Raw genomic sequence first — 288358 nt, 5'->3', positions numbered from 1 at the left:
AAAATAGAATAAAGATACAAAGTTTTTAAAAAACCTCCCCGACATAAAACAGAAGCAATGAGAAATTTCTGGCCATAACCATAAGGGGGATACAGCCAATGCATGTACAGCCAATGCATATAAGGTTTTCCTTTGTGTCCTTTGGCTTCTCCATAACTGATGAAGTCTCTGAGCCCTGAAAAAGTTGCCTGCCCCTACTTCATAGATAATTTATGCCTCTGATGCACAACTGAATGTACCTCAATTATATGTGAAACTGGAAAAGTTTATTCCATATTCCTAGAAGACATGTTCCATAGTTGTCAGGTATTTGCTCAAGGTGAATTTATTTCTTCATTATGCAAGCTAATATTCATAATGCATGACTGATACTCCTTGTTCAACAAAGGGGGAAAAAAACTTCTGAAAGTGATAAAAAAACCTGAAGTTTGCTTATAAACAATTTTCAGTTTCTGTATCATGGGCAACTCTAGTTAAAATGGTGTTCCTCCGACACTATTTGTGTCAGGATTATAATTCGGTGAATTCGGGAAGGTTTTGCTGAGATATATGTGGAAGGCTTCTGGTTGGAGAGGGTTGACAAAAGGAAAGATGGATAGTTTACCTAAAGAAACCTCTTCCAGAGATCTGGAAGAACTGGTTCCAGGAAGAAGAGACAATTTTGGGGCAGGACAGATCCATAAAACAGTTCTTAAAGGTCTAGCCTTTGATGTATGCATTCAAGGTCTGGAAAATGCCAGGAGACTTCCCTTGGATAGACACCTTGGTAGCATCACAGTGTTTACTGACTTTGTCGTGTCATCAAAGACAAATAATGAATGAAAGCTAAGGAAAAAAAATCTCTACACGTTGGAGATCCAGGCAGAGATCTTTTTTTCCTATTTGTCTTTGATGAGCACAATAAACTGAGTAAATACATATGTGGCAATATGTTACTAAACTGAACATGACATACTTGTGGTTAGTTGGTAAACACTTTGCTCTTTCAACAATCTCATTGTTGGAATGGAAGCGGCTTACTCTATAGCCACTGTTGTAAAAGCAAGACATTATCAAGGGTGAAAGATGCCATGCTTTCAACTGTAAGGAAAAAGCTAAGCCAAGTTTCCAGCATGCTTTACTCAGAGGGGGTTGGACTGAATTGGGCGTAATCTTTACTCTTGCCTGTAAATTAAATTCTACTTCATCTGATACTCCTGCGAACTTAGCCTCTGTAATCACACAGTGGTTTAGAACCATTAATTTCTATTGGAACTGCCCAAGAGTTCTTAGGCTTGGCCTGTTCTCCCATTGCATACCTGTTGAATATTGCCTGCTCTAATCAGCTTCATCTTTCCAGGGTCCAGAAAGTAAATATAAATATATCTTCCTGTCTTGCTCCATGGACAGCTCATGCAGGAACAATTCATTATCAGGGTTTCTGTTAACAGCATAATTAGGAGATGGCAGAAGAAAAGAGTCTTTCAGTAGCTAGTTGGCAAACCGCCTCCTGGTACATATGCTATTTATAACAAGCAAAAAAAGAGAGATATTAACAGAAGCATTTTTACTGGTATCCCAATAATAGGAGATCATTTGAGATTCCAGGTAGATTTGCTTTTTGTTTCCTAGCAAAGTTTCAGTGCCTTGAAGGAGAAATTAAGAAGGAGAAATTCCAAAAGCAGCATTTTTACAGAAAGGGAAAGCTGAACCTTCTTTGTGTTTATGTCCACTGTGTGGTTTTTGAAAAACACACAATCCTACTCAAACTATAGAGGAAGGATGGTGCCCTTATTTCTGATCAGAAACACACTGTTTCAAATTTTGTTCCAGTCATGAAGTAATTCTGGTTAATCTTAGACAGACCACCATATTCCATCATTTTCTCTTTGTTAATTCAAAGACCATCATTTCTCCCCCCAAAAGGATTTCTTGCATAAGATAAAACTGCTTTGTTCACACTGTCATCCATCCACTAAACAGTTATCTAGGAACCCACTATGCAATTTAGATCCAATTTTGGATAGAGGACAAATAAGATCCTAAAATAATGCTGTTCCTACTCAAACCCATTATTAATGGGCTATTTAAGATGTGTACACTAGCAGTTTAAGGGGGGAAGTAGAATTTGGATTCATCACCTTTTAATCTGTAAATACCTTATTCTATTTATCTTGTAATCAATTTTCATAATAACATAATATTAAAGGAGAATAGTTGTAGATCAGGGTTGAAATGAGGGTCCTTGATGCTCTAGGAGCTTGGTTGTTTTCCTGAAGATGTTTTATTACCCAAACTAGGTAATATCATTAGTATTCATTAAACATGAGCAAAAAAGAAACATTTCTGAATAAGAAAATTTTCTTTTATTTTCTATTTATGCTCTCAGTTCAAAATATTATTTGCATCCATCTTGTCCAAACATCTAAAAACAGGTCAGTAATGTAGTCAGAATTACCTCAAACTGGTGAAGTTCTCATTCCATATCTAAGTAAAGCAAAAAATAATTTTGAATGTGTTGTTTAGTTGATTTAGAATATCAGTATAGCTACTGATATTGATAACAGTATGGAATCTATGTATACACAACTAGCAGTGTTTTCTTGAATGATGGTGATTTTTCCTTTCAGAACACTGTGAAATCTATGATAATAACACTTCAGAAGATACCTCAGTACCCTACTGGGCTTATAAATGTCTCTTTTTTCTTCTCTATGCCATAAAATTGTTTTTATCTTGTTCTCGGCCCAAAAAGCTTTAAATTATCCTTAACTGTACGGATATTAAACCAGTGCTTTCCCTTCAGTCAATGGTTATTGCACCCTTGACTGCCCATTGAGGCAGAAGCTAAGGCAGGTGGCCATTGCGAGTGGGATCAGAATGATGTTTATTGGTAATTTCAGGCTCATACTCTTTATACGTGCATGCCCTCTATCTAGCCATCCTCATCTGCTGCTATTCTGCTGCCCCAAAGACCTGGAGATGGTGGTCTACCAAAGGCTGTACTGTTGGCCTATATCAGTGATGGCTAACCTTTTGGCTGTTGCGTGCCAAAAGCGAGGGGCGTGCAGGGGTTGCATGCGCGTGTGCCCACATCCATAATTCAATATGTCCCCCCCCCATTCATGCGTGCGTGACCCTCCCTGCTGTCCCCCGCTTTTGGCATGTGATGGCACAGTAGGCCCGGTAGGCCCATTTTTCACCCTTCCCAGGCTCCAGAGGCTTTTTTGGAGCCTGAGGAGGGCAAAAATGGGCTTCCCCACTTCCCCGGAGGCTCTCCGGAGGCCAGAAACAGCCAATTTCTCAACTTCCAGTGGGCCCGGAAGGTCTGAAAATCAGCTGGCCGGCACGTGCATGTGCGCTGGAGCTGGGCTACGGCAATGCTCACATGCCCACAAATATCGCTCTGCGTGCCACCTGTGGCACACTTGCCATAGGTTCGCCATCACGGGCCTATACAAATGTGTAATCATCCTAGACTGCTGAATGGGCTATCCTAAATGCTTCAACTTTATAACTGTTTGTGGTTGACTGAAATAGTAAAACAGAGGAGATCTTTCTATCTCTCTATCTCTCTATCATCTCTCTACCATCTCTCTATCTCTCTTTCACTCTCTCTCTCTCTGTCATCTATCTATCTACAGTATCTATCTCTATCACTTATATCTATCTATCTATGTATCTATCATCTATCATCTATCATCTCTCTCTCTTTCATTCTCTCTCTCTCTATCATTTATCTACAGTATCTATCTATCTATCTATCTATCTATCTATCTATCTATCATCTATCTATCCATCCATCCATTCATCCATCCATCTCTAGCTGTCTCTGAAATCCTAAATAAATATGCTTCTTGTAACTTTTCTCATTCATGACTGATTTATTTTAAAAAAACGTTTTATTTGGTTCAGTTTATAAAAGAAAGAAATGGAAAGAGAAAGTATAGAAAGAAACCTAGCTTTATGGGAGAGGCTATTGGGCAGCCTCAGTTAGTTGCTGCACCTTTCTAAACCCCACTTCTTCCCACTCACTTAACACAGGCCAACCAGTGCACATATACACACATAAATGCATATAAGCAAAACACATGTTCTTCATGCATGCCAATATATAATAATCTACATGTTAGATTCCCTTAAAGCCAAAAAGACCCACCCTCTGAACTATATGCAGAATTACTATGTGGGCGTTTACCTTTTTAAATTTAATAGTATACGGATACTGTAGTGTGTCAGTATTGTGGAATGTGCTGGGAATTGTATTTGAGCAGAACAAAGTATAAAACAGCTGTGTCTGGAATAAAACTCAATTTTTCTTCAAGATCTTCTATTAGTTTATCTCAACCTACTTTCTCCCAATCTTTCCTAATCTAAAGCTACTTAATTTTAATTTCTTACCAAATAAGGGCAGCTGGGAAGGGACTGGGAGCCATGCCAATGTCAGCATGCAAGTTATGTACCAGTTTTTATTAGAAATGTCTTTATTAACATATATACTGTTATATATATAATTAACATATATACTGTTGTATATGTATATAACTATCACTAAATAAACTTTGAACTGTTAATTAACACAGTTGCTAAGCAGCACACTAAGATTAGCTGAACAACTGTATGACAGCAATACATACATAATGCACAGTTAAAAGGCTAAGGAAAATAAAAGAGATTTGACTGATACTAAAAAAAAAGTGGGCATCAATGAGATGGCTAACTCTAAACTAAGCACCAACTACTGTAGATCTTGGCATCTTCTTCCAGTTCCACTTCCTTCAATATATATTCATCATATAGAGATGAACAGGTTAACAGAGTTGGAGGAGACCGTGTAGGTCTTCTAGTTCCACCCTCTGCCCAAGTAGGAGACCCTACACTATTTCTGACAAATGGCAGTCCAGTCTCTTCTTGAAAACTTCCAGTGATGAAGCTCCCACAATTTCTGAAGGCAAGCTGTTCCATCGGTTGATTGTTCTCACTATCAGAAAATTTCTCTTTAGTTCTAGGTTGAATCTCTCCTTGATTAGTTCCCATCCATTATTCCTTGTCTGGCCTTTGGGTGCTTTGGAAAATATCTTGACCCCCTCCTCTCTGTGGCAACCCCTCAAATATTGGAACACTGCTATCATGTCTCTCCTGGTCCTTCTCTTCACTAGACTAACCATTCACTAGACTAACTTCACTAGTTCACTAGACTAACCATTCGTCATATGCCTCCAGTACAATAAATTGAATAAATGAATGAAGAATATACAGCCTTGCAGGCTCCTTAATGGACCTGGAGCCAGTCTGTTTCACCATGTTCTGTGTGTACTGTAGATTCCTGACCTGTAAAATCATATTGCAGAAACTGGTTGGCTTTCTTCTGATGCTTTAGCTTGATTCAAAATTAGCTCATAAGCAGTTTGTGATCTCTTCCCATAGTTAGACCCTGGTCATATTTTTGCTGTTATTTATTTTATTTTTATTTTATTTTATTTATTTTGTCACAACAATATATGTAGGTATCATACAAAAAGATTATATAGTATATAAACACATATATGAGTAAATATAAAGAGGTATAAGCATATATATAGGAAGAAGAAAAGAAAAAAACAATAGGACAGGAACGGTAGGCACATTTGTGCGCTTATGCACTCCCCTATGGTCCTCTTAGGAATGGGGTGAGGTCAATAGTAGAAAGTTTTTGGATAAAATTTTTAGGATTATGGGAAGAGACCACAGAGTCAGGTAAAGTATTCCAAGCACTGATGATTCTGTTACAGAAGTCATATTTTCTGCAAACTAGATTAAAGCGGTTGACATTAAGTTTAAATCTATTAGTTGCTCTAGTATTATTGCAATTAAAGCTGAAGTAGTCTTTAACAGGAAGGACATTACAATAGATGATTCTGTGAGTTAAGCTTAGGTCTTGTCGAAGCTTTGCAGAAGTCTATGTAGATTGCATCTATTGATTTGCCTTGATCGAGATTTGAAGTCCATATGTTTTTGCAGTGGAGAAGTTGTAAGTTACATGATAATTTTTTCCTGAAACCAAATTTTTTGTTGGAGAGTAGGTTGTTAGTTTCTAAGTGTGAGGTAATGGATTGGTTGATGATAGATTCCGTGACTTTGCAGGTGACGCAGCAAAGGGAGATCGGTCTGTAGTTTTCGACTAAGCTGGGGTCTCCTTTTTTGAAGATGGGGATGACTGTGGCTAGTGACCAAAGTTTGGGAAGAGAACTGGTAGTGAAAGCTTTATCAAAGATAATACTTAGGGGTTCTGCTATATTAATGGAAAGTTTTTTTTAAGAAGTATGCACATAGTCTATCGGGTCCAATAGAAAGCGATTGTTTTAAGTTGTGAAGAGGTTTTCCAACGTTGTCTTCTGTGAAATCTATATGAGTTAAATCATCATAATCATTGCTGGTTCATTTGTGGAATGTCGGATATGTGTTATCGGAGTTAACAAAAACTGAGCCAAAGAAAATGTTGAAGAGGTTTGCTTTGACTGTTTCGTCATTGCATTCTTTGTTGTTAGAATCTTTTAGTGGTGGGATGGATCTTGAGTCTTTAAGTTTATTGTTGACAAAATTATAAAAGGCACGATTGGAATTTGTGCGCAGAAGGTTCTCTTCTTGCTTGGTGTGGTAATTTGTGCATTCAGTTTTTATTTGGTTGCATATGTTTCTGTAGCGGTTTTTGAAATTTGTAACATAGCCTTTTTTGTTTCTTTTCCAGAGGGATTTTTTTTTGATTGAAGCTTTTTTATTGATATGGGTAGTTTGTTTTTCTTGATCATGGTAGTCATTTGTGGTACATATAGTTTAATGACTCTATTGATTTCAAGTAGGAAGACTCTATAGTGGTCTTCAGTGGTTATGCAGGTTGCAAACAGATTTTGCCAGTCCAGAAATGAAAGATCATTGTTTGTAAGGTCGTAATTGGTTTTTTTGAAGTTGTAGTTGGGAGTACTGTTGTTATGACGATTTAAGTATGGACGTATATTGAGACAAAAGTCAATCACTGCTGGAAAAAGGTTCTTTAATTTGTAGTCCATAAATTGAGTTTGAATTGTTGCAGAAGATGAGGTCAAGGCAGTTGTTGAATCTTGTATTGTTAGTTACAAGTTGTTCAAGACCTAGGTTTGTAACAGCGTTGTATAGTGTAGTATGGATTGGGTCAGTTGAACATTCATTGTCCAGTTAATGAGAGGTAGATTTAGGTCACCCAGGAAGATGAGAGGATATGGGCAAGAGGTAGCCCATGTTAGCATTGAGGTTAGCATATTTGCATGGGTAATGTCATAGTCGGGGGCTCTGTAGCATAGTAAGAATCGAAGAGTAGTGTCAAGGGATAGGTCGCATACAATAGTTTCAGGAAGAGAGAGTTTATGTGCTACTTGGATATTTTTTAGATTCAGTGACTTTTTGTAAAAGATAGCCACTCCATCACCTCTTCAGTTTTCACGATCTGATCGATAGACTTGATATTCTTTGTTTGAGATAATGGAGTCAGGAAGGGATGAGTTCAGCCATGTTTCACAAACAAAAATGATATCAAATGTGCCACTGTTTAATAAGAGGATAAATTCAGTTAATTTGTTGACTATGCTTCTTGTATTTATCAATTTGCATTTGAGATCTGAAGTGATTGGTGTTGAAGAGGTAAGGGGCGTGCATACCTAGTTTTGGATGTTAGTAGGTTGGGGGTTGTGTACAACAGATGGTTGTATAGATGGTTGGATGGTAGTTTGGTTGTTTGGATGGATGGCTGTTTGGATGGATGGTTGGGTGGATTGTTGGGTGGCTGTTTGGATGTTGGTTGGATGGCTGTTTGGATGGCTGCTTGGATGGCTGCTTGGATGGCTGCTTGGATGGCTGCTTGGATTGTTGGTTGAATGGCTGTTGCTTGAATGGCTGGTAAAATGGTTGGTTGAATGCGTGGTAGGGTGATGGGTACTTGATTGAATACTAGGATGGCTGGTTGATTGTTATGGGTGATGGGGGGTTTGGAGGTGATTTTTTGATTGTAGGTTTTATTTTTTATGCAATCAGCACGGTAGTCGATGTATAGGTTGGATTCACCATTGTCTTGTCTTCTTTTAAGTTCTGTGCGAAGTTCACGAGCACGTATCCGTTGTAGAAAGGATGGATCAGGACGTGATCTAAGTTTACTGTAGGTAGGGTTGGATTTAGCAATTGAGTTTATAGTATAAATGAATTTACGTTTACTGTCCTCATTTATGCATGTGACTCTACAAAATCTTGGTGCTGTTGACCCATCGCTGTTTTATATTCTGGTCCATCTCTGGAGACAGCAATTATTTCATTTGGGAAGATGGTTGATGAGTTATAATTTCCAATGATGTTATGAATCTTATTGATATCTGGTTCGTTAGTGTTTTCAAGTCCAAATAATATTGCATTATTTATTTATAACTAGACTTCCTTCTACCGTTATGGGGCCAACAGTGCAATCAATTCTATTTCTGTGCACTTCATCTAATGATATATCTGGCATTATTTGGATTGAATGAAAATGGTGGTAACAATGCAGAAATCATTGGGGGCTTGGTAATTAATAAGTCATTCCTCTGCTTCATTTTCATTTACTAGCTCATATAATCCAATTTCATGGCATAGGAATCATTTTCCTTCTTAATATCTTAATTTCAGCACTCTATTTTCCAAACACAAGCAACATGTTCTTTCAATTTAATATAACATTTGACCATACAATTTCTTTTTCTACACCCATGTTGGAGCATAAATTTGAACAAACATCATATTGCCAGATGTCTATGGAGATTCTCAGTCATCCAGGTCATAGTTGTCCCAAAGGTGCTTTCTCAAGAGGCAACTAGACTTCCTTGTTTTTCTTTGAAAACGTTTCACTTCTCTTGGATGAGAAGTAAAATGTCTTCAAAGAAAAACAAGGAAGTCCAGTTGCCTCTTGAAAAAGCACCTTTGGGACAGTCATATTGCCAAGGTCTCTGTAAAGTCTAATTGATAGAGTCATTCATTGCACTACACCCAAGAACTCCCCTTGCAATTAACACGATTAAGGGCCTGGAGAGTAAAACATGTGAAGAGCGATTGGAGGAATTAGATATCGCTAGTCTAGAGCAAAGAAGGACTAGGGATGGCATAATAGCAGTATTCCAATATTTGAGGGCTGCCGTCAGAAGAGAGGGTCAACCTATTTCCCAAAGCACTAGAAGGCAAGACAAGAATCAATGGATGGAAACTAATCAAGGAGAGAAGCAACTTAGAACTAAGGAGAAATTTCCTGACAGTGAGAAGAATTAACCAGTGAGATGGCTTGCCTTCAGAAGTTGTGTATGCTCCAAAACTGGAGGCTTTTAAGAAGAGCCTGGTGGACATCCACTTGTCTGAAATGGTATAGGGTCTTAAGCAGACAGTTGGATGACAAGATCTCCAAGGTCCCTTCAAATGATATTATTCTGTATTCTATTCTGCTATATCCTTTCTTGCTATGGAAGCAACACCGTTCTTTCTTTGTGTGTGTGTGTGTGTGTGTGTGTGTGTGTGTGTGTGTGTGTGTGTGTGTGTGTGTGTCTTGCATAATAAACAGTATGATTTTCTGACTGAAAGTGTTTAATTCCAGTATCTGAGTTCTCTGATGATGCCTAAGATTGTATTCAGTTTGTTTCATCTTCAACTGTGTTGAGCATTCGCCATATTCATGCTTTTTATGTTCCCCATTCCCAGCATAAGTCTGGCTTTGCAGTTTGGGATTTTCTTTTTCTGCATAGCAACATCAGCAACTACATGCCCCAAAGGGTTTAATGTAGCCACATCATAACATCATTAGTAGTCTGAAAGATTCTCAGCTCTTCTTCTACTATATGTTGTACGTTACCCAACTTGAGAGGCTGATTGTATGGCACTGTACCATCATCAATCACTTTATACTGTCTATCCATGTAGTTTTCTTTGTAACGTGCAGGAAAGGTTTACCACTGCTTTCTCCCTTGTAGTATGGGATGATGCTTTTGCTATAGTTACTATAGTGATCATCTGCCTCCAGAATTTTTCTACATATATATATATATATATATATATATATATATATATATATATATATATATATATATATATGTATATATATATATATATATATATATTTGTTTTCTGAGGTTTTGGCGGGTGTTTGTATGTAGGTCGTTGGTTATTCGGTTTTCTCCCACAGAAATTGGAAGTGTCTTGGCGACGCTTTTGACGAAGTCTCATTCGTCATCTTCAGGCTTCAGCCAGGCTTCTGGGAGCAATGTGTGATTGCAGCTGTTTCTTCCTTTTAACTGCTAGTGGGGTTTGAACTGATTGGGTGGGAGCTTGGCTGTGCTCTGATTGGATGGGGGTTTTTTGTGCTCTGACTGGCTGGGGGGGTGTCCTGTTTGGGTGGGGGCTTGGTTGTGCTCAGATTAGTCTGAGTTGCAGGGGGATTTGAGCTGGTGAGCTGCACTGCTGCTGTTTGGCTTCGTGTTCGTGGTTGTGCTACATCTTCGTAGTGGGTGTCAGTCTGCTGCATGTATGGATTGGAGGGGTTTGAAATGGCTAATGTTGCAGCTGCGGTCTGGCTTCTGATCCTTGGTCGTGCTTCCTGATCAGTGTGGGTTTGGGTCTGCTTTCTGGGTGGATGTGTGGTGGTGACATCCCGTGTGGACCTCGTGAGTGTGGGTCTGGTGTCATTCCTCGTGTTAAGGACTCGTTTGTCAATAAGGGCGGGTTTCCAAATGGCTGGTAGGCGGGAGGTATCATCTCGTTTGTTCATGCTGTGTGGGCGTTTTTCTATCTCGATGGCTTCTCTGATTATTCTATTGTTAAAGTGTTCAGTTTTGGCGATAGTTCTGGTCTTTTTAAAGTCAATATCGTGTCCTGTGGCTTTAAGGTGTTGGACCAGGGAAGAAGTTGGTTCCTCTTTTTTGACTGAGTTCTTGTGTTCTTCAATGCGTGCACTTATTCTTCTGTTGGTTTGTCCGATGTATGTGGATTTCATATACTCCTTGATTTTCTAACTCAATTTTGCCTTTGGGGTTTCTTAGGATGGTGGATATTTTTTGGTTTGTGCAGAATGCTGTCTTGATGTTGTGTTTGTGGAAGATCTTGCTGATTCTGTCTGTGGTGCCTTTTATATATGGGAGGAGGGCCGTGCCGTTTTCTTGTTGTCTGTCTTGGGTTTTAGTGGCATCAAACCCCCACCACATACATCGGACAAACCAACAGAAGAATAAGTGCACGCATTGAAGAACACAAGAACTCAGTCAAAAAAGAGGAACCAACTTCTTCCCTGGTCCAACACCTTAAAGCCACAGGACACGATATTGACTTTAAAAAGACCAGAACTATCGCCAAAACTGAACACTTTAACAATAGAATAATCAGAGAAGCCATCGAGATAGAAAAACGCCCACACAGCATGAACAAACGAGATGATACCTCCCGCCTACCAGCCATTTGGAAACCCGCCCTTATTGACAAACGAGTCCTTAACACGAGGAATGACACCAGACCCACACTCACGAGGTCCACACGGGATGTCACCACCACACATCCACCCAGAAAGCAGACCCAAACCCACACTGATCAGGAAGCACGACCAAGGATCAGAAGCCAGACCGCAGCTGCAACATTAGCCATTTCAAACCCTTCCAATCCATACATGCAGCAGACTGACACCCACTACGAAGATGTAGCACGACCACGAACACGAAGCCAAACAGCAGCAGTGCAGCTCACCAGCTCAAATCCCCCTGCAACTCAGACTAATCTGAGCACAACCAAGCCCCCACCCAAACACCCAATGAGAGCACAAAAAACCCCATCCAATCAGAGCACAGCCAAGCTCCCACCCAATCAGTTCAAACCCCCACTAGCAGTTAAAAAGGAAGAAACAGCTGCAATCACACATTGCTCCCAGAAGCACGAAGCACGAAGCTGAAGCCTGAAGATGACGAATGAGACTTCGTCATATATATATACATATATATATATATATATATATGGATGATCCTTTGTGCCTCGCATGATACTGCTGGGATTATAGATTTTTGGTTTATACTTCCAGAGTCCTTCATTCATTCTTCCTAGGAACACTCTCACCTCTACCACAATGAGATACCTTAGCAAGATTTAGGTGAGATTGCTTTTCTATTTAAACTGCGTTTACACTTACATTTAGTATTAGTATTTTAGTATTAGTATTTATTAAATTTCTATACCGCCCTTCTCCCGAAGGACTCAGGGCGGTTTACAGCCAGCATAAAAAACAATATTTATAAACAGAATTAAAAGACAATATAAAAATCTAATTCAATTTGGCTAGTACCTATTAAAAATTATTCAAGGAACAATGATAAAACCCCACTTAAAACAATAGTATCTTAGGCCAACCCTGCTCGGTGAAATAAAGAAGTCTTGAGCTCGCATCGGAAGGTCCGGAGGTCGGGGAGTAATCGTAACCCTAGAGGAAGCTCATTCCAGAGGGTGGGTGCCCCCACAGAGAAGGCTCTCCCCCTGGGGGTCGCCAGCTGGCATTGTTTGGCTGACGGCACCATGAGGAGACCCTCTCTGTGGGAGTGCACAGGTTGATGGGAGGCTATCGGTGGCAGCAGGCGATCCCGTAAATAGCCTGGTCCCGTAATTTAGCCAACTGTTGCAAATTCAGTAATTCTGTTTGGAACAGCACTTAATGGTGCTCAACAAAGAAGATAGTCACTAGTCAGATTTTGTTTGTCCTTCCAGAAAAAACCCATTCCTTTCTCAACAATTTCTTTATTTTAGTGGGGAGGGGGGTTTATGCACAGGTGACTTGGAAGAAGCTGCAGCTTTTGTGGAAAAATAAAAAGTTAACAAACATGGATGATTTGTGTTTGGTACATTATATGATCTGATAAGTTTTTTGTATCTTGCTTTGCTACATTATAATTATGGACGAACAACCAATGTGTCTGCAAAACACAGCAGTTAAATAAGAGCTTGGCTAATGGCCATGAAATCAGGAATCACACATATTGAGTGTAGTATCTAATCCAAAGCTATTTTGAATTGAACATTAAATTACTTCTGTAGCTCCATACAGGTGTCTCTGAGACCAAGCAGTTTGCACTGGCTGACTCTACCTCTCTTCTGTGCCTATCCCATTTGGTCCTATAAGCCTTCAAATATTGGAAATCAAGACTTCAGCAGGAAGCTAGTTTTCCTACAGAATGCAACTCCCAATTGCATGACGTCTTCAGTCTCATATGCCTAGAGCAGACAACCTGCTTCAGATCTTTCAAGGCAAGTGTTGGGGTTCTTTTCTCTTACATTCATTATGTGAGGACAAGACTATCTTACCTTTAAAAGCAATGTGATCTATGCCATGAGAAACATCCATAGATGAACATTTCCAGTTAAAACTCTAGACTGTAGCCAATTTTTTAAAAAGCTGGAAAGAAGGAAAGAGAAGGGTAGGGAATGGCCTGTATTCTACCATGCATGTATTTATTATATGCTCACCAATTTGACAACAGCCTTCCAGGAGTTTATTCTAATACTGCACAGGTTCATATTAGACCTATCTTGAGCTACTTTGTCTCCAAGTCATGTAGAACATCCTTCTAAAGCCCCACAGATTTCCAAATTTCAAATCCTGGAATTTCCTATCCCAGCATAGCTATTGTTGAATATTCGTAGAGTTTCCCTGTTCATAGTATTTATGGATTATCCTAATTGCAAGACTTCAAGTATCTAACAAAGCTAAAACAAAACGAAACAAAAACCCAGAAAACAATGAGAGCTAATACAAAGCATAGATGCCAAAATGGGTTGTCCACAGTCATTTCTTAGAGCTGAAGACACAGTATAATGAGAATATTTTAACGGTCTTGCTAATTGCAAGGGTACAGAATGCTATATACCCATGATGGTGAACCAATGGCACGTGTGCCGCAGGTGGCATGCAGCGCCCTCTCTGTGGGCATGTGAGCTGTTTCCCCAATTCAGCTCCGCCATGCCTGTGTGTGCGCGTGTGTGTCCCACCTCCGCTGACGGCCGGGTCAGGGAAATCCGAATCAGGCTTGCCTCTGCAGCTCTGCCCAAAGTCCTAGCAAAGTCCTCAGAGCAGGCAGGAGACCAGAAAGTGACTTCAGCAAGATAAGTTCGACTTTGCCTGACTCAGAGAATGCCAGAAAGCAGATCCTTTATATAGGCCATGAGGTGTGGCTCCATGACTCAGCACTCATTAAGGCCTGCCCCTCCCTTCCTTCTGTTGCCTCCGCCTATCCAGTCTTCTGATGCGAGGGTCACACCAATCAGCAGCTGTTGGGAATAAACCCCCCTCAGGCTCACATGCTGTGGAAGAGGATAAATTCAGGTAATTTGTTGACTATGCTTCTTGCATTTATCAATTTGCATTTGAGATCTGAAGTGATTGGTGTTGAAGAGGTAAGGGCGGCATACCTAGTTTTGGATGTTAGTAGGTTGGGGTTGTGTACAACAGATGGTTGTATAGATGGTTGGATGGTAGTTTGGTTGTTTGGATGCATGGCTGTTTGGATGGATGTTGGGTGGATTGTTGGGTGGCTGTTTGGATGGCTGGTTGGATGGCTGTTTGGATGGCTGCTTGGATGGCTGCTTGGATGGCTGCTTGGATGGCTGCTTGGATTGTTGGTTGAATGGCTGTTGCTTGAATGGCTGGTAAAATGGTTGGTTGAATGGTAGGGTGATGGGTACTTGATTGAATACTGGGATGGCGGGTTGATTGTTATGGGTGATGGGGGTTTGGAGGTGATTTTTTGATTGTAGGTTTTATTTTTTATGCAATCAGCACGGTAGTCGATGTATAGGTTGGATTCACCATTGTCTTGTCTTCTTTTAAGTTCTGTGCGAAGTTCACGAGCACGTATCCGTTGTAGAAAGGATGGATCAGGACGTGATCTAAGTTTACTGTAGGTAGGGTTGGATTTAGCAATTGAGTTTATAGTATAAATGAATTTACGTTTACTGTCCTCATTTATGCATGTGACTCTACAAAATCTTGGTGCTGTTGACCCATCGCTGTTTTATATTCTGGTCCATCTCTGGAGACAGCAATTATTTCATTTGGGAAGATGGTTGATGAGTTATAATTTCCAATGATGTTATGAATCTTATTGATATCTGGTTCGTTAGTGTTTTCAAGTCCAAATAATATTGCATTATTTATTTATAACTAGACTTCCTTCTACCGTTATGGGGCCAACAGTGCAATCAATTCTATTTCTGTGCACTTCATCTAATGATATATCTGGCATTATTTGGATTGAATGAAAATGGTGGTAACAATGCAGAAATCATTGGGGGCTTGGTAATTAATAAGTCATTCCTCTGCTTCATTTTCATTTACTAGCTCATATAATCCAATTTCATGGCATAGGAATCATTTTCCTTCTTAATATCTTAATTTCAGCACTCTATTTTCCAAACACAAGCAACATGTTCTTTCAATTTAATATAACATTTGACCATACAATTTCTTTTTCTACACCCATGTTGGAGCATAAATTTGAACAAACATCATATTGCCAGATGTCTATGGAGATTCTCAGTCATCCAGGTCATAGTTGTCCCAAAGGTGCTTTCTCAAGAGGCAACTAGACTTCCTTGTTTTTCTTTGAAAACGTTTCACTTCTCTTGGATGAGAAGTGAAATGTCTTCAAAGAAAAACAAGGAAGTCCAGTTGCCTCTTGAAAAAGCACCTTTGGGACAGTCATATTGCCAAGGTCTCTGTAAAGTCTAATTGATAGAGTCCTTCATTGCACTACACCCAAGAACTCCCCTTGCAATTAACACGATTAAGGGCCTGGAGAGTAAAACATGTGAAGAGCGATTGGAGGAATTAGATATCGCTAGTCTAGAGCAAAGAAGGACTAGGGATGGCATAATAGCAGTATTCCAATATTTGAGGGGCTGCCGCATAGAAGAGAGGGTCAACCTATTTCCCAAAGCACTAGAAGGCAAGACAAGAATCAATGGATGGAAACTAATCAAGGAGAGAAGCAACTTAGAACTAAGGAGAAATTTCCTGACAGTGAGAAGAATTAACCAGTGACATGGCTTGCCTTCAGAAGTTGTGTATGCTCCAAAACTGGAGGCTTTTAAGAAGAGCCTGGTGGACATCCACTTGTCTGAAATGGTATAGGGTCTTAAGCAGACAGTTGGATGACAAGATCTCCAAGGTCCCTTCAAATGATATTATTCTGTATTCTATTCTGCTATATCCTTTCTTGCTATGGAAGCAACACCGTTCTTTCTTTGTGTGTGTGTGTGTGTGTGTGTGTGTGTGTGTGTGTGTGTGTCTTGCATAATAAACAGTATGATTTTCTGACTGAAAGTGTTTAATTCCAGTATCTGAGTTCTCTGATGATGCCTAAGATTGTATTCAGTTTGTTTCATCTTCAACTGTGTTGAGCATTCGCCATATTCATGCTTTTTACGTTCCCCATTCCCAGCATAAGTCTGGCTTTGCAGTTTGGGATTTTCTTTTTCTGCATAGCAACATCAGCAACTACATGCCCCAAAGGGTTTAATGTAGCCACATCATAACATCATTAGTAGTCTGAAAGATTCTCAGCTCTTCTTCTACTATATGTTGTACGTTACCCAACTTGAGAGGCTGATTGTATGGCACTATACCATCATCAATCACTTTATACTGTCTATCCATGTAGTTTTCTTTGTAAAGTGCAGGAAAGGTTTACCACTGCTTTCTCCCTTGTAGTATGGAATGATGCTTTTGCTATAGTTACTATAGTGATCATCTGCCTCCAGAATGTTTCTACATCGCTGCATATATATATATATATGTATATATATATATATATATATATATATATATATATATATATATATATGTGTGTGTGTGTGTGTGTGTGTGTGTGTGTGTGTGTGTGTGTGTGTGTGTGTGTGTTTTCTGAGGTTTTCTTCTGGTAGATGGTGTGTCCTAGGGAGCCATTGGGTTTTCTGTAGACTAAGACATCCAGGAAGGGAAGTTGGTTGTTAACTTCTGTTTCCATGGTGAACTGTATTTTGGGGTGTAGGCTATTGAGGTGTGTGAGGAAGTTGTCAAGTTTTTCTTTCCCGTGTGGCCAGATTATGAAGGTGTCTACATATCTGAGCCAGAGTTTGGGTTATGGATGATCCTTTGTGCCTCGCATGATACTGCTGGGATTATAGATTTTTGGTTTATATTTCCAGAGTCCTTCATTCATTCTTCCTAGGAACACTCTCACCTCTACCACAATGAGATACCTTAGAAAGATTTAGGTGAGATTGCTTTTCTACTTAAACTGCGTTTACACTTACATTTAGTATTAGTATTTTAGTATTAGTATTTATTAAATTTCTATACCGCCCTTCTCCCAAAGGACTCAGGGCGGTTTAACAGCCAACATAAAAAACAATATTTATAAACAGAATTAAAAGACAATATAAAAATCTAATTTAATTTGGCTAGTACCTATTAAAAATTATTCAAGGAACAATGATAAAACCCCACTTAAAACAATAGTATCTTAGGCCAACCCTGCTCGGTGAAATAAAGAAGTCTTGAGCTCGCGTTGGAAGGTCCGGAGGTCGGGGAGTAATCGTAACCCTAGAGGAAGCTCACTCCAGAGGGTGGGTGCCCCCACAGAGAAGGCTCTCCCCCTGAGGGTCGCCAGCTGGCATTGTTTGGCTGACGGCACCCTGAGGAGACCCTCTCTGTGGGAGTGCACAGGTTGATGGGAGGCTATCGGTGGCAGCAGGCGGTCCCGTAAATAGCCTGGTCCCGTAATTTAGCCAACTGTTTAGCCAAATTCAGTAATTCTGTTTGGAACAGCACTTACTGTAGCTCAACAAAAGAAGATAGTCACTAGTCAGATTTTGTTTGTCCTTCCAGAAAAAACCCATTCCTTTCTCAACAATTTCTTTATTTTAGTGGGGAGGGGGGTTTATGCACAGGTGACTTGGAAGAAGCTGCAGCTTTTGTGGGAAAATAAAAAGTTAACAAACACGGATGATTTGTGTTTGGTACATTATATGACCTGATAAGTTTTTTGTATCTTGCTTTGCTACATTATAATTATGGACGAACAACCAATGTGTCTGCAAAACACAGCAGTTAAATAAGAGCTTGGCTAATGGCCATGAAATCAGGAATCACACATATTGAGTGTAGTATCTAATCCAAAGCTATTTTGAATTGAACATTAAATTACTTCTGTAGCTCCATACAGGTGTCTCTGAGACCAAGCAGTTTGCACTGGCTGACTCTACCTCTCTTCTGTGCCTATCCCATTTGGTCCTATAAGCCTTCAAATATTGGAAATCAAGACTTCAGCAGGAAGCTAGTTTTCCTACAGAATGCAACTCCCAATTGCATGACGTCTTCAGTCTCATATGCCTAGAGCAGACAACCTGCTTCAGATCTTTCAAGGCAAGTGTTGGGGTTCTTTTCTCTTACATTCATTATGTGAGGACAAGACTATCTTACCTTTAAAAGCAATGTGATCTATGCCATGAGAAACATCCATAGATGAACATTTCCAGTTAAAACTCTAGACTGTAGCTAATTTTTTAAAAAGCTGGAAAGAAGGAAAGAGAAGGGTAGGGAATGGCCTGTATTCTACCATGCATGCATTTATTATATGCTCATCAATTTGACAACAGCCTTCCAGGAGTTTATTCTAATACTGCACAGGTTCATATTAGATCTATCTTGAGCTACTTTGTCTCCAAGTCATGTAGAACATCCTTCTAAAGCCCCACAGATTTCCAAATTTCAAATCCTGGAATTTCCTATCCCAGCATAGCTATTGTTGAATATTCGTAGAGTTTCCCTGTTCATAGTATTTATGGATTATCCTAATTGCAAGACTTCAAGTATCTAACAAAGCTAAAACAAAACGAAACAAAAACCCAGAAAACAATGAGAGCTAATACAAAGCATAGATGCCAAAATGGGTTGTCCACAGTCATTTCTTAGAGCTGAAGACACAGTATAATGAGAATATTTTAACGGTCTTGCTAATTGCAAGGGTACAGAATGCTATATACCCATGATGGTGAACCTATGGCACGCGTGCCACAGGTGGCATGCAGCGCCCTCTCTGTGGGCATGTGAGCTGTTTCCCCAATTCAGCTCCGCCATGCCTGTGTGTGTGCGCGTGTCGTGTCCCACTCCTCCGCTGACGGCCGGGTCAGGGAAATCCGAATCAGGCTTGCCTCTGCAACTCTGCCCAAAGTCCTAGCAAAGTCCTCAGAGCAGGCAGGAGACCAGAAAGTGACTTCAGCAAGATAAGTTCGACTTTGCCTGACTCAGAGACTGCCAGAAAGCAGATCCTTTATATAGGCCATGAGGTGTGGCTCCATGACTCAGCACTCATTAAGGCCTGCCCCTCCCTTCCTTCTGTTGCCTCCGCCTATCCAGTCTTCTGATGCGAGGGTCACACCAATCAGCAGCTGTTGGAAATAAACTTTCCTCAGGCTCACATGCTGTGGAGGAGGGGGAGGGGTCTAGCTGCTCCGTTTGCCTGGGCATGGAGCCAGGGCTGGGGCCGGGGGGTGCTCCCTCCTCTGCAGCCTGCTTAGGCATGGAGCCAGGGCTGGGGCTGGGAGATGCCCCCTCCTCAGCCTGTCTGGGCATGGAGCCAGGGCTGGGGCCGGGAGGACATTCTTCAGCGTTCGGAAGCAGATAAGCAGACCCCGGCTGCGGTGAGAGCGGGCAAGACACAACAGCGCGCTTCTCGCCGGGCAGCTGGTCATCGGATCTTTGCCGTGAATGTGTGGGGGTGGGGCACATGTGGGGGGCTGTGCGCATGTATGAGAGTGGGGCGCATGTGGGGGCGTTTGAGCACTCGGCCCAGAAAAGGTTAACATCACTGCTATATACTGTAGGTAGTCCTCAATTTACAATATTCATTTAGTGATGGTTCAAAGTTACAATGTCACTGAAAAAAAGTGATTTATGACTTTTTTTACACATGATTTTTGCAGCATCCCCATGGTCACATGATCAGAATTCAGGTATCTGGCAACTGGCCTGTATTCATGACAGTTGCACTGTCCTGGGGTCATGTGATCATCATTTGTAACCTTCCCAGCTGGCTTTCAACAAGCAAAGATTTGCTTAGCAGCTGCAGTGATTCACTTAACAATTGTGGCAAAAAAGGTCGAAAAATGAGGGAAAGCTCACTTAACAACTGATTTGCTTAGCAACATAACTTTTGGGCTGAATTGTGGCCGTAAGTTGAGGACCAACTGCAAAGTGTGGCTTAAGCATTTGTGAACTCTTTTGAACTTTCAATGTTCTGCAAAAATATAGGTAGACTGTATTTATGACCACAACTAGCCCAAAACTTCTGTTGCTAAATGAAACATCTGTTTTGCCCCATTTTACCATGTTTCTTCCCACAGTTGTTATGTGAATCACTGCGGTTATTATGTTAGTAACACAGTTGTTAAGTGAAACTAGCTTCCCCATTGACTTTGCTTGCCAGAAGGTCACAAAAGGGAATCACATGACCCTGGAACAGAGCAACTGTCATAATTATGAATCAGTTGCCAAGCACCTGAATTCTGATCATGTAACCATGGTGATGCTGCAGTGGTTGTGTGAAAAAAAGTCATTAGTCTCCTTTTCCATACCCTTGTGACATTGAATGGTCAGCAAATGAACTGTTGTAAGTCGAGGACTACCTGTATGACCTTAAATGTCATCTGTTTTCCACCCAAGTCTGAAAACTAGATAAAGGGACTCCAATTAAACAAATGAATCAAAAGCATTAGACTTGTTCATTAATATATTGAAGGAAAAGATCCATATTTGTGCATGGCAATTATATGACAACCTTTGCTTTCAGGAATTCATGTGCCCCTCCTTAGGTAGCAATAACCGAAACTAAGCATTTCTAATAACGGTTGATCAATCCTGGACATGGGCTTGTGGGCAGTGGTGGGATTCAAGAAGGGGTGAAATGTAAGATTTGTTACTACCAGTTCTGTGGGTGTGGCTTGGTGGTGGTGGGGTAATGTGACTGGGTGGGCGTGGCCAACTTTTTTTTTTTACTTTTAAAAGCATTTTTTCTACAATCTCTTCAGCCAAAAAGGTTGTAAAAATGCTTTTAAAGGGTTCTGACGATCCCAGCTGAGTTGCCATAAGTTTTTTATCACTGGAGACTAATTGATCAACATGCAAATCCTTAAAAAGTGAGCCTTCCTCTAGAGCAAACTGATTACTTTCTCAGCTTCTCCTGGTCTAATTGAGGCACTTATCAAGAAGAATGTTTATCATTAAGGCAGTGGTGGGATTCAATTTTTTTTACTACCGGTTCTGTAGGTGTGGCTTGGTGGGTGTGGCAGGAAAAGAATACTGTAAAATCTCCATTCCCACCCACTCCAGGGAAAGGTTACTGCAAAATCCCCATTTCCTCCTTAGTGGGACTCGGGAGGCAAAGACTAGATGGGAGCGGGTCTAGTCAGAGGTGGTATTTACCAGTTCTCCAAACTACTCAAAATTTCTGCTACCGGTTCTCCAGAACAGGTCAGAAACTGGATTAAGGCCCCCTTTGGATTAAGACCACAGGCAGAAATTAGAAAGGGGACCTGATGGAAATATCTGATGCTATAGAATCATTGTGGCCAAGAAATAAGTCATTCTGATCTTGGACCCAAGACAACGTGATAACTTGTGCCACTCAATGCACAAAACCCCAAACATGAGTTGTTCAAAATGTTTCTATGAGGGTTTATTAAATAATCAATTATGTAACATAACCATTTTGAAAATGAGCACTCAGCTGCTTTGGATAATCACCCCAGGGCCTCTGACCTCATTAACCAGACTTTAGTTATCTTGGAAATCAAAAATCAGCTTGATTTCTCTTCCAGCTGTTGGGTGGAATTACCAGTTTTGTATCCGTACAAGTAAAATCTACAAAGGTTAATGAGGCAATGCCATGATTTCGACACCCTGGGCAGGTCCAACAACAACAACAATGCTTCCTCCTGTCACATTATTATACTCTTTGTTGGAAATGGTCATGCCCTGTATGTAATGAAGGGCATAAAAGGAAGGTATCAAAAAGCTGGGTGGAACCCCAATGTTTGCCATTGAACCAAACAATATAAGGGAGAAGGCTGCTATAAATCAGAGGAAGAAGTATGCAGAGTTGTTATGGAGGGCAACAAGATTATAAATGGGAAGGGGAAATGCGTAGAAAGGAATGGAATGGATTATTTGAATTCCTAAGTGAGGAACCCTGAAACATAAGCAACTGAACTCAGTTAGCCATTATAATCATGTACAATTCTAAATGGCATGTGGTTCCAGATCCGTATTCCAACACCATTGGCTGAATGTAATACTGTTTGAAAGCTTCACTAATGTTAGAATATAGCATTAAGAATACAAAAGAGGAGTTATCCTGGGATTACGTCTTTGGCAAGTAACTAAGCAATGAGCGCATGGATGCCTATTTGCTGCAGAAAGTGTCAAATTCTGAGTGCTTCTACAGATGCCTTCGACTATTTTAGTAGGGCTCTGCTGAGAAGCTGGGATGCTGCTGTCCAACCGGGAACAATTTTCTGCCTCTGTATCTCCAATTTCTTTTTCCTCAATGGTGGCATGCATGTGCTGCCTTGTGTGAGAGGGTAGGTCCCAAGCCACTGAGAAGCTGCGCGCTGATAGCTGCCTTTTATTCCTCTGTTTTGAAATGTGGCCGTCACTTTCCAAAATGAAACAGATCACATTACCTGTATTATGATGGTTAATGTACCTCTGATGCCCATTATCATGCCTTGCCCATGCTGCATCCTGCCAACAACAAGGAGCCGAAAGTTTACAACTGAGTCTTCCATCTTCGCAGTGTGGCTGTAAAGGGGACAGGTGGGCTTTAGAATGGATGCAGCATCGTTTCTCTGCGGTCCTGTTGAAGCTGTCGAGAGGCACCTGCATAATAACTAGCCAATGTAGCCGCTGATGTAATTTGCTAATAGAATGCTTTTCACGCAGAGACGGTCTGGAGCTGAAGATGGTTGGCTCATTAATGCTTTTCTTGCCATTCTGCAGGTGTTTAGCTGAAAGCATACAGCAACATCTCCTGGCCAGGAATGGCTATGGCAATGCATTCCAAAGAGGGTTTTTAAAGGATTTTTTTTTTTATTGTATTCAAAGAACAGAGAAGTAAACAAGAAATGTGAATGAAAAGCCTGCAAAAGCATCATCTCCTCTGTGCAAAGCCAAACAATCCCTAGGTACATATTTACACCGTGCAATTAACCTATTAACATTGGAATCAGTTTCCTTCCGCTAGGAAAAACAGGAAATGGAATCCCCATTTTGGAATACACGGTGGTCCTCGACTTATGACCACCATTGAGCCCCAAATTTCTGTTGCTAAGCAAAACGTGTGTTAAGTGAGGTTTATGATCTTTCGTTGCCACAATTGTTAAGTGAATCATTGCAGTTGTTAAGTTAGTAACATGATGGTTAAGTGGCTTTGCTTGTCGGAAGGTCACGTGACCCCGGGACATTGCAACTGTCATAAATATGAATCAGTTGCCAAGTGTCTCAATTTTTATCACATGATGATAGGGATGGTGCAATGGTAATAAATGTGAACATTGGTCATAAGTCACTTTTTCCAGTGTAACTTGTAACTTCGAAGAGTCACTAAATGAACTATTGTAAATCGAAGATTATACGTAGTACCTTATCGAAATTTCACAGAAATAGAACACTTGTTCGAATATAGAAAGGCTGTTGTGTAATGGATAAAGAAGGAGTATTCTTCCAATCTCTGTAGCATCATTCTCTGTACAATAGGGCTTTTTAAAAAACTTCAAGGGCTCCAGGGACAAAAAAGTTCACTTGAAGTTCCTTTTTACTCATTGCATCTGGGTCGAAGTAATTCTTTTTTACTCAGGTTGAAAAAAATGTTTCAAGCACCTATCGTTCCCTTAAAAAAAATACCAGAAATCATGCTGATCACAGAATTAACAGAATAGTATAATCACACTTTGCACTTTACTATTAAAATAAACATATATGCCAACTGCTTTCGCGTACAAAGTATAGATCTATTGCCAATTGTCAACTTTTTCAATTTTCATAAATGACTAGAAGCAAACAAAACTTGTTTGATATTAAGCCTCAATTTTGTCCTATTAAGTATTGCACAAATTGGAAATTAACAGAATTCTAGAAGATCTGCATATTTTTCTGAGGTATACCATACCCTAGAAAAGTATTGGTTAAGGTTTGTTTTATTGGGGTTACTAAATTTTAAAATTTGTCTTATTTTTCTAAGTCTTCATGTCAGCAAATTCAAATATATCATCAAGATCATCATCATCAAATTCTACAAAGATCAAACAATGACGGTCTGGATTTCAGTTTTTCAGTTTTTCAGATGTTGATTTGTTTTTAATTAGAGGTTACCTACTGCATAATATTACCTGCTGCATAATAACAGCATAAAACTCCAATAATCATCCCTACAGTAAGATAATTATAGAAGGCCAATGGATCCAAAAGAGTCTAATCTTTCTGAGTACTGATATTGCATGTTGTTCTTTGGAGGAATGCTGGCTTGTTCTGGTGGAAAAATCAATAAGGAAGAAACAATTGTTAGTCAGCTAGATGACAATCATGATCTTTCAAAGGGGTAGTCATGTTGCATTCAAGTACAGCAGAGAATTGACAGCTATTTGGTAGAAGGAACTACAAGAACTAAAACCCATTTTATCTAGAACTGAATTAATGAGCAATAACTAATAGCTTCCATGAGTCAGAAAAGAATTCAGAATTATAATCCTTCAGACACTCCAGCCAGGCTATTTTACATCTCAGAGTACAGGTAGTCCTCAAGCTATGACCACAATTGAGCCCAAAGTTTGTGTGCTAAGTGAAACAGTTGTTAAGTGAATTTTGCCCCATTTTACGACCTTTCTTGCCACCGTTGTTAAGTTGTTAAGCAGCTGTTAAGTTAGTAACATGATGGTTAAGTGAATTTGGCATCCTCATTGACTTTGCTTGTCACAAAGTTGCAAAAGAGGATCACATGACCTTGGTACACTTGCAGCTGTCATAAATGTGAACCCATTGCCAAGCATCTGAATTTTGATCATGTGACCATGGGGATGCTGCAACAGTCATAAGTGTGAAAAAATGATCATGTCATTTTTTTTCAGTGATGTAACCTCGACTGGTCACTCAGTGAACTGTTGTAAATTGAGGACTACCTGTAAAAGCAGCTATTTTTGTTGATAAGTAATTGGAGTAACTGATTTCACTTCCTTAGGATTGGTGTAGAGCAGTGGTTCCCAACCTTTTCTTGTTTGAGGCACAACCTTTTCTTGTTTGAGGCACCCTTGGAAAGCCTTTCAAAAGTTCCCGGCACCCTTATAAGGAAATAGATATTTAAAATCTCCGTAGCTCAAAAGTTCCGGCACCTCAAAGATCTCACACTGCCCCTTATTGGGAACCACTGGTGTAGAGAAAAGTACTTGTTGTGGCTCAAATGCTGATTCCAAGTCCAGAACATGAAGTCTGATTGTGATTAGCTCCCTGCCAGCCCTTGCAGTCTCAATTCCTAAGATGTGCTTAGTGGCATTATTTCTCCACGGAGAAAAGAGGTTTGGGATTTCTTTCGTCTTTGTTCAAAAGCTTTAGAAATTCAAGTTAATGAGATTTTAAAAGGTGAGGAAAGGAGGGGAACTTACCACATTAGCAATGCTGACTGTCCAGAACTTTAACTAACTTTGATTTAATTAGGCCAAGCTAGGAAAAGCTTGGGTTGCAAGTTGAGTAAATTGCAAGTTGAACAATGTAACCAGTGGCTCAATAAATGAAGCATGTGCAGAAATAATTCTAGATCTGAGGTGGTATTTGATTTGGTTGGTTACTTGAAAAGAAAAAATAAAACTGAACATTTCAAATGCTGAATTATATTTTCAGTGCCAGTAAATAAGGCCATTCCCCATGAAAAGGCTAAGACCGTAAAAGTATTCAATATCAGTTTAAACTGTTCTATCTTGATCTTCAAACCATATAGTTCAACAGACCATAACAAACAACAGTGAATCTTTCAGGACTAAAGGTTGATTAATAGGATTGTTTTATGTATAATATATATCCAAAATCTGGTAGCTCTTATTATGGACATAATGATGCTGACAGTCCTCAAATATGTTTTGGATGATTAAGAATAGATTATTATACTGCTCTTAAGTGAGCAAAAGACAAAAGTGAAAGTAAGATCATACATCTTTCTGTATGAGGTTCTAGTTGTTAATATTCAGAAGTGTATGTAATTATCATAGAACTATGGAGAACTAAGGATTATGAGGATTTTCTAGACTGTTTTTCTGCATTGTGCAAAAAACAATACTTAAACCATTCTTGGGAACTGATTGTCTGACCTCCAGATTTGGCCAAACTCAGTTCATAGACTATTTCACAGATTGTATCATCAGGAAGTTTTTCCTGATATTTAAATGCAGTCTAGGCAGCTGCAACAGTTATTATGATAATACAAAGTAGCTAAACACCCCGTGTGTAATTTACATGCCAGAGTGGTTCATATATCCCTATCAATCAGGCATAAGAAGTAATGAGGGGAAAAACATAGAGAAAAATAAGTTAATAAAATAATAGGTAAAACTGCTTACATGAAAAGTTTAGAACCATTGAAAAACTGTACAATAATGCAGTTGTGCTCTTCACAACTTAAAACAATCGCTTTCTATTGGACCCGATGGACTATGTGCATACTTCTTAAAAAAACTTTCCATTAATATAGCAGAACCCCTAAGTATTATCTTTGATAAAGCTTTCACTACCAGTTCTCTTCCCAAACTTTGGTCACTAGCCACAGTCATCCCTATCTTCAAAAAAGGAGACCCCAGCTTAGTCGAAAACTACAGACCGATCTCCCTTTGCTGCGTCACCTGCAAAGTCACGGAATCTATCATCAACCAATCCATTACCTCACACTTAGAAACTAACAACCTACTCTCCAACAAACAATTTGGTTTCAGGAAAAAATTATCATGTAACTTACAACTTCTCCACTGCAAAAACATATGGACTTCAAATCTCGATCAAGGCAAATCAATAGATGCAATCTACATAGACTTCTGCAAAGCTTTCGACTCAGTAGTACACGATAAACTTCTCCTAAAACTAACATCCTATGGCATCTCAGGACCCCTCCACAAATGGATATCTGCTTTTCTGTCTAACAGACAACAAGTGGTCAAAATTGGCAATGCTTTATCAAATCCTGTTCCTGTCAAGTGGCGTTCCTCAAGGCAGCGTCCTTGGACCAACACTCTTTATACTATACATTAATGATCTTTGTGACCATATCACAAGTAATTGTGTTCTCTTTGCTGATGATGTCAAACTATTTAACACCACAGACAATACTTCTATCATTCAAAACGACCTTGATCATCTAACCGCTTGGTCTAAAATTGGCAGCTCCAAATTTCAACCAGCAAATGCTCAGTCTTACATATAGGAAAAAGAACCCAAAACTAAGTACATACTAGATGGACATTACCTTACAGATGACCCCATCCCGTTAAAGACCTTGGAGTTTTCATGTCAAATGATCTAAGTGCCAAAGCCCACTGCAACTACATAGCAAAAAAAGCTCTAAGAGTTGTAAACCTAATTTTGCGTAGCTTCTTTTCCAAAAACATCACTCTACTAACCAGAGCATATAAAACATTTGCTAGACCAATTCTAGAATACAGCTCGCCTGTTTGGAACCCTCACCACATATCTGACATCAATACAATTGAACGTGTCCAGAAATATTTTACAAGAAGAGTTCTCCATTCCTCTGAAAACAATAGAATACCCTATCCCACCAGACTTGAAATCCTAGGCTTAGAAAACTTGGAACTCCGTCGCTTTCAACAAGACCTAAGCTTAACTCACAGAATCATCTATTGTAATGTCCTTCCTGTTAAGGACTACTTCAGCTTTAATTGCAATAATACTAGAGCAACTAATAGATTTAAACTTAATGTCAACCGCTTTAATCTAGATTGCAGAAAATATGACTTCTGTAACAGAATCATCAGTGCTTGGAATACTTTACCTGACTCTGTGGTCTCTTCCCATAATCCTAAAAGTTTTATCCAAAAACTTTCTACTATTGACCTCACCCCATTCCTAAGAGGACCATAAGGGGCGTGCATAAGCGCACAAACGTGCCTACCGTTCCTGTCCTATTGTTTTTTTTTCTTTTCTTCTTCCTATATATATGCTTATACCTCCTTATATTTACTCATATATGTGTTTATATACTATATAATCTTTTTGTATGATATCTACATATATTGTTGTGACTAAATAAATAAATAAATAAATAAATAAATAAATAAATAAAGTAATGCAAACATTACGGTCATGTGCATGTAAAAATGTTTAAAACTGTGTATGCTGGCTTTTTATTTAAAGTCTGAAACCCGATGTGAATATGGGATAAGATGCATTTAATACTGGAAATGTGAATAAAACTCTTATGCAGAAAAAAAATCCTTGTTGCATTTGGCAAACGCATATTCCCTGAGCTTCCCACCTTATCCCCTATCCCAGGAATTGGTTACCTTACTGTATGTGTGTGTGTGTGTGTGTGTGTGTGTGTGTGTGTGTGTGTGAGAGAGAGAGAGAGAGAGAGAGAGAGAGAGAGAGAGAGAGAGAGAGAGATGGAAGTGGTAGCATTGTACATAGAAGTTTTATTAAATTTATTTTTTATGCATGTAGATTCTGAGTGTGGTAATATATATGTTTAAATGGTGGCAAATATACTTCACAAAAATTATCTCTCTAATCTCTAACATGCCAAAGTTAGATCATCATTTGAGGTGTGGAGGTGTAGTTTTCCCTATGACATAAATTGATAAGTGGTGATTACATTTATTAAGGTGAATATTTCTGTTTTGTTTAATATTACGTATAATGTAATCATTGTTTTCAGATAGGACAACAATCATCTGTATAGGATAATAGGCAAAATGATGAAATGTGCATTACATCAGAGTCCGCAATAATACAACAATATCCATTTGTGATCAGAGAGAGATAACATTATTTGATTTGAAACTGCAAACTGGAATTTCCCCAGTCTATTTAGCTGAACTGAAAACACAAGTAAATCCAGACAAAGTCAACAAAATGCAGTGCTATATAGTCCTTTAAATTCTATCTATTTCAAGGTCCATTAACTCTATAAAATACTGTTGCTCAAATTTGCTGAGTGTAGTTACAAAAATACATTTCCCTTTGATAAATTGTAACTCAAATTCAGCCTCCCAAACAGCTTTTATTTATTTTTTTGTATTCTATATTTTTACAGCCCAAATTAGTTTGCCTACAGATTATGATTCCAAGTTTTAAGTGAATAAATATTGCTATTGTGTTAAAACAGAAGAGTTTGAACCAACCCAAAGAGCATTATAAAACTTTATTTCAGCATCTAGATCAGCATCTGTACCTACCCTTTTAAGCCTAGTGAACATCCTAGGAATTTTGAGAACATATTTTGGGAACTCTTCCCAAAACGGCCACCATGAGAGATATCAGTAGTACCAACCTACTAGAATGTTCCCTGCCATTTCTGTCTCTTGATTTACCTCCTTCAGTATACTTCGTGTCATCCTTATTTCCTTGTCTTTTTCTTGGCAAGTAGTTATCTTATTGAATGAACTATGGAGTTCAAATCACCCCTCACATGTTTGTTTCTCATGAAAGCTTATTGAATCTGTTTTTGGCCCAACAGCATTTAAAGATGATTCTGCAAGGAGGCACTTTTCAGCTTACTATGCTTTTTCAAAAATATAACCACGTAAGGCATGTTATTGGCTGCAGCAAGTTGTCCTAGACCATGGGTGTCAAATTCGCAGGCCGTGGGCTGGATATGTAACACACTGGCCACCCCCATCCCCAGTTTAGCAAAGGGGGGGGGGAAGTCACAATACATCACGTGACAACAACATGAAGCTGCAACTTTGAAAATCCTGTCCTAGACCTTGAAAATATTACAAAACAAATATTTTATACAAAATATTTGAGTTCTCCTTCTCCTTCTTTTTGAACAAGCTAATGGTAGCCATAAAGAAGTAAATGCTAATTATCAGGTGTGTGGCAAGCTCTCCAATAGGTCACCAATCCTTACAATCATCCTCGTTTAGGGGTTTAAAGAATAGTTCTATTATGGCATATATGGGATTATGGCAGATTCCTCTAAATTTCCCTTCTTCTGTTTCTTAGGGCTGAAAATGTTTAGGTCCAAGATTGAAGACAAATAGGAGCTTCTCTACTAGCTATTGAACTGTCAAGACATTTCCATTTGTATCATAAGTAGGAAGTGTATTTAGTTTTGTTCACAGCTGCTATATATGTCATCTTTCTTCAACATGTCATATAACTTATTTAAGGACATTAATCCTCATCATATTGATTATATTATTCTGAACTATGGCTAACGTTAATAAGGACTATTTGACACATGGTTCTATAAATATAATTTCATTTGAAAATATTTGCCTTTTTAGGCATGGGAATAATAGCAGCAATTACATTAATAAGCTTGGAATATGGCCAGTGGCATGCAATCTGTTTTAAACCTGTTTTAAAAGAACAAAAGAACTATTTTTCCATATTGACAAAAAGGAGAAAGCCTTTGAAAGCAGTGAGGCAATTGGGAACTAATGAGCAAGAAAGCAAATAGGAACACAGAGTTTTGCAAGGGAATGGGTGTATTTGTGGAGTTTGTTACATTTTTAATAAATTGTTGGATGAAGTTGTGGTGAGGCTTTTTTGGGGGGGAGGGGCTGAATGAGCTATTTGTTTGCTCTTTTGCCCAGCACATAGTATAAGCAGCAGGAGCCCTATAGCTTGTGTTGACTCACTGTTGAAGTGAATGGCTGGTAGGTTGTTGTGCATTCTCTGTCAACATATCAGTCCCTGTCAGCACTCAGAAGAAGAAGAAGAAGAAGAAGAAGAAGAAGAAGAAGAAGAAGAAGAAGAAGAAGAAGAAGAAGAAGAAGAAGAAGAAGAAGAAGAAGAAGAGGAGGAGGAGGAGGAGGAGGAGGAGGAGGAGGAGGAGGAGGAGGAGGAGGAGGAGGAGGAGGAGGAGGAGGAGGAGGAGGAGGAGGAGAAGAAGAAGAAGAAGAAGAAGAAGAAGAAGAAGAAGAAGAAGAAGAAGAAGAAGAAGAAGAAGAAGAAGAAGAAGAAGAAGAAGAAGAAGAAGAAGAGGAGGAGGAGGAGGAGGAGGAGGAGGAGGAGGAGGAGGAGGAGGAGGAGGAGCGGGGGAGAGGAGACGGAGACATTTGAGATCTCGCAAACAAAGCAAGCAATTAGAAAGGCAAACAGGAAAGCTTTGTGAGATAGTGGGAGAAAGGACACTGACTTCCCACCTCCAGAGAGTAAGCATTAAAGTGACTTTAGATACTTGTGAGGGGAACTCAATGCCCCCAGTGCTGTAAAAATGTAATACATGGCTTTATAATATATAACAATCGTTTAAAAAGAATAAGAAAACCATATTCCAAATAATACCTACACAGCATGAAGGTAGAAAGCCAGCAAGAGGTAAGGTGCTTTTTAGTTTATTATAAAGAGTATCAATATATATTGGGTCAAGAGTCAAGATTCACACTCAGTGAGCTCCTGGCTTTGAGAAAACAAGTTGGTGGAATGAGAGATGCTTTAAAGCAGGGGTCTCCAACCTTGGCAACTTTACAACTTGTGGGCTTCAACTCCCAGAATTCCTCAGCCAGAGTTGAAGTCCACAAGTCATAAAGTTGCCAAGGTTGGAGACCCCTGCTTTAAAGTACTAGAGAGATATGTAGACATGATGTTCTTGCATTTAATAGATTCATTCCTTTCATGCAATGATAGCTCCCTGGCTGTCTGAAGAACAGACGTCTTGGGATGGAGAACATTATTTTGAGGATTAGATTCCTATAGAAGAGGGAAAAAGTCTCAATACATCACGTGATGATGCCGTGATGATGTGAGTTCAACACCCCTGCCATACACTGTTTTGCTTACTTGGTTGTAGACATCATACACTTCTTTGGATAAATTACTAGATGGTGTTGGGTAGGAGGCAGTGGCTACGATTCAGAAAATATAGATAAAAAAACCCTGGGAATTCACTCTGGCTGCTATGAAACAGGCTGAAGTTCATGACTGCCAAGGTGAAATTCTTAGAAATGCTATAAATTCAAAGCATGAAAGCAACTAGTAGGAAAGCTCAAAAGGTAGAGGTCACTATCAGAGTATTTTTTTAAAAAGTCAACCTTAATGGCTATGGCATTCTGGGAGTTGAAGTCCACAAAGCTTAAAGTTGCCAAGGTTGGAGAGCCCTGACTTATGCCATCATTTGAAAAAAAGACATGCTAATTCCATTCCAATGTTAGAAATCACTTAGAAAATATGGAGGATTAAGAATGCCTTGTTGCAGATTAAGACCGTAAGTATAGTGCGTAGAATAAAACATAATGGGATGAAGAGAATGAAAGGAATATGGTCATTCTTGGATTCAAACTTCAAACAAAAGGCAGGAAGGGAACATCAGTGATCTTTGTATCAAACAGGGTAGCCAATGTACTTGAAAGTCTAGGAGGGTTCCTCCACGGAATAACAGAATGGTAGTATTAGAAGGGACCTTGAAGATTCCCTGCTCAACCAGGAAACCCTATAGCAATGATGGCTAACCATTTTGCCGTCGCGTGCCAAAAGCGGGGGTCATGCCCAGACCCATAATTCAATGCGCCCTGCTTGTCCACTCCCCTCCGTGCATGCCTGCACGACCCCCCTATGGTCCCTTCGCTTTTGGCACGTGATGGTGCAGTGGGCCCGGTAGGCCCATTTTTCACCCTCTCCAGGCTCCAGAGGCTTTCTAGGAGCCTGGGGAAGGCAAAAACGGCTTACCGGGCCCACTGGGCCATCACGTGCCAAAAGCGAGGGGACCATTTCCAAATTATAATCAGTAGAGCTGAGTGTGATCACTGGAAAACTCAGATAGAAGTGGAAGTAATGATAATTGCTGCTTCTTTAATTGCTGGCAATAATTGCTGGCAATCCTTATGATTTATATTGATATATTGACCATCAATTGTGTTGTAAATGTTGTACCTTGATGAACGTATCTTTTCTTTTATGTACACTGAGAGCATATGCACCAAGACAAATTCCTTGTGTGTCCAATCACACTTGGCCAATAAAAATTCTATTCTATTCTATGCTTCTTCTTCTTCTTCTTTTTTTTTTTTTTTGTTCTTTAGCTGAGATTAGCAGCTGGGCTTGCAAGACTGACGTTGCTGTAAGCCGGGATACGGCAGACAGGGGAAAAAAACTCAGTTCTAGACCTCCTAGACCATTGGAATGCATGTCATTCAGACACACCATGCTTTGTAAGTCAAGTGTTTTTCTCTAGGTTCTTATAATGCCTTGAATGTCTGTTCACAGTCTAAAAATAGTCAGCTGACCTCCAAAACACACAAAGACAAACTAGGTCTCATCGAACCATTCCCTTCCAAGCCAGCTTCTCAGTCTGTCATCCTGCCACTTCTGTAGCAACAGCAGACTCCTAACGGTTGTTCTTCCCTGTCCCATCATTATTTTTCATTATATTCTTGCCTTTAGTCTGTTGATTTTTGGCCCAGTTAGTTCCTAACCATCAATCCATCTTCCTTTGCAGCTGCTTGGCTTTGGAGAACTGGATTTCAAGCATAAAATTAAACTTCTTGTGTGATAGGGAAGCCTTATTTGTCTCACTATGACTCATTATTGACTTTTTCTTCCTCTGCTCAACATGGCCAGTGGGTGGGGTTCTACAGGGAAACACTGCCAATTACTCACAAAGCAGCATGTGAATTGATGAGCTGGGTCTGAGCTCAGCTATCTGGCTGGGTAGTGGATTTATAATGTGCAGTGCTTGAAAATAAATATTGTTGCTAGCTTCCATCCTTCTTCTCATCCAAATAAGCCATGTATCTGGAGCAGAGGATAAGAAAACACTGAAATAGTTGCTTTCTGGGTCAGGTGGCATTCCTAATGGGAATGTTACAATCAAGGAATAATGAAAAGAAGAGCTGTCAATCATTTGCTAGAAATAAATCTATTCCATAAACATTGATCTATAAGCAGAGAACTTACTGAATCCCTCTAATCCATATAATAAACAGATAAAGTTTTGGCTCAGATTCAACTTATTTCTCTTGCTCTCCGTTCCTTGTGCTATTTGTTATTTCTTATTCAAAACAATTAGCATTTGAATACTTGGTTTTTTCCCTTATACTAGCAATCTTTGTGGACTTCGTGTCATTAAAAATAAATTTCCTGTCCAAATTTACAACATTTCAGATCCATAGACACGATTTTAAGCAAAAGCAGCAAAATATAAATCACACACACGTCAAATACGTTTAAATAAATTGCACAAGTGATTTCCCCAGTCTGAACTTTTGTGATGTGTTCAGAATAAGTTGCAAGACTGGTCTGACTTCTACATAATAAGATCCATTTATAATCAAATGCGGAACTTGAAACAAAGTACCATTGTGTCAGTAGAACTAATAGAATATAAATTAAAACAAAGACAGACCTCTTCTGCCATACTATAGCTTGCCAATAAAAACAAATACAGCAGTGTAAAACAACAGTTCATAATTATCTTGAGAAATCAGATCATAATAATAAATACATTGTTAATAAAATTTGTCCATTTTAACTAAGGGGAGGAAGTATAACACAATTGGACTTGCAAGGCTGATGGCACCTTCACCAGGTACACCAAAATCAACTCCATAAAAAGGCTAACTCTTCTTTCATTGTGAATGGCTAATGTATGATAACAGACTTTTGCAAGTCTGATTGTATTTCACCTGCTTCCTCCTTTTTATACTCATGTGAATTAGAGAGATGCCTGTCTCAGTCTCTTCTGCACATTCTGTATTGTTGTGGATATGTTTTTTCCCCTTCATTGCTTTGGTAACTTGCATATCTCCATCAATGTCACCTTCCTTACTCTCTACATTCATGCAATTGTTATTTTTTTATTAGATTATTATAATTTGCTCCCAGGAATTTCAGCTGGTCCAGAATACAGCAGCACATGCACTTAGTGGTCAGTCACAGTATTGTCACATTATAGCTCTGCTGCACTGCTGCACTGCTTACCTGTAAAACCCTATATAGCTTGGAATCTGTATATCTTAGTTATTCCACAGTAGTGCCTGCTTATTGTGTCCAAACCATTAGGGAATGCTTGCTATGGGTCTCCACATAGAAGGAGGTGTGGTGTAAGATGCCATTTATATAGTGGCTCTGTTTCTATGAATTAGCTTATCCTCTGAAGTGTAGATGGCTCCCCTACTCATGGCCTTCCAGGAGCTGATGAAAATGTGGCTTTTCCATAGGATCTTTGGAGATGAATTATATATTAGTCATGCCATTTTTATATATAATTTTAGTGTCTTATTCTTGGTTCCTATTTTAATCAATTTCATTCTGTCTTTGCATCCTGTTTATATTTTATAAATTGTATAAGCTGCTGTTAGTTTCAGGTAGTTAGGATGAGTTTCACAAATATAAATAAATATTGCATATTTTTAAATTGGGAACATCAACGTTTGTTGATTCCAGATCATGTTCTGGTTTCATTGGACTGAGTGACAAAGAAATGAAGATTAGGTCTCCTGTCTTGCTCTGCTGACATGTAGTGGCTGTCCAGATTTTTGTAGTTCAGATATGTCATATCTAAGTAGACAGGAAAACAATTAGAATGCAAAGTTTCCTGTTATCCTAGATAAGAAGCTTTTTCCCATTTATAATGCATTGAAAAGATAATTGGTGAGGTAGTAAGGGGATCTCTTCAATGTTCTCTTCAAAAGAAACAATTGGATCAAGTCAAAGACAATGATTGAATTAAAGGAACATAGGAAAGTATGTTTTTCTGGGGGTGATTGGAGGAGAGGAATAGAGTTTATTTAATTTAAAAGAGTATAATATAGATCAGGGGTAGGTTCCACCTACCTTTGCTACTGGTTCGCAATGGGAGCGCGCACGTACGTGCTCGCTTCACTCATGCATGGCACTTCTGCACATGTGCAGAAGCTTCTGCACATGCACAGATTGTCTGTGATGACGTCTGGGCGGGTGGGCGGAGCCTCCCGCCTCTGTTACTACCGGTTCGCAAGATCCAGACCGAACTGGTAGCAACCCACAACTGATACAGATATCCAGGAAAAATATGAACATGATATAAAACAAATGGCATGAAAAATCTAAACAATGAAATATCTTGGCATATGGACAAATCTAATTTTCTTATACAGATAGGTAGAGGATTTAGTATTTAGAACAAACAAGAATTTTCTGTCAGAAGTGACAATATTGAATCATTGTTTGTATCCTGTCAAGAATTACGCAACAAGTGAGTAGAATAGCTGATTGGAAATACTGGAATATTTATGGAAAACAACATCCAGTAAAGGATTAAGCCAGGCAAGAAATGTTAGAAAAGTATCCAAAGGGAGGGTAAAATTACTAAAATTACTAAATCAATAACAGTTGAAAGGCAGGCAAAGAATTTCGAGCTATTTGGAGGAAAGGATAAAATTAATCAAATTCTATAGACCCATTCTTAATTAGGTATTACAGTTGATTTCTCTTTTATACAGTATCCAAAAATAATAATTATGCTCTTCAATTATATATTTTTTTCAAAAAAGATTGTTGCCTTCAGTGTGCAAATTTAATAAACCACGCATTTAAATGCTTTTAAAGCAATCGTCACTCAGAATGCTGAGTCAGCTTGTCGCAAGGATGCATCAGGGGAATAATTCCATTATGTTTATTGTTTATTTATGATGTGCATAAAAGTATTGGGTCTGCACAAAGATCAAAAAGAAAACAGACAGGTCCTGACCTTGTAAGCTTATAATCTAATTAAATACGTGTCATATTAGCAAGGAAGGGGGGGGGGGAGGAATCAACCAAGAACAGCCTGACTGAAGAGATGTGTGTAGATATTAAATTAAAAGTGACAGCAGCAGACACATTTTTTATTCACAAGTCTACACAGTTTATCTATAAAGCAGGCAGCAAAGTGACAAAAGAACATGCTATTGTCAAGCTTCGGCCAATTTCAGAAAATTTGTAAAATAAACTTCATAACAGGGAAACAAACTATAAAGGCTAAGCAAATAATCTGGCCAGAAACTGGGAATAGAATAGAATGTTTTATTAGCCAGGTGTGATTGGACACACAAGGAATTTGTCTTGGTGCATATGCTCTCAGTGTACATAAAAGAAAAGATACCTTCATCAAGAATTCTAAGGTACAACACTTAATAATAGAATAGAATAGAATAGAATAGAATAGAATAGAATAGAATTTTATTGGCCAAGTGTGATTGGACACACAAGGAATTTGTCTTGGTGCATATGCTCTCAGTGTACATAAAAGAAAAGATACGTTCATCAAGGTACAACATTTACAACACAATTGATGATCAATATAGCAATATAAATCATAAGGATTGCCAGCAACAAGTTATAGTCATACAGTCATAAGTGGAAAGAGATTGGTGATGGGAACTATGAAACGATTAATAGTAGTGCAGATTCAGTAAATAGTCTGACAGTGTTGAGGGAATTATTTGTTTAGCAGAGTGATGGCCTTCGGGAAAAAACTGTTCTTGTGTCTAGTTGTTCTGGTGTGCAGTGCTCTATAGCGTCGTTTTGAGGGTAGGAGTTGAAACAGTTTATGTCCAGGATGCGAGGGATCTGCAAATATTTTCACGGCCCTCTTCTTGATTTGTGCAGTATACAGGTCCTCAATGGAAGGCAGGTTGGTAGCAATTATTTTTTCTGCAGTTCTAATTATCCTCTGAAGTCTGTGTTTTTCTTGTTGGGTTGCAGAACTGAACCAGACAGTTATAGAGGTGCAAATGACAGACTCAATAATTCCTCTGTAGAATTGGATCAGCAGCTCCTTGGGCAGTTTGAGCTTACTGAGTTGGCAGAAAGAACATTCTTTGTTGTCCTTTTTTAATGATGTTTTTGATGTTAGCTGTCCATTTGAGATCTTGCGATATGATAGAACCCAGAAATTTGAAGGTTTCTACTGTTGATACTGTGTTGTCAAGTATTGTGAGAGGTGGAAGTATGGAAGGGTTTTTCCTAAAGTCTACCACCATTTCTACGGTTTTGAGTGTGTTCAGTTCCAGATTGTTTTGGTTGCACCACAAGGCTAGTCGTTCGACCTCTCGTCTATATACGGATTCGTCATTGTCTCGAATGAGACCAATCACTGTTGTGTCATCTGCGAACTTCAGTAGCTTAACAAATGGATCATTGGAGATGCAGTCATTGGTATACAGAGAGAAGAGAAGTGGGGAGAGCACACAGCCTTGGGTACATAGGGTACAAGTAAGCAATCAGAAAACAATCAATATCAATATAAATTGTAAGGATACAAGCAACAAAGTTAGTCATACACACAATGGAGTAGGTTATTCTGTCTAGGAAATTATGCATCAAAATGTTGTGGAATATTGCATTGAACATATTTCCTTTGTAGAGGTTTAGGCATATATTTGGCCCTTAATTCCCCTCTTCCCAAAATAGAAAAAAATCTCCCCAATTTTGGGGCAGATTTGGGATAAAAGTCATCTATTTTGTTACTTTAAAAACAAAAACTCTAGATATTTTGGTTCCACCAATTCTAGAATACCGTGTGAGCTACAAAAGAGGCATTGGGACCAAGCCATGGTTCAGAGCAATCCATGGTTTAGAGCAATATTTCTCAATCTCAGGTTTGTTGGGGTTGGGGGAGTTGAAAACCACCCATCTTAAAATTGCTGAAATTGAGAAACACTCATCTAGACGGTTCTGACTGGTGATGGTGATGGTTGTTTATGATGATTATGGAATTATTATTATTAGCTCTAAGAGTTGTTAACTTAATTCTACATAGCTTCTTTTCAAAAAACACCACGCTACTGACCAGAGCATATAAAACATTTGCTAGGCCAATTCTTGATTACTGCTCTCCTGTCTGGAACCCATACCATATATCTGACATCAACACAGTTGAGCGTGTCCAAAGATATTTTACGAGAAGAGTTCTCCACTCCTCCGAAACCAATAAAATACCTTATTCCACCAGACTTGATATCCTGGGTCTAGATAACTTGGAACTTCATCGCCTTCGACAGGACCTGGGTTTAGCATATAAAATCATCCGTTGTAATGTCCTTCCTGTCAATGACTTCTTTAATTTCAATAACAATATCACAAGAGCTAACAACAGATTTAAACTCAATGTCAACCGCTCCAGTTTAGATTGCAGAAAACATGATTTCTGTAACAGAATTGTATATGCTTGGAATGCATTACCTGACTCTGTGGTTTCTTCTCATAACCCCAAAGGCTTTACTCAAAAACTGTCCACGGTTGACCTCACCACTTTCCTAAGAGGACTCTAAGGGGCGTGCATAAGAGCACAAACGTGCCTACTGTTCCTGTCCTATTGTTTCTTCCCCTATGTATATATATTATTTATTTATTAATTATTTATTTTATTTATTTATTTGATTTCTATATCGCCCTTCTCCCGAAGGACTCAGGGCGGTGTACAGGTGTATATATGTTTTTAGTACCTCGTTTCTCCTCTTATATATGTTCATATATTATATAACCCTTTTTGCAATACTTGTATATATTGTTACGACAAATAAAATAAATAATAAATAAATAAATAATAAATTTTAAATTTGTTATGGCAGCCCACTTCAGCAGACCCTGAGTGGGGACAAGACAGAGAAGCTAGGTCAACTTGGATACTAAAAAGTACCTTGATACAGAGAAACAAATATTGGGCCTTGTTGGTTCTGACCAGGGGTGAAATGCTTCCGTTTCGGACCAGATCCCTCCGCCCCCACCCCAGCTGAGCCGCGCGATCATCAGAATTTTTTTTTTTACTTCTAAAAGCATTTTTTCTTCTGCCGAAAAAAATGCTTTTAAAAGTAAAAAAAAGCCTCTGATGATCGTGCGGCTCAGGTGGGATCGTCAGAACCCTTTAAAAGCATTTTTTCTACAAGCTCTTCGGCCAAAGAGGTTGTAGAAAAAATGTTTTTAAAAGGTTCTGGGGATCAGGCAACTCAGCTGGGATCGTCAGAACCCTTTAAAAGCTTTTTTTCCTCTGGCAATCCCAGCTGAATTGCCTGATCATCATACGCTTTTAAAAGCATTTTTTTACAACCTCAGAAGAGATTGTAGAAAAAATGCTTTTAAAAGTAAAAAAAAAAGTTGGCCACACCCATGCAGTCACATTTCCCCCACCACCAAGCCACACCCACAGAACCTGTAGTAACAAATTTTACATTTCACCCCTGGGTCCTGACATTTAAACTCTAAAATATTGAGAGCCCAATGAGACACAATAGGAAGGGAAGAGAAAGAGTTTAATTCTTGTAAACAAATCAGACTTTCCATTTCTACAAGAGCTGAATACTTCGGTGAATAAACAAGCACCATTACCCACTTAGCCAACTTAAGGAGGGTCTGGAATATGCCAAAGGAAGAAACTGGATGTTGGCTGAATGTGTTTTCTGCTGCAAAGAAGCTTGAAGATGAAAAATAGAATCTTAAATGTAACTAAAAGATAGATATCCACTGAGGGGGATTTTGAGGAGCATGTTGAAAAGAAGAAAAACGTTTTTTGTGGTGCTCACTCATCTCCAAATGCAGTTTGGCCGTAGTGATTAACGGTACACAAAGGCAGCATTTCAGATCAACTCCAAATCTTTTAACAGAAAAACAAAGCAAGAACGGCAGCCACAAGGCCTCAAGAATGAGTATGTTTTGACAGAAAAGGGCACTTTGCCCTTTCGATTCAACCCCTACTCCTTTTTTGGCAATCCAATTCACTTTGCCTCACTATAAACAGCCTTTGCTGTCTTTGAAATTCCATCATTTACACTACTTGCTTCAATGGGTTTTCGCTTACTGAGTAATTCCATAGGTTTATTGTTCTCTCAGGGAAATATTTCAGCTCAGATTAAACAGGCGTAGTCTTGGACATGCAATAGGTTTTAGATGCATCTTGTTTCATCTTGAAATGAGATACCAGTATCACCTTTTATATTTACATTTGTATATACTTTCCTGGCTGCAATTTTTCCTGCTTCCTCAAACTTCCCCAGTTTGTATCCGCCCCCAGGCAGGCTCAGCTGATGATGAAAAGTCTGTTGCTTTGCTGAGGGTGACAGTTGTGTCAGTGATTTATACTAGCGCTACAGCTCAGTATGTATGACCTTTTACATCATGATTACTCTAACCACCCCATGCTTAGCATTTCAAGATGCGTTGGGGCTGCAAATCCCAGAATTACCAGCCAGCGTGCCCATTTCCAAGATTAGATTAATTATAATCCCTATGCAGATGTTTAGCGGGCTCATCAGAGAGCTAAGAGTGGGATTGGGATAATAGTTGAACAGATTTTGATTTCTCTTTATCTAACCCTGCGCAAAGTTGGCTTTTACACTGAAACCTCTTAGGAAGTCAGATATAAGCCTATCGTTCAGATCTGTTCTCCACAGAATCCTCATTGATCAATTACATTTCATGGCTCCATTCATGTTGCTCATGCGAATACAGACATTAGTTTAAAAAAGCACTGAGGCTTCATGTTCAGTCCCACTCCAAAATCACACCACTATTTACATCTCCAAATTTCACCATTTCCCTCATCTCCATCCATATTGCTTCTGGAGCAGTTGGTGAAATTAATTTTTTTTACTACCAGTTCTGTGGGCGTGGCTTGGTAGGCGTGGCAGGGGAAAAATACTGCAAAATCCCCATTCCCTCCCCTCTCCTGGGGAAGGATATTGCAAATATCTCCATTCCAACCCCACTCTGGGGCCAGCTAGAGGTGGTATTTGCCGAACTACTCAAAATTTCTGCTACCGGTTCTCTAGAACCTGTCAGAACCTGCTGGATTTCACCCCTGCTCTGGAGCCCACTTCATAGTTTACCATTCTGAAAGTCATTCAGATTCAGGCATTAAGTTAAAAACACACACAGCAAAAATAACAGAGGTAGAAGGAATGACATGACTAAGGAAATTAGTCCTTTACCCTTTCCTGGCATTTGTTCTATTTGTAAAAAATAATGTGTGAAAAGCCATATGGTGCACTGAGGATATCTAGTGCCAAACAACTCCTGCCAGTAGTAGGATTTTCTAAGCCTTATCAGATTACCCACTTTTCTTTTCCCAAAGTTATGTTCAAAATCAAATCAGAATTCCTCACAGTTCTTTTGTTTTTCCAGATGTGTGTACTGCTATTCCGCATAATAATCAGGCATATCTATATCTTCTTTTAGAATGTCTCTTTGACTTCTTAGCTAATCTCTAGCTGTAGGATTTCCTAGTAGTGTCTTTTCTCAAGTCTTAACTGGAACTGGTTCTACTTAACTTTTGAAGACAAGCCAAGTCAATCTTGAATCTTATTTTAATGTTCTTAAAGTATATTTAATGCAAAAGAAGAAGAATATAAAAGTCCAGCTGAATTCAATGAGATTTATTCCCAGATGCATAGGCTAGAGTTGTGTAATGAATTCAGTGGTCATAAGTATTTGTCTATTTCTATTCATATCTTTGATATGCCGCATAGCGCTTACACAGAATAGCATAAAAAGCTTTCACACTTAGGAATAGGATTTTAGAAATAGGGAGGAGGCAGCAACACACCCATTGATATAATCATGCTTTTCCCCAGAAGTATTACAAAGAGTTAACATGTTTTTCATGCCAATAAGGGTTTCTCGCTTGGTCATAGATGACATCATCGTCTTAAAAATAATTAAAAATACAAAAAGCAATACTGTAATCAGACTGTTCTTAACCCCCACATTTTTGGGCTGAGGTCTAAGGAAGCTACAGAAAGTTGCAGGCTGAATTCTATTACGTGTATTTTTTTTTTCCAAACCAACTTTGCTTCTTATATAGCTTTAGAAGAAAGTTAGATCGGGTTGAAAGCAGCCCTAATTGTATCAATTTATGCATTTTAAGGGGGGGAAAAATCCCTTTTCCTTTTCACTACATATACACTCTGTTGTCATGGCTACTGCTCTGAAAGAAGAAAGGCCTGTCAGATGCAAAATAGGCTTTGGGGCACAGTGAGAACATTCTCTGAGGGTACACAGAAACCTACTGTTGCATTCCAGGACAGGTTTTGCAAATTACACTATTGATTTAACACATGAACAAAAATTCTTTTACTGTATTCAAGTTTCCTATTCCTAAAATGAACTCAGGGTGTTTTAAAGGAATCTGGGCATTCATTAAGGTTTTCATCTTGTTTTGTAGAGGATCCTAAGGAATAATATTTTTCATCGTTTATAATGGCATTGTAATTGTAGAATATCTGGCCTTCAAGTCCTATTAAGTAGCAAATGAAAGTATTCATCGTCAACACCTCAGTTTTTCATGTTCTATTGTTTCTTATCTTCTTAGCTAAGAATCTAGCTTGCTTTCATGTTATATTTTGGCCCAAGAATAGCTAGCACAGTGACTTTTTGTGGACCAAGTGTCCAAAGCGTGCTTGTGCATAAATGTGCATGTGCGTGAGCACCTGAACCCCCAAAATGCAATGCATGTGCGGGCCCTATGCATCCGCCCCGCCCCTGCACATGTGTGTGTGCCCCCCCATGCACCCTGCCCCCCCCCTGCATGCATGTGCAGCCCTACCCGCACATGCGCGGCAGAGACCCGAAGACCAGCTGGCTGGCTGGAGGCGTATGCATGTGCAGCAGAGCTGAACTGGGGCAATGGCTCATGTGCCCACAGAGAGGGTGCTGCTTGCCACCTATGGCTCCATCATGGAGCTAGCGCCTCCATTATAACCATTATTATAGTTTCCAGGAAATAGTGATGGGACTGGCAGTCTATTCTATTCAACAAAAGCAACAAATACTGGGATTGTCATTGGACATATTGGCAATTTGTTCTTTGGCAAAGTGGCTCCACCACAAGCTTGGAGCTGCCAATGTGTCTTTTGGATTCTTAACATCCTTCTTGTCCTCCCGTCATTAAAGACTTCTCAATATTAGAAAGTGTGGGAGGACAGGCACTGGGGACAAAATTGGAGAAGGAAAAAAGAAGTTCAGCAATAGTTCTCTGTTGTGACTCGTCCTCCCTCCTCTCCTCAGCCGGGCCCCTCCCGTCTCCAACCGGGCCTTTTATCAGACTCTGATAATGAAGATGAAAGGCCTGTCATGCCTCCAGCCCCCGACCCTGGCCCCATGCTCGGAGAGGATTCCAGGAGTGAAAGGAGTAGCCCGATAAACCTCACTCATACAGCGTGTGTTCCTTTGGCTCAGCCTTCAGAGCAGGAAACCAGCCAAGTGCTGGAATTACTCGCCCCTACTCCCTCTGACCCCTCCATTTCCCAGACACTGACAGTAGATCCAGCTGAATCAGGGTGGGAGGACCCTCGCTTCTGGAGATCTGAGAGGTGACGCCAGCAGAAGGAAGGGTGGGGCAGGCCTGGATAAATGCTGAGTCATGGAGCCACACCCCACAGCCTATATAAAGGACCTGCTTTTGGCATTCCAACCTTGAGTCAAGCAAAGTTTTATCTAGTTTGCTGATACCGGACCCTATCGCTGAAGTCACAACTTGGACTCCTGCTTGCCCTGATAAACCTCAAAGGAACTTGGCAAGCTGCAGAGGCTTCGTTGCCAAGTTTGTTATGGACTTCCTTGATTCGTTCGTCGGAGTAGGGGTGGTACACGACAGTTCTCCTTTCCCTTGTAGTCAGAGCCTTTTCATAGATTAATGCTCTTAGATGGGATCCAAACAGTTCGGTTTCATTACTGAAGCTGATATCCAGCTTGAAATGAAAGAACAAAACAAAGAAAACACAACCACTTTTATGAATACAAAAATGGAATGAACTATTGAGGTGATCAATATTCTGATGAGGTGTTCACATGGGAGACTTAAAACTTTTTCATTATCCTATAGATGAAACTCCTGATAAAAATTTAAAATATATGTGGAAATAGTAATAAAGAAGGTATTTATGGAATATTACAGCATGGGTCCTAAAAGATGGAACATGAATAATACAATCTCCTTCTCCTTCTCCTTCACTTGATAATGGCAAGAAAATGAGTATCACACAATAGTAATAAGGAATATAACACTATATTCAAAATCTCACAGAATCACAATGATCAGAGAGGGAAGGAGGAAGTTTAGTCCACTCAAGATAAGAAATGTGCCTACATTATTTTTTAAGTGTCTAGGTAATGATATTTTGTAGGCATGAAGGTGATTTCTTCCACTTTTTGCTACAACTGAAAATGCAATTTAAAATACTATTCACTTGATAAATGGTAAATTTAATGCTCTTTTACATATGATGGTACATTGATTATTCTAACACAAGTAGGCAACTTTTTGGCACCAAAGAATGTGCTTTATTTTTTATTAATTGGGGGGAAATGTTGTAATAGGCAAAGCAGTAATGCAATGTGATACAATACGACATATGATACATGAAGAGAAGAAGAGAAGAGTACTCCACTCCTCTACTCACAATAGAATCCCTTATGCCACCAGGCTTGAAATTTTGGGCTTGGACCATCTGGAACTACACTGTTTGCAGTCCAATCTAAGTATAATACACAAAATTGACTGCTATAATGTCTTACCTGTCGACAACTTCTTCAGCTTCAATCTCAACAGGCAAACAATCGATACAAACTCAAGGTAAACTGCTCCAAACTCAATTGCAGAAAATATGACTTTAGCAACAGAGTGATCAATGCCTGGAATGCTCTACTTGACTCTGTTGTTACGTCCTCAAACCCTCACAGCTTCAACCTTAAACTCTTTACCGTGGACCTCACCCAATTTCTAAGAGGTCTGTAAAGGGGGTGTGCATAAGCGCACCAGCCTACCGTCCCTGTCCTACTGTCCCCATTTATTTGTATTCATTTCCTTCGTTCATATCCATGTTCATATTCATACCTGCTATCTTGTACATGTTTGACAAACTAATAAATAAATATATTAAATTTGTTTTATGTTCTGGGCTGCATAAACAGAGGGATAGAATCAAGATCACGTGAAGTGTTAGTACCACTTTATAATGCCTTGGAATACACCACACTTGGAATATTGCATCCAGTTTTGGTCGCCACAATGTAAAAAAGATGTTGAGACTCTAGAAAGAGTGCAGAGAAGAGCAACAAAGATGATTAGGGGACTGGAGGATAAAACATATGAAGAACGGTTGCAGGAACTGGGTATGTCTAGTTTAACAAAAAGAAGGACTAGGGGAGACATGATAGCTGTGTTCCAATATCTCAGGGGCTGCCACAAAGAAGAGGGAGTCAGGCTGTTCTCCAAAGCACCTGAGGGTAGAACAAGAAGCAATGGGTGGAAACTGATCAAAGAAAGAAGCAACTTAGAACTAAGGAGAAATTTCCTGACAGTTAGAACAATTAATAAGTGGAACGACTTGCCTTCAGAAGTTGTGAATGCTCCAACACTGGAAATTTTTAAGAAAATGTTGGATAACCATCTGACTGAGATGGTGTAGGGTTTCCTGCCTGGGCAGGGGGTTGGACTAGAAGGCCTCCAAGGTCCCTTCCAACTCTGATGTTATGTTATGTTATGTAAATTGCCTACAATGTGCAGTTTCTACAGGCAAAAACCACAATATTTATGGACTGCATTCATCTCAACAATTGTAGCTTACCTAATATTATAATATAAAACAAGGTTGAAGAATCTTAGGGGAACTACATTTGTCTGAGACATACATCCCTGAATTTTTACTCACTGCATCTCAAATCAGTAATTCTTTTGCCTTGATTTCTGTCCATTGAAGACAAAGGACAAATACTTTACAATGTACAAATAGTCCTCATTTAACAACACCTCATTTAGCAACTGTTCACAGCTACCACTGATGAAAAAGTAACTTTATGACCAATTTCACACTTATGACTGTAAGTCTGTAAAGCAAAAGAAAGCTGAAGATAATAAGCACAGTTGCAGCTTCACTTAGAGTCTGATTTGTTTCACTGTTGAATTGCCAGTCTTAGTTTAGGTTGCTAAACAAGGACTGCCTGTATAGGAAACTCAAACTATTCAATTATATAACTTATAATTATTGTTTAATTCACTTGCATGAAAATCAGATATTGGTACTTTGATGGATCCAATCATTTGAAATACAGAAGCATATTCTGTCTGGTACACTTTCCAAGAATTGGGGTTTGTGTGTATGTGAGTGAGTGTTAGGGAACTTTCCCTTGTTGTACCACAGAAAAAAGACTTAATCATAAAAACAAGAGAAGTTGCCACATTATGTATCAGTCCTGAAACACAAGGGTTATATTGTTAATGAAGAACAGAACAGACTATTGATGGGAGCAAGAAGGTGAAACAGAAAGTTAGGCAAGTCTTAAGACTAGAGAATTAAATCAGTGGTGCATGAAAAATATGACTCGGATTATGACTATAGGAAAATACTGGTATATGCTGATTGGAAGCATTTTATTTAATGAATTGTAAATGAAAGAGGTAACTTTCAGGACATTTTGTAAATTAAATAAATGGATTTTTCAGATCATTTTCTGGTCCTCTCATATTCTACACATTTTGTCAATCAACTGGCTAGGTTAAGTATCATGAAAATTCTGTCTAGATTAATTATGGGTTAGTGCAGATGAAGCAGGACCCCAATGCTTTATAATACAAGTGCTTTATGTTTATTTGTTAGGATTATAACAAGATGTATTAGAGATAGAAGTCAACGTGTCACATAAAAGCGGAAGTATATTGCTTGGCAGAGGTGTGGTGTTGCAAGCTTTCTGTAAAGCACAGGAATATTTCTACATGCTGTTCTTTGTAACCTGTTCCAGTAACTATATCTGGTAAAGGAGGGGGCATTGAGAGTAACGTATGTATCAACATATGTATCCAGAAGGTGTATGATAAGAGTAGTCCATATATGGGCTTTTGTCTGTGATGACCATTTAGGATAACTTCTTCTTTTTGCTTATGACAATATCTGTAATCAAAGGTTATGCTTGAGCCTTGCTCGAGGCTCAGACCTTTGTTTTCCACGTGAGTGGGGGTCTGTGTCCTATTTGCGCAAATAATAAATTAATTCTTGTTTCTCAAATTCTTCGTGGTCTTGTCTCCTCACTTTAAGACGAAAGTTTTCTATTACACAGAGATGGGTTTCAGCAGGTTCTGACCAGTTCTGGAGAACCGGTAGCGGAAATTTTGAGTAGTTTGGAGAACCGGTAGTAAAAATTCTGACTGGCCCCGCCCCCATCTATTCTCTGTCTCCCAAGTCCCAGCTGATTGGGAGGAAATGGGGATTTTGCAGTAAACTTTCCCTGGAGTGGGGAGGGGATGGAGATTTTACAGTATCCTTCCCCTGCCACGCCCACCTAGCCACAAACACCAAGCCATGCCATGCCCACCAAGCCACACCCACAGAACTGGTAGTAAAAGTTTTTGAAACCCACCACTGGGTTAGTGGTTAAATCACATACGCCTGGATTGGCTCAACTCCCTGAGTTGTAAGCATAATCTTAACAGCAAGAGCAGGATTCACATAATGTGAGAATCCCTTTTTTTGGTCCCCAACTCTACCTCAAAATCATGCTACTGAAATTGGGCACCGACACTTCCAATTTTCAGTGGTAATTTTTTTTTAGTATTTTAATGCAATAAAAGGTGAAAAACAAATGTCAGTCTCAACAAGGCTTCCAGCATATAGCAGAAAATAGCTATCTCTATGCTAAGCAACATTTCGTAAGAAACTGTTTTTTGGGCTTAGTCCAAAGTGTGAACCTAGCCATACTTGTCTTGCATTCTTTTCCCCTCTACTCTCTGATGTTATTAACTGTTATAGCCTAATTGTTCATTTATTTGGACTTAGACGCTGCCCAACTCCAACTGACTCAGTTTAGCTGACAGCATAAAATTAGAACATCAGATATACGGTCTAGATTAAAAACATAATAATAATCAGATGGCAGATCTCATTCACACGCATTATTAAAGTGGCTAAACAGAAATACGAACAAAAAGTAAAGAAGCATCTGGCAGATAATAACTCAGTGTGGTGAGGGGCTGCAACATCTAACCAATTATAAGGGAAATACGATGAAAATAGACAATGCTGATGCCCTGCTGATGAAGGAGCTTCTTCGCCCGCTTTGAGGTTAAAAGACCTGTCTCAGTGGCTCAAGCTCAAAGGCCCTCTAATCTTCAGCCACTCACCCTGCATGAACATCAAGTGCTGAAGGCTGTAAATCCCAATAAGGCTGCAGGTCCAGACAGGGTGCTGGGGAAAGTGGTAAAAACCTGTGTTGACCAATTAACAGGGGTCCTGACAAGGATTTTAAAGATCTCCCTGGCATGCGATGAAGAAGAACCTCTGGGGATTTGTAAATAGGTTTTTTAAAAAGGGTTTTTTAAAGGGGGGGGGAGGGAAGAGACGGGTGGGGGGAAAAACCCGTTGGGGAGGGAATGTCCAGTCCCTGGGCTTGTTCACGGCGTTTTTCCATCTGGTCCGAGGGCGGGGGGGAGGGGTGTGTTCCAGGTGTTGAGGGCCGTGTCGTGTCCCACTCCTCCGCTGACGGCCGGGTCAGGGAAATCCGAATCAGGTGTGCCTCTGCAGCTCTGCCAAAGTCCTAGCAAAGTCCTCAGGGCAGGCAGGAGACCAGAAAGTGACTTCAGCAAGATATGTTTAGACTTTGCCTGACTCAGAGAATGCCAGAAAGCAGATCCTTTATATAGGCCATGGGGTGTGGCTCCATGACTCAGCACTTATCCAGGCCTGCCCCTCCCTTCCTTCTGTTGCCTCCGCCTATCAAGTCTTCTGACGTGAGGGTCACTCCAGTCGGCAGCTGTTGGTAATAGACCTTCCTCAGGCTCACATGCTGTGGAGGAGGGGGAGGCGTCTAGTTGCTCCGTTTGCCTGGGCATGGAGCCAGAGCTGGGGGCTGGAGGTATTTCTTCCTCTTCAGCCTGTCTGGGCATGGAGCCAGGGCTGGGGCCGGGAGGCATACTAGGACATTCTTCAGCATTCGGAAGCACATAAGAAGACCCCGGCTGCGGTGAGAGCGGGCAAAACACAACAGGCCGTTCCATCTGTATGGTAAGTGGGAGGGGCAGATATGGCGGAAGCAAAAAGCAAAAGCGATCACGTGCTCCGGCCCCTTAGTCCTTCCCCATTCCCCGGAAGGCCAAGACCCTCAGAGCTTGGGCCTCTGGTTGATGTTGTGCAATGCCCGGTCCGTGGTCAATAAGGCCCCCCTGATCTGCGATCTTATTCAGGGGGAGTCCGTGGACTTTATGGGCATTACGGAGACCTGGTTGGGCACAGAAGGGGTTGTACCCCTGGTTGAACTGTGCCCTCCGGGTTTCCGAGCATTCCATCAACCAAGGGCCCAAGGTAGGGGTGGAGGGGTGGCGGTTGTGATTCGAGAAGGTCTGGAGCTGAGAGAGTCCACTGTGCCTCAGATAGCCAGTTGTGAATCCCTCCTTGTGAAGTGGGGCCATAGGAATCAGATGGGTCTGTTGATCACGTACCTGGCTCCTTGCTGCGTGACTACAGCCCTGCCTGAGCTACTGGAGGTGCTTGCCGGAGTGGCGGTTGAGATTCCCAGACTTTTGTCGTGGGGGATTTCAACTTGCCATCGGCCGGCTTGTCATCAATGGTTGTCCAGGAGTTCCAGGCTTCCATGACGGCCTTGGACCTGATTCAAGCAACTGATGGCCCTACGCACATCGGGGGGTCCACATTGGATTTGATTTATATCTCTGGACAGTGGTTTAATGATCTGGTATTAGGAGATTTAGTGACGGAACCTGTGTCATGGTCAGATCATTTTCTCCTCCGCCTAGACTTTCAGACCATCGCTCACCACCGCAGGGAGACGGAACCAATGCGTTGGCTCTGTCCCAGGCGCCTGATGGACCCCGAGAGGTTCCTGACAGAGCTTGGGCCGTTCCCTGAGGATCTTGCCCACGGCACGATCGAAGAACTAGTTGTGGCCTGGGAACAGGCCACGGCTGGGGCTTTGGACCGTGTCGTGCCTTTGCGGCCTCTGACCGGGCGCAGATCTCAATTGGCCCCTTGGTTCTCTGAGGAGCTGAGAGAGATGAAACGCCAGAGAAGACACCTAGAGAGTACCTGGAGGTCCAGCCATTCCAAGGCTGATTTTTCGAAGACCTACCTAGTGGCACTGAGGGAGGCGAAACATTCTTACGTTTCCACCCTCATTGCGTCGGCAGATAACTGCCCGGCCGCCCTGTTTCGGGTGACCCGCTCTCTCCTACATCAGGAGGGGCGGGATGACCCCTTGCAGGGACGTGCCGAGGAGTTTAGTGGTTATCTATACGATAAAATCGTTCAGCTTCAGGATAGTTTGGACCAAAATTGCGATGATCCAAGTGAGATGACGGAGACGCGTCTTGTCGATGTTCTTTGGGATGAGTTTGATTCTGTGGCTCTCGAGGACATGGACAGGCTACTGGGGAGGTTACATGCCACTACATGTTTACTGGACCCGTGTCCCTCCTGGCTTGTGCTGGCCACTCAGGAGGTGACACGAGGCTGGTTCCGGGGAAATAAATGCTTCATTGTTGGAAGGGGTTTTCCCCGCTGCCTTGAAAGAGGCAGTGGTGAGACCCCTCCTCAAGAAGCCTTCCCTGGACCCAGCTATTTTGGGAAATTATCGTCCAGTCTCCAACCTTCGCTTCGTGGCAAAGGTTGTAGAGAGTGTGGTGGCATGGCAGCTTCCCCGGTACCTGGATGAAGCTGTCTATCTAGACCCATTCCGGTCCGGATATAGTACGGAGACAGCTTTGGTCGCGTTGGTGGATGACCTCTGGAGGGCCAGGGATAGAGGTTGTTCCTCTGCCCTGGTCCGGTTAGATCTCTCAGCGGCTTTTGATACCATCGACCATGGTATCCTGCTGCACTGGTTGGAGAGTTTGGGAGTGGGAGGCACCATTTATCGATGGTTCACCTCCTATCTCTCTGACCGGTTGCAGACGGTGTTGACAGGAGGGCAGAGATCGACCGCAAGGCGCCTTACTTGTGGGGTGCCTCAGGGGTTGATTCTCTCACCCCTCCTGTTCAACATCTATATGAAGCCGTTGGGCGAGGTCATCAGTGGCTTTGGGGTGAGTTACCAGCTGTACGCTGACGATACTCAGCTGTACTTTTCCACCCCGGGCCACCCCAACGAAGCTGTCGAAGTGCTGTCCCGGTGCCTGGAAGCTGTACGGGTCTGGATGGGGAGAAACAGACTCAAGCTCAATCCCTCCAAGACCGAGTGGCTGTGGATGCCAGCATCCCAGTACAGTCAGCTGCAACCACAGCTGACTGTTGGGGGTGAGTCATTGGCCCCAACAGAAAGGGTGCGCAACTTGGGCGTTCTCCTGGATGGACGGCTGTCGTTTGAAGACCATTTGGCGGTCATCTCCAGGAGAGCTTTTTACCAGGTCCGCTTGGTTCGCCAGTTGCGCCCCTTTCTTGACCGGGATGCCTTATGCACGGTCACTCACGCCCTTGTCACTTCTCGTTTGGATTATTGCAATGCTCTCTACATGGGGCTATCCTTGAAGTGCACTCGGAGGCTTCAGTTAGTTCAGAATGCAGCTGCGCGGGTGATCGAGGGAGCCACACGTTGCTCCCGTGTAACACCGCTCCTGCGCAGTCTGCACTGGCTACCTGTGGTCTTTTGGGTGCGCTTCAAGGTGTTGGTTACCACCTTTAAAGCGCTCCATGGCTTAGGGCCCGGGTACTTACGGGACCGCCTGCTGTTACCTTATGCCTCCCACCGACCTGTACGCTCACACAGAGCGGGTCTTCTCAGGGTGCCGTCCACCAAGCAATGTCGGCTGGCGGCCCCCAAGGGAAGGGCCTTCTCTGTTGGAGCACCTACCCTCTGGAACGAACTTCCCCCTGGTTTGCGTCAACTACCTGACCTTCGGACCTTTCGCCGTGAATTGAAAACGCACTTGTTTATCCAAGCGGGACTGGCCTAAATTTTTTAAACTTTTTGAATTTTAAATAATTTTAATTGGGGTATTTTATGAATTTTATGGGTTAAATTTGATGGTTTTAAATTTTCGGCCATTTATAGAATATGTTATTTTAACTTTCTGTTTTAATCTGTATATTGTATTGTTTTTTATAATCTGGCTGTACACCGCCCTGAGTCCTTCGGGAGAAGGGTGGTATAAAAATCGAAATAATAAATAATAAATAAATAAAATAAATTGTCTAGACTCCCATCATGCTTAAAAACAGCCACAATCATACCAGTTCCAAAGAAAGCAGCCATAAACAGCCTGAATGACTACAGACCCATTGCACTGATGTCTATAGTAATGAAGTGCTTTGAGAGACTGGTCCTACAGCACCTCAGGTCCTGTCTTCCACCAAATTTCAATCAACATCAGTTTGCTTATAGAGGCAACAGGTCGACAGAAGATGCCATTACTACTGCTCTACATACTGCACTGAGACACCTTGAGAAATCTCAAGGTGTCTCAGAATGCTTTTTATAGACTATAGCTTGGCCTTCAATACCATCTTACCATGCATTCTCATTGAAAAGCTGACTGACTTGAATTTCCCTCCGCTCATTTATGACTGGGTCAAAGACTTCCTGATGGACCATCCATAAACAGGAAGGGTTGGGTCCTCAACATCTTCCACAGCACAGGCTCCCTTCAGGGCTGCATGCTCAGTCTCTACCTGTACTTGCTGTATACACATGATTGCATATTCTCGAATCCATCCAACATCATAATAAAGTTTGCAGACAACACAACAGTGCTGGGGCTTATAACTGAGGGGACAAATCAGCATACAGGGAAGAAGTCCAGAAGGTATCCACATAGTGTTCAAAAAACAACCTAAATCTAAATATTAGCAAGACAAAGGAGATGGTGCTGGATTTCCAGAAGCACAGAGAGGAACCTGCTCCACTGTATATCAAGGGGGGCAGTGGTAAAATCTAAATTTCTTTCCTACTGGTTTTTTCCTCCCGGTGGGTGTGGCTTGGTGGGGGGGATCATGTGACCGGGTTGGGCGTGGCTATGTAACCATATGACTGGGGGATCAAAAGATAGCAACTTAGGGATGATTCATACCCTGGCCAGTGTCTCTTTTCACTTTTACCATTGGGCAGAAGACAATAGCTTCTCCCCATGGGCTGACAGACTCCTAAATACAATCACAATCACTCCACATCCATATGGAAATGTATAACTAGTTTTTTACCCCCAATTACTTATATAAATTGGGAATTGTATTGTCTTTATTTTCTGATATGGATTGAACCAGTAGAGGGTAAACCAATTTCGTTGTATACATGATGTACAATGATAATAAAGGCTATTGTTATTGTTGTTATTGTTGTTGTTGTTGTTATAATTATTTACCCAATTGTCTTCTTCAGCCCAATTTCAACCAGAGTGCCCTATATCTGGTTACCTGTGGAGCAGAGCTTCTGAAAACATGTAATGATTCATGGATGTTGTCAAGCACTCTTTCTCCCTTTCCTGGGCTCTCAGGCAGTGAAGAAATGCTACCGGTTCGGGCCGATTCGCCCGAACCAGAAATAAAAAATGCTACTGGTTCGCTGAACTGGTAGTAAAAAAGTGTAAAAAAAAAGTTCTGATGATCGCGTGTCGCTCAGCTGATTGTCAGAACTTTTTAAAAAAATCTTTTAAGCATTTTTTTACTACCTATTTGCTGAACCGGTAGTAAAAAAATGCTTTAAAAAGTTTTTTAAAAGGTTCCCAAGATCGCACGCCATAGCTGATTCTCCCCGCCCCCGCTGTTCTACTTACCTTCCCAAGCCTCCTTTTGGTGTGAACTGCGCATGTGTGCAGTGTCATACGCGGCCAGCAAACCGGTAGCAAACCGGTTCAGATTTCACCACCAGTCTCAGGTGGTGCAAACCCTAAAATCTGGGTGGGCACAATTCTGAATGGGACATATTCCCCTCTGATCACAGCCAGAACTTCATAAAACATGTCATGTTGGTGTCCTCATCCATAATGAGACATGAGGGCAATCCATATTAATTAACAGAAAGAAGAGATCTTCTGTGTGGATCTTTTCATATATTCTTTGGCTCCTGATATATGTTCTCCTAATTTGATCATAGATGGGGAAATACTAAAAGGATGTGAGCATTCACACACCTCATTATTATGTGAAGGTGTGATAGGACTCTTTATTCCAAATACATTCAAATACCACTGCAGTAGGGGTGAAATCTACTTACCTTCCTTACAGGTTCGGAAGTGCAAGCGCTGCACACATGCACCACATGTGCGTGCAGACCTTCTGTGCATGCGCAAAACCTTCTGCACATGCACAGAAGGTAAAAAACAGAAGGAATTAATGACACCCGGGTGGGTGGGCAGAGCTTCGCTCCGCCATTGCTACCGGATCACTGAACCATTGGCCACGATCACAACTGGATCGCACGATCCGGTCTGAACCGGGAGCATTTCACCCCTGCACTGCAGGCTGAATGGATACTTTCAGAGGCTTCTCAGCTCTCCATATAATTCTGCATTACATTACTTCAAATACAGTATAATGTTTTCTTCATGACTGGAACTACCATTGCTCTCATTACCACTTCAAATTCTTGATTCACTCCTAGATTTTGAGTTCTGATTATTCTACTTTATTGCTACTTTTCTCCTGGATTTCAGTAGTATTGGGCTGATTCTGTTTTTTAACTAAATTTATATGCCCACAAGTCTTTTCATACCAAAATTGAACTTCCTTCTCCTCCTCTCAATTCTCCTTTCTCATCTGTTTCCCATTCTGGCTACACAGAACCATTACCATAGCTAGCTACTGGTATGCTATCTGACATGGAAGTTCATCTCTTCTTAGATTTATTAACCCATTATTTAAATCTTTTTCAGACCTCCTTCCCTTGCTGTGAGACAGAACCTTTTCAAACCTTCAGGCAAAGAGTGGTGGCTTCCTTACACTGTTAGATCCTTTGCCCTTCCAAGTTTTTGTCTGCTCTAAGGCAGAAATATGATTTTTTTTCTGCCTTTATACATCATTCCAAACATTCTCAGTAATTCATTTGTGTGAACAACATCAGTATTTGAAGTTTGGCAGACATGTGGTGTGGTGCATATTATATTGTTAAAAACTGAATTTAGTACTCTCTCATTAGCATGAAATGCCAATTTAAAAACAGACAGAAGTATTGTTTTCAGCAAATCAAGTTAAATATAACAATAGAGACAGATTGCTCCTGTAACACTGTAATACATATTTGGGGATGGGGAGGGAGGGAGAAGGGGATATAAAGATGTCTGGTTGCCTTTTTGGTCGGAGCAAATTTTTTTACAGTTTGGTTTGCGTGAGAAGCAAAAACTTCCTTCTCTTGTCAGATCTAAGGAACAAGGTGCCATCTCTTGAATCAATTCAGTATCAATAGTTGACAAGTAATAAGAAAGACAAGAGTATCAAATCTTTAATTTTCTTTTTCATTTAGTATTATAAACTCCCTCCTTTTCCTCAAAACATGCCTTTCACAATAAGTTTATTACAAATGCAGATGGGGGCTGTCAGTCCAATTATATACATTTGTTAGACAGCCCATGACCCCTTGACTCATCCTTTCAGAGATACCCCCTTATCAGATCCCTCAATGTCTTCCTCAGCGACCAAGCTTCTAATGCATTGCCTTCACTGGAAAAGCTGGGATCCATTCAGAGTTCTATCTGCCTCGAAGCTGAACTGTATTCTCCTTCTTGTGCCATATCTGTCATCGGACATTGGCGATCATGTTGGCAATCTATTTTTGCCAACAGCCGCATGAAAAAGTGCTGCTGAGTTTTGTCCAAACCAGTCCCATAGATTTTGAAGCCATAATGTTCTTCTGCTGAACTGTATAGTACAAACATCAGCACAGGAAATATTTTATGACATTGTATTATTTCATAAACTGTATTATGGTTATGTTTATGTCATAAAATGTTTTATAAAATTTGCCAAATTTCAATTCCATGGGAGTCATGGATTCTCACTGAGCCTCAATGGTGCACTGGTTAGAGTGAAGTACTGCAGGCTATTTCTGCTAACTGCCGGCTGCCTGCAATTTGCCAGTTCAAATCTCACCAGGCTCAAGGTTGACTCAGCCTTCCATCTTTCTGAGGTGGGCAAAATGAGGACCCAAATTGTTGGGGGCAATATGCTGACTCTGTAAACTGATTAGAGAGGGCTGTAAAGCACTGTGAATCTGTTTTCCCTATTGACTTTGCTTGTGAGAAGGTTGCAAAGGGGATCACATGACCTTGGGACACAGCAGCAGTCATAAATATGAACCAGTTTCCAAGCATCTGAATTTTGATCAGGTGACCATGGGGATGCTGCAAAGATGTAAATGTGAAAAACAGTCATAACTCACATTTTTCAGTGCCGTTGTAATTTTGAACAGTCACTAAATGAACTTTTGTAAGTTGAGGACTACTTGTATATTAGTCCTTGGGTCATCATTTCAGAATTATTTTTTTACCAGATTCTTTAATGCCTTCAACAATGGCAGAGCTTTATTATATTTGAAAAGTTGTTGTTGTTATTTTTTAATTCAGAGAGATGTTGAGAGAAGTGTCTTCCTGGAACGTAGCCCACATTGAATTGTACGGTACAGTCAAACATTAGGAGTTGATTCCAGGAAATGTTTTACGACATAATGTCATAAAATGCTCTATGGCTATGCTTATGTCTTAAAATACTTCATAAAATTTGCCAGATTTCAATTCCATGGGAGTCATGGATTCCAGATTTTGGACACATTCTGTAAATTAGCTCATTTGAGGTACCTTGGTTGAAAAACTTTGCCCTATGATGCATCCCAGTGGTGGAATTCAAAATTTTTTACTACCGGTTCTGTGGCGTGGCTTGGAGGGTGTGGCATGGTTTGGTGGGCATGGCTTGGTGGGCGTGGCAGGAGAAGGATACTATAAAATTTCCATTCCCTCCTCAGTCCAGGGGAAGGTTACTACAAAATCTCCATTTCCTCCTGGGACTCAGGAGGCAGAGAATAGATGAGGACGGGGCCAGTCAGAGGTGGTATTTTCTGGTTCTCCGAACTACTCAAAATTTCTGCTACTGGTTCTCCAGAATGGGTCAGAGCCTGCTGAATACCACCTCTGATGGACCCTTTGCCCACTTAGGAGTTACAGGAACAAGAGTTTAATAGTCTATTGATCGCTGCATTGCTCAGACTTTCCCCAATTTTGATCTTCATGGAACCCAATCCTGACAGCCACAGTAGTGATTGTAGCTGACATAAAAACATCTTGTCCTGATTCTTTTACCAATGTTTTGGTAGTGTGAAAAATAGAGGGCTGAGGCCTGTATAAACCTTGCCTGGAGACAAAACAAGTCCGTTTCATGGAGACAGATAAAAGTGAAGCTGTCAGATCGCCCTGCTGATGCTGTAAATCAGTAGTTTAAACAAGGAAACCCTCTTTTTTTTGGTGTGTGTGTGTGTGTCTATGTATAAAGGCAGGATTCTGTGGAAAGAGCTTATTTTATTTTCTTATTTTTATTTATTTTATTTATTTTATTTACATTTATATCCCGCCCTTCTCCGAAGACTCAGGGCGGCTTACAGTGTGTAAGGCAATAGTCTCATTCTATTTGTATATTTACAAAGTCAATTTATTGCCCCCCCAACAATCTGGGTCCTCATTTTACCTACCTTATAAAGGATGGAAGGCTGAGTCAACCTTGGGCCTGGTGGGACTAGAACCTGCAGTAATTGCAGGCAGCTGTGTTTTAATAACAGGCTTCTTACAGCCTGAGCCACACCGCAGCCCTTATTCACTACATTTTGTCCTGCCTTAACAAAAAGTTCATAGGATAAAAGTTAAAACTGTAAAATATGCCATGTCAAAACCAAATGAAAACAACCTTGGCACACAACCATACTAATTCCAAGGATTAATAAATAATATTTGTATTAATAAAATACAAAAAATGTTCACTGATATCCAAACAGCTAACTAAATAGATCCAGACAAACCTGTTAGGAGACAATATACTACACTAAGCCACCATGATTGCAAATACTGCTCCTGAATTCAAGGGGTGTCTTTCTGAGAAAGAGCAGTTTAACATCATCACAATTGTTGGTAGAACAACCAATGACAGGAGCTTTGAGCCTTTTGGAGCTGATAACACTAAACAAGCAAAAACCTCAGCGATATCAGGAAGGTCTGGGTAGAATCTTGACCATCACAACCTCCTTTAAAAAATTTTCCAATGTTTTTCTTTATCTCCAAAGTTAAAATACAGCATAAAGGAAAAAGAAGAAAAGAAGAAAAAAAATCAAGTATCAATTACAAACAGCAACCAAACAATAGCAATACAAAACGTGTGTACAAAAGATGACACAAGACAAATATATCATTAACATGTCTAATTCATTGTCTCTAATCAATGTGGTTATTTTTGCCATCTCTGCCAGTTCAGTCAATTTTAAAGTCCATTCTTCAACAGTCGGCGTCCCTTTTTGTTTCCAATACTTAGCATAAACCTTGCAGCACTCACCATGTAAAGGAATAACATCCTAAACTGTTTTCTATTGATTTATCCATAATATAATCTCCTTTAAAATGAGTTAATTAAGGAGTTTCTTTCAGTACTTTAAAATGCTTTCCCCTGATTTTTCCCCATCTCGGCTGAATTCAAAAAAATCACTTATCTTTCTTTTTCCAGCTTCCCCACAATCTCCCATAAGGACTTCATGAAAATTACACTTCTAATAAGCCTTTAAACATTTAATATATTGCGTTTGCTAATTACTGGCCATCCCACCCCCTCACACTTGATCATTTCTCCAGCTAAAATCTACTTATCCAGAGCGGTATACTGTGTGGGGACTTTCTGTCAGGGAGTGTCATCTGCCAGGATCCAGGAAGAAACACTTACTCTCTGAAATATCATTTACCCAGATCCTTATCTTATTCTGCTGGCCTTTGGTATGATCTTGAAGATCTGGTTTTGTTGTTGAACCTGGGGCCCTGGATATGCTAATTATTGTCAGCTGTAGCTCACATTTTTTACTTTGTTTACTATTGTTTACTTTGTTTACCACTTTGTTATAAAGTTTTTGTCTTGTTTTTATTCATTGTTAGCTGCCCAGAGTCATGTGTTTGAGATGGGTGACTATCAGGGGTGAAATGCTGCCAGTTCAGACCGGATCACTCGATCCGGTAGTGCTGGAGGCAGGTGGTTCGGAGAACCGGTAGCAAAAATCCCTGCCCCCACCCACCCAGCTGCGCAATCATCAGAAGGTTTTTTTTTACTTTTAAAAGCATTTTTTCTTCGGCCGAAAAAATGCTTTTAAAAGTAAAAAAAAGCCTCTGATGATCGCAAGGCTCAGCTGGGATCATCAGAGCCTTTTAAAAGTATTTTTTCTACAACCTCTTCTGCCAAAGAGGCTGTAGAAAAAATGTTTTTAAAAGTAAAGAAAAAAAAGTTGGCCACGCCCACCCAGTCACATTACACACACCCCCACCAAGCCACGCCCACAGAACTGATAGTAACAAATTTTACATTTCACCACTGGTGACTATACAGAGTGATTGAATCATGAATGAATGAATAAATGAATGAATGAATGAATATTGCATACATATGTGTAATTTTGGCTTTTTATTTGATCCAATTTGCTTGTAGGCGATTTATATTCTAACCAAAGGAATGAATGACATCTGTTTAGTTGCCAGACATTTTGCCCCATTTGGAAGGGTGGAGTCACGTGACAGAAAGCTTAAGAAAATCACCACTAAGTCCAGTTAGGTTTGAAGCTTAGGAGATTTTAAATTATCTGAATAATAATTTTAATGAAACTGTTAAACAAGTACATTGCACCAAATTAGAATTCGGGCTAGGCTTTGTTGTTATGTTTATTTTTCTCTTTTAACAAAATGAGATTGCTTTAAAAGTCAAGGACCATCTAATCAGGCTACAAGCAATCCTTTGTTAACAACCATTTGTTTTGTGACCAAAGTTACAGTGGCATTGGAAAAAGTCCTTGCACTTATAACCATTGCAGTGTCCACATGATTGTGATTTGGATGCTTGGCAATCAGCTCACATTTATGACAGTTGGTGCAGTCATGTGACCACCATTTGCAAATTTCCCAGCTGGCTTATATTAGCAGTCAATGGAGAAGATGGGAACTGCAAGCCATCTTGTGGTTACATCGGGACTTATTTAATAACTGCAGGTGATTTGCTTAATGACCATGGCAAAAAAGTTTGTAAAAACCGGGTGTGGTCATATGGTGTCTCACTTAATGATCTCACTGCTTAATAACAAATTTTCTGGTCTCTGTTGCAGTTGTAAATTGAGGATTACCTGTAATGGTACAGCATTGCCAATGGAAACCTCTTGAAAGCAATGTTGGCATATTTTATTGTTTTAATGACCTGGAGGAATAGGTTAAGAAAGATGCTTAATTTTGACTAAGTACATCCCTTACATAATGAGTGCTTCAGTATGAGGAGGCTGCTTAAAAGTGAAAAGAAAGACTAGACATTCTTAAGTGGTACACTTACGAATTTAAAAAAAAGGAAGAAGGGGGATAATTTGAGGAAAGAAATGAATTTTAGAGAGCTTTTTTTTTTTTTAACTGGAAAGCAGATTTTCTAAAAAGTGCTAAATGTTGAATGATGCAAACTCTGCCAACTGTTTTTGTGGCTCATTTAACTTTTGTCACATAATATTCCCTGTAGTGACTGCAGTACTTCTCTCCAAATTCACCCCTGGAAGATGACACATTAATATACAACATTATTCTGCCATGATGACAAAGTGTTTCCCACCATGAAAAACGAAGCCACTCTCAAAGATGTCAAAACAAGCATGAGTTTCTAAAATGGATTGAGTATTTTGACTGTGAAATTCTTGCGGTAAAGATAAAAGTAAATTTTAAGAAATGCAAGGGAGTTAATCGTGTGAAGGGAAACAGATGAACACCACTTACAGTATCAGTTAAAAACTGATTGCTATCAATGTATGCTACATCCAGATAATGGTAGATGTTATTGTATTGAAAAGATAGATTGTGCTTTCTTTATATCATTCAAGGAAAATTACAAAAATTGTAGTGTTTGAAGACTCCAATATATAGTCTAGAAAAACAAATACTAAGAGGATAGCAGTCTATAAATATCTGTGGAATGTCTAAGGAGAACATCGGACAAAATTGTTCTCTGTAACGTAATAGATAGAAATTGCAGATAAATCCGAATTATTAGGACAAAAATCAGATTGCTAAATTTTTCATGGTGGAAATATTTTTTTTTTTTAAATTATGGGAGGATATAAGCTGGATATGTTCTATGCTCTGCCTGTATTAAGGGAAACTGACACAATCTCATTTCATTAGAACTGTGGCAGGTTAGTGTTGCTAATTTTACTTTCTGGCAGGTTTGCTCTTCACAAGGGAATCTCAGTCCTTAGAAAACTTCACCTGCTACTTTCTTAATCGCTGTGCAGGCAGCAAACAGATTTAAGAACCACAGCTGGGCTTGTTGTGCTTTTTAGATCTCCAGGGGATGATTAATTCAAGTCAGTGTTGTCAACTTTGTTTTCTGGCAGGTCTTCAGTATAAGAGATGATATGCTGTCCTAGAAAAAGTCATGCAACTTTTAGAAATAGAATGAGAGTTTGGTTGAGGTGAGGGCTTCAAATCAGTCTTGACTCCTGGCAACTGCCTGGACAAGCCCCTGCAGTTTTCTTGGCAAACTTTTGGGAAATTGTTTACCACTGCTGCTTTCTATAGCTAAGAGAGTGACTTGTCCAAAGTTCCCAACTGCCTTTGTGCCATAAGGCATTACTCATGGTCTCCCACTTTCTAGCCTGGGGCCTTGATCCCTATGCCAAGCTGGCTTTGGGAGCACAATTGATTCAGGGTTTTTGTTAGATTTCAGATGACTTTGAAATGAAGAAATGGGCAAAACTCATGATTTTTTTTTTCCTTGGTAAGAAATATCACGAAAGCGCCCGTGATCTGCTGACTGGGAACCTGAATCCCCAATTTTGATCACCTTGGCAATAGTTGAAACAGACTGTACAATTGTCTACTATAAATTGACGGATGATTTCGTAATGCCAGATCCTCCAGACAATCCTGACAATGCAGACAGCAAAAGGGAGGAGGGAGAGAAAGAAGCTGTTGAGATGAAAAGGAAGCGGATAAGGATTCTCTGGACTCTTCTAATGTAAATCAGTTTGGCATTAACTGGGGCAGCTGGGAGTTCGACCATTTGTTTATTTTTTTTTTTAATTTTATTTTTTGTTTGATATAGGTCAATTTATTAATCATAATTTTTCCCTTAAAATGGAAAGCACAGAATGAAAACAATGCTTACAATAAATGTAACATATATTTGCTAGAATTTCTTTGCATGAGGAGGTTTTCTGTGACCTCTAAAAGCAGCTGTCATGGGTCTCCTATTCAAGAACTTCCATTTGATCTGACTATTTTGGATAACTTTAGATCTGCTGCCAACTGTTCCTTGCTAGGAAATGTTGCATTGAGAAGGGTGGCCAGGCAACTCCAGCAATTAAAGGAAACAGCTTATTTGAAACCATTGCAATCAAAGCCAAAATACAGCAGAAAAATTCAACTGTTCAGTTTTGGATAACTTATGGAAAAACTGTGTTCAAAATATGCAATCCTATTCATTTTTTTTTTTTAAATTTTTTTTAAATTTTTTTTTTGCAACAAACAAACAAAAAGAAAATACATTATTACACCCTTGTGCTATACATAAAAGGAAGATTTGGGTCTTCGGATATATCCTCATGATTGCCAAAATCCACGTTCTCGAGGTACAGGTACTGAAGCATCCAATGTTCCAAGCGCAAAGTCCACAAATGGTTTCCAAGTCTTCCAGAAAATATCTTCTTTATACACACCACTTCTAATTTTAATATCACATGTCATTTTATCATTTAAAGCTAATTTCCACATTTCAGAATTCCACTCTTCTATTCTAAAAATCACATCTAGTTTCCAATATCTAGCTATTATAATTCTACCTATTATAATCATAATTCTAATCAATTCTTTTTCATATTTTGTTAATTCTATTTCCTTAATTACCAACAATAATATAGTTTCCACTCTCAATGTTATTACTTTCCCCATCATTTCAAATATCACTTTCTCCAATTGTTGCCAAAACTTTTAACCTTATCACAATTATACCACATATGTTCATAAGTCCCCAATTCCATCTCACATCTCCAACATTTTTACTAATTTTTTATCCATTTGTGACAATCTTACTGGAGTCAAATACCATTTCCAAACAACTTTATAATTGTGCTCTTTAATCCTTATAGATAAAGTTCTCATAATTCTACTCTTCCAATTCACATTCCAATCTGATTCTGGTATTTCAATATTAAGATCTTTTTCCCAATTTGTCCTCATCACTCTTTGTAATTTTTCATCAGAATTTATAATCTTATAAACCCTACTAACGAGTCCCTTTAGCCCAATTTCATCTTTCATAATCCGAGATACTAAATATTCAAATTCAGTTTCACATCTATTTATCGAATAATTTTCCTTTAGTTTTTTGTCCATTTTCTATCTGTATTTTTCAAACCAACTTAACCCTAATTTTTCAATAATTTCTTTATTCCTCCTTTCATTTCCATAACTTTTATCCAATCTTTAATAATTTCTATATTTTCCTCTTTAATCACTTCATTACGTTTTATATTATTTTTAATCGGCCAAATTCCAGTTGTCTCCCCCAAAAAGATTATATCCGGAATTAAAATTTTAACAAATTTGTTCCACATTTTACTTAATCCCTTTAACCAATAACTTCTACTTACACATTTTAAATTTGCTTTATCTAAAAACCACCTTGATCCAAATTTCTCTATATCCCTTAACTCTAAATCTCTCCAATAATTATCTTCACCTTTAAGTATTTTTACCACTATCCGGATACCATACGCACAGTAATAATTAAATAATTTGGGGATTCCTAATCCACCTTCCTTTTGATTTTGATACCACATTTTCTTCACTAATCTGGGTCTTTTGCCACCATTGCAAAATTTATCCAGTTTTTTCTGATATCCTTCAATATCTTTCTCTGTCAAATTTAGTGGTAGCATCTCGAATAAAAAGTTGAACTTGGGCAGCAACATCATCTTACACATTGCAATTCTACCAAACCAAGACAACTTTAAAATTTTATATTTATCTATCTTCTTCTCAATTTCGTTAATCACCACATCATAATTAAGTTTTTTCAATTCTTTAACCTTAAGTGAAAGCACTATACCCAAATATTTCAATGTGTTTTAATCCTTATCCCAAATTGCTCTTGCATATTCTCAGACTCATTACCATTACTATCCATCAATAATTCTGACTTTGACCAATTTACTTTCAATCCTGTCATTTCTTCAAATTCTATCAAATGCTTATATATCTTTTCAAATCTTTCTCTACATTTTCAAAATAATTAAAGTATCATCCATACAAATTTATCTTATACCCTTATATCCTTCTAATTCTTCATCTTTTCTATCATTTTGTCAATATTTCCATAGCCAATAAAAATAATGTTGGGGACAGGGACATCCTTGTCTCGTACCAGCTTCTAATTTTATCTCTTCAGTTAATATTCCATTCACCTTCACTCTTGCACTGCTCTTTTGGTACAATTTTGAAATAACATGTATAAACTTATTACCAAAGCCTAAAGCCTCCACAATTACTTTAATTGTTTCCCATTGTACAGAATCAAAAGCTTTAAAAATATCCAATGATACTATACCAATTTTATCACCATTATATTCAGCTACATCTATAATATTTAATACTCTTCTAACAATATCACTCATGTATCTACCCTTCACAAAGCCTACTTGATTATAACTTATATATCTATCTATAAATCTATTTAATCTATTACTTATAATAGCAGTAAATATCTTTGCATCCTGATTAATTAAAGAAATGGGCCGATAGGACTCAATCCTTTCTAAATCTTTATCTGGTTTAGGAATTAGGGATATCACCGTTCTATTCCATGACGAAGGTACTTCCCACCATGTAATATTCCATTGAATAATTTTTGCAGTCTTGGTATTATTAATTCTTTAAATTCTTTATAAAACTCAACAGGTAATCCATCCTCACCTGGAGCTTTCCCTAATTTTAATTTTTGTATTATTCCATTAATCTCATCTTGTGTTATATCTTCTTCCATCAATTCCTTATATGTTTGATCAATTTTCACCACATACTTTTCTAAATAGCTCTGCAATTTTCCCCGATTAATTGATTTCTTTGAATATAGATTCTGAAAAAAGTTTCTAACCACTTCACATTTCTCTAATTTTTTATAACATCTTATACCTCTATCATCTATCAAAACTCCAATTTCTCTCTTCTCTCTTTTATCTTTCGCCATCTTTGCCAATAATTTAGAATTTCTATTACTAAATTCAAAAATTCCTATTTAAAAATCTCAAATTTCTTTTACTAACTCTGTATCTTCTTCTATCATTTTATTTCTTAACATATTAAGCTCCTGAAGAATTTTTTTTCTTTAGTAAGCAAAATTGATTTTCCAATTCTTTAATCTTATTTTTATCTCTTTCCATTTTAATTTTATAATTTTTATATTTCCTACTTGATAATTTAATACTCTCCCCTCTAAACACCGCTTTCATCGCATCCCAAACAATTTCAAATTTAACCTCCCCGTTATCATTTAATCTCCAACTTTCCTCCAATTTTTTAAGTATCCATTTTTTATCCTTTTCATTTTTATACAATTTCTCGTCATATCTCCAATAACTTCCTTTTTTCTCCAAATTAAAATCTAAGTTCACCATAACTTCTGCATGATCAGAGTCTTTAAAAATTCCCACATCTACCTTATCCACATTATTCAACAAATCTTTAGAAAGAAAAATATAATCAATTCTAGAATATGTATTATATATCTTAGAAAAAAAAGTGTATACTCTCTCAATTCCTTTAACCTCTCTCCACACATCAACCACGCCGTTTCGAAGCATCCACATATTTAAAATCCCCATTTTATTTGCTCCTCCACAGCGGGTGGGATTAGTACTGTCTATTTTATCTCTGATTAAATTAAAATCCCCAGCCACAATTACTTTCCCTACACTTTCATTCTCCAAAATTTTTGTTATTTTTTCAAGAAATTCTCTTTGTTTTTCATTCGGTAAATATAAATTAACAAGTGTCACTTTTTCCTCATTAAGATTTCCAACAATTATTACATATCTTCCATCTTCATCCAAAATTACCTTATGTTTTTCAAAGTACACCCTATCTGATATCAGTGTTGCAACTCCTCTAGCTTTTGAAGTTCCAAATGCTTTTTCATATATTTGCATACCTTTTATATACATTCTATTTGAATCTTCAGATTTCTGATGAGTTTCTTGTAAAAATAAAATGTCTGGTAAATCCCTTTTAATCTTAAGCTCCAATCTTCTTCTTTTAATCTGATTCCCTGTACCCTTCACATTCCATGACATTATTTTTATAACTCCCATTTAAAATATAAATTTTTTAATCCTATCCCCGCATCTTCCTTTCTGTGCCCCCCACCACCCGACATTAAACTACCATATAAACAACAATAAGAAAACAGAAAAAAAACAAAAAACAAAACAAACAATAAAGTACAAACAATCTTCTTCCCCCACATCCTCATCGGGGGGCGTGGCCATGACCGTGGTGGGGTAAGGACCTTTCCTTCACTTCACAGGGCTTAATAATGAAGATTTATGAGGATTAATGCTGTTTGGAATGCACCGTTATGGATGAAAGTTAATAAATCATGAAGTGGAAGTGTTAATAGCCCAGCAGACTGAATTTAAAACTGGTAGGTCATCTGAAACTGCTTGAATTAAGGAGTTTTTACTGCGTGGGATGACCGAACTGGCAGACACAAGGAGTTTGGAATAAACTGCTGTCTTTTGCTTTCCTTATTATAATTATCGTGTTCTGTGTTAAATGCTGAGGCTAAGGAATATCAAAGACTGAATTTGCTAATGAGAAGAATTTTAATTGAAGAGATCGATCTTTTGTGCTGGACTGACTGGCTGATTGGCTGAAGAAGATTTTATTAGGTGGAGAATTTTTTTATTATTTTTCTTTTGAGAGGAAATTAATAGCTTGTTTATATTACAGAAAACAAAAAAAGGACTTTGTTTTGAAGTTCAAGTTGGTTTGTTTTTTTTTTTCTCTCTGCCGACGTGGAGAAAAAATGGCGCTGATTAAGCTGTGAGGTAATTGTGTTTCTTTGTGGAGTGAATATGACTCATAAGTTACTGATAAGCTACTAACGAGTGCAAATAAGCCGTTTCGCTTCAATTAAAGATTGTCGTCCTTGATCTTCATCAAGACCCTCTGTAAAATTGGTTTGACTGCTGTCCTTTGATCTTCACTAAGACTCTTTGAAAAATTGGAATCCCAGTTTGAGAAATTTTTGGTTTTGTTTTTCAAAATGACTCAACAACTTTCAGAAACGCAGCAAATTGCTGCAGCTTTAAATAAAATTGGGGAAAAAATAGCAGCACTATCAGAGCGTATAGATAATTTGACATTTAAACTGACATCCGAAGTGCAAAATTTAAAGCAAGATATGATGATAACTTTGCTAAACAAAAGAGGAAATGACAATGATTAAAGATGAAATGGAGCAGCTGCATGTGCATGAGGCAAAAGTAGATCGGCAAATTGGCAAAATATTTTATAAAATGAGCAGCAAGATAAGAGAATTTGTCTTTTGGAAGAAGAGATGAGGAAAATATAATTTTGTTATCAGAGGAATCTCGAAGAAAGGAAGATAAATTGAAACAGCGGGTTTTGAAATGGATTAATGATTTGGATACGCAACTTACGTTTACAATAGCAGACCTGGCAAGCGTTTTAGAATTGGATATAGAAGGCAAAATGGTTCTAACAGGAATGTGCTTGTCAGGTTTGCAAATCTTGGTGATAAGTTGGAAGTTATGGCCAAGTTAAGAGAGTTGGGAGATGCTTTGAAGTTTGAAGGGAAGACTATTCAAGTCTTCCCGGATATATCAAGAGAAGAAAGGGCATGGAGATTTTTTTTAAAACCAATTACAAAAGTTTTGAGAGATAATGGAATTAAATACAATTGGAGGCCACCACAACAATTGAAATTTTTTTATAAAGGAAGGATGCGTACAATCACCCCAGATATAGATGCATTATTATATTTACGGGAGCTTGGACTGATTGAGATGGAGGATTTAATGGAGATAAAAGATCAAATGCTTCAGATGGGTGGAACATACGTGGAAACATCAATCTCAGAAGAAGAAAAAGGGGCTATTGGAGGGCAAGACTCCAAAGGGTTAAAGAGGAAAGAAATATCACCTGTGTTGGTTGAACAGAAGAAGAGTCGTGAGGATACAGTAGGAGAAGAAGCAGATAAGAGTCTTGGAAAATATGAAGCTGAATGCGGGTCATCGCTATCTTTTTTTTTGAGTGATGAATTTAAATAGACAGCCCGAAAGAAGTGCCCCGGGCATTGGCACGTCCCCTCTCCCCCATTCTCTTTATAGAGTCGACCATTTGTTTAAAAATCCCCACTAAAGCTTGAGAATTGGCAAAATATTCAAGTCTGCTTCTTGTACTTCTATACTGTCATAGACAAATTCTACACTTTGTCCTCTATTCATAAGTAACATCAAAATTGTAGCTGTATTTCAAAAAACCAGCCTTTGTAATAAAAGATAATTCTACCTTTTATTTCTGATAAAACAATTGCCTTAGGAAGATGTTTAATTTGATAAAATACCTGCTTTTTCCAATGAATTTCTTTACATGAATTACAATAAATTATTCACAGCCCCTGCTGTATTAAATTGCTTAATTGTGGGCCCCTTGCAGAAAAAAGAATTGTGCAACCAAGTTTATTCACCAGGAAAATATAACTTCACTTAATGGCACCTCCTGTTTCCAGTATTCCCAATACCACGATCTTGTTTCTAGATGAACCTCCAGTAACAACCATAAGAAATATTATACACTTTCCAATGTTTCACATTACAAGTAGTTCTCAACTTATTACAGCCCCCAAAAAAGCTACTTACAATCCATATTCTAATGGTCATCCACCCTGGGTTATGTGACTGCATTTTGGATGCTCAGCAATCCGCCCACATTTATGGTTGTTTGCAGCATCCCAAAGTCATGTGAACATGATTTACGATGTTTTCTGTTGGAAACTGGCAATTCGCTTAATGACTGCTGGGGGAAAAAAGCTCATACATTAGGTGCAGTCACATGATGACCTGCTTAACAAACAACAGGACTTGGGACTGCAATTGCAGACTCAATTATGGTTATAAACCTGTATTGTTCTTATGTTACACAAGGCAGAATGGAATGGAAGTTGTCACCTTGTTATTTATGACTAAAGTTTTCAGAGAGTTCTCCATTTAATTGCAGAATGATGATATTCAACATATTTTAGGGATCTCTTGGGAATTCTAGCTGTTCTCTTACAAGTTCTGCTTAAGAAGTTCTCTCTGCGTTCAAAATTTGTTAAATATGTTAACGTGGTTAAGGACCACACAAGCACATTTCCAAACACAAAGATTACTTTTGAGTTCAGAAGCAGGATGTGAAGAACTACACAGAGCTAAGGGACTGGAATTCATTTTCTCAGCTGTATGTATTCTTAGTCTACCAGTGCTGAACTGCCAAAAAAAAAAAACACACCAGAGGACCATTAGATACACCAAAGAATGAAGCATTGTCTGTATTCCATTGTTCCCACCTAGCACTCATTCTGAATTTCTGCATCTCAGAACTAGCAGCCTTAATCTGTATAATTAAAGTCTTTTTTTCCCCAGCAGAACCATAGCTGGTTTATTTAGAAGCAAGATTGATTTTAATAAGGTCTACACTTTAGGATTGTAAGCTTTTTTGATTTAATTGATAGATTAACAAAAAGGTATGAAATTATTCATTAGGCCTGCAATTTTTATCAATGACATTTTAAAAAAACTATAAGCAAGTCTATTTATCCTTTTGCATCTATTTTTCTAAAGTTCCTTTATCTCAGCTAATTATTTCAGAAAGTGTTTTTCTAATCTAAAACATACGAAGAACATACGCAGGATTTGGTTTTGGCTAGTCTAACAAAAAGAAGAATTAGTGGTGACATGATAGCAGTATTCCAGGTTTTGAGGGGGCTGCCACAAAGAAGACGGGGTCAAATTATTCTTCAAAGCACCTGAGGGTAGGACAAGAAACAATGGTTGGAAACTAATCAAAGAGAGAAGCAACCTGGAATTAGGGAGAAACTTTCTAACAGCAAAGTGGAACAGCATGCCTGCAGAAATTGTGGGCACTCCATCACTGGATGTTTTAAAGAAAAGACTAGACAGCAACCTATCTGAAATGATATAGGTCAGTGATGGAGGACCCTTTTGATACTGAGTGCCAAAAAGGGAACGTGCGCACACGCTCGTCAGGGCCGCAATCCGGAAGAGGAGCTGCCCAGGGTACATGCGTGCCAGCCAGCTAGTCTTCTGGGTTTCTGGTACACATGCACACGCAATGATCACCTGGCCGGTGCGCATGCTCACGCAGGAAAACGGAAGACCAGCTCTTCCAGTTTCCGGCACTGCTGCATGCAAAAAGGCCAGCTGATTGTCACGCACGCATGCGAGCCAGAAACCCAGAAGAGGAACAGGCGACGCCGCATATACCAGGCGAAATGGCTCTGTGTGCCACTTTGGGCATGCATGCCATAGGTTTGCCATCATGGGTATCGGTTCTCCTGCTTGAGCAGGGGCCTGGACCAGAAGACCTCCAATGTCCCTTCCAGCTCATTCTATTGTAAATCTAGCCACCAGATCAGGACAGAAAAATACTTATTTGGCTAATTAATTTGATCTTTACTGATAACTCTTAGCCAGAAACTGATAACTCTTAGCCGGGGATGGGGGAACCCTCTGAGGAGATTCCTTTAGAGTTGAATAGTGCAATTTTAAACAATATCTGTTTGGAAGTAAGTAAATCCCATTGTAGTTTGTGGGATGCCAGCTAAGTGTCTGCTCAACTTTAGCCTCAAATTGTCTAATTCTGCCTGGCAATTTTATGCAATTAACTTATCCCTTAGATCTCTGTCTGCTGTTGTTTACTAGAATGTCTTACAATAGGCATGTTAAACAGACAATAATGAACAAAAAAGTAAAGACTCTGTTATAATATAGAAATGTAATCGGTAACTCTATAAAAAGCAATAACCACAGCTAAGCATTTGGAATGCTGCTTGTCTATAGGTGAGATTTCCGAGTGGCTCCACATTTTGTCCCATTGACTCTAGTGGATGACTTGATGAATGTTATCTAGACATCAGTGGCTCAGGAAGATAACAGATACCTAATGCTCTTATATAAATGAATGAGACTGAGAGCACATAATGTAGACTGGGTTGAAGAGATTTTACACCGTATGGATCTATTTTGCTTTTTAGCAGAATCCTGCTAAATTCTAGCACAGACAGATAAAAACATTTTTAGAGATTCAGTGTTCTGAGCTCAGGGACTGAGAATGGAAACCTTCTCTTGGTTCCTCCATGACAACTTCTTCAGTTCAACATGAGATCTGGCAGGTGGGGGAGGGAGGAATATTTTGTTGCTACTATTATTAACACATTGATGATTGGGTGAAAATCATTCTCCTTACGTTCTGCACCTCTCTGACTTACAATATACATAGTGTGGTATCTTCACTTGTTTTGCATCCTATATGAATATATATATATGCTAACCTCAGCAATGAAGATGTTCTAGGTGATTACTTTAAAAAGGCTCACAATCCATATAACACCTTTTAAAATTCCATCGTTGCACTATTATAAATGTCATTTTCTTTGATGTAGACTCTGATCTTTCTGTGCCTCCTACGTCAGCCGGTTGGTTCTTTTCTAAATGTCTCCAGATGGTGCTTTAAGCCTTTAGGGATTGTGTTGTGAGTTATTTTTAGAAGATTCCCGCCCTCCGTCTGCCCAAACCAGCAAGCTGAAGCATCTTCCCATTTTTAAAAAATCATCATGATTTACCTTTTATCCGTTCTTCATCCCATCCTTCTTTTCCTCACTCCCTTTAATTCCTGTCTCACATGTTTGTGCACGCATGCACACAGACACACACACACAGACACACTATAGCTAGACTAAAATTTAAAAATAAATCCAAGGATGGCCACTTAAACATGTGAAAGTTACATATGCTATAAACTGAGCTACTAGAAATAATGAATGCTGTATTTCTTTAGAGGTGGAACTCAACATACAAATGGTCATTTGACTACCGTTCAAAGTTATGACTGACTTTTAAAAAGCTAGTTATGTCTCATCCTTGAAAGTATAACAGAATAACAGAGTTGGAAGGGACCCTGGAGGCCTTCTAGTCCAACCTCCTTGCTCATGCAGGAATATACCATTTCAGACAAATTGTTGTCCAATCTCTTCTTAAAAACTTCCAGTATTGGGGAGCATTCAGAGCTTCTGGAGACAAGTTGTTCCACTGATTAATTGTTCTATGACTGGTGCCCCCCCTCCCACATCATATGATCACACTTTGGGCTCATACTTACAACTGGTTGCAGCATCCCATTGTTCATGTGACTGCAATTTGCAACACTTTTTGCTGGTTTCTGGAGTGGGGGGGGTTGAACATTTGGAAGAATGGATTAAAGATCATTTAATTTGCTTTATGATTATTGTAAAAACAGTTGTACAATCAAGACCAGTCAAGTGATACCTTGACTTATGGCCATAACTTATGAAATTTCATAAGTTATCATAAATCCTTGTAAATTGAGGATTACCTTTATCCATCTGTTGGTGTTTGCCCCATTAGTATCAAGATGCAGAGGACTGTGCCCCACATATGACATAATCTCTTCTTCAACCAACCCTAGAATTGGGAAAGTCATTGAACATTAATAATCAATCTATCTCTCTCTGTCTCTGTCTTTCTGTCTCTGTCCCTCTCTCTGTCTCTCTCTCTCTCTCTCCCACCCCCAGCTTCTCTAAAAACAATTTTTTAAAAAAAGAATACTATCTAGCAACATATCAGTCATTGTTTTACTAGGCTAGCCAATAAATGCAACTTTTCTTTGTAAATCTTGGAGATTCTCAGTCATCCAGGTCATGGTTGTCCAAAAGGTGGTTTTTCAAGAGGCAACTGGACTTTCGGGTTTTTATTTGAAGACATTTCACTTCTCATCCAAGAAGCTTTTTAGCTTTACTTTGTAAGGTATAGAGAATCTCAGTTTGTGTATTATGTGAAATTATAATGCTATTTGTTGTGGCTGTTTGTAGCCATGCTAAATATATATATGAAATCACTTTGCCCTCTGGTGTAGTTCAGTCCACCCTTCTCCAACCTGAAGCTTATAGGCCAACAACTCTCAAAATTTTATGTTGACTGGGGAAGGGTGGGTTAGAGCAAATATCAGCACTTACCTGGCATTATCCAAATGACTAAAAAAATACATTGTGTAATTATGTTTTAATCTTTGCTTCATTGTTCTTGCTTTATAATCCATAAATGCCAACTCAACAGATTGGGGAAAGAATTGACTCAAAGTCAGTGGCAGTAAATATTGGGTTAGGGTTGAGCACAATTTTCATATGATTAATCTGTTAGACTTATTTCCCACTATAATCTAATCATACTTGGTGACTCCGATAGTATAGCATTAAGAAAAAGTAAAAATATCCATAGTATGACTAAAAGATAACATCATAAAATGCAGAAAGGAAAATAATAGTAACAGTCAATGAGAAAGATGTAAAAGAAATAAGAAATTTCAAAGTCTTGCAGTTCTTAAACTAGGAGAATGGCCTCTAAAATGACCCCATTGTCAACATCTTTCTGAAAGTCAACAAGAAGTGAACCAGCATGTTCTTCATCAGGAAGTTGTTTCAAATCATCAGTTTAGTCCCCCCACCTCTTATAAGTGGAGAGATCCAGAAGTAGTGTCATCTCTCCGACTAGTGAACCCAAAACAAGGAAACACTCTCAGGAGCTTTGAATTCCCAAAAGTAAAACTTTATTGGATACACCATATTGCTACTGAAGAAACATGTTTCCTGTGCAAATGCTTGCCTAGTTAAACAATAGCTTCCCCTTCTCCCCAACTGTGGGTGATCACATTGTCCAATTATGAGATGTCCATTTGTTATGGGATCAGTCCATCTCTTTCTCCAACACCTGCAGTGGTGACCTTGATGGTTTCCATGCTCTCATGATCTCCGCATACATTCTCGGCATTCCATTTTCCCCTTCCTTCCACCCAGTTCATTGGCAAATTGAAAAGCATTATGGTTTGAAAGAAGCAAAGGGGTTCAATCTTGACAAGTAGCTTCTCCCTAAAGGATCCAGTGGGTTGGGTGGGTCAATTCTAGTTATAAGAGACAGTCATGCAAGTATCCAGATGCCAAACCCTGGAAGGCTTAACAGGTTAACATTATCACCTTAAATTGTACCTGAAATTATCTTTGTATCATGAGAACAATGCTTTGATCAGAGAACTTAGCTGGAAACAGGGCTGCTTCAATCCCTTGATAGGCCCTAGATATATTTATCTTTATGGTAATTTTTAGGTTTTTAAGATATTCCCTGGATCTATATTCTTCAATTGATTGCAAAGAATAAATTATGATAACCCTGTGCATAATAAAGGAGTCTATTTTATATAATATCTTAATATGTGCTTAGTTTCAAGATACATTAATTTTGATTTTAATGTTGCTTTTCAGGATTTCATGGGGTTTTCTTTTTAACATTTTCTCAGACCCAAAACTTCTGTAGGACCTATACACTGGGCTTATTGTGTGTCTGGAGAATATGGGCATGGTTCCCAGTAGAAAAGAATTGTATGAGTTCACCAGCAGCATACAAAGGAACTATCCATCAGTTGTGAAAGCATTTCCCCCAGACATTGAAGCCTGTTGCTGCATCACTAGGAATTCATATTATGGCATCCAGCTTTTTCATGTATTTGGGGGAGAGTCTATGTGGAGAGGGTAGAAAACCAAGATTAAAGTACGAGATCATCTGGATGCTGTTAAACTGGTTGAGGTGAAGATGAAGATAGGGTGACTAAGCTTGATTGAATTGCAGATTAAATATGCTGCTAAGAATGCCTTTTTAGAAAGTAACATATTGGTAGAGCTTTAGTCTGTTGGAAAATCATACATCAAATTGTGCAATTTGTAGCAAGTGTGTGTGTGTGTGTGTTTGTGTGTGTGTGTGTGTGTATGTTGCATGGGATCATCCTTCCCTGTGTTTCCTCAAACACACTCCAAGTATTATTTTGGAAGTTTACATTGTCCTTCAGTTCTGATATTTGTCTTTACAGTGGCAGCCTTAAGTGTTATGTGGGATTGAAGTCCAACAGAACTGGAAGACAGAAGATTGGAGGAAACTTGTGCACAATTTGAAACAGCAAATATAACTGTGTGCAACAATTGATATATCATCTGATTATATAATCGTATCACAGATTATATAATCATATACACAGATTAAACTACATTTCTTCAGATGAGTATAAGGATGCTAGAAAGTATGTTTCAATTAAATATAAACATGTGTTCGGGACAGAGAGTTAAGCAAATTAATTCTCTATATGGAGAGGATCTATAGAGATTTTAAAATATCTTTTCGTTACTAAGAATGGAGGGGCATCTAAACTGAGATAAAATAAAGAGACTTCCTCTCAAAAGTTTTTCTCCCATCAAGCCTGGAATGTTGCTTTTCTCTGTAATATCTCTGTTTCAAACTTACTCAGAGAGAATGTGGAAAAAAATGGAGAATGTGACATAATCTTAGTAAGACCACACCTGGAATACTACATCCAGGTTTGGTCATCACATTACAAAAAAGATATTGAAACTGGAAAAAGCGCAGAGAAAAGCAACTAAGATTAAAGGCCTACAGACTAAAAGATATGAAGAACCGTTACAGGATTTGGGCATGGCTAGTCTAGAGAAAAGAAGAATTAGGTGTGACATGATAGCAGTATTCCAGTATTTGAGGATAAAGAAGAGGGGATGAACTTATTTTCCAAAGCACCAAAAGGCTAGACAAAAAACAATGGAAACTGTCAAGGAGAGAAACAACCTGGAAGTAAGGAGAAACTTTATAACAGTGAGGACAATTAACCAGTGGAACAGCTTGCCTGCAGAAGTTGTAAGTGCTTCATCACTGGATATTTTTAAGAAAAGACTGGACAGCCATCTATCTGAAATGGTATAGGGCAGGGGTATCAAATTCGATTTCATTGTGGGCCATATCAGGGTGTGTTTGACCTGGGGGGGGAGGTGGGTGTGGCTAGCTCGACATCACTCATGTCGGAGGCATTTGTGGTGGCCCATGCACTCTCCCAGTAAAAAACAAGCTCTGTTTTCGCTGGCGGTATTGCAGGAGGTTGTTGCAGCCAAAAACAGAGCTCAGGAGGGCCGCACATGGCCTTCCCTAGCTCCATTTTTGCTGGCAAAGGCACTGTGGACTGGTCTTTTACAGTTTCCAGGGGGGCCCCACAGGCCGGATCCAGGCCCCAGGCCTTGAGCTTGACAGCCCTTGGTATAAGGTCTCCTGCTTGAGTAGGGGTTTGAACTAGAAGACCTCCAACGTCCCTTCCAGCTCTATTCTTTAAAAAAAGGTGTCTATGTTAGTTGAATTACTGGCAATGCACAAAAAGATCAGATTGGGTTTTCCCTTTTCAACAGAGGCCAACTATATGCTTCTAGAAACAACAGTTTTCATTCATACATCCAAAACCGGCACTTGTTGATAGAGATACATCCCTTGTGCTGGTTTTGGAAAATAAGCGCTGCCATCTTTGGGCTGCAGAATCAGGATGATTGCTGAATGGCAGGAAATGAATTTTTTTTTAAAAAAAAAACACCTTTCTAGGTATCTACTAATTTTTTAATTCTATTTTTTATTTTACTTAAAAAAAGTTAAAATACAAAACTCCAACGTGTTTTAACAGAAACAGAAAAAATAAAACAAACAAGACATTTTAAAAAGGTGCATTAAGAAACCCTAGCGCATATACACATATCTAGTTGAATGGTGATAAATATATTACAGTGATATTTGTTTACCACACCTTGCGAAACAGCCCCCCCCCCATTTTAGACTACTAATTTTATTTGCAGATTATTAACCTGTCATCTATCTACTATATTAATGACAAAATAGTTCACAGGTAGAACAATAATTTAAAAAGAAGCAACTGCCATCGATTAACACCGATTTGTCCTGGGTCAAATATCCATATTTGCTTCTTAATACCATCTCTTATCAATTGTTGTCTGGTTAAATATAATAAGTCCATTCTTCAAAGTCAATTTGTCTTCCCAAAAGAGTCCAGATGAAATTGTTTTCCAGATAAGTATGATAAATCCCTTCTAATGTTTTTTTTTTTGCATTTTTGCAGTCCAGATAGGATAGCCCTAAATATTACTAAAACACTCATGTCTTTTTGTCTACTTATAATCTTCAATTGGGCAAAACGGTGCATCCATTTTTGAAAAATAAAATTAAAGCAACAATTTTTGAACCAAGGTACCTCAAATGGGCTAGCTTCTAGAAAGCCAGAAGCCATTATTCCTGTGGAAATGAAATTTGGGGAAGTTGTGGCTGCTTTAGTGCACCATTCCACCATTCCACTGTCCGTCACAATCACTATTTTCAATGCTCCTTGACAAGTTACTTTGGAAGCCAATAAGAAGTGTAAACTCACTGGAAGCTGGCATTCTCTGCCAGCTTCCAACAAGCCAAGACTTCCCCACCTGCACAATCTCTCCTGTCCCTCTGCACTTGACCTACAAGGTCCCTTCCAACTCAGTTTCAACAGAACTGTTACTCTGTTTCCTTGATTAAGGTCCAACAAGATTGGGCCGGATAGCTCAGGCTGGTAAGGCCTGTTATTAAGAACACAAAGCCTGCAATTACTGCAGGTTCAAGCCCGGCCCAAGGTTGACTCAGCCTTCCATCCTTTATAAGGTAGGTAAAATGAGGACCCAGATTGTTGGGGGGGCAATAAGTTGACTTTGTAAAAATATACAAATAGAATGAGACTATTGCCTTATACACTGTAAGCCGCCCTGAGTCTTCGGAGAAGGGCGGGGTATAAATGTAAACAAAAAAAAAAAAAGATTGTGCCCCTCTATGAAATTAATTTACACAATCAAGCAATTTCACTCTCAGCACCGGAAGCTAGTGAGTGTGGGCATAAGCACTTAGGAACATGAACTTCAGGTCCAATACTTTAAAGGAAAGCAAACTTTAGAGAAATTTGTTTCCTTTAACATCTCCTATGAGCGAGATAGAAAACGTCACCACCAGACACCAAGGTATATAAAAATTCCCGCACTGCATGATAGCAGAGTAAGAAGATAGCCAAGGGAATTACAGGGTGGGTATTTCAGAAAGAGACCACCATGACTCTGCTTTGAAAGCAGCAATTCAGGAACTTGGTAGGAAATTAAGAACACAGAAAAAAACTCAAATTGTTCGCTCCAATTCATAACAAAATATTTAGATAGTGTTTAGAGCATCTGTGAATGCTCTAAAGTGAATACTTACCTTTTCTACTGGTTCGCAAATGTGAGTGTGTGCAGGGCCATCTGCGCATGTGCAGATCGTCAAAAACGGGATGTGATTAAGTCTGGGTGGGTGAGTGGAGCCTCCCGCGGCTGCCATTACCACTTCACCCAAACTTGCTGGATACCACCACTGATCTGAAGCCCATTGAAATAGATGCTTGTTCTTATGAGGCCAATAGAAAGAGAGACTCTAGACCAAAAGGAAGAAAAGGGGAGAAATGTACTACAGGTAGTCCTCGATGTATGACCACAATTGAGCCCCAAATTTCTGTTGCTAAGTGTGACATTTGGTAAGTGAGTTTTGCCCTATTGCAACCTTTCTTGCCACAGTTGTTAAGTGAATCACTGCGCTTGTTAAGTTAATAGCACAGCTGTGAAGTGAATCTGGCTTTCCCATTGACTTTGCTTGTCAGAAGGTCGCAAAGGTGATCAAGTGACCCCGGGACGCTGCAACCCTCATGAATATGAATCGGTTGCCAAGAGTCCAAATTTTCATCACATGGCCATGGGGATGCTGCAAAGTTGCTGCAAACATTGTCATAAGTCACTTTTTTCTGTGCAGTTGTAACTTTGAATGGACACTAAATGAACTGTTGTAAGTTGAGGACTACTTCATTCCATAAGTCTCCACTCCAACATGACTGAGGAAAAATCCTCAAAACATGCAAGGATCTTTGGAATGCACATATTCCTCTTTTTGTTTTTTCTTCTTCGTCTTTTTTTAATATTATGGGTAGTGGTGGGCGTGGCTTGGTGGGCGTGGCAGGGGAAGGATACTGCAAAATCTCCATTCCCACCCCACTCCAGGGAAAGGATATTGCAAAATCTCCATTCCCACCCCACTCTGGGGTCAGCCAGAGGTGGTATTTACCGGTTTTCTGAACTGTTCAAAATTTCTGCTACTGGTTCTCCAGTACCTGCTGGATTTCACCCCTGATTATGGGGCTATAAATCCCCTCCCTAAATCACAACCAGAAGGGCATGAAAACAGAAGGGCCAAGAGCAGGTTGTTAAAAGACAGGTTGTTTGATTAGGATGTTACTTGTTGGAATCACACGAACGATAATATAGAAGGCAACAGCAAAAAGACAGAAATGAAGACAATAAGAAATTCAGGAGGAAAAGGGGAATTTTCCAGAAAGTTCTCAGCCTTCTGGGGGCTGGTGGCCCTTTGAAAATATGTTGCAGGTATTTTTGCAAAATGGTGGGAAGGATAGAGGAGTTTTCCCATCCACCGAACGGTAGCCAGGTACAAAGATCCCATTCACCAGAATGTTCCTTGCCATCCTTCTGGCCCTCAGTCTCACAGGAAATTATCTCCCGGCCCTGCATACCTTTGTTCTTTTTTCACATGAAGCAAGTATCCTTTTCTTCTGGGAAAAAAAGGTGGGGGGGAACCCCACTCTGCTGCAGCTGTTCGTGTTTTGCTTTTCTAAGGAGGCTTCTAAGCCCAGTCTGGTAGATTGCTGTCTTTGGTTGCCAGGTTGTGGAGCCAAGATATGGAGGGCATAGAGAATGGCCTTAAAGGACAGAGGGAAGATTTGTTACCAAGGCAACAATCAGACTTGAGCTCATTCCAAGAGACAAACTTAAGAAAATTCTTCAGACAGACGCTCCCTAATTCACACAAAGATTAAAATAAGGGGGCTGGGTGGGGTGGACAATGGAAGCACATTCAGAGTTGGAAGATTCGGTTCCTCTAGCTCTTCCAATAAAAGGAGTTTTAAACCAATATGGCTTTTGTTTCTTGGTCTGGTCTACATTTTGGAGCTGACATAAATGTAATGGAGACTTGAGAAAGTATCTGAACTATCCCCAGCCAGACCACACGTTACCACTGAGGTTGTTAAGAAAGTCTGGAGCTAAAATTCAGTCTTTGGTTTTCCCAACCGTGCACAAGGAATGTTCTTGCTTCTGGTGTGTGTCATTCAGTTTTGCATTCTTTTGCAAAAAAATGTCTTCGATTTTCCTTTTTGACGGTGTTTTAATAACAGTAGCAACTGATATGGCCCAATACTGTATAATACAAGAAACAAACATATTACAAACCATGGTGCAGTTGTCGTTCTATCCTCAATTCCCTCAAGAAACTTTTCTGCTAAAAGATTCTTACATTTTTCATCGATCACATATGTATTTCCCCACCCCCCTCTCTTTCTGTGTGTGTAAGAAAGAGAAAAGGAACCCATCTCCCAAATTTTATTCCCTTTTTCAGATTCTTTTATTTTTATCATGATTTTGGATTGTTTTAATTTTGTTAGTGTTTGTCTTAATTTGGAAAAAAAACCTCTTACATTTTAATAAAGTCAGAGAATATTTTTTGAATTAAAAAGAGAATTTAGTTCTCTTTCCCAGACCTGTATGGCAGTTTTCTAAGGGAAGCAGATCTGGTGTAAAAAATCTGAATGACCATTAGACAGTAGCAAAGGGTTTTTATTTGGAACTCTCTAATTTCTGCAGCTCAGATCTGATTGTTTTAGATTTACTGATATTACAGCAGAAGACATTCTGCAAAACAGTTGGTACAGGAAATATTTATTATATGAACCGAAACACTTCAAGTATTCACAATCCATTGTTCCTATGGTTTACTTTCATGTGTTTTGATATTTTGTTATTGCTTGTTTATGAACTGAAAACGTCCAATTTATTTACATTGGATGCTTTCTCTATGATTACTATTAAAAGTATAGTATTATGATTTGAAATACTTGTGTAAAAGCGCCCTCTGGTGTATACAGAGAACCATATGTTTAATTTTTCTGAAAGAAAAAAAGGATGTGAACTTGACTTCATTCAGATATAACTCTTTGTGTTAAAAAGTTATTCTCCCTACTTATGGTGGGAGAAGACAAATGGTAAACCAAGTATATTCTAAAAGACGTGCTCTGGAGCACTTTGAATTTTATTATTCTATATGTTTCAAGTTGAAAAGAGTTGCTGATGCAGTGCAAGCTAAAATTGGATAAAATCTCCCATTGCAAAACGAGAGGTTGCAGTAGTGTATCAAGAAAATATTTCAAATATACTTTTTTAGTTTAATGTTGCTATAGTCATAAATTGCTTAAAAGTAACCACCAGTGCTTCTGATCTTCTTGTTACACGGACTCTCCCTTCCTTCTATTTATATATCATCTCCCTACTTTTGGTCATGCCATTATTACTACAAGGCAGGAGAGGACAATTTTGAGTATTTCAGAAATTGAGACCCAAATGAAGCAACATTCTAGATTAAACATATCAGTAAAACATTTCAAGCAATTTACATGAAATCAAACATTCATCAATAAAGAACCTGTTTTGCTTGGCCATTTATCCTTTCAATAAAGGATAAAGCTGGATAGACATTAGTACTGTACTAGCAATAGCACTTAGACTTATATACCACTTCAGTCTCTAAGTAGTTTATAGAGTCAGCATATTGCCTCCAACAATCTGAGTCCTCATTTTACCATCCCCAGAAGAGTGGAGAGCTAAATCAAACTTGAGCCAGTGAGAATCAAATTGCTGGCAGTTGGCAGTGTGCAATACTACATTTTAACCAATGTGCCATATTAAGCACCAATGCTATTCAGCTCGAAGTATGGACAGATTTGGTGGAACAATATGTGGAGAAAAGTGAACGAATGAAAGCAAAACTACTTTGAAACCTACCAAGGAAAGCTTATAGCAAAGAAATTTAAGTTTTGTGTCTTTCCCACCAACATTCACTCCATTTTACTTTAATGTCAGCATTAGCTAGGTGAAAGATGATTTTTTTTTCTTGCCAGTTGTATTTAGATAACACATATTTGGACAAAAGATTTTGATGAGCCATAGCTGAAGAGTGTTATAATTACAGCACCATAACCTGTACCTAAGTCAGTGAATCTTTTCTTCCCTGGACTAGTGGCTCTAGATATTGTGGGAATACAGCTTGAGAATTCACAGCCAGTGTAGCCTGGGAATTTATTAACAATTTTCGACTGCACTGGGGGAAAAACCAGCAGGCAAAAATGATGCAAAAACCTTACTGTGGCAAAATGAAATTCAGGTATCAAGTGTGACTAATTGGTAAGTAAAACCTAGTACATCACTGTAGCAGTTTGGAGCAGCTGCTCCAATGGGTTTTAAGAAACAGCCATGTTTAATGAACAACACCTTCCTATTCTCAAAGTAGAGGAGTATGGACATGGAATTATGAATTATGCAAGTTTTGACATTAAGAGCAGAATGTTTGACAGATTAGCAGAGTTGGAAGGGACCTTGTAGATCATCTAGTCGAACCCCCTACCCAAGCAGGAGACCCTACAGCATTTCTGACAGATGGCAGTCCAGTCACTTCTCGAAAGCTTCTAGTGATGAAGCTCCAACAACTTCCGAAGGCAAACATTCATTACTGAAATTGATAATTGAATCATTGGTTGATTGTTCTCACTGACAGAAAATTTATCCTTATTTCTAGGCTGAATTTCTCCTTGATCAGTTTCTATTTATTATTTCTTGTCTGGCCTTTGGGTGCCTTGGAAAATAGCTTGACCCCCTTGTCTCTGTGGCAGCCCCTCAAATATTGGAACATTGCTATCATGTCTCCCCTGGTCCTTCTCTTCACGAGATTAGCCATGCCCAGAATGCAAGTGTTCCTCAAAACAAAGGAGCCTCTTGCCACTGGGATATGATAAAATTTAGAACTTCACATTATTTAACACTGTGCATTAATCTTCCATTAAAACAAACTGAGGCCACAGTCCAACGTATAGAGTAGATGCCTGGATTCTATTGGAGTCAATAGGTTTTAGTTTTAAGTAGCCTAGCACAGGCTGATATTGTTAAAGTCTTCTTTTTTTCCCCTCTCCCCCTTCCTGCCTCATATTTTCTCAGAGATTGCTTAGCTACTGTTCTGCCAAGTGGAAGGCAAAATTTATTTTACATATTTAATATGTTAATATCCAGAATAAATACAAATTGTTGTCAAATTGAGCATAGCTGGGGTTTTTTAAATTATATAACAGCTTCAGTACTTTGTCGAAATGGGGGGAGGTCACTGGACACACAGAGAGATTGTTATTTTAGAGCTAAATTTGCTGCTTTACAGAAAGGAAGGAAAAAGTCAGAAAAGTTAGCTTGGAAAATTTATTAGAACATGTGCATGATTCATCAGAACCGCATTCGCACAGTGTTAAGTTTCTCCCACTTAAGTCAAATGAGTCTTGCAGTAATATACATCTTACAAGCATTCTTCAAAATAACTATTTTATTGCTACAATTAACTCTGATTTCAAATATCAGATTAGAATACAGATAAACAGCAGCACTTGCATGAGCTCTCTAGACTCAGATTTTAATCATATAGTCTAAGACTACTGGATCTGGGCTGCAAATATCCGATAAGTGCTAAATGACAACAGCAAAATAAAGAAAAACCTTAACTCTCTGTTGCATCTAGCAGTTCCTTGAATTTTTGCAGGGGCAGAATACATAAAGTTAATAAAATGAATCAAATCCCCTAGCCCTTTGCCTTTCTTTGGCTCTCCTGCTGCTTTTGAAATGATAAGTAATCTTTGTGCTTGAAAATTAATTTGTGTGGGTCTTTAAACACCTGAACATATTTAATAGGTTTTGAGAACATGCACACATCTGCTTTCTAAAGCAAAGCTTGAAAAGAAAAACATCCAAAAGAGCCTTAAAAAACATAGACATCTTGGAATACATTAACATTCTAATTATTTAGATTTTTTAATTATTTATTTCCTGCCATTATTATTGTATAAGTAACTCAAGGCAATGAACATACCTAATAGCCCTTCCTCCTCCTATTTCCCCCCACATCCACCCTGTGAAGTAGGCTGGGCTGAGACAGTGACTACCCCAAAATCACACAGCTGGCTTTCATATCTAAGGTGGCACTAGAACTCACAATCTCCTGGTTTCTAATCTGGTATTTTAACCACTAGACCAAACTGGCTCTATAACTTACACAATAACTACAGATAATCCTTGAATTATGATCAAAATTGAGCCCAAAATTTGTTGCTAATCAAGACAGTTATAAAGTGATTATATGACCTTTCTTGCCACAATTGTTAAGTGAATCACTGTAATTGTTAAGTTAGTATTAGTAACCGAGTTGTTAAGTGAATCTGGCTTCCCCATTGATTTTGCTTATCAGAGGATGGCAAAAGGAGATCATACGACCAAGAAATACTGCAACTATCATAAATACCTGCCAGTTGCCAAGTGTCCGAATTTTGATCATGTGACCATGGGCAGCTGCAATGCTCGTAAGTGTAAAAAACTGTCTAAGTCACTTTTTCAGGGCTGTTTTAACTTTGAATGGTCACTAAACAAATGGTTGTAAGTTGAGGACTACCTATATACTGATTATAACCATTTTCAATTTTAACAAATGAAAATCTTCGAGTAAGGCACACGGGAGTAAGCCAAACTGCTGAAAGTACAGCATTCTCAGAAGCTGCAATCAACAGATATACAAGTAAATCCTATGTAGGGTACCAACAGAAAAGATCTATCTAGGGACCTAGAAAGGAGACTCTGCAGGTTTTACTCGGCTGGTCCTTGCGACTATAGAGGGCAGTGCTCACTCGGGTCTCGAATCTGGACTGCCAGCTTTCCAGTTGACAAGCCCAACATCTTAACCATTGACCCACCATGCTGCCCATCTAGAGGCCTATGAAAAGATATAAACAAATGCCCAACACTAGTGTATTACCTCTTGCGGTTGTGGTTGTCCTCTTCTTACCTTTTGTGGTTGTCCTCTTCTTACATTTCCTTCCACCTTTCCCAACCTGAAAGCCTCCTCCAGAGAGCTAGATTTTCACGTATTGTGTCCAAAGTAAGATAATTTGACAGATGATTAATCTGTCCCAAAGTGGGTGAGGAGCTTTTGAGAGATTTGACCTCACCCCATTCCTAAGAGGTCTGTAAGGGGCGTGCATAAGAGCACAAACGTGCCTACCGTTCCTGCCCTATTGTTTCCTTTCATTATATCCAATTAATATAGTTATTACATACTCATACTCATATATATGCTTATATATTGTATAATTATTTCATGCTTATGCATATATATACTGTGTGACAAAATAAAATAAATAAATAAAATAAATAAGGATCATGGGAGTTAGTGCCCTCTACTGGGAAGGAAGGGGCATTAAAAGCAATTTTGACTTACACTGATTATTTCAGACAAACGTTGTGCATCTCTTTTGGGAATTTTGTATTTACCCAAACACTTAAGAAGTATTGGCGTAAAGGTTAGTAAAGCAATAGCAAAAAAGGTATAGAGACTCCAGAAAGAGTGCAGAGAAGAGTAACGAAGATGCTTAGGTGTCGGGAGACTAAAACATATGATGAACTGTTGCAGGAATTGGATATGTCTAGTTTAATGACAAGGACTAGAGGTGACATGATAGCAATATTCCAATATCTATGTGGCTGGCCCAAAGAAGAGGGGGCCCAGCTACTCTCCAAAGCACCTCAAGACAGGACAAGAATTAATGGATGGAAATTAATCAAGGAGAGATCCAGCCTACAATAAGGAAAAATTTCTGACAGTGAGAACAATTAATTAGTGGAACGACTTGTAAGTGCTCCGAACGACTTGTAAGTGCTCCAACACTGGAGGCTTTTAAGAAGAGATTGGACAACCATCTGTCTGAATTGGTGTAGGGTTTCCTGTTTGAGCAGCAATTGGACTAGAAGACCTCCAAGGTTCCTTCTAACTTTATTCTGTACTTTGCATAGCAGGGGAGATTTTACGAGACCTCAAGTCACAGCAACATTATCCCTTTCACACAGCACTCAACCATCACCTAGATCAGTGGTCTCCAACCTTGGCAACTTTAAGCCTGGAGGACGATTTCTGGGAGTTGAAGTCCACCAGGCTTAAAGTTGCCAAGGTTGGAGACCTCTGACCTAGATAAACAAGACATTTCATATCCCTACCTAAGAATATCACACCAGCAACTTAAGGACAAAAAAAAAAGAAGAATATTCTCCCCTACTTTTGTAGTAGTATCACACTACTATACTTCAAAACTAATCCATTGATGATGTTACCTAGTTGGGATAGCAAATGTCTACAATCCAAACTTGGAGAATTGCCATTATGCAACATATCCAACCCAAGTTACATGTATCCATTACCATCACAACCTGATCTTAATTTGTTTATCAGAAGATGATAATTCCACTCCTCTTATGCAGGATTCTTGCAATAAATCTTAAAAAGATAGAAGATACGGTACACATATTGGATTGTGCTATATAATATTTCTTAAGGTTCCTGGAGCGTCATCTCCAAATAAGGTCATGGTATTGGGAATATTGGCAACTATCAGTACCATTAAGTCATCTTTTCCAGCTAAGCTACATCTGAACTAGAAAAAAAGGGAGAAAACATGTTTCCCCCCCCCCCCACTTATATGAGTGTAAAGGATTACAAACTTGGTCACACAATTCTTTATTCTGCAAGGAGACTGAAATTATGCGAGTACTTTATTGTAATACACAAAAAGGAATTCATTGGAATGGGCAGATGTTTTATAAAATTAGTACCTTTATTAGGGCAACTATTGCCTCAGGAATAAAAGATAGAATTCCTGTTCATTCCAAAAAAGATGGTTTACTGAAATACAGCTAGACTGTTGATGACAGATTCTAGAACTGGTCTGGACATCTTTGATGTCTGACTTTGTTACAAGAAGCAGACTTGAACATCTTGCCAATTCTCAAGCTTTAGTGTGGATTTTCAAACAAATGTTCCAACTCCCAGCTGCTCCTTTTAATAGCAGGCTCATTTACATTAGAAGAATCCAGAGAATCCTTATCCGCTTCCTCTTCATCTCAACAGCCTCTTTCTCTTCTTCCTTCCTTGTTTGCTGTCTGCATCTGCAGGACTGTCCGGAGGATCTGGCATTACGAAACCATCCGTCAATTTATAGTAGACAATTGTAGAGTCTGTTTCAACTATTGCCAGTGTGATAGAAAGTGGGGAATCAGGTTTCGCCTGCATTGTGCCTGTGCTCTTCATGATCTGTCTTAACCTGGAAAGAATGGAGGGAAGGTACAAAAGTCATCACTGAAGCCCATCTCATTTAAATTTCACCTGAAAACAATCCAGTTTGTGTCCTGAATTAATAATGCCCACCCTTTGTTTCTAAAAGCTTTGTGATTTTTTTTCCAAGGACTGCATCTATTATAATGAAGACCTGCCAGAAAGCAAAGTTGACAGTACTTACGTATCCCAATTCTAGAGATATTAAGGCAGAGGTGTCACACTGGCGGCCTGCACAGGCCACACCCACCCCAGTTCCACGAAGTGAAAAAACTTTGCGATACATCACATGACTGCAATGTGACGCCATGAGTTTGACACCCGTGTATTAAGAAGTTCTACACTACCCAATTGTATCTACAACAAATCACCATTGTGTCAAAATGGCATAATAATGCAAATGCTGCCACTACATACTGGCATCTAGACGCCTGATGCAAGTGTATCGGTTGTGCAGTTTGCCTGATGACATTGTCAGGTACTGTAGGTCATCATTTGGCTCCCTCCTGTGAGAACCTGTGTCAATACTTCTTGATACAGTTGCACTGTCAATGGCCATTGGCTAATGACAGCTCTAAAGGTAAAAAAAACCCAGCTATTCACCAGGACCATGAAATGGTCCCTCTAAATGCTAAATAGCAGATAATGAACAATATGGAAGGTGTATCTTTACAATACTTGTTTGGTTTTCTGAAAACTGTTGTTTTTTTTGGGTGTTTTTTTTTTGTTTACATTTATATCCCACCCTTCTCCGAAGACTCAGGGCGGCTTACAGTGTGTAAGGCAATAGTCTCATTCTATTTGTATATTTACAAAGTCAACTTATTGCCCCCCCAACAATCTGGGTCCTCATTTTACCTACCTTATAAAGGATGGAAAGCTGAGTCAACCTTGGACCTGGTGGGACTCGAACCTGCAGTAATTGCAGGCAGCTGGGTTTTAATAACAGGCTTCTTACAGCCTGAGCCACACCGCGGCCCACACTTTTGGCTGTTGTCAGCCAAAAGAAGCTGGAGAACAGAGTTTCTTTATCTGAGATAACAGTGATGTTCATATATTATTTTGCTTCAGTCTACTAAGCCAGTAAGAGGTAGCCAATGGAACATCAGCATACTTCCAGAACCATTAGAAGGCTAAATGAGACTACCACGAAGCAGCAAAATTTGGTAGGCCCAATGAAAACTTGGGAGAGGTCTGACCCATGCTCTCCCCAGCAACCTCAAACCCCACAACTGAGCACAAAGAGCTCTTTCCTGCTCCCATTAACAGTGGGTGTTCAACTAAGCTTTAGATCCCTAACACCATCTCTTTGTGTTTTGAACATGAGCGTGTATGTTCTGATTCAAATCAGAAGCCTAGCATGTAGGAAATGAAAGTTTAAATCTTTCCTCTTCCTGTCCCTGTTGTTCATTATCTAAATCTCTTATGTTTATAGTAATTAAAAAGTCATGAAAAAGCCTACATGATGGAAACTTCCTCAGGAAAGAAATTAATTTGGAGTCTCAAAACTTCTCATCCAAGCTTCTTGGAGAAGTGAAACGCCTTCAAAGAAAAACCAGAAAGTCCAGTTGCCTCTTGAAAAAGCACCTTTGGGACAACCATGACTGGATGATTGAGAATCTCCATGGACATTTAATTAATTGGGAAGGTATTTTTTTGGTACACAATGTTTCTAACCCAGAGTGACAAAAACTTTTTTCAAACATTTAAGAAATGAAAAAACAAGTTCTGGTCTTAGTATAAGGTGCTATTTTAACCCATACATTCACACATAACAGTGTTATATTAACTTCTTTCACTTCATATTGATTATTTGTTCCTCTTAGTTATTCCAGTAAACTTGTACGTTTCAGATCTCAAATGCTGAGATAGGTATTTAGAAAGGGATGAAAAGGCAGCAATGACCAACCACTAATGTGCTATCCAAAGAAATTGCATGGATGTGACCATGAGGTCACCAAGTCAATTCACCCTTAGACGTTCCCATCAAATTCTGCAAAGCTTTTAGTTTAGGGGTGGGAAATCTGCAAACCTCTGCATTTTTGCTAAACTCTACTACCCAAATGTCCTTCACTGTTGGCCACACCCCTTAGTGTCCAGTGTCAGTATCAGAAATCAAATCTATCATTCAATCTCCAAAATGGCAAGAATCAGCTCATTTCCTTTACAAATACTCTTCAACTTATAACCATTCATTTAGTAACCGTTCAAAGTTATAATGGCAGTGAAAAAGTGACTTAGAACTGTTTTTCACTCTTACAAACATTGTAGCATCCCTGTGATCAAAACGGTCATAGGTCACGCGGTAGATCACATTGTGTTCTGACCTAGGCTTCCCGAGCAGCACTAAGCCGAGTCCTCATCCTGATAAACCCCTTTTATTTAATTTACAGTGAATTCCTCTCCAGCAAACTCTTTCCTCTCACACAATATTTCAAGATAGTTCACAATTACCGACCTTTATCAGGCTTGGAGAGTGGCCAGACCGATATCTTTCAGACACCGCAATACTTGGCAAGAATGCAGGAATGAACTAATTGTCTCCTGCAAACACCCTCCACTTTTGTTCCTCTTTTATTCCCTATGGGAGGGGCCATTCATCATCCACCTGTGGCCTTACTCCCAGTCGACCCTTATTCCTTAGCTGTTCCCTTCGTTTGGCAACTCTGTGCATGTGCACACTGGGAACAGGCTCCCGCTGTTCGTCTGCCTCACTGATGTCTGACTCCGAAGGCAGCTGATACCTGTCATACGGCCCTGGCCCCATCTCTGCCTCTGATGCAGAGCACTTGTCAGAGCCTTCCCCAGACTCCAGGACTGGCCCATGTTCCTCCCCAACCTCCTCACTCTCCGAATCTGCTGCCAGCTTCGCTAGCTACTGACGGGCCACAACAATAGGTCACGTGGTCAAAATTCAGACACTTTGTCAACTGGCTCATATTTATGATGGTTGCACTGTCCCAGAGTCATGTGATCCCCTTTTGATAAGCAAAGTCAATGAGGAACCTGATTCACTTTACAATTGTGCTACTAACAACTGCAGTGATTCATTTAACAACTGTGGCAAGATAGGTCATAAAATGGGGCAAAACTCACTTAACAAATGTCTCCCTTAGCAACAGAAATTTTGGACTCAATTGTGATGTATTTTCCATCCTTTCTCATTACCACCAAGTCTTATCCACATAAGCCAGCTGTGTTCATATAGTCATGAGTGATTTTTTGAATTCCTAACCTCAATGCCCCATTCTATGCCCCACCGCAGTTATTTAAATGCAGGGATATTCTTTTTTTAACTGGGACCAAGTTAAAAAAAAATCCAAAAACCAAAACAGGCAGCCAGTAGCAAAGATGTCATTGTTATTTCACCTGAAACAGGAATGTGCGAGGTGACTGTCTACATACTACTCTCTGCTGGTTATGATTTATGTGAATATCCTATAAGGGAAGTTATCTCTGGCACTAAGGAAGTCAGCATTTCTGACGCCCTCAGGCATCACTGCTGGGGCGGAATTCATTCTACAAAGGTTATTTGTGAAAGGAACAGAGAAAGGAATCAGACTGTGAAGCTCTTTATCTGTAAATACACTGAAAGCATTGTATGGCGCATCTGCCATGAATGGGGATTTTGACAAGCTCTGCGGTGAACCAGCAGAACAATGCAGATGGGCAAGCTGATTTTCTACTTGAAAAGCCCTGTAGGGCCAAAAATGAATATCCCAGTGGGAAAGAGGGAAATGGAATACGTATTTCCACATTACCTGCACCTTCATTATTTATGAGTTTATTATTGAATGAACATCATTAGTAGATTTATGAGAAAGTGTTAACATTATTGACATTAAGAGATGTTCCTATCAAATTACTTATATATATATTTGAATAACGTTACGTTGAATTATGTTCTAAAACTCAGAAACTTTGATTGCTTTTAGGGAACGTTGGTTGCATTAAATATGGGAAATTACTAAGAGAATAATTTTATGAAATGGGAAAACCACTATTATTCCAGGTATTAAGAAGTGGATGTATACTCTTCCGATTTTTGAAAAGGCATTTTTAAAAATAATAAATGATTGTTTCTCTTTGGCAAAGGTTTTATGATATTTTACAATGTGTTTATTTCTTTTTACTCTGAACTATCCGTATCTTCTTTAACACTAGTTGTATGTGACATGTTTAGATTATTCATTTTTTTCTGTTTTCCTTGTTTTCTGTTTATAATTAGAGTAATTATGTTCTTTATTTTTATTTACAGTTTGGTTGCAAATATGTTTTAGTTAGTTGGGGATATATTTTGTATTTTTAAAAAACTTGTAATAAACTATTAAAAAAAAACCTGCACCTTCTCACACTCATTTTAAGATTAGCCCCAATTGCTTTGGATGTAGCAATTTTACTAACAGGAAAGGAGAGAGCAGGAATGAAAAAGCCTATTAAAAGGCAACATTTATCACTTAATTTTAAAAATAAAGTCAACTAGAACCTTTCTATTCATCCTCTCACATATCACCTCTCAATTACTAGAAGGATCAAGTACCACATTAAAGATTACAAATCTCTGTTTTGCAGGGATAACTTTTTCACCTGCACATGTTGTAAAGGTTTTCTGTATGCTGGGTACTCATTGACTATATTCAGAAAACCTGATAGATTTGTTGCTTTTTCCTTCTTCTCTCCCACCCAGAGAAAGAAAAGGTAGTACTGGTATGAGTAAACTCCCCTCCTTTGTTATCCACACTTGGTGAGGGGAGAGGATAGGACAGAAGGAAGCCAAAATATTGAGAAAAGCTGCTTAAAAGCTAGAAGTAGCTAACAAATGAGGAAGGAAAATATTTGGCAAGACAGAAAGCCAGGCTGACTGGCTTTTCTGGAAACTGCACCCCACCACAACCAGCAGAGACCAGTTTGGGAAAGGTTGCTCTAAGGTCTTGAAGCAACACAAAGCAAAATTGTAATATATAAACAATCTTGAGTAGGGCTAAACTATATTTTGCTTAGAAACCAGTTAATGCAGTGTAGTAGTGAAAGTGCTGTGTCCGAACCAAGAAGATCCAGACTAAACTTCCTTTTCAGCTATGGACTTACCAAGTGATACTATTCCTACTCCAAAATGAAATATGAAAATATCTCCTGAGACACGATCATACCACTAGGAGTTCTCAGAGAACTCCCATTTAGATCAAGTGTGATATAACTGCGAAAATCAACAAATAATACAATACCAGCCCTCCTCAGACACTCACCTCTCATGGCTGAATGATACCTGGGCAGGAGTTGGCACCACTACCTGCAAAGGCTCGGTTTCTTTCTCACGTCCATGGAGACACACCAGCTGGAACTCTGCTAGCCCAGTGAAGGATACCTCGTGCCAGTTTCTAACTGAAAGGTATAGCAGAGAATAACAAAAACCAGAATGAACTATGAAACAGTGCTGATAACTTTTCCATTGAAGGACCTCAGTGTTCTAGCCAGCATTTATACAATTAGGTACCAAGGTCTTACGTGCGTTGGTAATATGGATTAATTACATCTGCCTCACTCTTTTCCCTCAACTGTATTCCGTCTCTTTTTCTTTAATTTCACAACAACTTTTGGAAAAAGGTAATCCGATTCAGTAAGCTAAATCAATCCAAATACAGAAGTCTGGCAGGAGTTTTTGCTGACTATATCCAGCAAAAACTGTGGCCCTCCAAATATTGGTAATTGACCTCTCCTAGCACCCTTCCCTATTTGCTATGTGGGCTACAGATACTAGAAATAGTTTAGCAACATCTGGAAGCCACAGAATCTCTTCATCATGAGCAGATGTCAGAGAATTTGCAGGGGTACTCTCTGCCCCTAAAAGTGCTAATTATATGTGATTGCATGCTATGGCCTACTCAAGTAATCCGAACTATGCATGTGCACACTATATTGTGATTGAAGGAGTGGTAATCCCAACACATCAAGAGGACATCAGTCAGTGGCCACAGAGCATATTGTGTTCCACCCATTGGGTGCATAGTGAATTGGTGGGCACTATGTATGTATGCTTGACATCATATTGTTCATGGCATTAACATATAATGATGGTAGGCAATTCTTCAGAGGCAGTCTTAGAGCCTAATAGACTCCTTTAGGAGCAATACAAGCAGGGTAAGGTAAAAGAGTCCCTGCAAATTTTACTCACTTCCATAGTCATGTGGCCAGCATGACATCACAAAGCACTGTTACCATCCCACCGAAATGGTACCTATTTATCTACTCGCCTTTGCATGCTTTCGAACTGCTAGGTTGGCAGAAGCTGATGCAAGGACAGGTGTTCACTCGTCACATGGCACTCAGGTTTCAAACCTGGGCTGCCAGCTTTCCAGCCACCAAGCACAGCGTCTCAACTGCTGAGCCACCGCACCATCTCATATAAGCAGGGAAGCACATACTAATACTTTTTCTCCAACTCACAAGCAAAGGCACTTAAAACAAGTGGACACTCCAACTACTCCAATTTCCAGTATCTCCCCTACTTTTAACACAGGGAAGCAACCTTCACAGGAATGTAGTTTGGGTGTATGCATGTAGGTTCACTTGTATATGCAGTGTTAAAATTTGCCCAGGGAATCTAAAGTTGGGAGGACCTGTAGTTATTTCAGATAACTGGAATCCCAGTCACAGCTTTAAGCGGTAGCTGTAGAAATCTAGGGGTTTCTTGAATCACATAAAAACTGTTCTTGATGTTTGTAAATATTGTGCATACCACAGCACTTACACACACACACACACACACACACACACACACACACACACCAATATTACAGGTTACCCTTTAAGGTATCTCCACTAACTTACCTTCTAGAAGGTCCAAATAAACTAAGAAAGCGGCATATACCCCTCCGCTGTCAGCCACTTCCAATGACATCATTTTTGTGAACTGAAATAGACAATGGAGAGCAATAGATGTAAAAGCTATTAACAAGAGTTCTGAAAAATGATACTCTATGCAACAAAACCCAAACAGAATTGTATCTACAATCCCTGAAAGTATTTTCCCATCAACTGCAGAGGGTTTTATTTTGGCAGAACTCCAAGAAAAAACACAACACTCGTTCTTTCAAAAAAAAAAAAAAATGGGGGCGGGGGGAAAGGCCAGTGAAAATATTTAACGCTAGATGAAGTCTGTTAAAAGACTTACAGATTGTGTTTTAAATGCCAATAAAACTATCCTCCGAAAACTATAGCCGCAGGGAATAATTTACTGATGGTTCATAAAACAGGTCCAGTTCTGTCTTAAGCTTCTGGGCTGGAACTGATTTATTTCTGTGTTTTGCTTAGCACCTGGCACAAGAAGAGTTTATGGATGATTGTGCCAGAATCCAGACACGGAAGGATTGGGCCCAAGGTGAATGTGTGTCTCTTGTTAACTGGGGATGTGGGCCATTACTAGAACCTAAGCAACCTCTGGAGCTCAAAATCTGGAGCAGAAAACCAGACAAAAGTATAAAGGCAGCATATTATTGTTGGAAGGAAGGAGTATTTATATAGACAGGTAGTCCTCAATTTATGACCACAACATGAGCCCAACAATTATGTTGCTAAGTGATAAATTTGTTAAGCGGGTTTTGCTCCATTTTACAACTTTTCTTGGCCACGGCTGTTTAGCGAATCACTGCAGTTGTTAAATTAGTAACATAGTTGTTAAGTGAATCTGGTTTCCCCATTCACTTTGCTTTAGAACAGGGGTGTCCAAACTTGGTCCCTTTAAGACTTGTGGACTTCAACTCCCAGAGTTCCTCAGCCAGCTTTGCTGGCTGAGGGACTCTGGGAGTTGAAGTCCACAAGTCTTAAAGGGACCAAGTTTGGACACCCCTGCTTTAGAAGGTCACAAAAGGGGGGGGGGGTCACATGACCCCAGGACACTGCAACCATCATAAATGTGAGTCAGTTGTCAAGCAGCCGAATGTAAATCATGTGACCATGGGGATGCTGCAATGGTCGTAAGTGTGAAAAATGACCATGTCCTTTTTTTCAGTGCTGCTGTAACTTTGAATAGTCACTAAGTGAACCGTTGTTAGTCAAAAACTACCTGCATTTTCCTCTGTGAGTAACAAAGGTGGAATAAGAATCTAATAAATGTTAAATGTCAAAGTACTTAAATTAGTAATACATCATACTTTTCTTGTTGCTCATGCCAATAAGGAATCTCTATTCCTTATTGAGCATTTTATTACTGCTGTTGATTTCATGATGATGACATCCAGAGATTTCCCACCAGCTGCCCATCAAAGGGGCCAAGATTGTCAAACCTTATTTTCTTTTGACATGCATGCATAATTCAAAATAAATTGCCAGATTCAGACACAACCTATCCTGACTGTATATTAATATCTAACAACAGCCTTGCTAAGGTTGTTAGATATTAATAGCCATTAATAACCAACCAAAATTTGCCATAAAAACTATGGCAAATTTTACCCACATCTGGCACAGTTTAAAACTTCAGCCAATTTTTAAAGAAAAAAAATCTTCCATGTCTTAGAGTCTAAACGCAATTCAATTATAAAGCTTTTATTTTATAAGCTTGAACAGACTAATGCACTCCTACCCCTCAGATTATTTGTGTTATGAGAACAGCAAAATAAGTGCCCTTTCAACAGAGCAAAGACCTAAGAAGGGGTTATTATGGTAATACAATAGATCATGGGAGTTCTGCATTCTGTCAAAAATCTGCTTGTTAATCTAAATTCATAAACGGAAGTATTCTCAAGGGCTCTGAACTTACATATACTTAACCTAAAAAATATCTGCTTATTAATCTAAATTCATAAAAAGAACTATTGTCAAGAGTTCTAAACTTACAATGCATAACCTTAAAAACATTTGTTATATTTTTTTTTCGATTTATAATTTCACTGAAGAATTTTTAACAGTAAAAACCACAAAAGAAAATAAAGAAAAATAGTAGAAAAAAGAAATTATAAGAAAGCAGCTTCTGATCATCTTGACAGCTATAAATGCATTTATATTTTGCCCCTTCTCTCTCAAATTACATCATAATTTCCTTCTTTCCATAAACTACCCTTTCTAAGGCTGAAGGTAATCAACAACTGGCAGATGACCTGAATGAGTTTTACTGCAGGTTTGAAAGGAAACTACAGCCACCTATCTCCACAACCCCCATCTCAGACACAGCAACAACAGCCAAGCCTCCTACAACTGACCCCATTTCATTGGGTTCACAACCCCTAGTGATCACAGAAAAGGAAGTGCAGGACCTATTTCACAGACAAAAGCCAGGAAAAGCGCCAGGCCCAGACAAGATAACTCCTTCTTGCTTAAAAGTCTGTGCTGACCAATTGGCCCCCATCTTCACCCATATTTTCAATAAATCACTAGAGATGTGCTATGTTCCTTCTTGCTTCAAACGCTCTACCATCATCCCAGTGCCGAAGAAGCCCACCATCAAGGAACTGAATGACTACAGACCAGTTGCTCTAACATCTGTAGTCATGAAAACCTTTGAAAGGCTAGTGCTTTCCTACCTGAAAACCATCACGAATCCGCTTTTAGACCCCTTGCAATTTGCATACCGAGCAAATAGATCAACAGATGATGCTGTTAATATGGCTCTGCACTACATCCTACAACATCTTGAGTCTCCAAAGACCTATGCAAGGGTCCTTGTTGTAGACTTTAGTTCAGCATTCAATACCATCATTCCAGACATTCTTCTAACTAAGCTAAACCAGCTACAGGTACCGGAACAGACTTGTAAGTGGATCACAAGCTTCCTAACAAACAGGAAGCAGCAGGTGAAGCTAAGCAAGATCACATCAAATACCTGTACAATTAGCACAGGGGCCCCAAGGCTGTGTGCTCTCCCCACTTCTCTTCTCTCTGTATACCAATGACTGCATCTCCAATGATCCATTTGTTAAGCTACTGAAGTTCGCAGATGACACAACAGTGATTGGTCTCATTCGAGACAATGACGAATCCGCATATAGACGAGAGGTCGAACAACTAGCCTTGTGGTGCAACCAAAACAATCTGGAACTGAACACACTCAAAACTGTAGAAATGGTGGTACGCTTCAGGAAAACCCTTCCATACTTCCACCTCTCACAATACTTGACAACACAGTATCAACAGTAGAAACCTTCAAATTTCTGGGTTCTATCATATCGCAAGATCTCAAATGGACAGCTAACATCAAAACATCATTAAAAAGGACAACAAAGAATGTTCTTTCTGCGCCAACTCAGTAAGCTCAAACTGCCCAAGGAGCTGCTGATCCAAGTTCTACAGAGGAATTATTGAGTCTGTCATTTGCACCTCTATAACTGTCTGGTTCGGTTCTGCAACCCAACAAGAAAAACACAGACTTCAGAGGATAATTAGAACTGCAGAAAAAATAATTGCTACCAACTTGCCTTCCATTGAGGACCTGTATACTGCACGAATCAAGAAGAGAGCCGTGAAAATATTTGCAGATCCCTCGCATCCTGGACATAAACTGTTTCAACTCCTACCCTCAAAACGACGCTATAGAGCACTGCACACCAGAACAACTAGACACAAGAACAGTTTTTTCCCGAAGGCCATCACTCTGCCAAACAAATAATTCCCTCAACACTGTCAGACTATTTACTGAATCTGCACTACTATTAATCGTTTCATAGTTCCCATCACCAATCTCTTTCCACTTATGACTGTATGACTATAACTTGTTGCTGGCAATCCTTATGATATATATTGATATATTGATCATCAATTGTGTTGTAAATGTTGTACCTTGATGAACGTATCTTTTCTTTTATGTACACTGAGAGCATATGCACCAAGACAAATTCCTTGTGTGTCCAATCACACTTGGCCAATAAAATTCTATTCTATTCTATTCTAATCTTCAAACCATAAATCTCAAATTCATTTTTCTTTTTTCAGCAAAAAGTCCATAAAGCATTTCCAGTCACTAATAAATGCAATTGTTGATCGCTCTCAAATCAAACAAGTTAATTTTGCCATCTCTGCTAGTTATGTCATCTTCACCAACCATTCTCCATTCTGGGTATTTCAGAGTGTTTCCAATTTTGCATATTGACATCAGTATCATATACTATCTAAACATAATCTTTTGTGGCTCTTTTTTAATTTACTGTCCATTACTGTACCTTGGAATTCTTGATGAACATATCTTTTCTTTTATATACACTGAGAACATATGCACCAAGACAAATTCCTTGTGTGTCCAATCACACTTGGCCAATAAAAAATTCTATTCTATTCCATTCCATTCCATTCTATTCATCCCACCACAAAAAACTCAGGTTTCAAATGAATGTTTTGCCTTTAAAATTCTTTGTATCAGTATATATATATTTATCTGAACCCAGAAATTTCTGGCTTTTTAGTAGAGCAGGCATGACAAAATGGCTTTTCATGTTGTCCACATTTCGAACACAAATTTGAAGTATCTTTGTACATTCTAGACAATTTTTCTGGAGTCATATACCAACAGTACAGTCAGGAACAATAAATTGGCAGTCAGGGTTAAATCCAAAATGAGTACAAGTTTAATTCATTCTTCCCTAAACAAGTATTGAAACTACTAACGGTCAAGGTAAAGTGATGGTAGTTAAGTCACTGGACTTCAAGGCGGGCTGAATTTTAGATCTCTTGTGGGCTCAAAGGGATTCCAAATTGATGATGCGCTTGATCCTTCCCTCAACCTGGTCAACTTCTGCAAGTTCATTGTTTTATAAAAGTTCTATTTTAGATGATGATATTATTTATTCAATTGTGTCCAATTGTTGGTGATTCTATGGACCAGTTCTCTTCACATTTTCTGATCCTGTATGGCTTGTTTCAATTTATGCTCTGGCTTGTCTCCACTACAGATACTAAATACAGTATCTAGCCACTGTATTTTTTGATCATTCTGAAGATAACTGCCTTTTCCAGTGAGTTTGAGCGCATGTCATGACCAAAATAAGTGAGGCAGAATTTTGAGATTTTGCCTTCTAATGATACAATATGTCTGGTCTTATATGCTTTAGTACTTGCTTGCTTATCACCTTTGCTATGCAAGATATGTTCTCCACATACTTTGAACAACTCAAATTTTCCTGCTATCTTTATTTTTTCATGGTAATTTTCAATCTTTTTAACTATATATTTTTCCACTGTTCCATCAGTGTCCCTTTTTGTATCTCACCAGGTTTGTTAATTTCCTATTACAATTATCTGTGTCTTTTGTGAAGTGTAAATTGATTTTACCCATTTAATAAAATTATCATCCAAGTCCATATCCTTCAAAATTTTAAGCAAGAAAGTCCTGTTCAACTTGTCAACAAAAAATTGTGGTTTTTTTTTTGTAATTTATGAACTTATCTAAACTAAACTTGAAGCTCTCTAATAACTCTGGCAGCTTACAACTAAAAAAAATCCTATTATATAAAAGAATATAACTGACCAGAAATAAAATACCAGAAGAAAACCAAAACAAACCAGACCAAAGCAACACAAAATGTAGGGAAACGCATCCATAGTCACTATGTCACCAAGTTCTAGGGAAACAACCTGGACTTCATTAATTTCCTGAAGATCATAAGGATGGGAGTTAGCCAAATGGGGAGGAGACCATTCTAGAAGGCAGAGACTGCAACAAAGAGACGAACTTATCTCCTAAAGATGCTCTTGAGAAGTAATAATAATGACCTGTACTGAATGGGCTACTCGAAAAAGAGGGCCTTCTGGAAGAGATCCATATCATATCATTATAGTGAGGGGATGAGAAGACTTTCACCTTTTTTGTCCTACTAAGCCCTTTGCTTGAGATCAGCATTTCTTCTCCTTCATTCTTACATCCACATGAAATGCAAGCCCTCTGTCAAACAATTCCATTGATTTTGTCTTATGGAACAACCAATTTTCCCAACAAAAAAGCACTCTGTTTTTTCAGACTGACAATTGGTAAATAGCTCCTTTTTAAACGAAAATGCTCCAGAATCCTTTTCTCCCCTTTTAATAAATTCTTCCTTAATTCTTATACATCATCTTCATGGCAATAAATTACAGATAAGTTTATTGGCATATGGCCATGATACAGCACATCAGTTCCTTTCCCTCTCCCTCCAGAGTTGGTCACATTTAACATACGGTCAAGTACCAATTCTGGGGACCTGTTTTCCTCTTTCCTTTAGGTATGTGCTATCACTTCAGGAGGTATAACATTGCTGGACAAAGGTTACAGTCAGTGATGGGATTCAAGTAATTTAACAACCGGTTCTCTGCCCTAATGATTTCTTCCAACAACCAATTTGCCAAACGGCTCAGAAAGTTAACAACCTGTTCTCCTGAAGTGGTGCGAACTGGCTGAATCCCACCACTGGTTACAGTCTTTAAAATATAACATTTGTCCTCAGGCATAATGTGTGGTTGGTCAAGATCCTCCAGCTCCAAAATCCATCTCTGCACATTTATTCTTTTATTTTCCTTTTTTGCTGGAGACTTGAGAAACATCGAGTGACCATTTCAAGTTTGCATTGATCAAGAGTCCAACGTAAAACAGGTTATTTTGCATTTAGGTTAAGTTTTAAACTTTCATGCACACATACTTATGGTACATACATACACACCATTCCTCCGTCCTAAGAAAATATATTATTGTTACACCTTGTACTTCTTTAACTTCTTTAAGGTGGCTTAAGAAAATTATTACTCATAAAAGACAAAAACAGCTCACCCTTTTCAACACTACATTTCTACATTTTATTTTAACATCCATGCAGCTCTGGGCTTTACGATAAAAGAATGATGCATTTCCTAGGAATTTTCTACTTTGCTACATATATCGGTAGATGAGCAAGCCAGGTATCAGAAGGGAGATTTTCTGTTCCCCCGGTTCTTTTTCCACTAACCGTAGGATGAGTAGACAGCCAATCCTCTCGAAGGGCCCATTTCCCGGGCTTTGATTCTTCCTCCCCCTGACCACAAACCCCGGAGCATACAGCGACCGAACCTCCCTCCTCATTTGCTCCGTCTCCGCAGTCGCTCTCCGATTTTTCCATTCCCAATTCGCGTGTCATTCAGCTTCGTTCCGGTTGGTGTTTCAACAAAATAGTTCCTCCGCCAAACTTTTAAACGAGCTCTAGGGTTCCACTTTTCAGCAAGCAAACGCGTCATTCCTAAGAATATTTGCTTTTTTTATCTCTTTCATTTTTAAATTTCTTCTTGCAGGTTCCGATATTTATTTATTTTTAAAAACACTCCTCCTTTAGCAGCTCTTGATTTGCAAGACGCTCATATTTTTGAAACAACAGAGAATGAGATAAATCTATGTACCTCAAATGCATTAGAATTAGGAGTCTAGCACTAAATTCTCTTACAATCCATTAAATTACTCTGCTGGTTATATATTAAGCAGCATGATGTGGCTTCTCAAGCAACTAAATTTAAGTGTCCTTATTGATAGATGTAAATATTTCTGACTATTTACTTGAGACTACTACTAATATAAAAAGATAATTTAAAATCCCATAAATTTACAGGTGAAAATGTTGATATTATTTCAAGATTGATAGAGGGATTGCTGTGTTAATACCTTTAAGGTATTTCAAATGATAGTTCAACTGCTTGGAAGGATTTTATGGAAAGGAAAATTTCACAGATTTTCTTCATCTAAATAATGGTTATCATATGATGAGAAAGATTTTAACTTTATGACTTTCAGTTTTATATTATGCATAAATTTTAACTTGTCAAGTGACTCTCTGACAGTGGCAGTAGAATGTGAAACAAAATAACAGAAAAAGAATATCTCTGAAAGCAGCACAAGAGAAACAGTTTTAAAAAATGACTTTGATAATATGGAGAAAAAAGAGATTTTTCGGTAAAGATTCTACAATTTTAAGGATTCTAGAGTTTTACATGTAATGTAAGCAACAGGTGTTCTGAATGTTCCTTCCCCACTGGAATGACCTTTGAAATATGGATTATCAGTTTTGAATGTTTGCAGATTAAACAAATGAAAAGATTTAAAAATAGGTAAGCACCAATAAGTTTATGTTTTAATATTTATTTATTTTTATTTATTTTATTTTGTCATAACAATATATGTAGGTATCATACAAAAAGATTATATAATATATAAACACGTATATGAGTAAATATAAGGAGGTATATGCATATATGTATATAGGAAGAAGAAAAGAAAAAAACAATAGGACAGGAACGGTAGGCACATTTGTGCGCTTATGCACGCCCCTTATGGTCCTCTTAGGAATGGGGTGAGGTCAATAATAGAAAGTTTTTGGTTAAAGCTTTTAGGATTATGGGAAGAGACCACAGAGTCAGGTAAAGTATTCCAAGCACTGATGATTCTGTTACAGAAGTCATATTTTCTGCAATCTAGATTAAAGTGGTTGACATTAAGTTTAAATCTATTGGTTGCTCTAGTATTATTGCAATTGAAGCTGAAGTAGTCTTTAACAGGAAGGACATTACAATAGATGATTCTGTGAGTTAAACTTAGGTCTTGTCGAAGGCGACGGAGTTCCAAGTTTTCTAAGCCTAGGATTTCAAGTCTGGTGGGATAAGGTATTTTGTTGTTTTCAGAGGAATGGAGAACTCTTGTAAAATATTTCTGGACACGTTCAATTGTATTGATGTCAGAGATGTGGTGAGGGTTCCAAACAGGCGAGCTGTATTCTAGAATTGGTCTAGCAAATGTTTTATATGCTCTGGTTAGTAGTGTGGTGTTTTTGGAAAAGAAGCTACGCAAGATTAGGACAACTCTTAGAGCTTTTTTTGCTATGTAGTTGCAGTGGGCTTTGCCACTTCATTTGACATGAAAACTCCAAGGTCTTTAACGGGATGGGAGTCATCTGTAAGGTAATGTCCATCTAGTATGTACTTAGTGTTTGGGTTCTTTTTTCCTATATGTAAGACTGAGCATTTACTGGTTGAGATTTGGAGTTGCCAATAATAGGTGAGATATTGCCATACAATTGGATTTTAGCAAGTCAGGAGATTTCACATAGCTATTTTATTTTCCTCCATAGACAGTAAGTCACAAAACATGGGTGAGTTACAAATGGAAACTCATATAATGAAGACTCTCTTCCCCCAGTAATAAACAGTGGATAGTGGTAGTAGTCATGATATTTCAGAGTTTTTCTTACACTTCTGATTTTTTAAAATTATGTTTTCTGTTCTGTGCACACATTTCTTCTTTACAGCTTTTTCCATTTTCCATTGATCTGTCTGGGAATATATTTATTAATGCTGTTAAAACTAAATCAAATCAAATGCATTACAATTGTAATATAAGACTGAATGTAAGGCTTATATGTTTAATTCAAACTGAATTTATACATCATCAATTTATTTACATCAACTAAAGAACATCAATGCAAAAATCTAACAAAATATTTTTTTAAAAAACTCTTGGAGTTACAAATCTTTTGCTATTATTATAACATATAACATGTAACATAGCGGGGCTGGCTTAAATTTTATTGGTTTTTTAAATTTTAAATTTTTATTATGAATTTTAATGGGTTTTAGTTTAATATATTTTAAATTTTTTAGGCCAATTATGTAATAAGTTTTTAAATTTGTTTTTAATTGTATATTGCACTGTTTGTTTTATTTTGGCTGTACACTGCCCTGAGTCCTTCGGGAGAAGGGCGGTATAAAAATCGAATAAATAATAAATAATAATAATAATAATTATCCCTAAAACATATGAAGAACGGTTGCAGGAACTCGGTATGTCTAGTTTAATGAAAAAAACGACTAGGAGAGACATGATAGCAGTGTTCCAATATCTCAGGGGTTGCCACAAAGAAGAGGGAGTCAAACTATTCTCCAAAGCACCTGAGGGTAGAACAAGAAGCAATGGGTGGAAACTAATCAAGGAGGGAAGCAACCTAGAACTAAGGAGAAATTTCCTGACAGTTAGAAGAATTAATCAGTGGAACAACTTGCCTGCAGAAGTTGTGAATGTTCCAACACTGGAAATTTTTAAGAAAATGTTGGATAGCCATTTGTCTGAAATGTTGTAGGGTTTCCTGCCTGGGCAGGGGGTTGGACTAGAAGACCTCCAAGGACCCTTCCAACTATGTTATTATGTTATTTCTATCATTAAATCTAAATTGTATTTTTCTTCAATAGAAATTGGAAAATTAAATCTGTCTGGAAACAATTTGGGATTTTCTCTGAGTTCAACTGGAGGAAAAATGTAATAAATAAAGAACATCTGTTCATTCTTTCATTACTTCTTTTACAAGAATGGAAAAGAGTGTTCAGTTATTTTGATTTTGTGTTACAAGTATGAAATTCTAGAAGTGTAGTCTTAATAAGTGCTTCCTAAAATTACTCCTATTAATGGAAATGCTGAAAGGCTATGCTGTGCTTCCAGAGAATATTAATTGAAAATATAATTTGAGAAAGATAGCATTTTACAGATTTGAAAAAATTACATTCTACTTGATGAAAAATGGGTCCTTCATATGTAATGTATCTTTAAGGGTTTTGGAGGGAAAATAAGAGCGGGAAATAGCACGTTGCTAATTGGCTGAAGCCTCCAGCTGAACTGTATATAAGGAGGGGTTTTACCGTTGTTTGCCGCTGGGTTCACCATATAGTAAAGAGCTGTTGTCACTATCCTGGTCTCCTGCCTCATTATTGCCCGGATCTAACATCATATATTTAAATACACTGATACTTGCAGGAACGATTATATTTGAGCTGTTTAGTCATCTGAATCTAAGTGTCTTAACAATTTGGCTGGACTTTGCTAAACTATGATAAGATTAATTTTAGCTTAATATGTAATGTGGATACAGATATTCTGTATAAACCATGATTTTATGATTTAACACATAGAAATCAAGCCATTTGCGCTTTAGTCAATATATTACAATTAAGTGAACTATGACTTAAGATTTTTTATGAGCTCTCTTTATTTGCTATACCATGGGTACTGTATTTTAAATTATATTTAGTTGAGAACAACTCAGGCTTAATGGCAGTGCTAAAATTTGCTGCAGTGGGACCTAATTTCAATAAACAACAATAGCAATAGCACTTAGATTTCTTAGATAGTGGCTGCTTTTTATATAGTGGCTGTTCCCCTACAATAATATATATAATGCGAGAGGGCAGTATAGGGACTTCCAAACTGCTTCACTGTGCTTTACAGCCTTCTCTAAGCGGTTTACAGAGTCAGCGTTGCCCCCAACAATGAGTCCTCATTTTACCCACCTTGGAAAGATGGAAGGATGAGTCAACCTTGAGCCAGTCAGGATTGAACTCCTGGAGTGAGCAGTGTAGCCTTTAGAACTACATTCTAATCACTGTGTTACTATGACTGTGCTTCAAACTGGATATTTGAGGATAAAACAATAGCTGGGGTACAATATAATAAAATCTACACTACCTATGCTGCTGTAACTGCCCCCAATACATCACGTTTTCTGGAACTGGTGAGGAATAGAAGAGATCATATTGTCATGTAAATTTTTTTGAACTTTCTATACAAATTAGGAAAAAATCCTTATATTAAACATATACTGAGGACACAGATTTAAAATTGCCTGGATATGTCTTTGGTTCCCATCCTATGGGATTGTATTTGGTTCTTCCTCCGGTAGACTATATGGATTTTTAATATTGCACCAGTTGTCATATTACAGTATATATATATGAATGATTTTTTTCTTTGATTTATTTATCTATTCTAGATCATCATCTTCATTTAACGACCCCTATTTATCTATTCTAGATAATTTCAGGAAAAGAACCTTTTTGTTTGCTGTTCTTGGTTCACTTGCTTAAATTAAGCAAAGGTAGATGTTGTCCAGTTGCTGCTAACATAACTGAATTGGGTGGTAGCCCATTTCTGCTTCAATCCAATGCAGGGGTGAAATGCTTCCAGTTCGGACTGGATCGGCCAATCTGGTAGCAATGGCGACGGGTGGTTCGGAGAACTGATACCAAAAATCTCTGCCCCCCCCCCATGCCCAGCTGAGCCACACGATTGTCAGAACCTTTTTTTTAACTTTTAAAAGCATTTTTTACAACTTATTCGACTGAATAGGTTGTAAAAAATTCTTTCAAGAGGTAAAAAAAGGCTCTGATGATTGCAGCTGAGCCGCGTGATCATCAGAGCCTTTTTTTTGGGGGTACTTTTAAAAGCATTTTTCTACAACCTCTTCTGCTGAAAAAGTTGTAAAAAAATGCTTTTAAAAGAAAAAAAAAGATCATGCGCCACAGCTGATCACCCCCCGTGTGCTGTTCTACTTACCGCATGCCTCATTTTTGTGTGCACTGTGCATGCGCACTCGCATATGGTGCATGGTGCGCACTGCACATGTGCACGCAACATGCATGCGCAGCCAGCGAACCGGTAGTAAAGCAGTTAAGATTTCACCATTGGTCCAATGTCAATGTGCACTTGGGTACAATTCAATTTTATAAGTGCACATCCTGGAGCTGTATTCTAGACATTTATTTGCTATAAATGTGATCAGTTCTAGTGGACTAGATGGATGTATGCAGTGGTGGGATTCAGCCAGTTCGCACCACTTCGGGAGAACCGGTTGTTAACTTTCTGAGCAGTTTGGCAAACTGGTTGTGGGAAGAAATCATTAGGGCAGAGAACCAGTTGTTAAATTACTTGAATCCCACCACTGGATGTATGCAATCGCTTTTTCAATGAATAGATGGTTAAGTGAGTTTGTAAATGCTGAGAAGACTTCATCAAGTGGAATAGCATTATTCCTAAGTGACCACTGTCATACTTGTGTTGCATACTACTGAGTAATGAGAAACATGGGAAACATTCACAGGAATTCAATTTTCTGTGAATCAGATCACAGATGGTTTCCAGGCTGAGAAGAAGATGAGGGACTACTTGCAGAAGTGTACAACCACTCTGGATTATCCTTCTGTTTCCCTTTCTCACTTCAGACAAAAGTGTATCAGATGTAAATCCTTGGCAAAGAAAGGGGAAATTGTAAATATTTTATTTTCTCTCTTTATACGTTTGTATTATATTGATATTAATTGTTTCCTGATTGCTTATTTGTACTCTGTGAATATCATTAAGTGTTGTACCTTAGAATTCTTCATGAATGTATCTTTTCTTTTATGTTCACTGAGAGCATATGCACCACGACAAATTCCTTGTGTGTCCAATCACACTTGGCCAATAAAAAATTCTATTCTATTCTACTAACGCCACTGCATTAGAAATATATCGGTGGGATTAGAAATATATCAGTGGGACGTCTTTCAGGCAGAACACCAGAAATCTGGGGAGAGTACGGTTTCCCCTCCCATATTTTTTTTAATAAAAAAAGCATTATAATTCAAGACGACTACTGACCTTTGAAATATACACAGTGAAATACATACATAAATGAATACATAAAAACTCTTCAGGACTTCCAAAACGATTTCACCAATCTGCTTAGCCAGATGCCTGGGATGGTTCATTGCTTGCTTCGTATTGGTCGGTTCCGATTAGCATTATTCCCGGGACCTTGGGGCGACTGCGGAGAGAAAGGAAAGGAAGAATGAGAAAGCACGCATTGTTTGTTTTGATTTGCGCCAAGAGTTAGCGAGGAGCTCAGGATTGGCTGCAGGTTTGCCGCCGCTGCCACCAATCCGCCTTTGGCAAAAGCAGAACTCCCCCCCCCCCGCCCTCCTCCTCGAGCAAATAATTAAAAGCAAGGAGGGAGGGGAGGCGGAAGAAGCGCGTCTTAGTTGGAGCGGCTCCCCCGCCCGCTCTGCTCTCTTTCCCGTGCAGTCGGACCTGCAGGTACGCCGGGAGCTCTTTGCTTCTAACAGCCGGGTCCGCAAGAAGCGGCTTCCCTAGCCCAGTCCGAAGTTGCCATCCCCGCGAAAAATGGCTGCGATCCCGGCTTTCTCCGCCGCCGCCGCCGCCGCCTCGTTGCGCCGGCGGCTCCTGCTCTTGCTTCTGCTTCATTTCCCCGTCGCGCTCTGGCTGAAGGGCAACGGCTGTGTCGCCGGCACACCGGAGGAAGCGGCGGCGATGCCCAGCTCGTCCCCCCTGCCGGAATCCGCCTTGCAGAAACCCACCGTCTTCTTGGCCATCCTCGCCAGGAACGCTGCCCGCTCCTTGCCCCATTTCCTCGGCTGTCTGGAGAGGCTGCGCTACCCGAAGCACCGGATCGCCATCTGGTAAGGTTGCCAAAAAGCGCCGCCGGAGAAGAATCGGATAAGGGATTCGATGGAGATCGGGCGAGCCGAGAGAGGGGGGGGGGAGGTTTGAAAACATCGCGGGGGGGGGGGATCCTTCCCCCAAGTTAATTTCCAGATACTTGGTCTAAAGATGCAAGGGAAACTGAGCGATGGCCAGGAACTGATGCCGCGTGTGTGTGTGTGTCAGGTATCGTTGCTAACTGATGGGGGTGTGGGTGGGGTAAGAGATTTAGTCTAAGTCTACTTCTACTTTAAAGAAGTAGTCTACCTCTTGCTCAGAATCTTCAAATTAACTTTTTAAAAGCACGGGGTTACAATGGGATAATAATGATCCTCCGGTAGTATGGTGGCAGGAAGGATAAGGAATCATCCATGATTTGAATGAAAAATGTATTGTAAAGATAATAGGCTAAGTGTAAATGAAGGGAGGAGATAAGGCAGATTTACGAAGCAAGCAACTTTTAATATAAATTAAATCTAATGTTGTTAGACTCCTGCTTTTTAGATAGTGGCTGTTCCCCTACAATAATATATATATATTATATATAACGAAAGGGCTGTAATGTCAGTTTATACCTGATTTAGGGAGACCAGATGGGAATGTCTTTTGTATGACTGGAGAGAAGTGATCTCTTCAAACCCCCCTCCCTTTCCCAAACATGACATTAAGTTATGACTGCCTGTATTTGAAATCCCCCCAGGAAAGGTATTTTGGAGGAGCCTTCTGGAGGCTGCTGAAAGGCATTTTGGCAGCCTGTGGATAAAGAGTTGCTGCTGAATCTACCTACTCAGGAATGATAATACAGGGAATTATTCCCTTAGGGGAATACCTGGCTGGATCTGCTCTTGACAAAGTTGTAGGCTTTGCCAGTTGCTGCTGTATGAAGAGGTTTCTTGGATTCAGTGTAATGGTGTACATGCATATATATTACAAAAAGAAACGCAGAAGCCTTTTAAGTCTTCTACTTTGTTAGCTCCAAATATTAACAAAGGTTTATATGCTAATATGAAGGATACGTTCTTGGTGATGCTGGTTTAAGATTGTGCTTTGTGCATGTGACTGGTGCTTTGTTGGTCTATGGCCAGATCACAAATCTCTGAGGAAGAGCTCATGAGAAGTGCTGAGCTTGAACATTAGGAACAATATATTGAAGTGGTCTATTCTGCCTTCAACTGAGTGGATGTAGTAACACAAATCAACCCTCTTTTCTCATTTGTTTCATAATCTAACTATCCATCTTGGGTTAGCGGAATAACCTTCCCTTAACTTCTGGGGTCCCAAGTCCAAATGTTTGGATGGAGTAGAATTCTTTCTAGTAGAGAGAAGAAAGTTAGAAACTCTTTAATCGCTCCTCTCCTTTCTGAGAGGCAAACTGATTTTATTTATTCTACTCTTCCTTTGTTTTCTTGTTGTGTACCAGAGGTATAATCCTTAATCCTGTGACTGTGGAATGGAGCCAACATGTGCCACTGCAGACCACTGTAGACTTCAATGGTGCACCACTGTATTTGTATTTGCTAGGGCACACGATTCAAGTCAAAGTGGACATCTCTTTTAGTATAATTACATGTTTTAATGATTTAACGTATGGAGAGAATTCCCGTGATTAAGGGCTCCTCGCTTTAGCAAGACTATACCTCAAAAAGGAGGGAGAAAAGTAGAAAGCAATAAAACAGGCTCAAGTTTTTGGTACTCGGTCCTTATTAAAGATGTTTTCCAGTCTTGGAAAAAGGTTCTCGGAGCCTGTAAAACAGCCAGTACCTGGAGTTTTAATAGTCCCATTTAATATTTTATTCTTTCAACTGGAAAATGCAAAAGATAAGCAGTGGGGAAGGTGGTCTATATGGGAAGTATGGCAGATAGGAACAGATTGTGAAACTTTGTAGTCTGGTTGTCAGTAATTTGCCAATTCTGAAAATGATGGTTTAGTAAAGGTGGAAATGTCCCCTGCATGTAGCTATAACATTTTATCTCTCCAGTTGTAGTGCAAAGCATTTGTTCAGAAGGCCATTCTAAATCATGCACTCTGTCAAGCAGATGGCTTCTCTCCTCTTGTGTATGAACCAACCACCATTTTTAACAGACTGCAGTGTGTGTCCATTAGTGTATCAAGGTAGTTTCCAATCAGAAAAGAAAGTATGGTGTGCTTTTGCTTTCCAAATCAAGAGTCATGTTGCATATGCTCCATTATGCTTCAGTCTTAATTTTTTGCTTTACATATTCAGAAAAAGACATTTTATAGATGAAAATGACAATCCTGTTTCGTCACTGGTACATGACATTGAGAAGGCAGTTTTAGTTCAATGATAGAGCAAAGCTTAGATACAAAGGAAATTTGTTAAATCCCAGGAAGTTTGGATTACGATTAGCAAAGAATAATGTGAGAAAGAAACCCTGGAGAAATCTTAACCTCTGAGCTAGATGCAGCAGTGTTCTAACTCATTATAAAACGAGTTAAAGCCTTCATTCAAAACTCTGTTCAAACTCAAGAAAGAAAAAACCCCAACTCCATGTTTGTAGAGAAAGATACTTTTACTGAGTATGAACTGTACAATGAAAGAAAAACAAAGTCTGAGGCAAAATTGCATATTGAAAGCATCCCCAAATCCCTCCCCCCAAGGACCCAAGTTGAGTGTCCAATCCACATTTCCCCAAGGTGTCATGTGGGGTACTTCTTCAGACGGCCCCATCTATATCTGGTATGCTGGAATGGTTGACCTTGAGGGCTATCAGCGCTCTCTGCAGCTGCTATGAAGACAGTGAGAATTTTCCTCCCTTTTTCGAGACATCTTTACCAGCTCACTTCCCCCCACCTCAAATACCAGCAATGCCTCCCCCCTCCCATTACAGTGGCAGCCGAAAGCAAGCAAGCAAGCAAGCAGCATAGAGGCTGAGAACTTCCTCATGTTTTTGTGAAGGAACTGCTTTGCTAGCTTTTTTAGATAACTGCAAATCATTTCCAAGCAAAGAGTTCAGTTAAGTATAACTTAAGTTGTGCTGGTTCAGGAAATATAACTACAGGTGATGGCAACATAGGTACAGCCTAGAATATTTTAGACTTCCAGCAAACCACTAACCAGACAAGATTCAGCAATTGTTGGCCCTTGTAATAAACCTATTCCTTAAATTTAAACTTTCCCAGTCTGGCCTCCATATGTGGATTTTGAATTCTCAGAATTGCCAACATGGCCATTATTGGATAAGGACTTCTGAGAGGAGGTCGACACATAGCATGAGAAGCTGAGATGGGCTGGCTAAACAGCATTTATGATACCAAAATTGGTTATTGGCTAGGGTGGAACATGTGGCTTGTTCTTCATTGGCAGAAGTCTCTAATCAGGATTTAATTTACTTTTTATATGTCCAGAATTTTATATATTGTATAACAGATGTATGCAGCACTTTTTTTTCTTCCTAGCATTTTCCCACAAATGAAGGGTCTGCTTTTTTCAGATCAACCAAAGGTTGAGCCATTTGGTGTTGACAAGAATTGACTGACAGACCCGGGTGTCATGGTCTAGAGCAGGGGTGTCAAACTCGATTTCGTTGAGGGCTGCATGAAGGTTGTGCTTGACTTCGGGGAGCCAGGGTGGGCATGGCCAGCTAAACATCACTCATGTCGGGGGTGCCTGAGCGCTTTGCCAGTGAAAACAGGCTCCCAAGCTCCATTTTCAGCTGTGACGGCTTCCTGCAACCCTCTGCTAGCAAAAACGGAGGTTGGGAGGGCCGCTCATGGCCCTCCTGAGCTCTGTTTTTGCTGGCAGAGGCACTGCAGGCCAGTCCTTTGCTGTTTCCAGGGCGGCCCTGTGGGCCAGATTTGGCCCCTGGGATCTTGAGTTTGACACCCCTGGTCTAGAAAGAGTAAGTGGTCGAAAGTCATCCAGGCAGTTTTCATGGCTAAAGCAGGACTAGAACTCACAGTCTCCTAGTTTCTAGCCTGGTCTTTAACCATTGCATCAAACTGGCTCTTTAGAAACCTCACTTGTAATTGAATTCAAATAAGGGAAATGAATATCTACCCTGAGTAACCTTTTTGTTAGAAAGGACACTGAATACTTATTTTCTCAATTTAATATGATTGATATGTGACCACAATAATGGTTGCAGGTTGATAGAATCCAAGCTGAAAAAAAAAATATTTATGGGCTTTCTGCTTTTTTAAAACATTTGTGTCCCTGTTTTAAGATGGAAAGATGCTTATTAACTTTAACAAATGTTTGAATTGAAGATTTGGGAAGAAAGAACAAGTTGGGTTTTTTTTAAAGTCACTTTCCAAATATAATCACATTCTTTTGCTAAAAGTATGAGCAACACTTTAGGAATCTGAAAACTCTTCTCTAAGGACTTCTGAATAGGTCAGAAAATCACCAATGATATGCTAGAATTATCCACTGACATCAGCTTTCTTGCCATTAAGTCACTTGTAACAATATTCTGTACTCTTTAGATAAACTGAACTAATGGAATTTAAAAGATTGTGCCGAGAGACATCCAGGTTGTAATTCTGGAAATTATCAAGGGGAAAAGATAAATTCCTTTCAAACATCAGCTATTGCCTTATGCACAGCTATGGTTCTAATATACAAGAAAGCAAAATTTAATTGAGTTATCTTGCTTTGTTGCAGGTTTCCATATCAAATGGACACATTTTTAATTGTTGAAAATAGTAGTTTGTGTATAGATTTTGAAAGATGACAAGGACTGCAATGCATGTGTACATTCCAATGGTAGACAAATCAAAAGGAATAATTCAAAAGACCAGAGATAAAAGCATTTTTTTCTGGGAGGAAATATTTAAATCAATCCAATTTTTTTTTTTACCTTCACAAATAAAGGTGACATCCTGCATGACTACACTGTAATTCCACTGTAAGGTAGTCCTTGCCTTATAACTCTTCTTTGAGTGACTGTTTGAAGTGCAAGAACACTGAAAAAGGTGACTTATGGCCGGCCAGTCCTTGTTCTTATAACTATTGCAGCATCCCTATCAGTCACATGATCAAAATTTGCACACGTGGTACCCAGCATGTATTTTTGACGATTGCAACATCCTCAGGGCATGTGATCACCCTTTGGGACTTTCTCAGTACAATCCGTGGCAAAAGCTGGATTCACTTAACATCTTCATGATTCACTTAACAATCATTGCACACACACACAAAAAAAGGTTGTAAAATTGGGAACCACTCACTTAACAACTATCTTGCTTAGCCATGGAAATTCTTGTCCCAACTATGGTCATAAATCAAGACTACCAGTACTCAGCGGAGTTTCCTCCGTAATTGATGTGTGTAAAATTTTAGGCTTGTATAGTAGAGTGAAGTACGATAGAGGAATTTATAAGAGTGGTATGAAGAAACCAGAGATGAGACATTCCCTCTCTTTCATTGTAACTATGTAACTTGTGTGCCTTACTGAGCAATCTTTTTAAGTCTTCCAAAACATTAGCAGTAATTCAGAATAGATTTGAAGTTGAAGCAGTAGTTTGAATTTCCATCCTTTGGAATAATGTTTGTGACATAATTAAAACAAAAACTAGGTGTAACTATTTACGTCGCTTTTTAATAGAACTCAAAGGTAAATAAAAGCTAATTATATTGCATTTCTATCACTAAATCTATGTCACTCTTTAGTGTAGTTACTTATGGATTGCCAGTTGTCCTGGAATTTTTGACCTTTTCAAAAATTACTTAAATAGAATCCAATGATCCATACTGCAGTCTTATTTCAAGGTCCAGTAATTTTGTCCAAATTGCCTTCTTGAGATTAAACCAGAGCATCTTGGTGAATGTCTGCATTTTCATAGGAGTTTTAAATTCTCCAGACAGAGTTTATAAGAAAGAAATAAATAAAACATTCCTAATCCTGGTCTGACATTCTCCTTCTAAGCAGTCTTTTCCTTCTGGTTCAAAATCTGTTGGAAGTGCTAAAAGGCCATGTGGGAATTATAATTGTAGCCAAATACCCAGACAGCTGTCCTTAAGTATAGGAAAGGTTTATTTTCCACTGCTGCAAATGCAAATAAATGATAGATATTTGGGTTTTCTTTAATGTAGTAATAAACCAGACACACATTACTTTCCCCTCTGCTCAAAGTATGGGTTTTGTTTTGTTTTAGTATTCTTCCCTCTCCTCCCATGTTTTCATTGATTCTCCAGCAGACAGAGGTTGCTGGTGGCTGCAATCTGTTCTTAATTCATCACAGAATAGTCAAATTGTAGCTTGCAATTCTGAAACCTATGAAAGGCTGCTGTGAGCTGTGGCTGGCTAATGGTCACTTTGTGCATAGGATCAAACTTTCTGTTGTTTTGGGTTGCACGGTAGCTGCTTACAAAACAGAAGACAAAATTAGGGATAGTGTTAGTGTTAGGGAAGTCAAACTGAGAAATATCTCTTTGTGGTGTACTGTAGATTAAGGACAAAATGTCCCACCGAAGAGAGAGGCTGGGTTTTCGCTATACAATTGCAAAACAAAACGCATGAGTACATGAGGAGGGTCAGTTTTTAAAGTGGAAATTGACACATTTAAGCCTTAATTTTGTTGCTTCCTTTCCCCCCCCCCCCCGCCATCTATGTTTCAGAAAGAAAAATGCTTGTGGAAGGCAGATTTCCGGAAGCAATAAGTTGGGGAGAATTTAATCATATTAATCATATTGACTTTAGCTTGAAACAGTTTTTAAAAGGTGTACATAAAATTGTCAATCGTTTATGTTCTTCCATGAAATAGATACGTGTTTCCCCGAAAATAAGACACTGTCTTATATTTTTTTGAACCTTGAAATAAGCGCTTGGCCTTATTTTTGGGGAGGTCTTATTATTTTGGGGTGCATGGAGCAAGATGGGGTTCCTCTTGCAGTCTTACTTGATTTCCAGCTCTGCATTTAAATATTTTCAGGGAGGGCTTATTTTTTTTGGGAGGCTTATTTTAGCGGATGTGCTCAAAAGCCCAATTGGGCTTATTATCTGGGGAAGTCTTATTTTTACTTTCCAGACCTTCCTCCCCTTCTCTTATCTACATCCTCTCCTCCCTCCACCCTATACCTTCCTTCTCCCTCTTCTACCCCTCTTCCTTCCTCTTCTCCCTCTTCTCCTCTTTCCTACCTCCTACTCTCTCCTCTTTTCTCCCTCCCCACCATTCTAAAATGGTAGCTGGGCAGACCCGACCCTACATTAATTATATTTATACATCTTCAATAATCACTGTACATTAACCATCACTCCATCCTCTACCCTCAACCTCCCCCCCAGTTCCCCTCCTGGGGAGGTCTTATTTTGAGGGAAACAGGGTACATTGTCCTTGCATGATGCTTCTCCCTGCTAGGCATTTGATTTCATGGATTATTGATAGTGACACTCCTCCAGTCTCACAATAACCATGAAGAGAGATGGATTGCTTTCGTAATTGGAGAAGGCCTAAATTGGGCTTGATGGAAGGAGTTGAATATGAGTGCAGCAAGAGCTAAAACAGGTCACTTTTGTTCCTGAAAATCAATGCAGGAGAATCTTACAAGCAACCTGGAAAGTAGAGCTTTAATTTCCTGTGTCTGAAGCTGGAATTCTGTCAGGCAGAACCATGTATCTGCTTGGTATATCAGCCTTTTTGTAGTGGTTAGGAAAATTTAAGAACAAAGCATCCAGTTTATTGGATTTAGCTCTTGATATACTTCCTTCCAATCTGCGTATGTAAAATAACAAAATATTTTCTTAAAGTATCCCTTCTTTCATAGAATAGGGCAGTGTTGTTATAATTGTTACAGCAAAAGAATGAGACTTGCCTATTTTCTTTATTTTTTTTTTGTCCTCTGCCTCTCTGTTCTTTCGTGGTGACCTTCCTCTATGGATTTCATTCTCATAAGGTCCAGTTACTTGGAGTCTAAATTCAATACCATGCAGAGCAGTGGTGAAATCCAATTTTTTTTACTGCCGGTTCTGTGGGTGTAGCTTGGTGGGCGTGGTGTGGCTTGGTGAGCATGGCAGGGGAAGGATACTGCAAAATCTCCATTTCCACCCCACTCCAGGGGAAGGATACTGCAAAATCCCCATTCCCTCCCCACTCCTGGGGGAAGGATATTGCAAAATCTCCATTCCCACCTCACTCTGGGGCCAGCCAGGGGTGATATTTGCCAGTTCTCCAAACTACTCAAAATTTCCGCTACCGGTTCTCCAGACCCTGTCAGAACCTGCTGGATTTTACCCCTGATACAGAGGCTCTGGCTTGTCTCTCCATTCTCTAATCCAACATATGTTCAAATGGGTAAACTTCAGCCCCTAAAATACTCAGAAATAGCTGTGATGATTAGGGAACTCTGAAGTTCATGCCCATATACAGTATCTGGAAGGCATCTAAGTTGAGGAAGTCTGTCCTAAAAACATTTTGGAGATACGAACAGCATTGGAGCACACCAAACCTTTGTTAGTTGAGAGAAAAGATAAAGCAGATGAAAGGAGAGGAAAGTAGCAGGTGGAGTGCGCATATAGTATTTGTGTTTACTGAATATGTATTCAGCTACAAATATCTGCTATTCCAGTTTTTATATTTGTTTCATCAGTGCTTCTCCTAATTTATTTTAATGAGATTTAATGAGGACCCAGATTGTTGGGGACAATGTGCTGTAAACCGCTCAGAGAGGGCTGTAAAGCGGTATATAAGTCTTAAGTGCTACTGCTGTTACCTGCTGGGCCAGTGTGAGAAATTTTGTGGAATGCAGTAGAACATCAGATCCTGCTTCAGTATCTGCATTATCATATTCACCAAAGTTGCTTTTGTTCATTAAAACATTGGGTATTTTCTAAATTCTGTTTCCAGTCCTTCTGATGTAGTGCAATCTCTAGAGCATGCCAAATTGTATTTGGCTAAATACTTTCATTGGCTACTTCTTGTTTAAGCTTTAATTCAGCTATTTTGTTCTTCCTTCCTTCCTTCCTTCCTTCCTTCCTTCCTTCCTTCCTCCCTCCCTCCCTCCCTCCCTCCCTCCCTCCCTCCCTCCCTCCCTCTATTCCCAGTGATACTGGGTGTTTTACATTATAAAATTTTCTGCATTTAGAAAAAAGAACCAAAAAGAATTTGGTTCCAAAAGAACCAAATTTAACAGGATCTTGTAGTTTCTATTTATAAAGAATTCTTGCATTTACCCTTAATATAACAGAATCAGAAGGGACATTGGACATCTTTTAGTCCTACCCTCTGCTGAAGCAGGAGACCCTCATTTCATTTCAGACAAATGGCTGTCCAATATCTTAAAAACATCTAGTGATGGAACACCCGCAACTTCTGGAGGCAGATTATTCCACTGGTTATTTGTTCTCACTGTCAGAATTTCTCCAGATTTAAGTGATTCTATTCCATAAGACATTTTACCGTTCTGTGTTATACTGTGGCTCATGTTATACTTTTCTGCAGGGGTCCATGTGTTTTAGTTAGTCAAAATTGGGCTTGCCACTTATCTTTTGACTTGGAATTATGCTAAGGGCTTCTACATGTCTAAAAATAGTTCCATTGATTCCAGAGCCTCCAGAGGTCAAAAAGACTCATTGGTTGTATAGGTTCATTCATTATGGATAAACGTCAAAACCTTTGAGCTACCCAGGAAATCATTTGTGGAATTTCACTGACTAGTGATGTCCTCTCATCTTTTTAGTGGCATGCTTGTAGAGTGACACATGACCTCACTCAATGCATTGCCTTCAGCAAAATCTGCACAACCTGCAGATTTCTTTTATTTGTGAGAAGATATTAGGTAGATTCCCCATATTCTGGTACTTAGTTTGCCACTCTGCATATTTTTAATTACATCTAGAAACAAAATTCACCCTTCATTTCAAATAACTCTCTTTTGGAATTTACAAGAATCCATGCAGCTACAAGTCTGTTGGAGTTAATGTGTGCAACCTAATTGAAAGGAAAGAAAGAAAAGAGTACAGAACAAGGGCTTCTGGAATTGCTTTAATGCTGAACTTCAGATGAAAAAAAGAATAGTTCAGAGATGTGCCAGAATTTTTCTTGTAGACTGAGCTGGATATATGAAGACTAACATAATTAATTGTGTAAACATGGGGCAGATAATCTCCGCATGCAACTGTAAAGTTAAGTGTAAAACTGAGGTTTATTAGTGGTGGGGAGGGAGAGGAGCAAAATTTTACTGTTTTCCCTGGGAGCTTGTTGGCCTCCTAACCAAAGCGGCTTCTGTTGTTTTATTTGTGAATCATATGAACCGTGAACAGAAAATTGCTTTGGTCAGAATGATCCTTTGTGCCTTTCATAAGTAGTTATCAGATTTCTGGAACAACCTGATTAAGATTTCTTTCTGTAGCTGTGATCAGCACAACCATCCTTATGGTACTCAAAGGTAATTCACTAAAACTGGGGGCCATTTGAACATCTCCTATACAAGTACAAAACCTGAAGAGGACAAAGATTAGTCCGAGCATTTAAAAAGTCATTTTTATTTTTATTTATTTAAATGTATTGGTTGCCTAACTCCAGTGGACTCTGGATGGTTTACAAAACTAGGAAAAGCAAAAACAATTAAAACATTGAATCACAGAGGCAGCCCATGCTAAAATAATCTAATAGACCACAAAAACATTCAAACAAAATGGGCCATTGAATAAGTATGAACATCAACCCCAGGCTTGGGACCAAAGCTTTCTGGGATCTTTTACAGGACACCATCCTTTTGTCTGAAAGGACATATTCTAGAGGGTGGGGGCAGGAAAAACAGATTAAAAAGAAGCAGCCTTGAATTACACTTGGAAGCCAACTGCAGCCAATGGAGCTTTTGGAACATGGGCATACTGTAAGGCGCCCATTACTGCTTGTGCCACTAATTTTGAACTTGCTGTAGCTTCCAGTTAGTCTTCAGGAGCAGCCCCATGTACAGTGCATTGCAGTAATCCAATCACGAGGAGACCAGGGCATGAATGACTGACTGAAGAGCCTTCCAGGTGAGGAAAAGGCATAACAGGTGCATATGATGAAAGGTCCTCTTGGCTGCACCTCTCACCTGCTCTTTGAGCAGTAGATAGGCATCGAGATGATCACCAGTTAACTCTGAGCAGAACGTTTAAGAACCTTTAGTGACTTGTGGATGGCAAAAGCCACCCAGCCTGATCTCTTGCTGAGGTTGTAGCTGATGCCAAACCAGAAACCAGACTTCTACCACCACCACCCAGGCCTACTCAAATTTCAGTTATGTATGTCAGGTTGGCACCCTCATTAACAAATCATGATGAGGGCAGATTTATTATGCATGAAGCTGGCATTCAAAAGCAGCAGATGAAGCTCAGGGCTACCAGGGATCTGTCTACCTGGTCCTCAGAATGAATGCTGGGAGGTCAGGTGTCAGGATCACTCTTAAACAGTGTTCCTGGCATCTTTCAGTTTGGCCCAGCCCCAGATTCCTACCGTGTATCCCTCTGCTCATCACAGTATCAATAATACCTCTCACTCTCACATCCCTCCCCAGTCCATCCTTCCCCTGGGCTACTCTGTCCTAGGCTCACCCTCCAACAAATTCTCTATCCACACTGAACAACCACCAACAATACAAATCTCAACTGCATACATCTCCACACAGGCCCAGGGCCCTACATGCTGGTCCTCCAACTCTATCCCTCCCTGGCTTTGAGATGACGCCAATGGCCTCTCCTAAGGCCTCTTACCTGGCGCCATTGCCAGCCTCTTCTTGCTGTCTTGCCACTACAGTGATCCATTGTCCCTCTTGCCAGTGGGAGCCTAGCAGCTACTCAAAATGGCCCCAAGAGTGGCTCTATGGCGCCACCTTGCCGCAAGGAGCTCCTGGCACATGCAGTTACAGATGAGCAAACAAATGGGTAAATAAATATAACAAATCCCAACTAAAATGTAACATTTAAACATGAAAAAGAAAATCAAAAACAACAAACTCAGCAAGTGCCTCTGAACACAACACACCTCTGGGTCCCCTTCTTTCCTTCTTCCTCCCTTTTTTTTCTTCTCATTCCCTTCATCAGGTATGGTATATTTTTATAATTTTGGGTCTCATCTGAACATTAATGTAAAAAGTAAGATAGAGAGGGATGGTAAGATAGAGAGGTTCCTTTCTGGCACTGAAGAGATTGGTTGCTTGACCAATAAAACAGACTGACCCTCCCAAGGAGTTGTTATTTTAGCTTGGTGAGATCATAGCCGTCTGCTTGGCAGCCTCCAGCTTTTAGGAACTGCTTCCAAAAAATTATTGCCAGAATTCATCTTGTAAACCTGAGACTTGAAGGAGAGCTTGAAGAGGTCAAAAGATGGTTGATAATGATTTTGTAATGGAAATTTTCCTAATATGGGTCTCTGGGGAGTGCAGATGTTTAAAGAACAAGATATATATTTGTATTGGTGATCACTGTTGAGGATTAGAATTGGGGAAAGGAGTTAGGTTACTTTTAAATGTCTGTTCTGTTTTTTTCCTCTCGACTTGCTGAAACCCTGTCTTCTCTGATCACAGTTCTTTTTGCAAAGAAATTACTGCTTCTCTGAAGCCATCTAGGGCCTTTAGCTTAGTAGGTAATAAATGTAAGATGGAGGGCCAGTTCTGATTGTATTTCCACTCTCTATACATTGGATGTGTGTGGTTTAGTTGCAACCTCAGGACTTGTTGGAAACTCACTTTATAATAGAAAGACATTGGGAATCCTGCCCACCTCCCTTGTTCCCCCACCTACAAATGAGTGTCCATCAGAACTGAATGCTGAGAAGAAGAGGGGGTTGATCTATCCACCAAAGCACTTGAGGACAGGACAAGAAGTAATGTATGAAAACTTATCAAAGAGAGATCCATCCTAGGATTGAGGAGAAATTTCCTGACAGTGAGAACAATTAACCAGTGAAGTACCTCTAGAAGTTGTGGGTGTTCCATCACTAAAGAAGAAATTGGACAGTCATTTTTTCTGGAATGATATAGGGTCTCCTGCTTGAATAGAGAGTTGGACTAGAAGACTTCCAAAGTCCCTTCCAACCCTTATATGCTATGCTCTATGTTCTAGAATGTTTATTTACTTACGGGACCGTCTGCTGCCACCGAATGCCTCCCACCGACCCGTGCGCTCCCACAGGGAGGGACTCCTCAGGGTGCCGTCAGCTAGGCAGTGCCGACTGGCGACGCCCAGGGGAAGGGCCTTTTCTGTGGGGGCTCCCACCCTCTGGAACGAGCTTCCCCCCAGGACTTCGTCAACTTCCTGACCTTCGGACCTTCCGCTGCGAGCTTAAGACACATCTATTTATTTGCGCAGGACTGGACTAGATTTTTAAATTTTAATTGTTTAAATTTTAGATTTGGTTTTAACTTGGGGTTTTATTATTTATGTCTATTTTAAATATTCGGCCTATTTAATAAGTTTTTTATATTAATGTTTTACTGTGTATATTTATCTTGCTTTTAGATGGCTGTACACCGCCCTGAGTCCCTAGGGAGATAGGGCGGTATAAAAATGTGAATGAATAAATAAATAAATAAATAAATTTCATGACTATTCTTGGTCAAATGCCCATCTCCCATGAACTTGGTTTTTTTTTTTTTTTGAATTTATATCCCGCCCTTCTCCGAAGACTCAGGGCGGCTTACATTATGTAAGGCAACTTGTAAAATGAATGCATATTTTTTTGATCCTAGTACTGGTTGAATTACATTTCAGTACATACAGCCAATCCTCTATTTAGTAGATCATGGTTTAGCAGATTTCTGATGCAGTGGACAAAATATATCTATATGGTATATGCTTCTGTATGTAGGTAAAATATGCATGCATAAAATCCCATTAATAAGTATACCTATGTATAGAATCCAGTTTGGATTTATTTGCAGTCTGTTAAACCGAGAATTTACTTCTGCATATTTCCCTCCAAACAGTCCAGTTTTAGGTAAACATATTCTGTATGCAAGGTACCAAGGATATTTCTTTCATGCATGTAGTATAGTATAGAGGTTGATACTGGGGTCCGTTTCCATGTTATTTTACCAATCCCTTGTGTGGCATTAACTTGGTGCTTTTCCTATCAATTCAAAACATCCTAAAGGTATGAATAACATTGAATAGTAAAAACACAATGTAGCTATTGTGTTAAAGTGAAATCTTAGAGTTCAGCTATCAGAAAATAAGTGATACTTTTTTAAAAAAAACTATAAATTAAAGCTGTTACCAATTAATTTGGATCACTGGGTAATCTTGCTCGTAATTAACTATTATCTTTGAGCTGTGTGAATAGTACACTTAATCCTTTACAAGTATTTTTTCTTCTCAACTAACAAATGGCAAATGTTTCTGGTCCTTGAAAAAGCAATTTAAAATAACAGGGAATGCCAAAAAGAAACTTGAAAAGGTTTCTATAATTGTAAATGTTGTGAGAGAAAGGAGGAGCGCAAGAATGAATCTAAAAATCTTAGGATAACTTTTAATTTCCCCATATTGTTGATTAATACTATTGGTCTAATATCATATTTAATTCTGACTTTTTGTTCTTTGTCTCAGTTGTCCAAGAATCATTAAATCCAAATTTCTAATAATAACAGGGAATGGAATAGAACTTTGTGTGGGCCAGGATTTAAAAGGATTAGCCATATTTGTTTTTCCTAATCATATGTCCTACTTAGAGTATACTTGGGCTCTGAAGTTCATTCTTTTTAGAATTCTGTGATGGCATTCATTAACAAAAAGAAAAAGGAAAACCCAATTCATAGACCAATGTGTTTTGAAAGAGGGTGTGTAGAGAAATACATATGAAAAATGCACATGAAACTACACATGATTTCTTTCAGTTACATCTGCCATTACAGTTAATGGGTTCTGGAGGAAAAAAATGAATCGAATCCCTAGTGGCAAGATGGGAAGGTGGCACTAAAAGAAAGCCAGTTTGGTTTAGTGGTTAAGGCACTAGGTTAGAAAGCTACAGACCGTGAGTTCAAGCCCTGCCCTATGGTAGCCAAGAAAGCCAGCTGGGTGACCTTGGGCCAGTCACTCTTTCTCGGCCCAACCCATCTCACAACAGGATTGTTGTTATGGGGGAAATAGGAGGAGGAAAGTGTGTTAGATATGCTCAATGCCTTGAGTCATTTGTAAAAATATTAAAGGCAGGCTATAGATAGATAAATAAATGAAAATAGTAATTACCAGAGATGAAAGTGCACTGAACAAAACAATATTGGTGTGGATTGAGATAAGTGGGGCTCATAGTTTGAAGTGATTCGCATGGCTCTGGCCTAGCTGATTGGGCTTTAGGCAAGCTGACTTCTACCAAGCTTCTGCAAGTCTCTGAGAAAACATGCTACCAATTTAGAAGTCTCATCAACTGTAATTTATTTAATCCGTAGCATCTTTTTTTGACGTATGCAAAAGTCTGAAAACTATCAGGCTGCTTAAGTGAATAAGAAAGAGGCACCATGCTCCCATGAAATCCAGAATAATTCTAAATGATTTTCAGGTATGCTTAGCCCTAGAGATTAGTATCTTATTCCTCCCCACCACTACAATAGGGTGTTGTTGTTTTTTTTGTCAGTTGTATTGAATTCAACACATTGAGAGGGGGCAGAGAATATTCAACCTAGACTAGAGCAGAAGATAGCTTTTACTAACTTCTTTAGACCATTTTGGGGTTGTGGAACACATTTGAACATGTCGAAAGTTTGTCAAGGCTGCGACCACAAAATGACTGTCATAAGAGAATAACTGTTTACCAAATGCTTACCATGGAGGACACAGCCGGTCTCATAACATCTAGTTCAAAGAAAGGCTTACTGTTAAGGTTGAAAGATAAATAACATTCCCTAGAACCTGCATACAAGACAGGTTCTCATCTGAAAAACACAACCTCTCTATTGAATCATTCATATTGCAAAGAAACCACATGCTGCCTCTCACATACACACTCACCCTTCCAAAATTACATTTCAATTCTGTCTAGAACAACCTTAACTTATATTTTATTCACTGTGTCACACAAAATATGCATCCAAAATGCTCCTCACACAAATATATCCCTGCATCTTCTCAACCCCTAAGACAGAGGTCTTCAAACTTGGCAGCTTTAAGATTTGTGGACTTCAACTCCCAGAATTCTCCAGCCCAGATTTTCTGCTGGTTCCTGGTCCTTTTTGTATTCCCTCCTATCCCTGAAACTTTTAATTTCTTAACACAAGTGACATAACTGTTGCCTCTTTTCTTTGAATCTGATATGTTTAGGCTCAATGCAGAAAAAGTTTGAGCAACCAGTCATCCATTAATATTAATATCCTAAAGAATGGTGCTGAGTTTTTGTGATCTCAAGCAAATTCTGGGCGCAGCAAAGGTGGTCTGTAGTTGGAGGCCTGTGGCATACCTGTTTTTGAGAGCTTAAGTACTTTATAGGGGATCCCAGAGGAATCTTTGCAGTACATAAGTACATATATGCTAGGCATGCACACATCATCATACATACAATATGGACTCTACAGGAGTGCGGAATGAAGAAGTGAAACTACATGCAGAGGTTGCAAAAATATATTTAGAATCCCTGGTGAAATACTGAGATTGCCTCATAGCATTGCAGAGCATAGAGTTGTAATTGGAATTTTGCAGAGCTGTGCCTCTAAACATACGATGTAAAAAAAAGAGTGATAGTTGTTAAGAGTTTAACCTTTACTGGCTAAAGGCTTTAGGTATACATATATATTTTACTAGCATTAGTGAACTGACAATTTACCTTTTACATTTCTGTTCATATCAGGAGTAACATCCTTCTTTTCTTATGAAAGAAACTTTTGCAAGTGAGTCAAAAACTGAAGAAACACTTTCAGTTCCCTAAATGTGTTACTTCACAGGGATCATGCTGAGAAAATTCCTATGATCTACTGGAGTTCAAATATTCTGTTTATAGCACGCAAGAGAAGGCTTGCTAAGACCGTGAGGACTATCCAACAAGATGCCCCTGCCAAGATCTTATAGACATCCTTATTGGGTTGTATTGCCCCCATTCAACTGTTGCCATTTTATTTCTCCTCCCCTAAGTTGACTTGCTGGTGGAAGAGGGTATCTTACTGACTGTCTTTACATGACTTATATACCTCTGGACTTGTAGTTGACTCAGACCAATTTTATGGTTGTATTCATGACACTAAATTATAGACTAACTATATGGGTCAGTTCACACACTCATTAGACTAAAATATTATTGGCTAATTTATGGCTTGGTTGTTTGTATATAACCATTGTTTTTAAAGTGTTGTGATATTTGTTATATTGTTTTAACTGTATGCTGCCCAGAGTCACGTTTAGTTATATCAATGTGTTAAATACACAAATCAAAATTCAGAGTTCTAGTTTAAAGATGGGTAGAGTATTTTAAATAAAATACATAAATATCTGGATAGAAATAGATAAAGGGATTCATTCTGCAGACTTGGTATTCTGACGAGAGGAGAAGGAAAAGGATATTGGTAAACTCAGCTTTGCTGAAAGCAGGTGCAAATTAGTCCATTATTGTTAAGAAGCACTTGTACAACATTTCATCCCAAAAGACATGAAATGACATTCATTTCTTCAACAAAGCTGTTCTTTTGTGTAACATTAAGAAGCAAATTTTCTCTTCTGTTTAATCTGGAGAACCGCCTAATAATCTGTGCAACCAGATCCCTGTGCAGCTGAATGGTAAAACAGTGTCTATTCATTCTTAAGTTTTCTTGGTTTCATGACATTAATTATGGGGTCTGCTTGCCACTGAAAATAAGAATAGGCTCTCTATTCCAATCTGGATTTACTTAATAATCCAAGGGCAGTAGTTCTCAGTCCCTGACACGTTTTTCAGACAAATAAATACATACTTTTAAAATTTCTGTTTTAATTTCTAATACAGTAAATATTGATAGACATAACCCACATAAACCAAAGGTGTTTGAGATCCTCAGTAATCTTTAGGAACGTAGAGGTGTTCAGAGACCAAAGTATTCAGGAATTGCTGGTCTAGGGCAGACCTTAGTAGTTGACATATCCCATAATATTTTGTGACTCAATGGTAAGATAGTCCATTTTACCAAATGGTCTGGCAATTTAATAGACAAAAGGTCCTCGACCACCCCTGAAGACCACTGTAATCTGTGACAGTTTTGCATGTCCAAAACATGAATCTTAGCAAGAACACAAAAATAGAACATTGACACCAACTTCTGCCACCTTGAAGATTGCCTCATTGTTTGACCAAAAATAGGATGGGATTAATTAATTGAGTAAATTTCTCCCCACTGGCCAGGTTAGTTCATATATTTCAGGGGTGGTGAGTTTGGATTTCATTGTTGTCATTGTTTCATATGCATCTCTGTAAAAAGGCACATGTTGTGGAAATTATATTGTACAGAGTTTGGGGAAAATTGTGGAAAATGTTAGGATCATGCAAAGCATTTTCTCTTTGAAGCATTGACGCAGTCTTACAAGGCTTAGCACAGCTGTTTTGAAGATGCTCTGTGGTCATCTGCATGTGCCTGCACATACCATATTTTCTCTGAAAGCTTGGGAATGCCAGGCAACGTACATGTGGAGAGGACCTGGGGCAGGGCGCTTTGGAGCAGCCATGCCATGTCTTTCAGAGGGTACAACAGCCCTAGAATATATGCTTCCTCCTAGTAGATATTATTTCAGAAAAGGAAATCTCTGCTGTTTAGCGAATTTAATTAATCCTTCTCTTTAATCTCTGGAATCTTGCTAGAGATATTTGACCTTAGTGCAAATTCTTGCACAAAGTCAAGAATGAGGCTGGAGAATCAAGAGTTAGATTGAGGATTAAAGAATGGGTTGTTAAACTCTGGAAGATAATACAGTAAGTGGAGATAAATCTGAAACTGACTTATGTTTCCCATTGCAAAGCCCTGTATAAAATATCTCTTGTGTCCTTCCTTCATAGATATATGTGAAAGTCTATAAGATTCAGAATTTGGTGCTTCAGTTTAGCATATAAAGAAAGATCTTTAAATCAATTGTATTGCAACACTGCTGGAAGGTACAGGGTTGAGGAAGACTGTTAAAACTCTAATCATTCACACGCCATTAAACTTGTTCGACAGTGTTGTATGAACCCACCATTGTGGTTTGTAAACTGTGGTTCGTAGCTTTGTGGAAAGATAGACAGTTGTGGCTCACAGACTGTGTGCAGTCCCCCACCCCAATACACCATTTTTGGTCCTCAAGCAAACCCAAGATAGATTGACAATATTTGCTGGCAAAATGGCTGATTTTAACAGCATGATACTTAATTGATTTATTTTTAAAATAAGACTAGAAATGGAAGCATGAGGCTAGGAGATAAGTTACCTCCACTTCTAACTTTTAATAATAAATAATCAACTGCAAAATTGTTAAAGGTCATTCAGGAGAGGTTTTAAAGATAGAATTCAGAGGCATTTTATTCCTGCCAGTAACTTCCTCTCAAATCTCTCCCCCCCCCCAAAATTTTTTTTTAAAAAAAAGCTGTTGCTACTTTCAATAAATTATTAACATTGTTCAATCCATAGCAAAGGACCGCTTTAACTGAAAATAGAATTGTACAGAATTCAGCCTGTACCCCCAGGTTTCTTTGACAGACAAGGTGTAACAAAGAATGAGGAAAAAAGAAAGCAAGCTATTATGAAGCAAAATCCTGAAGTCCTTCAGTTCAGACCTTTAAGGGATGATCTTTGAGGAGAGTAAAAGAAGGATTCCAGATAGTAATTTTGGATGTGCTTCTTGTGAAATTTCCTCCTACTATCAAAGCATATGACTTTAGGTAGAGTAGCCCATTAGGTACAATGTTTTGTAGTCATAGCATTCTCCACTTCCAGAAACAATATTCAGCTTTTTGCTCCTCTGTCTATGCTTTTAGTTAGTATAGACTCAATTTGTTCCTGCTTTTTTATTCAGCAGACAGGCGTACCTTTCAGGAGAGGAAAATGCAGAGTCATGTTTAGAAATGCAGAGGGCTAAAGAACTAACTATGCCTTGACTGCTTCTTAAGGTAATTTTCCAAGAAGTTGCACCACAGGAATATAACTGACGTCAGAATTAAAACGGACTGATTTTGGCAATGTTTCTCTTGCTGTGCTAGCCAATCCCTGATTCTGATTAGATCATCAAGGTCTACTCGCTTGCAGTCTTAGATATACATAGACATACTCTATCTGTTGGAATTATGCTTATGTAGCTCTAAGGTGTGTAAACTTAATTGTACATGGAATCTATGCAGGTATATTTTACAGCAGAATGTTTACCTTTGTGTAATTTATTGCACTTTTTCTGCAATGAGCTGTAGCTTAAGGGCATTGAGGAGCTGATGGGAGAGGTGATATTTTGGTCTCCATTCTTGGTCTGGGAACCTGAAGGTTCACTAAAACAGGTGTTAGCAAGCTTTGCTCTTTTGTATATATGGTGTGATGTTGCGTGCATATGCAAAAGGGAGAGAGCTTGCAGTGCACTAGGAGTTGTGCTGTGGTCATTGTGATGAAAGCATCAGATCCTGTGGATGCCTCTGACTATAAGTCTGATCTGCCTCAGGAAAATTGCAATATTGATCATGAGTTGGGATGGGAGGAGAGTGAGTTAAGCATGGGTACATATCAGGGTACATATCATATTCACTTACCTTCCCTACCGATTCGCAAATATGCACACAGAGAGGCTGAAAATCATCGCAAAAAAGAGACGTCATGACGTTCGTGCGTGTGGGCGCGGCTTCGCGCAGTCAGCCCTACCGTATAGTGCTATCCAGATAGAAGGGGCTGTATTTCATCCCGGTACATATATTGGTTGTAAAGGATTTTGTGCTTGTTTATCTTTCCAGATATCTTTTTAAAAAAATATCTGCATAAGATGCTAAAACTTTAATGCCGTGTTTAATGCCTTTATAATGTCAGTTCCCAGAGTTCCTCCAGCCAGTATGTTGAATTCGTGTTTGTACATTGTATAGATATCAAATAATATCCAAACCTTCATGAGATTTTGTGCAAGAATGGCATGTTTTTGCAAAATTTCACTACCTGGCAGGATTTCAAGATTAGTGGGGTTCATCTAGATCAGTGGTAGTCAACCTGGTCCCTACCGCCCACTAGTGGGCGTTCCAGCTTTCATGGTGCAGTAGGGGTTCTGTCCAATACTGAAACACTTTCCTTTTTTTTAATTTAATTGACTTTAAAAAAAAAATTCATAGCATTATTTAAAGACATTTTCATTAGGTTTTCATAAAATTCCCTGTGACAATTTAAATTTCTGAAAATATACTATTTGTATCGCCCGCGCATAAGTTTAGTTCACGTTACGTAAGTGAAACTAAATGGCGCTATAGTGCAACCGCAAACAAAAGAGCCTTGTCCCAGAATAGCTTGCACATCTCCCCCCACACCACCCAGCTGTAACAGACAAGCAGAGCTGGTAGCCGGCACCCCCCGCCCCACAAACCCAATCTACGATGTGCGAGAGGCATGTGCAGATGATGATACACGGCGCATTACTGTGGAACCGGTGGGCGGTTAGAAAATTTTACTACTAACAGAGATACAAAAGTGGGCGGTAGGTATAAAAAAGTTGACTACACCTGATGTAGATGCATTGTGATTGGCATGACATTCACAGGCTCCTCACTGGCCAAATTCTTAAAAGCCGGGTTTCTCAAACCTTGACAGCTTTAAGATGTGTGGAGTTCAACTCCCACAATTCCCTAGCCAGCATGCTGGTTGTGTGCTTTTAAATTTTTTGTTTCAAAATGTTTTGTTTTGTTTTTTGAAACAAAAAATTTAGATAGATTTTTCAAAAGCCCCAGTGACTGGTATTCCTGAAAATATTTACTGACAGTGAATTACCTGATTACTTCAATTACCTGAAGCTATGCTATCAGACTGGAAAATGCCTGATGAGGAAAAGTGAGAGATTAAAAATGCTCATTACATACATCATTTAGGATAGGAAGGCTAATAGTGACAGGCTGGTATTTGAGCCTGCAATTATGAGTTTTAAAAGGATTTTTTCTCCCCTGTAACTCTCTTCTGAGAACCATTCTCCTTGTCAGAATAGATCTTCAAGGGGAAAGTAAAATTAAGAGCAGAGTGTCTGAAGGAATTTGTCACCTTGAGAACTATGAAATGAAGGAAGACTTGCTTTAAAGAAAGTCAACATTAACTTACTGTGAGGTTTGTAAGTAAACTGTTAGTTTCTCCTTAGAGAAAAGGAAGCTTTCTCCTATCTAGACTGAAATTAGTCTCATTGACAAGCAGACTAAAAGGGCCTTGAAAGTAAATTAAGTACAATCTGTGCATATCAGATTCAGTGCAGCATTTTCCTCCCTGATATCTGCCTTAAGAGTTTCCTAAAATTAGGTAAATTGCAGGGAGATTGCATTACCACAGTGGAGGAATGGTTCCTGGAGATGGGTAGATGGCCAAATTGGTTTCTTCGATAAGAGAAAAAGACATTAGATAATTTTATGGTTGACTGGAAAGTTTTATAAACTTTTTGGATGAAACAGAAAAAGATGAACTTATGACTTACAGTTTTGATTATTTAAAAATGATTATAGAAGAAATAAAAATTATGATGAAATCATAGAGTAAGAGGTAAAATTATATTTACATTTAAAAATAGCTATAAAAATTGGAAACTAGACTTTCTTTCTTTTTTCTTTTGTGCACTTTTGGCTTTGTTCCCTCTTTTTCCCTTCTTCTTTTTTTATTCTGTATATTAGTTTCTGTTTCTATCTTTCTCTGTAACAATTTTAATAAAGTTTTGTTATTCCTAAAATCAACTGGCAATTTTTACCCTTGGGTTTCTACAGAAACCTGGAAAAATTACACCTCTTAAGTGACTTGTAGAAAATGCCGGTGTAGATAACTGTTCTGAGATGTTATGATTGGAGACATCAGGGAAAGGGGTAAAATTAAATAAATCAAAGAGAAAATAGTGATTGCGATTGCATGGTTGAAATCCATCCCCTTTTGTGTGTGACAGGACAGAATTAAAAAGGGCAGGGCTTCAATTGTGCAGTTGCGGTCTGCACAATTGAAGACCCACTCTTTTTAATTCTGACATGTGGCACACAAAAAGGGACGGACTTCAGCTATGACCTTGTTTTTTTTAAAATCATTTCATTGTGGATGCCCCTGATTGTGATACTACCTGTAAATCTGGAGAGGTACCTGGATGAGTAAGACCAGCCTTTCACCATGCTATGTGGGAAGATTTGCAGCAATAGGGATGGTACCCTAATGAAATCCCTTCTGATACTAGATTCACGCATCACACACTTGAACAAGCAAAGCAATATCCATATTTAATAAACTATAGCATGATTGATCCATAGTTAATAAACTCAGAACTTCCAATAATATTATACTGATTGGGAATTCTGGGTGATGTAGTTGCAACACATCTAGAAGTTGTTCAGTAGTGAAGACTAGATTGGTGCTTCCTTGGCTGAGTTAGAAAACTAGACATACAAATCTCTAATTCCTGGGAAGTATTATTTTTCTTTGGTGAAGCAAACTGTTGGCAGTTCTGAGTGAGGATTATGAGTTTTGATCCTGTTATTATTTTTTTCTTTATGGCATCTGTAGTCTTACATATTTGTTTGTTTAGAATTAGAAATCTGACTACTGTTGGCCAGATGCGCCTCCCCATAAGTCTTCTGTTGTGCAATCACAGCGTAGTTGCTGAAATCTTACGGTTTTTGTGAGCTGGTCAAACAAAGTTGTATTCCATTGGCAAGCTTTCTATATTTTTCCACATTAGCTGCTTCTGCTGCAGTTTTCATTTCTCCTTTCATTACTAAGGTGAATGCAAAATAGTTGCTGCATAATACCTTTTGATTGTTAATGCTTGTTTGTAAGCAGCTTTAAAACGGGGTAAAACACGCAGCAAATAATTGAATGGAGTATCCTTTATAAATAACCAGAGTAGCACATGTGTTATTCTCTGGAGCAAATCTAAAGAGGTTCCTCTAGTGGAAACATATACTTTTTTGACTTTTAAAAAATGTCTAACTGAAACTTTTCCTGCTGTGAATAGAAGATGAATCCTGAATCTTGATCCCACTCCCCACAATGAGGAAAAATATAGTATTTTGAAAGTGTAACAAAATATTGAAAACATACCTTTTGCTCACCCTACACAAATGTCATAGTGATTGCTTTGTTTATATCACTGAAACCTTCAAAATTTTCTTTGGTATCGTTATGATGTGCAGGTGTACTGGAATTTAATTTTACTGTTTTTCTGTAATGTTTCTCTGCCCACAATAATTAGTGGAGCACGTTTTTTGTGTATCCTATATCCTACCCAAACTAATAAGGGTATTACATTTCATATTATGTTGGGGAAATAGGGGAATAAACATTTATGTTTGTATTAGGGGTGTGTTTTCTCTCCCTGTTCTGCATAAACCACAATGTGGTACTTAATCTTGGAAACCAGGAAGCACAAAGTGTTTCTTTTGGTAGAAATTAAGGTAGTTTTCCTAGCAGGATTAAAAAAATAGCAAAATAGGCTGTTCTCTGCTCCCTGACACGAGTCACAAAGCAAATAATCAGAGGCTCAAAACAGGGATGTACACATGGAAAAAAGAGGGAATGTTTTCGTTAATTCTCTGACCAATTTGCTGAATATTATCTAGATGTCATAACGCTCTATTTGTTAAATACAAAATTGCTACTGTCAGCCATTTTATTGCCAAATAAGAATGTTCCTCTTCTTTTCGTTACCTTTCAGTAAGATAAATATCTGATTGGATATCATGCTTTAAGTGTCAGTCTCAACCAGCGGTGGGATTCAAGTAATTTAACAACCGGTTCTCTGCCCTAATGATTTCTTCCAACAACCAGTTTACCAAACTGCTCAGAAAGTTAACAACCGGTTCTCTCGAAGTGGTGCGAACTGGCTGAATCCCACCACTGGTCTCAACCTATAAATGACTTGTTCCAAAAACTTCCTCCCTTCCCTTCCCTCCCTCCCTTATTTCTTTTCAGAGAGTACTGACAAGAGATGATGGCTACAAGAATGAGTAGTAAAATTGGATTGTATGCCATTGTAAAGAGAAAAAAAATTAAATGTAGAGGAATTTGTATACATGATAATATGCTTACTGCTTTTAAATAGAACTATTTCACAACAGTTTGGCTTGTAGAAATGTTCTTCATCTGTTTAGGAGTATATTTTCTAACACAAGGGCTAGAGCCATGACTTTTAGAAAAATGACCTCTCAAAAATTTAGGTCTGAAATCTTGTGCCTAATTACTTGCAGGAAGCAAATATCCTAAGGCTACCAATGGGCTATTAATCAAATATCCTAAATATGACATATGAAACAAGCGTGAAGGAGAAATGAAAACGTGATCCCATTTGTTATTCCTTTTTAATAAAGAAGATGCAAAATCCAAATTGGCAACAGCCTTTTTTGTATTCTGCTCGAAATTTCATGTTTGCAGTGAATGTATTCATCTCCTCTTGGAAAAGTTATCCATTCTAGCATTTTCACATAACATCACAAATGACCCAGAAACTTTCTGCCACCCCCATGAAGAGAACATGTGTGTAAGCCTTGTGTCTCTTTCATAATCTCTCTCCTCTGCTTGGTAGGTTAAATGGAAGCACAGATGTGCTTGTAGTTTTTTCTTTTCTTTCTTTCTTTCTGCTTCAGTAAAACTTTCTACATCCATATTTCCCCATACCAAGAAGCAGGGGAATTATTATTTCAATAAAGCAGAGAAGGTGATATGCTGGAATTGGTATGTTTCTACACTGAGTTGTCGTTGGCTTAATTGCTGTCATCTCCCCAGTTTAAAAGGTTTAACTTTCCATAAGCAGATCTTGTCTTAGATCCACCGAATTCAATTGCAAGATCCTATCAAATGATAAAGAAGATTAGAGTCATGGAGTCATGGAGATATATATTCCTAGCTGTCACAAGAGATATTTTCATATATAATCAGAACATGCACCAGGTGTGACTTTAACCCACCTTCCTTCCTTCCTTCCTTCCTTCCTTCCTTCCTTCCTTCCTTCCTTCCTTCCTTCCTTCCTTCCTTCCTTCCTTCCTTCCTTTGTTCCTCTCTCACTCACTCATTCATTCACTCACTCACTTTTAAAATATTATAAACTACATGTGGACAGGATAGGATAAAACAGGATCAACCAAAGCTGATTAAAATGGTGTGAAGCCTAACCCTGGGCAAAACCTTTTTCCTCAACATTGTAGAGCTATCAGGCTGAGGACCAACGGTCTTTGTGTCTGGGAAGGCTGTTTTCAAAATTAGGGTGTGTGTGGAATAACTGAACCAATCATATTCCGGCTCACCACGTGTCACTTGCCAAATTTAAAAAGATAAAGGCTCTGCCCTTAGTTGGTCTAATCCAGGGGTGTCAAACTCAAGGCCTGGGTGCCGGATCTGGCCCGCAGGCTGCTTAGAACTGCCCCATGGGGCTGCCTTGGAAACAGCAAAGGACCGGCCTACAATGCTTTTGCCAGTGAAAACAGCTCGCAAGGACTGCAAGCGACCCTCCCGAGCTCCGTTTTCTCTGATAGAGGATTGGAGGAGGCCGTCGCAGGCGAAAACAGAACTCAACAGTCCGTTTTTGCTCAGACTGCAACAGGTGCCCCCTATATGAGTGACATCAAGCTGGCCACACCCACCCCAGCCCTCTGAGGTCAAACACAACCCTGATGCAGTCGTCAATTAAATCGAGTTTGACACCCCTCGTCTAGTCTGATCTTGTAGAACTATGGAGGTAGATAATATGTAATGTGTCCTCAAGCAGAATAGAAAGACAGATGATTTTCTGGACTGGGTACCCTCATCAGAGTGGATTGGCGAAAAATGTACCTTTTGTAATTTGAATTGAATAGAAAGATACTATTCATAAGTAATCTCTCTGATCTTGTAAGAGAATGATATTGCTCCAAAGTAGCTGCAGGCTTCAATCTTTGTCAGCCTTATTTGTCAGATACAGAAATCCTGGGCTTGTGAGCAGTCCTTACCAGAGTTTTACTCTTTGCCCCTCTCTCTGCCCTGCCTATGGGTTATTAGTTTAATTCACACAGTGTTCATAAGCATAAACAATATATGAATATGAGCATGTGTCTGTTAAAAATGTTAATGGTATTGTGTTCAGACAAAACCTAATTACTTTGTTTCAACTGATGAATTATCCTGACCTTTATTAGTATGCAATTGTTCAAAACTAAAACTTACCCAGTGAACTATGAACAGTTCAACATTGGAACTAATGACCCGGAATGGCTCCCCTTGATTTGGTTATTTTCAGGCAGAAACTAGACAGTCATCTGTCTGGAATGTTTTAATTTGGATTATTGTGTTGAGCTGGAAGGTAGACATAATGGCTTTTTCCAGCTCTAGGATTCTCTGATTCTTGTCAATATCCTTTTGAAATGCTGCTGCAGAGGTTAGTGCCCTAGAGAAGGTGCAGTCTAGTATATCTTCTTTTTTCAGGAAAGTCTTAATAGTGTATCTGCTGGCAGCCAGCAGTTGCCTTTTGAAAGAGGTGATAGAAACGACGTAAATGCAGGTAATTGTTTTTTATGCCTATTCTTTCTCCTTAGGGTGGCCACTGATCATAACATTGACAACACAACCGCCATGCTGCGAGAATGGCTGAAGAATGTACAAAAACTATACCACTATGTCGAATGGAGGCCAATGGATGACCCTCAGTAAGTATTGCAGCGAAGAAATGTAATTTCTAGGTTACTTGGTGGAACAAATGTCAGCACATTAAGCTTGGGAATGCAGGTTGGGATTAAAATTCCTGGCTGACCTGACATATTTTGAAAATAGGTGGGTTTTCTTCTCCTTAGAATCCTCCCGATACTTGCTTAATGGGTGGTGAATTGAGAATTATATGGCTCCCTACCATACACATAACAGAGGTTTTATCGGGTTGCTAAGTAGACATTTTCCTTGTGCTGGGAAAAATGGGGGATTCCATAATCATCTCTCTGCCTGCCTTTTCCCCATTCAACACAGAGTTGCCTCCAGAAATGGTGTCTGATGTCATGTTACCTCCATGTGCCAATGGTCAGCTGTGCCAATGGTCTTTTCCAAATCTGGCTACAGCAGTGGGGGAGTTCTGGACAACTCCAAGGATAAATTTGATTGGCTATTTGGAGAAAAAGATGGTTTTGGAGTTTCAGCTGAAGCTCAACTTTGAATTTCTTATTTTGTTCGGCCTGCTGGGGCAGGAGGGAGGGAAGAACTAAACTATACCTCTCCATTGGCCTGGTGTTCTAAGAAAGTTGGCCTAATTCAGCACATGACATTGGCGAGTTATTTACATAGAGTAAGGTGTTCCTGGATTATTGATTCCTGCTACTACGTCAGTAGCAATGGGAGTCGCACTTTGACTTATATACTGCTCCATAGTGCTTTACAACACTCTCTGAACGGTTTATAATGTCAGCATATTGCCCCCAATAATCTGGGTCCTCATTTTACTGATATCAGAAGGATGGAAGGGCAAGGCAACCTTGAGGCGGTCAGGATCGAACTCCTGGCTGTGAGCAGAGTTAGCCTGCAATGCTGCATTTTAACCACTGCGCCACCACAGCTCCACTGGCATTATATGTGCCAGTGCTCAGTAGTGAGGTTAGCTTTTTTGTATTAATGGATGCCCTGGTGAAGAGAACACCAGCAAAGGATGTGTCAGTGTTGTGGCTTTCATCAAAATGGCAAAGGCAGGGAGGTAACTGTGTGTCTCAAGAGCTATCCATTTGGGGCAAACAGTGTAACATTGCAATAGGTGTAGAGAAAGGAATGACGCTTGCATTGTGAATCTACAATACTCCTTGTGTATCTCTGGTCCCCTGTTTACCTCCTATGGATGCTGCTGCAATTAGCAATTCTCTGTTGTGTCATTATATTCTGAATTTCTACTAAATTTTTAAATAAAATACACACACAGCTTTATTCCAATAATTATTTAACTGAAGGATAAAGTTATTGCCATGGACGGTAAGGCTACCAATGGCCATCAATCAACTGATTATATTTTGCCACCAGCATTGGGAGCCACAAATCTTTGCTTCGGAAATTCCAGAAGACATTTGGGGAACCAAATGTCCATCCGAAAGGCCTCTGCTTTGATCTTGCATGACTCATATTATATTCTTAACTTCTTTCAATCTAGACAGAAATTTGCCAGGAAAATTTGCTGTGCTAGGCTTCCGTGCCAAATCTTGGCACTACTACAGAACACATCTCCTGTTCAAAATGCCTAAGCAGGATATTGAAAGTGTGCGTGATTTTGTTTTTGAGGTTTGCCTCACAGTAATTTTCTGTCTGTCCTGAAAAGTAGTAGTAAACAAACAGGACCACCTAGACAAGATAAACTTTAGCTGTGTATGTAGAATCTGTTTTGTTAACCACTGTTGCAATTTGCAGGTAATGGTGGAATAATATAATGCAGTGGTCCCCAGCCTTTTGGGCGCCAAAAGATTTTGGAGAGACGTTTTTCCATCGATCAGAGGGGATTTGGTTTTGTATGCTGCCTGCATCCCACGGATGAGTCTTCACTTGTTTGTGCAGCCCAGTTTCTGGCATGTCATGGACCGGTGTCAGTCCATGGACTGGGGGTTGGGGACCCCTGATATAAGACAACTAGCTGTACAATAGCTATTTATAAGCAAGCTCATTGCACTCAGTCCTACAAATTCCTAATAAATTCAGAGAGAATTGCATCTTAAGAATATCTTTAAAAAGTTCTCCTGCTTTATTATTGCTGATAGCAAAGAAGGCACCTGAAAGGTAAACACACACACACACACACACACACACACATACACACAAACCCTGTGTTGCACAGGGCTATTTTACAGGTCGCAAGTAGAATTATTTTCAGACATAGAGGTTGCAGATCAAAGCAATACTCTCTGAACGGTTTGTAATGTCAGCATATTGCCCCCAATAATCTGGATCCTCTTTTTACCGATATCGGAAGGATGGAAGGGCAAGGCAACCTTGAGGTAGTCAGGACTGAACTGCTGGCTGTAGGCAGAGTTAGCCTGCAATACTGCATTCTAACCACTACGCCACTACAGTAGTGTGGTTAGCTTTTTGGTATTAGCGGTTTTCCTGGTAAAGAAAATACCAGCAAAGCTTGTGTCATCTAAAAAGAGATCTAAAAACGTTGCTTTTACCCAGCTGGATCAGCCTAGAAAAGGAGTAGCCCACATTCTGCTTCTTGGTCAGCCAGTGATTTTTGAGAATGTACAATATGGCTGTGCAAATGATGGTTATCCCATCATTTATTGTGCATCTGGTAGTATTTTATATGGAGTTTTCTCTCTTCATAAGCAGTTTGTTAACAATCTTTTGTCTATGACTTTTCATAATCCTTTATCAAGCTGTTTATGCTGTAAAGGTCCATCGCTGGATGGAATTCTGCATGCAAACTTAGGTGTGATGTACCAATCTAGAGTGCTAGGCCTATGGAATAAAAAAAAAACATATTTATGTACAGTTCGCTGTCATTCACAAGCACTCATATAGGACAAGCAGTGCAGTGAAGCTGTATGTTCCAGTAAGTCCTTGGTACACCCTCCAGGAATAAATTTGGAAGTGTTTGCTCAGAAGCATCATTCACATTTTCTGCTCTAACCTTTTGGGAGCATTTGAGGTGACTGACTAGATTTGTTCCACCTGATTGATTTATTTTTTTAATTAAAATACTGAACTAAGAAAAAAAATCATACTCAGCCTGGCAGAAAACACAGATTTCTTTTACTCTCTTCATTTGTTAGGTTTTACCCAGAGGAAATTGGACCGAAGCACTGGCCAAATTCCAGATTCACTCATGTGATGAAACTAAGGCAGGCTGCTCTGAGAACTGCAAGGGAAAAGTGGTCTGACTATGTCATGGTAAGTTAAAAACCCTCCCTCCCTTCTTTCCTTCCTTCCTTCCTTCCTTCCTTCCTTCCTTCCTTCCTTCCTTCCTTCCTTCCTTCCTTCCTTCCTTCCTTCCTTCCCCCTCTCTCCCTCCCTCCTTCCTTCCTTTCCTTTCCTTTCCTTTCCTCCTTCTCTCTCTCCCTTTCTTCCTTCCCTATGATTCTCAGTTCACTGTAACTAGGAATGCCAGGATTGCAGTTGCTACATGATGCAGACACCCAGTATTTTATGACTTCTTCGTTTAATGATAGAAATTCCAGTTTAATTGTTGCTGTCATCCAGAGTATATTCCAAGATTATCACTAGGTTATCCATGCATGCCTGTTATTTATAAGATTCTCTTTAAATCCGCACTCCAACAATTCTCCTATCTCTCCTTATATCTCTATTCAATATTTCCAAAGCTAACGGAAATAACAATGTTGACACAGGACATCTTTGACTAGTCCCTTCTTGTATCTCACAAGTTTTCTTCATTCCCCATTATGTGTGCCTTTTGTGAAATGTATATAGATTTTACCCATTTCGTAAAAAGCTCGTTCTGATGAAAGATTTCTGATGGAAATATCTTCATTATGTTCTTTTTGCTGCTTCACAAGAATTCAAAAAGTTGTAGCTTTTAAAATCCAGTTTGTGATTAAAAGAACATCAAAACTGCTTTATTTTCAGTAGAATTTAGTTGGATAAAATTTAACATTTTTTCCTTCCCATTTTTCTAGTTCATCGATACTGACAATTTTCTGACAAACTCAGAAGTATTGAATCTCATGATAGCAGAGAATAAAACTCTTGTGGCCCCAATGCTTGAATCTCGAACTCTTTACTCTAACTTCTGGTGTGGAATGACACCTCAGGCAAGTATTGTTACTGTTTTATTTATTTAAACAAGATACATGAGCAAAGGAAAACAGATGGCATCCAAGAGAATTTGGATTTCTTTTTCAATCCTCAAGGGGAAAAACAAGAATGTGATTTAACATATAAATAAGATAGAAATCATATAATAATAATGATAATAATAATAATATTTTAATTTGTATACCGCCCTTCTCCCGAAGGACTCAGGGCGGTGAACAGGCAGATAAAATATAAATACACACAATAATTAAAAACATCCCTTAAAAAACTAATTTAAATGCCCAAAATGTTAAAAAACGTACTCCCCCGTAAAATCACAAAATTTTAAAAACCCATCCAATAAAAATAAAAATCAGGCTAGTCCAGCCATACGAAATAAATAAGTTTTAAGTTCGCGGCGAAAGGTCCTAAGGTCAGGTAATTGTCGAAGTCCGAGGGGAAGTTCGTTCCACAGGGTCGGAGCTCCCACAGAGAAGGCCCTCCCCCTGGGGGCCGCCAGTCGACACTGTTTGGCTGACGGCACCCTGAGGAGTCCCTCTCTGTGGGAACGTACTGGACGATGGGAGATAGAAGCCGGCAGTAGACGGTCCCGTAGATAGCCCGGTCCTAAGTCATGGAGCGCTTTAAAGGTGGTAACCAATACCTTGAAGCGCACCCGGAAAACAACAAGTAGCCAGTGCAGTCTGCGCAGGATAGGTGTTATGTGGGAGCTCCGAGACGCTCCCTCAATAACCCGCGCAGCCGCGTTCTGAACTAGCTGAAGTCTCCGGATGCCCCTCAAGGGGAGCCCCATGTAGAGAGCATTGCAGTAGTCCAGGCGAGAGGTATGGATATATGAATGAAAGATAACTCTGGTAAATCAGACTAAAGGCCCATATACTTGTGTCCCTCCAGCCTGGAGAGTCGCATCTACAAATTTATGTTAACATTATTTCAAAGCCGTTTAACTGCATCTTATGCAAATACTGTTGTGCAGTAAAATTAAGCCATTAAGGGAAGAGTCTTAAAATATAGTAGCAACTTGGGGACCATTTTTTTCTCCTTCTCCAGTTTTTATATTGTACTTTCAGTCCAGTGACTTTCACTCTTATTTTATGACTTTCCCTTCTGGGAATTAACTTCTGATTTATATATTAATTCAGATGTGCAGTTGGAATAGGATGTGTCAACTGTTTTATGGAACAAGAAGCCAAACCTCCTCCTGTTTGGCATGATGTTGGCTAGTTAACTTGGCTTGCGTACATTTCTAGGTTTATATTCCTATGAACTAGGAACAGCCCCATTAAGTCCCTGTACACTGTTGAGAGATAGCTAAGACAGGTCAATAAAGAGAGAAAACATCTTGATTCTTCACCATTCTGTGAATTCTGTTTCAGCTTGACTATTTTTTTGAGTCATATTTTGGAATAGACTTCAGATCTCTGTTTTTGTCATGATACCTTTGCCTCTTGGAACACTATTTCTAGAATGTTCTAGAAAGTTGTGTTTCTAGAATGTATTGTTAGATAGCTGTTTATATAACTAAAAGAGCTAGTCACATAACTAGCACAAAATAATTGCCAGTTCGTATCAAGTAGAGCTACCTAGAGGGGGATAACATTTATTGGGCATCTTATAAATCTTTGTCTTAACCAAAGGAGAATCCCATCATTAATCGTGTGATGAATGTTATCCGGATTTCTAGGAAGAAAGGAATGCATTCCAGAGGAGCAGTTCAGAGAGTTTGCATGAGGGAAAGAGAGTGAAGATGCTTCTGCCTAATAGTTCCCAGAGTATGTGCTTTGTGGGAATGGTAGCATACTTTACTTTGGCAAGATTCTGTCTATAGGTGAGAAACAGTAAAGAAATCTACTTGGAAGAATCACAACATGTCTTTCGTGGTTTGGGGAAGCCTGACATATACTCTGTGTTGAATGTAACAATAGCTTAGATAGCTTTCATCTTATGGTCAGATATTTGAATAAATACATTGAAAGCAGGCTCAAAGTCATTTGTTATAAGCAAAAGACTTAAAAGAAGAGTTTAATACTATATACTCTTTTTTTTAGGGCTATTACAAGAGGACACCAGATTATCCTCTGATCAGGGAATGGAAGAGAACTGGTTGCTTTGCGGTCCCAATGGTACATTCCACATTCTTGATTGATCTGAGAAAAGAGGCATCAGATAAGCTGGCATTTTATCCCCCACACCAAGACTATACCTGGACCTTTGATGATATCATTGTTCTTGCCTTCTCAAGTCGCCAAGCTGGTAAGGAGCCATTGACTAGCCACATTTAAAAATTGTGAGTTCAGGAGAGTTTTGGATATCCTGTAACATTATCACACATAAAGAGAGCATCAAAATTTTTTAAAAATATCATAAATAAATTTCAACACTATTTGAATAATAATAGAAATACTTATTATTTCTCACGTATCAACAGAACCTTAGCAAACTAAAACATACTATCATGATTGATGATGATGATGATTTTACAAGAGAAAGTAGATATGAAGTTGAAAACGAGGACACCAGATACCAGAAAAATATTTTCACCTCTTCTCCATTATGGCATTTAACAGATGAACTGAGAACTGACAAGAATTATAGTGAGCTGCTTGGCTTAACATATGAAGATTGTAAAGGAGCCAGACACACACAATAATTCTCTCTACAAACAACCCTGTAATATTAAAATGTCAGAAAATGCTTCTGTTATTAATAAACTGGGCCACAACTAGACCAGATGACCAAGCTTGAATTCCTCTCTCTTTTCCCTGTTGGTTAAAAAAAGACAGAACTTTTTTTAAAAAGCTATAATTTATTTTCAGCTTCATACTGGGAATGCACTTTGTTTTGTCTGCAGCTTCTTAGCTTGTGTCTTCTGGAAATTTTAACTGCTGCTTTGATTTTTCAGCCCACTGCAGTAACTGGGACATGTTTTATTTTTCCCTTGTTGGTTTCAGTGGTTTCTAGTTCCCCTGCCAAGCCCCAAGAACCAAAGAAAGGACAGGTGTGTATTGGAGCACATCTTGCATACCCATGGGACAAAAATAGCATGTCAGCATGTTCTTTGGCCCAGCCCTCTCCATCAAGGGCCCAGTGTTTCTGAAGGCTCTTGCATTCTGGGTTGGGGATGATGATGCTGGGATGAGTCCTGTGCTTGATGTTTTGGTAGCTCAGGAGCTTCACAAGGGCTTATATTTTAGCATCGCCAGTTGAAAATGCAAAACTTGAACAAGCCAAGGACAACTTCATTGTACAAACATGGTCAATGCATTCAGGTTCATTAGGAAGTGAGGATAGACAATTTCTCCTCACAGAGGGTAGTCTAGCTGTAATTGGCATTACAAGCAAGCTGTTAATCTGGCACGTGTAAAGCTACAGGAAAGCAAACTGGATTGTTTGTCTATGAAAATCAATATGCCTGCTCATCTGGAAGCTCATCTTTCAAATTAAAAGTTATGAACTTTTCCACCCAAGGCCTTAAGACATCATTTGTTAAATGATGTCATTGGCTGGGGGATCTAAAAACCACTTTTCCTCAACTGTAGTGCGGATGCATCAGTGACTGTGGCAGTCATGTTGTGTAAAAGAAATGGGATAAAATAACAGAGCAGAATAACAGAATAGGAAGGGACTATGGTGGTCTTCTAGTCCAACCCCCTGCTCAAACAGAAATCCTAAATCATTTCAGACGAATTCCCCAGTCTCTTCTTAAAAACCTCCAGTGTTTCAAAATTCTTGGGTAGATTTTTTTTTTTTTGGAGCAAGCTTCCTAAAATAGAAAGGACCATTTTCAGACATGTTCTTTGGGCAGCTCTGTTGCTTGTTTTCTTCTTAATTTGTATTCTTTCAGAGTTAAAGCCATTGTGGCTGTCCTTGCCCTCTTTCCAAGAGATTATCAAAAACTCAACCATCTTTTATTTTTATCCCTTCCACTTTCTTGCACGGCTCTGTTGGGGAGGCTCTTCTTTTAATTAATTTTGTGCTGCTCGAGTCTGATTGACGCTGAGCTGCTTACAGAAGTTGAAATACAGAGTAAAAACCACAACACATCTAACAATAGAGTAATTGCTCATAGGCTTACTGTACTGTAACTCCTTTCCTCCTGCTGCCTTTTTCTTTTGTCTGCATCAATGAGGTCGAGGGCAGAGATCTGTTCATTGTGTTCAGTGTCATGTTTAATGCGTATGAATAGCTGAGGGGACGGCTTGGCCATATTGTAGAGACTGTGCAGCCTTTGATCCTTTAGAACAGGGGTCTCCAACCTTGGCAACTTGAAGACTTGTGGACTTCAAGCTTTGCTGGCTGAGGGATTCTGGGAGTTGAAGTCCACAAGTCTTCAAGTTGCCAAAGTTGGAGACCCCTGCTTTAGAAGAATCTTGAGAAAGGTGGAGTTTAGGACTCGCCCAAAAAGAGACGAGAGCTCCATGGGAACATCCTTTCTTTATGAGCATAGTTTTTCTCCTACATCTCTAGTGTTCCTTCTCTTTCCAGACGTTCAGATGTACATTTGCAACAGAGAACATTACGGTTACCTTCCTGTGCCGCTGAAGCCACACCAGTTGCTAGAAGATGAAGCTGACAATATTGTTCATGTGCTGAGTGAAGCGATGAGTAAGTTCCATGTTTGGCCTCACATCCCTACTATTTTTGGTTTCCAGTGATAGGGATTTTGCTTTTTTATTGTATTCTAATTATGGTAACTATTGGGCAATGAATAAATTTTGGAAACAAACATTCCCACCCCCTGTCCCATTATAATATCAATTCTTTAGATAATCAAAAAGATGGGAAATAATGCACATTGATTATCTGAAGAACTTTTTTTTAATATTTCTGTGTAAACGGCTAATTCATTTTTAGATAGATTTTAAAAATAGCTATTAAAAGTGGCCAGCCATTAGATGGCAGCAAACTATAAGTCTATGCTCTGGAGTTTTGCCACCTAGATATAGTAGCCCTATTATTTGTGTGCCACATTGATTTTGATCATGACAGACATAAATATTTCAATATTGCATCATCTATCATTGAGCCAGAAACATACAAAGCATGTTATAATGAGTCTATAGCCATTGGCTAACAGCATCCACTTGTGTGGCTTAATTTCTACCCTTGCTTTGAAGCACTTTTGTAGTGGTGGCAAATCAGAGCCTAAGCGTGCCCATGTTAAGCCACACTATAGTTTGATGTTGACTTAGCATGCCGAGTCAATGTTTTGCATGCCATGGTCAAAACAGTCATGGCTTGGCCCAAAATGTTTACGCAGTTATCAGCCCATTGTTTGAAAAAGAGTTGCACGGTCTGATTTATTCATAAGCTTTTTTTTCTTTGCTGTAGCAACATCCTAACTATATTTACAAAGGAGTATGTTTAAAACTAAGGAAGAATTCTTCTTGCTATATGCTACTGATTAGTGCCTCACAGCTATGTTGCTCAGCAATACACCGAGCTCAAGTCTGTTTTATTCAAAGCATGAATACATTTAAAAACTGTCAGCATTACTGTAATGTAATAGGATGAATGTTCTTAATCTCTTTCAGTTGACCATCCTCCAATTGAACCCTCCAAGTTTGTCACAGTTCCTCTGAAACACCCTGAGAAGATGGGATTTGATGAGGTAATGCAAGAAAGGAGGGTGTCTCACTCAGCATGCCAATTTTTACAAGAGTGGAAAAGGCTGAGGCGAAATCCAGTAGGAATTTAACACAGACCTCAATAACTTCCAATACTGAAGGCTCACCCAGCCTTCCCTAAAGTAGGGATCTCCAGATGGTTGAGCTTCAGCTACCATCATTCCTAGTAAATGTGGCCAAATACGTTAGTTGGGGATAATGGGAAGTAAAAACCAACACATCCCATATATAGAGCTCAGTGTTGGTCCATGAGAATACAGTGAATGTAATATGACTCAGCCTTTCATCCTTCCCAGGTCGGTAAAATGAGGAGCCAGATTGTTGGGGGCAATAGAATGAATCTGTAAACCGCTTACTGCTGTAAAGCACTATGAAGCAGTATTATAAGTCTAAGCACTCTTGCTATTGCTATACAAAAGGCTGATTTCTTTTTTCTAAAGCAAGCAGGGATTTTGTATCTACTGTAGAGCAGCATTATAAAAATCAATTTTCTAAATTAGTTTTTCTCTTAAACGTGCTATGGAAAAAGATCTTAGGAGAAAATTGATTGTACGATGATACTTAATCTATGCCTTTGCGGCAAATATTGCATCATTGGTTTTGAATTATATTTCCTGGAGCCCACAAGTATTCTAGTTTGAGGATTACCACTAATGTGAAAACTGTTGATTCAGGGACTCGCCACGTAATTAGATGAAGAAGTACAGGTAGTCCTATAGATTTACAATCATAATTGAGCCCAAAATTTCCATTTCCCTCCATTTTTTTGGCATTTCTTGCCACAGTTGCCACATGACTGTATTGGTTAAGTTAGTAACACGGTGATTAAATGAATCTAGCCTCTCCATTGACTTTGTTTTTTCAGAAGGTTGCAAAATTAAATTTGATTAAATAAAATTTGATTAAATAAATAATAAATAAAAGGGGATCACATGATCCTGGACACTGCAACCATCATAAATTTGAGTCGGTTAACAAATGTTTGAATTTTGATTACATGACCTGCAATGCTGCAATGATCGTAAGTGTGAAAAGTGGCCATAAGTCTTTTTTCCCCCCAGTGCTGTTGTAACTTTGAACAGTCACTGAACAGATGGTTGTAAATCAAGGATTACCTGTACTCTGCATGACTCTTTATTTGACAAATATAACCTATGTCATACAAAGAAGAGTGTTGTGCCTCGCCCATCCTCCTCTCCTCAGCTGGGCCCCTCCCATCTCCTGCTATCTGAGCCAGAGACTGATAGTGAAGAAGAATGGCCTGGCATGCCTCCAGCCCCCAGCCCTGGCACCATGCCCGGACAGACTGAGCAAACAAACCTCCCTCCTACGGCATGTGAGCATGAAGCCAGCCATGAGCTAGAATTGCCGGCAGCTGAGCAGGAAGACAAAAAGTGGACAGATCCCCGCTTCCGGAGAATGGAGAGGCGACGTCAGCAAAAGGAAGGGAAGGGCAAGCCTGGATAAGTGCTGAGTCATGGAGCCACACCCCATGGCCTATATAAAGGATCTGCTTTTTGGCATTCCTTGAGTCAGGCAAAGTCTCATCTGGTTGCTGAAGTCACACCTTGCATTCCTGCCTGCCCTGAGAACTTTGACAGGAATTTGGCAAAGCTGCAGAGGCTTCGTGGCCACGCTTGATACAGACTTCCCAGACCCGGCCGCCAGAGGAGGAGTGGGACATGACACAGGGGTGACAACCTTGGCAACTTTAAGCCTGGCAGACTTCAACTCCCAAAACCAGCTTAGCTGGCTGGGGAATTCTGGGAGTTGAAGTCTGCCAGGCTTAAAGTTGCCAAGGTTGGACACCCCTGATCTAAAGCATTTCAGTTGGGGAAGGTAATAGAGGACGAGCATGAAAACCCAAATATGGCAACTTGCCTTTAACCTGAAGCATCTGGATTTCCGAGAGGTCTCCATTGATCTGATTTGCATGGTTAAAATGGAGGGATGCTGTTTGGTTGTGTGTTAGCTGTACCATATATGGAACCTAGTCTGTCTGCCTTTTTTATTTTAATCTTATTTTTTATTATATCTTATTTGTGATCACACTTTATTTTCCAGCCTTGTTTGAAGGAAGTTATGTTCTGCCTAATTGAGTTTGAGTTGCATCTTCGTACTTATTTTTCTTCTGCACACTCACAACATAATTGATTTAATCCTCCTGGAATCCCTTCTCTGATATCCCATCTTTTATGTGGATTTGTCAGCCAGCCCTGACTCTTAGTTCTTAAAGCCCCCACATTTAGCAATAAGGGTCTGCTGTTCAACTCCAAATTCCAGGTACAATTCTACTGAGAATGCATTTATTAGATTAGTAGTCAATCTACTCTGAACTAGCCATGTTGTGGTGTGGAATTCTTCAGTCCACCCTGATCCACCAGTAATATCTTTGCTGAGATATTTTATTTCCCACGCAATCGCAGTTCATTCAATTAGAAGGAAGCAGAGGCTGATATCCACTCACTTTCACTCCTTCTATGTCAGCGGTTCTCAACCTGTGTGTCGCGACCCCGTTGGGGGTCGAATGACAATTTGCCAGGGGTCGCCTAACACCATCGGAAATATGAGAAGTATACTTGCGGGTCGAAGAATCGCGCTCCAATGGTTGACTCCACAAGCCAGCTGCAGGCTCTTCAAATCGCTAGCCGAATTCGGCTTCAGGCGCGATGAATTAAAAAAGAGAGAACTCTTTGCTCTGATGTCTCCCTCTCAAGCCAGCTGCAATCGCTCCCAATCGTTAGCCTAATCTGGCTTCAGGCGCGATAACCTTAATAGTCTCTGCTTTAATGCCTCCGTCCTCAAGGCAATCGCAAGCAGTTCAGATCGCTAGCCAATACGGCTTCAGGCGCGATAAATTCAAAATGAAAATAATTTTACGGTTGGGGTCGCCACATCGTGGGGAATTGTATTAAAGGGGTCGCAGCACTATAAAGGTTAAGAACCACTGCTCTATGTCAAGGCTGCTTGCCTGCCTGCAGTTGCACAAATAATACTCTTGCCTCAGAAGACAATATTTGTGAGGGCCTTACCCTTCTGCTCATACGCTCTTCTCTTTTTCTTTTCATCATAGAATGAACTCAGAGTTAAGACAGGATAATTGTTAGTAAGTCTGGCAGAATAATTAAAAAGCCACACACTTTCCTTTTTTCATACACAAACAAGAACTCAAGGCAGAGAATGCAACCCTCATATAGGCAATCTCAGATTTATTTACCAAAGTCACCAAATCTGGCTTCAGACCTCCATCCCCTTTTCAAGGGGGGACATCAAGGATGTCCTTTTCCTTGAAATTGAATTACCAATTCTTTCCCCCTCCAAAATGGCAAGTTATATGCATTGGCTGTCAATAAAACTTAAAAGGGGAAGATGGGGGAACAGCACATGTTATTCTTACGGTATTCCTCCATGCTTCTGGTCTCTTCCTTTCTAGATTTTTATGATCAATCTGAAGCGTCGGAAAGACAGACGGGATCGAATGTTGCGGACTTTATATGAACAGGAAATTGAAGTCAAGCTAGTGGAAGCTGTGGATGGAAAGTGAGTTGAGTTGCCTGGCATGGAGTTGTAAAATTTGGGAGGGGGAGGGGAAGGGATTTTGGGGCCACCTAGTTTAAGGACTGCAAGAAATAAAGTACTGTTTGTACTTTAGGGATAGATTTATCAACTATTTTTCAATTATTCCCCTGGGAACATTGGTAGGTGTGAGATGCGCCCAATAAAAGAGATAAAGGCAATTCTTTTTAGTTATCTCTGTCACATTGTTTCTGTTCCAGCCTTGATGCTGCCAGTGACTTGCTTTGCCAAATGTGAGCCATGCTGTCTGTGTATCTCTATGCTTGGGAAGACTAGAGCATTAAATCAAGCTCGATTCAACAACATTCTTGCTCGGCAAAATAATTGCCTGCTATGTCTCTCCCTGAGGCACTGCTCAGAAGCTTACTTTCTCCTTAATAGGTTTTTGGTGTGTGCAGATATATGGTGGTATATATTTGTCAGAGGATAGATAATTCTCAATTGAGCATCTTCTTTAATGTCTTTAAAGAGCAAAAATATTTGTCTCCCACCACTAGCTGTTTAAAATAGTATTTTGTACACAAAAGATTCTCACATCGTCTTTAAATAATCAACACTTCCCTTCTCATTTATAAAACTGGGGAATTTTTAGTATCTTGGAATCAAATTTAACCATGTTTTCTTGTTCATTACATTGTTGTTCGCCTAAGAAGCATTTTATCTGCTGAATTCCCTATAAGAATTCTACAAATCCAGCTGACTTCTCCTTCAGTGGTCAAATCGTGTACATTTCGTATTACTCTGCAAGGAAGAACCCACATTTTCATTGAGCGCCCAAAGCGTTACCAATGAGATCTTGTAAAAATAGATTGTGAGGATTGACAGTGCTACTTTTGACTGCAAGTAAATCATTATTTTAAAATATTGGTTTATGAAAACAATACTTTGAAAGCGGAAAGCTATGTTAGAAAAAAAGAGTAACAATTCCTATTTTACCACACTGCATTGATTGGGTGTTTGTTTTTTTCTTGCTATATGTTGTATAGATACACCACCTTCTGGGTTTTTCTTAATAGGTTGTAGCTTTCCTTTCCATCTTGAAAATGTGCGGCTAAGGAATTTAATCACTGTCTCTTTCAGGATGCTGAATACAAGCCAGCTGAAAGCTCTAAATATAGATATGCTTCCTGGTTACCAGGATCCATACTCTTCTAGAGTGCTGACCAGAGGAGAGATTGGCTGTTTCCTTAGCCACTATTATATATGGAAGGAGGTAACCAAAATGTGCTTATCTTCATTGTAATTGGCAGAAACACTTCCTCTCCTCTCCTCTCTTCTCTCCCCCTCTCTCCTCCTTTTTGCAAATCTTGAAGATAGATTCATGATGATGGAGCTCTTGGAAGACAGGCATTTCCACTGGTCCACTTGCAATCTTCCAGAGAAGGCAACCATAGATAAACAACTCATGGGATAATTTTATTATAGCTTTTTCTAATATGATAGTTAATGAATATAAATGTATTCGGTTTAGAGACTCCCAACCCCAGCCCAACTCTAGAAAGTATACAACAAGCTAAACTGAATGAAAATATAGTGCAATAATGATGAAATAAATTAAACAGGTACAAAAAAAAAACAAGAACAAGAACTGAAGAGGGATATGGTTAGGCGAATGCAACCAGAACCCCAAGCACCTTAATCCAAGGCCCAGCAGAACAGATAGGTCTTTAACTCTTTCACATAGATTTTGGAGAGAGGAACCTTATTCCAGAAGCCATGCTTCCTGGAGCTTGACAGGTGAGATTAATTAACTGAAGGGATCCTCAGCAGGCCAACTCACATCAGATCAAACTGGTAAGGCTGCTTCGGGACATAGTAAGCAATCCCTCAAGTTACCAGGCCCTATGCAATATAGGGAACTGATAGGACATAACCAGCACCTTCAAATGCTCTTGGAAAAATACTGGCAATCAATGTAGCTCACAAAGCAAAGGTGTCACTTGTGCCGCTGCATTCTGGACCAACTGAAACTTCTGAGTGCACTTCAAGGGCAGCACCACTTGCAGCATATTCTAGCAGCCAAGCCATGAGGGGATTAAAGCAGGGGTCTCCAATCTTAGCAACTTTAAGCCTGGTGGACTTCAACTCCCAGAATTCTCTCCCAGAAGTCTGCCAGGCTTAAAGGTTGGAGACCCCTGGATTAGACCATGAGAGTTGTCTGAATTTAATTCGAATTATTTCAAATTGTTATTTTAAGATAGTAAGCAAGGAGATGGAGAAGTGCCTAGTCATTGAAGATGACGTACGCTTTGAGCATCAGTTCAAAAAGAAGCTCACAAAGTTAATGGATGACATTGAGAGAGGACAGCTTGACTGGGATCTTATGTAAGTAATAATCCACTAAACTTGCTTCTGTGTCTCTTCCCTTCCGTGGAACTGAGTGCTCCCTATTAAGGAAAGGCCACACATTTGGCGGCATTTAAGCTTCGAAATAAAAGAGAAAATAAGGAGAAATATGAAATAGGGGTTCTAAAAGTCGCAGAATGAAAAAAAAATTAGATAGGGAGAAGTTTCATAATGCAGGTCATCCTCGATGTACAACAGTTTGTTTAGTGAACATTTGAAGTTAAAATGGCACTAAAAAAAAGTGACTTATGACCATTTTTTTTTCACTCTTACAGCCATTGCAACATCCCCACAGTCACATGATCAAAATTCAGGCACTTGGCTCATGTTTATGACGGTTGCAGGCTCCCACGGTTGTGTGATCATCTTTCCGACCTCCTGACAAAAGCAGGAGTCAATGGGAAAGCTAGATTCACTTAACATCCGTGTTACTAACTTAACAACCACAATGATTCACTTAATAACCGTGGCAAGAAAAGTCATAAAATGGGGCAAAACTCACTTTTTACCAATAGCTGCTAGTCACAACATCTGTATATTGTACCTGATCGTCTTTTCAGTCCCAGTTGTTAGGCTATACAAGTAAGACAGTGCTTTTCATCCATTGTCTACATCCGTGATGACACGCGTGCCCAAAGTGGCATGTGGAGCCATGTCGCTTGGCACGCACGGTATCACCCATTCCTCTTCTGGATTTCTGGCACGTATGCTTACGCAACAATCATCTGGCCTTTTTGCATGAGGCAGTGCCAGAAACTAGAAGTTCTTCTAGCTGGTTTTCCATTTTCCTGGGTGAGCATGCGCGCCAGCCAGCTGATTGCCGCATGTGTATGCTTGCCAGAAACCCAGAACAGTAGCCTGCTGCAACCGAAAGTTCAGTAGCTGAAACCGGAAGTTCATTTTATGGGGCGTGCATGCGCCCGGGGCAGCTCCTCTTCCAGGTTGCTGTCCAGATGCGCGCACGCGCTCCCTTTTCAGCACTCGGTGCCAAAAAGGTTCGCCATCACTGGTCTACACGCAGAATCAGACTAAGTCTGTCTGTTATTAACACAGCTGCTTGCAATTACTGCAAGTTCAAGTCCCACCAGGCCCAAGGTTGACTCAGCCTTCCATCCTTTATAAGGTAGGTAAAATGAGGACCCAGGTTGTTGGGGGCAATAAAAGTTGACTTTGTATATAATATACAAATGGATGAAGACTATTGCTTAACACAGTGTAAGCCGCCCTGAGTCTTCGGACAAGGGCGGGATATAAATTCAAATTTAAAAAAAAATCCCATTGTAGGGAGTGAATACTGGGCCAAGTGACCAGCGTAGGAATGTTATGTTAACGCCACATCTGTCTGGTTTTTTTAATGTTGTTAATTCTTACTAGTTCTTTAAAAAAGACAGTTTACATGAAGCTCCTGGTGATTGTCTGGCCAGAGAAGCTGGCGCCAAGGTGCTAAACTTAAGATGTTTCTATGCCACCTCATATCAGCAAATGGCACATGGGTTCAATGACTCAACTCTCTTCTCTCTATTTAGATATATAGGTCGGAAACGGATGCAGGTGGAGCGTCCAGAAAAGGCTGTACCCAATGTGATGAATCTTGTGGAAGCTGATTACTCTTACTGGACACTGGGCTACGCGATCTCCTTGCAAGGAGCTCAGAAGCTAATTGGAGCTCAACCTTTCAGCAAGATGCTCCCTGTAGATGAATTCTTGCCGGTCATGTACAACAAGCACCCAGTGTAGGTTATTGGCTGTAATTACTGTACGGTATAGCTTGCATTAGCTTTATACTACGATCCATTCAGCAGCAATATTTATCTTCTTATCAGTAAATAGTTGCTTCCTGTAGTGGTTTTGGAGCTTCAGGTTTATGGAATACTTTTCAGTAGGGATTGAACATCACTCCTCCTACAGCTGGTGTTGATTCTATTATAGAATAGAATTTTTTATTGGCCAGGTGTGATTGGACACACAAGGAATTTGTCTTGATGCATATGCTCTTGGTGTACTTAAAAGAAAAGATACGTTCATCAAGAATTCTAAGGTACAACACTTAGTGATAGTCATAGGGTACAAATAAGCAATCAGGAAACAATATCAATATAATACAAAAGTATAAACAGAGAAAATAAAATATTATAAAATACAAGCAACAAAGTTACAGTCATACAGTCATAATTGGAAGGGAACAATGAGAAGATCAATAGTAGTGCAGACTTAGTAAATAGCTTGACAGTGTTGAGGGAATTATTTGTTCAGCAGAGTGATGGCGTTCAGGAAAAAACTGTTCTTGTGTCTAGTTGTTCTGGTGTGCAGTGCTCTGTAGAGCCGTTTTGAGGGTAGGAATTGAAACAGTTTATGTCCAGGATGCGAGGGGTCTGTAAATATTTTCACGGCCCTCTTTTTAACTTGTGCAGTATACAGATCCTCAGTGGAAGGCAAGTTGGTAGCAATTGTTTTTTCTGCAATTCTAATTATAATTCCTCAATAATTCCTCTGTAGAACTGTATCAGCAGCTCCTTGGGCAGTTTGAGCTTTCTGAGTTGGCACAGAAAGAACATACTTTCTACAAACTGCTGTTTTATGTGTGTTGGAAATGACTGGCCATGATATAAATGGGAATGCCTTGTGGGCAGAGCCCATCTATATCAGGCACATTGCTTCTGGGAATATGAAACCAAAGTCACATTATATATTTAATTTAATAATTGTATATCTAATTTCTTTCATGCAGACCCTCATGGCAGTTTGACAAAATTAACACTTTTAAGAAAAAGTTGGGATGTAATTAAATATCATATTAATTCTTGTCTAGTGATTTAAAATATGACAAAAGTGATGGCAGTTGGCACAATTTTTGAAAGGCGTAGAAAAGTGTTCCACAACCTGGGTAAATGGCAGGTAGCTGGGCTTCTGACAGCAGAATATTTTCTGAAGGCTTTTCCTACCGACCTTAAAGATAGAGGGCTGTTTATGGCTTTACAGATTAGTTGTTCCTGTTAAGCAAACACCAAGCATTGTGGAACTTTGATCCCTATTCCTAGCAGTTAAGTTAGCAGCCTTGCTGCTCTACTTTGCACCAGTTGTCACTTCCAGGCACTTTGTAAAGATTATGTGGAATGTTTTGTAAAGATTAGGAAAAGCCAAGGCATGGCTAACTATTGCTAAATGTAACCAGCTTGGGGAAGTTTGCAGTTGATACACTAAGTGAAATTACATAAAAACACTCCCTTCCACCTGCTTAGCCAGTGCCAGTTGAATAGCAGAACTATTTTTTTCCCCAGTTGTATAATTCCTTTCAAAGTCCAGATTCCTGTAGAGCAACAGCACGTTGTCTTTTCCGGATTTAATTTCAGCTTATTCTTAATCATCCATCCCATTATTGAATGAAGGGTACATGCAAGAGTGCTAAATTCTGGTCAAGATTTAATTATCTGAGATACCATCGTTAATAACTAAATCATGAGCTCCAACTCTCCAACATCTCCTTCTAGACTTGGTATGAAAAATTGCAGTTGCTGCAGAACAGTCCTTCACAAGGTCTAGTCCCACGGCGAGCCTTAAAGAGAACCTTAGTTGATAATACTGAAAGCCTCCAAGAGAATCAAGGGCTGCATTTGTTCCTTTGGGTTTCCCATATAAGTCATCTACTAAGAAGACCAAAATGGTCTTGCTGCCATATTTCAGCAAATCATTGCGGCTCCGTATACATTTCAAGGGATATTGAAGAGCTTTAATAAGGCCAATCTTATAATCTTACGAGACCAATAATAACTTCAGATATTTTTTGATATCTTTAGTCGGTGTATGTATTTCACATTAAAGCTTGATTACATTTCTTTCAATCAAAATTTGAAATGAAGGAAATCCTATTTGGAAGAGGATTTTTTTTGCTAGTTGTGCCCTAATTTGTTACACCTTTGCTTAATAATTAGTTGTGAACCAAATTCTGTCAATACATTCTTACAGTTATTGTTGAACTTTCTTCTTGTTCCTTAGTTTTTTAAAATTATTGACCATATATGGCATGTTTATTTTTACAGTGCTGATCTGAAAGGCCTTTATGTTGAAAAATTGCTTATAATTGTAGAAAATATACCAGTCCTCCCAACAATTAAAGTGCGTCAGTATATTATCCCTAGATGTTTAAGTTGAGGGGTGTGAATATAGATTTACAACATTGATAGGAGAATGTTTAATGGGCCACTCAGTTTATAATCATGATAAGTTTGTCCTGCTGTGAGATATAAAAGATATCAAAAAGTCATAAATTGGAAATGAGATAACCCCTTTCTTCATAGTGACTTCTTTCCTTTTCTTTTTTAAGTGCCAAATACATGGAACATTATGAACCTAGAGATCTGAAAGCTTTCTCTGCAGAGCCTTTGCTGATCTATCCAACGCACTACACTGGACAACCAGGTTACCTCAGTGACACAGAGACATCCACAATCTGGGACAATGAGACTATGGCCACTGATTGGGACAGGACACTCTCCCGGAAATCACGGCAACAGGGCCAGATCCATAAAGATGCCCAGAACAAGAATGCCTTGCCACCTGGACCTTCCCTTGATGCGTCATCCACCAGAGATGAGCTATGATTGTTGACTGGATCAGCTACAAGTTACTGGAAACATCAGTGGGATTTCTAGAACTTCCAGAGAGATACTGATAGGCTATCTTGCTTGGCAAAATAGTTTGATATGACTTACTTGAACTAAGCAGGTGCTTGTCTCATTTTTGCAGGATGCATGGATGAACCTGACTGAATCAAAGGTAGTATACTTTAAAACAAGAGATTAAAAGGAGCTCTGGTTTTTGCTGATTGGCTTGTACTAAAGGAAATTCTATAGAGCTGCTGGAGGACTCTAAAAGGAAATGAGGTTATACTCAGGACAAAGGTTCCTCAAGCAATGTCTTTCTAATTCTTGGTTTAGAATTATTGTATTTATAAAAAGTAATATATACAAGAGTTAGGAAGGGTCTACCAAGTTTTTCCGTGTTGATTATTGGTCTATTGCCTGCTGCATTGCCTGAATTCTTGCTGGTTTTGATTTTGTGAACCCTGAAGCAGAAATGTTAGAATATTCCCCATTTCTAAGGTTAAATGCTAAATAGTATCTTATGTCTTGAAATTATCAGACAAGGTTTCCTTCAGGTTCACCATATGAATTCCCACTGACATTATTTGGTTTCATCTTTAATCATAAGCTATGAACAACAACTCGTTTATCATGAGAATTTCTGGAGTTTTTAATATTAATTTTTAATATTTATCAAGAGTTTTCCATCTTTATCCTTCACATCTTCATGAAATTTAGTGAAGATCTCTACTAAATGAAAAACTAAGAATTGAACAGCCTGTAAATAGACCACACATTTTCCTCGCTCCCAGCCAGCAGCTGGGAGCGATGTGCATCCTGATAGAAAAGAATATAGGTAGCTCAGGGCTGAACGGTGGAGTCCTCGGTGTCATAATCAGAGGATGTTACCTAGTTGGGTAATGAAATGTCTCCAAACAACCAAGCTCAGAGAGCATCACGGACTCCATAGCATGTGGATAGATTCCATTCAGGGGTGGGTTCTACTTACCTTTACTACCGGTTCGCAACAGGAGCGTGCGCGTGTTTCTGCGCATGCACAGATCGTCCATTATGATGTCCGGATGGATGGGCAGAGCCTCCCACCGCTTTTACTACCGGTTCACAAGAACCCGACAGAACCGGGAGCAACCCACCAATGGTTCCATTACAAACTGGATTTGAAGGGTAAAAGTTAAATATCCTTTTAAACAGGGTGCTCATTGATAGTTTTTGAGACACACTTTCAGTCGCAAATGGTACTGTTGCCTGCAGTAAAGCTCTCAGTCATTTATGCTTTATGCTTTTATGACAGAGGAGGAATTTCAGCCCACATCTGTAAATTCAGGCTGAGTGTATGGAGATAAATAATGAATAATGGATTTGAAAATAATAATTTCCTTTTCCAACCCCTGAAAAATCGGATGATATTAAGCGTTTTGATGTAATCATTGCGTCTCTTTGATGTCATTTGCATGTGAACTATACTGAAGGACACGTGGCTAGTCTTTTCTTTTTATGATGCTCAAACTTCATCGTTTGAAATGAGCTGTAATATTCGCTCTACTGAACAGCATCTCCGTATGCAAAGCCTGCATTTTTAGAATCACCTCCCTCCCACATAAAAGTTGTCTGCGTTCATTTACTTCAAGGCTTTTGTTTGTTTGTTTGTTGCTAATGGAGACTTCTGAGCTGAATAGGGAAAAAAAACATTCTGAACCAAAATGTTTAAAAAGATAATCAAAAGAATCTCTATGTGTTGAACTTGCTACAGATTTTCTACCCAGGAATTGCTGTTCTTAGAAGAAATAACAGTACAATTGTATGTTTTTCTAAAAGACACGTGTGCAGCTTATCAGCTGGTCTGATAATATATATAGCAATGAGTGCAATGATTTGGTGTCTTGGTCATTTATTTATGACTTTAACATAGCATCGTAGATTGGAGTGATCTGTGGGAATAGGAAACTGGTTTGAAGCTTTATCTATCTAAAGATAAAATGCTTTGAATTCTGAACCTATAGGAGGTTGCTGCCCTGTAACACTTTTGTTACTACTGGTACATTACATTATAACCAACAATAACAACCTGATTCTAATACTTTCCAATGTTCCCTTACCATGCCCCAAATTAAGAAAAGTCCTCCTGGTCATTTTTTGTTATACTTTATATCATTTTAAAAACAAAATTCCAATGTTCAGAGGAATAATGGGGCATAATATTTAGGATCAAATAGGTGAAATTGCAACAGAAAAAATTAATGAGAGGTAGAGTGATTATTTTTTTTAAAAAAAATCTGAATTTCCAAGTCTGTACCTGATGTTTTATATATTTCTCGGCAAAATAGGCTTTGGGTATATTTCATGTATTTCAGGGCTGTCAAACTCCCGGCCCATGGGCCGGATGCGTCACACACTGGCCACACCCATGTGTTTAGCGAAGGGGGGGGGAAGTCTCGATATGTCACGTGACGACATGACGACGTAAGTTTGACACCCCTGATGTATGTTGTGCCATTGTTTTTCCTTTTCTATTACAATTCATAAAAACAATAATTGGGGAGGGGGGGATGTGGTGGATCAAAATACCCTTTTCGGAAACAGTTTACATTATGATAAAGTAGCCTAGAGAAATCAAATGGGGAAAGAAAGAACGTAACATCTGCTGCCATCAGGAATAATTAACAGAGAGGATGTGTGTTAAAGAAGCGGGTGTTATATCATACTTCTTTGATCCTTTGGGGTTTTTTTTAAGAAGCAGTTCTGTTTTCTATGCAATCTATGTTCCTACAATTTTAGCACCATATGTTTTATACCAGGAAATGAATAGCCAGTTTATTAAAGGAAAGGGTGATGGACAGAAGATGAACAGAAGATTGCTATGCTAGCAAACATTGAAATAATGGAGGGCGTTTTTTAAAGTCACCTGTGTGATACAATGAAAATTTGTCAGGAGGGGGGATCTGAACCAACTCAAAATCTTCTCATCCCCAGTCAGAAGTAAAGTTTTATATGTTTATTATGGCAGTTATAAATCTGCTTCAGATTTATGGATGTATTGTAACTGCAGTTCCTACTGAGCTTGTCCAGAGACTGGATAAAATTCCCTGAGTTAGTTTCAGCATATTTGGGAGACCCCAACGTACGGATAATCATGTGGGCAGAAATCTAATGCCAGCAGTAGGGAGGTGTGAAAATGTTGGGATGTGGGGGGAACAAAGGCAGCCTCAGATCACATGGTCCCAAGATCTTTCATCCATTAAATAAATTCCAGAAATGAATTAATCCTCTAAACTGGACTGAGGCTTATGTATCTAACTTTTCTCTCATACTAATTGGAATTGGGAAGGAGAGAATAAATTGAGAAAGAGTCTAGTACCAAACATTCCTCCTATCCTAGCAACCAGGAGCTAAAAAGGCTTTGTAAGGCGTGATGGATCCTATTTTATACTCAACCACATAGGACTGGAAGTTTATAATTCTGTAGTACAGTGCTATTTAGTATTCACAACCCAGCTGAATTCATTATTCAAAGCACTACCAAATCAAGAGGTAAAATAATTCTTGAAACACTGGAATTGATGAGATGATTATTGTCCTAATCTGTGTTGGATCTGAAATTCTATATACAAAGTTTAGATAGTGAAAGTGAATTGAATGTTTTATTTTTATAATGATAGTTTTTTAAAAAATAAATCTTTTAATAAAGATTCAATGAATAGGTTAAATCATAGGGATAAATAAAAGACTATTTTATACAACAATTGTTAATCATTCTTGTCTTTGTTTAGAAAAAAATGGTCAGGACAAGCATAACAATATAAAAATCTAGCTAATTCTACAGATACAAGTACAAAGTGTGAATATGTGCATATACTTACCCACTTAACTCTTACGTGTATTGCTTATTTTTCACCAGAAAACCTAGAGAATGGGTTTTGGTTTTCTGAATATTCATTCAGGGTCTGGATACTTTTAAAGCTTACTGTTAATAAATATTTGTATACATACATACATACATACATACATACATACATACATACATACATACATACCAAGTTCTTCTATCCCAGAGTGAGCAATCTTATGCCAAACACAAAACGAGTAAGAAATAATAAGACAAATAAGTAAAATATATGGAATAAAAAAAGGAACTAGATAAAAACAGATTCCCTACCACCACTATATCTCACAGTATCCCTCTATCTTCAGAAACCATTCCTGCTTCCCCCATATTCATGTGCCTTGCTTTACACATTGCCTTTTGTTGTTAAAGCTTTTGTTCCCCAACAGTGAAAAATATATATGTAGCTCAGGGTTGAACTGCTGAGTATCAGGGTTTCCCTGAGCTTGTCATCTCTGAAGAAGTTACCTAGCCCAGGGGTCTCCAACCTTGGCAACTTTAAGTCTTGTGGACTTCAACTCCCAGAATTCCTCAGCCAGCTTTGCTGAACCCAATTGTCTTTAAACTTAACTTCTCTCTTTTAAGATCATCAGCTTGATCTAACTACAACATTTTTGATCTTCCCCTTCCCTCAAATCATTTATTGTTCACATACTTGTTTTGCAATTTGATCATTCATATTCTGTACATGACAAAGCCTCAAAATGCTTGTTTCATACTGGTCATTCAATCTTACATTCATTTTATATTTGATTAACATTCATTCTTGACCCTATCTGCATTGGTACTGTAAAGCTTCCCCTTTCATTCAACTTAATTTTTCTCTTGACCTCTCCAATTCCCATACAAAAAAAAAAAACTTAGCTATTTTTCTTTCTTTCATTCTTCACAAAATCACCCATCATCTACTTTTACTACCAACATTTGTACTTCCTAACATTTTCCCATCCATTTCCCCCTCTGTAGAAAACTTTCTACCAAGGTAAACAACCTCATCCACTCAATGTAGGTTTTTCACCATTTATACAAAACTTGTAATTATTAACTTCATTTTCCCTGTGAGTACGTTTACCTTATTTGTTGTCAGATTAGTGTTTAGCTTCATGCTCCTTGTTGAATCATATAATTTTTCACCCAATAATGTGACAGTAACTGAATATGAAATTGGATGTATGTTTACACACTCCTTCCATCACTTCAAACATCCCTTGTAAATATACCAAACAACCAAAGTGATAACAGCTTGTAATACTGGTAATACTCTCTGCTCATGATTAAACACTAGCTAGCATTACATCTTCACATATTGCTGTTACTCATTTCTCCATGACATGCTGAAGACCTTGAATCAAACTCGGAGAGCACTAAGAACTCCATAAAAATGTGATCTGCATATTCATCAGAGCTGCGGTGATGCAGTGGTTAGAGTGTAGTACTGCAGGCTACTTCTGTTGACTGCCGGCTGACTGCAATTTGGCAGTTCAAATCTCACCAGGCTCAAGGTTGGCTCAGCCTTCCATCCTTCCTAGGTGGGTAAAATGAGGACCCAGATTGTTGGGGGCAATATGCTGACTCTGTAAACCGCTTAGAGACAGCTGGAAAGCATTGTGAAGCGGTATATAAATCTAAGTGCTACTGCTATTGCTATCACTGCCCAATCTATAGCCACACAGGGCTCCCCAATTTTTCCTCTATCACCTACTGTAGCCCTTCAGTCAGACTGCTGCCACTCTACCTTCCTAACAACACTTAACAGATTAATCCTGCTGTGTGTTTTGCATTCTTTGCTAGTTTCACTTCTGTACAGGAAAGCAATCACATTCTTCCAACCAACAGGCACAAATGCAGTCTTCCCAAATATGCTGCCAAAGTTACACACTCCTACTAAAAAGATCACATGCTTATTTTAATATTTTGCCAATTATATTAATACACTTTCAAGCCTTATTATTCAATGTTCTCACAACATTTAATTTAACTTTTTGTCCCTTTTCCCACATACTAATAATTTTCACATCCATTTAAATTTCACCCTTTGATATACAGGAATTTCCATACAAATCTCTATTACTCTCGGCATTCCCTCCATTCAGTTCCATACCAATTCATGACATCACAATTTTAATCCCATTCACTCTTCTTGAAGCTCTTTATTTAGCTCATTTCAGCCATTTCCAATAAGATTTTAATTTCCATCTGAATTGTGCTACATTTTTAATCTTAGTGTTCCTTTACTCTCTTAGTTACAATTTTTTACCTATCTTTATACAGAGTCCTCAGTTAATGATGGCAATTGGGACTGGAATTGCACCACTCGGTGACGATTCCAGCGGTCTTGGGGGTTGTCATTAAGTGAATCACCCTGGGTCATTAAGCAAAGGTATTATATAGTTGCCATTTGCCACCTCCTCGCTTCCCCATTGACATTATTGTTGGAAGCCAACAAAGAAACTCACAAATGGTGACATAACTGTGGGACTCTGTGTTGTCATAACTGTGAACTGAGTACCAGTCAGGGGTTGTATGATAGCTAGAACTTTGAGGACCAGATAGAAGTACCACTTGTCCAGTACTGTTGCAAGTTTGAGCAGTCACAAAATGAGTGATCATCGAGGACCACCTGTAATGTATCTTTTTCTCAATATTTTACAGCATTTTTTCTCATTCCCAGCCCTTTTCATTTTATTAGTCCATCAAGCATTATTTTTCATTCATCCCATTAGTTTCCAAACACTTTTGTGTAACAAACAAAATTATTTTCACTCTTCTGAGCAGGTTCCACATCCTCTTATGTCTGCTTTTCAGCCATTGTGTTATCTTTCTCCTTCTTTCTTTCTTTCCTTTCTTTTTTCTTTTCTTTCTCTCTCTTTCTTTTTCTTTCTCTTTCTTTCCTTGCCCATGGACTGCAAAACCCACTGCCAGTTCTTTTTCTACCATTGTACACTGGAGTATAACATTCAACTATTCCTAGTGTAATAGATTCTTATTTTCATCTGCAGCCACAATGTAACATATGACACCAATTCATACTTTGTCATACATTTTGGCCTTTTTTCCTTCCCTGCATAGATTCTTCAGTATTTCCCCAAAAAATCTGACTATAGTACCTCTGTTACAAACTATGACATCTTCCCCATTCCTAATTTCACAAATCCCCAACATACTTATATTTCTTTCACTTATTAATCCATGTTCTTCCCACCTACACATTTTTATTTCTATTTGCCATAACCGACATCAGAAAGGCCTACATGTATGTATGAAATTTTTTACTTATCATGGTGTTGGTCAGTTAAGACAGAGGTGTACACTAGAAAAGTCAGCTTAGCTGCACCATGCACGCCACAAGTAACAGTCCCTCATGCAACGACAGGACCAGTTAGTTTTATATTCTTTCATTGGTATACCAGAAACTCAGAGCTCAAGCAAGGTCATGCTCTTACATGTAGGGTAGGGTCCCTAATCTAGACACTACCTTGCAAAGTAACCTATTACTGCCTGCATCTGACTAACAAAGAGTGAGATACATATGCAGTATACCGACACACAATCTCTTGTAGGCAATAATATGGAGAATTTAAGTAAGTGGCTCAACGTATAAAGCATTTGAAATTGAACATTTTACATAGTGCAAATATATCACAATCTGATAAGCGTTCATTTAAAAACATACCTGTTTTTTTAAGCTATTGTCAGGACTGGTATAGCATAGTTATAGCAAAATTAGCTTTACAAAGCCGAAATTGGTGAACCATTTTCAACAAAAAGGCTTGATACATCTCATTCTGCTCTGTAGCAATCTTAATTCTACCCACACCCTCGCCCACATCCCAGTGTACATATATACACACATGTGCACACATACAAACATATCAATGGGAATTGCAAGAGACTCTTATCCCATTCTTCTTCAAAGAAAGGCAAATATATTTTGCTGGCTCATTTCTGACTACTTACTCTCTAGATGTCACTGTGCTTCAACCACCCATTCCCTTTCCTACATGGACAAAGCTTGAAAAATATGCTTTGTTGAAGTATTTAGGAGGTGTTACTTATAGTGTCAATTCTCTATTTTTTCTATGATGGTGCAACTAATAACCTACAAACTGCCCTGAGTGTGATTATGCATTACTTTCTTTACAGTAGTATATTTGAGGATGCAAAAAACTCTGAATTGGAAGACAATAGACTTTCAGTGAACCCAATTAAACCTGGTAATACATTCAAGTTGAGGTTGCAAATTAAATGAGAAATAATCTTCCATGTAAATTTACATTACAGTCATAAATATTGTTACAAATGAGTGAATTCTATTGAATTTAGTACAGTCTGCTTTACGGTAATTGGGTGAAAGATGTAGCTCTGTTTGGTCTTTACAAGAGACCTACAGAAGGGGTTGTATGCACGTGAGGAATGCTAACTGGCCTTCAAAAGGAAACAGCTGATACAGCAGCAGACTGCAAGGAGGAGGTGGAAAGATGGTGAGATGTCCCTGTTGGTCACTAGAGCTGATAATCAGAAAAAAGCTATGAGGAAGAAGCTTTCTTATCACCCATGTTTGAAATATTTATAATCGGTGCCATCATTATTACTTCCATTTCAACATTTCTCTGATTGTACTACTGTTGCGCGGACTCTGAAGGATTAATAACATCGCTGAAAACTTGACCCTTCAAAAAGTCAATACCTCATTCCAACCAACCAGGCTTGTGAGGCGAAGAGGATAAATTAATGGCTGAATTATAAAAGAAAAAAAAGAGGGGGATTCTTTAATATATCTTTTTTTAACCACAAAAAATGTCTGGGCTCTTTTCAAACGATGGGTATTAAGCAGGTTTATTTTATTTATTTCTTTTGTTTTGCTTTGTTTCTCAGACTAAGTATGGTATAAAACATAATGGTTATAGTTTACTAGAATGCCAATATGGCTGAATACAGGAAAACAGCTCCACAGCTGAAAGGGGAGTAAAACTGCACACTCCAAGGAAATGTATTTTGACTTTTTATATATTTATATATTTATATATATACACACAAACACACACATACCTGCACACATACACTCACCCAATTAAAAAAGAAATAGCAAAGCATAAAGAAAACAACATAGTGGCATTAAGAGCAAGTGGTGTGCATTCATATAGTCATCGGTGAATAGGTGATTCCCAGAGCAGGAAATGGATTCTTCCAGCATGCCTAAAAGGCCTGGAAGCTGGGATGACTTAAAAACAAACGGCAGGGAGAGAATTTTAAGACAAGGCTAATTCCCCTTGTTTCAGAAGCTGGGCTGTCTCTACCAAAGCGGCCCGACTCTACCAGTCATCTCCCAGCATTGTCATCAGCCAGTGGTTAGTCTGATGCTCTTTCGCCTCTGGTAAGAACACAAGTGATTAAAATGCCTTCTTCCATTTATAAAAGCGCATCGACAACACTTCAAATTAATACTGTCAAAACTGAAAAGAGGCGAAGAGTCTGTGGTAAGGCTGGAGCATCAGCTGCATATTCTTTGTCTATCCGATAGAAATTTATGGACTGGGTGTAAAAGGGAGAAGAAAAAAGTGCCTACGGGGTGCAAATCCATTCAGGACCTTTTTGTCTGTTCTCTGTAACTAACTCAATGTGTGCTTATTTATAGCAAGTGTTAGCTTTGTACTCTCCAAAGCTGAATACTGACACGGTCATCTCCACGTAGGTAGTCTCTGCAATGGTCCTTCAAGCCCACCTCTTCGGTGTTGGGCTGATCCACCCTCAAAGGGTAATTTTGCTGTTTCTGTTGCTCCAGCAGCCCCTCCTATTGGTCCTGGGAAGAGTCAAGCTGGAGCGGTTTCTCAGTTTCACTTGCCCATCTAGGGAGTTTTTCTTCCGCAGGACAAAGTCAAAGTTCACCTGGCTGTTCATGGCATAAAAGACGTTTGCGCTATCTGGGATGACCAGTTCTGGAGAGAGCAAAAAAAAATTGTGACAAATGGTGGACAGGCTCCTTCTACCTACACACTTCTACATACATATTCATATCATCAGGATAGTCTGGGCAACCGTTAAGGATGCAGCTCTTCAGAGGAGGTTTCCTTATTCTTTGAAGGAGGAAAACCAATGTCCAAAATTTTCTACCAGGGCATGTTCCAAAATATGCAAATGAGCAAAACACCCCAGCCCACCCGTCCTCCAAGCACTGAAACATCCACATCTTCTGAATGTTTGGCATAATGTAATTGTTTTGGGACTTCCTCCATCTGCCTGCAGGAGAAGGTCCACTTTTGAGCCATACTTTTTTTATGTGCATAAACATTTGCACTTAGTCACAGAAGTCCTTTGATACAGCCTCACCAAGACTGCAACTTGACTAATGCTTTGATGTGTATTTGGGGGAGGGTTTGCTTTCATCAACACACTTTGGAAACTACCTTTATTCATCATCTATCCAAAGACTTCTACTTACTGAGCTAGTGATACACTGGAGTGGACCTGGTGATACATTTCTATGGGGTGAGCTTCTGCTCTCCCTCAACATTCACCCCTCTTATTTTATTACAAAACTGAAAAGAGCCACCAGGAAACAGAAACTCATCTTGTTATTCACCTCTCTTCCATCATTCTCTAGGCCAGAGTTGGAAACATTTTTTGTGGTTGCTGGCTTCACAGTTTCACCATCATCATTACAGTGGCCTTTGAAGGTTATGCTATGCAGCAGCATGATGATGTCACCAGAGACATTTTCTCTCTTTGTTAGATTTATATCCCAGCTTTCTCCTCCCAAGAAGCAAACATGCCTTCCTCTTTTTTTTCCCTTCAGCAATAACAACCTTGTGAGGTAAACAGAGCTGAGACCATGGAAAGGCAAAAGGGTGGGCAGTGGTCCCAATTTGTAACTTTTTTTTCTTTTTCACAATCTTCTCAGCCTATAACAGTAGTCAAAGTAGTACCTATTTATGAGGTAGAGAGTGTGACAGCAGCTAGATTGTTAAAAATTGGAAGGTATATGTTTCTGTGAACTGCAGCTCACTTTATCAGATGCATCACTTCATCAGATTCAGCTCACAAAAGCATATGCCTTTTAATAAAATATATTAGTAGGAAAATATGCTACTGGCCACCTGATTTTTGGCTACTATAGATTAACTTGTATATAATGACAGGACCAGCTTCTTAAACTGCTCTTATTTGCATATCTTCTATCTCATACCTGTTTCTTTAGATCTCTTCATAGAAGATAAAAGAAATACGTGTTCTAGGGTTTTCCTCTAAAATGAAAAAAGTGACTTCCTCCAAATCTTTTCCATACACATAAAAGGGGAATATTCATTTCATCAAGAGTAGAAGTTCTTAACAGAAATAACAGTTTCTATCTAACTATATCTCTATCTATCTATCTATCTATCTATCTATCTATCTATCTATCTATCATCTCTCTTTTATCTCATGATAACATGAATATCTTGGAGAAGTGCTATAACACTGTCCCAGACATACTGTTCCTTTCCAAAGGTATTTAGTGAGTTTCTCCTCTCTTTTATTTTATTTGATCTGCTGAAGCTTAAATTTCCTAATTTTTGACTATCCTCACTCTCAAAAACCAATAGTCAAAATAAGCAGTGAGAACATGCAATATTATACACTTAACAGCCATTGACTTCTCAGGTGAATTTTCTGAAAAGAGGATCATGAGGAGTAATAGCTTTGCAATTTTGGAAGGAGCAGGGTGTGAGTCTCAGTTGGCGAAGACAGTGTAAAGGAGGACGGATACCCAATGACATAGAAATCACACATACCACTGTGTGATAGGATGAATCAAAGACTTGTGCTGCCTCATTGAATGACTTTGGCATATTGCCAGGAGCTCCCCTGAAGGCATTGCTACCATAGCCATTCCCTTTTGATCTACATCCACTTTAGATCTCCTCATGGCCACACATATACATACTTTGTGTTTTTCAGTCATTTTAGCGGCATTCAACAAAAATGACCCAGTGGCAGGGTTCCTTTGTTAAACTAAGCCATGATTTGTTTAACTATGATTTATTGACTAAATTGGCTGGGATACACTCAGCTAAAAGCCAGAAAGCATGGTTGACTGAATATGACTTCAGATTAGCACATGCTGGCACCTTTTCCCCCTAAATTCTGTGGTTTGAATAAACCTACTGTTCCGATGAATTAAAAAGAAAAATGGGGACTGAGAAAAGCCACCTAGGCCAAGTTGGAAATAATGACTCCAATTAGCAATACTAATAAGCCAAAATTTACAGGGGTGCACGGAAGCAAAAGCTAAGGAAACAGCAGGAAGCAAAGCAACACAGCTCCAAAGATTTCCTTCCTTTTTCAAAGAGATAGTAATGGAAATGTAGAAGGTCTGAGAAGAGAAGATAATTATCAAGGCAAAATGAAACACAATTTACACAGGATATTACCTTGACTTCTCTCAAGTTTTTTGTACAAACCAAAGGGCCCCATTGAACCACTGGGAAGTGCATTGACTGTTACTAACTAAAACACAGTGCACACCTTGAACATGAGATGGGGATGGCAATTGACTGCAGTTCTCATATTAGCTTGGTCTCTCGAGTTACACTGCATTTTACTGAGCTCAAGAATGCTGATAAAGTCCTTCATTATTTTAATATAGACAGTGACAGTCACCTGGTTCATTTCAAAAAGGTAAAGTTACAAGAGAATTAAAAAAAATACTCTTACACAGTTGCAAGCAAAACTGGTGCACAATTTCCAGGATAAAAGGCTCAGCTATTCTTCAATGTTGGCCCAAATTTACTACCAGAGTAGTGGCTTTTTTCCAATTAGGGATAGAAGGGGTGGTTTGTGACTGAAGCTGCAATGTTATTTAGTAAACGTAAACACTTGTAAGAAACTGTCTGCTAAGCCATTTGTCACAATGATGCCTATGTGACAGACTGTCATTCTTGATTGAGAATGAATGTTGAAGAAAGCTGGATACTCTGAAGGTAACTGGAAGAATGAAAAATGTGGTTTTTAGCAACCTTAGTCCTGTGGTCCACCTGTACAGAGTCCAATATGAAGTTACTGGGCCCCAGCACTGAACCGTGTATGTGTATGTGTGTGTGAGTATGTGTATAAAACATTAGAAACTGAATAATTTAAGATTAAAATATCAAAACAAGATTGTAAAATTGCAAAAGATGGAGTGGACTAAGAGTTGCTAATACAGGTAGTCCTTGACTTACAATTCGTTTAGTGATTGTTCACAAGTTACAACAGCCCTGAAAAAAAGTGATTTATGACTATTTTTCACACTTACAACCGTTGCAGTATCCCCATGGTCATGTGATAAACATTCAGATACATGGCAACTAGTTCATATTTATGACGGTTGTAGTGCCCTGGGGTCATGTGATCACACTCTTGGAAACCTTCTGACAAGCAAAGTCAATGGGAAGCCAGATTCGCTTAACAACTGTGGCAAGGAAGATCGTAAAACAGGGCAAAATTCACTTAAATGCCTCACTTAGCAACATAAATTTTGGACACAATTGTGGTTATAAGGTGAGGACTACCTGTACAGGTGAGGCATTCTGTATGGGCCCTTGATCTCACTCTGTGTTTAAAACATGCAACCCTCTCCCACGATTGCCTATTTCTTTTAAGATATTAAAGTTCAGATCTGATAGAATGGATTAATTTCAGCTATACTTGCAAATTAAAACACCCAAGAGAGCTTTGTCCTTTGTCTTCAGGGGGGAAAAAAATAACTGGTTTCCTAAGCAGCAAACAAAAGTCTTGTTTTTCTTACCTTTGTCCTCAGAAATGACCTGCACAAGTTCATAATCCTCAGCAGGATCTGATTCCAGGTTGTGTTTCAACATTGCTCGCTGGATGACAGCAGGAGTCTTGTCTTGGCTAGTTAGCTGGAAAGAAAGAACAGATTGCAATGAGGCCTTCCTCTTCTCCACATCTGGATTCCAGGCAGGCTTTATGTTTTGATTGCCCGAGTCTTAGTTGCCCCCAAGCTGTCTTTTTTTGAAAAAAATATCAGTTGAATGGACTCGTCAAATAAGAATGCTACATAAACAGTTGGCTGAGAGAAACAGTTATTTTTGCAGCTGATGTTATTCATTAAAAGAGTTTTTTCTCTCCTTTGAGTTAGCGTTTACAGTAGAGTACAATCTTAATGTTGCTATGAGTTACATACCAAAACCGTGTGATGTGAGAGGAACCGAAGTAGCTGTGGAAAAACTAAGTCATTTATTGCTCCTTATTAGGGCTCTTTAACATCACGGTTATTATTATGGGATCTGATATTAAACAGGGGAAAGGAGGGAAGAATTTCAGGATTTCCCAGAAGCATTACTTAGGGGTTTCCACTGCATGAAAGGGGACAACAGATGGAGGGAAGAAGTTCATCTGGTCCTTGTTCTGGGAAAAATATATGCCTCCAATTTTAATCCGGGAAAAAAGAAAGAAAGAAAAACACATCTAAAATCTGGGGAAATTTTACCTTTGTTGCTCTGGGAGCAACAATTAACCAGTTATATTAAATGTTTGGATTATTTGGCTTATTTATGTACTTTTCTAGGGATGTGAAGTACAATACGTTTCATCAATATGTGGCTTTGTATCCTGAGAAATTTGTATTGATGCACTGAGGGGAAGCTGTCTTTTACACACACTGGAGAAATCTCTTTCTCAAATTAGCTACAAACAGTTCAATCTGGGGAAAAATGTGTTGGTTCAAACAGCTTGATAAAAAGAAATGCAATTATGTGTTATTTCGTCCCCACACACACAAAAAAATCGATCAGCACCTTCACTCAGTCAAAAAGAAAGAGAGATCCCGTCTTACACTTTGGGTTGTCTTGGTATGTCTGCACCAGTAGCAAAACTATTTGCACAAACCAGTGGAGATTGCAACAAAAAAGGGAAATACAAAAGCACTGCTATATTGCTTTTACAACCAAGAGTAAGACTCTACATTTTGATCAACAGCCCCTAATTAGAATGCTCACATTATTGTTTAGAGAGATTTGATATTAAAAACAAATTCCATATAGAGACAAGTATTTAAAAAGGAGAAATTCCTACAGTAGACTGTGTTTCCCCGAAAATAAGACCCTGTCTTACATTTTTTTGGGAACCCTGAAATAAGCGCTTGGCCTTATTGCCATGTGCTCAAAAGACCAATTGGGCTTATTATCAGGGGATGTCTTATTTTGGGGAAAATAGGGTATGTTCTTGATTTAACATCAATTCCATGTAAGTCAAAACCTTGCTTGAAAGAAGGCAGATCAGAAACTGTAAATCAGTACAGCATACAAGAGTCCTTTGTCTTCCCATCTCCTTGTGCTAATTTAGTGCAAATTATTTCTAGGCATACACATAAATCTGTAGAATGGTGATTTAGATAGCTAGTACAATCATCTTGCAAGAAGTGGTGCAAAAATTGATGGTGCAGTAATGGGAAATACTATTTTTTCTTTTAACTGGTATCTTTTGCCATTTTTGTCATGTAATACATAGTTTATACACACACAGATACATAAAACATAGAGAGATACGTAAGTAATTGGTTGGACTAGATGACCTACAAGGTCCCTTCTAACTCTGTTAATCTGTTAATATCCAACAAGATCAATTTCCCGTATCTGATCTTCTTCAGACATGTTGAGATTATAATTCCCAGAATTCTCAGATAGTGTAGCTAATAAAGAGATCAGACTATAGAAACAAACCTAAATTAGCTATTTGCAGTTCTGTATTTCTCAGTATCTGACTTGACAATAGCGAGTTCCATGTAGTAGATTATCTAGAGTTGATTGGTTGGTTATTGGATTAAAAAACTGTAGTCTCTTCCAATAAATCTTACACAAATCATCTTTCCAACAAGTCTTACACAAAATATCTTTTCTTTTTTAGGTACTTGCAATTGTATGGTTAAGCAATGGACCAAAAAGGTAGAAAAACTACATTTTAAAATGCCCTACAATTTGCTCTAAAGAGCACTGGAAGAAATGCATGTTAAAAAAAGCAGTTATTCAGCATGCCAGATATTGTTACAGTGATTGGTAGAAGAGCTTTAGAATTTTTGACAGGATTCCTCTGAGGGAGATAATAGGAAGTGAATTTGTAAATTTTTGCATGAATGATTCGGGATTCGAGTTCATCTCTCAAATTGTGGTATCTCAATGATACAGCCCCTTATAAATAACCACAGTTCTCCAGACATACCATAATGCTCTTATACATGTTGCCATTATTGTCTTCAACACTGATACGGATGATACAGGTATCTTCGTTCTGTTGGTTGTAAACAGGAGAGGAGACTGTTGAGGTAATGGAGGTGACAGAGATGGAGCGTTTGTGGATTCTGGGATTGCTGGCCAGTGAAGGAGGAGACACAAGGACATTGGTGAAGGATGATACTCCTGATGAAGACGTATCCATGGAGTGGATGGAGGAACAAGAGGAGGAGGACTCTGTGAGCTAAGGAGTGAAGTCATAAGAGACAAATCAAAATATCTATTTGATTTACAGTAGTTTCTAAACTGATGATTTTTTTCAAAAAGAAAGAAAAACCACCACTAGCTACCACCCAAAGCTGGTAGCTAAAGCTTTAGGGTTATTTTCACAGCATCACCTGGAGATAAAAAGGTTGCAATATTTTGGTCAGTGCAACTTTGCCTCCACTACAAATTGTTATCCTGCCAATCCTTTGTAGATGTAATTAGAATTTTCAGCTCTTTTGGATGTAGCAATCTGATACACATATATTTAAAGTAAGCTCCACTGAAGGAACTTATAATGAATTGCACCACTGGCAGAACTGAACAACAGTCCAAGTTAAGACAGACATGCTCTTTTGAGCTTTTTATTTCTTTGCATACTAATACTAAATACTCTGAGGGAGAAGAAGTATATATATTATATATAAGTATATAAGTATATATTTCTTGATTGCAGAAAATATTACTTCAGTAACAGAGTTATTAATGCTTGGAACACACTACCAGACTCTGTGGTATCTACTCAAAATCCCCAAAGCTTTAACCAAAAACTGTCTACTGTTGACCTCATCCCATTCCTAAGAGGTCTTTAAGGGGCGTGCATAAGAGCACAAAGGTGCCTACCGTTCCTGTCCTACTGTTTCCTTTCATTATATCCAATTTATATAGTTATTTAATACTTATACTCATATATATGCTTATATATTATATAGTTACTTCATGCTTATGCTTATATATACTGTTGTGACAAAATAAATAAATAAATAAATAATAAAATAACATAAGATGCCTTCAAATAAACTGTATTTCCTGAATTTAGAACTGACCAGCAGATGGCAGAATCTACAAATTTTTTTGTTCATTCTACAGCTACAGCTGTAGCTACAATCTCAAAAAATCTTTTCTTTTGATTTTTTTAAAAAACTGAAGTTCTCTCCCCTGTAGAGTAGGAGGGCCTTTTATAAAGTTTTAGGGGTATATTTAACACAGAAACATTACTTTTCTTAAATATCACTTTTTTGTTCATTTTGTTTCAGTCAAAGAATATATATATAAAACTCAGAGTTGAACTGTGCAATCCTTCATGCTCTCTAAGCTTAGTTGTTTGTTAGTAGACATGAATCAACCATCAATAGACTTGTAGAGATAAATTATATTTACATAGCATTCAAAAGAGACAATGAGAAGGCTAAGAAGGAAAAAAAGACCAAGGCACATCCTCTCCAGCAATCAACACCCAGATAAAAAAGGATTAACACCTGACAAACAATCTAGCAGAAAACAATGCCCTACTCAAGGAACTACCAAGGAGAAAACCACATATTCTTAAGAATACTAGCTGGGCTAGCTACTATATATAAACAAGCAGCAAACCCCTACACTCACTAGTAAGCATGAAGTTATCTAGTTGGACAAACAAACAACTAAGTCATGAGACCACCAAAGGCTCTTTTGTTGTTCTTGTCTCAGGAAACTTGATCCAGGGATTGCAGAAACTTTTGACCCATTATATAATTACTAAGATAGACTCCCAATAGTGAGAGATACTGTGTATTACAATTCAGCAATATCTGGAAGTTCACAGATTGCTCACTTTGGTTCTATAGAGAGATGAGATGGATGGAGACAAAATGATTTCAGATTCGTATTGAGGGTAAACTGGGCCCCCTGTAAATCAGTTGACAAAGTCATTGAGCACGTTCATTGTACCAGAATCTGGCTTTCTCCTACTGCAGAAAGTTTCACCACTGCAGCAGATGAAAACCCTTCAATAAGGCTGTCAACCCGCTGGGTGTGATTTCTAGTGCAGTGGGGATGCTCCATTCACCTCCCACTAGGATCCGAATCCCTTTCTCAAAAATACACAAGAGTTAAAAATTGGAAATACGTTTCAGACGAATATCCCATGTTTACACCAGGAAGAAAGTTGGGTAGAAAAGTTTCTGCATCACAATCCATGTTTTCAGGCAGACTCTAATCCATGGGTTTTCAAACTGGAGATGTACCCCCTCCCCTCCCCTTGGGGAGAGGCAGACAGAGTGCACTGAAAGTGTGAAGAACTTTTTACTTGTATGTTATTACAATAAATCCACCTTTCCCAAAGTTTCATTATATTGGTTTCATTTTGGCCTTTGGATTTTTAAGGGAGCTGTCTCCATTGAGATTACACTAAAGGATGGTGTGATGATTTTAAGATCCCTGCTCTAATCCCAATATCTCCTCCTGGAAGTAAAGAATGGTCTTTCTGGCTCATACTTTCTTTTGGGCCTCATCAGGGGTATCCGTAGGAGTGATGCAGATGTCCTCCGATTCGGAATGGTTTGACTCGCAGGACGATACGCTGACCGAATCCATGCTTTCCCCGGAGCTCCCACTTGGTACGGACTTGGGCTGCTCTTTGGTAGGCGTGCTATTAGCAATCACATCAGGTCCCAGAAATAAGCTGTCTCAACACAACAAATGAAAGAGGGCAAAGTGTTGGTGAAGAGTAGAGACAATCAGCGATGAAATCCTACTGGTTCACACCTGTTCGGGCGAACTGGTAGTGATAAAAACTATTGGTTCCTCCGAACCGGTATTTCTGATGATCAGATGTGCTGCGCTATTTAAAATCACTAGAAAGCAGGAAAGCCTGCTTTCTAGTGAATCTAAATCATGCGGCACAGCTATTCCCCCCCTCGCTGTTATACTTACCTTCCAAAGCCTCCTTTTTCTGCGTGTTTGGTGTGTACTGCACATGTGCGTGCATGTGTTTTGGGCACATTTGCACATGCATGCAGCACGTGTTTGGAGTGCACTATGCATGCACATGCGCCACACGCACTTGGCACAGCACGCATGCACGGCCAGCGAACTGGTAGCAAACTGGTTCAGATTTCATCACTGGAGACAATGCACAGAAAGCAAGACAAGTAGATCTGAAGTGTACAATCCTGCCATATAATTCTTTGTAACCACATTCCTGGTAACTTCAGAGAAGACTCGAAACTCAGGAAACAGTTGTAAGAGATGTGAATTGAAGGCGTGTATCCAACCAGTCAACTTATTGCACATCCAGGAAAAATGCTCTCTGCCTGAGGTTTAACAAAGTGCTAGCAACCCACTTGTTTATTTATCGTTCCCAGCAGGTAGAAAATGTTGGAGTTTTATTGTGCTCTTGAAAGAAAATGGGAGTCTTGATGGGTCATAAGGAGTGCATGCCTGTTCTGTATTGTTAAGAAAATAAAAAGCAGGTGGGTGAGTAATCTAATTTTGTTCAGGAGAGTCAATATATTATTGCAGCCCTAGCTGATGAAAGCTATACAGCTATGTCAGTTTCCTTGGGAATTATGAATAAACATTGGTGATGGTTGCAGTTGGAGTTTTTTCCATGTTTATTTATATATGTATCTATATTTATATATAGTAATTCATTAAAACCACATACACCTTATATCAATTTTCTAATATAGATTATCTTTATTATTCTAAATTGCATTGAGGCTCCTGTCAATTATTCTTCATTTGCAACATTTGATTTAAATTCCCACAAGAAAGATTGCAATGGCAGATTGTTAGTTGTTAATATAGGGTGGGGTGGGAATAGAAAAAAGGCATTTTGCTTCAATACCAAACCATCACAGTTGGACAAAAAGAAACAAAACAAAACAAAAATAAAAAATGAGTGGAATCTGGGAAGAAATTGCATCATTAATCCATAATATTAAAGACACCTTGACAAGAAGATGTGAGAAGATTATGAATAAAATGCACAGAATAAATGAAAAGCTGGAAATTATGACAGAAAAGAAACCAGGACGCTCAGGAAGAGGAGTTAACTGAAAGAGCAGCTGGAAAAATAGAACAGACAAAACAACAAGCAAGAAGACACAACAAAAAGGAGATAAAAAAATTAAGAATGATTGATGAAATAAACCAAGGGGAGAGTATTTTAAGGGAAGCTAACAGGAACTAAAACTACAGGAAGTCTTTTTGGGGAGAGAAACAAGGGTAAGAGTAGATAATTTGAAACTTAAGACAATGGAATAGGGTAGAGAAGGAAGAAATATTTAAGAGGATTGGCCAAACGGTGGAAACAGATAGAGAAGATCCATTGAGACAAGCTAAGAAATGGAAAATTAAAACTTTAACACGGGTGAGAGATGATGGATAAAAAAGGGAAATACTTCTTAAAAATAATAGTGAGACAAGTTAAAATAGGGCTGGAAGTTAGAGAAAGGGGGATTAATGTAATATATATATTTAAGGTGAATTAATAACAAGAAGGGAACACAGATTCTTAAATGATGATAATTTTGAATATGTTTGAATAATATGATGGTGGCTATAAAAATAACATATAGAAATATTGAATAAGCAAAAAATTGAAGATTATAAACTTAATATAAATATGTGTACTATTAGTATAACTATATAAGTTAGTTAAAATGTAACAAATATGATTATCAACATTTTAGTAATGTTGTAATGTTCAGTAGTAAAAGGAACAATATGTAGAATTTGACTGGCATGAAATCAACATATTGAATTATTGAACAAGATAATGAATGTTTATAATTCAACAAAACATGTGTATTATTATTATTAGAATTCTATAACTCGTCAAACATAACTAAGATGAACATTGTTTTATTTGTTTTAAAATGTGATTAGAAAGGGGATATCTATTAAATATAACAGTGACATAATTAAAAATTAGAATGGGGAACAATGGGAGATTATAATTCAAAATAAAGCTGTATATTACTATTAGAATTATATAAGTCTGTTAGACACAACAAATATGATTAGTAGGATTTTATTTGTAGTAAAAGGACTGATATTAAGAATACAGATATTGGCATAAAATAATATATTGAAATATTGAATAATTAAGGAAAGATTATTACAACAAAATATCTGTATTATTACTAAAAGTTTATAAGATTGTTAATTGTATTAAATATGAAGAATATTGTTTTATTTGTACTAAAATGTACAAATTTATTTGTACTAAATGTAAGACACTCTGTTCCCACATGATGGTATGTTTGTAGAAAAATAAAAAACACTTAACCATAACAGTGAAGTGATATTGGGATATATTCCTTTAAATAAAATAATTTAAGGAGGGAGGGAGGGAGAGTGTCAAGGAAGCATTATTTATTTAGCTTTTCAAGTTTTATTGCTGATGAGGGAGACTCTAGTAGAATGCTTGGTTATTCACACTCATTTTTCTTTGTTTAAATCTGTGAAAAACAGTTTATTTCAATTAATGACTCTTAAAGTTATACTATTAATTCCCCTGGATATGGAAGAATGAAGCTGATTAGAACAGCGTAACTTGCAAATGAATTTCAGTTGGGTATCATGATATAAGGTAAATATTATAAACCCTCCTGAGGCTTAGAGAGACATCTTCTATTTTAAATAGGATGAATTGTTTACCTGCCTCTAAAACAAGGGAGGAAGCTTTTGAAATGTCTATGCTCCCAAACACCTTTCCTTTCAGCAAGGATCTGCAGTAATAACATGGGAGTTCATTTGCACAGATATAAGTGTGGTTTTGCATATGACTTCAGAGTTTTCCCATGAACCAGGAGAACAGATGTTCTCTCCAGAGAACAACCCTCAGTTCTTCACGCTCCCAACCTTCACTCCAGTGGTGAAATCTGAGCCGGTTTGCTACCAGTTTGCTTGCGGTGCATGCGCAGTGTGCACCAAATGTGTGCTACATGCACGTGCATGAGCACTGCATGCACATGCGCAGTGCGCGCCAAAAGAAGGCTTGGGAAGGTAAATAGAACAGCGGGGGAGGGGATCAGCTGTGCCACACAATTTAGCTTTGCTAGAAAGCAGGATTTCCTGTTTTCTAGCAAAGCTAAACCCCATGGCACAGCTGATCGTTGGAAATACTGGTTCGTAGGAGCCGGTAGTTTTTTTTTACTACCGGTTCACCTGAACCGGTAGTTTTTATCACTACCCGTTTGCTCAGACTGGAGCGAACCGGTAGCATTTCACTCCTGCTTCCCTCCCCATTCAAACTCACAGGCTCAGCCGTTTCACCATGCTCTTCCGCGGTTTGGGGGATGTGGTGGTTGTGTCGATGGCTGCTTCAACCTCACAGGAAAGGGCATAGCTGGAAGATTAGAGATCACCTTCAGATTAGAACAGCATAAAATACTGCTACCATAAAATTAAATCACTGAATTAAATCCAAAACTAGGTGCTTTGTTTTTGTTTTTACTTTGGAACAAAGTTTTATATCTAATGTAAACATTACTTCAAATTAAGTAGCTATGTTACTATGAGTTATTCCAGTTTTTCTCAACCCTGGCAGCTTGAAGACATGTTCAACTCCCAGAATTCCCTAGCAAGCATGTATTAAAATTGCCAAGACTGAGAAACACTGTTATTCAATAGGTTATAAATATAACTGCAGGGTTGTTGTTTTTTTCTCCTTTCGAAGATATATTTTGTGTTATATAGAAACTAGGATACTTCTTGGGTTTATTCTTCTTCCTCGGCTCCTACTTCTGTATGACCCAAGATGGATGATTTTCAAGGTACACACAATATATCCGTGAAGGCGAACCTATGCCACGCATGCCAGAAGTGGCATGCAGAGCCATTTTTCCATGCACGTGAGCTGTCACCCAACACACCTGCAGCTGCGCATGCGCCGGGTGCCCTAACTGATGTTCGGACCTCTGGGGCACATGCATGAAATTCAGGGAACCCAGCTGGTCTTCTGAGTTCGCCTGCGCATGTGTATGCATTTGCGCATGAGAGTACTGGTGTGCAGCATGCTCATGTGCAGATGGCATTCACGCACATGCATTGCATGCATAAAAACCATGTGCATGCACAGATGGTGCAATTGTGTGCACAGCACACAGTGGGATGCACACACAAAAGCTGTGCGCATGCACAAATGGTGTGGTTGCATGCACCGTGCACGGCGGGAGTGCGAAAAAAAGCTGTGCGCATGTGCAGGTGGTACAGTTGTGTGCACGGATGTGCACAGATGGCAGTGTGTGTGCAAAGTGCATGAAAACGGACCTGTTCAGCACTCGGTGAGTAAAAGTTTCACCACCATTGCAATATATTCTATATTCCAATATAATATATTCTAACTCCATGAGCAGATGAAATTCTGAGCACCAGAACTGAGTGGGAACAAATAAATGTTCAAGTAAAATGCACCCCTGGCCTTATATTCCAAACATGCACCAAGAAGAGAGGAGAACCAACAGTCCATAGAAAATAGATATGTACATGGTAGGCTTTTCTGTAATGAGTTAGATCTGTAAATAAAATCCATAAAATGCAATTGCTACTCTGCATACTGAAATCTAACCTTTTGGGCTCACAATTAAAATTCAACCATGGCAACATCAGAGAAAAAGAGGAAAAAAACAAGCGCTGCACCTGTTTAGTGAAACTCAAAATGTCACGGGAAAAGGAAGTTGATATAAAAAGACAACTTCATACGTTATATATAGCCGCATATTGCTGTAAATGCTGGCTGGCTATTTTTAGAGAAGCCAAAAGTCAGAATTTATTAACAGATACTACCTTGATCGATCATTTCGGTTTTAACAAAAGAATGTTGAAAAGTCTAGAAGGCTTAAAATAAACCTTGAGCTCAGCCTTTCTCAACTAAGGTTCTGTGTGAGATCATGATTGAAAAAAAAAAGCATTTTAAAAATATTATGCACTATGTAATATTAGCACTTGCGGTGGTGGGAATCTTTATGTGTCATGGCTCAATTGTTGGCCAACCACTTTGCTGTTGTGGTAAATACTGCAAAACATGGGTTGGGTAGGCTAAAAGTTCATTGTCTTGTGACATGTTTGCATTTTTTGCAAAAATATCTCTATATATATATCATATCTTTCGGAGTATAAGACGCACCGGAGTATAAGATGCATCTTAGCTTTTAGGGAGGAAAATAAAAAAAAAAGCTGATTGGCAGGTGGATTGGCCTCCCGGAATACCCCCCATCAGCTGTTCCCAATTATTTCAAGGGTTCCTCTGGGATAAAAAGATCAAGATAGACTGCTTTAGGTGGTGAATTTATCAGATTTTGGGTGAGAGGAAAAAGCATTTAGGAGAAAGATAAACTTAAGAACATTGTCTTACAGGGTACAAAGGATACCATCTTGCAGGTGATTGGTTTCCTGGTACCTGAACCACTATTTCTTGTATATTTGTATATTGAATTCATAATAACAAATTGCTACAAGGCTCCCAGATAGCATCATCCAAATTAGGATTAGCATCTCTAGGACTGTCCCAAAGGTGCTTTTTTTCAAGAGGCAACTGGACTTTCTGGTTTTTCTTTGAAGACATTTCACTTCTCATCCAAGAAGCTTCTTCAGCTCTGAACTGAAGCAGCTTCTTGGATGAAAAGCAAAACATATTCAAAGAAAAACCAGAAAGTCCAGTTGCCTCTTGAAAAAATGCACCTTTGGGACAACCATGACCTGGATGACTGAGACTCTCCATACACCTCTCTAGGACTGTACTTGGAATTCTTCACTGCATAATGGTATGAAGAGCTCTCTACTTCTCCAGGGCTGGTCCAAAAATATCAAGGTGGCAGCCCCAAACAAGTGATCAAAGCTTTGCCTTGTGTGTGTTTGTGTCCGCGTGTGCACACATATATTTGTGTGAGTGTGCATATTTGTGTGTGCGTGCATATTTGTGTGCATTGCACATAAGTACAGGGTCATACTTACCCCTCTCTGTGAAAGCAGCATGTGTGTTTCTTGTATACATTCCAAAGTTGATTGAATGCCTTGTGCATTCCACAACAATTTTAAAATACAGTTTTGTTCTTTTATCTCAGGTGATAAGAGAGATAAGGAAAGAGCTGGATTATGCAAAAAAAATCTGCTTGTTACAAATCAAAATTTTATCATACCTTTCTTCCTCCGTTAATTGTCGCTGTTTCTGGAACCACTGGATGAATTTTTTGTCTGAAGTCATGCAGTAGCTATTACAGGAAGACTGTAGGAGTTTAATCTGAGCAATTACTTCAAATTCCTGAAGAAAAAAAAATGGAACAAGAGAAGCAATCTGAATAAGGAAAAAGGAAGCCCAATATAGACTGTCTCACAGTCAAGAGCAGAAGAATGTGGGATAATTAGAGATGTTGAAAAACTCATGACAAGTTCACTGACAAGCATAACATAATTTGATTCTGAATGGCACTAAGCATTTATTCTTTTTTTAAAAAAATAATTTGATTAAAATTTTAAAAACTAACAAAATATAAAGAAAAGAAAGAAAAAAGAAAATAAAGCCAAAAGTGCAGAAAGATGACAAAAAATATTTAAAAATAGTGTCTGATATTTTTTTACAGAAGTTATAAGTATAAATGTACCTCTTAGTCAGTGGTTACCACATGACTCTTATTTTTTTTTATAATCTTTTTTTTCCCTAATCATCAAACCATAAATCCTGTTTTATGCACATGCAAAAATCTAAGGGCTTTCCAGTCAACAATAACCATAGATAATGTATTTTCTCTTATCAAAGAAGTCAGTTTGGCAATCTCACCAAATTCCATCATCTTCATCCATTCTTCCATGGTGGGTAGTCTCAAATCTTTCCACCTTTACTTATGTAATAATCTCACTGCAAAGCCTCTATACTTTCAGATGAACCTAAATAATGTTCCTTGCTTGATGATCTGGAAACTTGGGTGAATGGTGGAGCACACGAGGTTCAAAAGTGACTTCCCCACATACCATAACAGAAGACCCGGGAAACTTTTGCAAGTGTACTAAGCATGGTGGGTTTCAAACTTTTTTACAACCGGTTCTGTGGGTGTGGCTTGGTGGGCGTGGCATGGCTTGGTGGGCATGGCATGGGAAGAATACTGTAAAATCTCCATTCCATCCCCACTCCAGGGGAAGGTTACTGCAAAATTCCCATTTCTTCCCAATCAGCTGGGACTCAGGAGGCAGAGAATAGATGGGGCGGGGCCAATCAGAGATAGTATTTACCGGTTCTTCGAACTACTCAAAATTTCTGCTACCGGTTCTCCAGAACTGGTCAGAACTTGCTGAAATCCACCTCTGGTACAAAGCCTGTAGCTCCCTCTTAAGACATGTGTTAAACATTCACCCAAGTTTCCAGATCATCAAGCAAGGAACATTATGTGTTAAAAAGAGGGAGAAATGATCTTCAACATGGGTAGAAGTCATTGGTTTTAACTCTGTACTTGCTGGATGCAAAAAGAGCCCTCATCTCTACCTTCCAGAGGCAAAGAAACTCTGTTTGCCTTCTCTTCTCTTTACTAGCTCTACACAAGAATAGCTGGTCTCTGGATTTGCAGGACAGATTGTGCCCAATGCCCATCCAGCCACAGAAATCCTAAAAACTTGTGCTATCCTTCATTTGCTGTAGGCCAGCAAGACGTAGCCGAAGCAATGCCCTGCTGCATTTTAGAGAGGTTTCACAAGAATAAAAACATGTTCTAACTGTGAGACATTTTTCATTAACTACTAAAACCTTCAAAATGTGTTGACCTTAAAATGATCTTTTTTTAAAAAAAAATACAATAACTTGAATCCATGTTGCTGCCATAATATTTTTATGATACACTGAGTTTGTTTTTCTAAAATCAGTATTTTAAATGAATGATATATCCTAGATAGGTTGATTGAAAATATCTTTACATTGACTATCATAATTACGATGATGACAACATGCAATTTCCTAGACGACATCTATCCATCTTCATTTTTTAAAGAAAATTAATGGGTGAAATCTCATGGAAGAGTTTTTTCTTTTTTGCAAGATTTGGATTTCTTGCAAAAGATTTTGTGAGATTTCAGAGAGAATGTGAAAGTTTTGTGAGATTTCAGGTAACAGCACAATATTCTGGGGAAAAGCTATGAAGAATCCTACAAAAAGTGCTAATCTTGAAACATTCCTACATCTATGTTGATGTGCTTAACATACAGTATTATGCGGAGGCACATTGTACAGCCAACCATATGAAGAAAAAGATAATTTGGTCAAATTGTACTTGAGAGGAATTGCGTTTAATATTCCAATAGTCTGTCTCTCCTGGGACTCCTGAAATTCTAAAATGTTAAACTCTGTAGTTACATTGTCTCCTGTTTCTCTCTAAAAACAATAACGCTGCCTTCCACATGAACTGAGTTTAATTCATAGAATCATCTGTTACAATGTCCTTCCTGTTGAAGACTACTTCAGCTTCAATCACAACAATGCACGAGCACACAATAGATTTAAGCTTAATGTGAACCGCTCCAATCTCGACTGCAGAAAATATGACTTCAGTAACAGAGTTGTTAATGCCTGGAATGCACTACCAGACTCTGTGGTCTCTTCCCAAATCCCCAAAGCTTTAACCAAAAACTGTCTACTATTGACCTCACCCCATTCCTAAGAGGTCTGTAAGGGGCGTGCATAAGAGCACCAACGTGCCTACCGTTCCTGTCCTAATGTTCCCTTTGATTGTATCCAATTTCATATAGTTATTACATACTTACGATTATATATATGCTTTATATAGTATAGTTATTTCATGCTTATGCCTATATATACTGTTGTGACAAATAAAATAAATAAATAAATAAATAAATCCTTAGATTTCTTTGAATCATTAAATTCTGACCGAATGGTGGAAACAAAATGCAAGCTTACCCGCCTTCTCTTCTCAAAATTTATTAGCCCTCCCTGCAAAAAATAAAGAAATGGATTGTATAGTTACAAAATCTACATTTTTAATTGAGATAATAAAATGGGTACAAAGGAATAAATTTCTCCAAAGGCCAAAACTTTCAAGACTGGTTCCATGAAGATGCTTTTAAATCTCACTCTGCAATCAATCATGGCCTCTCTGCCAAACTTCCCATCAATAATTTGAAAAAAATGTATATATTCCCCACACTATACAATGATTTAATTATGCTAATGATTAGCACATGAAAACTGCAATGGGAAATCCTTAAACAATTTAACATTGGAGGGAAAGGAGGAGGAGGAATTATTGTACCTTCAAAATGAATACTTCATGAACAACAAAAATTCTGCCCACATGTCTGATTAAGATCAATCTACTTGGCCTCCCAAAATATTCGTGTAAGTCTCTATTCCTAATCTATTGAAACAGCAGATTCTTACAAATGCATTTGTACAATAATAATAATAATAATACATTTGTACATGTATTTCCCCATGAAAGAATCTAAGCAATGAGCATTCAGAAATCCTGCTGCGATCCTTTGGGACCGTCATAAAAACTGAATCCAGAATTTCTGTGCATAGAGCCATTTTTTTACTGAATTCATTAAATAGAGAGGAAGTACTTGTGTGGTGCCATCAGCCAGTACAATCAAACACTAAGATATAGTTAAAGCATGAATGAAGCAAGATCTACTATGCTTTTTCAAAGCTTGGAATAGTAGTAACGAGTTTTACTATTGTTCCAAAGCTGGCAGCATAAGTACCCGGTAAAGCTCTTGGGATAGTTCCAAAGGAAGAATAACACAGCATTGGGGTGGACTGATTCATAAGTTAATGTTTCTGTAGAAAGAGAAGGGATAAGCCACAGTATTCTGGGCATAAAGATAAGCACTAAGACAGCCTTCCACAACTTGGTGTCCTCAAGAATTCCTTAGTCAATTATATCTGATTCGAAGCTCATAGTCTGACCTCCAAACAGGAATGAAATGAAAAACTAAAAGCATAACTAAAAACAATATAATTTATCCAAACATTATGGAACAATCATAACCCATATACACATTTTCACCCTCCAGGAGATACAAAACAGGACATGATGTTGAAGGGTATCTGGTTGGGAGAGGCTGCAGCTAAGATCTAGAACTGAATTAAAAACTGAACAGAACCAGGTCAGTTCTTTCAAAAAAAGTTGAATGTTTCCAAATGTTTATGTATTTACCCTTTTGGGTCCATTACCATCATATTGTAAAATTTATTTATTGGTTATAACTCCTAGTAAAGCCCACTTAATAATCAAACCAATCATTTCATCACTTATGTACTATATTCACAATTATTAACAGAAATTTTTTACATACCAACATAGAGGCAGATCCTGACTACAGCTCTAACCTAATGCATTAGAACATTATTGCATATCTTTGTAATCTATAAAGTCTTGAGATACTATAAACATAAAACGTTACACAAAAATCCCTCATGTGGCAGATGACTTCTTTCCTTCTTTCCACAATACTTATTTAATATTTTATGGAAACATATTTCCAATTTCATTTTTGTGTGTCTCTTCTGCTCATAGTTTGAATGACATTTAATATCATTCTCCTAATGAACACATTTGAAAAAACTTCGTGATTATTTCAGACACAATTAAATACACATGCACTTTATTTGTTAAAGTGTTTTTCTGAACGTCTCCTATTGAACCAAGACACAGTTTGGTCATTCTTTCTTTCACAAGAAAGTCCCTCTTCAAGAGATCTGTGCTTCCATACATTATAATCAAAATATAACTTATTCCAAAGAAAATGTGGAATTTGTGAAGAAATTCTGCTAATGTTAGTCTAAACAACAAACACTGGTATCTGTTATCCTGTACATATAGATCTGGTTTTAACCACAGGAACAAACCTGTGCAAACCTACCCTTAAATTTGTTTTAATTCAAGGCATGGGATTTAAACGGGGAGGATTCTAATAATGTAAACTCAGTTTTATAACTGTTAGCAATTGTTCCATTTCCTAATTAAAGTCCTGTGTTTGGTCTGTGCCTAGTGAGATGATGCTTTACAAATACATGCTGAAGGCAAAACTAGTTCAGTATGCATGAGTGAGTGTTACAAACCTACCTCTACATAGTCCTGGAGAGCCGTATCAAGCATTGTCAAATCCGTTAAGAAAGTACCAAGGTAAGGAACAGTGCCTTGCATTACACCCTGAGCAGAATGAAAGCATAAAGAGAATAACAAACCTAGTTCTAATTCATTAAGTGCTTTTTGACTTTGGATCCAGTTCAAACTTCTATGTGGTTGAGGGATCTTTAGCCCTCTATAGTCCAGATATCTATGCTAAGTTCTTTCCTATATATATTTATTTCCTCGTGATTTTTTCCATGTTGACATGGCCATCTGTGAAGGAGCAATTGGATTCTGGCCTAGCAGTGGCTGCTTTTCTGGCTGATTGAGCTAAGCTGCATGAACCATTCATACATCAAATGTAATCCGACAAGAAATGAATGAAGCTATTTCAATAGAACACAATATTGTGGAATGGCCTCTCCTGAGAGATTTATTGAGGCTACTCACTAATTCATTAAGGAACTTTTATGTTTGCATTTCTCCTCTCTTTGTTTCTTTCCCTTTATGCTTTATACCAGCATATTATTTCCTTTATACAGTACATTGTTTGCCATTGTAAGCAATTTGCTTTGGGGAAATAGTATATTCATAAAAATAAAATGACTTGCCACTTGTAAAATTAATGTCACCTTATTTTTACAGGGGAAGAAAAAGTGATGATCAAATTGGTAATGTATTATTGCAAGTATAATAAAGTCTTCTTATCTATATTGTTTTTAAAATGTTTATAGAATAGAGGAAAAGAAGCAATTCTTTTGGAAGTGAAAAACAATACACAAATTAGATTTAAATATGTCATTTAACAGTCTGAAGAACAGGGAAAAAATCTTACAAAATCATAAAAACTTTTATTGTTAAGTTTAAAGAATGGAACTCAAGGGAAGAAGAAACTTACTTTAGCTGCAATTTTAACTTCAAATTTTCTCCACACAAACCTGTTTGTTGAAGTATCTAAGGCATTATTCAAACGTAATTGATCAACTATTATTCTATGAGAAATTACAAGAGTGTGTCTCAAAAATTCTGGTCTAAGGAACTCATCTACCATTAGTAACTTAAGGAATTTGTTCACTATTACCTTTTGATTGTATTTTTTTTCTTTATGAAAAAAAGTTAAGTAAATATACTGGTTCACATAGTGAGAAATTGTGATTTCCTAATTTTATTTGAATTTGATTTAACTTGAACTTAATCATTTTGTTTGTATTTGGGTAAATCCTAAAACAGTTATCTTCGCTATAGCTGTGTTTTGTATTTTTTTTTCAAAGAGAAGAATAAAGCCCTCCTGGATCTCCTGAGCATCTCATGATTAAAAATGTAAAAGAAAGAGTTACCATATCTTTTTGCAGTTGAAGCCGCCTCTGGGTTCTCTTCTGGTTCTCTTTTACATTACTGTCCAAATTTGCAAATTTAGATGTTCCTTCCTGTGATGAAAATAAAAAGGAAATGAATGGAAAAAGGCCAAAGAACAGGCTCACAAACATTTCCCATGCTAACTGAATGCTATGTCCTTCTCTCAAAATTTGAAAAGACATGTGACTCATCTTGCAACGAAAGAGATAAAATTAATAAAAAGGCTCACACAAATATGTTTCAAGAGTTTCCTGAAGGTGAGGAATGCTCACTTGCTCCAAAATACAAGTCAAACTTGACATGCAAAATACCTCTGAGCCAAGTCAAGTATTTGTTCACTTCCAATTTTCTCTGAATTAGGCACATCTGGATCACAACCTTTCTGCTTCTGGACAGTTAATATGTTTTAACTGTCCAGGTGTCCAATATGTTAATACGTAAACAGTTCAACCTATGTGTTATTAATAACATTTTTCTTTCCATTATATAAAGACATTTTTTCTTATACACATACATTATGATGTGACTATTTTTGCTTTGCTGACTAACAAGGAGACAGTCAGGAAATGAAAGTGTTTCTGTGTTCCAACAATGTAGGCCTTGGGGATCACTTTACCAGTAACGCTATGATTTCAGAGCCATATTTCACAATATGATCTGGTCCTTTGAAACAGATTAAAATTAACTTACTGCCATGTTTTAACTTGTTTTTCTGTATAATCACAGAGGGATATGTCTTCTCAAGTGCATAATGATTTTTTTTTAAAGTCAGTAATTTGTTCTTTTTTAAAAAAAGACATTGTCTTGTTATCTTGATTTTCTGTTTTTATCTTTCCTTTTTTGTTCACTTTAATAAGAATGTTTTTAAAATGTCCTCACTTTTTATGGGCTTCCTTTACATTGCTTTTTAGCTTAATGGTGGTGTCATCCTCTGAAAATTTCATGTCCTTTGCAATAAATTGTATACATTTAAATAATCTCCACACTTCCTTAGAAAATTAGATAGCCTTCTGACCCTCTCTTAAAGGTAAAGATTCCCCTCACACATATGTGCTAGTCGATTCAGACTCTAGAGGGCAGTGCTCATCTCTATTTCAAAACCGAAGAGCCAGCACTGTCCAAAGACGTCTCCGTGGTCATGTGGCCGGCATGACTCAATGCCAAAGGCGCACAGAATGCTATTACCTTCCCACCAAAGGTGGTCCTTATTTTTTCTACTTGCATTTTTTACGTTCCTTCGAACTGCTAGGTTGGCAGAAGCTGGGACAAGTAACAGGAGCTCACCCCATTACACGGTAGCACTAGGGATTCAAACCGCTGAACTGCCAACCTTTCAATCGATATGCTCAGCGTCTTAGCCCCTGAGCCCTTCTCTTACAAAACAATAAATCATTGTATTTTTAGAAATGGCATTTTCTAAAATTAAAGATGACTTTTCTAGACATTCAAGGTAATAATCTATAAATACTGTGTGCAGATAGAACTTCATTGTCCTGTGATTACTGCTCCAAGTACTTCAACAATTTTACATCTCGCAATCTCAGATACAATTCAGTACTAACTCATAGAAGATTTACCCTTTTATCAGCTCTACATTTAATGATCTACAACACAGATAGATTAATATTGTCATGCAATGTCAGTTTGTGGATGATATTCAACTGTACATCTCCATCATGGGCTGAACAGAGGATGCAAATAAGCATTTCTGTGGAGCTGTGGAGACTATCAAAATGTAGAAGGGAAGAAACATACACAGTTTCAAGCGTAGAAAGTTGGAATGATAATTTTTACAGAAGCTTGCTGATTTTGGAACTTTAAACCTCTTTATGCTTTGCTGAGGTGAACAGGCCACATTTCCTGGAACCACAGTTCCTGTTCCAGGTGGAGGCCATGACCATGGGAATCAGCTCAGCTTTGGCTGGTACACCAATTGTAGCCTTATTTATCTGAGAGGTGCTGACATTTGTCATCACACCGTTGACATCTCCTGTATGGACTATGCGTAGTAGTTCAATTTACATGGGACTATCTTTGAAAACCACTTGCTAACTTCAATTGGAGCAAAGCATAGTGGCCTATACAGTCATCAGTGAAACTCAATATTGCTAGTAACACAGTTTCTGCAGGTGCAGTATTAGCTATTTATACATTCTGAATATAATCAAAGGTCCTGGGCATCTTCAAGATTACCTATCCCATATAGATTTTGCCCAAAGAGTCAGTAGGCACAGAGAATGTCTGTTGAAATCCCAACCATTCAGGAGGTACAACTGGAAGTGTCCAAAAGTGAACTTTCTCTGTAGGGGCTCCATTCCTCTCAAGACAAAAATAACCGCAATTCTCATGGTATTACAGACTCTTAAAAGGCTATTCCAGAAGGTCTTCAAGACCTGATTATTGTTAAGCTCTGGATACCAAGAACATTATTATTATTTTTATTGTGATCAACTACAATACTTGACTTTAATTATATGTTGAATTAGTTCTTGTTGTACATCATTATTGTTACATTGGCTTTGGTGGTTGCATACAATTGACTAAAGAGATCTATACATTCCTAAACAAAATAAATACATAAAATACCCTGTTTGCAATCATTTCACTTATGCTATTTTTCCACAGTTGGCATATTTTTTTCTCATTAATAATTCAGTTCACATTGCCTTTGGCTTTTCAAGGAATAGATTATAGTTGTGTATACTGCACATTTGTACCACTTTTTGTGTCATTTTACATGTCATTTTTTTCCTGTAACTACCTCTAAACACTTTAATGACTTTTCACAGTTATCTTCTTTTATTTCTGTCTCACTGGAAGAGCACAGAATATTCAGATAATTTCCTTTGGGATGAGTTATCTCATGCCAGATGCATCTCAATCCTTGCCAGCTTTCTCTAACAAAACATTTTTAAAAATCACTCAAATGACCTTTAGGTTTTCAATATTAGCAGTCTGGTTCAATTTCAAATCAAAAGGAATCTTCTCTCAAAATATTGCACTTTGCATAGCTAATCCCATTTATTTTTTTAAATCCATGCACACCGAAAGCCATCTGCTTTTAAGTATCCCCAAAACAGTTTCATGAAAATCTTGAATATTCCCACATTGCAGCTTAAATTTGTCCATTTCTACTAGTGGTAGTGGTTAGTTTCTACTAGTTTCTACTAGTGGTTTTATGTAGATTTTGAAGAACATAGGAAATAAAACTCCATAACCCAACCATCATGATGCAGGAAAGTAATCCCCAGCAAACCTTTCTGGAAAAAAACATCCAGGTCAGAGTAGAACCATAGTGCCCCATCACTCAATTCTAATAGCTTATCCAAGGGAATATCATGCTTAATGGTATCAAAAGCCTCTGAGAGGTCCAGGAGGAACAATCAAGTCACATATTGCCTGTCTTTTTTCTAGCCAGGTCATCCTATAGGCAGATCTGATGACCAAGATAGTTCACAGCCAAATCTGAGAGTGGATTGATCTGCAGTTTTATTCAATAAAGCCTGCAGTTGATCAGCTACCACCCATTCAAGGCCCTTGTCTAGGAAGGGAATATTGTCATCTACCCTGTTTCCCCCAAAATAAGACATCCCCTGATAATAAACCCAATCGGGCTTTTGAGCACATGGCAATAAGGCCAAGCGCTTATTTCAGGGTTCAAAAAAATATAAGACAGGATCTTATTTTTGGGGAAACACGGTAGTTTATAGCTGTTTTAAATCTTCCAAATTCAAAATTGGCATCTTTAGAAGCAGCTTGATCACCATTTCTTTCCAAGAGGCTGAAACCATTTTCTTTTTCTATCAGTGAGATTCAATGATGAGCCGCAGTGGCGCAGTGGTTAGAGTGCAGTACTGCAAGCTACTTCTGCTTACTGCCTGCAACTTGGCAGTTCGAATCTCACCAGCTCAAGGTTGACTCAGCCCTTCTATCCTTCTGAGGTGGGTAAAATGAGGACCCAAATTGTTGGGGGCAATATGCTGACTCTGTAAACCACTTAGAGAGGGCTGTAAAAGCACTGTAAAGTGGTATATAAGTCGAAGTGCTATTGCTATTGAAATGGGCAGCCTCTTCCTATTAGATTTTATAAGTCAAGAAGGGTAATTCTCAGACTGGCCATTCAGTAAAACCAAAATAGCTTCCTGCAACTTACATCAGCTGTTGCCTGTTTTGATATTGCTGCTAATACATTTTTATTTATTTATTTATAATTTAATTTCTATACCGCCCTTCTCCCGAAGGACTCAGGGCGGTTTACAGCCATATTAAAATACAAAGAATAAATAGCAAATTTAAAAAGAATTTAAAAACAAATATTTAGTAGGCCAATCAACTAAAACGGTCATAGACCGACATAAAACCCCTTAAAATTTACAATTAAAAATACACTTAGGCTAGTCCCGCTCGATGAAATAAAGTCTTCAGTTCTCGTTTGAAGGTCCGGAGGTCGGGGAGTTGGCGTAACCCCGGAGGCAACTCATTCCAAAGAGCAGGTGCTGCCACAGAGAAGGCTCTCCCCCTGGGGGCCGCCAACCGACATTGTTTGGTTGACGGCACCCTGAGAAGGCCCACTCTGTGGGAGCACACAGGTCTTTGGAAGGCTATCGGTGGCATGAAACACTTATTTTCCATTCATAAATTGGACCACTGAACTGAACATATACATATGTTCACATATAGAGAACTGCTTACTCAAGATTTAAGATAATCTTTGGCACTCAAAAGACTTCTACCAGCATACCTATTCACAGGTTAGTAGTATATATTGGTAGTTATTTAGCCAAAACTGAGCACTGCGGTTGTAAAGTATTACACTGTCACTGAAGTATCTGTTGCTTCTCACCCTCATTAGCAGCTCCCGACTTGTCAAATAGTTGTCATGATCTGAGAAAATTTCTGATAGCTCTTCAAACATCAACGTTCTATCTCTGTACAAAAGAAAACAGAATGATTTTAAGATTTTCAGTTTTCCTGAAGTAAGCTAAATGACAATTTGCTCCATTCATTTAAAACTTGGTTGTGATGATGGTATCATCTTGTAAGGAGATTTCTCAGATTTAGGACCCAGGCAAATCCCCAATTACATCTCTTCTTTTAGGTCACTGTCTAAGCAAGAAGAATTATATCCTTCCTCCCTAAAAGCAGCTCATTGTAGTTTCTCGGCATTTTTTCAGATGCAACAGCCCAATCTATCCCTCAGGCTTCTAGGTTCTCTGAAATGCAGGCATTTATACTCCACTTTTTGCTCTGTAATTGAAAGCAGAGTAATTGCTTCTTTTCCTGACAAGTGTGATTGAAGTAGACTAAGCTGAGAGAATATGACTGGCCAAAATCATCCAAAGAGATTCCTTGGCTGAGGATGGAGCCCCTCAGTCTGAGTCACACACCTTAAGTTGGAGAGACTTTAGATAGTTCTGTATTTGAGGAACTGTAGAAAAATAGTAATATCAACAGCTAAATTAGACATCCTTAGAGATGTTTCTGAGCCAATTTATAACTGCTAGTTATAAATTAAAAGTCTCGCTTTTGCTAATTATTGACTGCCTTCAGTTTTTCCCCCATCTGCAACAGCTCATCAGCTACTCTACAGGAATTGTAAAGTATAGATTTCCAAGTCCCAGAAGCTACAGAAGCTTATAGGGAGATATAGCTAGCAACTGCCCAAGAATGGATGGGATATTGATCTTACTTTGCAACACATGCCCAGCTTTTCTTTAACCGATAGATGGAGTTGGACTGAAGTGCTGAAACGATGGCTCTCAAAGAGGAGAAATTCTTAAGAATCCTACATTCCTATAAAGGGAGTGAAAATGGAACAGAGAAGGATTACACATTGCTCAGTTACTCTTTTAGGAGCATTGTTGCTCTAACTTTTTTTAAAAAAAAGGAACCTGTCAACTACATAAACATTGACCAATTCTTTTTTTAAAAATGTGTGGCTTTTTCTGGATTTGAAAATACCTTCTAAGGTTACTGTATTCTTGCTTTCTTTACCTTTTGATCTTTAATATTATATTTTCCAACAATCACAACTGAAATATTAAAACTGAAACAATCAAAACTGAAATAAGGGCCTCTGTGGCTCAGACTGGTAAGACAGTCTGTTATTAACACAGCTGTCTGCAATTACTGCAGGTTCTAGTCCCACCAGGCCCAAGGTTGACTCAGCCTTCCATCCTTTATAAGGTAGGTAAAATGAGGACCCAGATTGTTGGGGGCAATAAGTTGACTTTGTATATATACAAATGGATGAAGACTATTGCTTGACATAGTGTAAGCCGCCTTGAGTCTTCGGAGAAGGGCGGGATATAAACGCAAATTTAAAAAAAATGTATAGAGAGTGAAAAATAACTAAATGTAATCTATGTTTCATTGTTATCACATGAAGTGTCAGTATTCAGATTATAAAGCATCTTATAAACCCCCCAGAGTCACTTTGGATGATGCATCATATAAAACAAACAAACAAACAAACAAACAAACAAACAAACAAATGCAATCAGAAAGTATCGGGACTGGAAAGAATTGGAATTACTTCCCAAACTAAACTGATCAACAAATGTCAAAGCCTTTCCAATTTTCCAGGGAAAATTGACTCTGTTCTATTGAACATCCAAGGACATCTGGTATGCTATGCCCAAAGCTAGTCTACCTGTTATCCATATTATTAGGGGAAGAAAAAAACACTCAAAGATAGGGATTAGATGAACCCTGATATTTATGCATGCTAACATGCATAGGGGCACACACATACACACACAATCCAGCATTTGTATAAATAACAAGAAGACAAATGGAACAAAATGAGTCTTTACATGGGCAATATTGATCCACTTCTCTATGATCTTGGCGCGCTGATGCGTTTTCAGCTCCTTGCCATTCAAAATGGTCCTGATGACGCATTTGGTGACTGCATTGAACTGTGCAATAGTAGCTCTGATGGTGGGAGCCAAGTGTTTGTTTTCTTTCTTATCTCTCTGAGACCAGATGCAGCCCAAACAGTGGTGTGGCACCACTCTTTTAAACAGTGTCTGGAACAACATATAAAACATCATGTCAAGTCTAGTTTTCTTTATTTCTACTAGATGTATTGTAATACGCAACATGGCAGTCATTCTAACCTTTCTGACAACAGGCTCATTGTCAGAACACTTTGAATTTCATTGACAGCAACAGTCTTTTTTAGTAGAAGTAATAACCAAAGTAGTAGGAGTTATATTTATTGGGCATGCATTTATACTCAAGAATAGTTTAAGCAAACAAAAATATCATGAGATAATACAATACAAGAATCAATTTAAACTTATCTAATATTTACTTTTACAGTGTTCACAAGGAAGAGTTCTCCCTCTCCATTTTTCAATATACAGCCTCAGAGGAATGACTCAGGTAGAGATGCAACAAAAACTTTTTTTTTTGTCACAACATTATATACAAGCACATATATTGAAAGGAAACAAATAGGACAGGAAAGGTAGGCACTTTTGTGCACTTATGCACGCCCCTTATAGTCCTCTTAGGAATAGGGTGAGGTCAATAGTAGACAGTTTTTGGTTGAAGCTTTTGGGAGTTTGAGAAGAGACCACAGAGTCAGGTAGTGTATTCCAAGCATTAACAACTCTGTTACAAAAGTCATATTTTCTGCAATCAAGATTGAAGCGGTTAACATTAAGTTTGAATCTATTGTTTGCTCTTGTATTATTGCTATTGAAGCTGAAGTAGTCTTTAACAGGAAGGACATTGCAATAGATGATTCTGTGTGTTAAACACAGGTCTTGTCGGAATCGGCGGAGTTCTAAGTTTTCTAAGCCTAGGATTTCAAGTCTGGCGGAATAAGATATTTTGTTGTTTACAGAGGAGTGGAGAACTCTTCTTGTAAAATATTTCTGGACTCGTTCAATTGTATTAATGTCTGAAATGTGGTATGGGTTCCAGACAGGTGAGCTGTATTAAAGAATGGGTCTGGCAAATGTTTTGAATGCTCTGGTTAGTAGTGTAGAGGTTTTGGAAAAGAAGCTACGCAGAATTAGGTTTACAACTCTTGGAGCCTTTTTTGCTATGTAGTTGCAGTGGGCTTTGGCACTTAGATCATTTGATATGAAAACTCCAAGGTCTTTAACAGGGTGGGGGTCATCTGTAAGCAGTGGTGGGATTCAAGTAATTTAACAACCGGTTCTCTGCCCTAATGATTTATTCCAACAACCAGTCTGCCAAACTGCTCAGAAAGTTAACAACTGGTTCTCCCGAAGTGGTGAGAACTGGCTGAATCCCACCACTGTCTGTAAGGTAATGTCCATTAAGCTTGTACTTAGTGTTTGGGTTCTTTTTTCCAATATGTAAGACTGAGCATTTGCTGGTTGAGATTTGGAGTTGCCAAGTTTTAGACCAATCGGATACAAAGTCAAGGTCTTTTTGAAGGGTAGTAGTAGTGGTGGTGTTAAATAGTTTGACATCATCAGCAAAGAGAACACAATAACTTGAGATATGGTCACAGAGATCATTTATGTATAGTATGAAGAGCATTGGTCCAAGAACGCTGCCTTGAGGAACGCCACTTTTGACAGGGACTGGATTTGATACAGCATTGCCAATTTTGACCACTTGTTGTCTGTTTGACAGGAAAGCAGTTATCCAATTGTGAAGAGGTCCTGAAATGCCATAGGATTTTGGTTTTAGGAGAAGTTTATCGTATACTACTGAGTCAAAAGCTTTGCAGAAGTCTATGTAGATTGCATCTATTGCTTTGCCTTCATCAAGATTAGTAGTTCATATGTTTTTGCAGTGGAGAAGTTGTAAGTTACATGATAATTTTTTTCTGAAACCAAATTGTTTATTAGAGAGTAGGTTGTTTGTTTCTAGGTGGAGGGTAATGGATTGGTTGATGATAGATTCCATTACTTTCCAGGTGACGCAGCATAGAGAGATTGGTCTTATTTGAAACTTATTTGAAACTTATTTGAAACAGTGTGAATTTGCCATGGTTCTAGTTTGTGAATGATCGAATACCAAAATGCAGCAAATAAAGTAGAGCAGAGGATAGTTTGAAAGGGAAATGTGTCTAAAAACACAGAGTCAGCACTGGTTACTCAGTCCTTGATTTCTTTTAGCTCATAACTTCCACCTAGGGCACTGTTTGGGAATTGGACAGCAAACCCAGCAAAAAGCAACAGTTAGGGACATAAATCTCCAAATGCAAATCCATAATCTGTTCATTTGCAACCCATGTGTTACTTTATGTGGCACAGCTCTTCCTGCAACATTAATAGTGTCTTACTGCATTGCATAAAATGCAAAGAGCAGCACACATGTACTTGATTGAGCTATATGACCATCTATCAATGAACAACTTTAAAACCATGGATTTAAAGCATTACTTCAAATATTTTGTATGTATGTATGCCTGTATTCCTTTAGCTAATTTCATCCAGACTATAATATTGCTGAGGAAATATTTGTTGTTTGTTTAATTTTATTAAAATTTATAAGGCTGTATGAGGATTGAATGATGAGTCAATGCTTTTTAAATATTCTATAATAATTGCCTGCCAGGAATTAAATAATTCAGTATTTTCCAATTCGTTTTAGGAATAATTTAACAGTTGAATACCTTTTATTATTCCATTCCATCTATTAGCCCTACAGAAAAAAGGTTCAAACTGCTTCAAACAGTATCAAATAGTGAGAATAGTGCTGCATAATGGGGTGAGCTCCCGTTACTTGTCCCAGTTTCTGCCAACCTAGCAGTTTGAAAGCACGTGAAAAATGCAAGTAGAAAAATAGGGACCACCTTTGGTGGGAAGGTAACAGCGTTCCATGCGCCTTTGGCATTGAGTCATGTCAGCCACATAACCACGGAGACGTCTTTGGACAGCGCTGGCTCTTCAGCTTTGAAACAGAGATGAGCACTGACTAGAGTCGACAACGACTAGCACATATGTGCAAGGGGAACCTAACTAAACTTCTGTCAATCAATTTTCATAAAGAAATATTCTGAGTTCATAAACACGGTAATATTTTCGTTGGCTTGAATATTACCTGAGATAGATCACTGATAACTAAGACTGACAATATCCAATTTATGAGACATTTATTTTGCTGATGGAAAAAAAAAATTAAACTCTTGAATTCTGATTTACCTGCAAAGTGTTAAACATGTGCACATCTAGAATATTATTTCACTTAATTATGTTTAACATGATTTAGAACAGGTCAACGATGTATGTGAGATGAGAGGCTTTTTAATCATGAATAATGAGCGAATACTGCTTGCTCTACATTATTTGAAAACAGAATGTTCCTTGAAATATAATATTTGGAAACATAATATATTCACTTAATTTGAATGCTCTTCTAGATTATAGTTATATAAGTTTAATTAGGTTTTACAGACCGTAAAACATAATTAGTCTGTGAATTTACTGTAATTAACAGACTGTCTTACAGTTAATCAAATAACCAGAGTAATAAAAGGATTTCAAATGGTTTTGCAAACCAAGACTTGCACTAATTGTGGCCTGTCAGAAAGTCTGAACTAACAAAACATCATTAAGACTATCACTCCACATCTGAACGTCACTGTAACAAAAAAGCCAAATGAGGAAAAAAAAGAAAACAAAATAGATTTAGAATATTTCTTGCCTATGTATTTGAAAATTCAGACCATGGACTGCCTTGGATTGAATCTAACCCTATCCACTTAAACTTTCGTGCAAAGTTTTTGAACGTTTTTATCAGTTTCCAATTGCAGAAACTAGCACAACAAAATGGACTGGTGAGCAATCAGCAATTAGTAACAGATGACAATTAGTACAGATAAACATATTACACAAACAAAATTGCTTTAATTAATCTTTACAAAGAATGATCTATGTCACTATTGGTTCACTATTTGCCCTAAGCTTTGCAATAATTTTGCAATATAAAAAAATCACTAGTCTTCTACTGCAACTTAATTGTTCGTTTTATCAAATGCTGTTATAAAACTATCTTTTAAGAAAGTATTGTTTAAGTATTTTTAAAAAAATATTTAGTTCATAATCAAAACAATATTTAATCTTAAAGAAAGAAAAAGCTTAAAAAATTAAAATACAAGCTAAGAAGAAAAGGAAAAGAAAAAAAGGAAAAAAAGGAGAGGCAAAAAAAATCCCCTCCCCCAAGAATTATGTATTTTAATCAATAGTTACAACCAAATGGTTTGGTTTGTCATAAACTGATTCCAAGTTTTAAAAAAGATACATAATAACTGCACAATCTTAAGAGAAGACTATTAAGAAAAGTTACAGAATTTGGATGTGCAAATTTCCCAAATGAAAGAAAATTAAACTAGAGATTTATTTAGATGGCTCCATTATTGAAGTGGTTTTTATACACTCTTTGCCCATGTTTTGTTTTTATGGTATGCGTTAATACAGGTTTCTATGCTTTGTATTTGTAGTTTACACTTGTTGTTTTTCTTTTATTGTTGTCCACCTCCCACAGTTGCTTTTGATGAGATGGGTGATATAAATCTGATTAATAATTAACAATTTCTTCATTCAGTGAGCATGCCAGGAAAACTGATGAAGCAATTTAACAACCCACTTTTTCATGCAACCAGTGTGAATAAAGGGCAATTTTACCTCAGTTAGGAAAAACAATAGAAATAAACCCACACATTTTCCAAAGAGGTATCAAAATGTCACATATGGTTAATCAGCTGTGTGCATCAACCAAAATTGTATACATTAGTTTTCTGATGTTTCATCAACTTGTTTTTATATTTTGATTGTTGGTTTATATTTAACTGTTCAGTATCTTAGATACTTAGATACTTAGACTTAGATGGTTGGAAAGCTAGATAAAAATTTAAGGATTAAATAAAACAAACACTTCAGAATCATAATCTGTATTTATGCTTACAAAAAGAATACATCTGTTTATACTTACAGCATCCATGTAAGTTAACTGTTCTGCTACCAGGTCTTCTGGGAAAGAAGAAAATTCTTCTGATCCACTAATCTCTGTTTCTTCTTCAGTTGCAAATATATCCTGAATCTCACCTGTCAGGATATAATGTATTGTGAAAATCGACTAAATGTGTCCTCTCATCCTACTTCATGCAAGTCTAATTGAAGTTAGATCTTGTGCTGAAGACTAGTTTGAGACAAAAAACAGGGTTATGATTTTAATCATAAAAAGGGAAGAAAGGGAAAGAGAGGGCATGGCCAAATCTCAAACAGCAAATGCTCTGTCTTACACATTGGAAAAAAGAATCTAAACACTAAATACAAACTCGATGGACATTACCTTACAGATGACCCCCGCCCTGTTAAAGACCTTGGAGTTTTCATATCCAATGATCTAAGTGCCAAAGCCCACTGCAACTACATCGCAAAAAAGGCTTTAAGAGTTGTAAACTTAATCTTACGTAGCTTCTTCTCCAGAAACACTACACTACTAACCAGAGCATATAAAACATTTGCTAGACCAATACTTGAATACAGCTCGCCTGTCTGGAACCCATACCACATTTCAGACATCAATACAATTGAACATGTCCAGAAATATTTTACAAGAAGAGTTCTCCATTCCTCTGAATACAACAAAATGCCTTATGCTACCACACTTGAAATTTTGGGTTTAGAAAACTTAGAACTCCGCCGCCTGCGACAGGACCTGTGTTTAACTCATAGAATCATCTATTGCAATGTCCTTCCTGTTGAAGACTACTTCAGCTTCAATCACAACAATACAAGAGCAAACAATAGATTTAAACTTAATGTTAACCGCTTCAATCTTGATTGCAGAAAATATGACTTCTATAACAGAGTTATTAATACTTGGAACACACTACCTGACTCTGTGGTCTCTTCTCAAAATCCCCAAAGCTTTAACTAAAAACTGTCTACTATTGACCTCACTCCATTCCTAAGAGGTCTGTAAGGGGCGTGCATAAGAGCACAAACGTGCCTACCGTTTCTGTCCTACTGTTTCCTTTCATTATATCCAATTAATATAGTTATTACATACCTATGCTTATATATATGCTTATATATTATATAGTTATTTTCATGTTTATGCTTATATATACTGTTGTGACAAAATAAATAAAAAAATAATAATAAAAATGAGGAAACTGGCATGGTCAAACAAAGCACACCATTTTAAATGTTGCTTAGTGAAAACAAGAACCATACATTGACGAAACAAGATAATCGAAGGAGCATATTTTATGAGACTTCTTTCATCTTGCACTGACCCACTTCAAGAAACATGTAAAGAGCTCTGCTTAAGTAAACCAAGGAGTCTAAAGACCAAAAGGTCTTTAGCACTTGTACATAACGTGTTGAGGAGGCTGGTTACTAGACAGAGTGAGAGGACCAGTTCCAGTGATAGATGGTGGGGAGTAGCTAAGAGTATTAGAAGGAAAACCTGCGAGTGCTATGAGTTTATGGTGGCAAAGAGTTTTATACTATTTTTATATTTTTTACATGAGTATGCTGAAAACATCCAAAAAGATTATGGCCAAAAAGAAAATAACCAATGTTAAATCAGTTGAAGAAGAAATAGAGTGAAGCAGTGGTGAAATCCAAATTTTTTTACTACCTGTTCTGTGGGCATGGCTTGGTGGGGTGTGGCAAGGGAAGGATACTGCAAAATCTCCATTCCCACCCCACTCCTGGGGGAAGGATATTGCAAAATCTCCATTCCCACTCCACTCTGGGGCCAGCCAGAGGTGGCATCTGCTGGTTCTCCGAACTACTCAAAATTTCCACTACCGGTTCTCCAGAACCTGTCAGAACCTGCTGGATTTCACCCCTGGAGTGAAGCAATGAAGTCATAGCATGCATGTAGATCACTACAGAATGATCTACAGTCTGTAGTGAGTAAATAAAAGGAGTCATTTTATTTCTCTTCCACTTATATTTAACTTTTAACAACCGGGATAACAAACCAATCAAGAGCAGACAAAGGAAGAGAAAGTTAAATCAGCTACAGAGGCTGATTTAAAATAAAGGATCTACAGATAGGTGTTTTTTTGTTTTGTTTTGCTTTCTCCTTTATTTGCTATTCCAGGATTTGATTCTCCCAGGTAAAGTTGTTGAGAAACAATCTGCCCTAGATTCTAAAGTTAGGGCCTTTAGGTTGTAGAACTAACCAATTAATTTTAGTACATTCATCTCTGGCAATAGATAACTGGCAACTTTTTAATTTTGCTGAAACTCTCTGAATTTGGCCGAAAAACACATGAGGGGAAATAATCCATGAAAGCTCAGAAGAAAAAAAAAAGAGCTTGCATAAAGTAGCTCTTGTTCAGTAGATTAGCAGAGTGTCTTAGTAAATATGATGCTGATCTCCATTTTATTTAGGATGGAGTTTTTAGAACTAGGTAAGTTGAAGGGGAGATAATGAATACAAGTAGTCCTTGACTTATGATCACACTTGGGACCCGATTTTTGGTTGTAAGTCATTATGGTCATAAGTTGAGACATAGGGTCATAAGTCAAATAACAGTTATGTGAACACGGGATGCTACAAACCAGTGGTAAAGAACCAAGCATATTATTGTTTCATCGATTCCAGACTTTAGGAAATTTCATGGAATGAACAAGAGATTGTCCTACTAACTTTCACCAAACCTGATGAGATACCTTAAGAACAGTGTCAATAAACCTCATGCTGAGCCAGAATTTAGATTTCTCTCGGTTTGATTTTAAACTGTGGAAAATACAGTATATGAATGTAATAACAGCAGGAAACTATATATTACAATATTACATCCACATTCCAGAATATCATACTGTCCCTAGATTCCTCTTTTTTACAGTTCATAGAGAACCTCTATGGATCTTTTGCCAAGGAAAAAAAAACTTAAATGGACCAAAGTGCACTTTAGTTAATTCTCTATAGCAGGATCAGTCAATACTTATTTCTCACTCATCCTCTTCTCTTCCTGAAACCAGCCCCATCTTTTTATATTTGTCCCAGATACATACTTATTTTTCCCCTTTTTTGTCCTTTTAAACTTCCAAAGACTTGTCTTTTTGATTTATCCTATGCTTCAATTATGACTCAGTGTTAGAGAAACATTTTTTTAAGTAGAGCACTGAGGGAAGTAACTTACTTGTGGGTATGTGGTGAATAGATCCTTAACCAATTCAGCCGAGTGAAATGTCAAAGGGGTAGCTAAGATCCAACAAGTTATTCGGGCTTCTGCAAGAAGCCTCCTCAGGCCCAGGGAAAATTAATTTCTTTCTTCCTCTAAACAGCTGATATGTACATTATATCAAAAGTTACCTCTGGTACACAATAGCTGTTGTGCCTCGCTCGCCTCCCTCTCCGCAGCCGGGCCCCTCTCATCTCCTGCTATCTCAGCCAGAGACTGATAGTGCAGATGAATGTCCTGGCATGCCTCCAGCCCCCAGCCCTGGCACCATGCCCGGACAAACCGAGCAAACAAACCTCCGCCCGATAGCATGTGCGCCTGAAGCCAGACACGAGCTGGGGACAAAACGATGCAGTGGATAGATTCACGCTTCCGGAGAATGGAGAGGCGACGTCAGCAAAAGGAAGGGAGGGGCAGGCCTGGATAAGTGCTGAGTCATGGAGCCACACCCCATGGCCTATATAAAGGATCTGCTTTCTGGCATTCTTTGAGTCAGGCAAAGTCCAATTTGGATTGCTGAAGTCACATCCTGGTCTCCTGATTGCCCTGAGAACTCTGACAGAACTTTGGCAAAGCTGCAGAGGCTTTGTGGCCACGCTTGATACGGACTTCCCCAACCCGGCTGTCAGAGGAGGAGTGGGACACAACAATAGCACAACACTCTCCACTTGTGGCAATAGGTGAGGGTTGCCCATTCAAAGTGCAAATCTGTGGAGACTTCCCTCATCTCAGAGAATTAACTTCATTTAAAGTGCAGCTAAAGTCTATTTTATCCAGACTGCCTAAGCTGGTAAACATTTCTGAAGTTTTAGAAAGCATTATTAATGGGGAAACAAATTGTACTTGGTCTATAGCCGTGAGGGCGAACGTGCCATAGGTGGCTCACAAAGCCATATCGGTGGGCACGTGAGCCCAGCTCCGGCGCACATGTGTGTGCTAGCCAGCTGATTTTTGGATCTTCTGGGCCCACCGGAAGTCAGGAAACAGGCTGTTTTCGGCCTCCCGAGGGCCTCTGGGATGAGGTGGGGAAGGCCCATTTTTTGCTCTCTCCAGGTTCCAGAGCCTTTTTAGGAGCCTGTTTGCCAACTTCCGGTTCCACCAGAAGTCAGCAAACGAGCTGTTTCCAGCCTCTGGAGGGCCTCCGGGAGGGGGAGGCCGTTTTCGCCCTCCCCAGACTCCTAGAAAGGCTCTGGAGCCTGGGGAGAGCAAAAAATGGGCCTACTGGGCCCACAGTGCCATCGCGTGCCAAAAGTGGGGGAGCAGGGGGTGTTGCACGCATATGCACGGGGCACATAGAATTATGGATGTGGGCAACCACGTGCATGACTTCCCCACGCCCCCACACTTTTGGCATGTACAATGGCAAAAAGGTTAGCCATCACTGGTCTATAGCATCTGGTGTCTGAGACGACCATTGCTGTTAGATACTACACAAGCTATAGCAATTCCTGTATTTTTTTTCTGTAAAACTTGCATCAACGTTTACATTTTTTTAATGTGATGAAGATCTAGATTAAGGGTTTTCACTGATAATATCTTAGATTCAGCTGAAATAATGTTCCATTTTTTTTCCCCAATAAGAAATCAAGAGGCAAGCCTTCTGAACCTAGAGTATCTGCTGTGCCTAGGAACTTCTGTGGGAACTTTTTATTCTGTAAACAGCTAATTATAGTTCTCAGCATTTAGACTTCCTTTGTTTGATATATGTATTCATTACGTACAAATTAACAACCCTGGGAGATTTTGAAATTTCGGATGAGAAGAATCATTTAGGTTTTTCCTTTGGAAGAACAAAAAAAAAAAAGTACATTTATTTGGTGCCAAGGATGACTAATTCTATAACTTGTACATTTTGCAACATTCAGATAGATAATATTCAAAGGGGAAAGAATTGCTGAAGTTTATTGCATTCATTCCTTATTGTGTGCTATCATTTCCTATCCATTTCCTACTGCTTCTCTGTGAAAACTGGACATTCATTTGCTTGTGTTCATCAGGCAAGTTCCAATGGCATTCTAGATATGCTAATTATGCCCATAGGAAACCTTCTGCCTTGGGGGAAGGGGAAAGGCTATTTATCAGTCCTGACACTGCAAGCAGCATTCCAGTGTCACTACTGTTCACAATTGTTCCAGTGGCATTTTGACCTGCTAACGTAAATTTTCCTTTTGTCCTTGGATGTCAGCACCAGACCATTCGGATAGGAAAAAACAGTCACAGACACTTCCTTTGTCATGAAAGAAGCAAAGGAAAATAATAATTTTAAAAATCCCTGCCGGATCACAGGAGAGACCAATTTTAAGAGTGAAACATCAAAGCCATGGCGAATTTTATTTGGTAAACTTGCAGTCTGCACTTAAACTGATAATCATCTCAAAGCAGCATTTTAAATGTTAGGGAATTTGGCAGAAGTGTTTGGCTCCTCACTTTCCTACAGAGAAAAATCAGAAAACTGATTCCCCGAGCACACTAAATTAAAAGTTTACAACCCACTTTTCCTTTTTTTTCTCCACCCTACTGTATTCCAACTGATATCACAGCATAATAAATGCTGAAACAGTGCAATCACTGCTTCTTTATAAAAAGTGGTTGTTAAAATATTTGCAGAATATCCTTACTGTTGTTTACTACTTCTTGCTTCTGAAACTGCTCCAAGAGTTGCTGTGCCCTTCTTTCAGGGTCCGAGCCTGGCATGATCCTGGTCAGATAATCCAGCAGTTTCTGCAAACAAAGGAAACGAGGTGGCTCTTGGAAATCTTCCGAGCATTGGTCTAACCAGGCTCTCAGTATTGAAGCTATGGCACTGCAAAACAGAAATGCATCGTATACAGTCAGCTACATCGGTATCATTATATTCCAGGTCATGCAACAAAACCTAAAAAACCAAAGTAGGTGAAAATCAATGGTGCAATAATTCTGAAATCATTCTTAAAGGTAACAATGTGCTGGACTCAACCAACACCTCCGTGTCCTTGTTGAAATCAGTATCAATCAGTAGGGTTTGGTCAAAGGCTTGAGACTCACTCACCAATGCCATTTTGGTGGCTCATATATTCAAAGAGCAATTGATCATCATGGAGTGGATTTGGGAGATCATCCATTAATATGGGGTGAGATGTCATCTCTATGTGATGACAGCCTATTTGTTCTGACACAGCTCCCAAACATGACAAACCCTCTGTAGTTAAATAAATGTTTCCTTCATTAGGAGCACCAGCAACCCCGGCAAAAAGTCTCTCTCACACACACAGTAGGCTAACAAGTCTGTCCAGCAGGGAGATGATAGTTGTCTGCCACACCTATTCCTCTCAGGCCCCCGAGATAGATTGTTCTATCCTCCAGAGCTAGGATGGGGCTTCGGTAGCAGCAGTGGCTCTTCTGTCCCAAGAATCGGCCCATAAATTTCCACTGCTCTCATCTCCTCTGCCTGCGCATCCGTGTGTCAGGCATTGGACCCAACTGTTCCTCCTCTTCCTTATCAGCCACCTCCAGACCTGGAGTTTTTTTGACTCTCCATCTTAGGGCTGATGGAAGGCCCAGGCTCCACTTCTGTCTCTATCTCTGACAGTCACAATCATTCTTCCCCCTCAGAGCTCTCAGGTTGCCTTGAAGCTGGCCCTGACTCCCACACCATCTCATCTCATTCAGGCCACAACATAATTATATAGTGCCAGCTTAAGCCAGGCTGGAAATCCTGAACTGTATCTAGAGGCTTTGAGGATCTGGATAGGATCAAACAAACTCAAATTGAAATCTATAACCTCCCCACGCCCCCACTTCTTGGAATACCATCTACCCAGAACTACATATTACCACAACCCTGCTTACATTTCCCAAACCAGTTAAAACTTACTTGTTTGAACATGCTTTCAGCCCTTAATTATTTCATGGTGACTTGTCCTGATTTTTGGCTTTTTTTGGTTTGGTTTTTGGATTATATGTTTTATCTTGTTCTTTGCCCAGAATCCTGTTAGGATTCAGGCAGGATATAAATATTGCAAACTAAATAAATAATAAGATGTGCTTAGGATAGCCAAGCTGCATTGTGAAACTGATACAAATCAGCTGTCCCCCAAAATTGTTACCCGAAGTAAAGGAATAAGGAAGGTACTTAAAAATCTCCTGCTTCTAGTCTCCCACAAAACTAACTTTTAAACATCACACTTTGTAGTGTTCTGTTCCAATACTGGGCTAAAAAACTCAGCTCTTGCAGAATTTCAGGGCTGAATCACATTCTCAGTATCAAGTGGAGGCTTGCCCTAGATTTCCATCTGTAACTAAGGTCTCTTATGCATACTAGCAAGCAAGTAGAACTGAAGTTGAAAGACTGACTGTTCTTGTTATTCTCTGAAAAAGAAATGCCGAATGAAAACAAAAACCATATAAATCCTGTAGTATTAACTGTTTTAAGCTCAACAGCCCTCACTGTGACGAAATGCACACAGCAAAGAACAGCAGAAAAGTACTAGTGAAACAAGCATCCCATCAACAAATTGTTACTGACATGTGGATGGGAAACACTTCAGTCTTGTTCTCTTTCTCTACAGTGTGCACATTCCAAGCTCAGGCCATTGTGTCTTAGCAAAGCCTTTATATAGCAACCTCCTGATACATTAAAGAATAGCACCTATCAATTTTGGCTAGCCTGGACAATGCCTCCTTAGCGCTCCGGACGGAACGCTCTGCAAGGCCATTCGACGCAGGGTGGAAAGGCGCAGAGAGGGCATGTCGGATGCCCTCCTCTGCCAGGTATTCTTCAAACTGGGCTGCCGTGGTGGGGCCCATTGTCGGACACCAGAGTGTCCGGCAACCCGTGAGTTGCGAATAGGTGGCGCGGGGTTGCGATTACTGCTTGCCGTAGTGGATTTCATGAGTATGATCTCCAACCATTTAGAGAATGCATCAACCACCACTAGGAACGTTTGGCCGTGGAAAGGGCCAGCAAAATCAATGTGGATTCTTGACCAGGGCCCTTGGGGCTTTTCCCATTCCTGACTGGGGCCGTTGGGGTAGAGGTCTGGACTCTTGGCAAGCCTGGCATTTCCCTACCCTCTCAGCAATCTCTGCGTCCATGAGTGGCCACCACACATAGCTTCTAGCTAACCCTTCATCCTTACGATCCCTGGGTGACCCTCGTGGAGGTCCAATACCTTTCCCTTAATTTATCAGGAATTATTACACGATCACCCCATAACAGGCACCCCTTGAGCCGAGAGCTCATCTCGTTTTTAACAAATTCTTTGAACCGTTCGCCCGGCGGCCACCCTCTCTGTACCCAACCGAGTACAGTCCTTAACACAATGTCGGTATGATGCCGAGCCACTTCCTTAGATGTGACTGGGCCAGAGTCAAGAGTCAATAAGTAGGATGGGCGTCCCGGGTGGGGTCTTGATCGCCCCTGGTAGTGGGCATCGGCTTAACGCGTCTGCATGCCCCACTTCTTTTCCTGGTCGATGCTGCAGCTTGTGCGAGTGGCGGCTAAGAATATAGTCCATCGGGTCAAGCGTGGCGAAAGTGCCACAGGCGTTGGGCGGTCGCCAGCCAGTATCCCCAGTAGCGGTCTGTGGTCAGTCACGATTTCAAAATTCCGCCCAAAGACATACTCGTGGAATTTTTTAACCCCTGACACAATGGCTAGTGCTTCTTTGTCTAATTGGCTGTAGTTTCTCTCTGGGGAGGACATCGTTCTAGAATAAAAAGCTATAGGGGCTTCTGTGCCGTTTGGAAGTCTATGGCTGAGCACAGCCCCCACCCCATAAGGGGAGGCATCATGAAACCAACACTAGGGGTAGTGAGTTGTGATATTGGATGAGCAGGCTATCACTTGAGAGCAGGTTCTTTACTGCTTCGAAAGCCCTATTTTCTATCTTTCCCCAAGACCAAACAGTATTTTTTCCTAAGAGCCTATGCAGCGGTTCCGCAACGGTTGCTTTGTTCTTTAAAAAGACTGCATAGAAGTTTACCAACCCCAGGAATGCCTGCAGCTCTGCTTTATTTTTAGGCGCTGGAGCCTTCCTAATTGCCTTGACCTTGCTCTCAGTAGGGTGAATTCCTTTCTTGTCTATCCGGTAGCCCAAGAAATCGACGGATTCGACCCCTATCTGGCATTTGTTTGCCTTGACTTTTAATCCGGCTGTCCGGAAAATCCCCAAAACCTTCCTTAAACGCTCTCCCAATTCCTCCATGTTTTCCCCTGAAATTAGGACGTCATCAAAGTAGGGGACTACCCCTGGGAGCCCCTGCAGTAGTCGTTCCATTAGGTTTTGGAACAACCCTGGTGCCACACTGACCCCAAATTGCAATCGGGTGCACTTGAATGCCCCCCTGTGCGTTACAATCGTTTGGGCTTCGGCTGTGCGGGCGTCTACGGGCAGTTGCTGGTAGGCTTGGGCCAAGTCTAACTTCGCAAAGACTTGCCCTTGCCCCAAAGAGTGCAATAAGTGTTGCACCACGGGAACCGGGTAAGCGCTTTTCTGTAAGGCTTTGTTAAGCGCCGCCTTGTAGTCAGCGCAAATTCTAATTGACCCGTCCGGTTTATTGGGGTGACGATTGGCGTCTCCCACTTTGCGTGATCGACTGGCACCAAAATCCCTGATTTATGAGCTTGTCCAGCTCCTTATCGATTTTTGGTTTTAGGGCAAAGGACTCTCCTCGCCTTAAGCCTAATGGGGCTACCTGGGGTCTAAGTTGAAGGAAATAGGGGTCCCTTGTACTTGCCCAGGCAGTCCTTGAAGACATCTTGAACTCGTTAAAGAGAATGTCTTTCAGGTTACAGTCACTTCTGTAGATGCCAGTCACTCCCATGCCCAGGGCACGAAACCAGTCTAGTCCCAACAGACTGGGCAGAGTTCCTTCGGCGATCGTGATGGGCAGGGTCTTCTTGTGTGGACCGTACTCGACTCGGACGGAGGTGGTCCCTCGAACAGGGATGCGATTCCCTGGTAGTCGTGGACTCGTGGCCGTTGTGCTTGCAGGTGGCGCGACGGACGGCAGCGACTTCGCCAAAGTGTCCCAGGACATGATGGTGATCGCTGATCCGTGTCTACTTCAAGCCGGCACCGTACTCCCTCTATTTTGGCTTGGTGAAGATCTTCTTCTCCACTTTGGTGGGCGGCCTATGACCACAGTTGTTTGATTGGAATCCGCCTTTTTGTTTGAGCCAATCGCGGTCGCCTTGCCGATTCCGCGCTCTGATTGGCCGATTTGAATTTTCGGCGGAAGGTTGGGCGCTCGACAAACTTGAGCTAGGTGCCCTTTCTTCCCACACCGCCGACATGTCGCGTCTTTAAACTTGCAGCGTTGGCGCTGGTGTTGACCCCAGCTTCCGCGTTCGTCTCGGTCCCCTTTGTCGCGTTTCTCGGTGCGGCAGACCCTTCCTCGTCTTCACCATCGGATTCGGTCTGAACCTCCTCCTGGTGCACCGGAGTTGCCTTCGCGCTCGCCTTTTGTGGGACCGGCTTCTGCAGTGTCTCTGCCGCTTGGGAGGACATTTCATGTGCTCTGGCTTCGTCCAGAGCGTTGGCTAGCGTTAGGTTGCTCTTTGCTAGCAGCCGTCGCCGCAAACGGATGTCTTTGACCCCTCGGATGAGTTGCTCGAGGAGCACCTCGTCTAGGTCACGGTATCCGCAGTCCTTGGACGCCGTCTTAGGGCGGCCATGTAGTCACCGATGGATTCGCCTCCATCTGCCTTCGCTCACCGAATTCAAACCGCCGCACGTATTTGGACGGCGTTGGTGCGAAGTGGTTTCTTAGTAAAGTCTGTAAGGTTGGCCACGACACCGACTGCAACGGCGTTGGCTCTGCCAGGGCTTCCGCGATGTCGATGACCTCCGGACCGCAGTGGCTTAAGAAATAAGCCCTTTTTCGGTTGTCTGGAACTCCGTGCAGTTCGTTGGCTTCTAGGAAACTTTCGAAACGGGTCATATACGTTCCCCATTTCTCCTTAGCCGGGTCGAACAGTGCGGGTGGAGTGTAACTGGCCATCTCCGCTTTTCTGCCCTGGATTTGCTGGGTTCGGGTCTATCGTGCTTCAGCTCGGTTCTGGTTCTCCTCAGCCTCGAGATCCCATTATTTGGTAAACTTGCAGTCTGCATTTAAGCTGATAATCATCTCAAAGCAGCATTTTAAATGTTAGGGAATTTGGCAGAAGTGTTTGGCTCCTCACCTTCCTACAGAGAAAAATCAGAAATCTGATTTACCAAGCACACTAAATTAAAAGTTTACAACCCATCTTTCCTTTTTTTTCTCCACCCCACTGTATTCCCACTGATATCACAGCATAATAAATGCTGAAACAGTGCAATCACTGCTTCTTTATAAAAGTGGTTGTTAAAATATTTGCAGAATATCCTTACTGTTGTTTACTTCTTGCTTCTGAAACTGCTCCAAGAGTTGTTGTGCCCTTCTTTCAGGGTCCGAGCCTGGCATGATCCTGGTCAGATAATCCAGCAGTTTCTGCAAACAAAGGAAACGAGGTGGCTCTTGGAAATCTTCCGAGCATTGGTCTAACCAGGCTCTCAGTATTGAAGCTATGGCACTGCAAAACAGAAATGCATCGTATACAGTCAGCTACATCGGTATCATTATATTCCAGGTCATGCAACAAAACCTAAAAAACCAAAGTAGGTGAAAATCAATGGTGCAATAATTCTGAAATCATTCTTAAAGGTAACAATGTGCTGGACTCAACCAACACCTCCGTGTCCTTGTTGAAATCAGTATCAATCAGTAGGGTTTGGTCAAAGGCTTGAGACTCACTCACCAATGCCATTTTGGTGGCTCATATATTCAAAGAGCAATTGATCATCATGGAGTGGATTTGGGAGATCATCCATTAATATGGGGTGAGATGTCATCTCTATGTGATGACAGCCTATTTGTTCTGACACAGCTCCCAAACATGACAAACCCTCTGTAGTTAAATAAATGTTTCCTTCATTAGGAGCACCAGCAACCCCGGCAAAAAGTCTCTCTCACACACACAGTAGGCTAACAAGTCTGTCCAGCAGGGAGATGATAGTTGTCTGCCACACCTATTCCTCTCAGGCCCCCGAGATAGATTGTTCTATCCTCCAGAGCTAGGATGGGGCTTCGGTAGCAGCAGTGGCTCTTCTGTCCCAAGAATCGGCCCATAAATTTCCACTGCTCTCATCTCCTCTGCCTGCGCATCCGTGTGTCAGGCATTGGACCCAACTGTTCCTCCTCTTCCTTATCAGCCACCTCCAGACCTGGAGTTTTTTTGACTCTCCATCTTAGGGCTGATGGAAGGCCCAGGCTCCACTTCTGTCTCTATCTCTGACAGTCACAATCATTCTTCCCCCTCAGAGCTCTCAGGTTGCCTTGAAGCTGGCCCTGACTCCCACACCATCTCATCTCATTCAGGCCACAACATAATTATATAGTGCCAGCTTAAGCCAGGCTGGAAATCCTGAACTGTATCTAGAGGCTTTGAGGAGCTGGATAGGATCAAACAAACTCAAATTGAAATCTATAACCTCCCCACGCCCCCACTTCTTGGAATACCATCTACCCAGAACTACATATTACCACAACCCTGCTTACATTTCCCAAACCAGTTAAAACTTACTTGTTTGAACATGCTTTCAGCCCTTAATTATTTCATGGTGACTTGTCCTGATTTTTGGTTTTTTTTGGTTTGGTTTTTGGATTATATGTTTTATCTTGTTCTTACCTGCCCAGAATCCTGTTAGGATTCAGGCAGGATATAAATATTGCAAACTAAATAAATAAATAATAAGATGTGCTTAGGATAGCCAAGCTGCATTGTGAAACTGATACAAATCAGCTGTCCCCCAAAATTGTTACCCGAAGTAAAGGAATAAGGAAGGTACTTAAAAATCTCCTGCTTCTAGTCTCCCACAAAACTAACTTTTAAACATCACACTTTGTAGTGTTCTGTTCCAATACTGGGCTAAAAAACTCAGCTCTTGCAGAATTTCAGGGCTGAATCACATTCTCAGTATCAAGTGGAGGCTTGCCCTAGATTTCCATCTGTAACTAAGGTCTCTTATGCATACTAGCAAGCAAGTAGAACTGAAGTTGAAAGACTGACTGTTCTTGTTATTCTCTGAAAAAGAAATGCCGAATGAAAACAAAAACCATATAAATCCTGTAGTATTAACTGTTTTAAGCTCAACAGCCCTCACTGTGACGAAATGCACACAGCAAAGAACAGCAGAAAAGTACTAGTGAAACAAGCATCCCATCAACAAATTGTTACTGACATGTGGATGGGAAACACTTCAGTCTTGTTCTCTTTCTCTACAGTGTGCACATTCCAAGCTCAGGCCATTGTGTCTTAGCAAAGCCTTTATATAGCAACCTCCTGATACATTAAAGAATAGCACCTATCAATTTTGGCTAGCCTGGACAAATTCCCATGCTGCTGGGAATACTGGGAACTGTCATCCTGCCCATTTGGATGCCGCAAGGCTGAAGAACATTGTCCAAGGATGTGAATGAGAATCTTAATGCTGTGCCCTAATTCTCATTTATGAATGCAGTATTTTCCACTATGGGTTGCTTCTCCCCAAATTCAACAGCCAGCAAAGTCACTGCTCTGAATTCTAGAAGCTGAAGTCCACATATCTGGAAGTTCCATAATCCGGAAGCATTATCTCAATGTGCTTCAAAATAGAATAGAATAGAATTTTTTTTTTTATTGGCCAAGTGTGATTGGACACATAAGGAATTTGTCTTGGTGCATATGCTCTCAGTGTACATAAAAGAAAAGATACGTTCATCAAGGTACAACATTTACAACACAATTGATGGTCAATATATCAATATAAATCATAAGGATTGCCAGCAACAAGTTATAGTCATACAGTCATAAGTGGAAAGAGATTGGTGATGGGAACTATGAAACGATTAATAGTAGTGCAGATTCAGTAAATAGTCTGACAGTGTTGAGGGAATTATTTGTTTAGCAGAGTGATGGCCTTCGGGAAAAAACTGTTCTTGTGTCTAGTTGTTCTGGTGTGCAGTGCTCTATAGCGTTTTGAGGGTAGGAGTTGAAACAGTTTATGTCCAGGATGCGAGGGATCTGCAAATATTTTCACGGCCCTCTTCTTGATTCGTGCAGTATACAGGTCCTCAATGGAAGGCAGGTTGGTAGCAATTATTTTTTCTGCAGTTCTAATTATCCTCTGAAGTCTGTGTTTTTCTTGTTGGGTTGCAGAACCGAACCAGACAGTTATAGAGGTGCAAATGACAGACTCAATAATTCCTCTGTAGAACTGGATTAGCAGCTCCTTGGGCAGTTTGAACTTACTGAGTTGGTGCAGAAAGAACATTCTTTGTTGTCCTTTTTTAATGATGTTTTAGCTGTCCATTTGAGATCTTGCGATATGATAGAACCCAGAAATTTGAAGGTTTCTACTGTTGATACTGTGTTGTCAAGTATTGTGAGAGGTGGAAATATGGAAGGGTTTCTCCTAAAGTCTACCACCATTTCTACGGTTTTGAGTTTAGCAACAAAGTAAATTTAGTAACAAAGAATTCTGACAGCCCTTCCACAAATAACAATAATTTGGTTTAGCATTAGTGAAAGGAATATGCAGAACTGGTAAAAAAGATTATAGCTTTTAAACAAAACTTTGATGAAAGTTTTGGAGAAAGGAACTTGATTCATAGTGTACAAATTTTCATCAACAGAGGTTTATTTTATTTATGTATTTATTTTATTAATCAAATTTATATAGCCGCCCATCTCACCAAAAGCGACTCTGAATGATGAATAACAATCAGATAAAAACAATAAAAACAAAATTTAAAAAACTTATTAATAAATATCATAGAAGTAAAAATACAAATCATAGCATCTCAACAATGGAGCCATCTGTGCAAGTCTCCGGTTGCCTGACAACATAGCTATGACTTGAGGCTGCACGGAATATCTAAAGGAACCTAATCTAATTTGGAGGTAAGAATGTTCTATAATGGAGTGCCTAGGACCCACCTAATGAAAGTCTCTAGCTGATGTACCTGCAACATAGCTACCCTGAAGATCTAGTAGGATGTGCTGATGTAGTCAGGGAGAGGCAGTCCCTCAGATAACTAGTACCATGCCAAGAAGGACTGAAAGATTAAAACCTTGAATTGGACCTGGAAGCAAACTGGCAGCTAATGTAGCTCACTCTGCTGCATTCTGTACCAACTGAAGCTTCAGGATACTCTTCAAGGGCAGCCCCATGTAAAGCACACTGCAATTGGCCAGGGAATGAGTGTCTACTTACATAACTATTTATAGCCTTAAATTTAATACTTACAGTATTAGGTATGTTTAATCCCGTCTCAAAAATCTGCAAAACCTATTTTGGGGAACGGTATGAATGTTGCATGAAATTGAATTTCTGTACTCTTTCCTAACGTCTCTTTAAATCAATATGGCTGTATCTTTTATAGAGCAGGCTTTCCTTTTTAAAGGGGCTGTCAGCTGGAAGACCTGTCTCATCTAAGTTGTACTTAAAGGCAGAAAAGCCATAAAAATGGGCAACAGGAGCTTAGATGTTATCTACCAACAGTTAACAAAGCAAAAGCTCGGCATTTACAATGATCCCCCAGTCATTGTTTTTCTCATGGCTTTATATAGTCTGAGTCTATATAGGCAAACTTTCCAGGTATAAATCTGCAAACAATTATTTGAATTAATCGTAGAAATCACTGTAACAAAAATGTATGTGAACTTTTTTTTCAGAAATGTGTAAGTGACGACTCTATTCAGAAAGTGATAGTCTTTCTCTGGAAGATAAGATTGCAGCTAACTCAGTGGAGTAGGCGTGTTATCAGTTCCACGGACAGTACAAGCATGTCAGTCCGGAGCAAACAATATACTTTAGCGTTTGGAAGATGTGAAGTTTCTCCCTTTGTATTCCACTCAGAATGTGGGTATTATTAAGGATAAGACACATGGCTGCACTCTTAGTAGAGTTCAAAGTTACAGTAAGCTCCGAGTTTCCCTACAAACTCATGTCAATCAACACGGAGGCAATAAAACAAGCTATGCAGACTGCCCTTATAATTTACTGGCCTCCCATCAGCTGACTGTTTAATCAGCACATTAGGGAGGAAAGCTTTCCGGAAAAGCCTGGATCGAAGGCCAAACCTTGTAGCAGCCTCTATGTTTAATGTCCCTGAAAAGTAACTCCCTGTTTCTGCCAGCTGAAAATACAGACAGAGCTAGTTTCCAAGATCTTAAACAGAAAATTAACCAAATGAAATCTTTCCTTCTTGGTGAGAACTTTTTAATTTTTTTTAACACTTTACCTTCTATTTCTTGAAAAAATGATCTGGAATCATGGTTATATTTTCGGAAAACTGTGCTTTTTAAGTGGAAAGGTAAAATCTTTCACCAGCTCCTCTGTAATCCAAGTCTATACAGATATAAAAAAAACAATCCAGGCCAGGAGAGGTAAAACCTAAGATTTAGAAGCTTGGAGCTCAACTATTAGCAACCTAGATTTTGTTGGATTTAAATGAGACCAAAAAAATACAATCATCCATTTGGCAGACATGTTTATCAGGGCTAAACTGGTCAATGAAAACATGGTCAAACTGTGACATATTAAAAGCTGCCCATAATGGCACTCACTGAATAAAACGAAAAACCATCACATCATCTTATTCATTGCAATTTTGCAGAATATATAAAAAGTTACTAAAGTGAATCCTACATTCGTCCCTACAACAAAAAATATTCTGCAAGGAGTTAGCCCAAAATGTAGCCCCCACACACACACAAAAATTGAAAACACATTTAGGCTCCTGAGATGAAAGGATGCATGTTATAATAGGTCTATATAATTTCGTAATATTGGCATTTATGTGGACTGTACTAAACCACTATGATCTCACTCCTCTCTTTCCCATTGTGTAAGTAATTTGGCTTGTTTTGGAACCTTCCCCAATTTTCCAGTTCTCTTAATTGTCACTATTTAGCCTTTTTTCTCCTTAGGTCAGCCTCAGTGGGGTTTTTTGTTGTTATTTTACCCTTTACTAGAATGAACGTTGATTGTACTCAACACAAACAAAACTTAAAACAGCTCTCACTGTGGATTTCCCAGGCAGTAAAAGAAGTCTTTCGCATTCATTCAGAAGTTGCTTCAACTAACTCCATTCTTTTGATGCAATTATTTATATAACAGTGAAAGAGGACACCTTGCTTTACCCAAGGAATAATTAACAGGAGACAAAGGCAACGAAATCCTGACCACGAAGAAGTACTAACTGGAAAATGCACCATTAAAAGCAAAACCAAAGGGAATGATATTTTAAAAAAAAAACAGTGATCCTGCAATTTTACCATCAAAGATTCTAGTATTTGATAAATTAATTACAACATCTAAAAGCTAATTTCCTAGCTCTCTTTTTTTAAAAAATAGTTATTTATACCATCATTTGCCTAGATAATCCTGGGTCTTTAAAAAAATATATATTTATGTTGATGTTTGCATACCGCAACTGGTGGCCAGAGAAGTGCAAAAAGTTAACATATATTTTCAAAGTTAAAATTTAAATCATTTCCCAAAGGAGGGCAATTGTAGGAGACAAGGAGGAGGGAATTCAATATCCACTATGTCTCGGAGAAGGAAAAATAGATATCTACAATAATCCAGTTCAATTTTATAGCTGGGTTTTAAAAATTATACAAGGATCAAGAGACTTGCCCAATACCAGAAGGAAATCAATGGCATAGGCTAAAGCCAAGCCAAGCCAGTTTATCTCTCCACCATATTATGCCAAAGTCCCTTTGGCATATCTGAGATGGCTTAAATTATTTTATGAGCTACAATGAGTACTTCATGACAAAAGGGCAGAGGGAGAGAATAATGCAGGGACTATTTTCTGCCAGGCATTGAAAAATCAGAAAGTCTAACCCAAAAAAGACATTGTGTCAATGCCAAGGCAGGACATTTCTCAAGACCTGAAAGGTTAATAAATTAGCTCAGAGTCATGCTACTTTTTCTGAAGGGACAAAAGAATCAGACTATGGGCCTTTTCAGATGCTGGAACAGGAACCTCAAGTTTCTGTTTATTGTAAGAAGTTTAAGTTTTATAGGCAGTACACAGTTGTTCTGAGATTGGTGCTCGGAAACTTGGATTGGTTAAAAAGTATTCTCAGCAATGAAACTCACTGAATTATTTCTCCCTCAATCATACTAAATTCATAGGGTTATAGACGAAAATTGAACAAGCACAAGTCTTTTCTCTTGATTTTCCTAAAGAAAGAGAGTGGCTTACTCTGGGATGAACTTCTGAAAATAGCAATCTGTTTCATCAGACGCATGAATGTGGGCTGGAGTGCTAGGAGATATACAGTATGTGCCACTTATGTTACACTATTAACTTGTGAAGTGAATAAAATTGACTGGAACATAATATGAGGTAAGAAAGGAGCATCATACATACTGAGAGTGATTTTAGAAATTACAGTATTGCAGAGAAAGCAGAACATCAAGGAAACTTACATTTTGCATATGTCCAGACCATCATTAGCATTCATATCCTGTCAGGTTTACAGATTGTCCCTATTTCAGAGAAGTAATCACTCATACATTGAAACATGCATATTTGGGAGGAAGAGGAAAAGCTAAAGTTGTTTCATGCATGATGACCCATAATACCACGTGTGTTCTATTTAACAGATCGGTGAAGATGGAACCGCAACTTGGGCGTCCTCTTGGATGGACGGCTGTCCTTTGATGAACATCTGGCGGCCGTCTCCAGGAGGGCCTTTTACCAAGTTCGCTTGGTCCGCCAGTTGCGTCCCTTCCTTGACCGGGATGCCTTATGCACAGTCACTCACGCTCTGGTTACGTCTCGGTTGGATTATTGCAATGCTCTCTACATGGGGCTGCCCTTGAGGTGCACCCGGAGGCTACAGTTAGTCCAGAATGCGGCTCGTGCCTCCCATGTAACATCGCTGCTCCGCAGTCTGCACTGGCTTCCTGTGGTCTTTCGGGTGCGCTTCAAGATTTTGGTTACCACCTTTAAAGCGCTCCATGGCTTAGGACCCGGGTACTTACGAGACCGCCTGCTGTTACCTTATGCCTCCCACCGACCGGTACGCTCTCACAGAGAAGGTCTCCTCAGGGTGCCGTCCGCCAAACAATGTCGGCTGGCGGCCCCCAGGAGTAGGGCCTTCTCTGTGGGAGCAGCGACGCTCTGGAATGAACTTCCCCCTGGCCTACGCCAAGTGCCTGATCTTCGGACCTTTCGCCGTGAGCTAAAAACATACTTATTTATTCAAGCTGGACTGGCATAATGGTTTTTTAATATTTTAATTGGGTTTTATTGTTGTGGGGTTTAAAATTTTTTAAAATTTAAAATTTAAATTTTTAAACATTGGCCTTTTTGTAATATGTTTTATTTTAAATTTTGATTTTAATTGTATATATATTGTGTTTTATTTAGGCTGTACACCGCCCTGAGTCCTTCGGGAGAAGGGCGGTATAAAAGTTTGATAAATAAATAAATAAATAAATAAATAAATAAATAAATAAATAAATAAATAAATAAATAAATAAATAAATAAATAAACCACTCTTAGTAACAGTGACTCTGAAATTATGCTTAATTGTCCTCTCGATGATTGCCTGTGCAACACACCCAACTATAGGGAAAGAGTCCTTATACATTTTAAAACTAGAAATGTTCTCTATTTCAACCTGATATCCTTTCTATAGGGCTGATAGTTAAAAACAGCTTGATTTTGTCATAAATATAATAACTGTGTTTCAGTGAAATTTTGCACTGAGATGACTAAAATCCTTCAAGCACAATGCTGAAATCATTCACATATTAAATCAAACATAAAGTTTAAGATAAATGTTAGCTAAGTAAATGTACAGAATAGAATAAAGTTATGGCTATTGTAATAGTCATATTTAAGTCCTTCATTTCAATTGGAGATGCTGAAGCATGTATTTCCTAATCTATTTATCAGCATTCATTTGGTTGGATAATGCCCATTATTTTATCTACTAATTCTAGTTTCTATGTTTGGCTTTATTTTGACTGCTAATTTCTCATCTTCCTAAGAGGTTGATCTTTCATAGAGTTGTGACAAAGTTCCTACATTCCTTTGTGTAATAAACTGATTTGTGTATAATTTCCAGATGAATACTGACCACATCCTTTTCTCGGTATTCAACCTTGGCTGTGATTCTTGCTGTTCAGAGAAATGCAACACTTACTTCCTGAGTACTGTTTTGGTCTCTGTATTGTTCTGGCTCCCATCTTCTTCACAGTTTGAGATCTCCAGATTTCCATATCTAAAGGCAAAAGAATTATAGGAATATCAGGCAGTGAATAAAAATAAAACGGGGAAAGCCATGTCAAAGGATTTAGATATTAGGAAGTGCTTTGAACTCAGTACTTAATTTGTAGCAGAGAAGTTAACACAACTTCCGGAATTTGGTCTTTTCTCCTTGTTCATCCTACACCATATGCTTCCTGGGCCTCATTACATCCTTAGCTTTAAGAAATAGGAGAAACAGCATTCAATTGATGTACAGCTCTTAAGGATACAGCAGCCTTGTCTTCCTTGATCTGACAATTTCCAGATGTTTTGGATTCCAACCCCATTACCCACGCTTAGCAGGGAAATGTGGCTAACTCTTATCTGTCAATCCTACAAACTACTTTTTCCTTTCCACTTTCTTCCAGTAGTGAACATCTAATCCTTATGTCAGTCTTCTTCTACCTGGTACCCTCCAAATGTTTTTAAAACAACTCTTGGAATTCCCCGTGAGCACAGCTATTATTAACTATCTATTAGCTAATCTTTTTTTTAGCTTCTTAAGCCAGCCTTCTTCTGTCTAATAAAGAGATTTTGCCACAGTTCCTTTTCTCAGTGTGCATCCAAAATATAAATTGTCTTGGATCCTTGTTTAACATAGCCAATGCCTGAATCAGCTTCCTTAACTCTCCTGTCTCTCCTCGGCATAAACAAACAGCCCACCCGAGTTTGTAAGTCTTTTTCTTGAAAGTCCTTTTTTCATTAAGTTCTTAGCACTTTCCCATTTTTTCTAAAAGATTTTCTTCTTAGAATCCTGGTTCCAAGTCCAGAAGTTCATTCTAGGAGAAGATTTTTTTCGCTTTATACTTTACCTTAACTTTTCCCATTACCACATCTCTATCCTCAACCAAACTCATATATCTTCTTCTAGGCTTGTGTGAGTTTTTAATTGTAAGAACTGATTGAGAACATCTAAACAAATTTACTTCCAGAGCAACTGAAACGTTAAATAACAGATAAAATTCTATCCTGAAATAAGCTAGAAAAGTAAATGTAAGTAGAGTTCGAATGTTAGGATTTTAATAGTACAATAATGAACCTATGTTATATCCCATTTATATAGTCATTATTTTTCTTATGATCAAATATTAGAAAATAAAGAGAATGGCACAAATGGATACTCCGGGGAGGTGGGGAGTCATACCTCCATACTGCATTTATTTATACAGCTAAACCTTCTTTATTCCAAAGGATACAGGCATATATCAGTTTTAAAGTGAAATAAAATCTAATAGAAATATGTACAAAGTAAAATCCTGATTCAGAATGAACTTTTAAAAGCCAAGTGATCCACCATGATAAGAACAAAAATTGAAAACTTGCTAAATCCATTCTCATACATAATGTATTTGAAATTACATGATAGGAGAAGGGATAAACTTGCTGTCTGTTTCCACCAATGCTGAATTTGAACAATAATACCAATAATGTTCATATTTTTCACAGTAAATGGCATTTTATTGTCCTTATGCAGTGTCCCTATGAATCTGATTTTAGCATATCCTCTCCTGATGATGTGATCTACATTTTGCATGTAGTACAAAGAAGACTTAAAAAAAGAAAATGATATCCTTTGCTTTTACCACTAAGACATAGTGGGAATATCATGTTTCACCACTTCTGTACATGACACAGAGAATGCAATATGCAGCCAGAAATGTAATGCTTTCAAAACTGAACAATGAAAATATACAGAACATTGATTTTATGAAGGATTGCTGGGATCTGACTGCAGATTCCTGTTAGACAGCCTTTGCCAAGGATATACGCAATAAAATACCAAGTCTGCTACATTGTGGGTGAACACTTAATAAAAGGCTTGTGATGGAAAAGATGCATCCAAATTACTTCAGGATAAAGTGAAAAGAGATAGTACTTGAGAAGTAGTGCAATTCTGGATGCATATCCATCAGTGCCTATTTCAACATTTAAATTTAGTTCAGGTCAATTTCAGAAGCATAAATCAGCTTTACACAACATTTAATGGCTGGCTTCTCTAGTAGTAGGAACATAATTGCCACCTCTTAATGGAGCAATTTTGATTTCAGGAATACATAAATTTCAAATCTTTAGAAATGTGCAGATGGCTTATGATCCTTTCAGAAATACCTTTTAGAAAATGGAAAGCTTAGTCTGAAGCACTGGGAAGAAAGGACTGCTAACTGGATTAATATTTCAGCCTCTATCAATGTCATTGTAAGTACATCTTACAATGTGTTTTTGAGAACACTCAAGGCTATGGTATATAGGATGACTCTTTTAAATAATAAAAAACTCTGTACAGCAATCCAAAATATTAATATTAATATGTACACATGCACACTGTACACATTCATATTTTCCTCTAATGCCTATTACATGCAATAAAGCCTAATTTTTGAAATAATTTTTAAGAGCAGGTTCAGTTTTATATGTAGAGAAAAAAGCAGGCCTTTATCAGGACATTTTTGCTAATGGAAGGGATGATCAATGTATATATATCAATGTATAAATATAAAATTTTTAAAAACACATTATAAGTCTGATATATTTAACAAAACACACACACACATTCATATAAATGTCTACTCTGAAATCAATCCATTGAGTCTTGAATAACCCCATGAGATGCAACAAAAATCATTTACAGATTAATGAATGTAAGACTGTAACCTTCCATTTATTAAAATTTAATCAAATTATAAATGCCAGATGCCTAAATGCCGCTCAAAATCCTAGACCTATTATGACTACTCAGAAGTGATGCTTATACACGTAAAGTTGTTTTGCCTCCCAGAAATGTAAAACTATAAACTTCATAAGTGCTGCAATAATACTTAATACAGCTATGTGATAAGTAACCAAGAAGCCTCAGAAAAAATGGGAAGGATGAAATAACCTTATTCTGTTTTCTTCCTACAGCAGAAGAGAACCAGTTCAGTTTAGTAGTTAAGGAATCAGACTAAAAACTAAGAGAGTAGTTTCAAGGAGACTACAAGATCTGGCTGAATGTCATTCTTTCTCACCCCAGCTTACCTCACAGAGTTGCTGTTGTGGGGAAAATAGGAGGAGGGAGAATTAGAGAAGTCTGCTATCTTGAGTTTATAGTACTGAAGGTGGCACATAAGCAGCAATCCCATCTAATCCTTATGGTTTCAGTCTAGCTGTTTGTGGAAAAGCAACCCCAAAAGCAATTAAGACTCTCAGACAACACTATCAATCACTCAATCAATCAATCAAAATAGGGAACTACTGGAAGGAACTGTTGGAAGGGACTATTGTGACCCAGGCCCAAGTAGGTAGTAGGAAACTCAGTCAGTGAAAAAACAAACAAACTTTATTCGAATAGCTGAGAATTACTTCATTCCCAGCGTAGTTCAACTAAATTAAAGCAAATTCCTCCCAACACAAATTCCTCAGTCCTATTACAAACCTTGATCCAATTAGGCAAACTGCCAAAGGCCTTTCTTGGCAAACGTTCAGAAGTCACTGATACAAAAATAAATGCAAGAAGACGAAGTACCAACGTTTTCCGGCAAAGCCCAAACGCCCTTGCTGGTCTGTTTTAATCCTTATGGGAGGGACCAATCATCTCTTGGCGCTACTCCCCAGTCGTCCTCTTTGCTTGAGCTGCTCTTGCCTTCTCATGCGTGCATTAGGAACAGGCTCTTCCTGTTCCTCTGCCTCACTACTATCAGTTTCTGGAGGCTCTGGTGTCCGCACCTCACTCCCCAATGGCCCTGGCCCCACCTCAGCCTCATCGCTGTCCGACTCCATTGCCAGCTCTGCAGGCTGCTGGCGGACCACAACAGGGGCCTTGGAGACCCCCTGCTGAAGCAGAAGATCCTGTAACATTTCAGACTAGTGACTGTCCAGTCCTCCAGTGATGAACCCCCCATAACTTCTGATGGCAAGTTGTTCCATGGGTTATTTGTTCTCACTGTTAGGAAGTTTCTCCTTAATTCCAGGTTGCTTCTCTCCTTAGTTAGTTTTTATCCATTGTTTCTTGTCCTGGCCTCTGGTGCTTTGGAAAATAAGTTGATCCCCTATATACCCCCACCCTAGAGTCTCAGATGATACCACACTCAAGATCTAGATGGACACAGCCTTGAGAGATGCATCCCGCAAATGGACTCTAAGACAGGGGTCGGTTGGAGTTAAAGTTAAAGTTGGAGACCCCAGCAAATCCTGGGAGTTGAAGTCCTCCAGGCTTAAAGTTGCCAAGGTTGGAGACCCCTGCTCTAAGACACTGGCTCACACTTACTGTTGGCTGCAGAATCCTGCAGTCATGTGATCATATTTTGCCATTTTCTGATGAAAATGCCAATTTATCAAACTGGATTTGGACTTATGGCCATATTATTCAATTAACAACCATGGTGAGTCACTTAGCAACTATCATAAAAATGGTTGTAAATCAAGTCCAGTTATATGATGACTACAGAGACCAAAATTCTGGGTTCAATTGTGTTTGTAAACTGGTGGCTACCTGTATACATTTCATCCATGTGGTATCATCAGACAACCAAAAAAACCCCTATCTCTTCAACCTGATTTTTCATATATCTTTTTCTATTTATGTGGTTTTTTTTCAAAAGGAAGATGAATACTGTAGTAAATTTTAACTTTTGACAAGAATCCTGTAACTTAAGAACTGAAATAACTATAAGAACTTGCAATATTTAAAACTGAAAACATGTTTATAAGTTTTATATGAGAGTCTGTTTGGTGTATTTGTTAAGGCATCAGGCTAGAAACTGGGAGAGTGTGAATTTTAGTCCCACCTTGGGCACTAAACTGTGTGGCCTTGGGCCAATCACTTTCAACCCTAGGAATCATGCAATAGCAAACCACTTGCCAAAATCTTGTCAAGAGAAGTGCAGTGATATGTTCAGGCAGTTGCCAGGACTCAAAGGCTACCCATCCTCCCCAAAAACACTTTCATGGATATACATCAGCCAAAAGAAGTGAACTCAAATTTAACTACATAAATCTAGAAAAGGAAACATTATGAATAAGAAATATGCTGAGAACAGATTCTAACAATGGATAAATGGATTTCCTTTCCTTTCCTTTCCTTTCCTTTCCTCTTTCCCTTTCCCTTTCCTTTCTCCTTTCCTTTTTCTTTCCTCATCTCAAATTCATGACTGGACAGTAAATGTTTTAAAACATAAAATATCGGGGGGGTGGGGGATAGCAGAAAAACAATAAACATAGAAACAGCAGCTGGAATAAAAACAGACTTATAACAAGCAAATTTTGACTGAAAAGACCCTCTCCTTCCCCTTTTCCCAGCTGCAGCCACCCCCGTTTTCTTTTGTTTGAAAGCCCACCATTCCCATCTGTGTTCTGTTGAACACAGAATGTTGTCAACAAAAACATCCAATTATATTTTAGTGTTTACCTGATTTTCATATATTTTCTCTCTCGAGTTACTGGATAGCCTGCCTATAAATCTCTTCATTTGCTGTAGCTTATTTTAAATATTACATATATCTTGATCCTTTTATTGCCCATCTTTTCTCCCCTTTTCTTCTCTTTGTAGTGGTTCTTATTTTCCAGCAGGAAATAAAACTTCCCGATATTGTCTGGTTGTAGTTATTTTATATTTGCTGTCTTTATTATGCTTCTCTCTTTCTCTCTAAATCCCAGTGGGGTTTTTGTTTGTTTGTTTGTGCTTGTATCTTCATGTTCCTTACTGCTGAAATCCCCTATTTCCTGAGATCAAAACCTCATCAAATTCTGCTGTTTAATACTGTAAAAAAATAAGGCAAAGTACACTACTTGAAGATAGTGTAAAAATAATGTACTGAGTTATTATTGCTACTATGGTATATTTCTAGAAATAATCACTTTGGCAGTTGTTTAAATCTAAGTCAAGTCGTATCAATCAAATCCAACTTTATTACAGTCACAGAAATCTCATTTACCTGGATTTCACTTCAGTTGCTGTGTCAAACATAAGCACATATGATCTCAATGCATCTTCAATGAAAATGTCCCACCCACCCACAACCACCAAATTAAGAAAAGGTCTACATTTAATGTTTTTAAATTCTTATTTCTCATATAGAATGTTGCAGTAGGGAAGGCAAGGATGCAAAATAATTTGAGCCACCCTTTTTCTGTTTGTTTTTTCAGCTTACATCAGCATTTTCATATGCATCCTGCTTCAAAATGATAAGATTAATTAGAAATTTGGGGGGAAGGAGCAAAAAATGTGAGGCCTCCTGTGCATTTTCCATGCTGATTTCATCATATATGCATTGCAATTGTAGCATCCAAACTGAGAGTTTAATAGAGGGAACAGAAGCTTGCTTCATAAATCTGTATTTTTTTCAGCCAATTTTCCCCCCAAAGTGACTGTTGAAGTTGATTATTACTTAAGGTGGGGGGGCGGGGCAGGGGAAAAGAGATATTTAAATATATCAACAACACAAAAAAACAAAATAGAGCAAAGAACTAAAAATCAGAAAGCTTTTGAGGAGTGGTTTATAAATGACAGAGCAAGGAAATCTCTCTCTCCAAAATTACCTGACATATGAGCTGTTTGTTGCAGTCAAGGCCTGCATGGGCTAACTCATCCACAACTCAAGGCCCGAGATCACAGCAGGATTCTATCCACATAATAACATAATAAAGAGTAATAATAGTAACAATATCTATCACTTTTTCTGGTATGTCATGTCTTCACTATTTTATAAATGCAGGTAATCCTTATTTGGCGACGTTACCATGGTGATTAAAAAAAGCAACTTTATGTCCAATCCTCCTGTTTACAACCTTCACAGGTCTATTAAGCAAAGGAAATCATATCATAAGCACAGTTGAGATTTCACTTAGTGATCACTTCACTTAACAACTGAGTTGCTGGTTCCAACTGTGGTTGTTAAACCAGGACTATCTGTAATAGTAATATTCATAAACTACCTGTGTAATTTTCCTGACTAAAGAATAAGATTAAAATTCATGAAATCTGTCGTGTCCCACTCCTCCGCTGACAGCCGGGTCAGGGAAATCCGAATCAGGCTTGCCTCTGCAGCTCTGCCCAAAGTCCTAGCAAAGTCCTCAGAGCAGGCAGGAGACCAGTAAGTGACTTCAGCAAGATAAGTTCGACTTTTGCCTGACTCAGAGACTGCCAGAAAGTAGATCCTTTATATAGGCCATGGGGTGTGGCTCCATGACTCAGCACTCATTAAGGCCTGCCCCTCCCTTCCTTCTGTTGCCTCCGCCTATCCAATCTTCTGATGCGAGGGTCACACCAATCAGCTGTTGGTAATAAACCCTCCTCAGGCTCACCTGCTGTGGAGGAGGGGGAGGGGTCTAGCTGCTCCATTTGCCTGGGCATGGAGTCAGGGCTGGGGCAGGGAGATGCTCCTTCTTCTGCAGTTTGTGTGGGCATGGAGCCAGGACTTGGGCCGGGAGGCATACATTCCTCAGTGTTCGGGAGCAGGTAAGAAGGCCCCGGCTGCTCTGAGGGCGGGCAAGACACAACAAAATCATAAAGAAGGAAGGAAATGCATTTTTAATTTTCTGTCTTCAATAGGAGAAAATATACGCTCTGAGTTTGGTTGTTTGCTTGCAGACATTTTATTACCCATCTAGGTAACATCATTAGTGCTGCACTAGTCACACTAGTCACATTGCTGTTATTTAGTTCAGTAATGAAATATCTACAAGCAAACAACCAAGCTCAAAGAGTACCAAGGTCTTTACAAATTACTATCTGTTCACATATTTCTGCATTTGTTGCTCTTATGCAGAAAACACCCAGAGGGAGAAAGACTGACAACCGTCAATAAGACTCCAGCATTCCTGCATTTGGTTACTTGATTAGCATGTTAAAGAAGGACTTGTGATCGTTCACTTCCAAGAAAAGATGAATAATACAACATAATATAGATTTCATCGACTGAGTATGGGCAAATATAACGTATATAAATTCTGCATTTGCACCAAAGTACTAGGCTTATAAATCACTGTGAGTATTGGTCCAACCGTAGACTGTAGAACCTGTAACACACACTCTTGATATAACTGAGCCTCTCTAAAAAGGCTTTTTAATTGTCTGTGTTATCTTGTCTGAGTTTTAAGAAAAAAATTGAGGTTTTTTTTTCTTTTTGGGGGAAATTTCACTGAGGCCACATAAAGACAGCATCTAATCCAGGCCTAATAAAATAATTTTATAAAATAGCATATTATAAACAGATTCCATATTAAGCAAATTATATGTTTCTCGGGAATATCTGTCTCCTTTCTGTAATTATGCAGAAGGACCAGTGAGTTTAATTAAAGTTATTTCCAAATTAGCGCACATTGGGTCTCAGACTGAGATATGAGGAGACATTACTTAATTGATGGCTACAACAGAGGAGCCTTTTCACACAGTAATACAAACATCTGGCATCAAAAATGAGAAAGTGAGGAGGATCATAATATATTACTAAACATGCATCTATTAAATAAAATCACTTACTGTGAAACAGCTCCTAAAGGGACTCATTTCACTTCAGCGGTTAACTGGCAGCACTTCTCTTGAACCAGACTAGAATGCTTCGATTTATTGTGTGTGTGTGTGTGTGTGTGTGTGTGTGTGTGTTTGTTTTCTGAAGGTGTTTGTATGTAGGTCTTTGGTTATTCAGGTTTTCTCCCGCGTAAAATTAGAAGTGTCTTGGCGACGTTTCGACGAAGTCTCATTCGTCATCTTCAGGCTTCAGCTTCGTGCTTCTAGGAGCAATATTTGACAAACACTTTGTCACAAAGCCAAAAACTCCAGCCTGAAGATTATGAGTGAGATCTCATCGAAACGCTCCCTAAATACTTTCAATCTTACACGGGAAAAGACCCAAACATACCAAAACCTGCATACATATACCTGTGAAAACCTACAAAAACATACATACATACATACGTGTGTGTGTGTGTGTGTGTGTGTGTGTGTGTGTGTGTATTTTGTTCAGGATCATATCTAAGATAAAATAACCTAAGAATGCCATCCTATTGGTGTCAAAATCTTATTTTGATTTTTCTGCTCTGCTTGCAGAGGACATTTTTCCTTTGATCTTTTTCTCACTGGCTTTCTGTCTGATTCACTCTCTTCATCAAGCATTTTTCTTCTTTGCTTAGGAGGGAGACCTTTCCTAGCAGAGCCTCTTCTGGTGAGGTAGCCAGAGCTGGCAAGCTTCATCAGTCAGTGCCACTATTTCTTCTCTCCCTTAAGTAACACCAGCCTTCTAGGATTGGTTCCCTGGCCAATCCTTGCTTTCATCCTGCCTTAAGAGCCTCATTCCACCTGAGAAATGGCAACTGCCATGAAGTGCAAGAACAGGCATGAATTCCTAGAAGGTAGCCTTGCCCAGAGCAATGAGGTCAGCCATTGAGGTTCCACTGTTGCTAAGAGACCCACCTGTCATTCCAAGATTGGTTGTTCCTCCTGCCAGAATGTTTCTCAAGGCTCAGTCTACATGGCACTCAGAGTTAGAGGATATTGTTGTCGGCTGCTTGTGTTTGGGACCCCCAGTTTATTTGATTTAAGACTTAATTTCTCTATAAATATTTGAGTATTACAGAGGAATTATTTAAAAGTGCTCCATGGCATTGGACCGGGATATTTACGGGACCGCCTGCTGCCAACAGTTACCTCCCATTGTCCAATACGTCCAGTGCGCGCCCACAGGGAAGGTCTTCTTAGGGTGCCGTCGGCTAGTCAATGTCGGCTGGCGGCCCCCAGGGGAAGGGCATTCTCTGTGGGGGCCCTGGCTTTATGGAATGAGCTGCCGGTGGGACTCCGTCTCCTCCCTGATCTCCGGACCTTTAAGCTCAAGACTTTCTTTTTTCACCAAGCGGGGCTGGCCTGATTGATTTTAGTATGGGGATTTTAGTGGGTTTTTTTATAGTGTTTTACCTAGGTTTTAGTTTTGATAAATTTTAGCTAATATTTTAATGTTACAGCGATTGAATCAGTTTTTTAAATTTGATAGTGTATTTTAAATTTTTGGGGATTCTTGTCGTTTTATTGGCTGTACACCGCCCTGAGTCTTCGGAGAAGGGCGGTATAAAAATATGAATAAATAAATAAATAAATTAAATAAATAAAAGGGTATTGCTTCTGCAGTTAACTTCCATTGTCAAATTAGGGAATATATATTATAAAAATGGCTGAATAAATTATGGGAAATTTAAATAATAGCAAAGATACCTAGTGGCCAGGGGAAAAAAACTTGTGTCTAACACAGGACACATCTCCAATGTTTCTAAAGCATCAGGTTTTTAATTTTTTAATTTTATTTATTTTTATATTATTTATTTATAAGCAAACATACCTAATACTCTTCCTTCTATTTTCGCCACAACAACAAACCAGTAAGGAGAGAGAAAATGACTAGTTCAAAGTCATCCAGTCGGCTTTCATGCCTAACGTGGGACAAGAATTCAATCTCTTGGTTTCTAGCCTGAGCCCTTAACAACTAGACAACTGACTGGTTACAGTTCAGTCTTAGGGTGAATTAGCTTCTTAGAAATCTGCCTAAATTAGTTTCTTCCCTGAGCAATACTTCTAGAGAAATTTATATATTGGTATGAGTGTCTCCTAGCCTTTTTTTCTTGATTAGGGAAGCTGATTTCTCATTACAAAGCCTGACTTCCTATCCCATGATTTGCAAACATGACTTTGCTTGTCAGAAGCTGGCTGGGAAAGTTGCAAATGGCAATCAAATGACCCCAGCCCTTGTAAATACATGCTACTCACCAAGTGTTCAAATTTCAATCATGTGACTGTAGGAATGTTGCAACAGTGGTTGTAAATCAAGGACTACCTGTACTGAATCTTTTATAGATTTGTCTATTGATAGGAATAACCTCAACTGCTAATGAGAACTAGAATTTAGCTTTATTTGTGGAATGTATTTTCCAACCAATCTTAAAACACTGCTTCACTGCATTTCTTAATTGCAAACAACCCCCATCCCGAAGTTCACTCTAAGGCCTCCAGTTTGTCCCCAAAGCATTTCAAATCACAGCTGCTAGATAGGTTCCTGCCTGGTTACTGGAAAAGTGCTTCTCTTTTCATGTTTCCATTGACACTCCTTAAGCTCCCAACTGAAGGGAGTGAACATACTACTATATATAGCTTTGTGTTGTAGGAAGTTAGCACCCACCCCCCTCCTAGAAGAATGAAATATTTTAGAAAATATTTAAAAGGCAGAATATATTTCCCTGGATGAGAAATGGAGAAACATGATTTAAAGAGAAAGCAGCTTCCTGACTCCCCCCACCTTTGTCAATGGGTCAGAGTAGAAACTCATTCTCCCCACCTTTGTCAATGGGACCATCATCTGCAACACAATAGGACCCACCTAGCAACAGAAACTCCCCACATGACACCTGGGAAGATTACATCAGCCAGCAAGGCTAGCTAAGACCCCCACCCCCTGGGAATCTGACAACCAATCAGGATACTCTTCCTGTGCCCCAGAAAGTTCAAAGCTCAGAAAAAGCATAAAGCCAGGGAGCGCACAGGATCTCATCCCTTTTTTCTGTTCAGGAACTCAAGCCATGTGATCCTGACCACCATTAAACCATCTTTCCAAGCAGTTTCCATGTTTCCAGTGTCTTTTTCCCCACTTGGAACTGAACCCAGATGGATATTTCTTCCAACAGTGTTTTACGAAAGTGCTGGATTGATAGTCTGCAAACTGATGTTCTTTGTTAAACTACAAAGCAAGAACAACAATGCACAGCTGCAGTACAAGCTGCCTTCTGCCACCCCCGATCCTGTGCCTCAGTCAGTCAGCCTGAGTAAGGCAAATTTGCCCACAGGAAGTTCAAGCCTTATCAGGACAACATAGAGACAGCCCCTGTTGCTTTGCAATGCACTTTCAGGAAAACAAAGTTTCCAAAGAGGAGCCATTCTTAACCAGAGAACTCTTTGATAATATTCATATGCTTGCTGATACTTGTTTTTTTTTTAAAGTAACTTTCAGTTCTTGTTTTACAATACAAACCATGGGAAATCACATGAGTTATGCAAAAAACAAAAAACAAAAACAAAGCAGGCGATAGGAAGAAGTTACTTTAGTTACCTTGGCCAGAAAAGTTATTTCCTTGCAAGGACAAAATGAATATTGTAAGACAATACAATTATCTTTTCTTCCATTGTTTAGAAGACACTGATTTTCAAAACAATCCTGGCAGAAAGTAAAACAGGAGACAGAAGTTCTACCCTAAATAAAGCATGATTTCAGCTTCATGGTAACTTAAAAAAAATAAGTATGCGGAAATCATTATGAGAATGAAAAGTTCGTTTTCTCACTCTCTCACGTACACACACATGCACATTCACCCACTCCTCCATTAACACAATTCCTTGGGAAAAGATAAAAAATAAAATGTTCTGATTTCATTTTTGTAGTGTTAAGTGTGAAAAAACTTACTTTATCAGACTGATGGCTTTGCTGAACTTGGCTTTTAAGAACTCATTGTATCTTCTAATTGAAATCAGGCAACAATATTTTAGCAATCAATGGTACATTCCAGCCTTTCCTAGCTTAATGCCTTCCAGGTGTGTTGGGATGAACAGGAATTAAGGACTCCTTTCCAGGTTGATTTCTGTGTAGATTTGCCTAATGGATGGAACTATTAGCATCCTCACATGGAATAAGGCACGAGTGTCAAAATTGCGACATCACGTTGTTGTCACCTGACGTATTGTAACTTTTTCCCCCTTCGCTAAACCGGGGGTGAGCATGGCCAGCGTGTGATGCATCCGGCCCCCCAGGCCACAAGTGTGACACCCCTGAAATAAGGTAAAGTCCCCACTGATTTATGAGAAGGAGAGTGATTTGCAAAATAAAGGTGCCATTCACTCTTATACTGTTGTACTGTAATAACATTGCAGTGAACCAGAAGCTCGAGGTACATTCTGGATGCAGCTCAGAGAATAAGTGAAAATAATTTTAATTATTTACTTCTAATTATTTCTGGAAAAAATTGGGCATAATGAACCAAAAAAGTTTGAGAACCTCTGCCTAACTCACTTTTTAATCAATGATACTTAAACATGTTACACTTATTGAAACCAGAAATTTGGATTATGTTTGCAAATCTGTCTGCAACAATCTATTGAATTCATTGGCATGAAGTTTCAAACATTTTTAAAAAGTAAGGGCATAGAATAAAGATGGATGTTTAAAAATGGCATGAGAGAAAGTATTATATATAAAAAGACAGACATATAGATTGACTCAGTATTAAAGCTGCATTTTAAAACCATAACTATTTTCTGTCTTCTTACTACTCAAAGAGCAAGAACTCTGTAGTTTCTTTGAGGAATAAACACTGAGATACTTGAGATACTAAATATTGCATAGTATTAAATTCCCACAGTGAATTCATACTGGGGACAGAATAAGACACAGACTTGATTACGAAACTGGAATAGCAAATGACAGACCTTTACTTTTAAAATGAATGTTCAGAACCAAACCCTAATCTACCAACATTGCCACTCAGCATAATCTCTTGAAACACACCATTGTTTTAAACAACTCTTATATTAATTAATTTATTAAATTGTTGAAATGTACTTGAATATTAGTAGCTCAGGTTGATAGCTGGGCTATTGGTTTGAGCTCTGAGCTTAACAATTTGGTTGCAAACATTTCATTCCCATTCGAGGAGACATTGTCAATGTGCTTTGAACTGAGCTCATCTGTTCGAGCACTGGGCTTTAAATGTGATGCAAATTGGTAAATGTTGTTTGTTCCAAAGTATCCAAACAAATAACATTCACCAATCTGCATCATATAAAAGGGTATTTAAAGGCCAGTGCTCGGACAAACGAGCGCAATTCAGAAGGCACTGACGATGTCTTCTCAAATGGTGATGAAACATTTGCAACCAAATTGTCAAGCTCGGAGCTCAAACCAACAGCCCTAATTTTTTAAATATATATAATCCTTTCTTCATAACTTACCTATCAAGGAGCAATTCCAGAACTTCCTTTGTAGATGCAAATCCTCGGTATGTTGATAGAAATATGCTGATGTAGGTAAAGTCATTGTCTCCAAATGCTGTCAATAGGTTCTCCACAAGCTTCTCTAAAGTACCTGCCTTTATTGTCCTGATCTTACAGGTTTCATATTGGCTGACAGTGTGTCCTGGAGGAAGTTGGTCCCCTTCAACCTGGGTTAATAGACAAATTAAGAGAGGAAAAGGAGGGGGATTAATAAACTCTTATTGGTAGAAATAACAGTCACACAATATTTTTTCAGGGGTGATGAAATGGTCTGAAGATTTACAGGTTTACAAAATAGAGCTGGTGCTTGAAAACACCTGGAGAAGTGAAACCACAGAGCAGCTGGGCTCATACAGTGACGCAAACAACAAATAATGAAACAAACAGACTAACTGAAACATCTTTTGATCGTTATGAATTCTGAGAGATCTAATTGGACTCTGCAGATTTTGTGGGTCAGAGGATGTAGGATAACAGTTGACCGAGGATGATAAAAAACTTCACTCAACATAACAAAGCTTGCTGGCTTGAAACCAGGCAGAAACATTTTAATCATAATTTTTCTTTTCTTGAAGAGCTAAGTTTTCCCCAAGCTTGCTTTCTTCTTTTTAAAATAAATCTAGGGGTTTATTATTTTACCAGGATTCTAGGAATCCCAGATTTCACCTCCAAATCCTAGACAATCCAAATAAACCTATGGTTGCAATGTTACATTCCTCCCTTGTTTGTATTTCAGGGATCAGACGCTATACTGTACTTTCTAGTTTCATTTTTCTTGTTAAATTATTAGCAGGCATTTTTTCTCTCCAGTGGTTCAGCATAGTAAGATCTCATTTCAAAAAATTAGATGGAAAAGGAATCTGCATAGCAATGAATTATGAAAGTACAGAGAACCCTAATCCATTAATAGGATGGTAATATAATAGTATTTCACCAGATAAAAGCAATTATTCTATAGTCATAACTAATTTGAATATGTGCAGAAGAGTTTTATTATTTTTCTACAGGAATCAAAGATAACTTAGAAGATCAGGCATGACAGACTTTCAAAAACTCATTTTGAATAAATAAAATGTTTGTAGATAAACAGATTGGTCATTCTAAGTCTGCAGAAGACGGTCTTCCACATTTAAGCCTCTAGCAAAACGGGCTCACAACTTCCAGCTCACTGGAAACTAGTAACAGAATAACAAAATAGCAGAGTTAGAAGGATCCTTGGAGGTGTTTTATCCAACCCCAGTAATGTGATGGCATGACCTGGCCCATAAATAGAGGGAAATGAAGAAGTCAATACTTCACCAAACATTAGGAGGCAGAGCTAGCATTCTGCAGTGGTATCTTTCATCTGTCTTTACTTTAAAAAAAAAAAAAAGCCACAACTTTTGTTTGTGAAACAAAGTTTCTGTATGCATATCTTAGTGAAATATATATTTCAGTATATCTGTATCATATAGCAGGGATGACTCTGTGTGTGTGTGTGTGTGTGTGTGTGTGTAAGACACAGTAATTAAATGTATGCATAAAGATGAATCCATAAAGAAGCTGACCTGGCATATGCAGTACTGAGCCAAACCACATGGGCAGCTGTTCACATAAACAGCTAACCATGAGGCTAACTTTGTGTGCAAATTTGTTTTCCAGCAATGTAGTTTCCACAAAGATAATGAATAAACCATTCTGGGAAGATGGCAACTGAGAACAAAAGAGGAAAGGAAGGAAGAATAAAGGGAGTAGATAAGCAGTTAGGCAATATATCTAGGGGTTGAGACGTTTAATTTTTTTTCCACAATTTTTTCAATTATTTTATAGATTTGATTACAAGATTGTACTCCTACAAACGGGACACATACGTCCATCCCTTTAACGGTAACAGATTCTGGAAAAGAAATGTTATCAGGCAATATTTTAAGCCAGCGAGGTCTAGAAGACACAAACAAACTCTCAAGAGAAGACCCATCACTAGCACTTAAGATTATGAAGAGCATCCATGCATATGATATAAGACAGAAATCCAACTGAGAAAAGCTCAAAGACCTCACTCTTGTTTATTCTCCAAATTCTGCTACAGCACCCAGATGGTACGGGTCTGGTGAAAGGGCCTTTTCCACTCCTCTGAAATACAGTCACTATTGTATGCAGATGTATGAACTTGCATGTAATTGTAAAAAGTGCAGAGCTACTTTCCATGCTTGTTTTTATGACAAAATGAGAAAAGCAATGTGAAAGATTTTCCCACCATTTCACCATAAAAGCATAGAACATAGGTTTACACATTTTACAACTCTGTGCAAATTCATACAACTATATCTCTGCTTAATACTTCAAAAGGCACCGGTAATTCTTCCTGAATACTCACTCTCTTTGTTTATTAGTTTTTATTCTGTCAAAGTTGAGGGGAAAAGGATCTCCGCTCCAGTCAACAAGCAGGCATCCAGCCTGAAGCAGATTCTAACAAGCAATAAGAAATAGGACAATGGTGCTAACATGGGGATCAGTACCTTCAGGAAATCCAGATGTCTATTTGCCTCCACATCTACACCAACAGCACTCACAACTGCTCCAACAATTTCATATACAAGATTAAAGATAACTTCACATGCGCTTCCTCCAATGTAATTATTGTAAGCCACCAACTGCCAACAATCCCCCTCTGGATTCTATGTAGGACAAACAAGGAAACTTTGTACAAAAGAATTAAAAGACACAAGTTTGACATCAGGGATGAAAAACAAGGACAACATAATATCAGAGCATTTCAGCTCCCTACAAGAGGACTTTCTATTGTAGACTTCAAAAGTAATCATTTTGGAAAATGTTAACACCACCATCAAATGAGATTCACTCACATACCTCAAAGGTTTTCAAGCAATTTCAGAACCTCTCAACAAATACAATGGGTTTGTAACACATTACAATTGTGAATTTATAAGATATTTGTACTCTTTTGCACATGTAACCTGTGTCTGCATAACCTGTCTTCCCCTCCCTTCCTCCCACCTCATCCTAATTTAAATTCCACAACAGCCCAGCCATCACATGCATCTAATGAATGCCTTTTGGTAAAATGTATTAGTCTGAAAAAGTGCTTTTTTTTAATTTTCAGCTTCCCAGTGGTAATTTTTACTGCAGACTGTCATGATTACTGCAGCAGAGACAGGAATTAAGATTCCTTCTTTGCATGCCACAATCTCCATAAAATTTATCAACCCATTAGGTCTGTGATTAAATGTGTATGCAACTAACCTGTGAGATTTTTTTTCTTCTTCTTTATCTTCTCTCTGTTTTTCCTACTGTATTTCTTCTCTTTGTAGAAATAAAAATCAGAATGTGGCTTTAATACTGATGACCAGAGTCACCTGGAGTGAGTGGGTGGCCATATGAATCTTCAATCAATCAATCAAATAAAAACATTCCAATAAGCTTTTGATATACTTCATCCTACATTCCCATTTAATTCATTAGTTCAAGTTTATAACTTTGCCCAATAGTGCTTGGTAGTTAGCACTTAGAAATAGCACCCACCCTATGCACGCACCCCAAAATGCCAATCAGAATTCTAGTTACCACACCTGGTTATTTAATTCAGGGTCAAACAGAAACTTGAGTAAAGCTCTTCCCGAAAGTATTCAGACTTGGGCTTTGATGGTTCTCTAGAGGAAAGGAATGCTACAGTTGTGGGGGAGACATTAAAAATGTTTCCTTGCATTTGTGTGCTTAAAAAAATAAAAGTACATTTTATCAGCTACCAACAACAATATGCTTGAAGTCATTTGACGGAACATCTAAGGCATAATTTTGGTCTGCGTTATTAAAGCAGTTCTGCCCCCAAATTTTTAAGAGAGCCTTGGCAGGCAACCATTCAATAACACTAACTTGTGGAATAAGACACGGCAGGCTGAGTTAGCACGCTAACAGGAAACAGCTCAATCTGGATTCAATCAGAGACTGTCTCTTTTCTGACATGATTCCTGAAAACAAGGGGGATTTTTGGGTTTGCTTCTTGGCCAGCTGTCCACCTACAAGTAAACCACATTGATTGCTTTTCAAAGGGCACTTCTATAGCTGAAGGGCAATTTTCCATCAGCAGGACTTAAGAATGAAGAACATATGATACCTCCTTGAAGGTCAAGAAAAGTCATGTTGTTTTTAATGGATTATCTTCTTACTTTCACATTTCACTGTTATTTAACTCAAAGTTCCATGGAAATGCTCTTCACCTGTTATGAGTTTCTACTATTCCAAATCAGTAACTAGAACAGTGTTGGCGAACCTTTCCCGTTCTCGCGTGCCGCTCACGTGCCAGAAGTGGCACGTGAAACCATCCCGAGGCAAATGCGCGGCCTCGCTGGGTCCCATCGTGTTCCTGTGCTCAAACACGCGCCGGCCAGCTGGCCGTTGTGCACGTGGTGCTGGTGACCCCAGAAATGTGGCGGTTCATCACGCATGCATGTTGGCAAATCTCAGGCATGCGTGCCACCTCGCGCATGCGTGTTGGCAAACCTCTGGCACACGTGCCACTTCACGCATGCGTGGTCTGCGCATTTGAGTACAGGAACACGACGAGGAGCCGGCGACGGTGCGCATTTGCCTCAGGATGGTTTCGCATGCCGCTTCCAGCACGTGTGCCATAGGTTGACCAACATTGATCTAGAATGTGGGTTTTTTTCAGCGCCTTCAAGTCAGTCTTGACTCCTGGCAACTGCCTGGAGAAGTCACTTGAGTTTTCTTGGCAATAATTTGAAAGTGGGTTGCCATTGCCTCCTTCTTAGGGCTGAGAGAGAAACTGGCCCAAGATCACCTAGCTGACTTTGTTCCTAAGGTGGGACTTGTCTCCCTGTTTTTAGTCTGATGCTTTAACCGCTACACAAATTGACTCAACTTTTCCAATAGTGGGTTAAAATATCTGATAAACTTTTTAAAAAAGTAACTACAACTCTTTTGCAACATTTTTTCCCCTTAAAATAATGTGATAAGACTATGGAGGCTACTCAGTACTCCAAGAACATATCAGGACTGACAGCTTGGAGCTAAGCTTTTTTTTTTTTCTCTGAAGGCCATTTTTTACCTTTTCCTCAATTTCTCCGGGATCACCACTCGATCCCCCATAGCAGGCACCCCTTGAGCTGAGAGTTCCCACGTTTTTACAAACTCTTTAAAACGCCGCCCGGCGCGGCCAACCTCTTTGTACCCAACCAATTACAGTTCTTATTGTAATGTCCTTGTCTGAAGCCCGAGCCACCTCTTTGGATGTGACTGGGCCAGAGTCCAAAGAGTCAATTAGCAGAACTGGTATCCCCGGAGTGGGGTCTTCGATAGTCTCTGGTAACGGGCATCTGCTCAGGGCGTCTGCATGCCCTAATTCCTTTCCTGGCCGGTGTAGTAATTTGTAGGAATATGCCGCTAGGAAGATAGTCCATCGGGTCAGTCTGGGCGAGAGTGCCACGGGCGTTGGGCGGCCCGCCTGCCAACAACCCTAGCAAGGGTCTGTGGTCCGTGATGATTTCGAATTCATGACCAAATACATATTCATGGAATTTCTTTACTCCGGAGACTATAGCCAAGGCTTCCTTATCAAGCTGGCTATAATTCCTTTCAGTTGATGACATGGTTCGGGAGTAATATGCAATAGGGGCTTCTGTGCCATTTGGTAACCTGTGGCTGAGCACAGCCCCCACCCCATAGGGAGATGCATCGCAGCTTAACACTAATGGCAGCGTGCCATTGTATTGGATAAGGAGGCTATCACTCGATAGGAGATTCTTTACCCCTTCGAATGCCCTAGCTTCCGCCTTTCCCCAAGACCATGCAGCCGTCTTTGCTAGTAATTTATGCAGCGGCTCGGCTACTGTTGCCTTATTCCTTAAGAATACCGCGTGAAGTTGACCAGACCTAAGAATGCCTGTAACTCCGTTTTGTTCTTTGGAACCGGGGCCTTCCTGATGGCCCGTACCTTGCTCTCAGTGGGTGAATCCTTCCTGTCTATCCGTAGCCCAGGAATTCCACAGACTCAACCCCGATCTGGCATTTGTTCAGTTTAACTGTGAGACCGGCAGACCGGAAAATGCCCAAAACTTTTCACAGCCTTACCCCTAATTCCTCTAGATTCTCAGCGGATACCAGTACATCGTCAAAGTATGGTACCACCCTGGTAGGCCCTGCAATAGCCGCTCCATTAGGTTCTGAATAACCCTGAGCCACACTAACCCCAAACTGTAACCGGGTGCACTTAAAAGCCCCTCTGTGAGTCACAATTGTCTGCGCTTGGCTGTGCTGCTATCTAAGGGCAGCTGTTGATAGGCTTGGGCCAAGTCTAGCTTGGCAAAACTTGCCCTTGCCCCATTGAGTGCAGTAAGTGCTGTACCACCGGACGGGTAAGCACTCTTTGCAACGCTTTGTTAAGCGTTGCCTTATAGTCAGCGCAACCGGACTGACCCGTCCGGTTTGACTGGGGTGACTATAGGGTCTCCCACTTAGCATGGTCAACTGGCACTAGAATTCCTGGTTTACTAGCTTGTCCAGTTCCCGGTCAATCCTGGGCTTTAGGGCTAACGGGACCCTCCTAGCCTTTAGACGGATAGGGCAACTTGGGGTCTAAGTTAAAGAGATAGGGGTCCCTTGTACTTGCCCAGGCAGTCTTTGAAAACGCCCCAAACTCCTTCATGAGTGCGTCTTTGAGGTCGACTTCGCTTTCTGAAGATTCCAGTCACCCCATGCCCAATGCTCGGAACCAGTCCAGTCCCAACAAGCTTGGCAGGGTCCCATCGTGTTCTGTGCTCAAACACGCGCCGCCAGCTGGCCGCCAGCACGTGGTGCTGGTGACCCCAGAAATGTGGCGGTTCATCACGCATGCATGTTGGCAAACCTCTGGCACACGTGCCACTTCACGCATGCGTGGTCTGCGTTATTAAAGCAGTTCTGCCCCCAAATTTTTAAGAGAGCCTTGGCAGGCAACCATTCAATAACACTAACTTGTGGAATAAGACACGGCAGGCTGAGTTAGCACGCTAACAGGAAACAGCTCAATCTGGATTCAATCAGAGACTGTCTCTTTTCTGACATGATTCCTGAAAACAAGGGGGATTTTTGGGTTTGCTTCTTGGCCAGCTGTCCACCTACAAGTAAACCACATTGATTGCTTTTCAAAGGGCACTTCTATAGCTGAAGGGCAATTTTCCATCAGCAGGACTTAAGAATGAAGAACATATGATACCTCCTTGAAGGTCAAGAAAAGTCATGTTGTTTTTAAAGGATTATCTTCTTACTTTCACATTTCACTGTTATTTAACTCAAAGTTCCATGGAAATGCTCTTCACCTGTTATGAGTTTCTACTATTCCAAATCAGTAACTAGAACAGTGTTGGCGAACCTTTCCCGTTCTCGCGTGCCGCTCACGTACCAGAAGTGGCACGTGAAACCATCCCGAGGCAAATGCGCGGCCTCGCTGGGTCCCATCGACGATGGTGATGGGCAGAGTTTTCTTGGCAATAATTTGAAAGTGGGTTGACATTGCCTCCTTCTTAGGGCTGAGAGAGAGAAACTGGCCCAAGATCACCTAGCTGACTTTGTTCCTAAGGTGGGACTTGTCTCCCTGTTTTTAGTCTGATGCTTTAACCGCTACACAAATTGACTCAACTTTTCCAATAGTGGGTTAAAATATCTGGTAAGCTTTTTTAAAAAGTAACTACAACTCTTTTGCAACATTTTTTCCCCTTAAAATAATGTGATAGGACTATGGAGGCTACTCAGTACTCCAAGAACATATCAGGACTGACAGCTTGGAGCTAAGCTTTTTTTTTTTTCCCTGAAGGCCATTTTTTACCTTTTCCTAACTTTTCTGACAATCTACTGTGTTGGAAGGTAGACAGAAGGTTATATCAGAAAGGGGGAGTAAAAGGAAAGAAGCATATTATAGAAGATCAGGTAGTTCTGCCAACCTTTCCTTTTGCTTTTTCCACTCTACTATAACTCTCATGTGGTCTGTCTCAATATATTACTTCCCATGAAAATGTGGTGTTTAACAGTAAAAAGGTTATTTATTTATTTTATTTATTTTATTTTATTCGATTTTTATACCGCCCTTCTCCCGAAGAACTCAGGGCGGTGAACAGCCAAATAAAAATCCACAATATACACTTTAAAACAAGACTAAAACAAAACATATTACAAGATGGCCAAAATTTAAAACAGTTTAAAACCCTAAAATATAAATAGCGCCAATTAAAATTTAGTAAAACTTCTAAGCCAGTCCCGCTTGAATAAATAGGTGCGTTTTCAGCTCACGGCAAAAAGTCCGAAGATCAGGCACTTGATGTAAACCAGGGGGAAGTTCGTTCCAAAGTGTAGGAGCTCCAACAGAGAAGGCCCTACCCCTGGGGGCCGCCAGCCGACATTGTTTGGCGGACGGCACCCTGAGAAGGCCCGCTCTGTGTAAGCGTACGGGTCGGTGGGAGGCATAGGGTAACAGCAGGCGGTCCCGTAAGTACCCGGGCCCTAAGCCATGGAGCGCTTTAAAGGTGGTAACCAAAATCTTAAAAGGTTGCCAGCTCTAAGTCTATATAATTATAAGAAAGATATATAGTTACAGGTAATCCTTGAGTTACATCCACAATTGGGACCGGAATGTCAATTGTTGAGCAGAGCAGTCATTAAGCAAGACAGCCTGTGACTGCTTTAGTCAATGACTGCAATTCCAGACTTCCCTGTCATTAAGTGGATGAAGTCTCAGGTAAGGAGCCTAGAGTGCGTCAGGGATGTGGGGGAGACCATAGGAGGTTTGATGCAGGCTGTATGTGAGTATGTCTCTGCTCAGAAGCTGAAAATCCTCCCTGCCAAAAAAAGATTTTTAACCCTTGAACAGAGACATACTCATATGTGGCAGTATATGCCAGCCCCCCAACAACCATGAGGCATGTCTCATTCTTTAGCTTATTATGCTGCCTCGCCATTCAGGAGCTGAGAATTCTGCTTTAGTTCCCTCTAATCAACAGGTTCCGACTAAAAGAGCTGCCTTTTGAAGGATTTCAGCTTCAGGCCAATCCAAGCACATATGGAATTGAAATCCTTCGGTGAGCAGTTTTTTGCTCTGGGGATTGGCTGAACAAGCTGCCTGCCAAGAGTTTTCAGCTCTATGATGGTTTGGATTGGCCTGGAGCTGAAATCCTTCAACAGGCAATTCTTTCAGGCAGCCATCAAAGAAGAGAGGGAGTTCTCTCAAGAGGCAACAGCAGCAGCTTAAAAGTTTTCCTGTCGCTTCCCCATTAAGCTTCTGGGGAAGCCAGCAAAGAAGATTGAAAAAAAAATAGAATAGAATAGAATTTTTTATTGGCCAAGTGTGATTGGACACACAAGGAATTTGTCTTGGTGCATATGCTCTCAGTGTACATAAAAGAAAAGATATGTTCATCAAAGAGCACATGATCATGGGTACTTGGCAACCATTTGCAAGTGCAAACAGGTTGCAGAACATAAGCACATGATCACACGTGATGTGTCTGAGTGAAATGTTTTATAAAAGTCAGAAGTGTTTCACAGGCCACAAAGCAACCTTTCTGAGGCTGTTATTAATTTAAATTGTTATTAAGGGAATAGTCATCCAATGAATGGTTGCAAATCAAGGACTATTTTTATTCTATTAAAAATAGCTGACTTTTCCTCAGAGAAAAGAAATTGCAAATTAATAGTCCAACCCTATGAATATGAGTTCTGAAGCTGAATCCTTCTAACCTCAATGATACTTTCTCATATTTCTATGCATATAGGAATCTGTCAGTATTCCTCCATCAAGAGAAAGATGAGGGAAAAATAATTCTTAATTTTTGTGTGACCGTGCTCTTTTGCAACCACAATTACAAATGCAATTGTTTCTACAAGCCAAGAAGTGATACCGGGAAACTGAACCAACTGAACCAACCAACATAGCAAGCAGACTCAGAGAAGGAAGATTTGCAACAGAGGATTAATAAGTCAAAGAGAGGTTAAAACACTTCCATCCTCTGAGCAGTCTCCTCCGTTACACACTCCATCCCTGCATTCATTCTGCATCCCAAAAAAAACAAAAAAAAAAAAAAACAGGGTTAAGAGAACACATGCTTCCCAAAGGAACAAGTAGTTCTATCTCTAAAGTGTATAGAGCAATCACTGATAACAATCATCTCAGAATGAAAATGTTCTGTAGGCAGAACATTTACTCCAGTGAAAGCGAACACATCTGATTAAGAGTATATCTCCTCTCACAAATGCTTTTGCTGCTTGCCTGATGCCACAGTCTGAAATCCATGTGTAAAAATCTCGGAAAGTTTTCTCAAGTGCCCCATTGGGCCAAAACACAATCCACTGTGAGATGCATACAGTCTGGTCACTTATTCCTAACCAGCCTATGCTGTGTATATAAATAATGTATAGAAAGCAAGCTGTTCTCTAATTAGTAATGCTAGAGTGATGGCTAACTTTTTACCGTCATGTGCCAAAAGAAGTGCAAGGAGGGATCACACGCGTGCATGCCCATATCCATAATTCAATGTGCCCTGCCCCCCCCCGCGCATGCGCACACGACCCCCCCATGCTTCCCCCGCTTTTGGCATGAAATGGCATGGTGGGCCCGATAGGCCCATTTTTCACCCTCCCCCGGCTCCAGAGGCTTTCTTGCAGCCTGGGGAGGGCAAAACCGGCCTTCCCCACCATCCCAGAGGTCCTCCGGAGACCAGAAACAGCCCATTTCCTGACTTCCGGTGGGCCCGGAAGGCCCGAAAATCAGCTGGCCAGTGCATGCATGTGCGCTGGAGCTGAGCTAGGGTAATGCTTGTGTGCCCACAGATATGGCTCCGTGTGTCCCTGTGGCACGTGTGCCATAGGTTTGCCCTCATGGTTATAAGGTAATTTCGTCTAGCCCTAAAGGCTATGGGTATCCATTTCATGGCTCTATTCTGTCTCCAATTATACACAGCAACTCTTGTATGAGAGATACAGATTTCTGTCCACCCAACAAACCATTTATTCATTTAATCCTGGTCATTGCATTGGATGTACTGTAAGCTGAAGCAGAAGACGAGTAAACTAGTGGCTATTGATATAAGATACAGTACATCCCCCCCGCCACACACACACACAGAAGTTTGTATTTTTAGATTGTGTGAGCTGGTCTCTTTTCTATTTTTTAAAGTTTTTTTTAAGTGAATTGCATATGTGTTTTAGAAAATAAAAGAAATTTTAAAAGATGAGGCAGAAGACTCACAAAAATAAGTGAGTTCACTCATCAATGGAGGCAGACGTGTTTAAGAAAAAGGTCTTTTTCTTCTTCCGGTCAATGCCATATAGAATGTGAAGATGGGGAGAACTTCCAGAGTAAAAATTGGGACACTGGGTTGTCTTCTAGTTTCCATGCTTAATAGAGCTGTGCAACACTTCCGATTCAAGGATAAAACTTCATACCATATAGGGGTATACATGGAGCTCTTCTCTTCCAATTCTTTAAACCACTGTTTCTCAAAATGTGGATCACGGCCATCGCAGTGTGAGATTACAAAAGAGGGAATGGGTGAAGAAAGGTAAAAGAGGATCCTCATGGCAGAATATGTTTAATGCGAAAGTCTGCTGAAGCAACATTCTCAGTGCCTTGTTAAGCTTGATATTCACTTATGTCTGGACAAGTGTCCTATGCAAACTCTGTCTAGAACTTGACTGTCACTCTGAAGAGGGGATTATACAGGTAATCCTTGATTTACAAGCACAATTAGGCTCAAAATTTATGTTACAAGTATGTTAAAGTAAGCAAGACAGTTGCTAAGTTAATTTTTCCCTTATGACCTTTCTTGTCACAGTTGTTAAGTGAATCACTGCAGTTGTTAAGTTAGTAGCACGGTTGTTAAGTGAATCCCCATGGACTTTGCTTGTCAGAAGGTCACAAAAGGTCAAAACATGACCCCAGGACACTGCAACCATTATATCATAAGTATAAGCCAGTTGCTTAAGTGTCAAAATTTTGATCATGCAAATGCTGCAGTGGTCATAAATGTGAAAAACGGTCATAAGTCCCTTTTTTCTGTGCCATTATAACTTGGAATGGTCACTAAATAAATAGTTGCAAGTCAAGGACTCCCTGTATTAGAAGGGAATGGAAGAAGGCATGTGAGGCTGGAGCTGGGATGAAAATGCAAGAATGGGAGAGAGCTATATAAGCACCAGGCTGGAGGAGAAAGACATCTTAATGCAGTTGAGTCTTTGGCCTTTGGGGAGGACCAAAACCATTGCCTGCCATTTTTTACGCGAACTGTAGATTTTTAAGAGTCTTTTAAGAGAAACTGATTGAAGGCAATGAAGTGTTTATTACAGTACAGGGCAAAGTTAACATTTCCTTTTCTATTTTCTTTCTGATTCTGATTCTGCAACTAAAAATAATTGCCCACAGGAGAGAAGGAAACAGGAAGAGAATAGCAACAAATCCCCCCATTTCTTTACAACAAACTGGAATCAAGTCATTGCTTGTATGTGTCTTTTATCTCAAAAATTATACTACTACCACCATCACCAAAAGAATGTACCCTCTACATGGAGAATCCTTATTTTGTCTTCCAGCTGCAAGATAAAAGCAACCAAACATTCTTCCCATTAAAAAGGTACTTGTAAATTTGATCAGTGTTTCTATTTCCAGTGAAATGGTTTTATTTCCAAAGTTTTAGGATTCTAACATGCTGCTATGAAATACAGGGGTCTCCAACCTTGGTCACTTTAAGACTTGTAGACTTCAACTCCCAGAGTTCCTCAGCCAGCAAAGCTTAAAGTGATGTCTGAGACAAATCTTGTTTGTAACAGCCCAATTTTATGGATTATTCTCCCTCAGAAGTACAGTATGTACAGCCTCTTTCCCCGTTGCCGAGTAAGTAAGTTAAAAGATGGTTTTATTCCTTTTAATCACAGCTGAGTGCCTATCTTGGATTTTGTTTGAGGTTCCATTCTTGGTATTCTTTGGGGTTATATTTTTGTTTTTGAAGTTGTTCTGATTTAGATATGTATTATTTAGTTTTGGTATTGTAGAATGTTGAATACCATCAAGAGCCCTTTGGGATGGAGTTGGGTTGTAAACACTGTCAAATAAATATGTTTTGTATCCTTCAAATTCAAATGTAATGGAGCTTTATGAAATGTTAATAGGAATACTACAGACTCCTATTGGTTTATTTTTTAAAAACAAAATACATTTGGTTAATAGCTGCTGGTATAATAAAGGAAAAAAGTGGATTTCCAGGTAGTCCTCAACTTACAACCAATCACTTAGTAACAGTTCAGTGATCCTCAACTTATAACAAATAGCTTAACCCAGACCACCCCAGAACTATAACCCATTTTCAAAGCTACAATGGCCGTACACATCCCTGCGGTCATGTGATCACATTTTGGGATCTTGGCAACCAGTTCACATTTATGGCTGTTTGCAGTGTCCCATAGTCACATCAGTGGTGGATTGCTCCCGGTTTGCCCCAGTTCGGTTGAACCGGTAATGGCAGTGGCGGGAGGCTCCACTCACCCACCCAGACATCATCAAAAATACTCTGCGCATGCACAGAAGTGCCGCGCACTTGCAAAGTAATCACGTGTGCCGCGTGCTACCAATAGCAAACCAGTAGTGCCGGGATTTGCATCCCACTATTGAGTCACATGGACACAACTTGCATCCATTTTTTTCCAGTTTACCTGTAGTTTCTGGCAAAAAATGCCCACTGGGGAAAATAAATGTACTTAACAACTGTGGTGCCTACTTAACAACCACAACATTCACTTAATAATCACCATAAAAAACAGTCATAACTTTGAATCCAGTCATGTGATACCTTGACTTATGATCACAGTGAATTATGACTGTAACTCCAGGCTCAATTACAATTATATGTCAAAGATTATTTGTATCTTGATTGTAAAGACGTGTAAGGTAAAACCACATATGATAACTGTAATCAGTGCCAAATTGTTCATGAAACCATTACTGTAAAGCTTTCCTCCAAAAAACAATGGGATGGAATTTCTTCACTGCCTCTCTGTTTCTCTTAAGGAAAAGGGGAGACTGCTAATTGCTTAAAGCAGTTTAAAATGGTAACTTAGATAAAGCTATAAGATTTTTTTCAGAGCTGTATCTCTCCCAAACCTTGCTGATTTTTAAAAGTGATTGCAAGGAGTAAAGTTTTTTAGCTGGCTAGTATGGCTCCTTTTCGTCTTTTGACAGATAGTATTTTCAGTTCTTTAAACACAGTACTGTAGTTTTAACCATTTTTGAAAACAACCTTGAGTTTGAAGAAAACACCATAGTTAATTTAGTATTTTAGATACTTCACACTAATCTGACTAGCCAAAGCACTACATGCATAGAACAGGGCGTGCTGATCTCAACAGGAAACAGCATCTACAATATAAATACAGACTACTTAGATTTCACCAGACAAGTTTTTTAACAATTAAGAGAGAATGGATGAATAAATGCTTTAAAACAAGATGGATGACAAATAAGTTTAATAAATAGTAATAATAGATATATTTGTACATCACACATAACATTGTAAGTAAGAGTAGTAACGCCATTACTTTCAGAATACCCAATTTTGAAATAGACAAATAATTACAAATAATTAGGAATAATTACTAATAACTCTAAACAAAATCACCAACAAATTGAATCTGCAGTTGTCAGAACCTGAGACATTCTAGCCATCCTTAAGAAGAAACAGTTACCAAATCTATCACCCATACCTTTGTTCACATGTGTACAGAAACTTCTATCTACAAGAGTTTTGTTTTAAAAGGCATGTGGCAATACAAAAGGTATCTATCTCACTTTCATGCAAACAAAAGTCTGCAGGTGTAATGGAAAGTCCTTTTAATCTTGCAGTTCCCCACTCAAAATCTATTTTGGATGGTGACAGAGGTAAAAGAGAGCTGCCAATTAAGAAATGGGGAGGCTATCTCTGAGACCAAGCTCAGTGAAGGTAGCAGAGTTTCATTTTCTACTCGACTGAGCAAAGGAAGTGTAGAGGAAAGCAAATCATTATGTAAATCAAGAGGACAGAAACTTTCCTTAAGACCTAGGAAGGGAGATAGTATTAAGAAGAGAGGGAGACTAACTCCACCATGACTCACTGAGGTATAGGAGGGAGGGAAAGACAACCACAATCAGACTTTCAAGATTCTGTTATTATAGCCTATCTCAATGAATATAGCCTTCCTGCAAGTTTCCTGATTTTACCTTGAAAAGCTGAAGGGAAGATACAGCAACAGCAGGACAGACAAAGGAAATTTCAGAGGATAAAGTATATTAATTTCTTTGGGTGGGGGGGCTGTTCACACCAAATTGGAATTTCACGGCCTCAGAGTTTTGATCACAAATCCACAATAGGATAATCAACCTTATAATAAAGGGTGAAGGAATGTCTCCCTGTGGACCTTGACTAAATCAAAGATAATAATGAATGCTTAGTTAAGAGTTGGTTGCCCATGATTCAGGACTCTATATAGCCTATCACAAATATGTTGTACAGTTCAGGGGAGGTATTCACTTACTTTCCCTACCGGTTCGCAAATGTGAGGTGCCCACGTCCATGCAGGTGCACATCCTTCTGCGCATGCGCTTTGCTTGCTTGTGCGCCTTCCGCACATGAACCCAGCCTCAAAAACATGCCTAATAGGGCGGCATACAGCTGGGGCAGGTGGGCGGGCCCACTAGCGATTTCCACTACTGGTTCGGCTGAATACCATCTCTAGTATAGATCGATATAGGAATGTAAACCAATGATCTTTTAATAATCACACTTTCAATTGAAGATGCCGTTCTCTAGATTCCATCTCTGTTACAGCGTTATGGTCATCAAAAGCAGGGGTCTTCTGAAGATCCTCATCAACCTACTCTATTTCCTCTAGATCAAAGAGAGAATTTATTGGGGTGGGGGGAATCTGTTTCTTTATCTTGAATAGCAATCACTTCAGAAGTTAATAGTATTTCCTACAGTATGAAGGTTTTAGACTAGCGACTTGTTTAAGTTATTCTTGTGGATTGATTGGCTATTTTATTTGAAATTTCACTGTAGATATATATGAATAAGAAATTAAATAAGAAACTCAGGTCATAAGCTTTAAAATAACAGATGCTGGTAGCAAACCCAATGTTGCTCCTGCATCTTCCAGGAACAATAAAATATAGGATGAAAGAATGATTGTAAAGTGAAGTCACAATTGAAAGTAAAGATTTATATTTTTCATAGATGTTTGAATTACTTCGTTATTGCAGTGTCGCTCTATGAGATACATGAGTAACCTTGTGACATTTATGGAAAACTTTTCAATATGTCAACATATTTATATTTGAGTTATAAAAGTTCCGTTCCATTCTCTCTGAAAATTGCCACATTTCTTTTCTGTCTTTCAAAGAATGCATTATGGCTGCTATACTACTCACCCACTATAAAATCCGTAGAAACAGAGTAATTCAAGGTGTGTAAATACATCTCTTGAGTCTAAGATAGATCTTAAAAAATGCTGCCTCTATTAATTACATTGCATAACAAGAGCACAAAACTTGTATTATTCAAATCTACTGCAGCGTTGGTCAACCAGATTGGAAAAAGTGACTCTGGTTTGAAATTAAAAAGTGTATTTTAACAATAGAAAGCATTGTAACAAGAAAGCAAAAAACACTTTTAAAAAAGAGAAAAGCAAGGGAAAAGATTTGCTCAGGAAATTTGGAAACAATTTGTTTAACCTGCGAAAGATAAGAAAGTTCCTCTGAATTTAGAAGATGCGGAAAGGGAGGAGTAGCTAGAATAGATTTTGCAACAAAATAAAAGTCCATTCCCTCAAGGATATTATTCATTCCTCCTGACATACAACTGTTTTCATAACTGAAGCAGCATATAAATTGATAATCAACAATAAAACTGACCAATTCGGAGCATTTATTTAATTGAAAAAATACAAAAGGTTTTCTAGGATATGTACTAGCCAGAAAAATGCACCTGACATCTTGGGCTCCAAAGCATTAGACAAATGCAGTTTTATTTTAAATGCTCCAGGTCTCTTTGTTGGTAGTATTGCAAGTGACTAACCAGGCTTTCACTCTGGAATCTGTTCTTACTTTTCATTATAATCGTAGATGATAAAGAAATGTTCTTACCAGATTGCACAATTATACAGCCAAACTGCCATAATACACAATACTTAATTATCAACAGAACTCATTGAATAGCTCGTTATTTCCCATGTTGTAACAGATATGCAATGAGTGAAACTTATTCACGATTTCAAAGCATTCTATGTCCTTGTTCTGGTTTGCACCAGTTGTGAGGCAAGTGACTATAGAACACAATAATGCATGTTTTATTAGATCAATCTTTTCCCACTGGACACTACACTGTGAATAATAAACTAGTGGAACGGCTTGCCTTCAGAAGTTGTGGGTGCTCCATCACTGGAGCTTTTCAAAAAGAAATTGGACAACCATTTTGGAACAGAGTCTCCGAAGGGGTTGGACTACAAGACCTTCCAACTTTGTTATTCTGTTTTGTTGTTACAGAAAAATGCAAAGGAATTAGACATGTTTTATGTCAACGAACACACACTTAGGTATCACATGAATCTAAGATAAAACTAAGAGATAAGGCTCATAGGACATTGGCATTTCAAAATACAAGACAATGAGTAGAAGTTCAACAGTTGTACAAAACTGATATTTTGTTACACAAAATTTCCATCAGATTCACTGTCTTCATCTGTTTTAAGATTATGAGCAGCACTGATATGATGGCACCCATGCAAATTGGGATGTCCCCATCTCTATCATTTCTTTTTCTCACATGGCTAAGTAGCAAATAGTTCTATATAGTTGACAGATTATTTCTCTATAGTCTTGTCTACTCATGCTTGCATTGTTTTAATCCCAACGTCTGGGGAATATATATGCACTTATCCATATGTACTTTCCTGGAATATGATATTGGGAGTGGTTATAATCTTGTTTCATTTTTAACAGGATTACATTTAAAAGGCAATGTAACGCAGGCCTTTTACAACTACTAATAGTATTATTATTTCTATATCCTATAATTTAGGTTAGATTTTGATAAATTTCAATGTAGATTAGGCATAGATAGATAAGGACACCTAAAAATTGGCATGCAAGAACAACCTTTCATAACCTTTATTTTTCATCTGCAAATTGATTGATTAGATTGATTAGTATTTTAATTTGTAAAATACTGAATCATGCGCACTGCCAAAGCTCTCAAGATCATATCTTGGAATTTAATGGAAAACATTTATTTTTGTGTTATGATGCTAAACTGCTGGTAGGATATTTTGACTTTTAAAACCCCAATCCCCCTAACCCCCTAACCCCCCCCAAAATAAAAGAAGTCCTTGCTCCTTCTAGAGATGTCACCAAGGCAAATACATAAACTTGAGTATTTCATTATTAATGAAGATGCAGGATTTAGCAACGTGAATATGGTTTCTCAGTTCTTTCTCTTTCTTTCCAGATGCTGTTTTTCAAAATAGAAAGCTGTTTTGGTCTGCAGAAAGATGGAAGTCTCATTGCTTGATTATATATATACAAATGAGCCAAATAGAACATGGCCAAACTAGCAGCAGGCTGAAACACTCACTATGGCGTTATGGATGGATTCTGCAGCACTATTAGAAACATGTCTGTGCTTCCAAGAACACAATTAGGTGCCACATAATTACATCTGTCTAAATACTTCATAGTCAATTAGGTGCCACACTACTCTGTCTGTCTAAACAGACTTCATATACAAAATAACAGGTGGTTTATGTCTTTGACTGACAGTGAAAGCAAAAGGTGAAAGCATATTTTTATTTACCTTATTTTGATTATATACATATACTACATCCTTCAAGAAGTTAATCCCATTTTAAGCATACATTAACTCCAGGCCTGAAAATAGTTCAGATGAACTTGGTCCACTTACTCTAAAGCCACTAATAGCAGTGGTTTTCAAAACCAAAAACTAGTTATAGGACCAAAACACACACCTTATATTTTCCTATTTTTATTCCTTTACTTTTCCATTAATTTCTTTCCAATTCTCCCTCTGCTTTTATCTCCTATTTCAGTTCTCCCAAAGAGATGGAGATGATACTGCTTATGAGTTTGCAATAGGTAAGATCACAACCTATTTGGTCTTGAAGGTGCAACTGAAGATCAAACCAAACCAGCCCACATTACTCAAATAGAGAATGCTTCTGGGAATCCTTTATATATTGGTAAATACAAATGTGTGTATTTGTCATCTCAGTAATACATATTTTAGTTCTTGAGCATTATTTCCATTGCAACTCTTCCCAAATATTCTTGTGAGTGGCCCAAGGGGAATTCAAATAGTTATATGTGGAAGTTATTGAATGATTTAGAAAGAAGTATTACTTGCATTTAATTTGGTAACAGATGTTCTGCCAAACAAGATGTATAGCAAACCTATTCATAATAACCCTCATGATGTACCAATTCAATCATACTGCTTAACAAAACAAGGCCCACTCATTTGAAAATGTGCAATTCAGCTCTTTATAGAACTGGCAAATTACAGTGCAGGGGATTTCCATTTGTGGGGCAAGATTGTTGCTAAATGCCTTAAATAATAAAATATTGTTTTGGAAATCTCTAACCCAAGAGATGACTTATACCTGAACATCAGGCAGTGCTTTTGACAGGAACATCTAACTGCTCGATAACCACCATAAGAGTAATATAGAATGGAATTACAAGAGAAGCTACTGTATATATAAGAACATGAAAAAAAAATTAAGGAGCAATTGAAAACATCTGCAGCCAGTTCATGAAGAAAGCAGACCAGCACTAAATCTGCTCAAGAAAAATAGAAGGATCGGGAATAATAATATTATTCTAAGGAAGTACTTGGAATACCCACATTTAATTAACATAACTGCCGTTCAACAGATAGCAGTCTTGGCTCTGAACTACAAAGTTGTGGGTTCAAATCCTCTGCCAACCCCCTTGATTTCATCCCAGCTGCTGACTCGACAGTTCCTATTTCTCAGAAAATGTGTTTTTCCATGAATTGCTTATTCTGGGGCTTGGAGACGGATGGCACATAGGAAATGGTGCCACAAAGTCCAAAAGGACTTTATATTTTACTTGTGAAAATAAGTGGATGTAGGAGAAAAGGATAATTAAAAAATTATATAGATGAGAAATACATTGCTACAATTCACTAAATCTTGAATTCCTCTGGGTTATTTCAGAAGGAAAAAAGCTTTGTGTTTCATTAACTTCACATTTTAGCTTGATCTCAGTGAGTAAAGTATATTGCAATAATTCACTTAATAGATCTTGACTCCCTTAAGGACATTTCAGAAGAAAAAACGTTTTATTTTTTTTCATTAACTCCCCATCTCATGTCAATGTTAGTTTAAGTTAATAAACGTGGAATTAATTTCAGCACATCATCATGACAAATTTCTGAAACATTCAGGATGAGCTGGGCTTTATTCGCAATAGGCAGTTTAACGTCTAGCTTGCTTTACACTTTGTTTTTATGTAAGAAATTCATCGTAGATTCAGTGAAATGTATTATTATACACTTGGAGATACTTCTGTAATCATAAATAACATGAAGGTGATTATTATGGGACAACTACTTTCCTTCTCATATAACAGAAGTCGTGCAGAAATGGATGAAATTATTATGAAACATGTCTGTTATAGAAGATGCAACAAGCTCATTTACAGTTGTACTATGCAAATGACTGCCTTGAATTAGCAATTCCTTGCTTACTACAGTTGTTGTTAACATTCCATGGCCGAACATCAGACCACTAAATAACTTTGGCTTGGTCCTAATTCAAAAAATAAAACTACCAGTTTCAAATAAATCAGTGCATTTCAACTACAAAATGTCATTTGGGTGAGGGGAGGGGAGAGCTAGGGCTAGCAAAAGCAATATCAAGTACCTGTTCCAACTGAGCGATTCCTCCCCACCCCTAGCCTAATGCTCTATCAGAAAGATAAACACAGGTGAATAACTAATATCTTCTGATCCATCCTACAGCCATCTACAAATTGAATAGTTCACAAACTGGATTACAGGACCTATATCTATAATTATTACCTGCTTACATGAGCAATCTAAATCAGTACAGGTAGTCCTCAATTTACGACCACAATTGAGCCCAAATTTATTGTTGTTAAGTGAGGTGTTTGTTAAGTGAATTTTGCCCCATTTTACAACCTTTCTTGCCCCAGTTGTTAAGTGAATCCCTGCAGTTGTTAAATTAATGACATAGCTGTTAAGCAAATCTGGCTTCCACATTGACTTTGTTTGTCAGAAGGTTGCAAAAGGGGATCGCATGACCCTGGGACACTGCAACCGTCATAAATATGAGTCAGTTGCCAAGCATCTGAATTTTGATCACATGAGCATAGAGATGCTGCAACATTTGTGAATGTGAAAAATGGTCCTAAGTCACTATTTTCAGTGCCATTGTATTTTTGAACAGTCACTAAATTAACTGTTGTAAGTCGAGGGCTACCTGTAATTGTTAGCAGCCTGTTAATATCAATTAATTAAATAAAACCTGTGTCTTGAGTAATTGCCAGTGTATGAGGATTAATTTAAATTAATTGATAAGACTTTTAATTATTTATATTTCGGGTTTCTAGACCGCCCATCTCCCTCAATGGGGGACTTAATGAAAAGTTTCCTTAAATCCAAAGTAATCATCCATAAAGGAAGTTTTCCTCCATATGATCTACTGAAAAAAAGATAAGGCTAGGACAATCATGTTCATAGGAGCATTCTAAATCTCTGAAAGAGCATTGATTGGATTATTGGATCAATGAAGAAAAAGAAGGCGGATAATATATCACTTTAAAATCTCTATATATAAAAGTCAGAGATTTAGGTAGAAAGGCTGGCCACGGGCAAAAAGAATTGTGCTATTGGATTAGCCTGGTGTACTGTTCTCAAAGTGGTAGAACCATGTGCCAGTGGGAAATACATAAAAGCAACAAGATCCTTCTCTCATGTCCCACAGAAATCAACACTAACAGATCCTCTGCCTCTGTTGATGATCATCATTCCGCTTAGTTAATAGTCTTACATATTGTGAATTTGGTAAATCCTCTTTTAAAATTGTTCAGGTTAATTGTTCTACCTACATCAGGGGTGTCAAATTCACAGGCCATGGGCCAGGTGCGTCACACGCTGGCCACCCCATCTCCATTTTAGCAAAGGGGAAAAAGTTGTGATTTGTCACATGACGACAACATGTTGTTGTGAGTTTGACATCGCTGACCTACATCAAGGGGTGATGTCCATAATTTGACTATGAAATAAAATTCTCACTTTAATTGATCTTGAGTCGCTTCTGATTTAGATTACTTAGCTCTGCTGTTCTTGTTTTTTTGAGAAAGTTCATGCCCTTCCCTACAACATATCTAATTTTGAATGCTCATGTCTCTGCTTAACTTGAGTGCTGCTCTAATTCAGGAGAGAAAGCCCTAATTGAACAATTGGTTCAAAGTCATACAATTCTGAATAGGTATAAGCATGGTTATAGCTCCAAGCTTTGGATCAAGGACCAAGGATTCATCAAGGATCAAGGATTCATGGCGGGAGGGGATTGTCGTGTTCCAGAAGTGAAGTGGAACTGACCGGAGTTGGGAATGTTAGAGCTGAAACAGAGTTTGGAAGTGGTCCTAGGGCTCTTCTTCTGGATTGTGTCTACAAAGTAGGAGAAGGTGCGATGAACGATAGTGAAACAGCAGTTTCCCAGGAAGAAAGAAGTGATTGCCCCCCACCAAGGAAGTGGATGAGACAAGAGGCAAGATTGGAGCTAGATTGGAGAAAGAGGAAGAGAGTTTTTTCCCCATTTTTCCACCTTTCTTATTATTGAATCATTGCAACTGTTAAATTAGTAACATGGTTGTTAAGTGATTTTGGCTTCCCCATTGACTTTGTCAGAAGGTCACAAAAGGTGATCATATGAGCCTGGGACACTGCAAACGTTCTAAATATAAGTCAGTTGCCAAGCATCTAAATTTTGATCACACGACCATGAGGATGATGTAACAGTCATAATTGTGAAAAATAGCTGTGTCGCTTTTTTCATTGCTGTTATAACTTTGAACAGTCACTAAAGGAACTGTTCTAAGTCAAAGACTACCTGCATTAGTTTAGTCTGGCAAGATTTTTTTTATATGGTATTGTTGTGGCCCACCAGCAGCCAGCAGAGCTGGCAACAGATTCGGAGTGTGAGGAGGTTGGGGAGTAAATGTGGGCCAGTCCTGGAGTCTGGGGAAGACTCAGATGAGGGCTCTGCGTTGGAGGAAGAGAGGGGGCCAGGGCCATCTGATAGTTATATGCTGCCTCCGGAGCCTCCAGAATCTGACATCAGCAAGTCAGAAGAACAGTATGAGTCTGTTCCCAGTGTGTGCATGCGCAGAGCTGCCAGAAGGCAAGAACAATTTTGTTTTTTTAAAAAGGGAAACTAGGGAGTAAGGCTTGGAGATGATTGGCCCCTCCCATAAGATATAAAAGAGGAGCAAACGGACGTGAGCCTTTGCAGGAAGCAATTAGTTCATATAGTCAATTCAAGCTCTGAGAAGTCCGTTTGACTCTGTGCTCTATTTGGCCTTGCAAAACTAATTGACAATTAGGTCTCTGGCAGCATTTCAAGGGAGATAAAGGTGGGTGCTTCTCAACATTACCCTGAATGACTGTGTCAACTCCAGCAGACATCTTTCGGGATCTTCACAGACAGTTTGTGAATCATTATGGGCTGTGAATGACCATAATTCACAGCCGGCTCAGTAAGAGAGGTTTTTGGGACTAAGATTGTGATATGTGTTTTCTCAGGAAGCCCAGGTCAGAACAGGTATAAGCCAATTAAGAACTGATATTTAACTGGATTATTTTATGTCATTTATGTCATGCTACCTTAAAATCTGTCAAAGTTTGCTAAAAGTCCCTTGGGAGATAGGGCGGTATATAAATATGATTAAATAAATAAATAAATAAAATAAAACTAAGGACGTAACTGGTTTCACAAGAACAGATTATCTCTTGGGGTATTTATTATTCAATTGTTTAGAAAATGTTATTAAGCTTACAATCGTATTACAATAGCTAGCATCCCTCTCCCCAGCCCCCTGATTACAGAGCTGGAACCTAGCAAAAGCAGCCAAAGCTGGAACAGCAGTTTGAAGCTACTCGGAACAGCTCTGGGTTTGGAGCAGGGCTTCCTCAAGCAGCTAGCAGCTGAAGCTGTGGGCCTCTTTTGGCTCCAAATCCAGCCTAAAATGACCTGAAGCTCCACTGGAGCCAAAGCTGACAGCAAATGCAGACTATTGTCAACAATAGTTCTGAGGTCATAAGAAATGAAGTTGATATTACACCTGGCTTCGAAAATTGTGGGTGGAGATAAGGCGGAGATAAGGCGGGGGATAAAAATGATGACTGACTGAAATGCCCTCAAAATTCCTCAGCATCTACTTTGATTTTTGCATGAAATACATTTTAGAACTTACTATGTCAATAGACACTGGTTGGTTTGTTTTTTATTTTATACATTTGATTGCTGCTCTAAGAAGGAACAAAAGCAGCATGAAAAGTAGTGCATATTAAACTGTAGCTAGCAACATGCAAATTTATAGTTTGGTTTCTATGATTAAATATAGAATGCTTGTTCTATTTATTCATATCCTGCCCTTATACTCAATCAGCAGCAGCAGCAACAACAGTAGTAGTAGTAGTAGTAGTACTACTACTACTACTACTAATAGTCGTCTTTTTATTTTATTTTATTTTCTGTGTGGGCTCCCACCCTTTGGAACAAACTTCCCCCTGGACTTCGGCAACTGCCGGACCTTCGGACTTTCCGCCGAGAGCTGAAGACCTATTTGTTTGTTCGCGCAGGACTGGCATAGGATTTTAATAGGATTTTAATTAGTTTTAATGTTTTAACATTTTAAAATTTGGGGTTTTATTCTAAATGTTTTAATTCGGCCATTTGTATAATAAGTTTTTTAAACTATGGTTTTATGTGTATATTGCTGTTGTTTTTTATTATGGCTGTAAACCACCCTGAGTCCTTCGGGAGAAGGGCGGTATAAAAATTTAATAAATAAATAAATAAAATTTTAGTAATTGACCAGCACAACATGTCATTAAAAGATTAAACAGTCTAACATAAATACTACAAATTCAGATTATAGAACACACCATAAAGTCATGATATCAATACCACTAAGACTGTATATTTAAGATCTTGGAGATAAAAGTATTCAAAATTTATGTAATTTCAATAAAACTATAGAATAAAGGAAAATAAATAATATGAAATAATAAATAATCACAAACCTCTGCAGGTAAACTATTTCATATTGATATTGTAACTATAAGAACCAATAGTATGATGTAAAATAGAATTTTATGAAAAGTAATGGTACTAACTTAAAAGATTAAAATAATTAATTTGCAATTGCTAGTTTTCTATATTATTAAGGGGCTTTCTAGAAAACAAACAAACAGCAGTCATTATAAACATACTGTATGCATGTATATCGATAACCAAACAAATAACCAACTACAGTTTGGTAACCAACACAGCCAGAGAGGAAATGTGGTTCACAAAATGAGACATACGCCATGTATGCGTGTAATAGTTTCCATCAAAAATAGCTGGAAGGGCAAGCAATTTGCAAATCCCCTCCAGCAGATAACATTCAGAAGGAGCATTAACTTCTCTGGGTAATGTAATCTCTGCATGCAGAGAGTTTATAATAATTTCTGGTCAAACCTAAATAAGCATCTATATATAGGAGATAAATAATTCTCATCAGTTTTGATTGAATGGTGGATGGAGCGAAGGATAGTTCTGACAGTCCTTCCTTCCATGTCCCACCATCCTGCCAGAACCAATGAAGCTTCTTGGATGAGAAGCAAAACTTCTTCCTCAAGAAAAAGCAATCCAGTTGCCTTTTGGGGGGGAAAAAAACAAAAAAAAAAGCACATTTGAGAAACGTTGACCTGGTGATTGAGAATTTCCATAGACATACATTTAGTGGAACGATTCAAGATTCACTACTGCACTGAAAAGGATGTAGTTTGCTCCTCAGCCTTACACTAAATTCGCACCTTGATGGCAACTCCTTGATCAAGTTTAACTTCATTGGTTTAGTTTCTTTCAAACATTCCTATTCAAGTTGAAATAGTTGTCGCATTCTAATAAACTGGCAACCTAATAAAAGGGCAACCTATGAGTTTCCTAATTAAAAACTGAAAAATCAAAAGATCAGAGAATATTATCTAAAAATAATATATTACCCACAAAAGGCGATATGAAGCTGAAAAAAATGAAATGTTTCATTGCAGCACACAATCCCATGACTTATAAAAGGAAATCGCTGCATGTATGAAAAAGAAGAAAATCCCTTGGTAGCACAAGGGATTCATTAAGTCATACGGAGAGGGATCGTGTATTAATTCCAGCTGCTTCTTCTAAATTATTTAAAGTGTGATGATTTTGAGAAGTAGCTTGCAAACTAATCATATTTATATTTTTCAGAACTGTATCTTACATAATCATTCAAAACATAAAACATAGGGTAAAAGTTATAATTATGAAGTTTTTTCTTTAACATGGGGAAAGGCCAGAATTAAATCATCCTCACTTTGAAGTCCTCCAGATATTGATCTTTAACTATCAGCTAACTAGCTATCAACTAACAAGCTGTCTAAATATCTTTGACTGATAAGAGGAGCTTGGGCATTCAGCAGCTGGCTTCACCTTTGAGATCTAACCATTGTTGAGTTGTCTTCCTTAGGAACTCTCCTAGGTACTGCAAACACCAACTATGCCTATTATAGAAAGTCAGTCCCCTTCCTGCTAACGTATACTACCCTTGAATCCTGTTCGACATTAGTCTTATTTAAAGTCTAGCAGAACCATCTTCATTAAACTATACAATGTATACCTGAACACAGTTTTCGCAATCCGATTCTTTTAGATATTTGAGGGCTACAATGCCAGAATCCCTTGCTGATATATCTGGAGGCCATCAGGCAAGAGAAGTCTATCCCAGTCTCAGACCTTAGATATCTTATGGATCAACTTTGAAGAAAAGTTTACAAAAATTAGGAGCAAACAAATGTTTTATTTTCCCATGAGCCCAGTATTTTTCTCCATCTTGTTTACGATTTTAATACAGTATTGTTTAGTCTTTTGCACCTCTAAGCTTTATATATGAGTATTTATATACTTTTTATTACATGTTCTGCGGAGCCCTTCACAGTGAAAAGGTACAAAGTATAACTTAAATAAACAAACAAAGAAACAAACAGTACCATAAAGCTGAAGATCCAATTTCTACTTAACTGCCTTGGCCAGTTTTCATTTCAACCATGGGAAAATCTATTTGTAAGCCTATTATAAATCTAAATGAAAGGAATATGATTCCAAATATGTTTCTACTAGATGTTTGTTGGGCAAACACTATCAAAACAGAACACTCCTACTGTAAGAAAGATTAGATGAATTCATTATCTACTCACTTTTTCTCTTTGCATTATTCTTACTATCTTGGATACTTATTTTATGAAGTATTTGATAGAAGTAATCAATACTATAACACCACCAAACAGATTTATATTTGAATACACATCTATATGACTGTGCTGCTAGGTTTTAATGCTGATCCATTTCAAAGATTTCAATCAGAAAAAAAAAACTAGCAACTTCATCTAGGAATCAAGTTCATCTCAGAGTAGGCTTTTTCTATAACATTAAGGAGCACATTGCTTCCAAGGAATGTTAATAGACTAAGGAATATTACAATGTGATATTTTAAAAAGGCCTCCCATATTTTCTCATGTTATGCCAACAAAACTGTCCAACTGAAAACCAGAATCAACATGTATGTTGATATGTTGACAATTACACACAGCCCTGAATGGAGAGGAGGGCTATTTAAGACACTGAAAAGAAACAAATCAAATATCACAATGATTGAGTAGCAGGGATCTTTGGGCAAAAATTTGCACTTCTTTAATTTAATTTCATTTTGCTCTTTCATGCCATCCTAGCATTGCAGTTTGCAAGAGCAGCAAAGAAGATTGGATAAGTTATAAACTGAAATAAAAGGAATAAGAGTGATGATGAATTAGAAGATGGAGAATAAGTGTATATGGGGTGAGATGGAGGAATAAATCAGAAACATTTGGTATTCATCCTTTTTCTTAAGTTTATCCTAAGTGTGGGTAGACTGGCAATTGCTGGAAGTTTCCAAAATTAATTAATTAATATGATTGCAACAAAACTATCATTCTCCATTTCTGCAGGGCAACTAAGGAACCACAAAAAGTGACATTTCCTCCCATCTAATTTTCGTTTAGGTTGCTTTGTGTAAGACTTTCTAAAATTCTGAAACTGATAACCAGGCCTAAGCAAGCAAAGATATTTTATTTAGAATAACTATTGTTATTATTTAGCGTATGATGAGTACATGAGGGAAGTAAACATATACACAATCCACGTAATTATATATAAAACCTTTTAGCTGCTAGACAACATAGTTATGCAGTTAAATAGATTCTGTGCATTACACACTTACATGTACATTACAATAGTAATGGGGCTGCCCTTCTCTGTGGTGGCTCCCTCCCTCTGGAATATCATCCCTCTGGAATATCATCCCTCTGGAAATTAGACTGGCCCCCACTCTGACATTCTTTTGGAAGGCCCTGAAGGGGGAACCCAGAGTGAAATGGAGTCCATTAAATGGCTGGTATGAGTGTGTGTTATTGCTCTCTCTCTCTCTCTCTCTCTCTCTCTCTCTCTCTCTCTCTCTGTGTGTTATTATTTTACTATTATTTTATTTTTTATTTTGTGTTTTTATTTCCTGTAAGCCATGAATGAGTAGGCAACAATATAAATTTTCCAAATAAATAAATTACTGCACATGTGACAAAGTCTAAAAGTAGGGCATGGAAATCATGGAAATTAAATAGACAGCACAATGAATAAATAGCACTGTTGACTTGCTAAGGCTTCCCTCCAGTAGGAAACAGATGTGTTGGGCACCCAATCTATGAGAATGCAACAATGCCTACCTATCATATTCTACACTTTCCAATGGTGTGTCAGATGTTTCTACAGAAGATTTGGGTAGAACCAAGCTAGGGGTAGAACATGGCAAAGGAAGGGATATATTGCAGGCCTAAGTATAACATAGTTGGGAATGCCTTCTGGCAAGTATGACAGATGTGAGAGAGAACCAGTTTCATCACGATTCCTTGATACAGTAAGAATGCAAAAGTTGGCGTATCCATGTAGCTGTGGCCCATTATTTTCTGGAATTCCAACTTCTTTTCCACACAATGTCAGGAATGAACTGTGATCTGGTATTACATTAATGGATATCCCTATTTCTCTTCCACTTTTTAAAAAATTACTAAATGGCCTTGCAAAATGTGCATCATGTACTTCCCAGCCCAGTCAGGGAAAGGGTGATCTATGTCCCACATTCACCTCTCTAAAGAAACATAAGCTTATTTCTACTAAAGGCAGGGGACAGTGGGGTGAAGTGAAACTTTTATCTTCCTGAAAAGGGGAGCATTATGAGAAGTTTATTTCTCTGGAATAACCTTCTGGATATTTTGCTCTTGAAAAGCATTCCAGAATGGGAAAAAGTGATTTCTAACCCATGCTAAATTTCCAAAGAGATGATAAAAGTTTTCTACAATTGTACACACAAATACAACAAAACATGATGGGAAAAGTTTACAAGTATAAAACCAGAAATACTATGGTTAAAACAACAGCTCAGGAATTCAACATTTGTGTATCAACTTATTTATTGGAAGAGGAGAACTGCTATAACTTGAAAACATTTTTGCTCTTGGCAGGCTTTCTAGTTATATGACCTCAGCTTAGGAGCCATCTTAGAAGGCACGAAGGGGGATGGAAAGCTGGCTTCCACTCTATGGATGAAAAAGTGGCTTAACACAGTTCTCTGTGAACTTTTCACAGACCTTTTGTCTATAATGAGACCATCGGGACAGCTCTCTTTCAATGTTTTCAGAAGGCAGGGAACTATTTTGAACAAAGAAAACATATCCAAGAGCACATAAACCAACAGCTTCAAATTCATACATGGCCATTATGCTACAAATATGCATTTTTCTCACTCTAGGGACCAAACATCTCTCAATTACAAGCTTTGCTATTTAAGGGAAGTATCCTATTATGATTAAATGTACTGTGGTGCTCTAGAAACTAGTTCCAACATATCCAGTTGCTAGCAGGTCTAAGTAACAGAACTGAGGGTACAGAGTTCTGCATATAGTAGAACTTGAATCTTAACTCCTGAGTTTACTAAAAAGAAGACCAGACCTCCCTCTGTAATTTTGGCCCAAATAACTCTCCTTATTTTTTCCAAAGACAATGAAAAAAATACAGGGGACTAGAAAGCTTGTATAAATGGAACTTTGGTGTGGGTTGAAATGGTATTAGACAGACAAGAATAAGTACCATCAGAACATATTGAAGGAGATGAGAAACAAAAAAAAATTCAGGTCCCTGTTCTTTACTGTTTTAAGGTAACTATTTCTTCCATTTATATGCTACCTTTCTCCAGAAGTCAAGGCATAGCACTCCCTCCTCCGATATATCCCTAATTTAGCATCCTAATGAGGTAGGATGGGCTAAGAGAAAATGACTGAGTTGAAGTTATCCAGGGATCTTCTTTGGTTAAGTGAATGCTTGACCCTGGTTCTCAACAGTCCTAGTCCAATACCTTAATGCCAACAACCAGCTTTCAACTATCTGAAACAATTAAAAAAGCAATGCTTTGGAACCAAGAAACACTTTCAGTTTTCTTACGGGATATGGGGCAAAAAAGGCTAAAGAGAAAGGAAAGAAAGGCTGTAAATGAATGGAACAAGGTAGATGAAACCTTCCCTTTCATTCATATGGTGGCTGGCTTTTCACAGATTCTCCCTATGTGAAATTGTTTCAGAGAATTAAAATGTTGTGATAATAAATGTGGCAAAAATAATCTACTTGTATACTCTTCATAAAGGAAATTTTCCTCAATGCCTATGAAAAAGAACCATGTCTTTAATATCTACTCAAATACTGTATATTTTATCTCTTCTAGTCACAAAAAGTTCAGACTGTCAGTGTTGAACTGCAAGAAATGCAAGGCGCAATACGTGATTAAACTGGTATGTCCAGGAAATCTTGAAAAATACGCACACTAACCCAAGAAAGACTGTGGTAGGAAGCACAGCCTTAAATACAGTTTCAAAGCTGAAAACAAGAACCCTCATGTCTGTTTATAAACTTCTTTGTCCTCACAATAAGCAAGAGTTCTCTCTCCACATTACAAACTTTTCTTTTCCTGTTCCTCGAATTTATTTACTCTACAACAAATTATCAAAGTTTTAAAAAGCAAGGCAGTATTAGCAAGGTGACAACACCTTCCTTTGTATAAAACTACTTAAAATCATAACAGAACTGATTATATTGTTGAATACTTTCAGCTCAACCACATTTAATCTCAGTATATCAAAGAACCCAAATACAGTAGCAATTTTAAATTCTGTCAAATAAACTTATTTCTGCTACCTTTGTGTGAGCAGCTTCGCAGGTTAGGAAAAGGATGGCTCAGGATCTGAATAATTGACCTGTCCATAGTGTGTGTGTGTGTGTGTGTGTGTGTGTTTGTGTGTATACATACATACATAGATATTTTTTCCTTAACTGTATAATAATGCATTAATATATTTTGTGGGTTTTGCAATGTAGCGAGACTAAGCAAATATATATTTACAATCAAATGAAGCACCACAAAGTATCTAAGTAGGCAAGAGAGAACACTAACATTTTTGTGACATAATCTGCACGGACTGACTTATTTATCTAGAATAAATATGTCAATGAGCCATTGAGAGATTTCTAGTGAACAGGGAAGTGAAATCTGAAGCAGTTACGTTTATGTATATCAGAGGGAGGGGACAGTCACAAGACCTCCTCCTGAAAAGCAGATAGACCTTCTGGAGCAAAGATATCATGAACATCTGAGGGGGAAGATAGCTGGAGTGTATGAAGAAAGACCACCCATAAACTTTTCCTTTGAAGTTCTTAACAATAGGAACAATACCTCTATTAGAAAGAGAACATTTGTACTATTGGCATCTGCCTGTAATAAACAAATAAAAGAATCCAATTATTTGTATAGTGGATCAACTCTTACACAAGATTCTACAGGCTCTCAAATTATAACTCTTCATACCACACTGTAAAAAGTAATTACAATAACAATTTATTCTACAAAAAAAGATTACTGAGACATTACCAATTTCTAAATATTCTAAAGCTATCAGTCTATCTATAATCATTTATTTTATCTTCTGCTCAACTGAAAAGTTGATATTTTTCCCTCATGAGTTTTGTGTAACTAAAGTATAGGTATATGGATGTAGTTGTCACACATTTAGCTATTTTGCATATAACTTGAAAGGGAGAGACAAATGTCTAGCTTCACGAAAACAAAAGTGGTTATTTTCCTGGAACAGTAGATTACGGAGGACTAGGAAATGAAACCTTTCAAAGAAACAAGGCTAAATTTCAAACTATACTAAAAAAAATCCCTTGCTGACCCAAGCGGAAACTAGCAGTTCCCAGTTTTAAGTATTGCTGACAGTGAATTAAATCAACTAAAGGAATAACAAAATCCTCACTACAAAATATGATTAATTTTATGGTGGGCTGCTTTTAAGAATTGTGTGCAAGTTTGGGCCCGACCTCTTTTTATTGCTCCCCAAAATGAATTCCTGCAGGTTTAAGCCAATTTAAGCCATCTTCTTGCTTCTGGATTGGTGGCAAGAAAAAAATGAAAAAATGTAAAGGATTTAGGCCAGGAACTATGAATTGCTGATCTCAGAACTAGTTATTCTCTTGCAATTATGTTGCTTCTATTAAAGCTAAGTATGAGAAGGAATAATATATTACAGTAGAAAGCAGAGGTGACCCTAATATAAAGAAAACTGCTCTAAATGGAGAATTTTCTTCTAGAAATAAACTTTTAACTGTGTTCCCCACTGTCATTCTATATTCGACATGCAGTTCTCCTCTTAATTCTCTCTGTTGCTTCTATCTCCCTCTCCCCCACACCAATTACTTCAGGGTCTCATATCAATGTGCTATTGTCTCACTATTCTATTTCAATAGGAGTCAGTGGGATTTGGCATGTTGTACACACATTTTACAAGCCGATACAAGTCAATCTGGCTGAAGATATGCATTCTCACTGGACAGTTTGTTCTTCCAGCCCAGAACGAGAAAATCAGAAGAGTCAAATGAAGTTCCTCCTAAAAGAGGGAGAGAGGATTGCTTTTCCAAGTAGTACTATTATTTTGGGTTCAGAATGACGTGATTGGACTGAATTGCCTTCAATAAAATCACGATGCCCTTCCAAAATTATTAATGCTGAACCGGCTAAACATTTTGGCATTCTTCATATCCCAAATCAGCCATCACAGGTCTTTTCAAATTCTCTCCTGCAACTTCATACAAAAAGTAAAGCATCTCACCAAGTGGACATAGAAGCACTCTTGGTGGCCTTGAGCCCTAGCAAAAACTGCCATCTGTGAAAAATATGCAAATATTGTATTTTTAAAAAAGTATTTTCCCCCCCTATAAACAGAAGGCATTGATGGGAAATCTGCCACCAAAGGAAGCAGATTTGAATTCATCCGTTCTGCTAAAAACACTTTGTACTCCTTCAGAATATGAAAAAGGAGAAACTAGCAACAGTCTATAAGTTTTGCAAAATTTGCTGATCTTACTTGGTTGTACCATAGTACAAAATCTAAGATGCTGTTTAAATTATATTTCAAGATAGTGTCAATAATGAATTGACAGGTATATATTAAAATAAATTAACTAGCTTACAGGATCATCTTATTTTCAATAATGCCTATCGAAATGAGAAAGTCTCAGAAAGCAATCCCAATTTCTCTTTTGATAAATGAGGCTTTTGTGAGTGGTCAAATCTACCAATAGCTTCCATTTTATAAATGTATAAGTTCTTCAACCACAAGTCCTTAGTGAGAATGTCCACAAAAGATTTCAAATGTGTTCAGTAACTTAAAACATTTGCCTAATCTTACCTAGTCTGGCCTTAGTCAAAACAAAACCTATAATTTTTTCAATGTAAGATAGTAAAAATCCCAAGGCTTTGTTTTTTTTATACACAAACTTGTTTGTGCATGTGTGTGTTGTGGGATAAAATTAATATAAATCCCACAATAACCATGTAAGACTTATTCAGAGATGGCTGTGTATAAAATCAAATACTCATTTTATAGTTACTTTGTATATAAATACTTTGGCCACCTAATGAGAAAGAAGGACTCACTGGAGAAGAGCCTAATGCTGGGAAAGATTGAGGGCAAAAGAAGAAGGGGATGACAGAGAACAAGGTGGCTGGATGGAATCACTGAAGCAGTAGGCATGAGTTTAAATGGACTCCAGAGGATGGTAGAGGACAGGAAGGCCTGGAGGAATGTTGTCCATGGGGTCGCGATGGGTCGGACACGACTTCGCAACTAACAACAAATAGTTACTTTATTGAAATACTCATATTGGCCACTTTTTCATAGTAACTCACAGTATGCATAAACCTCCAAAATATATGCGCCAAAAGAAGGATAAAAGCCTGCACAGCATTATTTAATTTTGACATCTATGCATCCCTTAGTTTCAGAGCTGGTATGGGAGCATAGGAGTAAGGTGTGATCCCATTCCTCCATTGTTCTTATACGCTGCATCTAGGACACCAAGATAATCTCCATTATTGTGCATGCAACTTACATTCATATCAGGCTTCGTACTTGATTTTTTTTTAAACAGTGGGAAATGGCATACTGCCAAAGTAAAATGCTAAACTCTTATCTTAGTAGTTTACAAGCTTTGTTATGGGAAAAAAAATACAGCTGGATCCAGCACTTTCTTTGGAAGTAATACCCATCTGCACCAAAAGAAGACAAAAACCAGCAACAAGTGGGAAGAAGGAATGACAGATAGCAATCTGTTTCATGTATGTATTAAAACTAGCTATGGTGGCCGTTTTGTGAATGGACACACCTCCTCTGAAGTTATTTTGTGAGAGTATACACATATTCTTAAAATCTCAAATGTGTCCACCAGCTGGATCTCCCTGGTACAAGCCATCTTTCCTGAGAGTCATGATTCAAGTAGGGTGCAGTATTGTAATAGTTCAAAAACAATCAGTCTTAGTTTCTCTAAATTAGCAGTGTCACTAAAATGCGAACAGGTAAAGATACTGTCTTCTTAATCCCAACTTGTTTGGAGTCAGCAAGAAAGCAAGATGAAACATTTCATCTGACAACTGTTTTTGTTCATGCTGGATACTTTGTTAATCCTGATAATCTTGTAAGCAACTTTCCATTAAACTTGAATTAATCAGGGTTGTGAGTCACTAACAATGTATCTTACACCTATATTTTCCCTTTCTTCTATGAGGCCAAGACAACATACACAGATGTCTCCATGTCCTCCTCAAAGCAATTTTGCCAAGTAGGTTAGACTGAAAGTTAATGAAAGATCAAATTCACCTAGGGAGCTTTATAGCTAAGTATTTGTATGGGTTTTTTCTCAAGTCATGATCCAACATTCAAATGTACAGTGGGGCAAAAAAGTATTTAGTCAGCTACCAGTTGTGCAAGTTCTCCCACTGAAAAAGATGAGAGAGGCCTGTAACATATACATATACATATCATAGGTATACCTCAACTAGTAGAGACAACATGAGAAAACACATCCAGAAAATCACATTGTCTGATTTGTAACGAATTTATTTGCAAATTATGGTGGAAAATAAGTATTTGGTCAATATCAAAAGTTCATCTCTTTGTTATATATCCTTTGTTGGCAATGACAGAGGTCAAACGTTTTCTGTACGTCTTCACAAGGTTTTCACACACTGTTGCTGGTATGTTGGCCCATTCCTCCATGCAGATCTCCTTGAGAGCAGTGATGTTTTGGGGCTGTCGCTGGGCAACACGGACTTTCAACTCCCTCCAAAGGTTTTCTGTGGGGTTGAGATCTGGTGACTGGCTAGGCCACTCCAGGACCTTGAAATGCTTCTTACGGAGCCACTCCTTCGTTGCCCGGGCAGTGTGTTTAGGATCATTGTCATGCTGAAAGACTCAGCCACGTTTCATCTTCAATGCCCTTGCTGATGGAAGGAGGTTTGCACTCAAAATCTCACGATACATGGCCCCATTCATTCTTTCCTTTACACAGATCAGTCGTCCTGGTCCCTTTGCAGAGAAACAGCCCCACAGCATGATGTTGCCACTCCCATGCTTCACAGTAGGTATGGTGTTCTTTGGATGCAACTCAGCATTCTCTCTCCTCCAAACACGACGAGTTGAGTTTCTACCAAACAGTTCTACTTTGGTTTCATCTGACCATATGACATTCTCCCAATCCTCTTCTGGATCATCCAAATGCTCTCTAGCAAACTTCAGACGGGCCCGGACATGTACTGGCTTAAGCAGGGGGACACGTCTGGCACTGCAGGATCTGAGTCCCTGGCGGTGTAGTGTGTTACTGATGGTAGCCTTTGTTACGTTGGTCCCAGCTCTCTGCAGGTCATTCACTAGGTCCCCCCGTGTGGTTCTGGGATATTTGCTCACCGTTCTTGTGATCATTTTGACCCCATGGGGTGAGATCTTGCATGGAGCCCCAGATCGAGGGAGATTATCAGTGGTCTTGTATGTCTTCCATTTTCTAATTATTCCTCCCACAGTTGATTTCTTCACACCAAGCTGCTTGCCTATTGCAGATTCAGTCTTCCCAGCCTGGTGCAGGTCTACAATTTTGTTTCTGGTGTCCTTCGACAGCTCTTTGGTCTTCACCATAGTGGAGTTTGGAGTGTGACTGTTTGAGGTTGTGGACAGGTGTCTTTTATACTGATAACAAGTTCAAACAGGTACCATTAATACAGGTAATGAGTGGAGAACAGAGGAGCCTCTTAAAGTAGAAGTTACAGGTCTGTGAGAGCCAGAAATCTTGCTTGTTTGTTGGTGACCAAATACTTATTTTCCACCATAATTTGCAAATAAATTCGTTACAAATCAGACAATGTGATTTTCTGGATGTGTTTTCTCATGTTGTCTCTCCTAGTTGAGGTATACCTATGATGACAATTACAGGCCTCTCTCATCTTTTTCAGTGGGAGAACTTGCACAATTGGTGGCTGACTGAATAATTTTTTGCCCCACTGTATATATCACATTGGCTGGAAGTAAATTCTGAGTACTTCTGCTCTACTCTACTGAAAGAAAATTGGCCCAACTATAAAATATATTGCCATATCTAATTAAATTGTATCTTATTGCGCCAATGGAATTGTTGCCATTTAATCCCAATTTTGGATTCAATCTGTAAAGCACAGCTTGATACTAAACATACACATTTTGATTTGATTTATCAGAAAAGTATAACCTTTCCATTTTAAAACATATTAGTGGCAAACAAACGTAACTGCAGATACAAAATCAAAGGAAGGCGCATACATACAGGTAGTCCTCAAATTACAACTATTCATTTAGTAACTGTTTGAAGTTACAATGGCACTTATCAAGTGACTTATAATTTTTCACACTTATGACTGTTGCAGCATCCCCATGGTCATGTGATCAAAATCCTGCCGCTTGGATATTGGCTCATATTTATGGCAATGTCACAGGTCACGTGATCACCTTTTGTGATCTTCTGACAAGCAAAGTCAATGGGGAAGCCAGAGTCACTTAGAAGCCATGTTACTAGCTTAACTGCAGTGATCCACTTAACAACTGTAGCAAGGGAGGTCACAAAATGGAGCAAAATTCACTTAACAACTGTCTTGCTTAGCAACAAAAACTTCACACAGCAACAGAAATGTTGGGCTCAATTGTGGTTGAAAGTCAAATACTATCTGTATCCACTATGTGTTCAGAGAAGTTTAGAAGTCCCACAGAAAGTTTCCCAGTTAGGCACTGCCAAACCAGAGCCAACTTTTTACCAAAGTGTCCTCTTATGATTATCTAAAAGATACTATGGAGCACAACAAATGAAAATTGGTCCACCTAGGTCAGAATTACCGGTCCTAACTTTGAAGGCCAGTAATTCACAAGTGTTTTCCCACACGTGCACAAACTTTGGAACATCTGCACTAAAGCAACTCAGCTACTACTGAGGACTCCCCCATCTTCTTAAAAAACAAAATTCTATTTGTTCTGAAACTGTGGTAATGTATTATATGGCCAAAAGTAACACTGATCCTTACTTTACACTTCCCCCACACCGTATGAAAAAAGTATTGTAGTGTGAAAACCCGGCTTTAGCACAACGCATAGTATATAGGCAGGCAGCGGCCTGGAATGCAGCTCTCAGCTGGGACTCCAAAGTCCACTAAGCACTTTTACAAGATGCCAAAGTGGCATTTTCACTCACCCCTAGCCATCTTGCTCCTTTGTTGGCGGCTTGTTGAATCTGTACTCTTTTGAGGGTGACATGGTAAACTGCTCCTTCCTCTATCTCTTCACCCCAGTCTTGGATTGAGCTCTGCCACAGGAAGAAAGGAAATGCTTGGATTTCTTAGTAATAATAATAGAAACAAAGTCATTTTCCCCATTTGCCTCGTGTTTGGGCCAGCTGCTGCGCAATTTGTTTCAAAGGAGACCTTCCAAAGGACAACCGGCATACAAAAATAATAATAGCAATAATACTCCAAATCTCCCCCAAACTACAAGCTATTCAATGGAGAAAAAGCTAGAATATATAGCAAGATAACTGCATTTCCATTTAACGTCTCTGGCACCCTAGCCAGGATTTATACATATTTCAAATAGTTCTGCGGTATCGTTTCATAAGGAAATATCCCCCCTCCCCACACACACACACATATAATATTGCCAATAACTATTATCGTCAGCATTTAAACTGCACCACTAGCTGAACCTTTAAAAGCTACACAGGCATTTCTGATTGCAGGAACTCTGGAACAATTAGCTGACTTTATTTCAGCTTTTTTTTAAAAAAAAGAAAGAAAATCAGGACTTGAGAAGAAAACCAGATACGGTTTAACAGAACACCATTAAAGATTTTTTTTAAAAAAAATTAGCATGTCAGAAAGTTTAAGGGGCTCAGGAAAATATAGCTTAACTATACTTGCTGTACGGTTACAGTTTAATCACTGCAATAAACAATTCTAAAAGACACACACACATACATATATATAGGAAAATAACACTTTTTGACTGACGAAGGACTACAGCCTCTGAGATGTGTACAAAAGCTTATTAAGCCCGTTCATTTCCCTCCTTTCTCCCCCCACCCCCACGCGCCGTACTTTCCCACACTTAAAGAGGGAGAATTAGATTGCAGGCGGCGTCGTTTCCAAACTCGAATTCTCACTAAGTCGCAGGGGGCTTTTTTCTTTTTAAAAAAAAAAGACTTCAAAAAAAATTTTTCGCCCCTGGGAAGTCAGCAACTGGGAAGCAGCAGATCTTCGCCCGAGCCGTTTCCCTTCTCAAAAAAAGTATAAAACCTCGGCGTCCCGAAAGGGAGGAATCCCTCTGCCTGTTCAGAGAAGCCTTTTAAGAAACGCAAAGAAGCTTGTGTGTGTGTGATGGAGTTACCATTTTAGCTCTCCAAAGCAATTTCATCCTTAGGTTTCTCCTCAGCGCTCCGAAGGGGCATGGTGAGTCGTAGGAGCCCCGCTCTAAGCAATCCTCTGGCAGGCGCTTCTTCGCCTGGCTTGAAAGGCGAAGATCTCTCCCTCTCTTCTTTGCGCCCTCCGCTCAATTCATGACCACAAAGAGTGGCGAGTGGAGAGCAGGCAGGGCTCCTCCCCTACACACACAGACACAAGAGTGATGTAAGGCTTTCCTGTTTATGCTTGTGAACTCTTTCTAGGCTTCAAATGAAGCCAGCATCCTCCAATGAGCTCGGCGAACCCTCCCCTGACTTGGGCAAACTTTCTGAAATTCGCTCCCTTCGGCGTCGCCTGGCCGAAGTAGGCATCTCTTTCCTTTCCTTTCCTTTCCTTAACCAAAAGCGACGCGGAGAGCCCGGGGGTGAAAGATGAGGCTGAAATAAACTCCCATTGTCTGAAACTTCAGCTGGAGTCCTCTCCCGAAGAAGTTTGCAACCCGGAGTAGAAATTGACAATGGGGTCGACGGACGCTCCTCCCACGAGGCATTAGCTAAGTAGGGCTCTCAAGTCAGACAGCTCCAGCCTGGAAGCCTTTTCAATGGCTCAATCGGCATGGATTACGGGGAGTTGAAGTCCTAAAAAGGTCCGGTGGACGCTAGAATAGGGAATGCTGATTCAGGAGAGTTAATGAAATTCGCCAGTCAGCCCTTGGAGGAAGAATTCTGCCATCTGAAAAACTTTTCAGCTCGTTAGCCTGCTCTTCTTAGCTTACTCAAGGTGTAGCGGGCAAGGTTACAAGTAGGCTTTTGAGTTCTGTGGATCTCTTCTTGGCCAATCCAACTGGGGGTGGGGTAACCTCATCTCCACCCAGAAAATAAAAAGTAACGTAGGTTGGAGAAATGACCCTGATGAAAAGTTATGGTTTGCAGGCTATGGAATGAAAAGATAGTATACAAACTTTGATTAAAAAGCTGGTTAAGTGGCTAGGTGAGAAATAGGAACCAATGATCCTGCTGTAGAAATAGAAAAAAAAAAAGTTTTGGAAAGGAACAGGAAGGGGGGAAATGAGGGAGGAGATTAATAAAACTGGTGATTAATTTTACATTTATTTATTTATTTAATCGCATTTTTATACCGCCCTATCTCCGAAGGGACTCGGGGCGGTTTACAGCCTAATAAAACATACATATAAATACAAAATAAAACACCAATTTAAAAAACTTATTAAATAAGGCCGAATGTTAAAACTACAATAAGATAATAAAACCCCGTTAAAACCAAATTTAAAATTTTAGTCCAGTCCTGCGCAGATAAATAGATGTGTCTTAAGCTCGCGGCGAAAGGTTTGAAGGTCAGGAAGTTGGCGAAGTCCTGGGGGAAGTTCGTTCCAGAGGGTGGGAGCCCCCACAGAAAAGGCCCTTCCCCTGGGTGTCGCCAGCCGGCACTGCCTGGCTGACGGCACCCTGAGGAGTCCCTCCCTGTGAGAGCGCACAGGTCGGTGGGAGGCAATCGGTGGCAGCAGACGGTCCTGTAAATATGATGCACTAGCTATGAAATTAATAGAATAGCAACTTGGATACTTTTATTTGGACCTTGTAATGATCTTTGCAAAGCCACTTTGTCAAGTGATAAAAGAGTATACTTTACAATAGTCTTACTTGCACTACCTACTTCATTATGGTGCAGCTCAAATAAGGCCTCAAAAATAAGGCCTATCCTAATTATATCTTTTTAAGTTGCATGCCACAGAATGTTACGCAGATAGTCCTCGACTTACAACAGTTCGTTTAGTGACTGTTCAAAGTTACAATATCACTGAAAAAAGTGAGTTATGACCGTTTTTCACACTTACAACCGTTGTCCCGTGATTTACATTCTGATGCTTGACAACTCATTCACATTTATGACAGTTGCTGTATCCAGGAGTCATGTAATCACCTTTTGCAACCTTCTGACAAGCAAAATCAATGGGGAAACTAGACTCACTTAACAACCATATTATTAATTTAACAACTGCAGTGATTCACTTAACAAATGTGGCAAGAAAAGTCATAAAATGGGGCAAAACTCACTTAACAAATTTCTCATTAAAGAACATAAATTTTGGACTCAATTGTGATCGTAAGTTGAGGACTATCTGTATACCTTTTCAACAGTAGCAAAAGTATCAACTTTACTAGAAGTGACAACAAAATGTCTACGCATAATACCAGTTTCCTGCAGCATGTTTATTTACATGCACTAAAGGCATATAAAACTGAACATAAACAATAGCAATATGACTTATATACCGCTTCACGGTACTTTCCAGCCCTCTCTAAGCAGTTTACAGAGTCAGCATATTGCCCCCAACAATCTGGGTCCTCATTTTACCCACCTCAGAAGGATGGAAGCTAAGTCAACCTTGAGCTTGGTGGGATTTGAACTGCCAAACTGCTGGCAGTTCGTAATCAGCAGAAGTAGCCCGCAGTACTGCACTCTAACCACTGCACCACCATGGCTCTTGGTGGTGACCTAAAGCTCCTTATCCATAAAAAAGAGAGAAATAAATTGAAAGGCAATGATTAGCATCTTAGGGGAGCACAAAAGTAAATTAAGGGGTGTATCTTCAGCAAATTCCCTTTTAATAAATGAATATTTTGCAACTTCTAACATCCAGAATTATGGTCATTTTATGAACAGGAAATTCTCCCATGGCAGCAATTATGTGAACGCCAAAATGACCTTTGGCCTAAAAATGTTGTCTAGCCTTTACTTATTTATTTGAACTTTCTGTCTTATGACCAAACAGTAGTTATAAAATGTTACAGAAACATTCTGGATTAAGGAAAAAGAATAAAGAGAGTTTGTGCATCTTTAGTCCAAAAAGCCATTCAAGGAGAAATATTTTCAGTTTTAAAATACTTTCTGTCTGGCATGTTACTAATTGTCAGGCAAAATAGCTGATGAAGCAAGAAAATGTGGAAGACATAAAGCCATTAGAGACTGCATTCAGAAAGACCAATTTTGAAGATTTTATAGGAGGAGACAGGCGGCTTAGAATTTTCCCAAATCCAATCCTTTATAAAATGAAATGCAGCAGTGGAAGAGTTTAAGAGGAAAAGTTGCAGGCAGGTTCATATTGTATGTTCTTCAGCTGACTTTGTGCAGCCTAGGCAGATAGCCCAATTGCATTGTTTCCATGTACTATATAGTAAGATCAAACCAGCACTGACATTCTTTTAATGTACTGTTTGTCAACTTCAGTAACTTTAAGATATGCAGTATGCAGGCTGGGGAATTCTGGGAGTTGAAGTCCACACACCTTAAAGTCACTGAGGTTGAGAAACACTGTTCTAATGTCTTCTTCATGAGCCTACATTTAAAGAATGTTTAGAAATTCCAATTGATCTAGACTATCAGAATATTAAAAGGTAAAGGTAAAGGTTCCCCTCGCACATATGTGCTAGTCGTTGCCGACTCTAGGGGGCAGTGCTCATCTCCGTTTCAAAGCTGAAGAGCCAGCACTATCCGAAGATGTCTCCATGGTCATGTGGCTGGCATGACTAAATGCCAAAGGCGCACAGAATGCTGTTACCTTCCCACCAAGGTGGTCCCTATTTTTTCTACTTGCATTTTTAGGTGCTTTTGAAACTGCTAGGTTGGCAGAAGCTGGGACAAGTAACGGGAGCTCACCCGTTACACGGCAGCACTAGGGATTCGAACCGCTGAGCTGCTGACCTTTTGATCGACAAACTCAACGTCCTAGCCCCTGAGCCACCATGTCTCCTATATTAGTGTTAGAATATTAATAATATTAATATTATAATATTATTAATAATAGAATATTAATAATATTAATTATTATTATTAATAATAATAATATATTTATAATTATTATTATAATAATTATAATATATAATTATAATATATAATTATAATAATTATAATAATATATTTATAATTATAATATATATAATATATATATAATATATTAATAATATTAATAATAGAATATTAGTGATCATTTATTGATTAACATTATTTCTGCCATACATAGTTACCAGTAGCTATTATTTTGTTAACAGGCTCAATCTACACTGACTTTTAAAGTCCAATTTCTTGATTCCGAACAATTACTTTCCATATAATACTTTGATATTAACTTGGGAACTTCTATTATACTTAACTATACCTATCAGTAGAAATTTTCATCTCATACAGAGTTAGTCTAGAGAAATCCAAAAATTAATCATTTGTTTAAAATGAAAAATGGCAAAATCTTGCAAGATGGTTCAGTGTTCATAGAAAGTTGATATTCAATCATACCACTATGTGAGATCATGCAATTAGAATCTGCAATCTGAAAAGGTTGCCTAATGCCTATTTTTGAAATAGACTATTTCCTCCCAAAACTTGCAGCCTTCAATTATTTGATCACAATTTCCAATAAAGCTAAGTACCTTTGCAGCTATAGTCCAACATACCTTATTAGGAAGACCATGTTTTCCTAGATTAAGCAATATATTTCATTTCAAATGTACAGTAATGTAGATAATACTATAATGACATTATGAAGTCCGTTAATTGACCAGATGGAAATTTGTGGCACTAATCAAAGATACTGAAACTAGGTATTTTATTTTACTGCTTTCCCTGGCTTCACATACATTACACATCACACATGTTAAATATTTATCACTATTTCTGTTTAATATTTTGAATAGCTAATAGACTTGTCCTAATTCCTGATGAATTTCCATATCCACTTAATACATTGATTATAATTACGGATGAGTTTTAATAAATATGCACTTAATATATTTACATATGCTTCTAGTAGGCATTTCTTCACCTAATGGTTTTCTAGGCAAGTTCCGCATACAAGCATGTAAACAGAAATATGGGACAGAACATTTGTGTCTTTGCTGCCAAATCATCTCAGTTATTTAGTCATCAAGAAAATGCCCACATTGACCTGGAGAAAGAGCTTAGTATCTGCTATAATAGTTATAATATTGCAGAGAAACTGCTGAATTTAGAACAAGACAACCATATCACTGTCATAGTCTTTTCTGCTCATCTTAAATTTTAACATCTCTGCTCATATCTCTTCTCAGCCCTCCTAGCACCTGTCACTTACTTGCTTTGATTCTAAGTTGTGTTCAGGAATGGGAGACTTAATTATGATATTTACATTCTAATTAATTATTATTTTGGACTAAATCATAGATATGTAATTCTATTTTCACATAGGTATTATGTGAATTATATTAAATATTTGAGTCATTGGCAGACATTTTTTCTCTTTGTATAATAACAATAGTGAGGTACGATAATGTTTCCCAGCCTGCACATCTTGGCTGGGATATTCTGGGATCACATCCCCAAAGATGGCTAGGTTGGGAAACACAGATCTACAGCATGTCAGACCTGGGAGCCATCTTTTACATTTGGGCCTTCAGGCCTGCCACATATTCTTCTGTGGGAAAATGGGAGTGGGGATTGCATAGAGTATAGATGATATGTAGTCAAAATAACATTCCTTTCTCAGAGAGTCAAGGATGCAGTGCCCTGGCAGTGCCCTGGCACCCGATGACTGGAAGGTGTCTTCAGTTTGGAAAGTGGATGATTGGACCATGTGATGGACATGAGGATACTGGGCAGGGACTTGAACTTTCACTTGAGTGGAGAAAACCTGGAAGCTTTCAGATTCAGGTTTTCCCAGATGTGTCAATATGACATCTCTAATAAAAAGTAACTTTGAGGAAATCCAAACCTCAGAGTTTTCTTTCATTGGGGGTGTTACTTGGAACCCTGACACAGCATTTATACCATGGCATGTGAGCTGTGTTGGCATAGTAGTTAGAATGCAGTAATTTGCAGTATTGCAGACAAACTTTACTCACTGCCAGGAGTTTGATTCTGACCGGCTCAAGGTTGACTCAAATCTTCCATACTTACAGACTTCCGAGGTCAGTAAAATGAGGAATAAGATTGTTGGGGGCATTTTGAAACTGCTCAGAGAGTATGTCAAGCACTATAGAGAGGTCTAAATGCTATTGCTATTGCTGTTATAGTTATGTCAGCTGGCTACTGTTTCATGGGACCTACTTGGAAACAGAACATTTAGGGAACTCATTAGGCTAAAGAGTATCATCTCCAGATATCCAGGCTTATTTCATTCCTGGCAGTTGAAATGGGATGGAGGAATTTCCATTCCAAACTCACCAGAGAAATCAGCAAGATTTATAAAGACTTTTAATATCTTAGGACCCAGATTGTTGGGGGCAATAAAGTTGACTATGTATATAATATACAAATGGATGAAGACTATTGCTTAACACAATGTAAGCTGCCCTGAGTCTTCGGAGAAGGGCGGGATATAAATTCAAAGAAAAAAATTTGTTATTTATTTTATTTGTCACTGTATATATAAGTGTAAGCATGAAATAACTATACGAATTGGATACAATCAAAGGGAACATTAGTGGCAGACTCTACAGACCGTATTGAAAGCCCATTATGCACCAACGCCGTCCAAGTATGTGCACGCACGAATTCAGGAGCGAGGCAAGAGGGCGAGTCCATCAGCGTATACATGGCAGCCCTGAGGAAAGCCACGAACCATTGCGAGTATCGAGACTTGGAAGAGGCATTGCTGGAGCAACTCATTTGTGGGGTCAGGGACATCTGTTTGCGACGGCGGCTGCTGTCCAAAAGCAACTTGACGCTGGCAAACGCCTTGGATGAAGCCAGGGCTCATGAGATGTCTACCCAAGCGGCGGAAACCCTACAAAAGCAGATCGCACCAACGGCTGGTGCAAAATCAACCCCGGGCCACAATGAAGAGGTCCAGGCCGAATCGGACGGTGAGGAGGAGGAAGGAGTCTTCCACACCGGGAGGCCGGAAAAAGAAGACCGGGGAGACTGCGCGAGTTGTGAGGGGCAACACCAACGACAACAATGCAGATTTAAGGATGCGACTTGTCGGCGGTGCGAAAGGAAGGGGCACATAGCACAGGTCTGTCGAGCACCCCAACCTTCCCGCCAAAAATTCAAACTAACCAACCAGAGCGCGGGAACGGCGAAGCAGCCCGTGATTGGTCAATTCAAAAAAGGCGTGAAGTTGAATCAGACTGTCGTGAGAGTGGGTCACGCAACAACACGCCTAGAAAAAAAAATCTTTACGAAAGCAAAGATTGAGGGGGTGCCGTGCCGATTGGAGGTGGACACCGGCTCAGCGATCACGATCATGTCCTGGGACACTCTCGTGAAAGCCTTACCCGCCATCGCAAAGCGCAAGCTGAAAACACAGAAATTAAAGGTACAAGACTACCAAGGGAATCGCATCCCTGTTCAAGGGGTAACGTCCGTCCACGTCGAGTATGGACAATACAAGAAAACTCTGCCCATCACCATAGTCGATGGGACCCTGCCAAGCTTGTTGGGACTGGACTGGTTCCGAGCATTGGGCATGGGAGTGACTGGAATCTTCAGAAACGAAGTCAACCTCAAAGACGCACTCATGAAGGAATTTGGGGACGTTTTCAGAGACTGCCTGGGCAAGTACACGGGGACCCCTATTTCGTTTAACTTAGACCCACAAGTTGCCCCTATTCGTTTAAAGGCTAGGAGGGTCCCGTTCACCCTAAAGCCCAGGATTGACCGGGAACTGGATAAACTAGTAAACCAGGGAATTCTAGTGCCAGTTGACCATGCTAAGTGGGAGACCCCTATAGTCACCCCAGTCAAACCGGACGGGTCGGTCCGGATTTGCGCTGACAATAAGGCAACGCTTAACAAAGCGTTGCAAAAGAGTGCTTACCCCGTCCCGGTGGTACAGCACTTACTGCATTCAATGGGGCAAGGGCAGGTTTTTGCCAAGCTAGACTTGACCCAAGCCTACCAACAGCTACCTGTAGATAACAGCACAGCCGAAGCGCAGACAATTGTGACTCACAGAGGGGCTTTTAAGTGTACCCGGTTACAGTTTGGGGTTAGTGTGGCTCCAGGGTTATTTCAGAACCTAATGGAGCGTCTATTGCAGGGACTACCAGGGGTGGTACCATACTTTGACGATGTACTGGTATCCGCTGAGAATCTAGAGGAATTAGGGGTAAAGCTGCGAAAAGTTTTGGGCATTTTCCAGTCTGCCGGTCTCAAAGTTAAACTGAACAAATGCCAGATCGGGGTTGAATCTGTGGAATTCCTGGGCTACGGATAGACAGGGAAGGATTCACCCCACTGAAAGCAAAATGCGGGCCATCAGGAAGGCCCCGGTTCCAAAGAACAAAACGGAGTTGCAGGCATTCTTAGGTCTGGTCAATTTCTACGCGGTATTTTTAAGAAATAAGGCAACAGTAGCCGAGCCGCTTCATAAACTACTAGCAAAGACGGCTGCATGGTCTTGGGGAAAGGCGGAAGCTAGGGCATTCGAAGGGGTAAAGAATCTCCTATCGAGTGATAGCCTCCTTATCCAATACAATGGCACGCTGCCATTAGTGTTAAGCTGCGATGCATCTCCCTATGGGGTGGGGGCTGTGCTCAGCCACAGGTTGCCAAATGACACAGAAGCCCCTATTGCATACTACTCCCGAACCATGTCATCAGCTGAAAGGAATTATAGCCAGCTTGATAAGGAAGCCTTGGCTATAGTCTCCGGAGTAAAGAAATTCCATGAATATGTATTTGGTCGTGATTTCGAAATCATCACGGACCATAGACCTTTGCTAGGCCTGTTGGCAGGCGATCACCAACGCCCGTGGCACTTTCGCCCAGACTGACCAGATGGACTATCTTTCTAGCGGCGATTCTTACAAACTACTACACCGGCTAGGGAAGGAAGTAGGACATGCAGACGCCCTGAGCAGATGCCCGTTACCAGAGACTATCGAAGACCCCACTCCGGGGACACCAGTTCTGCTAATTGACTCTTTGGACTCTGGCCCAGTCACATCCAAAGAGGTGGCTCGGGCTTCGTACAAGGACATCACAATAAGGACTGTAATTGGTTGGGTACAAAGAGGTTGGCCATGCGCGGGCGAGCGTTTTAAAGAATTTGTAAAAAAATGTGGGGAACTCTCAGCTCAAGGGGGGTGCCTGCTATGGGGGGATCGAGTGGTGATCCCGGAGAAATTGAGGGAAAAGGTATTGGAGCTCCTTCACGAAGGCCACCCAGGGATCGTGAGAATGAAGGGTCTAGCGAGAAGCTATGTGTGGTGGCCCTTAATGGACATGGAAATTGCTGAGAGGGTAGGGAAATGCCAGGCCTGCCAGGAGTCCAGACCGCTACCCCCAACGGCCCCGATTCGGGAATGGGAAAGACCCCAGAGCCCTTGGTCTAGGATCCATATCGATTTTGCCGGCCCCTTCCACGGCCAAACCTTTCTGGTAGTAGTCGATGCCTACTCCAAATGGCTGGAAATCATTCTCATGAGATCCATGACAGCCGAGGCCGTGATTTCAGTCCTACGGCACCTATTTGTAACCCACGGGTTGCCCGACACCTTAGTCTCCGATAACGGCCCGCAATTCACGGCAACCCAGTTTGAGGGGTACTTGGCAGAGGAGGGCATCTGACATGTCCTCTCGGCGCCTTTCCACCCTGCGACGAACGGCCTTGCAGAACGTTTTGTTCGGAGCGCAAAGGAAGCATTGTCCAGAATCAGGCCAGGCGATTGGCAAACAAAAATCGATACATTCCTAGCAGTCCAACACAGAACCCCCTGTGTAACAACTGGCCGCAGCCCGGCAGAGCTATTAATGGGTCGGAAGCTTAGGTGCCCACTAGACCGTTTAAACCCAAACTACACACCAGACGGTTACAAAGGGGCACACGGAAAAACAAGAGGGATGGCAGTAGGCGACCTAGTGTGGGCACACAACTACAGCGAGGGCCCGACCTGGTTAGCAGGAAAAATCCTAGAGATAACAGGACCAAAATCATATCTAGTAGAGATAGAGGATGGCCGGGTATGGAAGCGCCACATAGACCAAATAAGGAAACGCATAACCGGTAAATCAGAATCAGACGAAACAGGCCCTGACTATCCCATGCTTGAATCCACAGCTGACTCAAACCCGGGGCAAATGCGGGACTTATCTGAGTTCCAGGGAGTCCAGCGACGCCAACCGGTTCCTCCTGAAAACAGCAGGGACGACTCTGCAAATAATCCAGGGCCGGATGGCCTAGAGGAGGAGCTGAGAGGAACAAACAGTCCCTCCGGTCAGCTCGACTCACTCCCAGAAAATGAATTGCGCAGGTCCGAAAGAGTCAGGAGACGCCCAGTCTACTTGCGTGATTACGTTGAAAAATAAGATGTTAATTCTATGTAAATATTGGTAAAGTGTTCTCTGGGAGGGAAGGAGTGTAATGTATCTTTAAAAGTTGTGGAGGGAAAACTGAGCGGGAAAAAGCACGTTGCTGATTGGATGAAGCCTCCGGCTAAACTGTATATAAAGAGAGGGTTTTCCCAGCCCGAGCTGCTGGGTTCACCATATAGTAAAGAGCTGTTGTCACTACCCTGGTCTCCTGCCTCGTTATTGCCCGAATCTAACACCTCCCATAAGGTTTAAAAGGAGACCAGCATTGGTGTCTCAGTTTGCTGGAAAACAACGTTGGAGCTGCACTCGTCCCATTCTCTGCTCTGGATGTTTCTCTGAGAAGACCTTGGCAGCTCTCCATTCTCTGCTCGAGATGCTTATCTGCAAAGGACTTTGGCAATTATCTAAATTGGACCAGGTTGGAAATAATGGCAGACTGTTTTGTGTGAGAAGCCTTTGCTTTCTTTTGAGTTTCACAATGCTGGGAATGGGTCATTTCCCAGCTGCTTGAATAAAGTTTATTTTCATTAAGGACTGCGTTTGTTGCTACCTGCTCGAGTCTGGGTCACAACAGGCACACTGGTGCTCTTATGCATGCCCCTTACAGACCTTTTAGGAATGAGGTGAGGTCAATAGTAGACAGTTTTTGGTTAAAGCTTTGGGGATTTTGGGAAGAGACCACAGAGTCTGGTAGTGCATTCCAGGCATTAATAACTCTGTTACTGAAGTCATATTTTCTACAATTAAGATTGGAGCGGTTCACTTTAAGTTTAAATCTATTGTGTGCTCGTGTATTGTTGTGATTGAAGCTGAAGTAGTCTTCAATAGGAAGGACATTGTAGCAGATGATTCTATGAGTTAAGCTCGTCTTGTCAAAGGCGGCGGAGTTCTAAATTTTCTAAACCCAGGATTTCAAGTCTGGTGGCATAAGGTATTTTCTTGTAATCAGAGGAGTGGAGAACTCTTCTTGTAAAATATTTCTGGACACGCTCAATTGTATTAATGAAACCAATATTTAGTTAACTAAGATACAGGACCATAAGTGTGTATTGTATTGTGCACTTAGCATAAAGAAGATTGAAATTTGTAAAATGAAATATGTGCAGCCTTAGTGCTACCCATGAAGATTGTGCAGAAGTTAGAGCATTTCCCCCCCTATAATTGCTCAATAGGATGTTGTCCCGAAAAGCAGATGCTTTTAGATGATTCTGTTATGTTCTGGAAGTAACGAGGCTGGAGACCAGGGTAGTGACAACAGCTCTTTAATATAGGATGAACCCAGCAACAGGCTGGGGGAAAAACCTCTCCTTTTATACAGTTCTGCTGGAGACTTCGTCCAATCAGCAACGTGCTGATTTCCTGCTCAAATATTTAAAGGTACATACATGAATACATAACACTCCTCCCCTCCCAGAAAACACTTTGCCTCTATTTACATATTTATTTACATGTTATTTTTCGACGTAGTCACGCAAATAACCTGGGCGTCTCCTAGTTCTTTCTGACCTGCGCGGTTCAGTTCTGGGTGGTGTTTTGAGCTGGTCGGAGGGGCTGTTTTCTCCTCCCAGCTCTTTCTCTGGGCCAACGGGCCCCGGATTATTGGCAGACTCTTTTTCTTGGCCATCCGGCCTTGGATTACTTTTGTAATTTTCCCTGCTGTTTCCCTCGGGAACCTGATGGCGTCGCTGGAACTCTGGGACCTCAGCTAAGTCTTGCGCCTCCCCCGGGTCATTGTCAGCTGTGAATTCAAACGGGTATTGGTCATGATCTGTTTCATTTGGTTCGGTTTGATCAGTTATTCGTTTCCTTATCTGATCTATGTGGCGCCTCCACACTCGGTTGTCTTGTAGCTCTACCAAATACGATTTTGGGCCGGTTGTCTTTATGATTTGTCCTGCGAGCCAACTAGGGCCGTCCCCATAGTTTCGGGCCCACACCCGGTCGCCTATGCCCATTTCCCTTGTTTTTTCTAGTTCCCCCTTGTAACCCTCTGGTGTGTAATGGGGATTCAAACGGTCCAGTGGGCACCGGAGTTTCCGTCCCATCAATAATTCGGCTGGGCTTCTGCCTGTAGCCGTGCTTGGGGTTCTGTGCTGAACGGCCAGAAAGAAATCTATCTTTGTTTGCCAGTCACCTGGCTTGAGCCTGGACAATGCCTCCTTAGCGCTCCGGACGGAACGCTCTGCAAGGCCATTCGACGCAGGGTGGAAAGGCGCAGAGAGGGCATGTCGGATGCCCTCCTCTGCCAGGTATTCTTCAAACTGGGCTGCCGTGAATTGCGGCCCATT

The 288358-nt window shown here is 39.1% G+C and overlaps 3 protein-coding genes across 5 annotated transcripts; 1 reads left to right on the top strand and 2 right to left on the bottom strand.

Annotated features, from left to right (window-relative positions):
* Positions 1-88313: 88313 nt before the first annotated feature.
* Positions 88314-102990, bottom strand: TSEN15 (tRNA splicing endonuclease subunit 15). Its single transcript, XM_058178588.1, has 4 exons — positions 102799-102990; positions 95729-95810; positions 94147-94282; positions 88314-88889 (listed from the first exon to the last, which is right to left on the bottom strand). The coding sequence occupies exons 1-4, from the start codon at positions 102964-102966 to the stop codon at positions 88685-88687; spliced, it is 591 nt and encodes a 196-aa protein (XP_058034571.1). The 5' UTR covers positions 102967-102990; the 3' UTR covers positions 88314-88684.
* Positions 102991-109617: 6627 nt separating this feature from the next.
* On the top strand, positions 109618-161579 carry COLGALT2 (collagen beta(1-O)galactosyltransferase 2). The gene is made up of 12 exons (XM_058175524.1): positions 109618-110089; positions 137668-137778; positions 140863-140980; positions 141727-141861; positions 143914-144118; positions 146351-146470; positions 147400-147476; positions 150926-151032; positions 152149-152281; positions 153266-153393; positions 154941-155147; positions 157736-161579. Exons 1-12 carry the CDS (start codon positions 109794-109796, stop codon positions 158010-158012), a joined length of 1914 nt encoding a protein of 637 aa, XP_058031507.1. The 5' UTR covers positions 109618-109793; the 3' UTR covers positions 158013-161579.
* Positions 161580-166884: 5305 nt separating this feature from the next.
* Positions 166885-276214, bottom strand: RGL1 (ral guanine nucleotide dissociation stimulator like 1). Of its 3 annotated transcripts, XM_058175527.1 has the most exons (19): positions 275749-276214; positions 274562-274672; positions 235982-236190; positions 221927-222004; positions 213052-213246; positions 210338-210353; positions 201491-201592; positions 196381-196596; positions 195255-195358; positions 194409-194493; positions 189547-189636; positions 188204-188290; positions 186034-186066; positions 183275-183396; positions 180394-180483; positions 176622-176808; positions 174091-174345; positions 171659-171773; positions 166885-167831 (listed from the first exon to the last, which is right to left on the bottom strand). In XM_058175527.1, exons 1-19 carry the CDS (start codon positions 275773-275775, stop codon positions 167644-167646), a joined length of 2310 nt encoding a protein of 769 aa, XP_058031510.1. In that variant the 5' UTR covers positions 275776-276214; the 3' UTR covers positions 166885-167643. The 3 variants fall into 3 exon arrangements, with proteins under 3 accessions (XP_058031510.1, XP_058031509.1, XP_058031508.1); XM_058175526.1 differs by lacking the exons at positions 210338-210353; positions 213052-213246; positions 221927-222004; ... (1 more) ...; positions 274562-274672; positions 275749-276214 and adding an exon at positions 207329-207532 and having other exon boundaries at positions 174091-174159; positions 201491-201603; XM_058175525.1 differs by lacking the exons at positions 210338-210353; positions 213052-213246; positions 221927-222004; ... (1 more) ...; positions 274562-274672; positions 275749-276214 and adding an exon at positions 207329-207531 and having other exon boundaries at positions 201491-201603.
* Between the last annotated feature and the right edge of the window lie 12144 nt (positions 276215-288358).

Source organism: Ahaetulla prasina, chromosome 3 (assembly GCF_028640845.1).
Source record: "Ahaetulla prasina isolate Xishuangbanna chromosome 3, ASM2864084v1, whole genome shotgun sequence".
Taxonomy (NCBI): domain Eukaryota; kingdom Metazoa; phylum Chordata; class Lepidosauria; order Squamata; family Colubridae; genus Ahaetulla; species Ahaetulla prasina.
The sequence above is the reverse complement of the archived record's forward strand: the minus strand, read 5'-3'. Positions and strand labels throughout refer to the sequence as shown.

Excerpts from the sequence above, each read along its gene's own strand:
- RGL1 (XM_058175527.1), bottom strand. The coding sequence starts at position 275,775 with ATGAAATTGCTTTGGAGAGCTAAAATG. Across the intron at positions 213,247-221,926 it reads ACCAAAACAGTACTCAGGAA|TGCCATAGCTTCAATACTGA; the intron begins GTAAGTGTTGCA and ends TCTGTTTTGCAG. Across the intron at positions 183,397-186,033 it reads ATTTTGAGAAGAGAAGGCGG|GAATTTGAAGTAATTGCTCA; the intron begins GTAAGCTTGCAT and ends TTTTTTCTTCAG.
- COLGALT2 (XM_058175524.1), top strand. The coding sequence starts at position 109,794 with ATGGCTGCGATCCCGGCTTTCTCCGCCGCCGCCGCCGCCGCCTCGTTG. Across the intron at positions 110,090-137,667 it reads AAGCACCGGATCGCCATCTG|GGTGGCCACTGATCATAACA; the intron begins GTAAGGTTGCCA and ends CTTTCTCCTTAG. Across the intron at positions 140,981-141,726 it reads AGTGGTCTGACTATGTCATG|TTCATCGATACTGACAATTT; the intron begins GTAAGTTAAAAA and ends CCATTTTTCTAG.
- TSEN15 (XM_058178588.1), bottom strand. The coding sequence starts at position 102,966 with ATGACACGCGAATTGGGAATGGAAAAATCGGAGAGCGACTGCGGAGAC. Across the intron at positions 95,811-102,798 it reads GGCTGTCTACTCATCCTACG|TTCACAAAAATGATGTCATT; the intron begins GTTAGTGGAAAA and ends TGTCTATTTCAG. Across the intron at positions 94,283-95,728 it reads TTATTTGGACCTTCTAGAAG|TTAGAAACTGGCACGAGGTA; the intron begins GTAAGTTAGTGG and ends TATACCTTTCAG.